The sequence below is a fragment of the Cibotium barometz genome, chromosome 56 (assembly GCF_041138505.1).
Source record: "Cibotium barometz isolate CiBa-2024 chromosome 56, ASM4113850v1, whole genome shotgun sequence".
Classification (NCBI taxonomy): Eukaryota; Viridiplantae; Streptophyta; class Polypodiopsida; order Cyatheales; family Cibotiaceae; genus Cibotium; species Cibotium barometz.
In genome coordinates this window covers 4,958,391-5,246,748 of record NC_141101.1, presented here as the reverse complement: position 1 = coordinate 5,246,748, position 288,358 = coordinate 4,958,391, and the positions used below count along the sequence as shown (strand labels likewise).

General features: G+C 43.6%; 2 protein-coding genes across 2 annotated transcripts; one reads left to right on the top strand and one right to left on the bottom strand.

The window, feature by feature from the left end:
- Positions 1–37,570: 37,570 nt before the first annotated feature.
- Positions 37,571–42,287, bottom strand: LOC147606822 (pentatricopeptide repeat-containing protein At3g03580-like). The gene is made up of 2 exons (XM_086790918.1): positions 42,132–42,287; positions 37,571–42,033 (listed from the first exon to the last, which is right to left on the bottom strand). Exons 1-2 carry the CDS (start codon positions 42,258–42,260, stop codon positions 38,302–38,304), a joined length of 3,861 nt encoding a protein of 1,286 aa, XP_086647044.1. The 5' UTR covers positions 42,261–42,287; the 3' UTR covers positions 37,571–38,301.
- An 11,104-nt stretch (positions 42,288–53,391) lies between these two features.
- On the top strand, positions 53,392–253,735 carry LOC147606821 (uncharacterized). Its single transcript, XM_086791117.1, has 30 exons — positions 53,392–54,096; positions 77,116–77,175; positions 77,351–77,426; positions 77,661–77,754; positions 89,923–89,992; positions 90,147–90,232; positions 102,101–102,229; positions 102,352–102,417; positions 130,394–130,480; positions 130,759–130,817; positions 156,540–156,665; positions 156,795–156,876; positions 156,990–157,166; positions 197,176–197,322; positions 197,463–197,537; positions 197,698–197,754; positions 197,853–197,948; positions 198,092–198,199; positions 198,344–198,454; positions 226,886–227,002; positions 227,095–227,199; positions 227,331–227,444; positions 227,548–227,604; positions 249,733–249,807; positions 249,935–250,033; positions 250,141–250,250; positions 250,397–250,448; positions 252,683–252,823; positions 252,914–252,956; positions 253,334–253,735. Exons 1-29 carry the CDS (start codon positions 53,571–53,573, stop codon positions 252,938–252,940), a joined length of 3,129 nt encoding a protein of 1,042 aa, XP_086647243.1. The 5' UTR covers positions 53,392–53,570; the 3' UTR covers positions 252,941–252,956; positions 253,334–253,735.
- The last annotated feature ends 34,623 nt before the right edge of the window (positions 253,736–288,358 follow it).

Genomic DNA, 288,358 nt, shown 5'->3' with positions numbered 1-288,358 from the left:
CCCGTTCGTTGGTTGGAGAGTGACACTTTTTATATTACACCAGCTATGTGATAGGCCGCTAGTAGCCAAGTACAAGCCAATTGCTCCACAATCTTGAATGGTTTGATAGAAACTTTGTAGAGACTCATCTGAGAGCATTGTGTGGCTAATGACCTGACAATCCACATCATGTCATGGGAGCATCTACGATCTAAAGCAATTACTTTAGCTAAAAGAGGGAAGATTAAAAAAGTCATCCTTTGCCTCATAAGAGCTTTTTTACACCCACATAAAAAATCATCACCACATCTAAACACCAGTGAAGGTGACTTGGTTTTTGATCATTAATGCACTTGTATTTGGAAGTCTTTCTTCAATCTAATTGGCATTTTTTTACAATGGAAACTTGATTTTGCAGATGCTTGGTTTTGTGATCTTGCCATATAATTATATAAGTGGTCCTAACTAGTTTCACAATCCTGCTCCTCTTAATTACACTTGACTTAAGGTCGAGTTCTCCACTTGAGCTTGTTTTTCCACCCCTTTGGAGGTCATTCAACAAGACAAGTGCTTAGAGATAAATACTATGAGGGACGTGCATTTGTGGCTTAACCACTCTCGAGGACCTAGAAAATCCTAGAATTGATTACACTAACCATTAGAATAGATATCAAAGGCTTTTAATGGTTGAAACTTACCCAACAACACGACTTGAAAGCTCCGACGAGCTGATGATGGATTCTATATTCAGAGAGGGGATGGTTATGAGCATACAAGAAAACCTTAAGCTAAGGTGACACCACATCTTTGTGTGGTTCCTTAGACAAAGCCCAAGACCTAAGTTGACCAGGCATTGCTACTAGCACACTAGCTAGTACTGACGCTAGCCCGAACACCACCCCCAACCAAAAACTTATAGCTTGATGGCCAAATCAAAGAGGAAATTGAAAGAGTAGTAGCCATGTGGCGAGCTATTGATGCAATGAAAGAGTAGTAGCCATGTGGCGAGCTATTGATGCAATGAAAGAAGAAATTAAGATTTGTGCTCAACAAAGGCTAGTAGTTTAACCCTCCCAAGCCAACCCCATAGCTGCCACATCACCAATACAAACTTAACCAGAGGCTAGCCCTTTAATTATGTCCTCCAATGCTAGACCAACTTCTAGAGGACCCTTAAGCACTTGGACAAATGGATTGCTCATGGCCCAAGACTGGCAGCCATGTGGCGAGCTATTAATGCAATGAAAGAAGAAATTCAGATTTGTGCTCAACAAAAGCTAGCAGTTCAACCCTCCCAAGCTAATCCCATAGTTCCCACATCACCAACACAAACTCAACCAGAGGCTAGCCCTTCAACCATGTTCTCCAATGCTAGCCCAACTTCTAGAGAACCCTTAAGCACTTGGACTAATGGATTTGTCATGACCGAAGACTGCATTCTCATTCACCAAAAATAGTACACCATAATGATAAGTTCACAATGAAGTAAACCTAGTGCTAATGTCCACACACACCTAGCCAGTTAAGGCATGGCCATTATTGTCCATATAATCCTAGACTAATGTCCACATATCTAATGTACTCCACCAGCTCTATGATGAGCTTGCATTCTCAACACTCCCCTCAACCTTCATCATGTCCATCTCATATAATCCAAGTCTCTTCCTAAAGTATTCAAACTTCTCTTTCCCAAGACACTTAGTGAAGCTATCTATAATTTGCTTTTCTGTCTTCACATATGTCAACTTAACCTATCCATTCAATACTTTCTCTTTGATGAAATGATAGTGGACCTCTATGTGTTTGGTCCTCGCATATGATAAATTACTATCCAACTAAATACTACTCATGTGTGTCACAATGTATGACAACCGCTCCATCATGATGCTGTCCCAAATCACCAAGTAACTTTTTCACTTGGGGGGCTCATCTAAAAATATATAAGTATACCATATGAGTTCAAACATATGAGTTCAAATGAAGGGATTTTTTAATAAAAATTTTTAATAAGGGAAATTCACATAATTACATTTACAAAAGGGGTTTTTTAAAATCAATTTTGAAAAAAAAAACCCATAAGTCCATAAAGAAAAAGGGGTCATTTTATTCATAAAAAATTCACATGTAAGGGGTTTTTAAAATACCCCTTGAACGCACATGATACATAGGGTTTCTTAGTAGTGCATGCCCCAAGATTTTTCAGCCATACCACTTTAAATGCAACCATAGATTCTCCTCTCTATACTCTACCTCTATGCTAGATAATATAATTGTGGGTCACTTCTTACTTTTCCAACTCACTTTTACGACACTCTCCACTTTAAATGCAACCATAGATTCTCCTCTCTATACTCTACCTCTATGCTAGATAATATAATTGTGGGTTGCTTCTTACTTTTTCCAACTCACTTACAATACTCTCCATGTTAAATGCATATTGAATAGTAGACCTCCTATCATAAGCATTTCCTACTTAATTTGCATTTGTATAGCCATACTCCATCACCTCCTTTCCATGCTCATAAAATAAACCATCATGTGGGTAGTTGTCTTCAAATATCTCATGATCCTCTTGACAACTTCCAACTTGGTCTTCTTTGGACTCTACATAAATTGACTAACTAGTCTCACTGCATAACATAGATATATAGTCAAATAAATCAAGTTGTCAACCATCTTCCTGTACATAGTAACTAATGAAAAGTCTGAGAGTAAATATGGACTTGGTAAAGTCATTTGTAAAAGTGGAGAATGTGTAATGTGAACACATTAGGATATTATATTGGAAGGAGACAAAAAATGGGAGAATGTGTAATGTGAACACATTAGGATATTATATTGGAAGGAGACAAAAAATGGGAGAATGTGGTGTGAACACATTAGGATATTATCTTGGAAGGAGATAAAATAAGAGAGTGTGTGGTGTATGTGGTGGAAACTCATGTGGAAAAGAGAGTGCCACATGTGTAAAGATATCTAGTCAATGGCTATCTATATTAGAAGCCACATTGTATGGATAATATGCAATAGAGATTGATTGGTGAGTGTGCTATTTTGTGTCTCTCTCTCTCATCATTGAGTTTTTGGTGTAGTATAATCCATGCTAATTAATCTCGTTAATCCACCCTAATTAGTCTTGTTAATCTATCCTAATGAATCTTGTTAATTATGTGCACCACCAAGATTAAAATCTCAAGTTTTAGTATTCTTAATGTGGTATCAAAGCCAACTTAGGCTTTTATGCATATTAACTTATTTATGGGCTTGTTTATTATATCTTATATGATTATCTTCATCAACAAAAAAAATTATACACACTCGTCATTAGAAATTGCATTTGGAGGAAGCTGCAAGAAGAGAAACTTACATTTAGAGATTTGAAGCTACCCACTATGGAAGCTAGAAATGAAAGTTTTTAGCAGTATAAAGACTTTGGATGCATCATCATCAAAGAAGTTGACAAGATGAGATTACATCAAGAAGGTTGGTTTTGTAATTTTGCCTCAAATTGTTTGGTGTTGAAGTGAGCATCTAGGGATGCTCATTGCAACAAGAAGGGTTGCTATAGTAATGGGACATGTGGATCCCATGATTCTTTATACTTGGGCAAAGAGCATGTAGGAGATGCAAAGCTTGTCCAAGAAGGGGCAAGTGGTTGTGGCTTGGAACAAGTCCACAATGAGCATGTCGGAAGGGGCAATGCTTAAGAGTTTCTCATGGTAGATGAGCAACATTGACATGGAAGTAATAGAAGGTTTTCACATGGTATGTACCTACGATTTCTCGAGGGAAACTTTACAAAGAAAGCGCCCTTAAAGAAGATGTATGCAACAAGCAAAGGCATACATATTTGAGCTCAATTGGGAGCTCGTGGTGGCCTAATTAGTGTGGTCACATTGAACCTCATTATGGAGGCTGGTCAAGGCAAAAACATAGCTGCATATAGAGTTCAAGGTGGAGCTCATCGAAACCATGTTAATGTCTTGTTATGGGAGATGCTATAGAGTTTTGAAGCTTATACGAGAGCTAAAGGTATCAAGAATGGTGACTACAAGAACCTTATGGAGGCTGGTTAAGGCAAAAACATAGCTGCATATAGAGTTCAAGGTGGAGCTCATCGAAACCATGTTAATGTCTTGTTATGGGAGATGCTATGGAGTTTTGAAGCTTATAGGAGAGCTAAAGGTATCAAGAATGGTGACTACAAGAACCTTATGGAAAAGAGGTTACAACAATTGTAAGAGGTGCAGTAGAGTAGCACCTTAATATTGCTAGTGAGAGAGAAGGCAATCCAAAAACAATAGTGGTAGTAGAATGGTGGCCAAGAGAGGCCACAATAGTAGCATATCAAAGGAGCAGTATATCTACAAGTAAAATCGATAAAAGCCATATAGATACTAATAGAGCCAAGTCTGAGGAGAAGGTCCACAAGGTCACCGACTATATTGCTTTCAGTACATCAGACATTGGAAACCAAGCAAAGAGATCTAGGAGTTTTGGGAAAACACATGGAGCAAGGGGCAACTCCAAATGGTAACCCCTAGTAGTGACAAAAGAAAGACAGCAGAGTAGCGGCTTATGTAGAAAAAAAGAGAAAGCAACTCTGGTGGCCACCATTGGTGATTGCAAAGTCATCTTTGTTGTTCATAAATGGCTAAATCAAGGTTCAAGTGCAGATCAAACAAAGACTAGTGGAGCTCTCACTTTTGCAGTTTGCAAAACCTTGATGTTCTATAACTATGCCACAACCAATCAAATTGGATTTGTGTTATGCAACACATATTTATGGGAATCTTGTAAGGATTCTTTCAGTAACCAAAGCAAACATCACTTGTAGAGAGAGAGAGAGAGAGAGAGAGAGAGAGAGAGAGAGAGAGAGAGAGAGAGAGAGAGGAGTCTTGAGATAAGAACACATAAGAAAAATGAAGGCCTCATGTTATACTTGCAAAAAAGATAACGATAGGGTTTCAAACCCTAAGGTATAAAAAATCCTTTCACCTTGCCCATTTATTAAGCCCCCCATTCACATGTTTTTTTAAAACATGTGTGATTGCTTACAATTGCCGCCCGCTGCACATCATCAATGAGAGGTGTTTATATCTCACCTTAGCACACTAAAACATTTGAAAAATATCAGCTTGAGGAAAATAAGCCATGGATAAAAAAAATTTACCACATGATTTTGTGGGTGGTTCCCTGCCCTTGCATTGGCATAAAATGGTTATATTTTTTCTCACCCAAAAATATGAGGGTAATCTTGGGGAGCTTAAAATGGATCTATTGTGGTGTGCTTTAAGTTATGCATGCATGGGTGAATGCACCTTGTGGGTTGGTTCCTTTTCTAGAGCACATGGGTTTTCAAAAATCACTTAGGTGGCTCCGCTCAAGCAAAATGGTGCTCATAAACAGACTTTAGTGTCTAGACTAGTAAACACATGCACATGCACTTAGTGGAACACTCAAATTTAGTATTGAGGGGGAGTGTTAAGAGAGGTGAGTTTGACACAATGCCAAATTGTTGTAGGAGGTGAGAGGTGAGTGGTCAAAATGTTGGAGAGATTATGTATACACCCAATTTTATGTTAAGGAGGGGTGTTGAAAAGTGCAATGCAAAATTGTGAGAGTAAAAGTGGACTTACTAAAGTCATTTGGAAAAGTGGAGAATGTGTAATGTGAGAGTAAAAGTGGACTTGATAAAGTCATTTTGGAAAAGTAGAGAATGTGTAATATCCTAATGTGTAATGTGAACACATTAGGATATTATCTTGGAAAAGTAAAGAGTGTGTAACGGATACACATTAGGATATTATCTTGGAAGGAGACAAAATAAGAGAGTGTGTGGTTTATGTGTGGTGGAAACTCATATGGAAAAGAGAGTGCCACATGTAAAGAGATTTAGTCAGTGGAGAATGTGTAATGTGAACACATTAGGATATTATCTTGGAAGGAGATAAAATAAGAGAGTGTGTGGTGTATGTGTGGTGGAAACTCATGTGGAAAAGAGAGTGCCACATATAGAGAGATTTAGTTAATGGATATTTATATTAGAAGACACATTGTATGGACAATATGAAATAGAGATTGATTGGTGAGAGTGTGCTACTATATGTCTTTCTCTCTTCATGGAGTTTTTGGTGTGGTATAATCCACCCTAATTAATCTTGTTAATTATGTGCACCACTATGATTAATCCCAAGTTTTAGCATTATCAAAAATAACATTATCCAACTCATCAACCAAAATCAGCCCCCTTAGCTTTATATTCTACTCCAATGGTGTTGCCACCATATGCTTGCATCTAGTTATGCCATACTTTCCCTAAATCAAGTTATCGACCATCTTCCTGTACATAGTAACATCATCTAACTCATCACCAAAATCAGCCCTTAGCTTTATATTCTACTCCAATGGTGTCTCCGGCTTGCATCTAGTCATGCCATACTTGCCAACATATCCAAGGCATATTTCCTTTGCACGGCCACATACCATGTGATGTCTCGATAACCTCAATGCTAAGAAAGAATATCAACTCTCCCAAATATTTCATGTCAAACTGGCTACTCAATGATTTCTTCACAAATTTAGCAATGTCATTCACATAATGACCTATGAGACTATCAAGTTGTCCACATAAATGACAATCACCACCATACTATTCTCTGTCTTCTTCACATATAGTGAAGAGTTAAAATTTCCCACATGAAATCCAATGTTAATGAGATAACTACTAATCTTGTCACTCTATACACATGGTTGCATTCTTCAGTCCATATAATGCTTTTTTTAATCTATATGTGTGTGTGTGTGTGTGTGTGGGGGGGGGGGGAATTTGGATATACATAACCCTCCTGTGGCTATTCTATAAACACCTCTTCTTTGCAACTCTCCATTCAAAAGCATACATTTGGAAAATTCCCAACCTTTAGATGTAGCCAATGAAATCATAGATCTTAGCCATCTTAGCCACTGTGCTTAATATATCATCATAATCAAGCCCATGAGTTTGTGCATATCCCTTGGTAACTAGCCTTGCATTATATTTTTCCATGGATCCATCTAACTTATATTTGACCTTATAAACCCATTTATAGTCAATCACATTCTTGCCATTTGGTAATGGAACCAAATTCTATGTATAATGTTATGTACCAATGTATCCATCTCTTCATACATAGCTTTTTCCCAAGCTTCTTTGCCAATATTCTCATTAAAATAAGTAGGTTGCATGCTGCACCATAGATGTCAACCTCTCCCCACTGGATATCTCACCTTTTTTTGACCTCCTCAATGGGGATATAAAAAAGAGAATGTGGAGGGGAGAGAGAGCTTGTGTTCCTTGTAAAGCAAACACACATACACACAAGAGAGTGCAAGACACAAGAGAGATATGGATGGCTGAATTTTCTTCTATCTTTTCTCTTCTCTACAATCATATAACTAAAAGATAAGAGTACATACATAAAGGGAAAGTACTCTCCTATAACAACCTACAAAGTAGTCGATCTATAGTGTGAACCTGATTATATGCACTGGCACTATAACTACACCATAACTCTAGTACTACAAAGTGGCTATTACATAGCCTCTCATCCATTCAGTGGCATATCAACCATAATCGCACCAACCATGCCAGTGACATAGGTGCGGAAGCTATCACCCAGGTGGGTCATCAATGTTTGCTGTAGCACTAGTTGAGCTGCTCGATATCTCAACACTCCCCCTCAATCTCAACTCCACACACTGCACTCTAAGTAAGATCCTAAACTTGTGGAGCTTCTCTGTGCCCAATGACTTTGTGAATATGTCAGCCACCTGATTCTCTATGCTGACATATACCAGATCTACATCACCTTTGCTAGAACCTTCTCCCTCACAAAGTGATAGTGCACCTCAATGTGCTTTGTTCTAGCATGATATACTGGGTTACTGATCAACTGTATGCTACTCATGTTGTCATAATAAATGACAACTTCCCTATCCACCACGGGCTCACCCATATCACCAAGTAGCTTTTGAAACCAAGCTACCTCACAAGCTGCCATAGGCAACACCCTTGTACTCTGCCTTTGTACTACTCGATAAGGCAATTGTTGGCTGCTTCTTATTCTTTGTATCTAGCAGCCTACATAAAGTGACTCACAAGTCCAACATCATAACTCAAGTATGGCCTAGTAATAGTCATGTAGATCAAGCTACCATGCGCTTGTATGTAGTGGGGTCCTCCAAAATCTCACCTGTATCTGTGGAAACCTTTGTGTTCTTCTCCAATGGCACTGAAATAGGCTTTCAGCCTATCATACCATACTTGGACAACACGTCCAAGCCATATTGCCTCTGCCCAATAACAAAATTCCATGAGGTGATCTCACCACCTCTATGCCCAAGAAATACCACAGCTCACCCAAATCCTTCATACCAAACTTTTGCTTCAAAGGCCTCCTGACATCATGTATATCAACATCACTATCACCGGTGATAATCAAGTCATCCACATAGATGACTAATAGCATGACCCCTCTATCTGTCTTTTTCACATAAAGTGAAAAATATACATTGGATATCTGAAATCCAATGATAACAAGATGCTCCCTGATCTTATTTGACCATGCTGCTCTGGGTGCCTGCTTCTTTAAGCCATACAAGGCTTTGCGTAACTTGCACACAAAATTTGGGTGTGCATCACTCTCATAACCTGGGGGCTGCATCATGTAAATTTTTTCTTACAAATCACCATGCAAGAAGGCATTCTTTAGATCCATCTGATGTAACGACCAACCCCTTGTTGCAGCCATAGCAATGGCAATTCTCATGGTTTCCATTTATGCAACTGGACTGAATGTCTCTTCATAGTCAATGCCATAAGTCTGCGCATAGCCTTTGGCCATAAATCTTGCCTTATACGTGCTCACTGAAACCATCAACATTATGCTTAACTTTATACACCCACTTACACCAATTGCCTTCTTTTCCTTAGGCAAAGACACTAACTCCCATGTTGCATTTGTATCCAATGCTTCCATCTCCTCATTCATGGCATCTTCACTATTCTTATTTCCAAGTGCCTACTCAAAACAAGTGGGCTCTAGTTCATGTATTGCTTTAACCATGTAGGCATAATGATGGGCTGTATATCCATCATATCTCAACCTATCAACATGGTACCTAACCCGCGTAGACCTGGGTACACTTGGATCGCGACCAGGTGACCTCAAAATAGCTCTTGTTCTCTTTATAGAAGGAGTAACTAGAGATAGAATGCCAAACTCCTAATCAAGGCTTTGCTCAGAGTCATTAGAGTCACCATCCACATATGATTGACCTCCTGAGATGACAAATCATGCACAAAGGGTTGATCTACCTTTTCCTTCCCTTTGGGTGATACATGTGTACCTACATCTATCCTTAACTTGCATGACCATGGGCTAACATTGGATCCACTGCTAGAGGACTCTCCAGGTCTACTAAGAACCTGTGATTTCTGCTCTACATGTGGTGCAACATCAAAACTTCTTACATCTACATCTTCTGTTGCCTTCAGTGCCGGTGGGACTCATCTTGTCAAAAATAACATCTCTTCTTAATCGCATCTCACGAGTGGGGTTATAACATCTATAACCTTTCTACTCCATATCATAACCACTAAATATGCATTTCTCTGCCTTTGGATCCAACTTTGTTCTCACTTCATTAAGAAAATGCACATATGCAATACACTTAAACACTTTCACGTGAGACACATATGCAATACACCTAAACACTTTCAAAAGTGAGACACGTTCGGTATTATGCTAGTAAACTTCTGTTCAGGCATCATACCATGAGCAATTGTTGCAGTGGGTGCCTTTTTTATAATGTACACAGCAGTTGCTATACTGCTTCTGTCCAAAAATAATGTGGCATATTCTTTTCAACCATCAAGGCACGTGCCACTTCTACAATGTGCCTGTTTTTTCTTTTTGCAACACCATTATGCTGCGGAGTGCACTTGCATATAAACTGTCTCTTGATTCCCTGATTTCTCTCATGAAATTGCTGAACTCATTGGAGAAATATTCTCCCTCACTATCTAATCTCAAGAATTTTATTTGCATGCCTTTTTCCTTCTTGACCAAGGCTTTAAATCTCTGAAAGTGAGCAAACACCTCACTTTTCTCTTTCATGAAGTAAACCCACACTTTTCTAGTGTGGTCATCAATGAATGTAACAAAGCACCAACAACCTACAATTGTTGTAGTCTTGGTTGGTCCCCATACATCTAAATGTATGACATCTAATGGCTTTTCACTGACATGCTTTTCATGTGGGAAAGCATGTTTGGCTTGCTTACCAAGTTGGCATGCTTCACATACTTTGTGCATACCATCAACCTTAAACTTTGGCATGCTTCACATACTTCGTGCATATTTTAGGCCTGCACATTCACATGACCAATGCGCTTGTGCCATATGTCAATATTTGGAATGACACCTATTCCATGCACAAACATGGCTATGTTTACTTTAGGCATATTCACATCCAAAGTAAATATCCTGCCATTTTTGTTACCCTTTGCAACCAAGCGACACTGATTTTTGAAGCCTTCCACAAAACATCATTGAGAATTAAACCTCACTTACAGACCTTGCTCAACCATTTGTCTAACAAAAATCAGGTTCTTTGTAATATTTGGAATATGAAGTACATATGCCAAGTACTTCATTTTGCCATCCTATATAAACAATGTCAACATGCGCAATGGGATGCGTAGTATCATAACTTGTTTCTACATAACTTGGTTTTTTCATTTTTTGCATGTCTCTAAAGCATGATCACTCAACATGACTGGGCATGTTGTTAAAGGCACCAGAATCCACAAACCATGTATCTTGAGATCTTGACACATCTCTTGTTATGGAACTCAAGAAGTAAATCCCTGTGCTGTATCAAAAACAACTGTTAACTTCTATCATCATCTCCCTGTCGTGCGCTAGATGATGCATAGTTGCCTTGCTACAACTTTCTACTTTAATGTCATTTTATTTTTTATAGCAGTCCTTTTCTATGTACCCTAGTTTGCCACAATAATAGCACTCTCTGATATTTGCATTCTGATTTCTTTCCCAACCACCTCGGCCTCTTTGTCTCCCCCTGCCTTTACACCACCTTGTTGCGCTTAGGACAAGTATCCTATGTAAAGAACTCAGCTCAAAAGCCACAAAAAACGGGTAGATGTGTGCTTTCTCTGCACAGCCAGGTGATTGGTTTTTTGCTATTTCCACCTCACCTAGTTGGATAAAGTGGCTAAGGTTCAAGCTGTGAGGTCCTTAGAAGCTTAGTGACAAGCCTACAAAAGGGATAAAGCCAATTTTAAGTGTGCACGACAAATGCTTTGTTTTTCCATTCGGGTAGTGATGGCAAATTTGCGTTGACGGTAGCAATAAATGTTGAATGCTTTGGTGTAATGGAACGCCCTACGAAGGTGCTTACTCCACTAGACTTTCTTGGGAAATGGCTAAGAGAATGGAGAGAGATAAGCTTTGCGATATCGGCCATATGTGTATTCATATGATACATTTAGTGTGGATGCCATGCTCTGTGATGTGGTCATCTCATGCACTTGTGCTTTAGACATGCTTATGATCGTGATTTGTGCATTCATGCTTTGCTTTGTGAGGTGCTTGATTTGCTCAAGGATATATGACCCTTCCCTAGCAATGAACTTCCCAATGTTTAATGCCATGGGAGAGGGTCTCACCTTGAGCTTGTGACAAGTCTCTATGGAAATGTATGTACTCTCTTACAAGATTTAGATTTGATTTTTCATGCAATGATTGATTTCAAGTTAATGAAGATGATTTCGATGCAAAACTATATACTAAAGTTAAATCGAATGTAGTGAAATATAATTAAATTAAGCAATGCAAATGGATGCGATGAACTTGGATGCAAAAGAGGATTTCCCGCCGTGGATTTACACCCTAATTTTCTAATTTTGAAATTTTATTAACCCAATTTATGCTAATAATATCTTAATGATAGTGATTAAAGCTAAAACCCAATGATTAGAAAGGCTGAACATGGAGGGTCAAGTTGAGCATGTGAAAGCAACTATTAAGTAGTGGTTTTAACACCACCATGTTGCCCTTAGTGAGGACAAGTATCCTTTGTAAAGAACTCGACTCAAAACCCACAAAAATGGGTGGGTGTGCACTTTCTTTACAGCAGGGCGACTGGTTTTTTGTTATATCCACATCACCTCGTTGATGCAATGTCTTAAGGTTCAAGTTGTGAGGTCCTTGTAAGCTTAGTAACAAGCCTGCAAAAGGGCTAAAGCCAATTTTAAGTGTGCTCCATGAATGCTTCATTTTCTAGTCAAGTTAGTGATGTATCAGATTCGCGGTGATACAGTAAAACGCTAAAAGCTTTGGTGTAATGAAACACCCTACAGAGATGCTTACTCCACTAGTATTTTGGAGTAAGAATTTATTGGCAATCGCTAAGAGAATGGAGAGAGATGAGCCACATGAAGGAGATGAAGATAAGATTCACTAAGGAGATGAGATTATTGCTAGATATTAGCCACATGAAGGAGATGAAGATAAGATTCACTAAGGAGATGAGATTATTGCTAGTAAAGATTCATTAAGCTAATTTAGTGGAGTGGCAAGATTGGAAAGGCTCATGGGAAGGGGAATGAATGTGATACCATGTTGAAACTATGGATCAAGCTCTCTTACTAGCAAAGCATATACCTAATCAAGCCTAATCCTATACTAATTAAACATGATTAAGATGATTAATCTAAGATGGATATAATCTAAGTTTACTCATGATGATGAGCATGTTCAATAGACTCAAGAACGATTAGGTTACAAGATTAAGACTTGTACTCATAAGAGGCTTGAGATGTGTGTAAGAAGTTATATGATTTCATTATTTGAAATGGCTCCATTTTATATGAGGAGGTATACACTTGGGCTTGTACATCAATGTGGGATAAATCCCGTTGTTCATGTGGCTACATGCTATGCTTTGCACTTTCTTAGCTAGTCATTCTCACTCCCTACCTGGATCTTTCACTTGGTTACTCTTTAGCTTAGAGGTTACTTTTAGCAATAGTCGAGTGTGAGTTACAACAATCATTACCCCCCCCTAGGTGCTCAAATGGCTACTCTGAGGTGGTCAAGTAGTTTCACATAACAAATAAGCTGAAATGATAAGATGGGTGTCTACTCATATGCTGACTCCTCTTTTACAACAAATTACTAGGGTAGTTGTGGTAGCTTCTTTGTTGCTCATGTTGATGTCGATGCAGTGGTAGTCTCTTGGTAGCTATGACCTTAACTCCACTTCTTATTCTTCTTGTTAATAATGTTTCCTTCTTCACTTTGATTGCTTCCTGGCTCTTGGTCTTAGCTCTTTGGCTTGACTCTTGGCTCTTTGTCAACTTCTTTGATGTGGACGTCGTTCTTCTTATTGACACTTGATGCTTGGTTCTTGATTTTCTTATATCCCTTTGATGCATTTAGTGTGGATACCATGATGTGTGATGTGGTCATCTCATGCACTTGTACTTTAGACATGCTTAGGATTGTGATTTGTGCATTCATGCTACTTGATTTGCTCCAAGAGATGTGACCCTTCCCCAATGAACTTCCCAATATTTGAAGCTATGTGAGAGCGTCTTACCATGAGCTTGTGACAAGTCTCTATGAAAATGTTTGTACTCCCTTATACAAGATTGAGATTTTATTTTTCATACAATGATGATTGATTTCAAGTTAATGAAGATGATTACACTAAAGTTGAACCGAATGTAGTGAAAAATACTCAAATTAAGTAATGCAAATGGATGCGATGAACTTGGATGCAAAAAAGGGGTTTCTCATCTTTACACTCTAATTTATAAATTTTGAACTTTGATTAGCCAAATTTCTACTAATATAATTAAAGCTAAAAATGATTAGCAAGGTTGAGCTTGGAGGGTCAAATTGAGCAACTATTGAAAGTGGTTTTTACACCACCTTGTTTCCCTTCATAAGAACAAGTAACCTATTGTTTCCCTTCATAAGAACAAGTAACCTATGTAAAGACCTATGTAAAGAACTTAGCTCGAAACCCACAAAAATGAGTGGATGTTTGCCTTCTCTATCGCAGCGAGACTGGGTTTTTGTTGTTTCCACCTTGCCTAGTTGACGAAGTGGCTTAAGGTTCAAGTTGTGAGGTCCTTGTAACAAGCCTACGAAAGGGCTAAACCCAATTTTAAGTGTGCATAATGACTGCTTCGTTTTTCCAGTAGGACTGATTCGCACTCATGGTCGCAATAAGTGGCTTAAGGTTCAAGTTGTGAGGTCCTTGTAACAAGCCTACGAAAGGGCTAAACCCAATTTTAAGTGTGCATAATGACTGCTTCGTTTTTCCAGTAGGACTGATTCGCACTCATGGTCGCAATAAACATTGAATGCTTTGGTGTAATGAAACACCGTACTGAGACGCTTACTCCACTAGAAGTTTTTGGGAAATGATTAAGAGAATAGAGAGAGATGAGCTTTACAATATCAACCACATGAACAAGATGATGATTAGCTTCACTAATAAGGAGATGAGATTATTGCTAATAAATATTCATTAAGCTAATGTAGTGGAGTAGCAAGATTGGAGAGACTCGTGGAAAGAGGGATGGTTGTGATACCATGTTAAAACTATGGATCAAGCTCTCTTACCTAATCAAGCCTAATTCTATACTTATTAATGTAAGGTGGATGTAATCTAAGTTTACTCATAATGATGAGCATGTGCAATAGACTCAAGCATAATTAGGATACAAGATTAAGACTTGTACTTATAAAGAGGCTTAAGATGTGTGCAAGTGATATGATTTCATTGCTTAAAATGGCTCCCTTTTATATGAGAAGGTACACCCTTGGACTTGTACACCAATGTGGGATAAATCCCTTTACTCATGTGGTTGTATGCTATGTTTTGCACTTTCTTGGCTACTCATTCTCACTCCCTACCTCTTCCTGATGCTTTTTGGCATCACAATTCTCAACACCCCCATTGTTGGTGCCAAAGCTTTGGGCTACTCAAGGTGGTTTGATGTCGGTTTTTACAACATCTCATCACTCCCCTCCTCATTTTTAACTTGGTTGGATAACTCAGAGGCTCTTTTTCTTGGTTACTCTCTAGCTCAGAAGTTACTTTGAGATGGTTGGGTGTGAGTTACAATAATCATTATCCTCCCTGGGTACTCAACTGGCTACTCTCATGTGGTCAAGTAGATACAAATAACAAAGAAGATGAAATGAGAAGATGGGTTTCTACTTATATGGTGACTCCTCTTTTACCACAGTTGGCTAGGGTAGTGGTGGTAGCTTCTTTGTTCCTCATGTTGATGTTGATGTAGTGGTAGCCTCTTGGTTTCTCTTCATGTCAAAGATGTTTCCTTCTTTGCTTTGTTAACTGCTTCCAGGCTCTTGGTCTTTGCCATTTGGCTTGACTCTTGGATCTCTGTCGGCTTCTTTGGTGTGGACATCGTTCTTCTTATTGCCATTTGATGCTTGGTTCTTTATTTTCTTATATGTCTTTGGTGCATTTAGTGTGGATGTCATGATGTGTGTTGTGGTCATCTCATGCACTTGTGCTTTAGACATGCTTAGGATTGTGATTTGTGTATTCCTTCTTTGTTTTGTGAGGTGCTTGATTTGCTCAAGGATATATGACCCTTCCCCAATGAAATTTCCAATGTTTGAAGCCATGTGAGAGGATCTTACCATGAGATTATGACAACTCTCTATGGTAGTATATGTACTCTCTTACAAGATTGAGATTTGGTTTTTCATGCAATGATTGATTTCAAGTTAATGAAGATCATTTCGATGCAAAACTTTATACTAAAGTTGAACAAAGTGTAGTGAAAAATACTCAAATTAAGCAATGTAAATGGATGTGATGAACTTGGATGTAAAAGAGGGTTTCCCACTGTGGATTTGTATCCTAATTTTTTAATTTTTAATTTTGATTAGCCCAATTTATGCTAATAACTCCTTAATAATAGTGATTAAAACTAAAACCGAGTGAATAGTAGGGCTGAACTTGGAGAGTCAAATTAAGCATGTGGAAGCAACTATTGAAGGTGGTTTTTAAACCACCTTGTTGCCCTTAGGAAGGACAAGTATCCTATGTAAAGAACTCCACTCAAAACCCACAAAAATGAGCTAATATGTGCTTTCTCTCCAGCGTTGGTTTTTGCTTTTTCCACCCCACCTAGTTGGTGAAGTGGCTTTAAGGTTCAAGTTATGAGGCCCTTGTAAGCTTAGTAACAAGCCTACAAAAGGAATAAAGTGAATTTTAAGTGCGCATGACGAATGCTTCATTTTTCCATTAAGGGCTAGTGATGGCAAATTCGCATTGATAGTAGCAATAAACGTTGAATGCTTTGGTGTAATGAAACGCCCTACTAAGATGCTTACTCCACTAGAATATCATATGGTTACTCCACTAGAATTTCTTGGAAAAAGGCTAAGAGAATGGAGAGAGATGAGCTTTGCAATATCAGCCACATGAAGAAGATGAAGATAAGATTCACTAAGGAGATGAGATTATTGCTAATAAAGATTCATTGAGCTAATATAGTGGAGTGCCAAGATTGGAGAGGCTTATGGGAAGAGGAATGGCTCTGATACCATGTTAAAACTATGAATCAAGCTCTCCTACGAGAAAAACATCTACCTAATTGAGCCTAATCCTATACTAATTAAACATGATTAACATGATTAATCTAAGATGGATGTAATCAAAGTTTACTCATGATGATGAGCATGTGTAATAGACTCGAGCACAATTAGGTTACAAGATTAATACTTGTAGTGTGTGCAAGTAATATGATTTCATTGCTTGAAATGGCCCCCTTTTATATGAGGAGGTACACCCTTGGGCTTGTACATCAATGTTGTAGGATAAATCCCTTTGCTCATGTGGTTGCATGCTATGCTTTGCACTTTCATAGCTACTCATTCTCACTCCCTACCTCTTCCTTGTGCTCTTTGGCATAACACTTCTCCCCTCCTTGGTGCCAAATCTTTGGGCTAGTCAAGGTGGTTGGATGTCAGTTTTACATGTCATCACCCCCCTCCTCATTTTTAACTTGGCAGGATGACTCCCAGACTCTTTGGCTTGGTTACTCTCTAGCTAAGAGGTTACTTTTAGAGATGGTCGGGTGTGAGTTAAAACAATCATTACTCCCCGTCGTGGATGCTTAACTGGCTACTCTTAGGTGGTCAGGTAGATACACATAACAAAAAAGATGAAATGATAAGATGGGTGTCTACTCATATTGTGACCCCTCTTTTACAACCGGATACCTACGGTAGTGGTAGTAGCTTCTTTGTTACTCATGTTGATATAGATGTAGTGGTAGCCTATTTGTTGCTCATGTTGATGTCAATGTAGTGGTAGCCTCTTCGTTGCTATGACCTTGACTCTAATTCTTGTTCTTCTTGTCAATGGATGCTTGCTTCGTCACTTTGCTGACTCCTTCCTGGCTCTTGGTCTTCGCTCTTTGGCTTGACTCTTGGCTCTCTGTCAACTTCTTTGGTGTGGATGTCGTGCTTCTGTTGCCACTTGATACTTGGTTCTTGATTTCCTTATATACCTTTGATACATTTAATGTGGATTCCATGCTGTGTAATGTGGATTCCATGCTGTGTAATGTGGTCATCTCATGCACTTTTGCTTTAGACATGCTTAAGATTTTGCTTTGTGCATTCATGCTTTGCTTTATGAGGTGCTTGATTTGCTCGACGATATCTGGCCTTTTCCCAATGAATTTCCCAATGTTTGAAGCCATGTGAGAGGATCTTACCATGAGCTTATGACAAGTCTCTATAGCAGTGTTTGTACTCTCTTACAAGATTGAGATTTGATTTCATGCAATGATTGATTTCAAGTTAATGAAGATGATTTTGATGCAAAACTATATACTAAAGTTGAACCGAATGTACTGAGAACTACTTAAATTAAACAATGAAAATTGATGCCATGAACTTGGATATAAAAGAGGGTTTCCCACCATGGACTTACATCCTAATTATCTAATTTGAACTTTGATTAGTCTAATTTTTTATAATAATTTCTAAATGATAGTGATTAAAACTAAAACCAAGTGATTAGAAAGGATGAGCTTGGAGGGTCAAATTGAGCATGTGGAAGCAACTATTGAAGGTGATTTTTACACCACCTTGTTTCCCTCAGTGAGGACAAGTACCCTATGTAAAGAACTTGACTCAAAACCCACAAAAACGGACAGATGTGCACTTTCCATAGTAACTGTTTTTTTTTGTTTCCACCTTGCCTAGTTCATGAAGTGGCTTAAGGTTCAAGTTGTGAGGTCCTTGTAAGCTTAGTAACAAGCCTACAAAAAGGCTAAAGCCAATTTTAAGTGTGCACGATGAATGCTTCATTTTTCCAGTCGGGCTATCAATGGCATATTCGCGCTTGTGGTGGCAACAATAAACGTTGAATGCTTTGCTGTAATGAAACATCATACTAAAGTGCTTACTCCACTAGACTTTTTTCAGTAATGGCTAAGAGAATGGAGAGAGATGAACTTTGTAATATAAGCCATATGAAGGAGATAAATATGAGCTTAACGAATGAGATGAGATTATTGCTAATATAGATTGATTAAGATAATGTAGCGAAGTGACAAAATTAGAGTCTTATGAAAAGAGGTATAGTTTTGATTCCATATTGGTATGGTTTTGATTCCATATTGAGACTATGGATCCAGCTCCCCTACTACCAAAATGTCTACCTAATCAAGTCTAATCTTATACTAATTAAACATGATTAAGATGATTAATCTAAGATTGATGTAATTTAAGTATACTCATGATGTTGAGCATGTGGAATAGACTCAAACACAGTTAAGTTACAAGATTAAGACTTATACTCATAAAGACGCTTGAGATGTGTATAAGTGATATAATTTCATTGCTTGAAATGGCCCCCTTTTATATAAGAAGGTACACCTTGTGGCTCTTGTACATCAATGTGGGATAAATCCCTTTCTTGATGTGGCTACATGCTATGCTTTGTACTTTCTTAACTACTCATTCTCACTCCCTACCTCTTTCTTATACTCTTTGTAGCACCACATTTCTCAACACCTTCCCTTGGTGTCAAATTTTTGAGCTACTCAAAGTGGTTAGATATCGATTTTTATAACTTGTCATCACTTCCCTTCCTCATTTTTTACTTGGCTGGATAGCTCGAACGCTCTTTGGCTTGGTTAGTCTCTAGCTCAGAGGTTACTTTTAGAGATAGTCGGATGTGAGTTACAACAATCATTACCCCCCTAGGTGATCAACAGGCTACTCTCAGGTAATCAGGTAATCAGGTAATCAGGTAGATACACATAACAAACAAGATAAAATGATAAGATGGGTGTCTACTCATATGGTGACCTCTCTTATACAACAGATGGCTATGGTAACTATGGTAGCTTTTTTGTTGCTCATGTTGATGTTGATGTTGATGTAGTTGTAGCTTCTTGGTTGCTATAGCGCTGACTCCACTTCTTGTTCTTGTCTCAATGACGTTTCCTTCTTCACTTTATTGACTCCACTTCTTGTTCTTGTCTCAATGACGTTTCCTTCTTCACTTTATTGACTGCTTTTCCTACCTCTTGGTCTTTGCCTTTGGCTTGACTCTTGGCTCTTTCTCAGCTTCTTTTGGTGTGGATGTCGTTCTTCTTGTTGCCACTTGATGCTTGGTTGTTCATTTCATTATATGCCTTTGATGTATTTAATGTGGATGCCATGCTATGTGTTGTGGTCATCTCATACACTTGTGCTTTAGATATGTTTACGATTGTGATTTGTGCATTCATGCTTTACTTTGTGAGGTGCTTGATTTGCTCAAGGATATGTGACCCTTCCCCAATGAACTTCCGAATGTTTAATGCCATGTGAAAGGATCTTACCACCATGAGCTTGTGACAAGTCTCTATGGTAGTGTCTATACTCTCTTACAATATTGAGATTTGATTTTTATGCAATGATTGATTTCAAGTTAATGAAGATGATTTCGATGCAAAACTTTATATTAAAGTTGAACCAAATGTAGTGAAAAATACTCAAATTAAGCAATGCAAATGGATGCCATGAACTTGGATGCAAAAGAGGATTTTTCACCTTGGATTTATACCCTAATTTTCTATTTTTAAACTTTGATTAGTCTAATTTCTACTAATAATCTCTTAATGATAGTGATTAAAGCTAACAAGCAATATTAGCAAGGCTGAGCTTGGAGGGTCAAATTGAGCATGTGGATACAACAAAACGGACGGATGTGTGCTTTTTACAGAAGTTGGTTTTTGTTGTTTCCGCCTTGTCTAGTTAATGAAGTGACTTATGATTCAAGTTGTGAGGTTCTTGTAATCTTAGTAACAAGCTTACAAATGGGCTAAAGCCAATTTTGAGTGTGCACGACGACGAGTCGGGCTAGTGATGATAGATTCGCCACTAATGGCAACAATAAGTGTTGAATGCTTTGGTGTAATGAAATGCCCTACTCAAGTGCTTACTCCACTATAGATTCGCCACTAATGGCAACAATAAGTGTTGAATGCTTTGGTGTAATGAAATGCCCTACTCAAGTGCTTACTCCACTAGAATTTCTTGGGAAATGACTAAGAGAATGAAGAGAGATGAGATTTGCAATATTAGCCACATGAAGGAGTTGAAGATAAGCTTAACTAATGAGATGAGATTATTGTAATAAAGATTGATTAAGCTAATGTAATGGAGTGGCAAGATTGGAGAGACTCAGAAGAAGAGGGATGACTCTGATACCATGTTGAAAGTATGGATCAAGATCTCCTACTAGCAAAATATCCATCTAATCGAGCCTAATCTTATCCTAATTAAACATGATTAAGATGATTAATCTAAGATAATTAAACATGATTAAGATGATTAATCTAAGGTGGATATAATCTAAGTTTACTCATGATGTTGAGCATGCAATAGACTCAAGCACAATTAGGTTCTAAGATTAAGACTTGTAGTCATAAAGAGGCTTGAGATATGTGCAAGTGATATGATTTCATTTCTTGAAATGGCCCCCTTTTATATGAGGAGATACAACCTTGGGCTTGTACATCAATGTGGGATAAATCCCTTTACTCATGTTATTGCATGCTATACTTTGTACTTTGTTAGCTACTCACTCACTCCCTACCTCTTCCATGTGCTCTCTTTGACACCATATTTTGGTTTATTAGAAAGAGATATTTTCAGTCGAGTGTGCATGTGAACCGTATATTCAGTTGCGTGTGAGTATAATAGAAAAGAGAGCTTTGGTTATGGATGTGTGAGTTCACACTACCTCTCCAAAGGCTAAGATTATGGGTCTAGTGTTAGTTATAAATTGATTGTACACTGGGAAGTGGGTGTGGCGAGGTGGACTCGTAAATCTAGATGCTTTCAAAACCGAGACCCAATCTTTTTGATTGGTAAAAATAAGGATTAACATTTAGCAGATTATAGTAGAACGGTTTCCTTCATAATCGAGGAGATAGTACATCATGTGCCATCAATAAATGCTTGTGAAAATTATGAAGGGACAGCTTATTCAGAGAAATCATGTTCAGTTCCTTACATAAGGATTATTCTAGTTCATCTATACACAAAAGCTGCTAGATAGTCGAATGTCAAGATATGGATACATGAGGCCCCAATTGAGATACTCTACCCTTAGAGTAGTCTTCTACTGTAGATTTATAGAGCTATTAAGGGGTAGGGATCTTACAGTATGCTGCTCATGTTGTCACAATAAATAATAGCATCCCTATCCATGGGCTCACCCATATCTTCTGGTAGATCTCGCAATCAGGCTACCTCCTATGCTGCCATACCTTCTAGTAGATTTTGCAATCAGGCTACCTCCTATGCTGCCATAGCAGCTATCCTATACTCAGCTTCTTTACTTGACAAAACAAACATTGGTTACTTCATGCTACTCCAACTAACAACATCACTCCCAAAAGAAAACATAAAGACGCTAGTAGGTCTTTTTGTCTGAGACACTGCCAACCTAATCTTCATGTGTGTATCCATGTACTTATACATGAACTCCAACCTCATAGAAAAGTCCATAATATACATGAGTACTGTGAACTTTATATACATGAGTATCCTCCTAGCCGCCGCATCCAAGTGTGACTTCTTACAGTATGCTGCTCATGTTGTCACAATAAATAATAGCATCCCTATCCATGGGCTCACCCATACCTTCTAGTAGATTTCGTAATCAGGCTACCTCCTATGCTGCCATAGCAGCTATCCTATACTCAGCTTCTTTACTTGACAAAATAAACATTGGTTACTTCATGCTACTCCAACTAACATCACTCCCAAAAGAAAACATAAAGACGCTAGCAGATCTTTTTGTCTGAGACATTGCCAACCTAATCTTCATGTGTGTATCCATGTACTTATACATGAACACCAACCTCATAGAAAAGTCCATAATGTACTGTGAAATTTATATACATGAGTATCCTCCTAGCCGCCGCATCCAAGTGTGGCTTCTTCAAGGCTTGCATAAAATACCAACAACCAAACTTCATAGCTCAAATCTAGCTGCTTGATGTTAATTATGCAAATTAAACTCCCTACAATGCACATGTACATAGTAGGGTCCTCCTCCAAAAGATTGCCTGTATTTGCAGCTAATTTTGTGTTCTAGTCTAATGGAACTAAGATTGGCTTACAACCTCTCATCCCATACTTGGGCATCATGTCCAAAGCATACTACCTGTGTAATAGCTAAATGTCATCATGTGATCGAATCACCTCTATACCCAAGAAGTATTGCAGCTAACCCAAATCCTTCATTTCAAACTTTATCTTGAGGAGCATCTTCACCTCATGAATGTCAATACCACTTTCCTTTATGACAATCAACTCATCAACATGGATGACTACTGTAACAATGTCCCTATCATTCTTTTTCACATAAAGTGAAAAATATGTTGAAGACATAAAATATAATAGTTTATTCTAATCATGATATATGCGGTTGTTTCAAGACATACAAGGCTTTATGCAACCTACAAACAAACTCTTATTATGCATGCAACCCACAAATAAACTCTAGCTGTGCATCCTCCTCCTGTAAATCACCATGTAAGCAATCATTCTTTACATCCATTTTATGTAAAGACCATTTCTTAGTTAGACAGCTCTCACAGTTACCATCCTTAGTAACCAGGCTGAAATTCTCCTCATAGTCAATCCCATAAGTCTGTGCATATGCTTTGGCTACCAATTTCTTAGCTGTATTCATAGCAATGACTGCTCTCACGGCATCCTAGGAAGAACTGAATCAAAAGTCTCCTCATAGTTAATCCCATACGTCAGTAATTAGACTAAAATTCTCCTCATAGTTGATCCCATCGATATGTGCATATCCCTTGGCTACCAATCTTACCTTGTACCTACACAAACCCATCTCAATTTTGCTTTACTTTATAGACCCACTTGAATCTAATTGGTCTTCTTCTCCTTAGGCAAAGGCACCAACTCCCATGTCTCATTTGTATCCAATGCACCCATCTCTTTATCCATGGTATCTTCCTAATGCTTATATCCAAGTGCCTCATCAAAATATGTGGGCTCTATCTCTTTTATTGCTTTGACTATATATACATAATGATGAATTGTATACCTATCAAACCTCAACATGTCCCATGGATATTTGACCCTCGTATACCTGTATCACTGCCAAGTGTTCTCAACACTACTTTGGCCCTTTGTACAACCATCACCAAGATCCCAAACTCCTCATCGTGGCTCTATTCTGAGCCGCTATCCCCATCAATAAATGAATGACCTATTGAAAAATCAAGCATTATGAAAGGTTTATCCACCTTCTCTTTTCTCTTTTGTGACACATGAATTTTCAACACTTGTAGTACCACCATATGATGTGTCGAAATTCCTTGCATTTTGCCTCAACCTTCTTTACTAAGGTCTAATAATAGACCGAGTCCTCTAGGACTCCCTTGATCAACCTAAGCACAAGTGATTTGTGCGCTCCATTTGGCTACAACCATATTACTATTTGCATCGCTCTCAATGGAATCCTTCACTTGTGTATACCAACTACTCATCTCATCGAAACATCCCTACTTACTTCCATCTCACGATGAGTATAGCATTTATAACTTTTTGGTCAAGAGAGTATCCAATGTAAAAAAAATTTGCCTTAGGACCCAATTTGCTTCTCATCACTATATCTGGCACATGTATATAGGCAATACAACCAAGCACTTTTAAGTATGCCAAATCTTTTTTTCTTTGCTAGTAAACTTTGTTCAAGCATCATGCCATGCGTCATGCCATGAATCGTTGTAGTGAGGGTTCTGTTCGTAATATAAATTGCAATTGCTAGTGCTTCAGTCCAAAAGTAATGAGTCATTTCTTTCTCATTCTGCATGTTCTTCCTTACTGCAACCCCTTTGTACAACTACTACCTATTTATTCCATGCCTCTTAAAGAATCATTGATTTCATAGAATAAATATTATCCCCCACTATCTCATCTTAGGCATTTTATGTACATGCCTTTGTCTTTCTCAACCATTTTCTTGAAGCTTTGAAAGTGGATAAATACTCCACTTTTCTCTTTCATGAAGTAAACCCACACCTTCCTAGTGTGGTAATCAATGAATGATACATAATAGTGACATCCTTCAATTGATTTTCTTTTTTGGTTCCCAAACATTAGAATGCACCACATCCAAGGTCTTTGACTCACATTGCAATCATATGGACATGCATGCTTAGATTGTTTTTCCTATTGCATGCTTCATACACTATGCATTCCATTTACTTTGAACTTCAACAAACTTGTAAGAATGCTTTGGACCTGCATATTCGTCAGATGGTAAATATTGATATAAGCAATAAGTTTATGCCAAATGTCAATGTTTGCAATGACACTTGTACCATGTGCAAACATTGCAGCCTTCCCTTTAGATAGGTTTACATCCAATGTAAAAATTCTTGTAATTATGTTGTCCTTTACAACCACGCAGCATGGGTTATTGAAATCTTCTACATAACATCCATGAGGATTAAACCTCACTTGAAGACCTTGCTCAACCATTTGTCCAACTGAGACTAGAATCTTTATATGAAACATGAAGTACATCAACCATGTACTTCATTTTGCCATCCTGCATGTTAAGAATCCAAGGTGCTAAGGATAGGCTTGGTAGAGTGTTACACATAATGAGAAAGATTAATTTAGGGAGGCTCAAAATAATCAAGATAATCCATGATTAAAAGATGTGTAAACCAATGAGGACAAGGAACCAAATGTATTATAATATGCTTTCAACCATACAATGAGAGGCTTCTAACATAGATAGCCTTTGGCTAAGGATCTTTGCCATGTGGCATTCTTATCCATAAGTTCTCACCTTTCTAAGATAGTACCTACCCATGTGCTTATTCTTCGAATTTTATGCAATTGATATTACCCAAACTATACTTCCAACAGTCCTCCTCGATTATATAAATTTATGCCACCATATTTTCTAACACTTTCCCATTGGTGTCACAATCCACAAATCTAGGAGCATTTCTTTGCTCTCACCAATTTTTCAACACTCCCCTTGGTGCTATATTTGTACACTCCCCTACACTCACATGAACTTAACATGCCTCTTTTGGGTATATTTCCATTTTAAGGCTCTTCATGGCCTGGGTAGGGCACCCACATATGATACATCAGTGCCTCAACTAAGACGACACACACACCAAAATATGGCTCTCGACCATTATATGTTGCCACATCACAGGGGCACCACCTCGTGCTTCTACATGAGCACATCAACTCAAGCTCCACATGAACCCATATCGTACTTGACTTATGCATGTGTCACAACTCCCTTGGTTTCTTGAATTATCATCCTACTACTGACCAGCCATGTAGCACTGCTTGTACCCTGCCGACCTTTTCCTACACCCATAGGATAACTTTGGGGATTCTCATGTGCCTGCTCATGCCCTAAATTGTATGTTTAAGCTACTATCCAGGGATTAGCCTTAGATTAGGCATGTCCATGTGCATGCACATGATAAAGTTCACTTGCGTTGCCCTTCACCAAATCCCCAATGCGCAAAAGGTAGTTGAGGGCTAGCTCTCAGGGATTCTTACCCAATTCCCTCACCATGGAATCCATAGTGTGTGCCACCATAGACTCGGCCTTTGTGGCCTCCATAAGCTGTGAACCTAAGGGTTATCATAGAACATCTTGAGCTCTTCTTCCATGGCATACAGCTACCTTTTGACACACTCAATCTCTACTTTCAATACATTTGAGTCATCCTCTTACATCTTCTCTTTACCTCCAAAAGGCTCTTCAACATGTATTTGCTCCTCTACATAACCTACATACATAAGCTTATTACCCAAAGCTTCAGAAGCATGAGTACCACTTGCTAGGCCCTGTGATCTAGCTCCTTGACCACTTTTTGCATGGCTATCCATAGTGTTTGATGGCTGTTCACACGACCGAATGCCCAAATGATTGTTATCCCAATGAGAAGAGGAAAAACAACCATGCTCTGATACCACTATGTGAACATCCTTGGGCACCATCTCGTGAACAATACGCGCGTCAACACTTAAAATGTGATAGCCACAATGTACCAAACAATTGAAAAATACATCACTCCACAAGATAATCTGCAAGAGACAAGCATTGCACAGTACACCATCACTGGAGCCACGAATAGGCAACCCCCCCTCTCTCAATACTAAAGTATATTATTGGAGTATTTAATTTATACAAAGTTCCAAGGGCTTGCCAGCTAAGTAATCCAATGCAATGCAAATATAGAGACAAGTTACCCAAACAACACTGTGTTGGAGTAGATCGATGCTGGACTCGTCGAATGAGTCAGAGTAGCCTAGCCACGAGTCTCATACACCTAGAGGGGAGTGAATGCGAAACTGTCATTCCGAGACCACATACAAACAGGCTCTCACACCAGGCCTCATATTTAAAGCCTTCAAGGCCCTTCTCATGCCATTTTACCCTTCACATAAGGGTTCCCATTAATTTACCTTGCAAAAGAAGCGCAACTTTGGAATAAGACCGCCTCCATGGAAGGGTATACATATTTAGACTTTTCAATATAAGGTCTAGTATAAAATATATCGTTTTAATACTAATTTTATTATTTTCAATATATATGGATAAAAACTTAAAAGAAGAGAATTGGGACCACTTGCATCTAAGTGTGAATGGCTATAGATTTGGATTATTAATGTTGATTTGTTTACCGTTTAATTAAATATAATTAGCAATTGAGTCACCAAGTTAACTCATTGGCGGAAGCCTAGAGATTAATTCATTGTTTCAATTTTCAAACTTTTGTACTATCTACTTCTAGTATCTACGTGCCACATGCAAAAGTTTTTTGAGTTTTCTTTTAGCCTTGAATACCTATCTTGGAACAACCTGATGAAAAACGCAAGCAAGAGATGGAGGGAAGAGAGAAAGATAGTTGAGTTTCAGTTTATTAATATAGTACAGAAAGAAAGTACAAATCTTGCAAGTCATAGGCTGCCTTGAAAAGGTGGAAAAACACCTATCTAAACCCGAGTGTACTGACTCAACCCTCAAGGGATTGAATGAATCAAAAATAAATTTGGCACAAACTTTTATAGGCTCATTTTATGCAAGAGAATTGACCGATCTGCTATAGACCAGCAAATTTATTCTACCCAACCTGTCACTGTGTCAGCCAACAACAGCAGCTACAACCAACAGGCGTTTATTCCATTCCGGGATTCTCATGAACCAAACTGGGTTGGCTCATGCCCTAACTTTTTGTCTTTTTCGCTGCCTATCAGATATTATCTCTTGGAATGAGCATGCAAACTTCTTGCACATGACATCCCCCTCTGCTCAACTTGATGATGGGATTCCAACCTCTGACCTTGGATGACTGTCATCATCCCTTTGTCTCCTCATGGACTCCCAAATATCCCAAATATGTCATCCTTCCCTTCCTGGCAACCTTTTCACTGTAAACCCTACCCGATCTCCAAATCCACTCCAAATCTAATGAAGATTTGTACATCTGCTCCGCCTTGTGGAAGGCCACCAACCAACCTCTTGGGAACTTCTTCCATGTCTTGTGTTACTCTCCTTGGACTGTGCACCTTCATCTGGGATACCATCAGTGTTTAGCCTTGTTGAGCCTTATGCTAAAGCGACGTTGCTTGGTTCCCACACCACCAAAAGATCAAGACACGGGCGATGGTTTCATCCATGCGCGATGCAGTAAGGGTGGGTGGACATGGGTAGCAACAACAATATCCAGACTCAGCCTAAAGCTTTGATACCAATGTCATATGCGAAAGCTCTAGGAGTCTTCTTTCAGCCCTAAACACCTGTTTTGGAACAACCTGATGCAAAACACAAGCAAGAGATGGAGGGAAGAGAGAGAGAGAGAGAGAGAGAGAGAGCTGAGTTTCAGAATATTAAAATAGTACAAAAAGGAAATACAAATCTTGCAAGCCATAAGCTAGCTTGAAAAGGTGAAAAACACCTATCTAAACCCTAGTGTACTAACTCAGCCCACAAGGGACTGAATGAATCAACAATGAACTTGGCACAGCCTTTTATAGGCTCATCTTATGCAAGGGAACTAGCTGACCTGCTGTCGAGCGACCAGCAGATTTATTCTACCCTACTTGTCATCTGTGTCAACCAGCAACAGCAGCTGCAAAGCTTTTGTTCCATTCCGAGGTTCTCCTGCACCAAACTGGGCCTGGCTGATGTCCTAACCTTCTGTCTTTTCCTGTAGCCTATCAGAGATAAGCTCCTACGATGAGCATGCACATGACACTATGCTCTGCTCTGTAGCCTACCTACCCTTAGGCTCCTCCTCTTGAGTCTCCAACTTCCAAGGTGCCGCCTCTCCCTTGCCTCACACCGACAAACGCCTGCCCGCCCCCCTTGCTTCGCACTGACAAATGTAGGCCGTGACCCACCCAATTGAAGCCTGAAGCTTTTCCAAAAATCGAAGAAAATATATTAAAAAACAAAGAAAAAGATCTTTGGAGGTTCCAACTTTCAAGGTATCTCAGCTCTCTCCATTAAGATATGCATGCAGCATTAGGCCCATTACACATCGCCCCTGCCTGCCCATGCTGATGTGGTGGGAGTATCCACCGCCCATAATTCATGGGCAGGCAATCTCCCCCGCCCATACACGGGCGGTGGGGTATGTGTAACCGGCCTTAGTTGTCTTTTTTCACTGTGAGACACCCAATGACCATATTAAGGTTTGAAATTTTGGCCTCCTTTAACTTGTGTTTTACTAATTGGCCTTTTTTTAATACATTTGTATAGGTCTATTTACACACCATTGGCGAAGTCATCTAAGCTAGGAGTCCAAGAACATGCAACGAGCTAAAAAAGATTGAAGGCAAATATCTCTTCGGAAAGCATTCAGAGGCACGACTACAAATGCAAGGAATATTCCCCATTACCTTGTTTCTAATTCTAGCTAGATGCTCTCTTAATTGAAAATGAGGTTGAAGTGATGCCCCCTAAAAGAAAAAAAGAAACATGTGAAGTTTTCTTCATGCATAGAAGATAACTTTTCCATGGGCTTATCCTATGATTGATAAAAATGAAAAAGAATGAATTAAATGTAAAGTGTGCAATGAAATGAAAGTGAGCAATATTTTTGGAGAAGAGGGTAGTAGCACTATTCAAAAACAAGCTCTTGAAATTCAACAAAGTTCTGAGGCTCATAAAAAATGTGTGGAAAGATTGAAGTTGAAAGCAAAGGCACCATCTAAGGTAATTGAAAAACATGTGGATTTGATAGTAGATGCGAAAAAAAGTCGCATCAAAAGCATGATACAAATTGTATGGTTCGTTACTTAAAATGACATGTCATTGGAATCATTCCAAGAACTATGTGAGTTTCATATGTATATGCGTACACCTAATATACCTTGTCAAGTGAATACTCTTGTTATACTAATTCACAATCTAGGAAGGAGTTTCTAGAAGCAAGCTATGAAGTATATTGAAAGATTCTCAAAGACGAAATTCATGCAAGTCCCTTCTTTTCCATAATGGTGGATAAAAGCATGGATCGTTGTTATGAGAAACATTTAATTATTTACATAACATACTTATCTAATGAAGGATTTGGTGTGTGAAAAACTCAATTTGTTAGGCTTGTGGGTGTGCATTGCATTGCATTGCACACTGTGAGAATCTTGTTGTCGTTAAAGATGCATGTGAGAACTTGGTAGAGTTCGTGTATCTTGATACGTTTGCTAACAAGGTGAGAGAATGGTTAGGTGAGTCTACCCTACAGTGAGAAGAGCTATTTGATCTATAAGATGCATTTGATATGAAGCATTAATCTCTATCGCCGCGAGGATCCATTGGTACATGACCGTTTGAAGACCAAGAAAGCTGAATCTTATATGGATCATGCAATGGCAATGATTGCTCAAGAGTTGCACATGCAACCGAGGGATGCAGCACGTGCATACTTGGCTCGTACCGAGGATGCCTATGCAGAAAAGGCAACCATCCCACATGTCTTGGAATCCCCACAGGTGCCCGAACAAGAAGTTATGTCTAAGAGGATGAACCTCCATGCGATGGGAGAGGAGCAATCAGTGACTTCACGCCATGCAGGAATACCTCATGTAGCCCGTGAAGGATACAATGTTTATGGCAGTGGTCAAAATGTATGTCAAATGCCATTGCCGGCTGAAAATGTACATGCACAACACATGCAACATGGGCTGCAATTTTCTGTTGGTGCAGGTATTCTGCGTATCTCTCATGCCACTCATGCCTTCGAGTGTGCTCATGAGGGAGAAGCTATAGCCGCTCCTGGATATGGTGCTGATGTCGAGCCCGTATCTCTGTGATCTCCCTCTGATGTAGTCTGGGAGTCTGGTAGCCTAGTGCTCTCGGTCTCCGTCTGGCTCGGAGGTCCGCAACGTGCTCAAGTGTAACCCCAACTGTGTTAGGGCAGGCACTGCAATAGATCTCTGGAAGAAATCAATGAGCTGGAGCTGTCGCCCACCTCTCCCTGTGGTATCAGTCCGTATCAGTGTCTCTCTATGGCGCTGTGTCTCTAGAAAGAACTGACCTCTCTCTCTCTCTCTCTCTCTCTCTCTCTCTCTCTCTCTAAAGTTGATACTAAAGATTCTCACCACATAAAAGTATAAAGAAGGCCCTGTTGAGCAATATCACGATCAAGCTCAGTGCACGTAACACCACTTCATCTATCTACACACCATGCTAGGGAGGGGCTTGTGATTCTCCTCACACCGTTCTTCTACTCAGAGTCTCCTCACATAGAGGGTTTTTGTACATGTTTTCACTCACCATTATATATACACTCACTCACCCATTTCATGCTGTGACTGTTGATTTGCTCTGATCTCTCGTACATCTGGTCCTTTTGCCCTCACAGCTGCTATGTTATATTGATAACCTTACCGGAAAACTAAAGCACGGGTGACCCATTCTATTTGAGTCCATAGAACTCATCTACCAAGTTGGTCAAATACTGAGGGGGGAGAAATCTGGTCTCTAGGTCATGGACGAAAGTATCCCAACGAAAAGCTATGACACCTGTGGTTTGGTCTATATGTAAACTAGACCAATGCTGCCACCAAGTGACTGCCTCACCCATAAGGTGGGGAGTTCTACGTGGACTTTATCTTAAGGATCTATTAGCTTTGCCAAAGGAAAATATCCATTAAACTGATTGACAGCTAAATGATCACACTTACCATCATACTTAATAAAATTTGCTTGAGTTCGGATGATGGTCATTGATGTCGCGGGAGTCTGGCTGGTGGCACCTACGGGTGGAGAAACTGAAGAGAGGGTGTATGATGCATGGCCTCCCTTTCTCGCTTGTGTTCGAGTATCATTCGCTCTTGATCGAGCTCTCGTTGCTGTACCCGAGCTGCGATGTCATCCTGACGCCGGTCTTCTTCAAGCCTGTGTTGAGCTTCCTCATAGTCCCGTCTGTCTGCTTTTTCTTGTTGCTTTCTTGCTTCTGCCTCAGATTTTTCTTCCCGCCCTCTAGCCCCATCCTCTCATCTATGTTGTACCATCTGAAAGAAGAGGGAGATGAAGTCGGGAGTATCTAGTGGAGTGGGTTTTGCTGTGGTAGCCTCCAAGAGTTGGAGACGCTCCGTGAGAAGTTGATTTTGTGCTCGATGTAGAGCTATGGTATCTACTGCTCGTGGAAGAGCATGGTCTCCTTCGAGAAAGACATCTTCCTACTAATGTGTACTCTCCTCTATAGACATTTTCCTGAAGTCGTTGGTCGTGCCGGCATGAAGTTTGACCATCCAAGAATGCTCTCACGCTAAGATGCAGTGTGTGTGGACAAGCTAAATCTGATACCAATGTAACATGCAACAGAATTATGCATATATGTAGAATCCTGTCCCCAAAAGTCTCACATCGCCTTCTTTATCCTGAGTTTCGTCAGTCTTTAGCAATCCACTTTATCACTTCACACTTTAAGACATGAGACAGAGAGATAGAGACTGGTACACCTTATTGGGTTCCAAATTAACCACTGAAGAGCCCCCTCCTATTGCTAGGAGTATTTGCTTTATTACTTTGAAGAGAATGACTGACTTAGGAATATAGATAAGCCAAACACAAGACCTTCAGAAGACTGTACACTGCAATAGAAGCACCAATGATGTCCAATCTCAAGGCCAATGCACTCTTCCAAGGGGCTGTAGAAAGGCTGCAACCCGTGGCTGAGAGATGGACTTAATTGGGACTGTTCTAGGCTATGAATATGCAAGATGAACGTATGAATTCTATTGTAGGCTGAGAAACACTTATGGACTGAAACACTTCTTCCTTGGGCTGATGATGATGATGCATTTTCTGTTGTTGAATGCCTTTATGCTTCAAGCGATGATGATCCAATGGCTGAATACTGAATTGATGATGGCTGAATGATGAAACTAAATGCTTGCTATTTATATGGACATATAGAGCTGGTCGGCTGGCTACAGAGCTCGCCGACTGCTAAATAAATCCTACACGACTTGTATAAGATAGTAATGATGGTTTTAATGCTAAAGAAGCTGGCCGACTTGGCATTAAATGCTACCAACTAAATGATAATAATGGATAAATGGTGGAATACTATTGTAAGGCTTTATGCAATGGTTCACATGCACATGAAATGAATGCTATGCGAATGCAGACCATGCCCTTATGCAAACCCTAAGGCTTCTACTAACTCTACATTCATCAATGATTCTCTTCAAGTGGGTTAAGGGACTTGACTAACTAACTGACACTCTAAGGCTACGGAATGACCTATGTGGCTCGTGCCTGACATATCCCGGACTGGGGATTACAATGGGGCCACGGCATACGACAATATCATATCCTAAAGGGTCCTACTGCTGTACAATGATGCACTGATGATGAGCCATCTTGCCATACAGTGCAGAGTGCATGTGACACAAAATTGAGAGAGAAAGGGGCTGGACAGTAGCAAACACTCCAAGAAAACTGTCCGGAAAACACCCACAAAGGAGGTAGATCCATCGAAGAAGAGGCAGGCTGAAGATGCCACAAGTCTGTGGCGCCCCACACGCGAAGAAGAGGAACACCAAGTGCTGTCCAGAGATCTGCTCCAACACCAACACTACGAAAGCACAGGACCGATAGCCCCCTCTCCAGCGAAGGCAAGGCTGAAGCACAAGCGAAGAAACACCTCCACTGCTGCCCAGGGCTGAAAACGCAGCCCACGCACGACCACCACCAACACCGGATGATGGAGAAGATAGCATAGGAGAGAGAGTGCTGCTGCCACCACAAAAACGCAGCCACCAAAGCTGAAGCACAGCAACCCAGAAGAAAACGCAGCCACCAATGTGAAAAAACGCAGCCTTTGGGATGAAAAAACGCAGCCTTCGGGATGAAAATGCAGCAGCTAGAGGAAAACGTAGCGACAAAGTGATCAACAAAACGCAGCCGCCTGGAAACAACACACAGCCTTCTGCTGCATATGTAAGCAAAGAACACAAGCCTTCTTCTACTCCCAAAAAACGCTGAGCTTCTGGCAGGAAGGAAACTCACCACCGCCTTGTAGTGCCGGTCACCTAAGCAACTGATACCATGATAAAGTTGCACAATGTGGAAGCAAAACATAGGAGAGAGAGAGACATCAAACAATGAACATCATGTTATGTAGCAAGAGGCTTTTACAATGGCAATACCAACCAGCAAATGGTGTAGAAGATGTGCTTGTGAATAGGTTAGATAATAAACAAGTGAAAATGGGAGGCCCCTTTTATAGTGATACAAAGAAAGCTGGCCGACTGCTGTAGAGCTGGCCGACAGCCTCTCACGACCTACTATCAAGAGAAAAAGGACATAAATAACCAATAAACAGTCATGACCCCACAACATTGAGATGCACAATTTCCAACATGCCCACCACACATGCCACATGTCAAGGCATGATGCCAAGTGTCCCTAAGAGGTGTCACCTTTACACATCATTGCTTACATAAGATTCTTCTAAGAGGTTGTTCCTACACACAAAGCAACCCACATACTGGCGGTTGATCACACACCCTAGAGCTGTTTAAACCTAAGCTCACACACACTAAAGTGCTAGTTTACACAACCATATTAAGAGACTAAGGTTGAGTAGAAGGGTGAGAGAAGGGTGTGAGTGTGAATGGACTTGAGGTCCACTTGTTCACCTATTTAAAGGTGAGGCCATGAGGCATTTTGCATGAGAGCAAGGCCTAGTTGTATGTATCAGCAACTTAATAAGCAAGATATTATTCTTGTATTTTGTGAGTCTCTCCTCTCCACACACTTGATCTAGCATGAGCACCACGTTTCTCATCATGGTATCTAGAGCCTAGGTGAGTTCAAACTTTGTGGTGTAGAGAATAGGTCAAAATTATCCACTTTTTGCTCATCTCCTTTGTGTGGAGCACAACCTACTACCCTTGGAGGCCTTCCACAGTCGTGTAGAGGGCTCATCTCTCCACGACCTCTTCATGAAAGATGAAGATAAGCTCTAGGCGTTTACAAACGTACGGCTAATTTCTGAAGATCATCATTCCACGCTGCGGTATTACCTTCTGAGTGCGCCGCCTACGTTTTCTGCTTCGCAGCCTTGGCCGTACAGCCATTCGCCGGCTGTAGGCCATTATTAGGCAAGACTCTTTAGGGCTTTGATAGCCCACTAAGTGAAGAGTCTACAGCTCGGGTTTGAGCTCCGATGGCGGCCTGAAGTGACGGCTACAGTCAAAACAATCCAGTCGCCTCTCTCTTCTTCAACTCAAGCTTCCATTAAAGCTTGATTTTTCAAGGTTTTTTTTGCTCATATCATCACTCCCTTGCACTAATCACTCAAGTGTGAGAGTGCATTAGTATTGCTGGTCCTAATCTTGATTTTGAAGTGTTTTCCATCTACATGAGGTAGCCATAAACCTCATATCCGTCAAGCTTCAACACCGACATCAAGTTTTAAGCTTTCAAAGTGATTAAAGTGTGCTTCTAAGCACTAATTGTGTTGTTTAACACTAATCACTCTGTTAATCCAGCAAAGGGAGGTTATCTTAAAGTGTTTTTAAACACTCATAGTGTTATTAAACACTAATGGTGAGTTAATAACCAAAACAAGTGTTATTTTACACTAAAAATGTACCTTTTAGCACTAATTATGTTTTATACACACAAATGGTGATATTAATCATCAACTAAAGTGTTGCTAAACACTAAGGTGGTCTTCACCATCAAAGAAGGAGGTCATCTACATTACGGAGGCTCTTCTTCATCAACATGGAGACCGGACACACACCATAAGTGCTACATTTTAAGTCTTCATCATCAACCGCTTCTTCCAAAGAGGAATAGTTCAACCATGAACCAATTATCTTCATCTCATGAGCTAAAGAGGTTGAAGAATTCTGGTTTTTTCATCATCAAACCAGATTTTTGATGGGTTTTAAACTTGAACACATGTACACTAAGTGTTCATTTACAATGTTTATGTGTGTTACCCTTGAGGCCCTTGTTTGTAAGAGGCATAGGCAAGCCATAAGCCGTATGCTCTCGTTTCCCAAGCCCAAGGCACTTCATTCCGCTGCATATTCTGATTTTTCAACACATAAGATGAGTTGTAAGGATGAGCATAGAATCCCTAAGTGCTCTACCTTATTGGTTGTCATGATTTTAAGCATTTTTTGGCATTACTTTTGTAAGAGGCATTGGCAACATTATGAGCCATGTCCTCTCCTTCTTGAGCCAAAGATGATAATCCTTATTTGTTTGAGTATTTACCTCAACCAATTACTCATTAAGCTTGTAACTTCGAACCCTAAAGGGTATCATTTAACTAACATGCATAAAAGCTATTGTAATTGTGGAGTAGACACTGCCCTTGACCAATGCATAAGGCAAGTGGTAAGACCCTCCCTTTCCCTTCCCCATTTAAATCTACCTCACTACCCATGGAGGAGATATGGTATTCAAGAAAGCATAAAACATGTTGGAAGACCATCTAAAAGCAAACCACTTAAGCAATGGTGGCAGCCTGCTTATGATCATTGTGTGAGAATGGTCAAGGTGGAAAGCATATGGTGGAATCAATGGCATGTATGTCTCAACCATGTCATCTACAAGAAGCCAAGCAAACACATAGAGTGGGGTGCACCGTCATCGAGGTGTACATCTTCATCGACAACAAATTAAAGACTTAGATGGCATCATGGTAATAGCCTCTAAGGCTCTAGGAATACTTTTGTAAATCCTAGATTACCACACCTATATTCCAAGCCTTGTACGCCTAATGTTATAAAGGCATCTTATGTCCAATACCTCCTATTCCATCCTTCCATAGTTGGTATTGAGGGGAGGTATTAAGAGACTAAGGTTGAGTAGAAGGGTGAGAGAAGGGTGTGAGTGTGAATGGACTTGAGGTCCACTTGTTCACCTATTTAAAGGTGAGGCCATGAGGCATTTTGCATGAGAGCAAGGCCTAGTTGTATGTATAAGCAACTTAATAAGCAAGATATTATTCTTGTATTTTGTGAGTCTCTCCTCTCCACACACTTGATCTAGCATGAGCACCACGTTTCTCATCAAACCACCTAGCACTGGTTTATTCCCACATTAATCGCTATTAATATTTAACAAGCACAACCGCCTAAGTCAATCGTGAACTTATCTCTGAAACCTGTCATGAATGATGAAATTTCATCTATATAAGCCCTATTTGACCCCAAACAGTACTACTAATGTCCCTTGAAAGGCCTCCTAGGGCCTGTATGCTGGCAATCAGCACCTCGAATAAGACCATCACCCCATATCATGTCTAATGGAAACTAGAGTGCTTCTATGGACACTACAAAAGTCGAGATCAAGGCACCAAGTCAAAAGCCTTTATGAAATCTACAAGAGTAATATGCATGTTACTTCCCTGCCCTTGCCTCCTCTATAATGGCTTGGAAAGTAAAGATAGATATAGAGAAGAATGATTTATTCTGAAGCCTGCCTCGCCTTGGGCTCTTTGTCCTTGTCTATTTGCCAAAAAAAAATCTCAGCCTCCAATACTGCCCCATAAACCTTGGCCATTGTGTGGCCTATTGAGATGGTCCTATAGTTGTTTGTGTGTGCGCGCGCGCACGCGCGCGCGCATGTGTGTGTGTGTGTGTGTGTGAGAGAGAGAGAGAGAGAGAGAGAGAGAGAGAGAGTATACCTTTTAAGACCACTATACCACACCAAGGAAATTCTCCTTCTTCAGCGACTCTTCTTGGCTTCGCTTCAACTCATCACAGTAATGTCGGTGGGGAGCTGTCTTAGGCTATGATCAAGATCAGTCTTCTCTGTATCCAAGTCTTCATATCTTTGGAGAGTCAGTTCCTAGCCCTGGCCCCTCACATATGGCTTCTTGGATATTTTGGCCATGAATTTTAAGCTCGGCCAGCTCTTCATCTTTCTTTTCGGTGCTCTCCTTATGTTCTGCAATCTCATCTTTCTTGTGTTTTAACCGCTCATGGAGGTGAGTATAATCACCATCCTTGTGATTTAAAGCTTCTCCTAGGACTTGTATCACTTCATCATTCTAGCATGAACATTTCAAGCAAAAAGGGGCAGTGACTTCTGCAGTTGCCACCTTCACCCATGGTCAGCAGAAATACACTTTCCTTCCTCAAAAACATGAATACGGTTTGCATCTTTGACAAGAATTCTTCGCTACTCTATCTTGGATATAACTGCCATAGCCAAATGGCAGTCATCACACACCCGGAGATTTTGGACATGATGTATGGGTACTCCCTTGGGTGTATTAATTAGGGCACATGCAATAGCCAGGTTCTCAAAGTGCCTGCATAGCACATCCTTCTTAGCATCATCAGAGATGCCATGTGACACACAGTGCAAACTTGGTATATACCCTTTTTCTCTTGTTTTGAGGGAAAGATCTACTATCTTTGCGTTAATGCTTTTTCTTTTTTCATCGCCATGCAAAGATGAATGCACAATTTCGTCGGTTTCAATCCAACAATGTCCTGCCTGTTTCCATGCTTGTTTTTCGACTTTCATTGTCTCAAACCTGTTCGCCTCCGCATAGATCTTGGACATTAAGACATAAGCTGCAGCATGCCTTTCATCCAAATGTACTGCATGTTCAAAGGCCTGTCTTCCAAGCTCCACATTTCCCCACTTTATACAAGCAGCCAAAATAGTGCGCCACATCGCAAGATCAGGACAGAATGGCAACTTCGTGATCATTGCTACTGCCTTGTCTAATTGGCCTGCACGGCCAAGGAGGTCTACCATGCAAGTGTGGTGCTCAAGAGTTGGAACAATGCCATAGTCTTTGCTCATGGCCTCAAAGTACCTTTGGCCCTTATAAAACAGGCCTGTGCGACTGCATGCATTGAGGACAATAACAAAGGTGACTGGGCCTGGCTTTACACCTTCTCCTAGCATTCTGTCAAAAATATGGAAAACAATTTCACTTTCTCCAAGCTGAGAATATCCTGCTAATAATGCATTCCATGAGACTACATCTCTAACTGGAAGCTTGTCAAACACTTGCTGTGCTTTTGCAAGCGAGCCAAATTTGACATACATATTGACCAAGGTGTTGCCAACAACAAGGTCTCTTTCCAACAACCCCTTTCTTTCAATGTCAGCATGTATTTCTTGCCCCTTGTCTATGGCTCCGATGCTGCTACAAGCTTTCAAGCTATAAACAAACGTGAAAGCATCTGGATAGAAACCATCGAGTTGCATCTGTTCAAAACACGTGAGTGCTTCCTCACCACGCCCATGTTCAGCATATGCTGCAATTAGTGCAGTCCATGAGACAACATCTCGAACGGGAAGCTTGTCAAACACTTCCTGTGCTTTGGCAACTGCACCACATTTAGCATACATATCAACCAAGGAGCTACCAACAGACAGATCTCTTTCCAGTAACCCCCGTCTTTCAATCTCAGCATGTATTTCACAGCCCTTGTCTATGGCTCCAATGCTGCCACAAGCTTTCAAGCTGCAAACAAACGTGATAGCATTTGGGAAGACACCATCGAGTTGCATCTGTTCAAAACACTTGAGTGCCTCCTCACCATTCCCATGTTCAGCATATCCTGCAAGTAGTGCATTCCACGAGACAATGTCTCGAACTGGAAGCTTGTCAAACACTTCCTGTGCTTTGGCAACCAAGCCACATTTAGCATACATGTCAACCAAGGTGTTGCCAACAAAAAGGTCACTTTCCAAAAACCTGTTTCTTTCAAGCGCAGCATGTAGTTCTTCACCCTTGTCTGTGGCTCCTATGCTGCCACAAGCTTTCAAGCTGCTAACAAATGTGACAGCACTCGGGGAGACACCCTCAAGTTGCATTTGTTCAAAACACTTGAGTGCTTCCTCACCATGCCCATGTTCAGTATATCCTGTAATCAGCGCATTCCATGAGACTACGTCTCGAACAGGAAGTTTGTCAAACACTTGCTGTGCTTTGGCAAGTAAGCCACATTTGGCATACATATCGACCAAGGTGCTACCAACAAAAAGGTCTCTTTCCAGAAACCCATTTCTTTCAATCTCAGCATGTATTGCTCGGCCTTTATCTGTGGCTCCAATACTGCCACAAGCTTTCAAGCTGCACACAAACGTGACAGCATCTGGAGAGAAACCATCAAGTTGCATCTGTTCAAAACACTTAAGTGCTTCCTCAGCATACCCATGTTCAGCATATCCTGCAATTAGTGCAGTCCACGAGACAATGCCTCGAACTGGGAGCTTGTCAAACACTTCTTGTGCTTTAACAAGAAAGCCACATTTAGCATACATATCGACCAAGGCACTTCCAACAAAAAGGTTGTTTTTCAGCAACCCCTTTCTTTCAACCTCTGCATGTATTTCACAGCCCTTGTCTGCAGCTCTCATGCTGCCACAAGCTTTCAAGCTACAAATACACGTAACAGCATCAGGGGAGACACCATTGACTTGCATCTGTTTAAAGCACCTGTATGCTTCTTCCCCATGCCCATGTTTGGCATATCCTGCAATGAGTGCATTCCACGAGACTACATTTCGAACTGGAAGGTTGTCAAACACGCGCTGTGCTTTGACAAGCAAGCCACATTTGGCATACATATCAACCAAGGTGTTTCCAACAACAAGGTCTCTTTCCAATAATCCCTTTCTGGCAATCTCAGCATGTATTTCTCGACCTTTGTCTGTGGCTCCTACGCTGCCACAAGCTTTCAAGCTGCAAATAAAAGTGACAGCATCTGGAGAGACACCCTCGAGTTGCATCCGTTCAAAACATTTGAGTGCTTTCTTCCCATGCCCATGTTCAGCATATCCTGCAATAAGTGCATTCCACGAAACTATGTCTCGAACTGGAAGATTGTCGAACACTTCTTGTGCTTTGGCAAGGGAGCCACATTTGGCATACATATCGATCAAGGTATTGCCAACAAAAACGTTCCTTTCCAGCAACCCCTTTCTTTCAATCTCAGCATGTATTTTTCGACCCTTGTCTGTGGCTCCAATGTTGCCACAAGCTTTTAAACTGCAAACAAACGTGACAACAGTTGGAGAGACACCCTCAACTTGCATCTGTTCGAAACACTTAAGTGCTTCCTCACCATGCCCATGTTTGGCATATCCTGTGATTAGTGCATTCCATGAGACTACATCTCGAACTGGAAGATAGTCAAACACTTGTTGTGCTTTGGCAAGCGAGCCGCATTTGGCATACATATCAACCAAGGAACTGCCAACAAAGAGGTCTCTTTCCAGCAACCCCATTCTGGCAACCTTAGCATGTATTTCAAGTCCTCTTTCTAGATCTTTCAGCTTGGCACAAGCCTTCAGTAAAGCCACAAAAGTATGCCCACTGGGATGTACAGAAGTGTCCTCTTGCATTTTCTGGTAAAGGGTGAGGGCATGATGTGGCTTCCCATATTTGATATAACCTGTCATGAGCCAGTTCCAGGACCGCTCATTCGGATACACCAACCTGTCAAAAACCTGTCGGGCATCATGCATGCTTCCAACTTCCACCAACATTGAGACGAGGTAGTTCCCCAGTGATCTATGAGCTTCCAAGCCACTTTTGCGCATGTAGGCATACAAGCGCATCGCATGGTCACAGTCTCTCTGTTTCCTGCACTGGTGCAATATGTGAGCAATGTCCTCAATGGAAGGCTGGGGCAATAGGCCTTCTTCCAAGAAGCTAAGCATCCTTCTAAGCCCTAAACCGCCAGTGTTGTTCTTGTTATCATTCTTCTTCTTCTTCATTTCTTCTTCTGCTACTGCTGCTTTGTGCATTCCCTCAACGGCACAAGGCTCTTCTGTTTCCTCGAGACTAAGCCTGTCTTCTTTAACCCAACTTGGATTGCAGCCGTCCATCCATGGAGACTGCTTGGTGAGTTTATGCTTGAAATCTGGGTCCATTGGGTTTGTCTGTAACACGCACACACGACAGAGACTCCCTCGTGGGCGAGCCAATCAAGAGAGCACCATCGCTTACTTAAAGCAAGAAAGGAAAGGCGACCACTTACTTTGCTCTTTCGGTTGTCGCACCACACGGAGGGATCCTTCGAGTACTCTTTCCACAAGCGTTCGGCCCGTTCTCGTGATGTCTGCATTTCATCTATAAGACTACTGGGACATGTGGGGGGGTAGAGCATGAAGTAGCGTGGTGGTTACATGGAGATGATGATCCATGGAAAAAAGAAATGTTTACTGCATCATGGACAATAAACATAAACATTTATGTAGGCTAAGTTAATTATCAGCCTAAAAAAGAGGTGGTTAACCAATCAATGCCATGGAGAATAAACACAAACAGAGCTAATTATTAGCCTAAACAACCTTGGAGTACACACAAGCAAATAGTAAATAGGATGAGCGAATCATCCATTAAAACAACCATAATTATCCTACTTGGTGCTCAGTTAATAGGATCGACGAATTATCCATTAAAACGACCATAATTATCCGACTTGGTGCTTGGAATAATGACCTTCATTAATGTAGTAAATTGGACAATCCAAATCTAGACCATTAAAACAACCATAATTATCCTACTTGGTGCTTGGAATAATGACCATCATTAATGTAGTAAATTGGATAATCCAAGTCTAGACCTCATAGCAAAGTTGTTTATTGAATACATCCAAAAGGAGAGAGTATTGTAGTCACTGATGTTAAGGTGGGGCAAATTTGTTTGGCTAGCAAGGTTCTAATATGCAAAAAGAAATGTTTACTGCATCATGGACAATAAACATAAACATTTATGTAGGCTAAGTTAATTATCAGCCTAAAAAAGAGGTGGTTAACCAATCAATGCCATGGAGAATAAACACAAACAGAGCTAATTATTAGCCTAAACAACCTTGGAGTACACACAAGCAAATAGTAAATAGGATGAGCGAATCATCCATTAAAACAACCATAATTATCCTACTTGGTGCTCAGTTAATAGGATCGACGAATTATCCATTAAAACGACCATAATTATCCGACTTGGTGCTTGGAATAATGACCTTCATTAATGTAGTAAATTGGACAATCCAAATCTAGACCATTAAAACAACCATAATTATCCTACTTGGTGCTTGGAATAATGACCATCATTAATGTAGTAAATTGGATAATCCAAGTCTAGACCTCATAGCAAAGTTGTTTATTGAATACATCCAAAAGGAGAGAGTATTGTAGTCACTGATGTTAAGGTGGGGCAAATTTGTTTGGCTAGCAAGGTTCTAATATTAGACTAGCTCCTTTATGCTTTGTTGTTCTCGAAATATGTAGTTTATCATTGTTTGGAATCATGTAGATATATCTTTAAAGCCTTATTGTTTTAATTTGAGAGGTCATGTGAAATTTTGAGCAAGAATCTTCTTTTCAAAATTAAAAACTAATATGGAAAGTAAGTCATAGAGTAGTGAAAATGTTTTAAATGTGTTTACTTCCTTGGCAAAATTATTGGTCACCCTATCACAAAAGAATTACTCTCCTCTAAGGACTCCCTTCGTGTTCGTGGTGGTAGGCCTAGTGCTATGATTGCCCAGCTGCCTAAAGAATCAAGGTGTTTGTTATGTGTTCTCTCAAACTATAAAAGTGGGTGAGGGCTAGACTCCCTTCATGTTGATGGCCTAGTGTTATGATTTCCCAGTTGCCTAAAGAATCAAGGTGTATGTTATGTGTTCTCAAACTATGAAAGTGGGTGAGGTCTTGGCTTACTACTAAGTGGATGTCATGAAACTCTCAATTGAACGCTTTTTGAAAGTTTGGATCCTAATTCCAAGGTAGAGATATTATATTCCACACCCTAATCAAGCAATATCATCCACCAGCACTTTATCATCATGCACATGATAAAACAAGTGCCACTACATAATTGTCACAATACCCATCCAACACTCTTTATAAATAACCCAACTCTTGCTACTCAAGATACTATGTAATAACATTGTTGTGAGGTTGGTTGCACTAAAGCAAGGGACTTAGTCAAGAGAAGGTGATGGAGTCACCTTCCTACATGTAGCTGTTTAACACCCTTAGTCAAACAACTACTCCACGATTTTATTCATAAGCATATCACACATGTTCAATACTATAAGTGCATCGAAGCTAACAACCATATCAAAGTGATCAAAGTTTCTTCACATTTGCAACTCTTGGTGGACATGCATAAAATTGATCATACATTGAGAAGAATACTTGTTTTTTCCAAAACAATTAAGCTGAAACGTAGAAGTATACTTGTTTTTCCAAAACAATTAAGCTTAAACAATTAAGTTGAAACGTAGAAGTAGAGAGAATAGCAAATGTTTAGATGATTATTAGATTTGAAATGGTTCTTTATTACAAAAGAACTATATCTTTACACACAAGTAGCTAGGTGGCAAAAGAAAAGACTGCCATCAATAGTCAGCAAAGTTGTGGTTGTGGGAGGTTGTGACTCAGTCACTAGAGCATATCTCTTTATAGTAGACTAATGAATGCCGAAGTTTAGAGAGTAGAAGCACACCTTGCCAATTAGGATTTATGCTAGCATCAATTGGGAGGATTCCTTATCTCATACCCTCTACAAACATGTTGTGGGTTGTGACTGAGTCACCAAGGGCATACCTCTTTATAGTAGACTGATGAATGCCCAAGTGTAGAGTCTAAAAGCACCTTACCAATTTGGATTTGTTCTAGCATCAATTGTGAGTGTCATACTCTCTACAAACATGATCATTAGATCTAGGTGCTCCTTCTTGAGGTTGTGAATGAACCCCATTGCTCCTCCTCTATAGAGAAGGCATACTTACTTGTACTAATGTAGACACCTACAACCTATAATTAAGACATTTTGTATTGTACGCTGGTGAAAGTTATTGTTGATGCACAAACTCATTCATTTTTTTATTTTGGCCATTGTTGCCTCTTTGGTCTTAAGATCCTTCATGCCCATGTTGGTGGGCCACATGTAGCTAGATTAGTAACATTCATATCACCCAACCCAAAGAAACCAACCACTCCATTAGGATGTACCTTATTCACACCCTTGACAGCTATTGGGAATGCCTAATTGGTGGCTTCAACCAAATGCAACAATGCTAAGCTACCTTCTTGGGATGTGTGTCCCTTTTTTCACTTGAGGGTACTTCTTGCTAATTTATCGTACGAACACCTAGTGTGGCTCCCCTTCTTCTTGTGATATCGCCTCCCTCAGAGAGACTAGCGAGCCACTAAGGGAGACCCCCTCTGCCCCCCGTCTTTTTACCTTTGTTCTTTGGTACTTGGACCTTGCACAAGAATTCTTCTTGTAGCTTGCTCCTCTTTTGAGGATCGTAGTTTGGCAAAAGCCCTTTTTAACTAATAGAAGGAACTATTCTTGGGGATAAAAAAGAATGTGTGTACCCTGCAGTGACATCTTGTTCCCAAATTGCCACTTTGTTTGCCTTTTTGGCATCATTTAAGAGCATCTTTAGGGTGGGTCTCATGGAGGTGCCACAACCTTGTTTTGTTGACAAAACTAGTGAGCTAACTAAGCTTCATTTGGATTATAGTCAGTTGTTGACACTGTAGATCGATGAGTTAATATAGCTAAAATGTTGGTAGGTTAATCTAAAATGATGATAGTTAAAATCTTGGCATGCCTAAACAACCTTCATGTGCAGGCTTAAAAGCACCAAAGACAAAGAAACTAATCATACAATAGACAATCTCATTATATTGTAAGTACATCATGCCTTCATAGCTCAAGAGATAAAATGAAGAAACTAATCACACACAATAGACAATCTCATTGCTTTACAAGTACATCTTACCTTCATAGCTCAAGAGTGCTCATATGTGCCACATAAATTTAATACCTCACTTGCCACACAAGTGGTCAAATTGTGTCTAACTCATCTTATCTCTATCTACATGTTGACTACATTAACTCCAAGACTTATCCATCCACCTCACACCTTTTGACCATATCTCTACATTCTTCTACATCTTTTCCCTTATACAATTCACTCTTACAAATGAACCTTTGCACATAAGAACCAAAGGTAAACACTCCCCCTCAAAGACACAATGCTTGTCACTATTATTTTTTAGCATAGTGTGCATTATGGTGACACATCAATAGAGTGTGCATCACCACACCTCATCAAAATGCTCTAAGGTATTCTCTAGCCATCCCTTTTCTTGCTTCTAATGGTCTAAATACATGGTTATTAGTAATAATTTGCGAGTTCCTTCTTGTTATCATCTAGATGATCCATTTAGTTATCTCCCTTTATTGCTTAGTTGTCTAAGGACATGGTTATTATTTAGTAATAATTACGACATGGTCATTTAGTTTTCTATCTCTATTGCTTAGTTGTCTAAGGACATGGTTATTTTAGTAATAATTACGACAAGGTACATGCTCCTCCTAAAAGATATAATGCTTATCACTATTATTTTTCAATAGATTTTGCATTAGGGTGACATCTCAATAGAGTGTGCATCACCACACTTCATCAACATGCCCTAATGTATTCCCTAGCCCACTCCTTTTCTTGCTTCTAGTGGTCTAAAGACATGGTTATTAGTAATAATTACGAGTTCCTTCTTGTTATCATCTAAATGATCCATATTAGTTCTCTCCCTTTCTTACTTAGTTGTCTAAAGACATGGTTATTAGTAATAATTATGAGTTCCTTCTTGTTACCATCTAAGTGATCCATCTTAGCCTTCCATTCAAGAAATCCCTATACTGACCTTTGTGACTGAACTACTTGCTTATGGTGGTCAGAGAGTGCATTATTCCATTACTTGGCTAGTTCTTTCATTTCTATTTTTTTCTTTACCACCTATATTTAATTTAGCAAGCTTGACCTCTCTTCGTCAAGTCCTCACAACTTCCTATTATTGGAGCTTTCATTTCTCACGATATGGCATGGCTCATTGTTGTCAAGCCTCTCTTAGAGCACCATGTTTCTTTGAGATTAGGTGTTCTTTCAAGACTGTCGAAGAGTTTACTCCTCCTCATGATTCAACTTCATTTTTAATCTCCAAGCCTTAAGTATTGTGATCTTATGAGCATTTTTGAAATGTGCAATGTAAAATAAAACTTAGGTTATTTGGTTAAGTGTGTTAACACACCTTAGAGGTGCAAGATATTATCTTGTGAGTTGTGGGAAAGATAAGAATGCCACATGAGATATTGTGTGAATGGTGAGATCCACATAAAAGAATGTGGAAAAGGGATCATCACATGGCATGATAATGTGTAAAGGAGATTGGGCTAGATGATATCTATATTAAAAGCCTTTCATTGTATGGTTCATAACATATTGCAAATATAAGGTGTTGAGTGTGCTTACCTTATCTACCTCTCATTAGTGTGCTATCTATATTAAAGGTATCATAGGCACCACTAAAGCAAACCTGAAAGCAACCACCTTTGGAAGTTTCACAAGCCAATAGGCTTTGTATACTCAACAAAAGGCTAGCTTATGGTAGCAACCACCTTTGGAAGTTTCACAAGCCACTAGGCTTTGTATACTTAACAAAGGCTAGCTTATGGTAGCAACCACCTTTGGAAGTTTTACAAGCCAATAGGCTTTGTATACTCAACAAAGGCTAGCTTATGGTAGCAATGCAATATAAACTCTTGGAGGGAGTGCAATGTGGAGACTATTGATACATGTGGCTAAAGAGAAATGAGAGCAACAAGAAGAAAGACATAGGAGCCCACGATAGCTCCTTATTAGGGAGGTGACCTCGAGTGTAGAGCAGTGAGAAGTAGTAAGAAAGAGATAGGAGTTCATAAGAAGAGCACAGTTCATAGACAGAGGAAGGCATGTGCAGACCCAACGTAAGCCTCTTCACCGACGGCGGCGACTACTACTATGGGAACCATTATTGTTGGGGCCATTATAGCTCAAGCACCAGACAAGAAGAACATGAACCACAGCTTCACAAACTTGGCATAAGGCAACTTGTGGCACCATCACCAGTAGTATCGCCACGTAGATGCCTCCACATAAATGCAACGCAAGATTACAACAAAAATCGATAGCACAAAGAATAAAGAGATAAGGTCAAAAACAAAAGTGTGGAGGAAATAAGCCCTCTACCATTTACACTCAACCTTATTAAGCCCTCTACCATTTACACTCAACCTTATTAAGCCCCCATTCACATGCTTTAAAGCATTTATGCACACATGTATTTTTTTAGTTTCTTGATCTATGTGGAGCCTATTGTGATATGTGCGAAAGATGCAATAGGTATTGACGTAGCCATGCCCAGGCCACGAAGAGCCTTAAAATTGATATGTACTATCACCCAAATTATGACGGGTTTCTTGATCAGGCCTGTGGGTACTCGAAACGGTTTGTAATGTGGTGTGCATTGAGCTATGCATGGATGCATGGATGATGCACTTTGTGGGTTGGTTCCTTGTCTCGGGCATAGCACATGGGTGTCTAAAAAGTACCTAGGTGGCTTCGCCTGAGCAAAATGGTGCATGAAATGGACTTGAGGTGTCTACGTTAGCTAGACACATGGATATCCTTCATGCTCGATCCATTTATACCACTTGTAACCTTAGCCTAGGTATGTTGTAGTCAACTTGTCACTTGTCAATCAACTTGAGCTATGTGTCGTTCTCTTCACTGTGACCTTTGCTGAGTGTGCATGGTATAGTGAAGGACATGTAACAATGTTCTTGGAGTAGTGCAAGTGTTCTTGTTCCTCTTACAATCTTGTTACTTGTGTTGCATTCCACTCCATAGTGTCTACTAGTACGTGTGCTGTGTGTCACATTATGAGCATCGAGGACTCTAGACATACAGAGAGAAGAGCCACCACAGTGTGTGCTGAGCAACCAACCCTGCTAAATTGTTTATACATGGTAGCCACATTTGCCCATAGATGCAATGAAGTTGGGCTACCTCTGTTGGTTAGATGGATTTGCCATTATTAAGAACTAGGGATAGAGGTAATGCGGATCAATGGTGGGTGGTGGGGTCAAAGGAGAGGCCATGGAAGGTTCTTTGTTATTTATTCGAGGAGGGTCAAGTTAATGGTTCATACCATGAGCTAGGCTTGCACACACCTGGTCCGCCCAAAAATATACCTAGACGGACTATCCTTTTGACGAGGGTTAATGCAAGTGCTTGAGCTAGTAGTGCCTATTCCTACTAAATGTGTCTATTAAATGGGCAAGGCGTGCCCTTGTACACCACTTATTTATTTGCTTTATTTGAATCTTACACATGCTTTGGGATAGGGAATTGAGTGTTTAAGTGTAATGAGACTGGCTGATAAGGCGATTATGGTGAGGCATGGTTCTAAAAAAATATATAGAAGTCTTTAACTAATTTAATAGCCTCTATGAAAAGGCATCCAGCTTGTTTAATTCAAAGTCAATGATGATGGGGACATACCTTTCCTTAAGAATGGCTTTGATTTTCTCCCAAGTCTTTAACTAATTTAACAGCCTCTATGAAAAGGCATCCAGCTTGTTTAATTCAAAGTCAATGATGATGGGGACATACCTTTCCTTAAGAATGGCTTTGATTTTCTCCCATGTAAGGTTATTCTCGTTAATGTGCCAGGTTTGACAAGTCCATTCTCACCATGTCCTGGCCGGTCCACATAGCTTCAAGTAAGCTATAATTGATTTACTATTCTCATTGTAGCTAGTGGCCATGGCAAAATTGTCTAAGACCATGGAGTCAATCCATTCTCCTAGAGTCTCTCCTTAGTTGTTGGAGCCTTCATCCAAGAATGTCCCCGGTTGGGCACCGTATAAGAGATCACAAAGGTTGCCATGCATGCCACCATGGACAACTCCAGTATCTTGGAGGGAGACATGGTTTTGAAAAAAAAAAGTATAGAAGTCTTTAGCTAATTTAATAGGCTCTGAGGGAAAAACCACTCTCAAGTAAAAACTTTATACATGTAAAAGTATTTACACCTCTTCAGATAGCTTAAAATCTTATTTATGTATAAGGATCCCTTCCCAAACTTTTTAGAAATATGTGAGACCCCACAAAGTCTTAGTCTTTTTGGGAATATTTATCTTGTGGGACAAGCAGGAGCAGTCTAAGCTCAGTGATCTCTCTACAAAAGATCATTTTTAGAGGCATTGTCAATGTCTGTAGCCAAGTAACAATCTTCAAGACCATGCTTTTCTAATTCATGAGACAAATGGTAACATTATGGACCACCTCTATATCACCTATGAGGATCTTAACATTCTAGACCATCCTCTCTATATCCCTTATGGGGATCTTAGCAACACAAAGATCCCTTATGGGGATCTTATGGGTCATCCCATATTTGGGTCAAACAAGCCCACCCACTATCCCCAAACAACTAGGCTCTAACAAATGGTGCAGATGCACTCCCTTGTTACATGCATGTCAATCATCCACTCATTATAGAGAGTCTCCACGCTCTAATACCACCTACTTGTGTGAACATCGGACTCATCTAGTCTAGCCCAACCATAGTCTAGTACGTCAACATTCTGACATATCACACGTGCTGAAAATTTAGCAAGTTCACATGTGTCATGCAAGGGAAATGAGAACGCAAACGAACCTTTTATTATTCTTGATGTTTCAATAGGTCATTCCTTTGTTTTGATGGATATAGTGTAGTGGCTCAGAGCATAGCCTTGATGGATAGTGTAGTGGCTTAGAACATAGCCTTGATGGTGAGGAGTTTAGGATAGGTCACTTCTTTATTTTGATGGATAGTATAGTGGCTTAGAACATAGCCTTGATGAGGAGTTTAGGATCTCAACAATCTCATTACACCTACCATTTAATCTTGCTTCATGGATGCATGCTAGATAGTTTTGGTTGTAGGTCGTCTTCTTGCATTAGCTTCCCCTTAATTCCCCACCTTTTGTGTGACAGAACCATCATGATGGACCATCTCTTGTTTGCCTCCATCTAGGCATAAAGAGTTGTCCCTTTACCCCTTGAGAAAAGGAGCATTCAGATGTGACAAACGAAGTGAGGACGCGACGAGGACATGACGGATGAGCTTTCGCATCCACATAGGGAAGTTGTAGTTTGTTGCTCTAAGGCAAGACCCAATGACATATGCTTTGGCAAGGCTAAGGTAAGCTCTTGACTTGAACATAGGGCATGTATCAATACTAATAACAACATTTTTTGGAAATCAATACACGATGCATCATACAAAACTACAATTGGTAGCTATCCCACCAAGCTTATTCTCAATGAAAAGCATCCCAAATACATCATTGCCTGCCATTTCAGCCTACAATTAATGAATCTCTAACACAAAAGGCAAATATCCCAATAACCTGTAGTGCTGTCAATGCTCATCACTGAATGTAACTTGCAAAGTGTATGAAAAATAGCAAAGTGTAGAGTGTAGAAATGTTACTAGTAGGGAGATAATTTTTTCACCCATGAATTCATCCACTTCATCTAGGAATTGATGAAGGCTTATTTTTTGGATTCACAGTTTATGACAACCTTAGACTTAGTTAGCCAATCCATGCTAAGTATGCAATCATACTTGCCTAAGGTAAAGGACTGGAATTTTAAGTATTCCCTAATTGAAAATTGAGGGTTTTGAGTATTTCCTAATTAAAAATTTAGGGTTTTTAGTATTCCACAAGTGAATGCTTTTGTTCCACTAGCTTACTAGTCTCGAGTCTAGCTTAAGTTTCAAGGATTTAACTATCTTAGGAGATAAGAAACTATGGATACTACTAGAATCAATTAAAAACTCACATCTATGCCCCATCATATTAACTTTTATCCTAATACCTGATTCAAAATAGTAAAGGTATGCATAAGGGGAGAGCTAGGAATCATACCACCATTACACTTGATCTCATCTATAGTTGGATTCTCCACTTCCATTACCTTTGCTTTGTTGTCTTGAGATCTGGCTTAGGGAACAATGTCTTCTCGATGCATTGAAACATTAAGTGTCCTTCTTCTCTGCATTTGAAATAAGCTTCAATCTTCCAAGCTCTCTTCACAAATTTTGGGTTATACTACCATGACATCCTTTGCATTCCACCTTGGTTCCACTTGTGGCCTAGGAAATTGGTTCCTCCCTTATTCCTGTGTTAAGATATTGAGCACTCAACTAGTACGGATATGGATGAATGCGAGGATCATGACACCTCCGCACTCATTCCATTAGCATAGTTGGTGAGATTATGGTTGATATGTTGCCAGTGGTTTGTAGGTTGTATGATAACCACTTTGCTTTACAAGAGTTATGGCATAGTTATAGGGCCAGCTCATATAGTCGGGTCCACACTATGGACCCTCTCTCTCTCTCTCTCTCTCTCTCTCTCTCTTTTGCATGCTAATATGTATTGGTTTTACAGATTTTCTTCACCGCTCCCTGGCCCTTCGTCACCTAGATTGCCACCCTACCTCCATAGATTCTCTCGTTGCTTGTGGTTGAAATTTTGAAGGTTAGCAATGCTCTCTCTCTCTCTCTCTCTCTCTCTCTCTCTTAAGGTCCTGGTTGACGCCATCTCTCTCTCTGGTAGCTAACACGTATTTTATTTGTACAGATACTTGTGCCGTTTGTTGGCGTTGGTGTGTTCTATCTATCTTGGTGCTTTGCTTGGTTGTTGAAAGCTTAGCATGTCTCTTTCTCATCTCTCTTTGGCATATGAAATCCATTTCTCGCTTCCACTAATTGCTTGTTCTCATTTTTTTGGACAGATGGTGGCGGTGGCAGCAAAAATGAGGAGTATAGGCTTCCAAGGAGAGATAATCCAATCGCTCGAAGATGGTTTTAATGGTTTACCCATGAATGTTTGGTTGTCACCACTACACTGGGTTGGAATGCTATATACATATGTATGCTTTGATATTGTGGCAAGCATGGTGTGGATATATATATGTAGGTTGTCAAGTTGATGGCCATGAGGCCCAAAGTGGGCCTCAAATATAAGGCCTTTTTTCTCCTCTTCCCGTTGAAGACGGGTCATGCCACTAGTTAGCACAACAAGACGTGGTCTATAAGAGGCACAATCTCTCACATTTTTAAGAACATAAAAGCCTTGTAAAGTTGCTAGCTTCTGGAAAGCAATCCATGCACACAGAGAGAGAGAGAGAGAGAGAGAGAGAGAGAGAGAGAGAGAGAGAACTCAATCTCTAATGGGAGAGAGATGCACAAGTTTAGATCAATTTCTTGCCAAGAAAAAGAGAACTTCTACTTTCATGCAACACCATTGTCTTGCCAAGAAAAGAGAACTAGTAGTTTAAATTTTCAATGTGCAAACCATGTAATCTGGACAACCTTAACAAACATTTATTTTTTTGGATTGTCGTGCCAGCTCGCATTGTGCATGGCAAAATTTCAAAAGCGAGAACAGTTGCGCAACGAACCTTGGCCTTTCACGCGGCAGCTCTCTTCCTTTCTTCACATAACGCCACTAAGGAAAGTCTCTCTCCCCTGCTCCCCGCCACCTCTCTCTCTCTCTCTCTTCCCTGCAAAAGATGGGCGCTGCTGATTACCCTCTCACTGCAGTGTTTCCTGAGGGGCTTCCCATCCTCTCCAAGCTTCAGGACTATGGCTACCCAGAAGACGCAGAAACGCCCACCTTGCTGGCGCCCATTCTGGAGTGCATGGATACAAAGGCCCTCTGGCTTTTGGAGCGCCTGGTCAGCGACCTGGCGAACAGCACAGAGAACTCCGAGGGTCTCAAATCAACAGTCGTCAACCTCACAGCTGAGCTGGAACAGGAGAAACAGATAACCCAAGACCTCAAAGCCGAAAATCTTAAGCTCAGCGACGAGAATGGCCGCCTCCGTGCCCAAATTGAGGAACTTGAAGGAAAGGAGTACGTGGCCAAGAGCAGCAGCAGCAGCAGCATCAGAGCTGAAAAAGAAGAAGAGCAGCTCCTTCAGTGGCGAACCCAGAGCCTGCACCAACTTCAAGAGCTGGAACGTATGAACCAGGCCCTCCGTGCTGCTCTCAGCCGTCACACCTGCTCTGCAACAACAACATCCACATCAACATCAGGTATACATACATCTAAACACCACACACACACTTTTTTTTGGTAATATCCAGTGCAGTATATTTAAACATCCACATCAACATCAGGTATACATACATCTAAACACACACTTTTTTTTTTTGTAAAACCATTGAAATTGCATTATATCATAAATGTACAAAAGGGTTTGACATCAAGAGGATGTCTAAACCCTAGAACTTAAAAAATAGTAGTAAAAAAGTTCTATGCAAGAACAGGGCAGTGCTCAAGAAAAGAGCCTATGCCCTATCCATCAGAAACAGTAAAAGAAAAGCTGAACACAAGAAACATCCAAATCTTCCTCATGTAAGGCATCATATAAGGACTGCCGTAAAGAGGCTCGGAAGAACTCATAAGGGTGCTGAAGGGGTGAATTCAGATATGCATGATTTCGCTGTAGCCAGAGGGTCCATAAGGCCCAGTATCTGATCCAATGGAAGAAAAGAGAATACTGTGACAAAGAAGCTGATAATGTGCCAAACATCCAGAAAAACCTGTAGAACATGTGTGCAGGAAATCTGAGAGATAAAAAATAGGAGATCTTGTCCAGAAGGTCTCTGGAATATGAACAAGACCACAATAAATGCGGAATACTCTCAGTAGTATGATGACATCTTGGACAAAAAGGAGAGGCAATCCTTCTTTGAGCCAATTTCACTCCCACTGGAAAAATACCGACAATGCATCTCCAAAGAAAGAGTCTCTGCTTCAATGGCATTTTCAACTTCCATATCAATGTCAGTTTTCCTTTCCACCAAGCTAAAGACTTATCCAGATGCCAAAGAGAATTAGCATGATGAGCAATCCATGGAGGAGGTAATATCAATCGATAAGCCTATTGAAACCGGCCTGACGGGCGGTGAAACAAACACTCGCACTTAAAACACTTCAACGCCATTGAGGACCTAGAAAAGGAAAACAAACAGGGGGAGCTAGAGTGCTCCTGCAAACAGTACACGGACACCGATTGGCCCCAAAACGCAGTGGCGCCCCTTGCGGTATTTCTTTAATTGATTATAAGAGCTTTGATTACAATATAAGGCTGGGAACTCAGCCGTCTTAGTAGAACCCCTGAAGCCTGCAAAGAACTGCATCATGGCTTCTTGTCCACTCGGCATCCACAAACAAGTCCAGCCATTGTTCACATCGAAAGACACTCACACATTGAGTCTGCATACAGAAGCTTTCTCCCATGATCAAGGCTGCCACAACCATCCATAGCCTCTCACACTATGAACAGCATCACACCCTGACACATCCAGTGCTCCTGCATCACAACACAGACTCCCAAACTGTCTCTCAAAAGAGAACTCGTATCACAGCACAGCATACCATACAGTCGATACACCTGTACCAACCCTCTCTACCTTCCAAGGGTACTATCCATCTCTGTCATGGATTCCCTGTCCCCTGTCCAATCAGTAGCAAGGCTGTACCAAGCATGTGTCCATTCCTGTACCTTCTGCGTGCATGTGACCTATCTCCTGGAGAAACCCAAAAACATGTTTCCTCGAGAAACCTACGACCTGTTTCCACATGAAACCCTTAGGCCTGTTTCCCTTTGAAACTTTTGTCCTGTTTCCATACAGAACCATTCATGGCACCATTCAACAACAGTGCCAAACACGGCATACATCTAGTTACCTGTTCCCTCATGAAACATCTGGCAACATAAAGATGCCCATATATGTAGGTCCCGCTGTTCCTTTCTAGCAAGAGAAAACAATCTGCTCCATGAGCACGCAGCCATGCGAGCTTGCATCACTCCCATGCCAAGAAACATAACCAAATGACCTTGTACTCGCAGCCAAAAACCCAAGCACATAGCTGAATTTGCAGCCAAACAAAAACAGCCCATAAACTATCCTCAAAACAGTCCCGACTATGTGCCCCCTTCTGCCCGCCTCCTTCCAAAAGAAAGAGAGAGAGAGAGAGAGAAAGAGAGAGACTGTGCGTGCTGCCCTACCAACCTGCCAGCCTGTTGCAAAGAGGGAAAAGCCTTGGTGTGTGCTGTGTGCTGCAGCCCGACTGTGTGCCCAGAGAGAGAACCAGCCAGCGTTGCTGCCCAACTGTGCGCCTGGAGAGAGAGAATCAGCCAGCGTCGCTGCCCGTCCAGCTCACTGCTTTTCCACGATCCCCAGGACCTGCATGCAGTCCAGCCGCCAGCTCTTTCCACCTCCAGCAGCCCTGTAGCTGCCTGCGCACAAAGGGACCTTGCAGCCTGCACCAGCACTGTCCGCCTTCCGCAGCCCTGTAACTGCCAGCATGCCTCTGTCTCCTGCCCTGCCCTTCACAGACACCTGGGAGAGAGAAAGAGTACAACGTGCTCTCTTGTGTACCCTGCCGAACAGCCCCTCCTCAGCGAAAAAGCACACACGGCTGAAAACTGCAGCTCGACTCTCTCTCTAAAAGAAGTATAGGCCCCCATAAATAGCATAAAAGCCACGATTATCCCCAAAAAGGGGTTCTTTTATTTTTAAAGGCTTTTAAACGTTGTCCCCTCCAAACCCCTTTGTCCCCATGAGTTATGAGAGAAGACTTTAATCACTTGGCCCCCTTCACACTTGGGGTTGTCCACACATGGGCTTCCTTTTTCACTCCAACCTGATGCCATTCACACTGTCCACCATGTCCCCGTGCACACCTGCATACTGTCCAGAGAAAAACACAGGGTCGTGACATACCCCCCTCTTGAAAAATGGCAAGCGTCCTCGATTGCACTCAATGGCACAGTAAAGCATCTTATGAGCAAAGACTCCCCATATGACAAAAGCAATGGCCCTCCAATGCATCTGGGTGATAAAACAATCCTGCACAATAGGCCACACTGTCACGCCAAAAACACCTCTTGCTTGTTCCTTCAGAACCTACAACAAAAGTCTAAAATCAAATGGAAACACGTTAACTGTGTTAGCCAAAAACAAAACCATGCATCATTCTACATATGGCACACATATGCATGACACACATATGCATTCGCAAACAATATGCTCCTCAAAATGCTCTACCTACTCCAAAGTAACAGTCTAAGGGCTGCTCGCAAGCCTTACGCCCAGGGACATCTCGCAGGACCCACGACTGATGGTACAACATGAGCATATGAAAGCACTCAATGCATCCAAACACTACCATCCACTAAGTACTTTCCCACATATGTCTCATGGCCATCTTGCAGGAGTCACACCCAATGGTGCATCCATGAACATAATAAAGCACTTGATGTATCATACCCACATACCTGCAGCACATGACACAATGCAGAGTATTTCCCAATGTATTCTCAATGATACCAGGATCCAATGGCACCAGAATACAAAAATACCTCTACCTCAAAAAGTGTATGCATACATGTACAAATAGAGTTCAATCCATATTTCCATGAACCAAACCAACTCTAGGACTGCTCGCAAGACTTATGCCCTCCATAGAGTTATCCATAGTTGCAGTTATAGTTCAAGGTGCGGCCGACTATGAACCATACCCAACTTTACCATCTCATGTGACTAGTACACAATATCATAGAAGTCCCATAAGCAGATGTACTGTCAGCCTCAGTACCTTCGGGTGAATACAAAGATGTCACCAAGCGACTCCTAGATAACAACTGAGCCTGTCTGTAACAAGGGAGCGGAGGTGCTACCCCCCTCTTGAGCATCAGGCAATGCTCCAGACCTATGCTCTGCTGAACCTGAATGAGTCGTAACAAGAGTCGACTCCAACTCAAAGGCATCAAGATAAAGCTGCAACTCCTGAGGTGAATCTGCTAAGTCACCCTCCTCCATCCACTTCGCATCCATCAGTGAACCTCCTCCATCCACTTCGTATCCATCAGTGAACAGCTCTTGAACTTCACAGGATAGTGACAGGAAACCTTACCCTGTACCTTTCTTTCCTTATGTGCCAGTATATGCTCAGGAATAAGAACCTCGTCAAGTTCCTCCATTTCCATCTGAGCCTCATCAAATACATCCTCAGGCACCCAAAACCTGCGTGCACTCCACCCAAGTGATAAGCACAAGTCCTCGATGAAGCATAGTAGATCACCACTGCTAAACATAGAAAGACACTGTCTTCTGAACCCATGAAGCCTCTATGAAGATACCACCAGTGACAAACTGTCGAAAGCCATAGCCTTCAACGCATCTCCTGCACCATAACACTTCAATTGCTTCTTGTTCCTGGCTGACTACTTCTTGTCCTTGGTGTCTTTTCTTCTGAGCTTCATCTTCAGCTCTTGCTCTTCACCTCATATAGGCAAAGACACATAATCCTGCACTGTGTCCTGCACTTCCTTTTCACTTTCCTCATGTTGAAGCTTTTGATGTGACTCTCATGAGACAACCACGAGCTCGCCCCCTTAGGAAAGTTGGCGATTGTCCCGACCAAAGCAACCACGGACTCGCCTCCTTGAGAAAGTCGACGATGTCCCGGCAACGGAACCTTGAAACCGGCCTGACGGGCAGTGAAACAAACACTCGCACATAAAACACTTCAACGCCATTGAGGACCTAGAAAAGGAAAACAAACAGGGGGAGCTAAAGTGCTCCTGCAAACAGTACACGGACACCGATTGGCCCCAAAACGCAGTGGCGCCCCTTGCGGTATTTCTTTAATTGATTATAAGAGCTTTGATTACAATATAAGGCTGGGAACTCAGCCGTCTTAGTAGAACCCCTGAAGCCTGCAAAGAACTGCATCATGGCTTCTTGTCCACTCGGCATCCACAAACACGTCCAGCCATTGTTCACATCGAAAGACTCTCACACATTGAGTCTGCATACAGAAGCTTTCTCCCATGATCAAGGCTGCCACAACCATCCATAGCCTCTCACACTATGAACAGCATCACACCCTGACACATCCACTGCTCCTGCATCACAACACAGACTCCCAAACTGTCTCTCAAAAGAGAACTCGTATCACAGCACAGCATACCATACAGTCGATACACCTGTACCAACCCGTATGTGTGTGGTGGAGTGGTATTAGGACAGAGCTTCACTATTTTTTCTTGTTAATTTGATATTTGCATCATTGGAAGCACCAACGTGAACGAATAGGTTGGTGTTCTATTTTTCTTTTTAAAAAATTCACAAAAATAAAAAACATAAGGAGCCATTGACGGTGCCAAGAACTTGCATTCCATTCCTTAGGTGTGGCACAATCAATTTGGGATTAATTGGATAAGTATTTCGCACCCAAAAACATAACTTTTGATGCAGGAAGTTCCACATGAAATTGCAGAAAAACATTCACGCCGTGAACTTTTTATGCAACTTCACACTGCAAATAGCTCTCAAAATCAGCGCCGTAATTAATGCCACAAATCACAAAATTGCCTTGCCAAAAATAGGCAACCTTATCCCGACACATCTGACGCCGCTAAAATTTTGGATCATGTGAAAGTTCAAGAAAAACATTCACAGCATGAACGTTTCCAGAAAATCTTCATGATGTGAACTTTTTCTGCAAACTCACGGTTTAGTCCAATCCAGTGAATAGTCGGCCAGGCCAAGGCCACTTGGCCACGAAGGTTGGTAAGGGAGGGCGGCCAATAGCAAAGTGAGTGGGTATGACCCTAAAAGCAAAAATCTTTGAGCACATAATAGTGAAGAATAACGTTCACGCCGTGAACCTTTTTCTGACACTTCACGCCATGAACATTATTTGCAATTTCATGGCTTTAGAAATAGAGCAATAGAAGTGGAAGAAAAATCAAACTGGGTCGACAAAGTAGCTTATCAAATTGTACCAGAGAATCAGCCAGCGTCGCTGCCCGTCCAGCTCACTGCTTTTCCACGATCCCCAGGACCTGCATGCAGTCCAGCCGCCAGCTCTTTCCACCTCCAGCAGCCCTGTAGCTGCCTGCGCACAAAGGGACCTTGCAGCCTGCACCAGCACTGTCCGCCTCCCGCAGCCGTGTAACTGCCAGCATGCCTCTGTCTCCTGCCCTGCCCTTCACACACACCTGGGAGAGAGAAAGAGTACAACGTGCTCTCTTGTGTACCCTGCCGAACAGCCCCTCCTCAGCGAAAAAGCACACACGGCTGAAAACTGCAGCTCGACTCTCTCTCTAAAAGAAGTATAGGCCCCCATAAATAGCATAAAAGCCACGATTATCCCCAAAAAGGGGTTCTTTTATTTTTAAAGGCTTTTAAACGTTTGTCCTCTCCAAACCCCTTTGTCCCCATGAGTTATGAGAGAAGACTTTAATCACTTGGCCCCCTTCACACTTGGGGTTGTCCACACATGGGCTTCCTTTTTCACTCCAACCTGATGCCATTCACACTGTCCACCATGTCCCCGTGCACACCTGCATACTGTCCAGAGAAAAACACAGGGTTGTGACACCTGTATAGAAGTCAATAGATGCAAAGGCTGAGAGGATAATCTTGAACTTGAAGATTGAAGATGCCAATCTTGAAGCCTGTCTCTTACATCCAATGTTGGAATCGGAATGAAAGGTTGTAAGAGATCTGCAATAGCTTTCCATATAGATCTATGATGCATCCCAAGATTGTATTGTTGGCATGCTACCGGAAAAGAAAGAATTTGCCCTCGAGTATCTACCACGTCGTCAATGAACCGGATGCCCAACTTCATAAGATTGTAAGCTCTGATTGGTTGTTGTACAGCAAGGGGAGAGTAAAAAACAGCACTCCAATGTATGCTTTCCATTCGAAGCGAGGAAGCTATAGAGGCAGGATGGGGAGACCATTTGATGCGAGAGAGTACTTTCTTCCAATCCTGAATCAAGGAAGTAGAGAATGGACAACCAGGGATTTTACCTTGAAATTCGCCAAGTACTACTTCCGATGGATCAACTAACCAACGACCATAAGCATTTGTGGGCATCTGACCACACAAAATTGCCAACATGATAGACCAAGGCTGCTCTTGTTGAAAGAAGGTTTTGAGCATAGTGATCTTTCTTGCCAGCACATGAAATTTGATGTTTATAATATTCAAACCACCATGCATTCTTGGTGAGCAAAGCAGGTCCATTTTGAGCAACCTTAAAGCTTTTTTATGAAGCTTAGTTTTCCAAAAAATCTCCATAGCTTGAGACATAAAAGAAGAAAGATCTCGAGATGACCAATGTAAGAGAGGAAGGTAGAACTGGACATAAGCCAGAACAATGGATTGAACAATTCGAAGCCGTACGTGCAATGGCCAAGTGGAGATCTTCCAATATTCTAATTTGTCCTGAATTTTGTTCATCACCCAAGATATTTGTTGCTTATTTCTGATTTTCCAGCCAATGGGATAACCCAAATGTCTTACTATGCTTTCCGGATAAATAATATGACCGGGCCACAGGATAGCATGCCAGTCACAATGCTTGAGAGGTAAGAGTTTTGATTTCTGAAAATTAATTTTTAGACCAGCTGCCAACCCGAAATCTGAAAGAGTATCCATCAATAGGCGAAGCTCCAGAGGAGTGTTCTTTGGCATGAAGAATGAATCATCTGCATAAGCCTGTGCAATGAAAGGCCGTGAACCAGCAATCTGAAGCCCCTCTAACTGTCTAGTATTAACCAGATGATCCATATAAAGAAGCAAAGGATGTGAAGCAATAGCATAGAACAAAGCACTGAGAGGGCATCCCTGTCGAACTGATCGTTCTAGAGTCCAAGACGCAGACAAATGTTTCCTTATAAAGCATTGAGCAGTGGAATCTGAGTAAAGCCAATATATGACATTAACTAGCTTTGGCCCAAAACCAAGTTTAGACATGATTTGAGAAACATAATCCCATTGCACCGTATCAAATGCCTTTGCCACATCCACCTGCATGACTATGACATCCTGAGCAGAGTATTTTGCATATTCCATTGCAATGAGAGTATTGGAGATATTATCATGTATATGCCTTCTTGGAACAAAACCATATTGCCTGGGATGAAGTCCATCATGAAGGATATCCTTTATCCGATGTACCAACATTTTAGCAATAAGTTTATATATAACAGGCATCAAAGTGATAGGCCTCCAGTCATCCATTGTCTCACACAGAGGTTTTTTGGGTAGAAGCTTAACCAGACCATGCTTCCAAGCTGAGGGAAGATGTTGATGCTACCAGGCTACATTAATGAGCTTCAAGATTGGACCCTTCAATTCAGCCCAGAAGGCTACAAAAAATTCAACCGTCAAACCATCCCAGCCTGGGGATTTATGTTTACCCAAATGCTTGAGGGCTTCATCCAATTCAGTATCTGAAAAGGACATTTCCAACATTGAAGCTTTTTGCAAGGAAACAATAGGAGAAACAAGCTCAATAAATCTGCTCCGAGCCAATGCAGCCTGAGGTGTAGAAGAAGATGGTAGAGAAAAAAGAAGCTGAAAATGATCCAGACATTGTTTTTCTAGCTGCGATAAAGTCTGGGTCCAAAGACCATCGGGTTTCCTGACTCTCATGATAGATTGGCTTTGTCTGTACGTGTGTAAATTTCGAAAGAAAGATTTCGAGGAGCAACCCTTATCTAGCATAGGTTTAACTCTAGCCCTTGTCTGCCATTTGGAAAGCTTGCGTTTATCATTAGCATCAATTATGGAAGAAGCACAAGACAATGAATTCTGTTCAGAAGCAGAAAGAGACCTTTGATGGCTAATCTGTACCAAGGACTGCTTGTACGATTTTGCCCACTGGATATGTTGTCTGGTTTCTGCCATGTACCATCTTCCATATTCCTTAATGACATTTTGAATACGATGTACAAAAGAGTTCCAAGCAAAATCCAGATCCTCCTGAGCATGGGATAATAATGGCTTACAAGCCAATCTGATCATTTGCTGGAATTTTTCATGAGAAAGATATAATTGATTAACCTGCAAATGTCTGACTAAAGAGAGCTGAATATCATCCAGAGGGATACCAAATGAAAGGTTGAGCCAAAGTGGAGTGTGATCAGATAGTTGTTGAGAATAATCAGTCCACATTTGACATGTATAATCATCATATTGCTGAGCATGAATAAGATACCGTCTATCAAGCCTGGTCCAATATTCTGTAAAAGCATTATGATGATATGTGAATCCCAATACCGAAGGGTGAGTTGCTGTCCATAAATCTGCAGTATGAAGTGATGAAGTCATATGTTCCCATTGCTGGATTTCAGAGGGAAGCATATGGGATTTATGTGTGGTATTGTCCTTCCAGTGAGGAGAATTATTAAAGTCACCACAAAGAAGAGCATTTGAGGACCAAGGATATTGGTTTATGGAGTCCCACATTTGAGCTCTGGAAGCTGAAATTTGAGAGGCATAACAGGAGCCTATTTCAAAAATCTCTCGATTGATCATACATTGGATAATCATCCATCGGCCACAAAGATCATTATATGCTACACAGGGCTGCAGATCATGTCTGGCTAAAATACATAACCCAGAGAATTGTCCAGATCCTGCATAAAATATATCATATCCTGAAAAGAACCCATGCTGACCAGCAAAAGAATGCTGATTATGCTCTTGCAGACACACAACATCTGGATGAGTATTATTTATATAATGCCATAGGAGCCTCCATTTATGCTGATTGTAGAGGCCCTGTATGTTATAAGAAAAACATTTAAGAGAAGTACGCATGAAAATATGTACAAGAGATGAGCAGTCCTCAAAGAGAAAGGGAGGCATCAGGCCTCTGCCATTGCCACAGGGTCTTGCTGACCCTCAGAATCCAATTCCCTGACTAGATCATCTTCTTCACAAAGTGGAATACCCTTCTTAACTGTATTGACCCATGCCTTTGAGATGGGGCTGTCCGAAGAGGTAGAAGGTTGACCAGGAGATGAAGCAGAAGCATCCCAATTACGAGATTGGAGAGGTCTTTGTTTGAGAGGCACCGTCTTCTTTGCATTCTGCCAACCCTCGTGAGAAGATGAATTATTTTCCACTAGCTTGCTTTTTCCTTTATCCTTGTTTTGAGCTGAATTGGCTTGGTTCCCTGTATGAACTGAAGGCTTTGCTCCTTTAGCTTCAGTCTTTTCCACATAAGTCTTTTGACCTCCTTTATTAGATGACTGAGGAATGGCAGCTGGAGGAGGTGGATGAAGGATTGAGGGACACTCAGAAGCTAGATGCCCGAACTTGTGACAAGAGAAACAAGCTCCAACAAAAATGCCCCATTTCAAAGTAAAATATTTCTTTCCCAAATTAACACCCTCAATCTCAACTGCAATAGAAGAGGGGGTTGGTCTATCAGTATCCCATAAGATGCAAAAACGATTTTTATTACCTGTGGGACGAGGGGGACAGATCACTTGTCCCAATGTCATCGCTAAGCCTGGAAGCTCTGTTCTCATATATTCTGGAATATCAACGACTTCAACCCATACAGGGCAGTGATGTTTAATGAGACTCTGATAATCCTTATTAGGAGACCAAGGCATGATGTGCACCATTTGACGACCAAAAAATAAAGGGGACATTTCCAGCATCTTTTGTTTTGTCAATGCATCCAAGAGATGAACCTCATAAAATCCTCTGGAGGCAAAATAGACTCCTTCTACATAGTATCCACCTAGGAGAGAATTCACCCATTGTCCCACATCATTAGCCGAGGGTATTTTACCTGGAAAAAAGATGATGACTGCAGTTTGAGAAAGCTTCTTCAGAGGATGCACAAGAGAAGGCAACTTCATCTTGTAAGTGAGTTCCGGAGCAGGTAGTATCCATTCTCTTCTACTTTGTTGAAAATCTTCATTCAACATGTCAAACACATAGGAAGAATCTTCAGATGAAGGAGCTATGGGGGGCAGAGTTTCCCTTGATTGTCTTTTAGGTTCAGGAGAAAGAGCTCTCTTGACATAATACTTGCTTGTTTCTGCCATGGAGACTATTCGATTCAGCAGGAAGACACAGATCAGAAAAAGGGGGACAGCGCTATTGGAATACTATCTTACACAGAAGGGAAAACAGAGACCTGTAGCGAGGCGCGCACACACACACACACACACCCCCGCACACACACACACACTCCTACACACGCAGACAGGTCGCAGAAGAGAGGAAGATAGGGCAGATTGACGATGAGAATACAATGTTTCTTTGCGCTAAGAAGGGACCCTCAGATTGTGGCGAAGAGGGCTGCAGGCCCGATAGAGACCAGGAAGCAGGCGCGCCTTACGAGACGTGCTCACACACAAGAGGCGAGCAGGTCGAGCAGACCAGCATGTGAGCAGGTCGAGGGAGCGGGCGAGCCAAGCGAGCCAGGCGAGCAGGTTGCGACGTTCGAGAGTTCTCCAGTCACTACACACACACTAAACCTACATCTAAACACACACACACACACACACACACAAGCCCCCATGACATCCCCTTTCGTTTTGTCAAGTGCACACCCTCTTGAGTGTGATGTGGACGTGCTTCTACCCAATGATCGGCTCAGAGGACGAGTACGTGGCCGGATTCATGTGTTTGTAAGGGCTTTTGTGCCAGTACTGTCCATGTGTCATATGCTTATTTATGTGTATATGATTTATGTGAGTCAAAAGATAAGGTTTGCAACCTATAAAAGCATGTACTTGGTGTACTTCATAACATATCAATCAAAATACTATTGAGTCGTGCAATCATCTATCTCTAGAGCATCGAGTTTCTTTTCTTAACTCTCTCTCTCTTCTCTCTCTTTTACTGCGTGTATACTTTCACCATGGCTATCTTTGAGCCACCATAGCCCTTGCCTGTGCCTAACTCTAATGACACCTTCAGTACCCTGGCTTGTGGCAGTAATGACACTTTCCTTTCTTCTTCTTGGTGTCACCTTGTGACGAGTCCACTTTGCCTTTGTCCCTAGAGAAGTAGCTTGGTCTCCTCTGCTTGTATCATCCTTGGATTTGTTCTTCCTTGTCTGCTCCTCATGGAGAAGTAATCCAACCAGCTCCTCAAAGGATATAGGATTGCCTCCTCCTCTCATAGGGAGATTCAGAGAAGTATGGAGACTCTGATAGGACTCAGGTAGGGAGTTAAGAATGGTGGTGACTAATTTTCTGTTATCAACTACCTCATCTATATTCAGTAGCTGTTCTTTTAGGTCTTACCTTGGTAAGGTGATATACGATGGAATCACCCTCGTTCATGGTCAAGTTGTCCAGCTTTCGCATTAGGTACATTACTCGTGCTTCATTACAAGACTGGAACATGGTCTCGAGGACCAGTAGGTAGCTCTTGTAGAGTTGCAGGATTGGATGTGAGAAACAATGGATGGCTTGATGGAGAGAGTAATCATGGCTGTTGCTTGAGCATCACAGGCATTCCACCGTCTTTGATCTTTAGTCCGTCCAGACGACGATGCTGAAATGCTTGACACCACTTGTGCCACAATTTGAATCCCTCTAGATGCTTCTGGAGAGGTGCGGAGAGATGCAAGGAGTTGGTGTTGCAGGACGAGGCTCTTGCCTTGTGACAATCTCCTATAGCCCTTTGGCTATTAGCAAACTCTTCATCATGAAGCTCCAAAGTGAGTAGTTGGGACCGTCAAGCCGATCTTCAGTTGTTATGAACCCACCAAACCTGGAAAGATTAGTGGTTTTTGCTCTTTGCGACATTCTCACACTACGGGATTTCCCAAAGCTAGAGAGGGTACTAGGAAACATGAAAACCCCCCCTTGATGTGAGCTCTTGGGAAAGTAAGAGAAAGAGAGAGGTACGAGAGTGTGCACACAAGGCACCGGGATATGACGGGATTGAAGGTGCGATCGTGCTGAAGTATACCAAAAACAGGGTGTATACTTGAATGAGTTAAGACAAGATTCCAGGAGTGTTGCACAGGAGCAGGAGTGCCTAGATGATATGCACTCGCTGCCTCGGCAACGCATGTCTCAGGGGAAACGTTGCCGGGCTTGATGAATCCTCCTTCCCACTGAAGGAAGTACAAGAGCGCCTATGGATGCTTCCAATTTACAAATCTTCCCCTTATGAGCAAGAATCTCCAAATATGCAGCATAGAGGCTTTGAATTTGTTGTGCCCGTATTGAGGCCAGGACTCGTGTCACCTACGGGAGGCCAGGCCTTGTGTCACCCATAGTGTGGCCAGGACGTGGAACCCACTGTCAGGGATCCAAGTTTAGGCTTCCTGAGCCAGTTCTGTGCTCAGGAAGACCTGCTATCTACAAGTTCTAGAAACGGGAGATGTATCCATTGCATAGTGCATGTGCATGCATCTCTGCTTGCTTGAAACTGATTTCGACTTGTTTTGGTGTGACTGCCTGCTATGATGTGTCTAGTTCACGGGCATGGGAACCCTTTTAACCATGTTAACCCTCTTTAACGAGTGAGCGCCCACCTTGTTTGAGGTGGGCTGTGCCATGTGGCATATGGGGGTTGGACCCCTTCCACTTTGAGCTACCAACACTCTCTCTTTCTCTTGGACGTCCTGGTGAAGGCACATCATTCCCTGCTCCTGCATCTGAAATTCGACACACTCAAGTGCTTCCCCTTGCTGCTGTACAGTTGCGGATTGCACCTACTGTACTGTACCTGCAGTACCCGATTGCTGTACTGTGCTTGCTGTGCCGACTGCACCTAATGTACTGTACCTGCTGTACCTGACTGCTGTACAGCCTATTGCACATGCAGTACTTAGAAACCCTACTGTACAACCTACTGTACTTGCAGTACTTGCTAGAAACCTTACTGTACAACCTACTGTACTTGCTGGAAACCCTACCATACAACCTACTATACTTGCTGTACAGTCCAGTGTACCTTTTGTACTTGGTGGAAACTCTACTGTATCTGCTGAAAACCCTACTGTACCTGATGTACTTACAGTAGTACTTGCTGCACCAGTTATTGTACTAGCTGTACCATGTATACCTCTTGTACCAACTGTATATCTTCTTGTACCTGCTGAATATCACATTACATCTATACCAGATGTACTTGCTGTGAATCGGCTCCTCTTGTACCTGATTGAGTATCTGCTATTGGAAACCGTGTAAGTTCCTATTCGTGTGCCGTACTTGTTTGTGTGCTTACACCAGGGAGGCTTGAGCTACGGTCTCTGCGAGGGTGTGAGCTAGAGGCTCTAGTACAAGAGCGCATGTTTGTGTGTGGTATGGGAATGATAGTTTCACATTCACTCCCCTCCACGTGTCTCAGATTGGTGGCCAGGTTATTTTGACTCTTTCGACGAGTCCGGATGACAATCTACTCCGACACACTCTTGTTTGGGTAACTTGTCTTCATATTTGCATTTGCATTGGATTATTTGGCTGGAAAGCCCTTGGAAACTTGTACACAGATTAAAATACTCCAAGAATATACTTCAGTATTGGGGAGGGCGGGGGGGGGGGGGGTTTCGGCCCGCTCGTGCCGAGTGGTGGTGCATATTTATCTTGTGTAGTGATGCATCTTTCAATTGTTTTGTGCATTGTGGCTATTACATTTTAAGTGTTGATGCGCGTATTGTTCAGCAAGACGGTGCCCAAGGATATTCACACCTAGCTGGTGTAGTTACAGTGTTATCAAAGTATGGTTGTTTCCCTCTTCTCAGTGGGAAAACGATCGTTTGGGCATTGGGCTCCGTGTGAAAAGACGTACACCATGGACAACCTTGCACAGAGTGGGCAAGGGCCTAGTTCTCATCGCCAGCCAAGTGATACACATGCTTCTGATGCTTTGGGTACTAGACATGCATAAAGGTTATGTGGAGAAGCAAATACATATGGAACAACACTCTCAAAGCCAACATGGGATGCATGAAAATGACCCAAATGTGTTGAAGGCCGAGATGAAATGTCTATTAAATGCCAAGGAGGAAGAGGTGAAGATGTTTCATGAGAATTTGCAGGTTCAAAAGCTTATGGAGGCCACAAAGGTTGAGTCTATGATTGCACATACTATGGAATCTGGCCAGGGAATCGGATGTGAACCCTCGGGAGATAGCTCTCAAATATCTCATAAATAGTGGTGATGTGGTCAAAGGCAAATCAAGTGAGCTTTGTGTCAAAGAACTCTTGCGTGAGGAGACTGTTAATAATTTATCTTGCAGGATCAAGTCCTATGTATACAAGGATGAGGTTTCAGTGACCTCAAAGCAAGCATATTAGCCGCCGTACTTTGCCTATGGAATTGGCCAAGGAAGAGTCCCGTCATGGGTTGAAAATTATGCATAATGAAGGGACAATCAAGGACAATCATGTGTCACCTGCTACTCATGCCACTGAGTATGCCCATGGAGAATGAGTTTTATGCTTGGGGGGTGTACTTTGGGAAGACCTACATACGACGTGCATTTAGAGGGTATTAAAAAATACCCTTTTCTATAAGTTTTGACTTAATAAAATGATTTTTTTTTTATAATAAACTTATGGGTTTTTTGTTTTTCAAAATGCCATTTGAAACCCCCTTATGTAAGTAGATTTTTGTAAATTTTTCTCATGCCACTGAGTATGGCCATGGAGAATGAGTTTTATGCTCGGGGGGTGTACTTTTAGGAATACCTACATACAACGTGCATTTAGAGGGTATTAGAAAACACCCTTTTTTTTTGTGAATTTTGACTTAATAAAATGACCCCTTTTTCTTTATAAAAAATGCCATTTGAAACCTCCTTATGTAAGTAGATTTTTGTAAATTTTTCTCGAAATCTTGGTTAAAAAAAGCCATCCTAATGATCGTATGTAGTAGACTTACATATTTTTGAGTGAACCCCCCGAGGTTTTATGGAGGGATCCCTTTGTGTATGCAAGTGCCGGGAGGCCGCCTTTGCACATGTCACTGTTGCATAGGGTGCATGTCTCCGTGCTGCATGTTTCTCGCCATGGTCATGTGCATGCATCTATTGCTACCCCTTTGGATAAGGGGAAGTGGAAGATAGATGAGGTGGGTCACCATGCCAAGAGGCTTAATGTCACATGCACTCTGCATTCAGTGCATGGTGACAAGATGGCTCATCATCAGAAGTGCAACAGTTGTACAGTTTTAGAACCCAATAGGATGATAATTGTCGTACGCCGTGACCCCATTGTACATCCTTAGTCCAGGATAAGTCAGGCACGAGCTACGTAGGTCATTCCTCAGCCTTAGCGGGTCAGTCAATCAGTCACGTCCCTTAACCCACTTGGAGAGAATCATTCATGCATGTAGAGTCAGTAGAAGCCTTAGGGTTTGCATCAGAAAGCACTCTGCATCTTGCATAATATGCATTCATATGCTTGTGCATCATTTAGAACATCCCAGAAGCCTTAGCGAATTTACTAGGATTTATCTGGTATTTTTCCCATATTTAATAGTATTTATTTAGCATTATTGGGCATTTATAAATATAAACTTTATTAAATGACCAACCTCCAGTTAGTATAAATAGGCTTGCATAGAGCTTAGTTTCTCATTCAGTCTTCATTGTGCTAAGAGCTTTTCTCCTCAGCCCTAGGAGCATCCTTGCCTTCAGCCCTAGACTAATCCAGCCCTTGGAGCTCATAAGCTTGCTTCTCCAGCCTTGAGAACCCTTGCTTCAGTCAGCCCTAGGCGCTTGCTATCAGCCTCCAATCAGCTTGTTTTCAGCATCAAAGCAGCCTTGATTCAGTCCACCACAGTCCCTTATTCAGCCTACAGCCCCACCTCAGATCAACGCCAGAAATCAGTAGCAGTCCATCAGCGTTTCTGTCCAGCAGCCTGCGTTTTCCAGCGGCATCAGATCCTTTGCGTTTTTTTGTCCAGCAGCACCAGTACTTCATGCGTTTCAGTCCATCAGTTCCCTATAGGCCTGGGTTTCTGTCCACAGTAGTTTCCAGCCCTGAATCAACAGTTTGCAGTAGTTTCCAGCCCTGAATCTGTAGTTTGCATCAGTATCCAGCCTTCTGTGCATCATCCATACATGCAACAGTCATCTGGTGAAGGTAACACAGCATTCATAAGTGTTTTCAACATTCGAACATAGTGTAGAACAGTCCACCTTGTTCTTCTCTCAGCCTCAGGTGTGCAGCCCTTCCTCATGCCATTGGGAAGAGTGCATAGGCTCGAGATCAGGTCATCGAGGTGTTTCTACAGCAGTGTACGGGGATCAGCCACTCTCCGATCCTCCGAGATCTTGCGTTTGGCTTATCTGCAGTCCACAGTCATTCTCTCTAAAGAAATAAAGCAAATACTATCTCGTTATCGGGATAGGGGGCCCTTCAGTGGGTAATTTGGGACCCAATCTGGTGTACAGTTCTCATATCTCTCTCTCTCATCTCTTTAAAGTTTGAAGTATTGAAATGGATTGCTAAACTCACGAAACTCAGGATACAGAAGACGGTGTGAGCATTTGTGTGACAGGATCATCCAATACAAAGACTTCCGCTGCATATCACATTATTATGCAAGATGCAGAGTGCTTTCGGATGCAAACCCTAAGGCTTCTATTGACTCTACATGCATGAATGATTCTCTCCAAGTGGGTTAAGGGACTTGACTGACTGACTGACCCGCTAAGGCTGAGGAATGACCTACGTAGCTCGTGCCTAACTTATCCTGGACTGAGGATGTACAATGGGGTCAGTTAGTCTGCTGTCAAGAAAGGACTAACTGTCTTCCACACACACCTCGAGGATGTGAATCCAAGTGTGCACCCACGAGTCTGAAAACTCTGACAAAGCAAAGATTGGTCGAGCAGGGGCTCAAGGCCATGTGGGAAGGCACCATTCTTGAAAAGAACACCTACCTCCACTGCCTCCAGAAAACGCAGTTGAGATGAAAAAAACACGCTGTAAACAGCTGGTAGCATGTGTACCAAGAAGAAGAGAGGGAAGAGGAAAGCACAGCACCTTCAGCACCTACTCTAGGGGAAACGCAGCCATAGGTATCTCCCCTGCTTGCTCCCCCATCTCTGCAGAAAACGCAGCCATAGGTATCTCCCCTGCTTGCTCCCCCAACTCTGCAGAAAACGCAGCCATAGCTATCTCCCCTGCTTGCTGCCCCAACTCTGTAGAAACCGCTATAGGGGCTGCCCTGTACCTCCTTCAGCCAACTAGACAAGGCCAAAACGCTCCCTCCTCTGCAACCAGTAGTATAGAAAAATGCAGAAATCCTTCTCTTAAAAAAAATGCCAGAACACCTTCTGTAGAAGAGCCTCAACCCGGTGCTCTGATACCATGTCAAAAGTGCGCAGCAGAAAGCATAAGACATATGCACAGAGAGAGAAAACGAATCTGCATAATGATGAAAAAGCAATGATACAAACAGCCCTGTGCAAGGGGTGGTCCCTGTAAGTGAGGGCATGATGAGAAACTCCCCTGAGGGAGGACCCGGGCTTGGAAGCCCCTGTCAAGATATCTCCAAGTGAATAAGAGTATGGCCTTATATAGCTCCTTGTGGAGCTGGCCGACTGGCTCTAGAAAAAGACCCATGATTGGAACATGTGATAATGGGTGGCCAACCCTACAACCAAGGGCCTGAACATGAGGAAAAAATAAGGTGTTGCCCGGGATAAATCTGGGCACCCCTGATACACAACTTGGGCACACTACCAAGAGATGAATAATGCTAACATTTGAACCCTCCACAGGGCGGAGGTTCTGAGGCTTTGACTGGCCAGCGGACAAAAGGCCACAACAACAACAACAACAACAAGGGCAAAGGGAAGTCTTCACCGGCAAAGTGTTTTGAGAAGAAGCTCGACTCAGAGGGTGATGCTTTGAAGGCCGAGCAGACCTGTAACCATTGTGGCCAGAAGGGTCATTATTGGAGGAAATGTCCTCAGCGGAGCACTGAGAAAGGTGCTGAATGTGGATGCGCTATAGCGGGCTTTCCGAGAGACGAGATGGTGGATGGCTTGCTAGATGTTGGCAACAAACAGGGACATTGTAGTTCTTGCATTTGTGGGAAGCAGCACATGGAGTCCTTTCCAAAGCAGGCTGCTAGGCGAGCTTTGAAACCATTGGAGTTGGTACACATTGACTTGTGTGGACCTATGCAGACCCCATCTCTGGGAGGTTCTTTGTTTTTCATGCTACTTGTGGATGATTGTAGCAGGTTCACATGGGTGTATTTTCTCTCAGAGAAGGACCAAGCCTTTGCTCGGTTCAAGGATTGGCATGTTATGGCGAAAAAGGAGTCTGGATTGCAGGTGAAGACTGTTTGGGCTGACAAAGGAGGGGAGTTTTCTTCTAATGCTTTTGTGCGGTTTTGTGCAGAGCATGGCGTTAGGCGGGAGTTGGCCGATATAGGGCATCGTGATCTTTCTTGTCCACTTTGGGGAGAGGCTATGGCTACGGTTGTCCAGACCCTCAACCGATCTCCGACGACTTCAGTACCTAAGATGACTCCATTTGAGGCTTATTTTGGCAGGAAACCAGATGTCTCCCATTTTTGTGCTTTTGGGAGTGATGCTTATGTTCACATACCAAAGAAGCAGAGGGGGAAGCTTGACTCAAAGTCCCAGAAGCTTGTTTTTGTGGTATACAACTCTCTTTCCAAAGGCTACATGTTATATGACCCAGAGCGGAATGAGGTGGTTGTCAGCAGAGATGTTGTCTTTGATGAGCATGTTCTAGCTTCCGCTGTTGTTGAAGAGTCACCACTTCTTGGAGAACCATATGAGTATGAGGATGATTCCTAGGCTATTATTCCAGCTAGCCAGCCTCAGTCAGTTTTAGAGGTTGAGCTTGACGTTGGAGATGAGCCACAACGGCAACAGGGTGCTCTGTGTTCTATTCAAGTACCAAAGTGGTTGTTGGACACCATTCGGGAGTCAGGTGTTACGGAGTATCCCTCCGAGTGGACCACGAAGGATGGACCTCGAAGACCGCACAGAGTTCGTGATAAAAGTTAATCAGAGGAGCTTTTATAGGTGAACTATGCATTCATGTCTCGTATCATTCGCGAAAAAGGGCGTACTTCAGTTAAGGAAGCCCTTTCCCAGGAGACTTGGAGGAAATCCATGCAAGTGGAACTTGAAGCCATAGAGAAGAATAAAACTTGGGAGCTGGTTCCAAGGCCATCAAAATGGTCAATCATTGGTGTCAAGTGGATCTACACGACCAAGTATACATCCGATGGGTCGGTGGACAAGCACAAGGCCAGACTTGTGGCTAAGGGCTATGCTCGGCGGCCTGGCATCAACTATGAGGACACTTTTGCACCGACCGCTAGGATGACCATGATTCGGACAGTTCTTGCAATTGCCTCTTCTCAGCAGTGGTCGGTGTATCAGATGGATGTGAAATTTGCATTCCTGAATGGTGACTTGGTGGAGGAGGTGTATGTTGAGCAACCTCTAGGCTTTGAGTTTCCGGGATCAAGGTATGGTTTACAGGTTACGGAAGGCCTTGTATGGTCTTAAACAGGCTCCCAGGGCTTGGAACCAGAAGATTGATTCTTTCTTTCTTAGAAAGGGTTTCCAGAGATTAGTTGCAGATCCAAACTTGTATCTCTTTCAGAAACATGGTATGGTCACCTTGATTATCCTTTAGGTGGATGATCTTATTCTTACAGGCGGTCACGTGGAGCACATAGCTGTGATGAAGCCTGAAGGGTGCCTCGTCAAAGGAATTTGAGATGACGGATTCAGGCTTACTCCGTTTCTTTTTAGGATTGGAGATTTGGTAGACCTAGAGGGGGTTCTTTGTTTCTCAGCAGTGGTGTGTTCATGAGTTGCTGGAGGCCTTTGGGATGGAGAACTGCAAGCCTATTTCATCTCCGATGGACCCGAATACCAAACTTACAGTACATGATCCTTGTGAGCAGGTTGATGTCTCCTTGTATCGGAAGCTTGTTGGTTCATGCTGAACACCAGATTGGACTTGAGTTTTGCAGTGGGCCTGTTGAGCTCTTTTATGCAGACACCTTTGAAGACTCATTGGGATGCAGGATTGCGGATCATGCAGTATTTGCAGGGTACTAAGGATCTTGGAGTCTATTACAATACTAGAGGGGGAACGAAGGACCGAGTCAGTCTTCGAGGTTGGAGTGACTCTCATTGGGGAGGAGATCCAAACATGAGGAGATCTACTTCAGGCTATGGCTTTACCCTTGGCTCAAGAGCTATTTCTTGGAGTAGCAAGAGACAACCAACTATTGCCTTGTCTTCTATTGAGGCAGAGTATCGGGCTTCTTGTAGTGCTACTTGCGAGGCGGTGTGGCTACTTGGCGAGATTGGGTTTCCACAGAAGGAACCCACGATCATCCAGTGCGACAACCAGAGTTGTATAGCTATTGCTCGGAACCCGGTCTTCCATGCCCTGACCAAGCACATAGAGATACAATATCACTTTGTTCATGAGAAGATTTTGGCTGGTGACATCTTGCTTAGACGGAGGACAATGCGGCGGACCTCTTCACAAAGCCTCTCTACCTCAGAAGATGCTCCGTTAGCACTCCAACTCACTGGGGTTTGTTCCACATCCAGGAGCTGAGAGGGGGTGTTAGCAATCATCTCTTGTCTGTACTATATTACTCAGTAGGGAGTGAGGGCCATCGTTGTGGGTGTGCCCGCCCAAGTAGGAGTTTCTCCTTTTTTCCTCATTGTCCATATTTCCCCAGTTTTTAGGGGTGTTTGTGCTGGCCGGCTTGATTTGTTTTAGCCACCTGATTTTGTGCTGGTTGACTTGATCTATTTGCAGGCCGACTTGTTCTGCTATTGGCTGACTGGTATTTATCTAGTCGTGGGCTTCTCTTGCTGCTGTTGGCTTGTTTTGCAGTGCCCGATCAACAGCCCAGGTGGTATATATATACCACTCTTGCCCCCCCACTTAGTCTTGTACCGGGTTTTGGTGTATATAGCAGAGTTTATACCACCTTCTCTTCTCTTTCATTTTTGTACTTTTGCTCTCAGTACTTTGTCTCATTTTCGCTGCCCATTTTGACAATGCCTAAGGCCATTGTGAGGTATAGAGTCCCAGGACTACGAGTCTCTTTTGGAGAGGTCTGTTTGACAATATGGACACTAAGCTAGACTTTTCTTCGGCTTATCATCCCCGAACGGATGGGCGAAATGAGGTTGCAACTTCAGGTATGTTGGATCTCCTCAAATGCAATGTTACTGATCAGAAAACAACTTGGGAGAAGTATCTACGCTGGTAGAGTTTGCATACAACACAGTGCATGCCTCCATGGGAAAGGCCCCGTTTGAGATTGTATATGGTGAAGTGATACTGCAACCCACATCCTACGCACCAATGATGAGATCTTTGTATCGGATGAGTATGTTAGAGATTTGGATATTGCCTTTGCACAAGTCCGGAAAGCCATTGGGATAAGCGTAAGAGGGCTGCCGACAAGCATATAGAAGAGAAGTGGACATCAAAGAGAATGGTTGGATATTGCTGAAATTTGAGAAAGGAGGACCCTGTAAGAGGCCAGGAAAGGAGGGAGCATGCCCTAAGTTCTCTACTAGGTATTACAGACCTTTTATGGTGATCAAGCAGATCAATGAGGATCAACAATGATTGGGTATTGCTGAGATTTGAGAAAGCAAGATTCCTTACAAGGCCAAGAAAGGAGGGAGCATGCCCTAAGCTCTCTACTAGGTATTACAGAGCTTTTAAGGTGATCAAGCAGATCAATGAGGTTGCTTTCCGGCTTGCATGCTTGATCATTGGAGGATTGACAATGCCTTCATGTGAGTCAGTATGTGAGACTAGAGCTAGAAGAGCCCGTCTCACAGAAGAGCCACCAGAGGTTGATGAGCTAGAGGAAGTTCTCAGCTTGGGCAGATTGTGTTTCACAAGGAGGGAAAGCTACCTGGTGGAAAGCTTTCGAGGCGATACATTGTAAAAGATAAGGCGCAGCAGCGAAGGGGAGGGAGAGGGGAAGCGGGCAAGGTTGGCGAGGGATGTGGGGGGGGGGGGGGTGAGGGGTGGGGAAGAGGAAGGGCAGGGGAGGGGGCGCAGAAATGCGAAGGGGAAGGGGGGGAGGCAGTTGTTTGGTTTGAAATCTCCCTTTTGTATATTTTTTCATACTCAATAGAAGTCTCTTTTCCGGAAAGAAAGGGGAGATGGTTTGTATGGGGTCAACAAAACTGTTTGCTGATTGTAAGACTTGATTGCAGGCAATTAATTTGGGTGTTTGGGTGCATGCAGATGCGGCTATTGGGAAAGAAAAGCCATGTGGAGGATACATTGTGTTATCACAGGTCTTAGGTGAGGGAATTTATTACTTCGTAGCCATACTAAGCTTCTAAGCAATGTCTAGATGTAGTGTTCTTGTTGGCCATTGCATGCAAGGCACAAAAACTTGACTGTCATAGTTGGTGTTCTTTATGAATGTGAGTGTGCAACTCATTAGTGTAATGGTTTCCTTTTTGTCCTGTTGTAGCGCCTTTGGGTACGACTTGTTCTACCGCTCATGAATCAAAACCTCCAAGCTCAGAGCAGAAGACTGATACATATAGGTGATATTAAAGTCTAATTTTTTTACAGCCTGTGCATGTAGATGAATTGAATGTGAAGAGAAAGAACCAGTAACTTAAACAACTAACCTTGCATACTGCGATACTATACATGCCATCGAGATGGGCTATGTTTGAAAGGACTGGTGAGATAATCATTTAAAAATGTTTAGAAACCTAGGTAGTCATTCACTTCACTTTCAAGGATTCCATCTAATGTGCACTCATTTCAAGTAGGTTGTCTGAAAGATTCCGTGAAAGCACAGAGGAGGAAGCTGAGAGTTTTGATGAGAAGTATGCTGATCTTCAAAGGTTGCTTGTGGTGACACAGGTGTAGCTCTCATGATTTTTTACATTGTGAGATTGAAATTGAATCGTTCTCCGTTTGTTTATATGTAGGGTGTTCCTTTTCTCTACTTCCTGTTTGGCTTATATAGTGCTGTCATATTCTCTGTTTGTTTATAATGTAGGAGTGTTCCTTTTTGAACTCTACTGCCTGTTTGACTTATATTGTGCTGTCATATATAAACTTTGGAACATCAAGAATTAGGTGTTTCTTTGATTGAATCAACTGCTGGCAACTAATATTAGTCAGACATTTGGTTTTTTAAAGATATAAAGAGGTCTTTAGGCCAGGTTCCCACCCGGAAATTATAACTGTAAATGCTCCAAGTGATTGGATTGCTTGGTAAAGACACTAATTTTTTTCAAAAAACTACCATCCATTCTAGGAGAGATTCCTTGGAGGTTTCAATAATCATTATGTAATCGAAGCATTGTACAACCCATTTAATTATGAATGATGCCTTCTCTTGATCAACGGAAGCCCGTTGCATCCACTGACACTATCCATGAAAGATTACGTCTAATGACCATATATATCATGCAAAGCTGCTTTATTGAATGGTAAAATTAAAGGCTCTTGCTTTGTCAGAGCTATTTAACTTTCTGTAATCTGAGTTTTCTTGAGTGCCATAACTCTAGGATACAACCATTTTGCTTCACGGAATATAAATCCCGCTTCTATGAGCTTATCCAGCTCATCATTGACCTTTTTGACATAAATATTATTCATCCTATCTCTTGATTGCTTGATTGATGTGACATGTTCTTCCAACACAATCATGACATAATTGTGGGTCTATTCCCTTGAAGTCCTTGTATATCCATGCAAACTAGAGTTGTGGGAAACTGGGAAACGGAAACAGATTTTTCTAGGGGAGGGAAATAGAAACACCACATCAGCAAGGAAAGGGGATCATATAACAATTTAATAAAAAGCTAAAGATCCTCTTCATGCTAGGGAAAAGCTCTGAGTTCTGGCTGATGTTATGCTGGGTACCCCAGTGGATGAAGAGGTTTGGGATCTAGTGAGAAGTGACTGGAGAGGACGGAGAGACTGTCGAAGCTGCTTGGGCTCATAAAGAGCCAGGCTCCCTAGTCTGCTGTGCCACCTATTTATGTAACTCGAGCACCTCCTCTATACTATGGGAAGATGAGGTGTGGAGGTGAGTGAGCTCCGATTGTGCTTCCTGTAGGCAGTGTTCCAGAGTGGATACGTGAGTTTGAAGACCTCAAATGGTGTCCTTGGCTTATTGAGTACGATCCCTCTAGCGATGACGATCATTTGAGAGAGCTCAAATATGTAGTTGGTGAGGTGGGTGGAGTAGATTTGGAGATCAGCAGAGGTTGTCCAAACCCCGGACTATATGGCGAACTCGACGAGGATGAGGCAATGATAACTCTGGAGGGTCCGGGAAAACCGCAAGCAAGGGAGATCACCCAGAGATGTCTGGAGTGCTGTAAGAAAATGGAGAGTTTGGAGGCTCAATGTGCTCGGTCGTGTCACCCCAATTGACGCGGAAGGTAACCTCATGTGGAGAGCCCAAGGTAGATGTGGGTATAGAGGGCTCTCCAGATGTGGCTGCAGGGATGGAGCCTGGAGGTGATCACCATCGTAGGAGGAGTGTCTGGAAGGGATCTGGGTGATGACCTGGTGCTCACTTGTAGAGGCGGGGAAATGGTGAGAGTGTTGTGGCTGAGTGACGATGTGAGGAAATGGATGGAATGTGCTGTTGGCGAGGAAAGGGGCAGGGTGGAGAGAGTGGAGATCGCTGCAGGCGAGGATAGTGGGCGACTGGATGATGCCGCTGACAGTGGAAGAGGGCGTGATTGCAAGGGTGGTGGGAGGGTTGGTGTGGCGGCGGGATGAGGCAGAGAGATCCTTTTGCACCTGAGGTCAGACGCGGGACGCTGCAGGGGATAAATGGGGATGCTGGCGGGGTGACAGGGAGGTAAGTGGAATAGGGGATTGCTCCAGAACATAGGTGAGGAAGTGAGCAGAAGGCCAGGTGAATGAAATGATTTCGGGCTTGTTGAGTTCAGCCCGAAATCGGCAGCAACGGAGGGTGTTTTCAACAACATTGGGTCAGCACCCTTTTCATCTTCAATTTTGATTAGACATGATCGCTTCTCTATGATGAAGTAGAACTGTCTCCCTTCAAGCTTAATAAATTGGGTTTTCCATTTTCTCCACTTGCTGAGGAAGTAATCATTTATGATTTCTCCTTGCTTAGTCTTTCATGCTAGAGTTTCTAATTGGTATGCTTGCTGAAGAGGGGATCTCTTTAGATACCTCCTTGCTCAGTCCAAATCCATGAACTTTTCAACTAAAACATGATAACTGGCAGTATGTTAGCGACTTCTCCTTTCATACTTCAGAAAAAAATTATCCCAACCATGGCTCTTATGTACCTTAACCCACCAGAATCGACTCCCTAGGTTTATAGTCCTTTTGCAACACTCATCTCTTTCTTCTCAGCCCGACCCAGAGGAGTGACACTAGGTAGAGCCACTGAGCTATGCAGAGGTTGACGACCTCGACCCAAAGACCCCCGCCCACGCGTGTGCCACCATAAGAGGATCAGGGCCATCATCTTACACCATCACAGGACTTCCTCATGTCGGCCCAGCTTTACCACTCTTAGTGCCATGTTGTGGCCCCCCATGTGGGATATCTTAAGATGATATGCGAGCCTTATGCTCTTTGTACATAGCATCTCAGCTTTAGCATTTTAGCTTTGTCATTTTCTTTCATTTTAGTACCCATGATGATGTATTCCATGGACATGATGTAATCCTTTTGGTCTCATAGGTCATTTTGGCCTTTTGTAGACGTTAATATAACTTTCTTTTCTTTCTTGTGGCTATCTCTGAGCCACAGTGTTCTTTTCATTGTTTTTTAGCTTTTGCCTCTTGCACCCGCTTTGTTGCTTGCCTTCTTATTTCTGCTTGTTTCTACCAGGGTTTCATGGAAGGCACTTGAGCAATGACCAGTTTCTTGATCTTGCTTGTTTTTATATGTTTTTTTGAGACATGGCTATTGTTAGAGAATCTACCACATTTTATTCATCCTTGGATTTTTAAGGACTCAATTACCACTATCGTAATCTTTAAACTCTTCATTTTCTCAGCATTATACTGGAATTCTTCCTTATTCTTTATTTTAAGTGGACATTCGTACCTTCTATGTGCAGTCTGATTGTAATGCCCTTGCTGATTTTGACTAGTATGGGGGTTAATAATGATGCAATGCCAATTGGTCTCTATAAGTGCAGTGCATCTCCGCCGACAATGGCCTTTATATGTCTCCTGGGCAATCAATCAATCAAATGCTTTTGGCCAAAAGATAATTGTGACCATCAGGCTGCCTCTAGAGCTCCCTGACCGCTTCCAAAGGAGCCTTTGCATGGTCATGGGATAAGTCTGGATATGCCTCCTCATTGCCACTCACCCAAAACTCATCATAAATATCTAGAGCCTCCAAATGCTATATGTTAAGGAAACCCTACTATAACATGTCGTGGGAAGCTGCCTATCCACCGAGCTCGAGCATGGCACAAGAGCTCCACCGTAGCCACTCGTCACCACCGTCCTCCCGCACTTGCGTGACACCGAGGCGGTTGCTCTAATCCTACGGGTGATGCAAGCTCTCTCGCAAAGATCGTGTGGGATCTCCGCGGAAGAGGGTCGCGTTGGTAGTCTAATCACTCAAGAAAGAGAGAGAGAGGAAGCAAGAGGGAACAAGTGATTAGCACTAATCACTCCCAAACCCAAACCCTAAGCACACCACACATGCTAGATTAGAGTTGCAAGAGAGAGGGAGAAATGAAATGATATATTAACATCTCTAAGAGGCCATGATGGCCTATGAGACCAAAACTGAGAGTACATCTGAAGTTGGTGTCTCATCAAAGAGAACAACCAAATGAAACTGAAAAGTACAATAAACTAACTATCTCACAGCTAAAGAGAACACTCCACTTCTATTGCACAAATGGGAGAATGAGTTATAAACAAGAGATTTTTTTTTTCCAGAAAGGAGACTTCTATTAAGTATGATTTTTTTTTACAAAATGGAGATTTCACACCGAGCAAGGTGGAGATCTCAACCATAAGGAACCCTGTGCTGCCAATAGGATCTCGAATGAGAGGATGTGGAAAAGATACCAATGTCCCACTCTCTCATCAATTGGCCGCGCTTCCTCTCCGCAGCCCTCGAAGATCCTTGGATTCTGGCCCAGGTAGCCATAATGATGTGAATAATATCACTCCAAATCTTGCAAAGACACTGAGAAACAAGAACGAAAGTATCCTTAATGGCCTCACTGCATCTAGCCTTCCAGATATTCCAGGCTGAGATGCTAGCAATAATCTCCCAAGAACTGTCTAACCTCTGTGCCGGAGGGACAAAGTGTGAAAGTGGCAAATCCTGAAGACAACACTGCCAAGTAACTCCTTGCCTAACCATAATGGCCAAGCTCTCGTCAGTCCCTTCGAATCTCAGCTAAGGCCCAGACTGTGTCAACCAAATGATAGAACCAAAAGAAATGATGGCATCCCTCTTAATCCTACCAAAGAGGTGTGCAATCGCAGACCAAACCCTCTGTGCTTCCCTGCATTCCCATAAACAATGGTAAATTGACTCCGAAACTCCTGCACATCTAAGGCATGCTGGGCAAGTACCAGTAACAGACCTCCACTAATTGGTGGCCAGACCACCATGAAGGGAAACCCAATTAAAGAAGGAAATATGTGGCTTCCTATAAGAATGCCACAATCTCCGCCAAAATACCCTCTGAATGTCAATCGAAATGCCGTAAGACTCCCAATGGGGTCTAAGAGTAGGGACACTCTGAATGTGTCCCAAGCTAAGATGTCTGGCATCCCGCACCATATAACTGAAAAAAGGCATGCTTTTCAAAGGGTTACAAGCATCCTTCCACTCCCAACCGGGGTCCCAATGCAAATGTTTGATAGAGCAACCACCATACAACCAAAGGCTAACACTCTTTGTGATCATCCCTGCCCGCGGGGGGGGGGGGGGGGGGGGGGGGGGGGTGGTTGGTTTACCAAAGACGTGCTTCCCTAACCTGCCAACAACTCTGACTGGACGAATCTGGGGGCCCTCAATAAGGTCCTGCACATCACATCTCTCTAGCTGCTATCCATCCTGTACAGAAAAAAATACCGGTACATCATCCTCCCTAGGCAAAGAGAGACCCATAACCTGAAGAGGAACACCTGTCCCAGAAAAAACCCCAAACCAAGAATGATGATGACCTTCCAAAAAAGATCCAATAATCTAGTGGTTGGGAATGGCTCCATCAATCTGTGCAATCCTCCGGCTGGAGCCTCTCAAATGCTGCGTGAAATCCAATCTCTGCACCTCGGTGAGGCTCTGAAGCCTCTTCCAAGCCAGCACTGTGGGGCATAGGGTCTCCCAGCCAGCCCAAAGAATATGCATAGCTGTCCCAAGAGGCCTACCATGCACATCTAAGATCAAATCATTTCACAGAATGGGCTGCCGGTTAGCTTCCTTTGCTGAACACGGGGGGATGTGTACCAAAAAACTCCTCAGGCAGTCCCAGGCCCGTAGAAGGGACCTAACCAGGGGGGGCGAAGGGGAGCGGTGAATTGCATCCGAAAAAGTAAAGCGTGAGCTGAGAGATCAGACACCTCCGCGAATAGGGACACACTTCATGATCTGCTGCATGAGAAAGGCCTTCTATGGCTCAGTGCCTAGAAGAAAGCCCCTAACAACAAGCTTACAGAGCAAAGCCTTACATTGCACCTCAGGGTCAATGATATTCAATCCCCCTTCCTGCTTAGGCCTGATAATGGTTTCCCAAGCAACTTTGGCCCTGGTGTGTGCATTTCCATCAAGCCCTGACCAAAGAAAGTTCCGAATAAGGCGACGAAGCTGGCCAATGCAGCCCTTATGAAACATCCAACACGAAGCAATAAACCAAGCCGTGGCTAGCAAAACTTGGTTAACCACCAAAGCTCTAGAGGCTAAGTCGAGCTTCCTCCTACTCCAGTGATGAAGTTTGCTTTTAATGCTTTAAACTATTGTGCAGGGGAGATGTCAACGCCCACCTGACAACCAAGGTATCTGGCAGAGCATCCTCTCTCAATCCAAGTAAAACCAACATTTGTACCCCAATTTGCAAGAGGAGAATCACAGATCCAAAAACCAACTGATTTATGCCAATTGATAGAAGCTCTTGCTGCCAAACAAAAGGCCTCCAAGGCTGTCCGGAAAGCACATAAACAAGCATGTGAAGCCTCAAGGAACGACGCCGTATAATCTGCTAACTTAGAGTCCAAAAACTCTTCCTCCGTGCATAAAGGCAGCCTGAGACCCACAACACCAAGGGAAGCTTGAAGAAACCTGCTCATAGCCTCAGCTACAATGAGGTACAATAAAGAGGCGAGGGGACAGCCCTGCCTCACCAAACGGGAAATCTGAAAACACTCGCCGTGCCCCCCACAAGCTAAAACAGTGCTATGAGCCTCCCTATATAGGCAGGACACCCCTCTGATCCAGTTTTGGGAAAACCCCATGTGTGCCATAGTGCCCTCCAAAAAATCCCAATCCACTCTGTCATAAGCTTTTTCAAAATCAAGCAAAAGATGTAGGAAAAATGGAGGAGAGACAAAGCTGAAACTGAAACTGAAATGAGAGCAAGACTAGAAGGAAACACAAAGCATAGACATACCTTGAGATGAGTGTAGACAAGACACAAGATTGATACTTCTTATGATGTGACACCCACAATATATAGGTGTGTAGTACAAGAGATAGTAGCCACGCTGATATGTGGGACAAATAGGATGCCACATGCAGACACACAAGACTCAAGACAAAAGTTTATACTCCCCGGCGTTCATATTTTCTCCACTCAAAGGGTGTTACCTCTGTGGGAGATGTCATCCATCCTGATGGCTCCCCTCTTTCTTTTCCACAGGCTGCTGCACATTATGGCTTGGGACCTCATTATCGTCGTCTTTGGCGTGATATAATTCAGATGCTTCAGCCTTTTTTGCTGATTCCACTGTTGGAAATTTGAGATTGCCTGCAGGATTGGTGGACTATCTCCTCTTTTGATTCTTCATGCCATCCCTTGAGGCTATCTGATATTACAGTTGCTGGTCTGTATAAACATTTGTTGCCATTGCCTTGGGTTTCTGAACGGGCAAACCTCTTCTGGCATATGCATCGGTCATCTTGGTGGTGGAAAAGACGATTGCGATCTCTTTGGCAGTCGAAGCTTCCTCTTCGACAACAGCTCTTTTTATGGCGCGTTCTTTTGGCTGTTATTCCCTCAGGACAGTTTTTGGCACGCAGACATATATCCTCATCCACTTGCCATAGATGCTCTGCTTCCAGGGACAATCATTCATATTTTTTGGAGCTGTCCTTCTTCTCGTCAGTTTTTTCTTCCTCTCATCCAGCTTCTGCGGGCTAGATTTCCAAATATGATATTTGGAAAGTTTTTCTGGCTATTTGATCTTCATTTGCCCAGACCAGAGTTCTCTCTTTTCTTCTCGTGGGTGCGCTACTTGGCTTTATGGACACTATGGAAAGTTCGCAACCATGCAGTTTTCGGTGATGCGGTTTTTTCTGCTTTTTCTTTTTTTCGGTACTCCCTGCATCAATCTTTCTTCGATTGCATGCAGGTTGACCAAATAGATCATGATGTATATATGTCTTATATTGACATCTTCAGTTGATGTACTTTGGGACTATCTACTTTGGATAGTCATCTTGTAAATCTAATATAATTATGATTCCACTAAAAAAAAAAGTGATTAGTTAGTTTGGGGTGGTGCCACCAATAAGGCTTGGGACTCGGGAGGAGAGGAAGGTAATGTTACAAATGAGCTTTGGGTTGTTATTGGTGCGGTAATTAATGTGATCCTTTTTTAAACCCACGTCAACTTGTAGAGTCTATTGCTTTCTAGCTTTAGAAGGTCTTTGAAGGTTATTATGTCCCAGTAAAGAAGACCGGGTTACTGTTGCAACTCGCACCTGCACTGCTGTATATAGCCACCATCCTCGAAGGAGCAACTCTGCTCATCACACATGGAGTCATTCCACTTGATGGGTTATTTGCTAATCTCACTCTAGGTGGAAGTGACTTCCTTTGACCAGACTTGATTCTGTGACATGCTCTGAAAATGGGGGCTTGACAAGCATCATGATATCTGCCTTTGTGAAAATCCACGTTGTGGGGCGAAAGGACAAGGGCAGTCCTCTATAGCAGCATCCACCCACACATGCCGGAACACACTCAAAGAACAAAACAGGGGCACCACCAGCCTTTACTAAAGCTGGAAAAGGGAACTCACACTCACAATTCCAAGATCCTCACAAACAACTCTCTACCCTCGTCTAACCATCCAGATACACAGAACACAACCCAAAATATACATTCACACCAAGAGGAGAGAGGGAAAAAGGTACATCAACTTCTCTACCTTACAACTCCATTGGTAGATGATATATATGGGTAAAAAACCTTGATTACATAGGCTCAATCAGCCTTAAGCAATAGATCAATTAAGAAAAGAGAGAGAATGAGAGATTAGCATGTGAATGGCATCCTTGTGCACACAAGGGGGTATAGGCACATCAACAGACACACACACACACCCACACACTATATCTACATTCCCACCTCACTCACAACTTCAAAAGAACTTGTAACACAAAGGCCCCTTGGGGTCACACACATTAATTCCAAAAGGTTCTGCATCATTGATTGAATGTGAAGTAGAGTGTTTCAAAGATAGCCGCCCTTCAAAGTACCCAAGATACTCACACCTTGGCATAGAGTGTAGTTACAAAGTTTGAATATAGCAAGCACTACCACCATAATGCCAACTCTTAGTATCACACAACCATGACTAACCCAATGAGAAACATGCTCACAATACACCCCCACCACCTTCATGCACCCAAGGTACCTTTTGCCCATATCAATTCCAAGATGTTCTGCATTTATATGGTGGGAAGTTCCCCTTCTGAAATACCAATAACCAAATGAGAAATACCTCAGTGGCTATGCAAGCCGACAAGCTTCAGTGTGACCACGTGAATGGCCCTCAAGAGCCCACTTGTGCCTTGGAAATCAGCCAGTGGATGCATGGACTCTTGCTGGAAATGAAAGCCACCTTGATGTGTGAAATGTCATCATTTGAAGGGGAGCAGGAGTATCAACCAAATACTTGAACTACTGTGTGTAACAAGATCACCATGTGTACTGAAATGCCCTACAAGGGACATACAGTGACGACAGGTACTCAAACACAAGCTAATGAAGAGTGGCCATTGAAAGCCCACGTACAGAAGCTACACCAGAATGACGGGACTACGAGCTAGGCTACTAGAAGGGTTAAGCTGTAGACGTAGCATAACGAGAGTACTTCTCTGGGAGGGCTTCACATGAAGAGACAACACGAGGTGGCATGGGTTACAAGTGTGCCATACATAGAGGAAAAATTCTTTAACCAAGGTACGATTGGGTTCACAGGCGGGACTGTCTGAAACTAGACTGCGCTGCCCAAACCCCACAAGCAGCTGAATCACACAAGACTGGGCCACACACTGCAGCACTGTAGAAGAAGTTGATGAAGACAGCCAAACAAACCCTTCGAGCTACACAGAAGGTCCATGGGCCAGGGTTCCCCCCCCTACAAGAAGCCACACACGCCCTACAAGAAAACATGCTCTCTTCTGTGCTACCAGCGGCAGTCCTTTATACTGTGTGAGTGTTGAAGAATTCCTCTGGCGAAATCGGCAATTTCTGAATTCTCGTTCTGCTTTTGGCAACCACCATGCCCGCCATTCTTTGCTTGAATATTTCTTTGTTTTGACATTTTCAATTCCGCCACCTTTTTGAGAATATTACCTAGCTCTTATTATTGCCCTTATGCATTAAGGCCTCTATGTATTAAGGCCTTTAGTTCCATGCACACCTTTGGCTTGATATTTGAACATCTCCGATTGTGTGTGCACCCTCTACAAAGATTTGATCTATTCCTGCTCTTCCACATATGCTCACGAGATCGCAACCCCAACACAACTCACATTCTGGTGGTGTTCCACAATGTGTTCCAAACATGATACCATTGATGCTTGCATCGTTTCCAACCAACATATCTGCATCAACACATCATCACATGCTAAAAAGGCTTGATCCTCAACATTTTTTGTTCCAGCAACTCCTCTCCATCACTGCTTCATTGGCACATGTCCACCCCCTGGTTAGTCATCATCATCGACGAAAGTTTTATTTGTGCCTTCTGCACCATTGCCATAAACTCAACCCATGCACTATATGTCACTAAATTTTGCTCAATACTTCCCACACACAAGTGGGAGAACCCAGAATGCCTTCCTTCTATATACAAAAAAATGGTTCTTGTCATCCTCAGTGGGTGAGGTATTGGGCATTCCAGTACTATATGAACATGCATCTATATGTACATATGTCAGAATACCACACTCAAAAAACTCCTAACAACGTGTGGGATCAGTGAGACAAGATTCTTCCAAGGCTTATTGCCTCGAAGAGAACACCACACACAAGTTTTCTGACAATGCAATTCTGTGCATATATAATTCTGAACCCCTCCTTCATGCCGTAGTGGTTGAGTACTTTAGGTACGGTGTGGTATGGTATGTGTACGGTACGAGTACGTAAAGTATGCATCAAGATAAGTACTTTAAGTACATTCACGTTTTTATTATTATATGTATACGTATATATAAAATAGGGAATATCTAGCATCCATACAAAAATAGCATGGAAGACAATGGTAACACTGACATGAAAACTAATCTATTAACTAATGAGCAATGACCATTGACTAAAATAATTAAAAAACGGGCTAAATAAGTGTTGTACATTGAACCTCATATTTGGTACGAAGACCTTATCCGTACGAGGTATGGTATGAATGGAGTGGTACAGAAAGTACTAAAGGTATACATACGGGTACGGAATGCAACTATGCTTCATGCTTTAGAAGTACATAGTTTTTCAAGGAACATGAGCTCAAGAATCACAAGTTCAATCAAGCCGTGAATGATTTTAATAAGTTGCCATAGTTGCCCCGCACATGACCATGAGAAGCATCAACAAGAAACAATGTACCAGGCTGTCGCAAGGAGCACCTGATTAACAATTACCACCATGGATGTCAAATTCAATAATTATGGATCTGATGTAGCAAATTTGAAATTTTTTAAGGGTCCTGTAGTATGGACCATCTCACAAGAACCAAATACGGTCACAACCAGTCAGATTGCCCTCATAGAACATCTGGGATATTGAATCAATAGGCCACCCAGCTCCTTCTCTTGGAGGCCTTAGAAGGCCTTCCATACACCAATAGCAGAGCTGGCACTCTATCCCAATCGACCATTGCATAGCTCCACTCATCTCCAAGGAGTTTACAGATTTAATCTATGTATCTATCTATTGATCTATGCATCCATCCATCCATCTATCTAGATATATCCCCATCCCATCACCTGTGGAGTCATTGCTGTCTCATTGTGCTAGGAGGACTGCCACAGCTCGTTATCTAAGCTTGCACAAGCCCTAACATTGGAATCCAAAAAAGGGCAGGAGAGCATCCTATTAACTGCTTCCAGCACATCACACAGCTTGGGAGATCATTCGGAGGTTGACAACTTGGCAAATTCTGAGGGCGAGATGTATAAAGGCTCTTAGACATACCGCATGGAGACTAATGAAACAATCTACACCCTCGTTTTTGTTTGGAATAGGATCCTAGGCATGCTCAGGTGTGGTTGGAGATCTATTCGGTATATAACACTCGTATCGAGAATTATTCGATCCCTATCATTCTTCAAGAAAGAGATTGTAATATTTTAACTTACCAATTCTTGTTGAATTTGCTGATCTTAACAACACCCACCCCCAAAATAAAAAAATCACCCTGTGTCTATTAAAGCGCATGATTTTTAACTATTCTCGTACTTTTGTGGTTGCAAATGTTTGATTCTCATCTAGCTTCTTAAACTTGGAAAAAGCTGTGCTTTGATATATCAATTTTAGATATTTTTGGACTTGATAAAGAGATCAAGATTCCCAAAAAAATTTGACGTTGAGATGTTAATCAGGAGGAACTTTCAGCTAAAAAGCAAGAAGTTGAGCGATTGTCTTCTTTGGTAGAGGCTTCCTCGAAAGTGTGTAAGATTCCTCAACTTTCCACTTGACACATGTTAAACAAATGAGGCTAATTTGGCTGCACTTTCTTCCTCACGAACTTTATGTTATGATGGTTCCATTTTAACATCGATAATTTCTTGATTTATGCCCTTAGAAAGTTCTTGCTATATTTCAGTAGAGACTCAAAATGAGGGCACCGAGCAGAAGACTGAAATCCACCCTTTGAGAGAATTCAGCACTGGTGTATCAGACAAGCAAAAGGTATTCATTCCTGTGCCAGTGGTATGAAGCTTAATGATCAATAGTTATGTAAGTTGATGGGCTGAATAACTCCTTCAGGGTAGTAGATTTGCAAGTGGTACGGTAATAGGCAAAGATTGTAAACAAGGGGCCTTTTTAATTCTTATACTATGTGGTTTTTTTCGATAGGTTAATCTTTCTATTCATGTGATGTCTCTCTCTACCCCACAAGATGCATGTATATGCAAGTATGCACCACCACTGGTGAGGTGCAGGATGAGGAGCACTATTTGTTCAGATGCCTACCCTACTATGAGATCCTAGGCAGTGTTTCTAGGCCCATCTAGGCCCATTCTAGTAACCCTGCACCTGTTAGCTACTTGATAACCCAACAATGATGTATGCCCCCCCCCCCCCCCTTTTGGGGTTCTCAGTGAGGCAACTTGGAAGAGCTCCAAGTGATGATGCTCTCGTGTATAATTAGGAGGAAGCCATTTGTGCCAGATGAGATTGTGCTAGCATTCTTTGGAGCCTCCCCTTTCATGATAGATCCCCTTTTTGAGACCATTACTTACATTCATCATGTATACACACTTGACAGTGAGCGCCTCCCGAGATTGGCCCTTGAGTCGTTACCAATGGTGCATACTCTACACGTACTTGCATCTCATGAGATGCCATCGGCGCTGCCACACTCAACTCTAAGGGGGTGAGAAGATAGCCTCAACTGGGCAATCGCTATCCACATGGCATGCAACATGTGCATCTGTAAGTACCCTAGGCCCTCGATGAACACATCCGTAGAAAGTCTCAAAAAATGGTCCTTGGAAAACTGAGGTTTCATGGTGAGCACTAGTAAGAACACCCATGTCCGGCTTATGTGAAGCCCTATCAGGTCCAACCAAATGAGATAGTTTCTCTCTTGCCATGAGAGATCCAAAAATGGAGAATCTAATACTCACTGACAGCTATATACATCATATGGCTGATGCCAAGGATGCTACTGATGCATGGAACACACTAAATAAAATATTTGGGGCTAAGGGTAAGCACTCTAAGATTGGAATAAAGATCAATTTTTTTGAGTTGAAAATGAAGGCTGCAGATACTTTTCCTACACACCTCAATTATATGAAAAGTTTGATGGCACAATTAGCAGCAGTTGAAGCTCCTATGGGAGAAGAAGATGCTATTGCAGTGCTTCTCAAGATCATGCCTAGTGAGGAACATGGTCACCTTGTTTCAACCTTGTAAAATCTTCCAAAATCTACATTGGAAGCCATAAAAGAAACCTTATTTGAAGAATTCAAGAAAAAGCAAGAGAAACATGGTCTTGAAAAAGGAGCTTACTTCATCAACAACAACAAAGGTAGTAAGAACACTAGCTGCACTCATTGTGGAAAAAGTGGTCATATAATAAAAGATTGCAGGTACAAAAATAAGCCCAAGTTATAATGCAAATATTGTGGAAAACTCAGACGCTTGGAAGATAGGTGCTTCATGAAAGCTAAAGCCAATGAAGCCAACATTGTCTTTGAAGACTCATCTCAAAGTGCCCCCAATATGAAGGCAATTTTTGTTGAAGCAGAATGGGGCTTTTAAGGCTTGGCAACTTTGCTCTTATTTGTTGTTTGGCCATGATGACCCACAGGGGGGTGTTGGAAGATGGTTCACCCATGGCCATACCCACACTCATTAGAGCAAATTTATTTAGTGCATTAGGAAGCTTGACTCTAGACATGGGATGGTATTTGGGACATCTATTGTATTTGGGATAATTGATTAGAAGAGTATGGTCTTTTGTAAACCCCTAAATTTTCCTTGCGTATTCACATAGAGTCTAGAGATGGCCATGATGGAACCAAGGGGGAGCGTTGGAAGTTGGCTCCCAATGACCATCTCCAATCATTGCTTGAATGGACATTGGGTATGGTTTTTTATCATAGACACCATAGACCTTGGTTCATGTGATTGAATGGATGTAAATGGGTAGTAAATGGGTATTCGACATTGGCAAAAGGTAGTAAATGGGTATTCGACATTGGCAAAGGGTAGTAAATGGGTAAAGGGATCAACTAGAAGAAGGCACCTCAGGCAAAACACCCTCCTTGTTCTGCAAATACTGCAATGCAAATACTGCAAAGAACACAAACTCTGTCAAAATAAACTCTGCTTAGGATCTCTGAAAAGATCCCTGCTCTCCTCCAAATAACTGTAAACTCCTGTCAGAGAAGATAGTCTCCCCACAAATACAACACAACCCCCGAAGCTGATCCTTAAGTGAAGTAGCTGGAGAAAGGCCCCCTCTGAGTGTAGAAAACTCCTATGGGAAGCAAAATGCAGCCAAAACACTGCTATCTAGCAAAAAGGCACTCCACCGCCAAAACAGAAGGCAAGGAACATGTAGAAACCAAGAAACCATGTAGGCCAAGAACTAAACACAGGTATGGATGCTCCAAAATCAGCAAAACTCTGACTGAAATCTGAAATTCAGAATCCTCCTCAAGTACCAAACTGCTTCCAAAGCCACAATCCAAACAAGAACCCCCCTCTCTAAGTGATCTGTGTCCACTGGAGAAGAAAATGCAGCCAAACAAGGGCTACAAACCAGTGCCCACACCTCCTATGAGGAAAAATACTGAAGAGAAGGTACCTTCGGGTCGTCCTACAGATGAAGCCCAACTCAAGGTAGAGCTACTAGCAAGATCGGTTCAGAAAAACGCAGCAACCATGGCTGCAAATCTGAAAACGCAGAGGTATAAGGGGCTGAATATGGAAACGCTGAAGCCTCAGATCAAGAACTGCTGCAGAGAACAATCAGGGGGGGAGGGATGGCACAAGATAACCAGAAAGGATAGGCAAAAGGGAGCCCAGAGAGCTCCAAGATCAGGGTTGGGAAAGCAAGCCCAAACAGGCCAAAAACGCAGCCTGTATGGGACAGCTAAGTTGCTCTCCAGACCTGAAAAAAAAAACGCCTGAGAACCCCTAGAAGGAACTGCCAAGATGGGCAGGTATGCTGTCCAGAAAAAACGCCCTTGTCAAGTTGCCAAGAAGCTGCAAACTGACGCCTTGAAGAGAGGAAACTGCAGCCCACTGAATGGGTATCAATCAGCCCTTGAAGAAACACAAGCTTCAACGCATGAACACAAAAAACGCAGATCTGTCCATGGGCGGAAAAACGCAGATATGAAGAGGTAGAGGAGGGAGCATCCAACGCTGAAAATCACCGGTGCTCTGATACCATGATAGAGTGTGCAGCGGAAGAAGGGAAAGTCGAAACACAGGAGAGAGTGAGAGAGAGAGATGGAGAGGAAGCACAGGTGAGAACCTGCTCTCAATATCATCACCAAAAGGAATACATGTCCCGAGCAAGAGGGGAGAACCTCGTAAGTGAGGGACTGTAGCTAGACAAGCTAGGCAAGCAATGCAAGCAGTGAAATATGAGGGAGGCATGCCGACTATATATACCCCTAAATGAAGGCAACCGACTGGTGATAAATACCTCCACAACTAGGGAAAATCCCAAGACCATAAAATGGGGAGTAAATATGGGTAAAATATATGTGAGGGGTGACCAGCCCCTCAGACTAACATGGTCAGCCCTAGAGGCTAAAATAGGACACCAAATAGGAAGGCAGCAAGTAGGGGATGATGTCTAACATGCAGCAGGCGGTGGAGGATGCAACAAAGTGGAACATTGAGTGGCCATATGACCAAATTTACCATGTGTAACATGCACCAGCAAGTACACCCCATTTCAACTCATAATAAGCTTCACCCATGTGGACCACATCTGCTTCCATTGCAATGGAGGACGGCATGGGTTGAGTCGTGTCCCAAAGTATACAAAACCTATTCCTATTACCCGAAGGAGGAGGTGGGCATATGACTGTACCAAGAGAAGCAGCAAGCCTTGGCAAATCCTCTCGCATATAATTGGGAAAATTGACTACTTCCATCCAAATTGGGCATCTTTGTTTGATGAGTCCTTGATAATATTTCGTGGGCGTCCACGGTAAGATATGCACCATTTGACTTCCAAAGTACAATGATAATTTTTCGAGCATTTGCAGCTTATACTGATTTTTTTTTTTCAGAAAGAGACTTCTATTAAGTATGAGAAAAACATACAACAATCACAGCTATAAGCCGGAAAAGAATAGAATCATCCCAATATGTAAGGTGATTTCAACCACTGAGGAGCATCATGATGCCATGTAAGACCTGTGGTACTAGAGGAAAAGAAGATGCCATGATCCCATTCCCGCATAAATATCACATGCTTTGCTTGCGCAGAACGAGAGGGCCCCTGAATGCGAGCCCAAGTAGCCATAAGAGTGTGAATGATATCACCCCATATAGTACTAATGCACTGAGACCCAAAAATCTGGACACCCTCAATAGCCTCCCTGCATCTAGCTCTCCAGATCTGCCATGCTGTAATACTGGCAATAATCTCCCAACTCGTGTCAATCCTCTTTCTAGGGGGTGTATAATCAGAGTGAGAAATATCCTGCAATAAACCATGCTGGGCAATACCTCTATGAATGAAAAAAGAAGAATTTGTACCATTGCCCTCATAAAAAAGATGCGAACCGAACTGGGAGAGCCAAGCAACTGCCCCCCAAGTCACATGCATGGCTCGGCCACTCAGTTTGCCCATAAGTTGGGCTACAGGATCTCAAATTTACTGTGCAATGCTGCATTTCCATAGACAATGTTGTACGGACTCAGAATCTGCCGCACATCTAGGACAGGAAGGTGCTATACCGAAAATTGATCTCCATTGATTGGTGGGGAGAACACCATGTAAGAATAACCAAAAGAAATGAGAGATTTGGCTCCTTTTGTATGAGTGCCAAAGTCTATGTCAATATTTGCACTGTATCACCGGAGAAATATCATAGCTCTCCCAATGAGGCCTGAGAGTAGGGATCCTTTGCATCTGTTGAGTGAGGAGAAGCCTGGCATTCCGAACAGTGAAACTGAAAAAAGTCCATCCATTCACATGCACATCTATCCATTCATTCACATTCACATCTATCCATATCCATCCATTCATTCACATGCACATCTATCACTTCACACCTCATTATCATCCATGTATATCACATTACATCCATTTACATATCATCACATCTCATCACATCCACATCCACATCCATTTACATCACATCACATCTTATCACATCCACTCACATCTTATCACATCACATTCACATCTTAGCACATCGCGTTTATATCTCCTCTTATCACATTCACATTCACATCTCATCTAATCACATCGCATTCATTTACATCCCGTCACATTCATTTACATTCATTCGGCTCTACATCACATCTTATCACATCCACTTTTAGTACTGTTTTCTACTTTCGATACCGATGGGACTTTTCTAAGTTTTTGCCAATTGCTTGGCCTAATTAAAGGTACTTTTTCTCGATGGATATTTTTATATTCTTTCTTGAATTTCTCGAGTGAAATATATTCAATATTCTTCTTTTGAGTAAAATATTCATGGGATTTATAAAAATCAATTCTACCCATATTTTTCAATAAAATTAATAATGCTTAAAATTTCACTTTTGATAAATACTCATAATTTGAATTATGCCAAAAATTACTCTTTTACCATTTAATTACTTGCATATCAAATATCATGGGAATTTCTCTTTTTGCATATCCAATTCCTTTTAATTACTTGCATATCAAATATCATGGAAATTCCTCTTTTTGCATAAAAATAAATTTACCAAAAATTTCTCTTTTTCCATTTAATTATTTGGATCTTAATTATCATGGGAATTCCTCTTTTTGCATAAAAATAAATTTATAAAAAATTCATCTTTTACCATTTAATTACTTGGATCTCAATTATCATGGAAATTTCTCTTTTTACATAAAATAAATTTACCAAAATTTACTCTTTTCTCATAATCAATTAATTATGCATAATTACAGAAAAATTATTTCTCCTGAATATGATGAAAATCATTCTTTTTGCCTAGGATGTCCAATCGTAGAATATGGTAGGAAGTCCTCTTTTAGCATTATGCATAAAAATAAGATATGTATTATTTTCTGAAAATTTTGCCATAGCTTCGTTTCTATTACTGATAATTCTTAAATTTTTCTAAAGAATAAAAACTTGTAATGGAAATATGATAGTAGTTCCTCTTTTATGCTTAAAATTAAATTATGAATTTAAATCATAATTTCAACTATAATCATAAACTTAATTATGATTATTCCACTAGATTAAGCTAATTCCATTATTTCTCTTTAATCTACTTCTCATTTAGAATCAATCAAAGTAGTTTTTAACTACTTATAAATAATCTAAAAGAAATAACCATTATTTTGTTAACATAAAATCATAAAAATATCATTTTCTTAATCTCTAGCTTATCAAGCCTAGAGTTTAGCTTTGAATTAAGAGACTATCATTGAGAAGTATCCTTTTTCAAAGGATTTAACCATAAAGATGGCTATTCTTTTAGAGAGAGAGATTTACTTAAAGAAAGCATTACAAATAAGTATAAAGATTAACTTTCTTTTAATTAAGAATTAAGACTTCAAGGGAAAGCTTGATTTGAATTAAAACAATTATTGAGAAAGCTTCTTAAGCTTGAGAGGGGTTGAGAAGAAGAAAGTCATTGAGATAAATTAAAAAAAACCATAAAAATTGATTTTATCTCTAAGTTTGACTTGATTCTCTATTAGCAGTGAAGCCCCCGACCAATCAATTGGTCCACCAACTTCAAGAGTTGTTGTAGGGAGAGAGAGCTGCAAGCTCCCAAGAGAGAAAAATTTAAGGGATAATAGAAAATATGATTATTTTAATATAATACTAGCATGGTATAGCTCCAATATATTTTTACAAAAGACTAAGGGTCTATTTATAGATGAGGGAGGCCACTAACCAAGTCCAACTGGGTTCTAGAATTTTCTAGGTTCAGTTTGACTCAATTTGGACAAGATTTGGACCACTTTGACTCCCAAGAGAGATAAAAATATCATAATTTTTTTGAATTAAAAACCCTTCCACACATGTTTAAAAGGCGCCTACCTCAAGAGTCTCCATCTCCTTACCAAGGTGTCAAAAATGCATCATTATTTCAAAATATCTTATTTTTTTTAGTAAAATCTCATAATTTTTAACTAATAAACCTTGTACTCAGTCAACTCTTCATCTTATGTGAGCATTTACTCATTTTTGGATATTTTCTTTTATTCTTTGGATTTATCTCATCCCAACACTTGGATTAATCCAGTTGGCCCATTGGAACCTTAATTGGATCATAATCCATTTTTTTTTGAAAATGTAGACCCTTAGGCTAAGGTCTCTTATACCATTTTCAATTAATTCCTAATGTACATTGGAAAGTTCATTTTGAACTTCTGTTTCAGGGGAATCTATTTTAGACACTAGGAGGATTGTTATATCCAAAGATATCTAAATTTTGGATTATCTCTCTCTAGGCCAAAATAGGATAAAACAAGATCTTTCTCCTATTTCAGAGACGGGAATAAGTTCAAGAATAGAAGGGGAGGTTCTTACACCTTTAAATCTCAAAAGTTGGAGGGAGGAAACTTACAATCACTCTTCTTGGATCTGCATATAAGATCTTAGCTAAAGCCTTGAGTACAAGATTGTAGCCGATTCTCCAAAGGACTATCCATGATACATAGAATGGGTTCCTCCAAGGAAGGAGCATATTTGATAACATCTTTTCTTTTTGGGAAGCTGTCGAGTGGGCAAAGTCTAGTTAGCAGCGTCTTGCCATCCTTTTGCTTGATTTTGAAAAAGGTTATGACAGAGTGGATTGGGATTTTTTAGAGGGCACTATGGCACATATGGGGTTTTCCCAAAACTGGATCAGAGGGGTGTCCTGCCTATACAAGGAGGCTCATAGCACTGTTTTAGCCTATGGGGGGCACAGCGAGCGTTTTCAGATTTGCCGTTTGGTGAGCGAGGGCTGTCCCCTCGCCCCTTTACTGTACCTCATTGTCGCTGAGGCTATGAGCAGGTTTCTTCGGGCTGCCCCTGGTGTTGTGGGTCTCAGGCTGCCTTTATGCACGGAGAAAGAGTTTTTGGACTCTGAGTTAGCGGATGATACGGCGTGGTTTCTTGAGACTTCAGATGCTTGTTTATGTGCTTTACGGACAGCCTTGGAGGCCTTTTGTTTGGCAGCAGGAGCTACTATCAATTGGCATAAATCAGTTGGTTTTTGGATCAGTGATTCTCCTCTTGCAGATTAGGGTACAGATGTTGGTTTTACTTGGATTGAGAGAGGATGCTCTGCGAGATACCTTGGTTGTCAGGTGGGCGTTGACATCTCCCCTGCACAACAGTTTGCTCCAGTGCTCTTAAGCATTAAAAACAAACTTCATCACTGGAGTAGGAGGAAGCTCGACTTGGCCTCTAGAGCTTTGGTGGTTAACCAAGTTTTGCTAGCCACGACTTGGTTTATTGCTTCGTGTTGGATTTTTCATAAGGGATGCATTGGCCAGCTTCGTCGTCTTATTCGGAACTTTCTTTGGTCAGGGCTTGATGGAAATGCACATACCAGGGCCAGAGTTGCTAGGGAAACCATTATCAGGCCTAAGTAGGAAGGGGGATTGAATATCATCGACCCTGAGATGCAATGTAAGGCTTTGCTCTGTAAGCTTGTTGTTAGGGGCTTTCTTCTAGGCACTGAGCCGTGGAAGGACTTTCTCATGCAGCAGATCATGAGGTGCGTCCCTGTTCGTGGAGGTGACTGGACTCTCAGCTCACGCTTTATTTTTTCGGAGGCACTTCACCACTCCCCTTCGTCGTGGGACACAGGTTCTATGCCTTGTTTTCTCACTGAGTGGCTTATTTATCTTATTCCTAAGAGCGGAGATAAGACATTGATTGGCCAGTGGAGACCTATCACCTTACTTGGGACTGCCTAGAAGATTCTTGCTAAGGCAGTGAGCATCAGGTTGCAGCTAATTTTGCAAGATGTTATTCATGATACTCATAATGGATTCTTACACGGCAGGAGCATCTTTGATAACATTTTCTCGTTTTGGGAGGCCATCGAATGGACTAAAGCGAGCAATCAGCCCTTAGCCATTTTGCTCTTGAATTTTGAGAAGGCCTATGATAGAGTGGATTGGGTTTTCCTTGAGGGTACTCTTAGTCATATGGGCTTTTGTCAGAGATGGATCAAGGGAGTTTCATGCATGTATCGTGATGCCCACAGTAGAGTTCTTGCTTGCAGTGATAGAGGAGAGCGGTTTCAAATTTCTCGCTCAGTACGACAGGGCTGCCCATTAGCCCCATTGTTATATATCATAGTTGCAGAGGCCATGAGCATATTTCGCTCCACTGCTGGTATTTCGGGATTGAGGTTGCCTCTTCGTAGTCAAGAGAAGTTGGTTGACTCTGAGATAGCTGATGACACAGCCCTGTTTTTGGAGGCTTCACATATATGCTTATGTTCCTTCCGGGTAGCACTAGAGGAGTTCTGTTTGCCACGAGAGGCATTGGCACAAATCTGTTGGTTTTTGGGTTAGTGATTCACCGAGAGTTGATTGGGGTGCAGAGCTTGGTTTCACTTGGATCAGCAGATGATGCACTGCTAGATATTTGGGATGCCAAGTTGGGATTGATATTTCTCCTGCCAAGCAGTTTGCTCTGGTATTTATGAGTATCCGGAAGAAGCTCCTCCATTGGAGCTCCGAGATTTAGCCTCTCCAAAGCTTTGGTGGCTAATCAGGTTTTTCTTGCCTCATCTTGGTTTATTGCCTCTTGTTGGTGCTTCTCTCGTGGGTGCATTGGCCAATTGCGGAGATTGATTCGCAATTTTCTCTGGTCGGGCTTGGATGGCACCTCAGACACTCGTCCCAAGGTAGCTTGGCTCACAGTTATTCAGCCCAAAAGAGAGGGGGGCTTGAATATTATCGATCTGGATGTTCAGTACAGGGCGTTGCTTTGCAAACTTGTGGTTAGAGGTTTCCTACCAGGCATTGAGCCTTGGAAGGATTTTTTCTTGTCTCAGATTTCCAGATGTACACCCAGTGTCGGGAGAGACTGGATGCCCAACACGTTTTTTGTTCACAGAGGATGATATTAGGGCACCATCTTTCCCTCAAATTGCAGCCATTGTCAGAGCATGGAGAAGCATGAGATATTTTTTGCGACAAAGGCTTCCTAGGTCTATGGACGAGGTTGACCGACAACCTATTATCTGGAACGAGTTCATTAGGGATGAGGCTAGTCAGCCACTTGATGCATCTCGTTATATGCAATCGTCAGGATGGGAGAGATGCGCATACACAGTTCTTGCTTGTTGGAAGACCTTTAAGAGTCTTTCGGAGGATCGGAGAGTTGCTTCTAGTCAGCATCTTAGGGGCTCTCGCATTCGTATTGATCAGATTGATGCAACTATTCCGCATGAGTGGCTTTCTGGGACCTTTCATGGAGACTATCATCCGAGTTAGCTTGGAGTTTTTTCGAGGATAGGCATACCTCTGCAGGTCATTGCTCTCCCGGGCCAGGAGGATTCAGATTGCCTCATTTATTCTATCATGCCTGGTGGGAGATTGAGGAGATGTAGTATGGAGGAGTTCATTCCAGATACTAGGCTTAGTCTAGTGAGGATAGTTGGTCGCTCGGGGAAGCACTGGTTCATTGACCCTTCTCCCCGGATAGTGACTCATGGCTCTTGGTGTTTGTGGCTATATGGTGGCAGTCCTATCAGATATCCTCAGTGGGATCCAGGAGAGTGGGAGTGGATTGATGCCTTCGATCCTTTGAAAAGCCTTCCTTTTTTCAGTTTCACTGTTTGGAATGCCACGCTTCTCCTCACTTGACAGATGCATAGGATCCCTACTCTCACGCCTCATTGGGAGAGCTATGAGATTTCTCCGGTGATACAGCGCATATATTGGCATAGACTTTGGCACTCATACAGAAGGAGCCAGTTCTCTCATTTCTTTTGGTTATTCTTACATGGTGGTCTCCCCACCAATCAGTGGAGATCAGTTTTCGGTGTAGCACCTTCCTGTCCTAGATGTGCCAGATTCTGAGACCGTACAACATTGTCTATGGGAATGCAGCACTGCATAGCAGATTTGGGGTCCTGTAGCCCAACTTATGGAAATTGAGTGGCCGAGCCATGCATGTGACTTGGGGGGCAGTTGCTTGGCTCTCCCAGTTCAACCCGCAGCTTTTTTATGAGGACAGTGGTACAGATTCTGCTATTTTCATTCATAGAGGTATTGCCCAGCATGGTTTATTGCAGGATGTTCCTCACTTTGATTATACACTCCCTAGACAGAGGATTGACACCAGTTGGGAGATTATTGCCAGCATTATAGCATGGCAGATCTGGAGAGCTAGATGCAGGGAGGCTATTGAGGGTGTCCAGATTTTTGGGTCTCAGTGCATTAGTACTATATGGGTTGATATCATCCACACTCTTATGGCTATTTGGGCTCGCATTCAGGGCCCTCTCGTTTTGCGCAGGCGAAGCGTGTGATTTTTATGCGGGAATGGGACCATGGCATCTTCTTTTCCTTTAGTACCACAGGTCTTACATGGCATCATGATGCTCCTCAGTGGTTGAAATCACCTTACATATTGGGGTGATTCTATTCTTTTCCGGCTTATAGCTGTGATTGTTGTATGTTTTTCTCATACTTAATAGAAGTCTCTTTCTGTAAAAAAAAAAATAAAAAAATAAAAAAAAAACACATCATCTAATAGCATGCGGTTTATGTTTCAATGGTTAGGTTTTCTGAAGGGGTATTATGTTTTAATGAGTAGGTATATTTGGTGTGAAAATAGCAAGTTTAGGGTTTCTTTCATTGGTGTGTTTATATACAAAGTAGTTAACTGGGAGTTTCTGATTTAGATGGAAAGTTTGGAACTCAAGTTGCAAGGACTACAGGCTACCGTGAAGGAACAAGAGTGCACATTACTTGGCCTGCGCTCACAGCTTGCACAGCAAGTTGAACAACTCTCTTTTATCACGGATGAGAAGGTGAGAATTCAATTATCAGAAGCGTTTTCATGCTTTGGTCAGAAGTATTATTTTATCAAGTTGATGCCTTCTAAACTAGTTCAGGGAATAATAGGCATTGTGTGATCATTGATGTAATTCAGGTTGTTGGAGAAGAGGCTCTTGGGGCAAGTCAGCTTGAATGCAATCAGTTATCTTCCTTAATCAAGGTGAACAGTGGCTTCCCCCAAACCCACCACCTTCACCACCTGCCTATATGTACCCCTTATTTTCAGCTTGGTTCTGCTGCACATATCCTTTTCCTGTGTGTAGGAGCCCTCTAGCCACCTTGCATGCAAATATTCTCACTTGTTTTAAGTTTGTGGATGCTCCCTAGGTTCATTTTACTTCTCTACCTTTTGTATATCCTGTGGACATAACTGTGGAAAAGGCAAGAGAGGTTCAATTGGTTTGAAGACATAAAGTTTTGCATATGTGACCCTTAACAAAGTCGTTATGCAACATGCATTTGAGTCTTGAAGCATATTTGCATTGATGAGGTGGTGTGCACCATACAGGGGAGATTCGTGCTTCTCTATACCCAAGTCCCACAAAATGTACGAGCTCATTATATTTTGATTGGCTAACTGAATATTAATGACAATAACTGGCTATCAGCAGAGACACTAGGGCGGAGAAGTGGCGTGTCAAGTAGACATAATTTCGGACTCACACCACTTATTACAAGGGAAGATTTTTGAACCAGAACTTTGGGCATTGCTTGCCCACTTTCTTCAGCCATTTCTTCATAATTCTTAGGTAGGCCATCTTTTGAAAACTTGACAGCTATGTGAGGTTTATTTGTTTGCCTTATGTAAGCTTCTTGGGCTTAAGCCAACCACAGCTCGACAGACTCCACGGTCTCGTTATAGGACTTGGTAACCTTGTTGGCTTCAGGAACCTTGGAAATAGTCCTCGTCATCAAGGAATGAAGACACGTTCTGAAAACAGTTGTCCAGAAGAAAAAGAAGTTCCTCTTAAACGGAGGATTGAGCTCCCCGTACTTCTGTGCAACACCCCAACACCCCACACCACCACCCCGCCACCGCCCCCCTGCATCTGAGTGCTTTCCACCTGCTGCCCGGCATTTCTCCTGCTGCCTGCCTTTCGCCTCCTGTTTTCCAGCCTTCCACCGTCTCCTGCCTGCCATTCCTCCTGCCCGCCTTTTCACCTGCCGCCATCTCTCCTCCAGCCTTCCGCCTCTGTCCTTTGCAGTTGTCCTGTCACCTTCCTCCTTCCTATTTGCTGCACACTCCTCCCTTGGGGTAGATCACAAACGCCTGAATAAGGAAAGCGCGAGAGGGTTGGGGGCCAGGGGGGACTGCAGGATTGATGCAGTTCCTATTCCTTTCGCGTGTTCATATACAATATATATGTATACGTGTATACATATACATATATACATGTATATATATTATATAATCATATATGTGTGCGTGTGTGCGTGTACTCCATGATGAGTTTCCATGGACAATTTTGTATCACCCCAGTGAGATAGCTATGTTTATGTTTTGTTTCTGTTTTATTTTCCATTCCATGATGAGATATGCCATGGACATTATTGTATCACTTTGGTCTCATAGGCCCATTGGGTCTTTACTAGACACTTAATATATATACCTCTCTCTCCACTGCCTCTTCCGAGCTGGGTTCGGACCACTTTCTAGGATCATGGACTTCCCGGATCAGAGATGCCTGGGACTTTTTCTTCTAGAGCTCCGTAGACACAGGGAGTCCTTAGTGAGATCCAGATCAGCTGTACTTGCTCGAGGACCAGCACAGAGAGCTCTCACCGACTTCTTCCATACCAGTACTCCAAGGGCCGATCCACCCATCATACCCAGACCACAGGCTAGTGCAGGAGCTCGGCCGAGAGGTGTAACACTCGACAGAGCCACTGAGCTATGCAGAGCTAGACGCCCCAGACCCCATAACCCTCGCTCACGGCCACTCCCCCACAGGAGGATCCGGGCCATCATCGCGGGACCTTCTCGCGCCAGCTCAATTTTACCACCTTGAGCACCATGTCACAGCGGCCCATGAGGGATGTATTAGGGTGATATGAGAGCTCTCTGCTCATGTACCTAGATCAGATTTTAAAGTTCTAGATTTTCGTTATCTTTCTTTATTACTATTTTGTACCCAGGATGATGTACCTCATGGATATGATGTAACCTTTTGGTCTCATAGGTCATTTTGGCCTTTTGAAGATGTTAATACAACTTTCTTTCCTTCTTTCTTTCTCTCCATAGTTGCTGCTTCCGGATGTCCCTACTTTGTAGGGCTAGATACTTACCTTTAGTTCTTTCTTTACTTTTCTAGACAGTGTATCAGATGTCACATGGTTGTAACTTTGGTCTCATAGGTCACTTTGGCCTTTTGAAGACGTTAATATAACATTTCATTTCATTTCATTTCATTTCATTTTTTTTCGTGAAATGGTGTTTTATATTATATGTAAAAATGTACATTAGCCACATGGCTCACACAGAACCTATGGCCCCCCCCCAAAAAAAAACCCCCACAAAAGATCCTCTAAAGGATCATGACCATGCAAACCTGTACACTAATAAGAAAGCCTCCTAGCCAAATAAGCATCCCAGATAAAAGCATCAAAGATGAGCTAGCCGAGCCGCCGTAGACCATAACGAAATAACATCTGCATCCAGTAGCTGAGCTGAGAGAAGAGAACAAAACTGCCAAAGCAGCAAACCGCGGATACGTAGAATGTGCCCATGTATTCCAGACAAGGAATCAAAGATGAACCCATTCCGTGTAGTCCAAATATGCCAAAGTCCTGTCCATCTAAGGAAATGGAATATCACAAGGTGACTGTCCGAAGCAATGACTTGAGGACAAATCCCAAATATCCATTGATGAGCCGAAACAGTAGACCTCTCTACTGCCTCCCAAACGCGAGAGACAAAAGACCAAATCTGACAGGCCACTGGACAACTCATGAACAGATGCATAGCTGTTTCAGTGCATGTCGTGCAGAAGAAGCAAGAGGCCGATGTAATTTTACGATGGCTGAGCTGATCCCGTGTAGGTAACCCTCCCACCAACCTCCTCCAAATGAAAACCTTACCTTGGTAAGGGAGTTTAGACTGCCAACCACGCATAAGAGTTCTCTACCACCATGATCTAGACTTGTGCAATCCCCACACCTTATTGGCCATGGCTGAAATCCAATCTTTCTTTGATACGAGCTTATGATAGACCTGGTTAGCTGAAAGTGATATCAAGTCACCAGATTTACATAGTGCCCAATCAAGCCAAGGCTGATCTGCAGATGGCCGAGGCAATGGAGTAAAAGGCTCAACTGCATGCATGATGTCAACCCATAGTGGCTGAAATGTCCGAGGAACCCTAAAGTGTTGCCGAATACGACGAAACGAATATGGCCTGTCACACGACCAGGTATCACAGCATCTCGGATTCTAACCAAGCCTAACCTGACCATGCAGTTGAGTCGTATGCGTGAAGCATCTCTGTCTGGCCAAACAATGACACGCGACTCCACAAATGTTTCGAATTGCAAAGAGTTCAAAAGTAGTCTTTCATGACCAGGATCCCACCGAGCCAATAGTAGAACTTCATGCCAAGAAAGGAGAATATGCGATAAAATGTGAGATGAGCGAATACGGACAGGATGAGCCGCATTCACAATGTCCCACCATGAAGCTTGCACACGTGTCCATCCATGTGACAGTCCCTCCAACTCAATCAAGTCACGAGCCATGAATACCCAAGGCTGCTCCTGCAAACACATATCCTGAAAAAGCGCCCACCTACGCGCCACCATATGCAAGCGGACATCCAGTAAAGCAGCCCCATGCATTCTTTTGGGCGTCGTAATGTGATTCCAAGCTATCCATGTTTGACCCATAATATTTCCTTGCCTCTTCCACAGCATAAACCGAATGGGAGCAACCAAACGGAGAAGAGATTTGTGCGTCCAAGGTAGCAAAGGCAAAAAATAGGAAATCATGCTAAGCATAATAACCTGAGCTACCTTAACCCTCACGTGCATAGGCCACCCTTGAGCTTTCCAATACACAAATTTATCCGAGATCCGAGTAGAAATCCAAGCAAGAAGCGCTTGGGGGTCCACATCCACAGCCACCGGATACCCAAGATGACGAACAATGTCTCCTGTATGCACCACACGGCCTTGCCACCCTAATGCCTCAAGATCAAATTCCGTGCATACAATGAGGGCTGATTTTGTTGAATTTATTTTCAGCCCAGAAGCCAATGCAAAATTATTCCAAGCTTCCATTGCTCGATCTATATTGGCTTTTTCGGCCCTGAGAAACATAAAAGTGTCATCCGCAAGGGCTTGAGCAACCAATTGCTTGCCATAAGGGAGATGCAAACCAACCACTTCACCATGCGATGCCATAGCATGTAAGCGAGATAACATAGGATGAGTGGCAATGGCAAAGAAAAGAGGGCTAAGAGGACAGCCCTGCCGGAGAGAACGGGTGAGAGAAATACCATCCAAAAGTCCTCCATTGAGCATAATCCGCGTGATAGAGCCAGAGCCAAGTGAATGCACCAAATTAGCCATTTTGGGACCAAAGCCCATGGCTGTCATTAACTGAGAAAGGAAAGACCAGCTGACATGATCAAAAGCTTTTTCAAGATCCAGCTGCACCATCACAATCTCTTGCTTCTTTGCCTTGGCATAATCCACTCCAATTTGAACATTAAGAATATTATGCAAAATATTCCTGCCATGCACAAATCCATATTGATACGGATGAATAAAAGTAGGAAGCATCTTCTGCAAGCGATTGGCAAAAATCTTTGTAAAGATTTTATACATAATACCCATAAGTGAGATCGGGCACCATTGAGCCAAAGAAGTAGGCGAAGGGACTTTGGGCAACAAACGAAGTATGCCCAACTTCCAATCGGCAGGCATATATCCCTCATCCCAAACCCTTTGACAAATAAGCAAGCTGATCAGCATATTTTCGAAAAAACTCATTTGTCAAACCATCCCAACCAGGGCTCTTTCCCATGGGAAGTTTGCAGAGAACAGCTTCCACTTCCCCTTGAGTAACAGGAGCATCAAGCTGAACCGCCACATTAGGGTCAACTTGATATCGTACTTCAGCAAACAATGACTCCCTTGCAGCCAGGACAGCCGGCGAGACATCCTCTCGAGGGGCAAGCAAATCTTCATAAAACCTGATGCAATGCTGAATAACCTCAGAAGGTTGAGTAACAAGGTTGCCTTGGGCATCCATCAGCCTAACAATATTCTCACGCATATGTTTTTGATGCAACTTATCATAGAAGCGATGAGATTGACAGTTAGCATTCCGCAAAGCATCAAGACGGGCAAGTAGTTTAAAGCGAACATATTGTGCTTCCTGCACCCTAGATAGCTCCTTTTTCAGCCATTCTATGGCATCCACAACTTCAGTATCCATAGAGTCAGTAAACATGAACGCCTGCAAGCTCTTTAAAAGCGACTCAAGAAGAGCCACATGCTGTTTTTGTATAGAGGCATTAGCAAGACCATAATGCCGCGCTAATTTCCGAGTGTTGGTAAGGAACACTGGCCAAGCATGATAATCAGCCATGGACACTCTTGTGGAGAAATGTCGTATCAACTGACGCATATAAACATCAAAAACTTCATGCTCCAAAAAAGTGTGATTTAAGCGCAAAGGCAAGTGTCCCAACAAGCCTTTATATGCATCCACAGGATGATAGACCATTTCAAACACAAGCGGCCAATGATCCGAGAAAACCTGTTGGGCTGATCAACCATCAAAGTAAGAACCTGTGGCAAAAAGAGATCTTGATGTAAAATATACATCCTATCCAATCTAGCATAAGTGCCCCGAAACTGTTGTGAGGCATAAGTGTAACCCCTTTCATCTGGATGCAACCAAGACCACATGTCTTGTTTTAGCGACCTTGCTGCAAAAGCTTTCCACGCCATTCTCTCCGGGCCATCCATTACAGAATGAGGCGACGTGGCTTGCTCCCTGGAGACACACATATTAAAGTCTCCCATCACAAAGCCAGGATGAGAGATTGAAAGAGCACACAAGTCATTCCACAACAAACGGCGTGCACGAGCATTATTTGGAGCATACACCCCTAACAACCATAAAGGCGTATCATCCCAAACAATGTGTATCACTAGAAATCTTCCATGAACATCTTGAATCACAAGAGAAGACTGAAACTGCGAACGAACAGCAAACATAACACCTGACTGCGAAGCAGGATGTCCGCTGTAGAAAACATGAAACCCCTTATATACATAGGCTATGCCAGCCAACTTATGCTGCTTATGTTCAACTGCACACAAAACATCCCAACCATGACAAAAAGTTGTACGCCAAAGCCTGAACTGCTTTTGGCGTGAAGAAATACCCTTTACATTCCATTGTACAATTTTCATAAGCCTTCCCAGAAAAGGAATCAACAAGGCCGTGTACTAGGCCCAGGACAATCTGCCAAATCACGAACCTTTTGAAGCATTGCATTTTTAGACATGGTATTTGTGACCTCAGATTGCCCTTGGAGTTCCCGAGCATGTGCCGAAGGGTAGTGACCATCCCATGGCGAGATGACCTCACCGTTCGAACCAAACACAAGAGGCAATTGTTGTTGTGCTTCTTTTGTTAGGCGACTTCTAATAGGATAGCTTTCTACTCTATCCACCCCAAGAGCCCTTGTACCCTGAGAAAGTTGGCCTCTCGGCCTCTCAATCCTGGTCTGTTGCTGGGCGCCTGAACCCAAGGGCGACGAGCATATGTATGTAAGGGCCCCTGATGAGTACGCAAAGGCCCCCGCCAAATAGCATCTGAGAAATCCCCCCGCGGGGCAACAAATCGTGTCTTTTTACCACGTACTTCCACCCATGGCTGCTCAACCTCATTCTGAACATCCACATGTACATCCATGTACTGGGCATCATGTAAAGGAGCGTCATGCTCATCTTTCACGGGCAACTGCCCATCAACGATATCCTTGGTAGCAACAACTTGTTCTTTCTTAGGACATTCGGAGACAAAGTGGCCCATCTCACCACATTTGAAACAGTGGCCAGCAAATGTATTCCACCTCAATTCATACATTAGAGGTTGCAGCCCAGCCATATTGACACGCAAATGTGTCGGCCTAGGTCTCCCAGTATCCCACAACATGCATAGACGATTTCGGTTTCTAGATGTCATTCGAGGCACCACCAAGACATCACCGATACCTCGCATGAGACCTGGTAAAACACGCCAAAACATTGGTGGGAATTGTTTCACTTCAACCCAAACTGGGCAAGCCTGGCGCAACATATGTTGGTACTCTGCCATAGGCTTCCACGGAACCACATGAACCAACTGCCCATCCAAAAAGAGTGGCACCTGCTCCAAGACTGCCCTACGGGCTTCCGAAGTGTGAAAAAGTATTTCATAAAAGCCTCTCGGACCATCATAAATCTCCTCAAGTGCCTCAGGCGACACCAAGCGGCCCAACCATGCTCTAAGATGAGGCAACAACGGAATAAGCCCAGTAAAGAAGAAGATAGCAGCACGATCATGAAAATCTGCTAGCTGTTGTAGCAACAAAGGAGTCTCCATGCATACATCAGCCACACCACCATTATCTACTGCAGCCATTTGCACGCTATTTGCCTTCACATATTCTTGCAGAAGCTCACTAGTGATCTGCAGCAAACGTGCAAACTCTGGAGAAGGTACCTGAGAACTTTCCTCTGCATTCTCTCCAACATTCACCGGAGTGTAGCTTGCATCAACATCAAGCCTTTGACGTTTTTGTTGCTGCGAGGCATCTGAAGCATAACCCACATCCTTCTCGATCATCTCCTCAATAAGATCCATGTTAAGGCTATTGGCAGCCATGCCACCAACAGCAGCAGCCGGGTCATCCAAATCCATGTACAAAAGCAAAGAAAACCCGTTCTCTCAAACCCTAATTCAGCACCTGAAAACCCTAATTCAGCACCTGCAAACCCTAATTCAGCAGTCTGCAAAGACTTAGAGTCGACATCTCTCCCACTTTCTCTTGTCTCTCCCTCAGCAGTAAGAGAGCAACTCGAAAACCTAAAACAGTAGGAAACAGAAATTCAAAACCCTAAAACAGCAGCAGATAGCAATTCGAAAACCTAAAACAGCAGTAAGAGAGCAATTCGAAACCCTAAAACAATAGAAAACAGAATTTCGAAACGCTACAAGTGCTCTTTCCATTTCATTTCTTTCTCTCTCTCTCATCATTTCATTTCTCTCTCTCACTCTCTCTCTCTCTCTCTCCGATTGGGATGACAGAGGATACCCCATACAGGTACTCCGATTTGTCTCATAGGCCGAGTTCGGTCTTTTGGAAGACGTTAATAAAATCTTTCTTTCTTTCTTTCTTTCTCTCTCTCTCTCTCTGCGCGGCTTGAGCGAGGTTCTCAGAGGCAAGGATGTCATTTTTTATACAAAGACTCATCAGAGCCCTGAGAGGGGCTTACCATACATAGCCGGGTATGAGTGGGAGTTAGCTTTTCGAGGTGAGACCCGCACATCAGGAGGAGTACATGGCTCTGGGGGGGGGAGCTTTCCTTTTTAGATCCCATCTCTGATAGATTCTCAGCATCGTCCGGAAGGACAAGGATGCACGATATCTTTGGGTGCGGCTATAGCTTAGCAGTGACAGAGTCATCCACATTGATGTGCGTTATTTTGCACCACGCCACTCCCCTTACGCCGCACAGCATGGCCAGTCACCGTACTTACCATTATATGAGGATATCATGGAGTTCTCACAGTTGGGGGAAGTCCTCCTGCTCGGGGATTTCAACGCCAGGACGGGAAGTCAGCAGGTCTCACTACTCGATCTAGACGACCCTATCAGACTGCTGGAGGTGGACATCACTGACACAGGGCTGCAGCGATCATCACAGGACTGTGAGGAGGTCACAGTGTATGGGAGATATTTCTTAGAGTTGGGAGCTGCACATGGTCTCGTTATCTATAACGGGATGTCCCGATGGCCCTCCTCCGGCGCCCTCACCTCCTTCCCTCACTTAGGAGGTACTAGCACTATGGACTACCTTATGGGATCTCCGGCTTTGGCACACCTTATCCCCGACTTCTCCATTCCGCCACCCCCTTTTGAAGCTGACCATGCCTTCCTCTCTTTCACTCTTACCTGCACACCACCCGTCCCTCCTCCCCCCCCCCTCCCCCCATCTCACATTACACTTAGGTCCTCTTTGATCACGAGCTTGACCTTGTTTACTCCAACCACATCTACCGCCAACTCCAGGATGTGGAACCTATTGTCCCCCTATCCACCCTCATCAACACAACTTACCATGCTCTCAGCATCGGAGGCGCCTACCTCGCTTCTACGACCTCTCCATTCTAGACAGCCCCATGGCGGAGATACTTGTTCTCAGGAGAGGGCAACACTTCAACTGATCAGCGTACATGGATCGACCTGATATACATTTTCCAGTATTTTGTACTCAATATCATCTCGGAGTCTTACAATTCTGTTCTTATAACTGTAAGACAATCAGTTTATAGTCTCATTTAGTTACTTGTTCTCTTTGATGAGACACCAACTTTAGATGTACTCTCAGTTTTGGTCTCATAGGCCATTATGGCCTCTTAGAGACGTTAATATATCATTTCATTTCATTCTCTCTCTCTCTCTCTCTCATCCAGTTGGGCAGATCCAGACGCCCGAGGGTTCGTGGATCCTCACATCGGAGACGGTGCCTACACCGGAGGATTTAGAGCATCATTGCGAGGCATCAGGCTCGTCCGACCATATATTGTTGTATTCACTGTCACTTTTGTACTCCCCCATATTCATGTATTCATGTATTCATGTATCCATGTACTCATGTACCCAATTTTGACTAGTAGCATTAGCTTCCCACTCTTCCTAGTTGCTGCTTCCGGATGCTCCCTACTGATGTATTGTAGGGCTAGATACTTACCTTCAGTTCTTTCTTTTCTTTTCCAAACAGTGTATCAGATGTCACACGGTTGTAACTTTGGTCTCATAGGTCACTTTGGCCTTTTGAAGATGTTAATATAACATTTCATTTTCATTTCATTTCTCTCTCATCAACCTTCTCTCAGACTCAGCCGAAGGGCTTCAGAGACAGTTGGATGCCTTACATGACTTTTGCACTCAGCGGGACCTCTCTGTTAACCTTGATAAAACCAAGGTAATGGTCTTCAATACCTCTCACCCCGTCACATCCAGATTGAGCTTCACATATAGAGGGGATCCTGTGGACATTGTCTCATCCTATGTCTACCTTGGTGTCACTTTTTGTGGCCCACGCTTTACCATGCTTCCCGCAGCACATGCCAGAGTGACGCGGGGATATGCAGTCTTGAGCTTACCTGAGAGGCAATGCTTCCAGGCACATTTCCAGGAGCCCAGGACGAAGGGCTGGCTTTATGACACCCTTGTCACACCAGCCTTGATGTATGGAGCAGCTTTCTTAAGGCCAGATTTATCCGATGAGGATTGTAGGCCACTCTATGGGCTATCCACAGGTGTCACTCATTCCTTGGTATGTGCCTTGTAGGCCTAGATATTATCAGTTAGGACCTATTGTATAGTTAGTACTAGTTCCAATTGGAACACCTAGTACATGTATGACAACCAGTTTGGGTTTCATCATATTAGGTGTATCTTTTGTACTTTTTAGAACTTCAGCAATAGATCTTCTACAGCATGCTTTGCTTCTTGCCTCCGTCTCCTGTTGCTTCCGTTGTCCACTCCACCCAACAGTGGTATCAGAGCAGGCTTTGCCCTTCAGTTCTCGCCAGTTTCAGCCTTCCGGAGCCTCCCCCTTGCTCATTGGAGCTGATTTCTTGCTGGTCGACTGGTTTCTACTGCTTGAATCCACACGTGTGAGCTCCTACAGCTGTTCAGAGGCATTCCATCGCGGAGAACTCCATCTTCTTGCTGTTTCCAGCTGGGCGACTCACTAGACGACCGTTTCCAGCCATTTCGAAGCATCTAAAAGCATTTTTGACAGTTTTTTGATTGTCAAACCCTAGAAATTTGGGGTTTTGCTGAATTTACAGTTGTACTGCTGCTCTGGAGCATTTGGAAGTTGGCAATGACATTCTGGTGGAGTATTGGGTGGGCAAAATTTCCTTCATCGCACATCGAGCCGGCTCCCGTCTTCTCCCGTTGCTGTTTGTACTTGGTTTTGGAGGTTGTTTGATAGTTGACCTAATCAAATCAAAGGGCTTTTGAGGGCATTTGCTGTCCTTCACTTCCTCTTGCTGTTAGAAGCTCCCTCGAGCATTTTCAACAGTTTGGGAAGCTCTTTTATTGAGGTATTTCATTTCTGCAAATTTTTTCCTTTCATTTGCAGCTTCTTTGGCATATGATAAGGCCCTGTGCTGCCTTGGGAAGGTCCCGTGCTACGTTGGGATTTTTTATTGCAGGTCTATACTTTGTGACAGTTGCACATTTGCAGTCATTTTGTGGACAACAAGCATCATATTTGCAGTTGAAAGCCTTGAGGCTCATTTGGTCACTTTATTTGCAGTTGAGAGCTTGAGGCTCCTAATCTTGCCTTTGTCACTTTTGGATTTGTGCATTTGTCTGCATAATGGCCAGTGGTGGCAAGGATGATCTTTTTGGGGCTTTCGGTGCTGAAGACAAGCTTGATGGGGTGAATTATCCTATGTGGTCATTTATGATGAAGCATGTCTTGGTGGCCAAGAGTTTGTGGAATATTGTGAATGGCAATGAGCCTAGGCCTGTCAGGCAAGCTACATCTTCCACTAGTGATGTCACATCCAGTGGTTCTTCCCGTGATGCCTTTGTACCTCCTACTGAGGAGATGATTCAGTGGGATGGCCGTGATGCTAAGGCACAGGCATTGATTGCTCTTTCTGTTAAGTAGAGTATTGTACCTCATATTTAATCATGCGTTACTGCTAGGGAGTCTTGGGATAAGCTTGCCTCTTTGTATTAGGTACGCAACGAGGCTTGTGTTGCCTATCTCCGCAAGCAGTTAAAGGATCAACATATGAATGAGGGTGATAGCATGGATGCCTATTTGACAGCTATCAAAGATTTGAAAGAGCAATTGGCCAACATTGATGAGGATATTCCTGATTCTCAGCTTGTATCTGGCACATTGGATGGATTGCGTGACTCTTACCAAGGTTTTGCTACTACCTTGAGGTTGGTTGCCATGGGCAATGCCAACTACTATTCCTTTGATCAGTTGGTTGCACTTTTATTGCAGGAGGAGCAGAGTCGCTCTAACAGAAATGCCAGTATGCGTTCTGATCAAGCATTTGCAGCCAATGATAGGAATAAGGGAAAATTTCAGAAATCTGCCCCTAAAAATACAGCAAATCAGTCTTCTTCTTCATCATCCCAGGGTGATCAAAAGAAGAAGAAGAGGTGTAATTATTGCAGGGTTGCAGGCCATGATATAGCTGAATGCAGGAAAAGGATTGCTTCTGAGAAGAAGAAGAAAGAAAAGGGACTTGCGGTCTCCACTGCCTCTGGCAATGATGCCAAACCTAATGAGTATGCTCATTTTGCCATGGAACAGTCTTGGAGTTTCATAGTCCAATGCCATTATGATCCTTCTGTACATGATGCATGTGATGCTTGCATGTCAGTTTCAGCTTCCACGTGGTTCTTTGATAGTGGTGCTTCTAAGCACATCACTTCCTGCAGGACATTGTTCACTTCCCTTGCTGATGCCCCAAAGGGGGGTTCTGTGACGTGTGCCAACAATGCATCCTATATGGTTAAGGGTGTTGGGCAGGTTGCAGTCACTTCAGTTGCACGCAATGTTGTCACTCTGGAGAATGTTTTGTATGTGCCAGGCATACGCAAAAATCTTATTTCCATTTCAGCTTTTGCTACTTGTGGACATAAGATTGTTTTTGATGGGCATAGGTGTGCAGTCTATGACTTGAGTCATGCCGATGCTATTGTTTTGACTGGTACTCTTCAGAGGGGCTTGTATAGCCTGGATGCATATGATAGATGTAGTGACAGTTTAGCCCATGATGCCCATGCTGTGGATGCAGATGTACTGCCTGACACATATTTACGGCATGAGAGGTTTGGTCACCTCAATCTTAATGCCTTGGTACGGTTGCCACAAATGGTTGAAGATATGCCACAGATGCGCATGCCTACTAAGAAACATATCTGTGAAGCTTGCCTACTTGGCAAGATGCACCGCTTTGCTCTCCCGAAAGAAGGCAGAGTTGGGGCATCTCGCAAGTTATTTCTTGTTCACAATGATGTGTGTGGTCCCATGAAGACCGCATCTATTGGTGGCTTATACTACTTTGTCACCTTCATTGATGACTTTACCAGGTACACTTGGATATTTGCATTGAAGTCCAAGTTGGAGGTGTTCACATGCTTCAAGCACTTCATTGCCTTGGCTGAAAATGATGCAGGCTTGAAGATTGCCAATATGAAATCTGATAGAGGGGGGGAATACATGTCTAAGGAATTCAATGATTACTTGGCAGCCCGTGGTATTCATCATGAGTGCACACTGCCTTACACTCCTCAACAGAATGGAGTTGCTGAGCGGAAAAACAGGACCATTATGGAGATGGCTAGGTGTATGCTTAAGGGCAAGAATTTGCCTAATATGTTTTGGTTGGATGCACTGATGGTGGAAATTATGTCTTGAACAGATGCCCAACTAAAGCATTGAGAACAGTCACACCCCATGAGGCTTGGAAAGGTCACAAGCCATCCATTTTCCATATGCGTACTTTCGGGTGTTTGGCCTATGCACATGTGCCTTCACAGAGACGGACAAAGTTGGATGATAAGGCTATCAAATGCATATTTTTGGGATACAGTGCAGAGAGTAGAGGTTATAGACTTTATGAGCCCTCATCACGTAGGGTGGTTGTCAGTAGAGATGTTATCTTTGATGAGACATCCTCTATGCCTTTGCGGGATTGCAAAATGCAGTCCACACTTGGTGTCTCGGACATTTTTGACAGTCTTGTGCCATTGCTCGGTTCCGATGCCTCACAGGGATACACTCCTGCACATACTGCCCATTTACAGCCTATCACGCAGTCCGGACAGCCACCTATTGTGACACAGATGCCACATGCTCTTGAGGATGTTGTGGAAGAGGCAGTAGAGCAGGAATTGGTTGACATAAGACAGAGCCTAAAAGAGCTTCTCGTTGGTTCTTTGAAACTTTGAAGGACAACAAGTTAGATGCTCCTTTGCCAGCCCGTACGAGTGCTGCAGCCAAAAGAGATTTGGCAAACTCGGTTGCTCATGCTTTGATTGCTACAGCATGTGATGAGGAGCCTGTTTGTCACAGAGATGCCTTTTCAAATCAGTTGTGGATGCAAACCATGCAAGATGAATTGAACTCCATTCATGCCAATCAAACATGGGAGTTATGTGACTTGCCTGCAGGTAAACATGCCGTGGGGACTAAGTGGGTTTACAAAGTGGAGAGGAAAGCTGATGGTTCAGTTGACAGGTACAAAGCCCGTCTTGTGGCCAAAGGCTATGCTCAGAAAGAGGGTATTGATTATGAAGAGACCTTTGCTCCCACTTCATGTATCACCACCATTAGATGTGTTATTGCCGTGGCTTCCCGCCATAATTGGGAAGTGCATCAGTTGGATATCAAGACAGCATTTCTCAATGGTCTATTGGCAGAGGAAGTCTATGTTGCACAACCTCCTGGCTTTGAGGTTGTAGGTTCTGAAAAAAAGGTATGCCGGCTTAAGAAAGCCTTGTATGGATTGAAGCAGGCACCTCGGGCTTGGTATGACAGGATTCACACTCATTTGCTCAGCCTTGGTTTTCAGAATAGTCCCACAGAGGTGACTTTATATATCCGCAAGAGGGGGGCCGATTTGCTGATTTTGATCCTCTATGTGGATGACATGATTCTCACTGGGCCACATCCCAAAAAAATTGCAGATTTTAAACGGGAATTACAACAATCATTTGCTCTTACTGATCTTGGCCAGTTGCAGTACTATTTGGGCATACAATTTGCTCAGACTGAGGGGGGGATTATTATGTCACAATCCAAGTACATTGGGCAGCTCTTACAGAGATTTCAGTTTGAGGACTGCACCCATTAGAGACTGGTTTTCGTTTCTCTGCTGAAGATACCAGTGGAACTTGTGATGCTACCTCTTATCAGCAGGCAGTTGGTTGTTTACTTTACTTGTGTCATACTCGGCCAGACTTGGAGTACGTGGTCTCCCAATTGAGCAGGTTTATGCACAGTCCCAATCATCACCATTCGCATGCAGTGAAACGTGTCTTCAGATCATAGTTACCAGGGGACGGGGACGGGGACGGCTAAAGGTAGGGAACGGGGACGGGGGGTGGGGACGGCACTCAAAATTGTTAATTTTAGAGGAGTAAAGAATCAAGATTAATCAATCAATAACAACAAGCTTTCTAACTCCAAAATTTATGAATCATGATACACATTACATTTAAAATTAAATTACGGTACGAGGTGCAAGAGTCAAGAGTCAAGACTTGCAAAGTCGGAAAAGAAAGACTTTAAAGTTGATAACATTAAATAGATATACTCAAAAGATGTTGGGGCCTAGGCGATACAAAATATAAGTCACTCGCGGGCCTAGGCGATACAAAATATAAGTCACTTGCTCTCATACTCTGCGCTCCCAATAAGAGAGGTGCTAGCCTCATGATCATGAGTGCGTGAAGTGTGGATGGGGTTTGTGTCATCCGATGAAGGCTCATGATGAGAACCATCTGTCCCACCCTCCTGTGCAATAGTTGTAGCTGCCTCCTCCTGTTCCATCTCCCACTGTGTAAAAGTATCGGCATTGCATCTTGCACTCTTGCCAAGCATGCACAAGTTTGCGCTAATGAAGACAAGATCATTAGCTCTTTCCACCCCAAGCCGATTTCTTTTCTTTGATGAAATGTGGCTGTAGGAGGACCATAATTGCTCTAGGCAAGAAGAGCTAACGGACTGGCTCAAGATCTGGATCGCCAACTGTTGTAGCTCTGGTCCATCTGATCCGAAGTCCTCCCACCATAATGCTGCACCAACCTTGAATCTGTCCTGCTGCGCATCTGCACATCCATATGAGCCTTGAAATGCCCTGTAATTAGAGAGCTGGTCTCTAATTTTGCGCCTGATTTCTGCATCCGGCGTGAGGCGATCCAAGATGAGTCTCCAACCGTTGCTCACCTCTTTATCACCCTCCTGTCCTTTTCCCTGAAATTTTGGGTCCACCATAAAAGCAGCTGCATGTAAAGGAGAGGAATATGAGCTCCATCTCGCCACACAAAGCGAGTGGATCTCCTCATATCTATCTACGTCTGGCTCAAGCTTCTCAAGACTCTCTATCATCTGGTCCATGGCTTCATATACTTTGCCGATGCATGGCTGCATAGCATCAACAATCCTGAGCAAGTGGACAATGGGATGCACCATGGCGTCAGTGCGCTTGAGGTCCTTCCAAAAATCAGCATCGTCGACCTTTTTCTTGCATGAAATCCCTACCTGTGTACGTGCAAAAGATGAGGAGCAAAACTCATCACTGATGAATAGTTGCCGCACGGCACCCTGACAATCCTTCAAGCGATGCAACATAAGAAAGTTGTATGCAAAGTGAGTGTCCGAGTACTTGAGAAGGACCTTTGTGGACCTCTTTCCAAACTCGGATCGAAGGTATGTGTGATTGTTGATGAAGGTCACAATTGCACATGCATCATCAATCACCGATTCAATCCATGACAATTTCCCAATATCTTTCAAAAGATTATTGAGACAATGTGCCATGCAAAAAGAGACGGTGATTTGAGGATACATACTCTCAAGAATAGCTCCCGCTGCCCTATTTGTCGCCTCACCATCTGTGATGACGAAACCGATCACACATTCGGGGCCGATAATCTCGACAGCACTACTCCACTCAGCAGCAAGTACATCCGCACTCTTTCCCGTCCCTGAAGCATCATGTGAGGAGACAAAGTACATCTCCCCCCCGTGAGTATGCCACAAGGCCATGGATAGACCTTTTCCGCGTGTCACTCCATCCGTCTGCAATCAAAGAGACTCCATTGCGAGCCCATTGTCTCTTTGTGTTTGCCGCCGCTTGCTCAACAAGGCGTTTCTCCTTGTCAAGCATAGTGGTCCGCAAGGTTTCGGAGGATGGAGGTGTGTAGTGAGGACCGTACTCGCCAATCTTCTTCACCATCGTTTTGAAGTAGTCGGACCTATTTATCATTTCAAAAAAAAAGAGGGTAAGTTATTAGAATGGCAAAATGGTGACCCGTGAATCGTGACTCGTGAGACATGATGATGAAATCATGTGAGTGAAATACGTTGTCGTGCCATGGCACGTCTATGATGTGAAACCGTGCATGTGAGGCCGTCAAATACACATCCAGATGTATGGGGATAAGTGCCATGACGAATCATTATATGATGCTTGAGTATATATGTTCATACTGTAGATAAGGTTCAATAAGATGAGCTGAGGCTGAGCCAGGTTTTGAAGCCTTTGACAGTGTGGTGTGAATTGTGGAGGATTTTTTTTTATGCTTATGGAGAATTTTGGAGCTAGCAGATATATTGTGCCTTGATAGGACTGGCTTTTGCTTGTGACATTAGCACTGATACAGAGAACTTAATGGTGCATATTAGTCGGGATCTTGATCGTATGCTTTAAATAGCAAAATCATATGCACAATAAGGATGCTGAATGGAGCTAAAGCATGAGAAAAACCTTTAGGAAGGCTATGGTATAAAGGTGGAAAAGAGTTGATTATATATATATATATATATATATATATATATATAGGGTCAACATTCCATAACAATGGAAGAAAGGGAAACAATAGGTGCATTGAAGGCTTTAACCTTAATGCTAAGGTTATGCTTTGTAACCTTAGTGTTAAGGTTAACAAAGCTTTTGGTGAATTTTCTAGAAAGCGTGGAAACGAAAATGCGCAGCCTTTCCTTATGGCATGCACAGCTGGCAGAACGTGGTGGGGGGGCTACCGAGATGGCCGCGGGAAAAGGGAGAAAAGGAACCGGAAAGAAACGTCGATGCAGAGAGGAGGAAAAAAATATATGCAGCGTCGAAGTTCAGCGTCGAATTAACCAGAGAATATAACTCTTTGAATATAATTTCTGTTTATGCTTTGTAGGTGCTAGAATTAGAGTATAATTCTAGAGCTACTCAATGATGTAATTATTGGGAAAATTATTTTCAAACCCGTCTGCAGCGATGCTTCTCCACATGATTTTCCCTCGCATAATCGGCGAGCTGTATATGTTTGGAAAAACAAATTAGAAGATCCACGTGTGCAAATCGTAAGTGGAGTTTTCTTTTGTTATTTATTCTCTTAAATTTGCTCTATGTGAATGGAGAAAACCGAATGTTTGAAACATCAAAAAGAAAATGGAAATAAATAGTGAGACCATGGGGAAAAGGCAAAAGAATTTGAAGCTCGGTGATTGGTGAAAAATGCATTGAAGCTGAGGGAAATTTGCCTTACTTTCTTCTCATATGGATTTGAAATTTATGAGTATGTCAAAGCTATGCCAAATGCAAAATTTTGCTTGTGAGATGTTAGAATATTAAGGCAGGTTTTCAGGTGAAAAAGAGCATCATGATTCAATGGTTTTGAGGGCACTGGATGAAATGGATGTAGCTGGCCACATGTATATTGGAAAAATTAGAAAGCTTTATCATGCCCACATGTGAATGGTTCAAAGGGATTTTATGCAATTCTGTGCAATCATCTGAATGAATTCAAGGATGTATTGAGAGAAGTGGATACATGTATTTGTCATTGGAAATAATGATGTTCAATACTCCTTGGGAAATCTTGTACGTGAAATACCTTGTTGGATCTGACATTCACTCTCACAGCTAGAAGTTTCGTACTTTCCTGGCTGTACTGCACACTTCACGACAACGTACCGTGCCACACGAAAAGCAATGTGGTCATGAAATAAGAAGCGGGCCACCGCGGCATCAACCTCCTCCTTGTTTTTGGGATCCCAACTCCCCTCAAGAGTACTTTGCCGACGAGAGAGAGAGGGTGGACTAGGTTGCGGCATTGAGAAGGCGGCTTGTGTGAAGCCACGAGTAGTGCCACGAGGAGGACGTGGTAGAGGGGTAGATGAAGATGCACCACCACCCGATGTAGAACCTGATGTTTGGGTTGGAGTGACATAAGTGTTGGGATCCACTCCACGCACCCTTTGGCTTGCATTCAAAGCTTGATGGGCGGCAAGCTTTGCAAGAAGCTCCTTTCTCATCTCCGGTGTGACCCGCTCACAAAATTTCACCTCATGACCGGGCTCATGCAACAAATCGGCCCTCACCCTATTGGCCCCACCCACACGCTTATATGGGCAAAGCTTGCATGTCCATGGACGTGCACCCCCCGCATGAGTAGGAGGCTCGAAGTTGACCTCATCCCACCATGACCAACCATCCGTTCTACTCCTACTGCCCGCACGAGAAGAGGATGCCATGAATAGTTAGTAACTTAGTAGTAGTCTAGTAGAAGAGGGTGGAGAGAGCTTAGAGGGTAGAGTAGGAGAAGAGGTAGAGGGAAGATTGAAGTAGTCTAGTAGGAGAGGGTGGAGAGGAAGGTGGTGGAGTAGGAGAGGGTGGAGAGGAAGGTGGTGGAGTAGGAGAGGGAGATAGTGGAGGGGAAAGCTTGAGTAGGAGAGGGAGATGGTGGAGAGCCTAGAGGTACATCATCATTCATGGAAGGCTTGAGCAATGAGTAGAAGAGGAGTAGCATAAGCCCATTATATAGCATATGGCAGCTCTCTCTCTCTCTCTCTCTCAGCCTCAAACGGCCAGCCTCAAACGGCCAGCCGCCAACGGCTAGTAGCCGTTGCCCGAAAAAAAAACGGCTAGTTTTCTGTAGCCGTTGCGCCGTTGCAGGCGTCTCCCGTCCCTGGCTGACAACGTCCCGCCCTCCCCTCCGACGGGGACGCCTGTCCCCTTGCCACGTCCCCTCCGTCCCGTCCCCTGGGCCGTCCCGCCTCCGTCTCGCGCCTGCAGTTAATCGGGACGGCGTTCCCACGTCCCACGTGGGCGTCCCGCCGTCCCCCTGTCACTATGCTTCAGATATATCAAAGGCACACAACACTTGGGCCTTTTTTACAAGGCTGATTCTTCACTTATCATGCATGGGTTCATTGATAGTGATTGGGCTGGTTGCTATGATACACGCCGATCCCATAGTGGCAATTGTTTCATGCTTGGCTCTTGATGCATCTCTTGGTTCAGCAAGAAGCAAGCAACAGTTGCCACATCTAGTTGTGAGGTTGAGTATAGGGCAGCTTTCACAGCTACAGTAGAGTGTGTTTGGCTACGGAAACTACTTGCAGATCTTCTAGTTGGTCAGACTACTCCTACAGTCATTCATACTGATAGTCAGAGTGCTTTGGCTATTGCAAGAAATCCTGTGTTTCATGCTCGCAGGAAACACATTGAGGTTCATTACCACTATGTCAGAGAGCGATGGTGAGATGGTGACATTCAGTTGTCTTATATTCCCACTGAAGACAACTTGGCAGATCTCTTCACGAAGGCTCTCCTGCGACCAAAGTTTGAGGCTTTTCGACAAGCTTTACACTTGGTACCATTTGTTACGTGATCTGCTACTCTGTACAGTCATAGGTTGCTATATCCATATTGACGAATTTGTGCAACCATGACCTTTAGTCTTCAGGTATCTTGAGACGTTTCCAGGATACTTCAGCCCATACCGTCGAGGGGGGTTTGTAGGCCACTCTATGGGCTATCCATAGGTGTCACTCATTCCTTGGTATGTGCCTTGTAGGCCTAGATATTGTCAGTTAGGACCTATGGTACAGTTAGTACTAGTTTCAATTGGGACACCTAGTACACGTATGACACCCAGTTTGGGTTTCATCATATTAGGTGTATCTTTTGTACTTTTCAGAACTTCAGCAATAGATCTTCTACAACACGCTTTGCTTCTTGCCTCCGTCTCCTGTTGCTTCCGTTGTCTACTCCACCCAACAAGGATTGGCAGCGAGTTGAGAGGCCCCAAATCATGATGTTCTCCCGTATGATCCGCAGCAAACCATCAGTCCCACACCAGATTATCCAGGCAGAGTTTGCTGCAGCCCGATGGTAGTGGAGGCACTCTTCCAGACAGTCACATACCTTCATCGCATCAGTCACATGGATCCCCACAGGTACCCGAGGCTTGCCTTGTAGTCCTCCAGACAGCTAGCACTTGAGGGGCACTCTGGAGTATGTTATGCACTAGTTTCCACTTGGTTCTCAGTATATGGGCTTTGCATGGACCACCTACCCACCCTTCAGTACAGTTTGGACTCCCCTTTTTTTCGGCTGTCTTACGAGGATACAAACCGGGTTACCCGGTTAGATCTTCTTAGCTTCTACACATATTGCAAATGGATCACATCCCCGGAGCTCCCCACGAAGATGCACTTTTACAGAGACCACTTCCTCACACTCACTGAGGATGGATTCATGCAGCAGCCGGGCTACTTGAGTGTTCACATGTTCCATGCCATGCGGATTGCGATTGGCCAGATACGGGTTTCTTCCCACCGCCTCAGAGTGGAGACAGGTGGAGCTGCGCGCATCTTCAGAGCCGGGAAGCTCGTACGGACACCCAGAGAGGAGAGGATCTGCCGACTATGCCACACAGAGGTTGAGACGGAGGAGCATTAGATATGCCGCTGTCAGTATGCTATGAGATCCGCGGGAGGTTTCACTGTCTATTTCGTGAGGGATTCGGTCCACTGTCCAGGATCACTCTCTTCCCACCGACATAGTGGATCTTGTGGACCCTCCACAAGCTGCTCTGGACCTACCTTGCCCGAGAGGAGTTACCTTGGACTGAGCCTCTGCACTCCAGCGTGCCCGACGCCCTCGACCTCATCAGCTCCAGATCCTGGACATGCTCCATCGCCATCGAGCTACCTTTCCACGTGACATAGCTGAGGGAGACCTCTTGTCCATACTCGTCAACCCCATGCTTGACATTTTGGAGAGTGGTATACTCTACTTGGAGCTGATGTTGCTCCCATGTTTTATGTTTTTAGTATTCCATGACGAGTTTCCATGGACACTTTTTTATCACCCCAGTCAAATAGCTATATTTTTGTTTTCATTCTGTTTTATTTTCCATTCCATGATGAGATATGCCATGGACATTATTGTACCACTTTGGTCTCATAGGCCCATTGGAACTTAAGTAGACGCTTAATATATCTTTCTTTCTTTCTTTCTTTCTCTCTCTCTCTATTTATAAACCAAGGTTATGGTGTTTAACACCACACAGGCATGGGTGACGAGATCAAAGCCTCAGTTCACTTTCCGAGGGGAGCCGGTAGAGTACGTCAGGTCATATGTCTACTTGGGAGTTACTTTCACACGACCGCGTTTCTCCCTGAAGGAGGTAGTAGCAGCTAGATTAGCTTGAAAGCATGCAGCCTTGGGGGCCCTTGAGAGGCAGTGTGCACACATACAGTTTCAGGAGCCACGCACCAAATTGTGGCTATTTGATACGCTTGTCACACCGACCCTCCTGTACGGAGCTCCAATTTGGGGGCCGAGGATACATCATAGATCTCAGAGAGGGACAGATGAGGGATGGAGGCAAATGAAGAGACCACTAATTATGATGATTGCCCGCATGATTCGGAGCAAATCATCAGTACCACATGAGATAGTTCGGGCTGAGCTGGGTGCCCCACCAGTAGTAACCGAGGCCCTATTCCAGGCAGTTACCTTTTTACAGCGGCTATGGGAGCTCCCTCAGCAAAGGTACTCCCGATTGGCATTGACCTCATCCATACAGTTGGCAGAGGATGGAGATACTCATTGTTGGTACGCTCAGATGAGATCATGGTTTGACCTACATGGTTTGCGGATAGAGGCACTACCACCCTTTCAGTACAGTCTGGGTTGTCCATTTTTGGATCTCACCCACTCAAAGCAAAACCGCGTGATTAGGATGGATATCATCAGAGTGGACACAGAGAGGACATGGACTAGCCCCCTTGAGCCCTTGGGCACGAAAATGGGTCATTACAAGAGCCATTTTCTACACCTCTCACTGGATGATTTTATTACCCGCCCGACGTACATTGATGTACACCTATCACATGGGATACGTTGTGCCATTGGACAGATCCGGACCTCATCACACCAACTGTGGATTGAGACAGGGCGATATGTGCATCAGATCTTGGATGACCGCATTTGTCAGCTTGTTACCAAGAGGTAGAGATAGAGGAACACTACATTTGCCGATGTATAGTCTATTATGAGATCCGAGGGAGATATCACTGCCTCTTTCGAGAGGGTTTTGGGCCGTTACGCAGGGTCATGGAGTTTGAGGATCAGAGATGCCTGGGATTGTTTCTACTTGAGGTCAGGAGACACAGAGAGACACTCTTGGCAGACAGGAGGCCGAGCCATGATGTACCTAGACAGAGGACCGTGGCAGATTTCTTCCGCACCAGCACCAGCAACCCAGCCCACTTGATACCTCCTCCATTGGGCCATCAGGGCACCGACCACGCTCCCAGGGTGTCACCACTGATAGAGCAGTTATCTTATGTCGTGCTCCTCGGCCACGCCCACCAGGATCCCGACCACGGCATCCTCACCATTGCCAGATCATAGCCATTATTGCTCGGCATCGGAGGCGCCTACCTCGCTTCTACGACCTCTCCATTCTAGACAGGCCCATGGTAGAGGTACTTGAAGTAAGGAGAGGGCGACACTTCAACTGATCAGCATACATGGATCTACCTGATATACATTTTTCAGTATTTTTCAGTACTTTCTATTCAGTATCATCTTGGAGTCTTACAGTTCTGTTCTTATAACTGTAGGACAATCAGTTTATTGTACTTTTTAGTCTCATTTAGTTCTCTTTGATGAGACACCAACTTTAGATGTACTCTTAGTTTTGGTCTCATAGGCCACTATGGCCTCTTACAGACGTTAATATATCATTTCATTTTATTTCTCTCTCTCTCTCTCTCTCTCTCTCTCTCTCTCTCTCTCTCTCTCCTTCATGAGCTCCAGATCTAGGACATGCTCCACCACCATCGAGCTACCTTTCCAAATGACATAGCTGAGGAAGACCTCTTGGCCATACTCATTAGCCCTATGCTTGATATTTTAGAAATTGGTATACCATCTATGGGGAGCTGATGTTGCTCTCATGTTTCTATGGTCCTAGTACTCCATGATGAGTTTCCATGGAGAGTTTTGTATCACCCCAATGAGATAGCTATGTTTATGTTTTGTTTATGTTTTATTTTCCATTCCATGATGAGATATGCCATGGACATTATTGTATCACTTTGGTCTCATAGGCCCATTGGGTCTTTTCTAGGCACTTAATATATATCTCTCTCTCTCCATTGCCTCTTCCGAGTTGGGTTCGGACCACTTTCCAGGATCATGGACTTCCCAAATCAGAGATGCTTGGGACTTTTTCTTCTAGAGCTCCGTAGACACAGGGAGTCCTTAGTGAGATCCAGATCAGCTGTACTTGCTCGAGGACCAGCACAGAGAGCTCAAACGAACTTCTTCCATACCAGCACTCCAAGGGCCGATCCACCCATCATACCCAGACGACAGGCTAGTGCAAGAGCTCGGCCGAGAGGTGTGACACTCGACAGAGTCACTGAGTTATGCAGAGCTCGATGCCCTAGACCCCATGGCCCTCACTCATGGCCACGCCACCACAAGAGGATTCGGGCCATCATCGCAAGACCTTGCGCCAGCCCAGTTTTACCACCTTGAGCACCATGTCACAGCGGCCCATGAGGGATGTATTAGGGTGATATGAGAGCTCTCTGCTCATGTACCTAGATCAGATTTTAAAGTTCTAGATTTTTGTTATCTTTCGTTATTACTATTTTGTACCTAGGATGATGTACCTCATGGATATGATGTAAGCTTTTGGTCTCATAGGTCATTTTGGCCTTTTGAAGACGTTAAGATAGGGACATCCACATCGGAATCCACTGCCCACAACAATTCCTCTACTACGACATCAGAGCTCACCACCTGTACCCACGCTCCAGCTCCACGTCCCAGAGGAGTTCTTAGTTAGAGAGCTTGATCCATTCTGCGAGCCAGATGCCGCCGCCGCTGACCCAGAGTATTAGGACCCTCCACCACACAGAGATGGATTCGTGAGAGGCTTGACATTCACCCCACCATCAGATCGGTTTTGGTCGAGGCGGGTATCGTCATTAGCTAATCACAGCATATCTCACTTTACACAGGATCATTTGTTGATCACATGTACTATCAGATGTTTTGATTTTACTTTTTCTTTCAATTTTCCATGGCTCAGTATATCCATGGTACCATTGTATTACTTTTGGTCTCATAGGCCCTTGGGGTCTTCCGTAGACGTTAATATAACTTTCTTTCTTTCTCTCTCTCTCTCGCCAGCAACACAGACATCAGCCCTAGCTTGAGGAGATCTTGGAGAGGCACAGAGCCACGACAATCTGCAGAGCCTTCTACATGCTAATCCCATGCTCGATATCCTTGACGGCCCCATCCCCCTACCGCGGGGGGTTAGCTCCATAGGTTGTACGATGATGATGGTCCCACTTTGTATTATATGGCTCGAATTTGACATTCCAAGCTCATAGCTCTAGTCTTTGTTTCTTTTTCTACCATGATGAGATTACATGGACACTATTGTATCACTTTTGGTCTCATAGACCCGTTGGGTCTTTTGAAGGCGTTTAATATAACTCTCTCTCTCTCTCCGGAAGACATTGACAGTTGTACATTGATTTGTCTCATAGGTCGAGTTCGTCCTCTAGTAGACGTTAATACAGCTTTCTTTCTTTCTTTCTCTCTCTCTCTCTAACCTTTTGGTCTCATAGGTCATTTTGGCCTTTTGAAGACGTTAATACAACTTTCTTTCTTTCTTTCTCTCTCTCATCCCACTACCTCAGAGTGGAGATAGGTAGAGCTGAGCGCGTCTTCACTGCTGGGACAGAGACCTAGGGAGGAGAGGAACTGTCGATTATGCTACACAGAGGCTGAGACAGAGGAGCATTACATATGTCACTGCCTAGTATACTATGAGATCCGTAGGAAGTTTCACCGTCTATTGCCTGAGGGATTTGGTCCACTCTCCAGGATCATTTACTTCCTGGACTAGGGTTGCCTAGTGCTCTTCGTGCTTGAACTCCGCAGACACGGGGACACTTCTTTGAGAGAGCTTTGCCCCCGACTGCCCCGACCCCTCCCTCTCCAGCCAACCATCACCAGCTTCTTCCGGACCCATGAGGCGGAGGACACCCATACAATGGATCCTGTGCCCCATCTTGGGCTGCTCCAGAGAAGAGTTACCTCGGACTAGGCCTCCGCATTCCAGCGTGCCCCCCCCCCCCCTCTTTATTTAGAGAGACATAGCCACAATAAGCTACGGGACAGGCAGGGTTTAGGAGGTCCTTTTCCACCTTAGATCACATCTTCACTTTGAGGGCCATTATTGAGGAAGCCAAGCATAAGAGAAGACAGGTGTACTGCTGCTTTGTGGATTCCGCAAAGCTTATGATAGTGTCCCGATTTTCAGGAGACTCCAGGAGCTTGAGTTCCAACAGCTATGATATGGGGAGTACTAACACTATATGAGTCGGTGACAGGGAGAGTTCGGGAATCCGCAGGTGTGTCAAAGGAGATCAGGAGTATGCCCACTACACCCACTCTCTTTGGACTCTATGTTGATGAGATTGAGAACTTCATTGACAGATTGGGAGGGGCTAGATCTACACTGGCTGATACACTAGTACCCATCCTCCTCTATGCGGATGACATTGTCCTAATTTCAGATTCATAGGAGGGACTGTAGAAGCATTTGGATGCTTTGGTGGCTTTTTGTGAGGAGCATGACCTAAGATGAACCTGGGAAAAACCAAAGTTGTGAATTTCAGTTTCCTATATCTGGGCATTACTTTCTCAGGACCAATCTTCACAATGAGGCCAGCAGCATAGACACAGATGGCACGAGGGCATGCAACTTTGGCTAGGATCGAGAGGCAATGTTTCCAGGCCCACTTCCAAGAACCAAGCACAAAGATGTGGCTCTTTGATACCTTGGTCACTCCCGCAGTATCTTATGGGATAGCTTTTTGGGGACTAGATTTAGGGCAAAAATACGGGCACAATTTAGAGAGGATATAGATCTTGATGTTGTCCAGGATCATCCGGAGCAAAGCATCGGTACCACATGAGATCATCAGAGCAGAGTTTGGAGCTGCCCCCTTGGTAGTGGATGCTCTTTTCCAGACAGTGATATACTTACACCAGGTATACGCACTAGGTGGAGACCGCCTTTGCCACACACAGATAGACTATTCATGGCACAGAGACTGGGACGATACACATCATAGAGAGTCCTCACACAGTTTGTGGCCCAGACAACCCCTGAAAATGAGACCTGACAATCTTTCCAATCAGTGTTGCCTCGACTTCTTTATCAAAATCTTCTTGTAAGGTCTTCGGAGAAAAGGATTTTTCTCTTGGGAGTGGAAGACGATTACAATAGTGCTAATATACACTGGAAAGGCTGATTGAACAGTAATGATAAATTTTTTCATACCTAAATGTGATCGCTTGAACATAATTAGGGGGTACGTTGAGAGGGGCGGAGGAAGGTGAAGCAAGAGAAGGAGGCGGGCAAGAGGAGGAGACGCGGACAGGAGGAGGGAGGAGAGGCGGACAGAAGGGAGGCAGATAGGGGGCAGGAGGTAGAGAGAGGCGGGTAGGAGGAAGTGAGGCACAACAGGAAGAGGTAGGTGGGCAGAGGGAAGCAGGAGGGAAGCGGGCGGAACCGAAGGGGGTTGGCATGAAGAGAAGGGAGGTGAAATGGAGCACATAGACAGCGCTTGGGCAGAGTACCGGAGCTCATGCATATTCGATACCTTAGTTCGTCAATTGACATTGTGTTGTGGGTTTTTTGATCTCATAATATACCTATCATGTATCTTGTTTTTTCTTGTCATAAAAATAATAGGAACATTCCATAGTTTAAAAAGAAAAGTTTTTCTAAATGCTGTACTAAGCACCCCGAGCACAGGAGTTGGATGAGAGAATGGCCCAACTACAAGCGGCACTCACAACCAGGACAATGGAACGGGACTGTGCGGTTGCTGCAGAAAAAAGGGTAGGAATGGGAACGAGGTTGAATTCTATGTTTGTGGATCAATAATTAAAGGTCTAAGTTAAATTTAGTTCATTAATCATTAATTCTGATTCTCAGATATGCCCTCTATAATGATATTCACATTACACAGTTGATATAGATAAGAGAGAATGAATTAAAACATACATTCTTGGCTGTATATGAACACTAGCAACCAAAAAATAGCCAACATTTTTGACTACGCCAGAAATTTATTTTCTAGTTTTTGTGGTAACATAAGGTGCTTCATTGAAATGTAGGAAGCCGAAGCAAGGCAGCTTGCAGAGGAAGGCCTTCAAAAAAAATGCAATGATTTATCGTAATTATCATATAAACTTTAAGTACATTTTTAGTTTTTGAAGATGTATGATGAGATAAAACTTTTATTATGAACCCTCAACTTGGAAATTATGTCAATGCGTGTCTCAACCAATTGTACCTTACATGTGACTTCTATGCAAACTGCAGTGTATAATTTGATGTGTTCTTGATCCCTAATGGCAGCTTAAATGTGAAGATAGCAATCCTGTGTATGTTGATTCACAGCTTAGGTGTGAATCCCATGTATGTTGTTCAACAGCTTATTGTGAAGATGTGAATAGAATGTATGTTGGTGTGTGGTGGTGGGTCTGTGTGTGTGTGTGTGTGTGTGTGTGAGTTGAAAGTAGTGATAGTGTGAAATCCTGTGGTGTGTGAGGTGTGTGTGTAAGTTCGCCTGCTCGACTGCTCGCCTGTGACCCAGTTCGCCTATCGCCTGCGACCTTGTTCGCCTGTGAGCCTGCGACTCACTTTGCCTTCGAAGCTGTGACTCTACTCGCCTGTGAGCCTGCGACTCTGTTCGCCTGCGATTCCTGCGACTGTGCTCGCCTGCGTCTCCTTTCGATTCTGCTCGCATGTGACAACTGTCTGTGAGCCTGCAATCTCACCTCTCCCTCCTCCTACTCTGTGTGTGTATGTGTGTGTGTGTGTGTGTGTGTGTGTCGCTGAATGGACAAATTTATGAATTTGCAGCAGTTTATACGCCACAAAGCTCAGCTGACAGGGCAAATATATGGTCGCAAATGTTGGCTTATCCATGGCTCCATAATGCATTCCTTTGTGGAGATTTTAATAATGCTCCATCTCCTGAATTTAATTCCACTGGAAGAACTCATATGCTTGGAGCTGAACGCAGAACATGGAATGATTTGCTCTCTTCCTGCAATATTTTGGACCTATGGCAACATGTATTTCCTCATCTGCAAGGGTTTACCTTTAATCACAATGCTTTTCCGCATATCTGGACACGTCTGGATCGCTGGTACTTGTTACATGCAGACCAATATGATGATTTTGTTTGCAAGCTATGGATTGATCGCTCCATGTTACTCTCTGATCATTCTCCTTTATGGTTAGGCCTTTATTTTGATATGCCACAGGATGTTTCTATTCTTCAGAAACATAGGCTGTTGCTTTTAAACAACAGTTATCTTGTGCATGCTGATTTCAAGGAAATGGTTTTCCAAGCCATTGAGCCTTTGCCCCTTCAAATGCATGAGGATATTGACATTGCTTGGTTTCAATTTGTTCAGCGCATGTAGGCTGTGATTTGTGATTATGGTCGTTATTACATGGCCGACTTGCGGAATCGGATCTTGCAGGCTAAAGAAACATGTCAATCTATGGCTGATCTTGTTCAGTTTCGGGCTTTAAATACCAATGAACAAGAATCTTTAATGCAGGCTAAGCACTTCCTCATGCTAAATGATCAAAGAAAATTGCAAAAATGGTTGACACGTTCGCGACATCGAGCTATCATAGATAAGGGTTGCTCTTCCAAAGATTTTTTCAAAAATCTACATGCTTCAAGACACAAGGAATGCATCAGAAGGGTGAAAAAATCTGATGGTCAATGGACTCATTCTTTCTTGGAGCTCTCGTACATTGCTAGTCAGCATTTTGTAGCTCTTTTTGCTAAACCGCCAACAACTTCACCTGATATACTTAATGCTCGTTATGCTTTATTGCATTATGTTCGGCCCATTATTTCTCCACAGGATGCTTTGGAATTAGAATCTCCGTTCACTGATATTGAACTTAAAGATGCTTTGCGTTCAATGGGTCGATGGAAATCTCCCGGATGGGATGGATTGACAGTGGAATTTTTCTATGCGTTTTGGCCTCAGCTGGAACAATCATTGTTGTATATGATCAATGAAGCTTGGGCAAATGATGTACTACCATCTTCTTGGAAAGAAGGATTGGTTAAGCTTTTCCCTAAACGGGATCTTTGTGAAGCTTTTTCTGATTGGAGGCCCATTACTCTTATGCCCGTCATCTATAAGCTTCTGACTAAGATGTTGGCAAATCGTATTAAAGGATTTTTACATGATGGTTTGCATCCTGCGCAATATGGTTTTGTGCCTCACAGGCAAATCAATGATAATTTGGCTAATGCTTATATTGCCATTGAATATGCCAAATACACTAAGCAGGATGTACTCATTTTGCAGGTTGATATTGAGAAAGCTTTTGATTCTGTGCATTGGGATTATATAGCTATGACTATGAGTTATCTTGGTTTTGGTGCAAAGTGGCAAAATATTGTGTATTGGCTCTATAATGACAGTGATGCTTCTTTGATTTTGAGCTCTTCTCTATCAGATTCTTGGAAATTGGGACGTTCAGTTCGCCAGGGTTGTCCGCTTAGTTCCTTGTTGTTTGCTATTGCCACACATCCTTTTCTTTGCTACTTGGATTTTTTGCAAGCTACTGATGAATTGCATGGCTTACAGCTTCCTGCTGGGCATACTTTCCTCGCTCAGGCTTATGCTGATGATTCTTTTTTTATGCCCAAGAATACGCAACAAGATCTTCAGAGATTAATGGAGGCTTTGGAACTTTTTGGTCTGGCTGCTGGTTTGAAAGTAAACTTCCGTAAGTCTACCTTGCTTGCGCTTAATGTACAGCAATGGCATCATGTATTGTGGCCCGGTGGAATACCTCCTGCTGGACATATTGTTCGTCATTTGGGTTACCCTTTGGGTTGGCAGCTGTCATCTTCACAAATGATTCAATGGGTTATGCTAAAATTGAATCGCAAAATTGATTATTGGCAGCTTTCCACTTGGCCTCTTCATGTACGTCTCAGGATAGTGCAGGCTATTGTAATGGCTTACATACAGTTCTTTCTTCCATTGATTATGTGGAGGAAAGCTGATATAGATCGGTTTATGTCTCTGGCAATGGCAATTGTGTGGAAAACTCAACATCGTAAAAAGGGTCTTCGTCTTTTGTCAATGCCAAAGATGTGTTCTCCAAAGAAACATGGTGGCTTGAACATATTGAATATTCATTTTCATGTGCTTGCTCGTAAATCCACTTTGCTGTTGGAATTTGTACAACAGCGCCAGCCATGGGCTATTATGTTGGGTCATATGTGTATGTCTATGTCTTCATCTGCTTTTGGAAAGTGGGCTGTTACGTATTGGGATGCAATTTTCAGCCATTTCGATGGAAAAATTGTCGGCTGTCCTCTTTCATCTAAGTTGATTTCTGCCTGGAAACAGGTTACGCAATATCTTTTTTGGAATCCCAGGCTTAATGGGCAATTTTCTTCGCTTCGCCTTGAGAGTATTCATTGGTCAAAGGCTTTTGATGTGCCCTTGGCTCTACGTGAGCCTAGGAAGGCATATTTCCTTTCAAAGAAAGGAGTTTATCTTATTGATGATGTTTTGGATGCTGGTGGCCATGTGCTTTCTTTTGTGGTTGCCGCCAGAAAATTTGGTCTGGGGATGCATTATAGAACAATCTGGCAGCTTATTCGAGAGCTTCTTGCTCCTTTTGAACCAATTGCAGATTTGGATTGTTCTGATCGTTTGGTTGATTGGAGCCTTAGAAGAGAACAACCTCCACGAGGCCCTTTATCAATGGCTAAACTTTCGGTTCATTCGATATATCATCTCTTGTTGCCTGCCTCTTGGGTTCAAGAACATGCGAATCAGATTTGGCATCTTCATAAAAGTCAGGCTTGGTGGAAACCGCGGCTTCATTCTCTTTGGAAATGCAGTCTTTCTTTGAAAAGTAGACTTTTTTTATGGAGATGCTTGATTGGAGTCTTGCCAGTCGGCCTTTTCTTGGCTAGGCGACTTTTGGCACCTTTTACTTGTCATAGTTGTGGTGCTTCTCAAGAGACAGTCTTTCATCTTTTGTGGAGTTGTCCTCTCACCAGGACTTTTTTGGATCAGATTGCTGCACGTTTGAGAGCCCGCTTCTGACAGGCACCCTTTGGGAAATACTTTTGGATCTTCGGTCTTCTCCCATCACCCCTTAGATCCTATAAAGTCTTCTTTGATTGGGTTCGTTATTGGGCTTTATGGACTACCTGGCAGTCTCGCAACAGGATAGTTTTTGCTGGGCCTCATTTGGATGCTTACTCATTCTTCCGTTCCTCTCTTCAGCAATCTTTATATGACTGTCTCTCTCTTCATGAGATTGACTCATCTCTGTATGCTCTTTTTACAGATTGTTTTTAGATGTTTAACTATGTTCACACTGAACATAGTGAACACTCTACTAGTCTCCCTTGTATATGGTCTTTTTAGTGGGTTTTCCTCGTTTTGAGGTTTCCCACCTGTAATTAATGACATGAAGCTTTACAAAAAAAAAAGAAAAAAAAAGTGTGTGTGTCGCTGAGATCTTTGCACGCCATCCTCTCTCCCCGTGCAGTTTCGCCTTCCTTTTCAGAAATTTTAAAGGGTCCTGTATACAGCATACAGCTTTTTAAAAAAAAAAGGTTGTTTAGCAGTGTTGTACAGACTTTACTCTTGCAATTATGTCTGAGACTGTTGTGACCTATGCTCGCCGGGATAATGCTGCAGACAGTAACAAGAGGCAGCATGCTGCAATTGAATCTGTCACCATGATTAAGCAAGATTCGTCGGATGCACAGTTTGTATATGAGGCTTTATGTGAGGACTTTGTAGACAGTTGTGTCAAATGGAAGGACCCGCCTCCTTTCAGTTACAAGATTAAATTGCCGACGATTGTGTCTCCTCTGCGTAGATACTCAGAGAAAGGGATTATTCTCTTTTTTCCAGGTAAAATGCCTTCTGCGCAAGAAGTAGCTCAATGGATTCAGTCCATTCTAGGTGGACCCTTTGTAGATGGAGTTCACTTTGCAGCAAGGGGTTTTTATGATGTATTACTGTCTGATGGTCAATATAAGCAGCAGATGCTTGAAACTTCTCCCCTTATGTTTGGTCTACAGTTGGTACATGTGTTACCTTGGTCCCCGACCAAGGACTATCAGTCCTTGATTAGGCATCGTTGTCCTGTTTGGGTCGAGGTCGTGGATTTTCCGGAATATTTGAGGGAACATTTGCCAGGTATAGCAGCCACTCTGGGCAAAGTGGTTTGTGCACCTCGTCCTACAGGAAACAAAAACAGATTTTGCATCTTGTGGGATACGGACCATGAGCAACCACTTGCAATTGCTGTTGAAGTAGAAAATGTGCGTGGCATGGGTGCACGTTACTTCAAATTAAATTGGGGAGTCTTTGCAGGTGCTTGTTTCACTTGTCATAAGTTTGGGCATATGGCTTCTGAATGTCCTTCTCTGCTGCATCCTCCGCCGTTATCTGCTGTACCTCCCATTTCAGCGAATGAGCAGCCAACTCAAGTTAAGGAGATACCAACAAATCAAGCCACTCGAAATACTCAAAAGGAGAAAGAGAAAGGAAAAGCTAAAGTTATTCCACAAGTTGTTTCTTCTTTGGCAGTGCCTAATCAACCTAAGGATAAAGGAAAAGATAAAATATCTTAGGCTGAATGGAAAACTCCGAAAAAAGCTACTATGGTTCGTCGTGCTCCCGTTCCTTCATGTAATTGGACTGCATCTGCCACTATTGCACAGTCTTCCACTTCATCGACTATGCTTTCTAGAATATGGTCGGATGTAGTTCGAGGTGCTTCCTCGAGTATGGATGCCGATGTAAATGCTTTGGATATGTGTGTTGATACGAATATGCATGAGTCTCTCTTGATTCAGGGCGAGGGCTCTCTCCCTGATTCAGTTGTTGTTATGCAGCATTGATTTTGCTGGCTGTTCACTGTATATACCTTTGTACAGATTTGATGTTTGATGCTCCAATAAAATGTCTTTCATACAATATTAGAGGACTTTGTGATCCTAGTAAATTTAGGTTGTTTTGGCACTATGTACATAAAATGCAACCTCATTTGGTGTGTGTGCAAGAACACAATCAGCATACCTTAGTGGGTCAATCAGGTCACTTTGCTGGTTATGATATATTTTATGCGGGCACTCAGCATTACTCGGGAGTTTTTATGCTTGTTAAGCATGATCTGCAACCAATGTTGGCCTACAATGATTCTGCTGGCAGATGGATGGTCATTCAATGTTTATTGTATGGACAAATTTATGAATTTGCAGCAGTTTATGCACCACAAAGCTCAGCTGACAGGGCAAATATATGGTCACAAATGTTGGCTTATCCCTGGCTCCATAATGCATTCCGTTGTGGAGATTTTAATAATGCTCCATCTCCTGAATTTAATTCCACTGGAAGAACTCATATGCTTGGAGCTGAACGCAGAACATGGAATGATTTGCTCTCTTCCTGCAATATTTTGGACCTATGGCAGCATGTATTCCCTCGTCTGCAAGGGTTTACTTTTAATCACAATGCTTTTCCACATATCTGGACACGTCTGGATCGCTGGTACTTGTTACATGCTGACCAATACGATGATTTTGTTTGCAAACTATGGATTGATCGTTCCATGTTACTCTCTGATCATTCTCCTTTATGGTTAGGCCTTTATTTTGATATGCCACAAGATGTCTCTATTCTTCAGAAACATAGGCTGTTGCTTTTAAACAACAGTTATCTTGTGCATGCTGATTTCAAGGAAATGGTTTTGCAAGCCATTAAGCCTTTGCCCCTTCAAATGCATGAGGATATTGACATTGCTTGGTTTCAATTTGTTCAGCGCATGCAGGCTGTGATCTGTGATTATGGTCGTTATTACATGGCCCACTTGCGGGATCGGATTTTGCAGGCTAAAGAAACATGTCAATCTATGGCTGATCTTGCTCAGTTTCGGGTTTTAAATACTAATGAACAAGAATCCTTAATGCAGGCTAAGCATTTCCTCATGCTAAATGATCAGAGAAAATTGCAAAAATGGTTGACACGTTCGCGACATCGAGCTATCATAGATAAGGGTTGCTCTTCCAAAGATTTTTTCAAAAATCTACATGCTTCAAGACAAAAGGAATGCATCAGAAGGGTGAAAAAATCTGATGGTCAATGGACTCATTCTTTGTCGGAGCTCTCATATATTGCTAGTCAGCATTTTGCAGCTCTTTTTGCTAAACCGGCAACTACTTCATCTAACATACTTAATGCTCGTTATGCTTTATTGCATCATGTTCGGCCCATTATTTCTCCACGGGATGCTTTGGAATTAGAATCTCCGTTCACTGATATTGAACTTAAAGATGCTTTACGTTCAATGGGTCGATGGAAATCTCCCAGATGGGATGGATTGACAGTGGAATTTTTCCATGCTTTTTGGCCTCCGCTGGAACAATCATTGCTGTATATGATCAATGAAGCTTGGGCAAATGATGTACTACCACTTCTTGGAAAGAAGGATTGGTTAAGCTTTTCCCTAAACGGGATCTTTGTGAAGCTTTTTCTGATTGGAGGCCCATTACTCTTATGCCTGTCTTCTATAAGCTTCTGACTAAGATGTTGGCAAATCGTATTAAAGGATTTTTACATGATGGTTTGCATCCTGCGCAATATGGTTTTGTGCCTCCCAGGCAAATCAATGATATTTGGCCAATGCTTATATTGCCATTGAATATGCCAAATACACTAAGCAGGATGTACTCATTTTGCAGGTTGATATCGAGAAAGCTTTTGATTCCGTGCATTGGGACTATATAGCTATGACTTGAGTTATCTTGGTTTCGGGCAAAATATTGTGTATTGGCTCTATAATGACAGTGATGCTTCTTTGATTTTGAGCTCTTCTCTATCGGATTCTTGGAAATTGGGACGTTCAGTTCGCCAGGGTTGTCCGCTTAGTTCCTTGTTGTTTGCTATTGCCACACATCCTTTTCTTTGCTACTTGGATTTTTGCAAGCTACTGATGAATTGCATGGCTTACAGCTTCCTGCTGGGCATACTTTCCTGGCTCAGGCTTATGCTGATGATTCTTTTTTTATGCCCAAGAATACGCAACAAGATCTTCAGAGATTAATGGAGGCTTTGGAACTTTTTGGTCTGGCTGCTGGTTTGAAAGTGAATTTCCATAAGTCTACCTTGCTTGCGCTTAACGTACAGCAATGGCATCATGTATTGTGGCCCGGTGGAATACCTCCTGGTGGACATATCGTTCGTCATTTGGGTTACCCTTTGGGTTGGCAGCTATCATCTTCACAAATGATTCAATGGGTTATGCTAAAATTGAATCGCAAAATTGATTATTGGCAGCTTTCCACTTGGCCTCTTCATGTACGTCTCAGGATAGTGCAGGCTATTGTAATGGTTACATACAGTTCTTTCTTCCATTGATTATGTGGAGGAAAGCTGATATAGATCGGTTTATGTCTCTGGCAATGGCAATTGTGTGGAAAACTCAACATCGTGAAAAGGGTCTTCGTCTTTTGTCAATGCCAAAGATGTGTTCTCCAAAGATACATGGTGGCTTGAACATATTGAATATTCATTTTCATGTGCTTGCTCGTAAATCCACTTTGCTGTTGGAATTTGTACATCAGCGCCAGACATGGGCTATTATGTTGGGTCATATGTGTATGTCTATGTCTTCACCTGCTTTTGGAAAGTGGACTGTTACTTATTGGGATGCAATTTTCAGCCATTTCGATGGAAAAATTGTCGGCTGCCCTCTTTCATCTAAGTTAATTTTTGCCTTGAAACAGGTTACGCAATATCTTTTTTGGAATCCCAGGCTTAATGCGCAATCTTCTTCGCTTCGCCTTGAGAGTATTCATTGGTCAAAGGCTTTTGATATACCCGTGGCTCTACAAGAGCCTAGGAAGGCATATTTTCTTTCAAAGAAAGGAGTTTATCTTATTGATGATGTTTTGGATGCTGGTGGCCATGTGCTTTCTTTTGTGGTTGCCGCCAGAAAATTTGGTCTGGGGATGCATTATAGATCAATCTGGCAGCTTATTCGAGAGCTTCTTGCTCCTTTTGAACCAATTGCAGATTTGGATCGTTCTGATCGTTTGGTTGATTGGAGCCTTAGAAGAGAACGACCTGCACGAGGCCCTTTATCAATGGCTAAACTTTCGGTTCATTCGATATATCATCTCTTGTTGCCTGCCTCTTGGGTTCAAGAACATGCGAATCAGATTTGGCATCTTCATAAAAGTCAGGCTTGGTGGAAACAGCGGCTTCATTCTCTTTGGAAATGCAGTCTTCCTTTGAAAAGTAGACTTTTTTTATGGAGATGCTTGATTGGAGTCTTGCCAGTCGGCCTTTTCTTGGCTAGGCGACTTTTAGCACCTTCAACTTGTCATAGTTGTGGTGCTTCTCAAGAGACAGTCTTTCATCTTTTGTGGAGTTGTCCTCTGACCAAGACTTTATTGGATCGGATTGCTGCACGTTTGAGAGCCCGCTTCCGACAGGCACCCTTTGCGAAATACTTTTGGATCTTCGGTCTTCTCCCTTCACCCCTTAGATCCTATAAAGTCTTCTTTGATTGGGTTCGCTACTGGGCTTTATGGACTACTTGGCAGTCTCGCAACAGGATAGTTTTTGCTGAGCCTTATTTGGATGCTTACTCATTCTTCCGTTCCTCTCTTCAACAATCTTTATATGACTGTCTCTCTCTTCATGAGATTGACTCAGCTCTGTATGCTCTTTTTACAGATTGTTTTTAGATGTTAAACTATGTTCACACTGAACATAGTGAACACTCTAATAGTCACCCTTGTATATGGTCTTTTTAGTGGGTTTTCCTCGTTTTGAGGTTTCCCACCTGTAATTAATGACATGAAGCTTTACAAAAAAAAGTGTGTGTGTGAGAGTGTATCTTCTTTGACTACTTTAACGTCTTCCCTGTTTTGACTCACTTTTTGCTCGGTGTTATACCCTCTGCTTAGCTCCTGTATTGGGCAAGGCTTGACAGATGGTATTTGTTTTATCCACAACAATTTGCAGATTTTAGCCCTCATCTCTTTATAGATTTCTCATTGGGCTTGTCAGATCATGCTCCGTTGTGGATGAATTTGCAGCTTGGCATGCCTCTTGATGATTTGCCATTTCTCTCCAGTAGATTATTGCATGTTAATCGGGCTTATTTCCAACATCACAACTTTCAGCAAATGATCAGATTTGCCATTCATCCTTTGCCAGTTCATGCCCAGGAGGACATGAATTATGCTTGGGACAGCTTCGTCTCTCGTATTCAGAATGTCATTAGGGAGTATGGCAAATGGCACATGACAAAATGGAGGAATGAGGTTAAATGGGCAAAAAGGACAGCACAACATTTGACTGAATTTTCTCAGTCGAGGCCACTCTTTGATTCAGAAAAGGATTCCCTTTCACATGCACAATTTAAACTTACTGTTAATGATCAGAGGAAATTGCACAAATGGCAGATTAGGGCAAGAATGAAGCCCCTCATGGATAAGGGCTGCTCTTCAAAATCCTTTTTCCAGGGCTTGCATGCTACTCGAAATAAAAATTCATGTCTAAGGCTTAGGAAACTGGATGGCTCTTGGACTCACTCTTTCTCTGATCTGCAAGACGAATGCCACAATTATTTCCAAAAATTGTTTTCTGCTCCTGGTTCCCCATCAAATCAAGTGACTGATGCCAGGACTGAATTTCTTCAATATGTTTCTGCAATAGTTGAAATGGATGATGCTCTTACCTTGGAGAGGCCTTTTACTGACATAGAACTTGATAATGCGTTGTTCCACCTCAGCAAATACAAGTCCCCTGGCTGGGATGGCCTTACAGTGGAATTTTATATTTCTTTTTGGGATGATTTGAAAGAGGTTTTTTTGTGAATGATCAATGTGGCCTGGCAAGAAAATTAGTTGCCGCACTCTTGGAAACATGGTATAGTCAAGCTTGTCCCCAAAAAACATCTGTGTGATCATATATCAGATTGGAGGCCTATTACTTTGATGCCTGTACTTTACAGACTTATTGCCAAAATGATTGTACATAGGCTTCACAGGATACTGCATGCAGGACTTCATCCTCATCAGTATGGTTTTGTGCCGCGAAGACAAATCCATGACAATATATCCAATGCCTTGACTGCAATTGAATATGCTAAGTATTCGCATCAAGATGTGCTTATATTGCAGGTGGATATTGCTAAGGCATTTGACAATGTTCAATGGGATTTTATCTCTCAGATCATGACGAAGTTGGGCTTTGGTCCCAAGATGGCAAATGCTGTTTATTGGCTTTATTCTGGCTCTACTGCTCAGTGCATTCTTGGGCGCCATCTGTCTCGGTCATGAATATTGGGTCGATCAGTTAGACAGGGCTGCCCTCTCAGTGCCCTCTTCTATGCCATTGCGACCCATCCTCTTTTGATGTATCTTGATCATCTTACAAGCATAGGACAGATGACTGGTCTGGTGGTGCATTCCAGAGATATTGTCAGGCATTTGGGATATCCCATAGGATGGCATATCACCAGAAAGCAGCAGTTAAAATGGATTTTCCAGAGACTTCAACATAAACTGGAATACTGGAAGATTTCTACTTGGCCTCTTCATGTCAGGCTCAGAATAGTACAATCCACTGTGATGTCCTATGTCCAGTTCTATTTGCCCTTGCTGCATTGGTCCTCCAGGGATATTTCAGCTTTTATGTCTCAAGCTATGGAGATTTTATGGAAGACAAAAACTGCTGTAAAAGCATTGAGACTGATGAAGATGGAAATGGTGTGCTCCCCAAGGATGCATGGTGGACTTCATGTCCTCAATATAAAATATCATGTACTTGCAAGGAAGGCTACAATGTTGCATACTTTCTTCCGTCAACAGCAGCCATGGACGTGTATGTTAGCATCCATGTGTGTCAACATGAGGACTTGTGCTTACGTATCATTGGGAGGTTGTGATTGGGAGATTTGTAGGGAGGATACCTGGTTGTCCTTTCTCTACTGCCCTCATACTTGATTGGAAACAAGTCCTGTCTAAGGTCAAATGGGCTCCTGATAATTGCTTGGAGACAAACTCGATGAGGAAAGAAAGTATTCATTGGAGTGCCGTCTTTGACACTCCACTAGCTTTACAGGAACCTGTTCGGGCATACAATCTTATGAAATTGGGAATTAGGTACATACATGATGTGGTAGATGATCGGGGATATGTCTTATCCTTTCCCCGGGCCACTGCTACCTATGCATTGGGAATGCATCATAGGTTGATATGGAAGAAAATTGCTGATTTATTGCATCCCTTTTTACCTATTCCACCCGTGGTGGCTGACACAGACATGCTTATGGATTGGCAATTGCAGCCATCTACTACATGCATTCATCCTATTCCCCTTCCTGCCTTAACCTCCATCAAAGCCTACAGGCTTCTTCAGCCTGCCCCATGGATTCATCAACATGCTAATTCTCTGTGGCATATAAGGAAGCCCCTCTCATGGTGGCGGAAGAATCTCCGGATGTTGTGGAAGTGTAAAATGCCATTGAAACAAAGACTTTTTCTTTGGAGATGTTTGACAGGCACATTGTCAGTGGGGGTCATACTTGCTAAACGTCACATTGCACCTTCCACATGTCTAAGATGTCAGGCTCCCTCAGAGACTGTTCTACATCTGCTTTGGCACTGCCCTTGTTCTAGGATCCTCCTCAGGAGAATTTCAGATTTTCTTCGGCTCCGTTTCCCTAGTCACATATTTGGGAAACATTTCTGGCTTTTTGGCAGATATATGCGGTCCTTGTCCCAATACTCGCTATTTTTCTCTTGGGTGAGATATTGGGCTCTTTGGACAATTTGGAGTGAGCATAATTTTGCATACTTGGGTCGGCAGAATCACCAGTCATATGAATCCTTCAGAGCCTCATTGCGGCAATCCTTATATGATGCCTGCCATGAGGGTGATATGGATGCTTCTTGTTTAGAGCTTTCTCTTTATGTTTCTGACATTTGGGATACTCTCCGCTTCGGAGACTTCCCATCTTGTAAATTTATGAGCATATAAATATACTGCACTGGATATTACCAAAAAAAAAGTGTGTGCAGGCTAGGTGTGTGTGTGTGTGTGTGTGTGTGAGAGACCCTGCGTGGTCCATCAGCCTCGACTCGACTCCATCGTTTGCTGCTCCCGTGAGCACCTGGTTCCCTCGTAGCTTCAATTCGTCATCGCCGAAATTGCTCAGCAGACTGCCTCGCCATTATCCCAATCGCCCAGTTCTGCATTTTGGTCGCCGGATTCTGCTTCTGGAGTGCCCGTCCCTGCTCGTGGGTCCACTGAGACTGTTCGCTGGTGCCTCTGCAGCGCCCTCGATTCTCTGTCCAGCTGTCTTGATATCGCCTTTCTGCACCGACTTTACCTAGTGCCTATTATCTCATCATGGCTTCTCCTATAAAATATTATGCTCATAAAAAACAAAAGCAGGCTGTAGGTCAGGATGACCCTGTGCATGAAACGCCCGAGGCTGGGCTGATCTATGAGGTAATGCATGAAGGATTTCAGGATACACGCAAGAATCGGAAAGATCCTGTTCCTATGGTGGGACTTGCAGTGGATGTGGATGAAATCATAGATCCCATTCGAGAATATGCGAAGCATGCTGAGATTATTTTTTTTCCAGGCAGGATGCCTGCTGCTGCTGATGTCGGGAATTGGTTGACACGGACATTGGGTGGTTGTTTTGTTCGCAAAGTCCACTATGTGGCAAGAGGTTTCTTTGAGGTCATTATGGTGGATGAGCACCATAAGCAAACGCTTTTAGAGCACTCCCCTCTCTTCTATGGACAACAGATGGTTCATGTATTGCCATGGTCCCCCACCAGAGACTATCAGGCTTTGATTAAGCATCGCTGTCTTGTTTGGGTAGAAGTGGTGGAGTTCCCCCAATGTTTGGCCTCCTTGTTACCTAAAATTGCAGCATCTCTAGGAAAGGTTGTACGCCCTCCTAGACCAAATGGCAACTCAAATCGATTCTGTATTTTATGGGACACGGATCAACCCACTCCAGAATCTTATGCTGTTACCATAAATAACGTCTCCATGGGGAGTGCTTTTTTCAGACTCAAATGGGGTCTTTTTGCAGGCGCATGCTTTGAGTGCAAAAAGTTTGGACATATGGCATCTCAATGTCCTCTGGTCCTCCATAAGATGCCGCCTGATGCCTTGCCCATCCCAATGCAGAATAAGGACACTCCTGGTCCTTCAGGGGTTAAAAACAAAAGTCTAAAAACTCCTGTTATGCCTCAAGAAAAAGGCAAAATGCCAGTCTCTTCTAATATGAATGTAGCTGTGGCTAATCCCTCTACTTCTTCGCCAAAAGGAAAAGAAAAGACACTTCAAGAAACATCTCAGCCACCGCGCAGGACAATTATCCCCAGGCGTCCTTTGCCTTCTAGAACTTGGAATGGAGCCTCCTCTAGTGGGCATACCCCAGAAGAAAATTCTGGAATTGGCATCACCTGGGCTACTGTAACTGCAGGTCGTACTCTGTTTCCTGAAGAAGAGGCTGCTAGCTTGCTAGCCAGCCGTCTCATGTTAGAACATGAAGTCAAAGTGAGTGTTCTAGTGTGTCTAGAGTGAGTTTTATGTCTAGTCTTTGTGTGAGTGCCATGTGGCATATTGGGATTTATCCCATATACATGTGACACTTAGAGTGTGTGTGCCTATCCTATAAAGGCATTGTACTTTCTAGTCTTACATATCAATCAACAATCAAGCTCTCTTGGCCTACATGTGAGTACTCTTGGTTATCATTGCTTTGCACTTGTATTGTCATTTCATTTCCATTTCATTCCGTTCCTGTGCCTTCATGTGGTATCAGAGCCACTGCTTCTTTGCTCCTAGAGATTGAGGAGAGGGAGGCCAAAAAGAGAAGCCATGCTCTCTCTCTCTTTCTCTAAGTGCAACAGAGTATGCTCTCCTCCATCTTGAAGACAAGGCCATCTTCAGCTGCTGCCCGTCAATCTGCTCGTGCTGAAGCCCACGATTCTGCTCCAGCTGCTGCCTGCTCAGATTCTGCATGACCTGCTCCTACTGCCCGTGCTGAAGCTCTTTTCCTGTGCATACATGCTGCCCCGCATATCTCTGTTCAGCATCCTTCAACAGGCCGCCATTCTGCCCCTTCTTCAGGCTGCCCTATTGCTGCCTATCGACATGCAGCTGGTCGCCTCAATGATTCAGAAACTGCCGCTGCCCTGCTGCATCTGCATCACGATCTACTGAAAGAAGAGAAATTGCTGCCCACAATCTACAAATGCTCGTCATTTTCCTGCGCAACTCTGCATCTTGCTGACGGCCCCATCTCCTGCTGCTCCTATTCGTTTCAGTTCTGCGCACACCAGTTTCCATTCTGCTGCTCCAGCATCAGCTCCTCCTCACCATATCAATTTTCCTTGCTCCTGATATACCTACGTGCACCCTGCAGCGTGGAGAAGCTCTTCAGCGCATACAACTGCTGCACATTATTCTACTTCAGATCTGTCTGCCATGGAGTCTTTGAGATCGAGTACCTTTATTGAGAAGTTCACTGGTAAGAACTTTCCGACATGGCAAACAAAGTTGCGTCTTATCCTTATGAAAGACGGGGTGTGGAATGTTGTTTGTGGCAAGGATAAAAAGCCACAATCGGATGAGAAGAAAATTCTACACTGGGAGAATTTAAACGACAAAGCCCTTTCTCTCATTGGTTTGGGTTTGGGTGATGAAGTTATTCATCATCTTGACTTTGATTCCACTGCTCAAGAATTATGGGAGAAGTTTGAAGGTCTCTTTGGCAATAAGGTAATCAATTCTAAGGTCTTCCTCCGTCAAGAATTCTTCAAACTCCAGATGAAGCATGAGGACTCTCTTCTCGCTCATCTGAATCATATGGAGTCTCTCATCACTCAACTTGCTGCGTTGAAGGCCCCAGTTGGGGATGAAGACCAAGTCGCGGTGCTCCTCACGAGCATTGAAGAAATTCCTAAGTATCGGGAGATTATACCAGCATTAAGAGTGGCAAGCATATGGTTGCTATGCTTCTTGATCATGAAAGAAGGCATATTGATACTCCTGACGCCAATGCACTATTTTCTAAAGGGAGGTTTCCTAAAGGGAAAGGTAACTTCAAACCTTTCAAGTGCACTTACTGTGGAAAGCTTGGTCACACCGAAGATCGTTGCTTCCAGAAGCTGGCCAAACAACAATCTAAAGACCATGCCAACTTGGTTGGGACTATATCCAACGAAGACGAAGACGATGCAGACACCTCTACTCCAAATCATGCTCTCACTGCTCACATCCAAGATCTCTCTCTTGATGAAGAGGTCTATGCACCGGATGATCTTGACTTTGTTTTTTGAGTGTGTTGAAGGTACTCTGCCTTGGGAGTCCCCCTAAAATGAATGCAAATAAATCATGTGTGTTGAGTCAATAAAGGTTCACAGCCTTGGATTGTCCTCCTAAAATGTTGTAATCTTTCCTGTTTTTTCGTGTCTGACTCCCCACCATTCTGTTATGGAGTCAGGAGGGGGATGTATTGTGGAGTCATGTATTGGCTTTGATAGGATCTCAGGTTGCTCCAGTTGTCTAGACCTCTGAGTTGTTCATGCATCCATGCATGATGAGCCTCTGAGCCATGCTTGATGAGCCTCTGAGTCATTTGTACCATGCTCACTAGCCTCTGAGCCATGCTCACTTGCCTCTGAGATTGTGTGGGAACTATGTCTAGTTCTAACTTGGAGGTTGGTAGTCCGTCATTGCCATGTTCTGTTCTTGGCTCATTCCAGTAGTCTCTCACCTTGCCTTCATCGGGGGGTGTTAGAACATGAAGTCAAAGTGAGTGTTCTAGTGTGTCTAGAGTGAGTTTTATGTCTAGTCTTTGTGTGAGTGCCATGTGGCATATTGGGATTTATCCCATATACATGTGACACTTAGAGTGTGTGTGCCTATCCTATAAAGGCATTGTACTTTCTAGTCTTACATATCAATCAACAATCAAGCTCTCTTGGCCTACATGTGAGTACTCTTGGTTATCATTGCTTTGCACTTGTATTGTCATTTCATTTCCATTTCATTCCGTTCCTGTGCCTTCATCTCATAGATATTCCTCCTCTTGATCGGGGTGCAGACCCTGTGGAGGAAATGCAAGCTTGAGCTACTTTTTTGTTCATACTGTACATACACTATAAATATGATGTCATATATCACAGTTTTGACTCTCAATGTACAGGGTTTGTGTGACCCTAAAAAGTGGAAGATGGTTTGGGCATATTTGAAGCGTATGCAGCCAGATATCGTTGCTCTTCAGGAACACAATCAACATCACTACGTTGGACAGCAAGGCCATTATGCGGGTTTTGATATTTTTTATGCAGGCCACCATGCCTTTTCGGGTGTACTTTTTCTTGTGAAACATCATTTACAGCCAGTCATGGCATTTAATGACCTCCAAAGCAAATGGATGGTTATGCAGTGCTTTATTCAGGGTGAAATCTTTGAATTTGCATCAATATATGCACCTCAATCCTCTCAGGCTAGAGGACAGATATGGCAACAAATGAAATTGTACCCTTGGAGACAGAAAGCATTCATATGTGAAGATTTCAATAATGCCCCTCAACCTGGTGATAATACATCCGGTCGTACACATATGCTTGCTACTGAGACGTCTTCGTGGGCAGATTTTGTAGCAACGCTTAATCTGATTGATCTTTGGAAAGAATCTCAGCCCTTGATGCCTGGGTATACCTTCCAACATAATGCACGATCCACTTACAAAGCTCGCTTGGATCGATGGTATCAGCTTGATCCGTTTCATTATGATACTCTCACGACCAAATTGTGGGTGGATTATACATTTACATATTCAGATCATGTACCCTTATGGCTCAGAGTTCATCTGCACGACATGCCTGATGACAGATTGCCACTTCGAAGGTTGCTTATCATCAATAATAGTTACTTGGAGCATGATGCATTCAAAGCACTGATACTTGAGGCCTGTCAGCCACTCTTTCCTCAATCTTTCATTGACTTGGATTATGCATGGACAGCTTTTATTGCTCACATGCAATCAGTCATCCGTGATTATGGTAAACAGTATCTGGAAGGTTGGAGACAGACTGTTGCTTACAAACATGCCAATCGTTAATCGAGCTTAGTCATCTTCGCTCCCTAACTTTGGCTGAAGCCACTTCTTTATGTCAAGCTCGTCACTGTATTCAGGTAAATGATCACCGAAAGCTTGTCAAATGGGAGATACGGGCACGACACAACAGGCGCTTTTGGACAAAGGCTGCTCTTCCAAAATTTTTTCAAGAGTTTACATTCCAGAAAACAAGCTGCATCTATATGTCGCACTTTAATTTCAGATGACACGTGGACCTCCACCCGAGCACAATTGGCTGCGACTTGTGTTACCCATTTCTCCTCTCAATTTGGTGAAGACGATTCTCATGCCATGGAAGTGTGTGATGCACGTCATCGGTTATTACAGCATGTATCCCCCATCCTTTCTGCTACTCAGGCGCAACAACTAGAAACAAAATTCTCTGAACAAGAACTGTTTGATGCAATCAGGTCTTGTGGCCGATGGAAAGCTCCAGGATAGGATGGCCTTACAGTTGAATTTTTTCTTGCATATTGGGACACCCTCAAATTACCTTTGCTGCATATGGTAAACATTGCCTGGGAGCCAAGGCAAATGCCAGCTTCGTGGAAAAAAGGATTACTGAAGCTGTTGCCTAAAAAACACTTATGTCAGTCTTTGGCAGATTGGAGACCAATTACCCTTATGCCGGTGATATACAAGATTATCAGTAAAATGGTTGTCAATCGCATTAAGGGTTGCTTGAATGATGGACTCCATTCTGCACAGTATGGATTTATTCCTCGCAGGCACATTACAGAGATAACATTGCAAATGCTTATATTGGCATTGAATATGCCAAATACACGCAGCAGGATGTCTTATTATTGCAAGTGGATATTGCTAAGGCTTTTGATACTATTAAATGGGGTTTCATTCAAGAAACCATGCGTGCTCTGGGATTTGGAGAAAAAATGCAGAATATCATTTACTGGCTTTATGCTGATAGCCAGGCGGCTTGTATATTGTCAGGAGATCTCTCAGAATCATGGACTTTGCATCGTTTAGTTAGGCAAGGATGCCCTTTAAGTGCTCTTTTGTATGCTATAGCGACGCATCCCATGCTTCTTTATATAGATCATTTGGTTGATACTGGCAGTCTTCATGGATTGGACATTCAGAATAGACGTCAGTTGGTTGCTCAGGCATATGCTGACATTCTTTTTTTCTTCCTCGCAACACACATCAGGATCTCTCTACTTTGATGCAGGCTCTTTCTTTGTTTCCCCTTGCGGGCTGACCTAGAAATCAATTTTCAGAAATCTAAATTGTTGCCTCTCCATTCAAAACAGTGGCATAATTTGCTATGGCCAGGAGAAATAGTTCACTCCACTCATTTGATTCGGCATTTGGGATATCCTTTGGGATGGTCAGTCACTCGCTGTCAACAAACAGATTGGGTCTTGGCAAAGCTCAAGAAAAAGTTGGAATACTGGAAACTTGCAACATGGCCATTGCATGTTCGTTTACGGATTCTCCAATCCATCTTGGTTGCCTATATTCAGTTCTACCTTCCTCTCATCAGGTTTTCTAAAGGGGAGCTGAAATTATTTATGTCCACCATCTTTGAGATATTCTGGAGGTCGAAGCAGGGGAAAAAGAGTGTACTTTTGCTTTCGGCAAATCGTTTGTGTACCCCTAAAATGCATGGAGGCTTAAATATCCTTAGTTTACAGGTGCATATTCTTGCCCACAGAGGTAAACTGATGCTTCAATTTCTGGATGGCACTCAGCCTTGGACAGCGATGATCCGTCATTTGTTACTTCATCTGACGACTTCGGCTTTTTGGCCATTGGCAACCTACTCATTGGGATTTTATTCTTGGTTACATTACTGGCAAAATTAAGGGCTGTCCTCTCATTTCTGGCTTACTTGCTGATTGGAAGCTTGTCCTTTCAAATTTAAAATGGAATGGTTGTGGCTCCTTACAAGGCAACTCTCTCCGCGCTGAGAGCATCCACTGGTCCAAAGCATTTTCAGTTCCCCTGGCGGTGCAAGAACCCCGGCGTTCATATTTTCTCCACTCAAAGGGTGTTACCTCTGTGGCAGATGTCATCCATCCTGATGGCTCCCCTCTTTCTTTTCCACAGGCTACTGCACATTATGGCTTGGGACCTCATTATCGTCGTCTTTGGCGTGATATAATTCAGATGCTTCAGCCTTTTTTGCCGATTCCACTGTTGGAAATTCGAGATCGCCTGCAGGATTGGACTATCTCCTCTTTTGATTCTTCATGCCATCCCTTGAGGCTATCTGATATTACAGTTGCTGGTCTGTATAAACATTTGTTGCCATTGCCTTGGGTTTCTGAACGGGCAAATCTCTTCTGGCATATGCATCGGTCATCTTGGTGGTGGAAAAGACGATTGCGATCTCTTTGGCAGTCGAAGCTTCCTCTTCGACAACAGCTCTTTTTATGGCGCGTTCTTTTGGCTGTTATTCCCTCAGGACAATTTCTGGCACGCAGACATATATCCTCATCCACTTGCCGTAGATGCTCTGCTTCCAGGGAGATAGTCATTCATATTTTTTGGAGCTGTCCTTCTTCTCGTCAGTTTTTTCTTCCTCTCATTCAGCTTCTGCGGGCTAGATTTCCAAATATGATATTTGGAAAGTTTTTCTGGCTATTTGGTCTTCATTTGCCCAGACTAGAGTTCTCTCTTTTCTTCTCATGGGTGCGCTACTGGGCTTATGGACACTATGGAAAGTTCGCAACCAGTGTGTGTAAGCTATGGATTGATCGTTCCATGTTACTCTCTGATCATTCTCCTTTATGGTTAGGCCTTTATTTTGATATGCCACAAGATGTTTCTATTCTTCAAAAACATAGGCTGTTGCTTTTAAACAACAGTTATCTTGTGCATGCTGATTTCAAGGAAATGGTTTTGCAAGCCATTGAGCCTTTGCCCCTTCAAATGCATGAGGATATTGACATTGCTTGGTTTCAATTTGTTCAGCGCATGCAGGCTGTGATCTGTGATTATGGTCGTTATTACATGGCCGACTTGCGGGATCGGATCTTGCAGGCTAAAGAAACATGTCAATCTATGGCTGATCTTGCTCAGTTTCGGGTTTTAAATACTAATGAACAAGCATCTTTAATGCAGGCTGTCAGGCTAAAATCTGAAAGGTGTTTTTGGTCAGTGTACATATGGTGCGTATGGTGTGTGAATAAAATTTGCCCTGAATGCCCTGGCAAGTGTACAGGCCGAGTGGTTTGGTTGTGAGCTGGTTTATGCACGTGTTTTGTTTTCCGGAAAAACGCTGGAGATCTGGAGGTTTTATTGCATCAGTATGGTGTACAGATGGTTACTAAATGCAGGGCACCGACGACTGGAATGGTCGTGTTTGGAAATAATGATGCTGATGAAGACGGCAGGCAACTCTCGCATTTATTTGGAAATTATGGGCGCCGTATCTTCTGGGAAAAGTATAAGGAGAAGGAGAAGTCATTGAGGGTATGGCCATTATTAAGCTTTTTAAAAAAATATATATATATAATCCACATGGCCACTTTATAAATAACCACATGGAAGAAGGGTGCTGCCACCAGCGCAACATCTAGAAAGCACGAAGGAAGGGAAGGTGGCGAAAATGCGGGAGGAGAAGGCCGCCTTGAAAAAGACGCTCGCCTGTGTAAGAAGCCCCCTTGCGGTGGAGAAGTTGCAGATGCTGACACTCGCCTATGTAAGAAGAGGCCTTGTGTGCTTGAAGGTTGGCGGGTATTGTAGGCGCTGCAGAGATCGCTTCGAGGACCACCTTGTGAAGTGGCCGCCTAGAGTAGCTGGTCTTGTGTGGACAGTGACAGGTGCAGAGAAGTGATGCGTGGAGAGCTGGATGATGCTACAGAGGCTGGCGACCTGGTGAAGTGTTTGCGAAGAGAGGTGTGAAGGCCGCCTGGTTGATGTGCAGCTGAAGTGGAGGCGACTGGGTGGGCACGTAAAAAGTGAAGGGGTCGCCAAGTGAAAAAGAAGACGCCTGGAGAGACTGCAGAGACCAGAGGCGAGCTGCTGGCGATAGAGAAGTTTGAGAGGCGCAGCTGGTAGTCAGGTAGAGAGGGCTGCAGAGGTGGTGGGCCTCCAGTGTGAAGCGAAGAAAGCCAGAGTGTTGGCCGCCTTATTGATACAAGGTTGGCGGGTATGGTTGGCGCTGCAGAAAGAGAGGGCCGCCAAGGATAGAGGGGCGTAGTTGACTGGTGTCAAAAGGCTGGTGTGGGCCTTGTGTGTTGGTTATAGAGGGGCTGGTGACAGTACCGAAGAGGCTGCAGATCTCTTGGGTGATGGTTAGTGTGGGCTGGTGATTTGAGCAGCAGAGAGGGCTGCTGTTAGGAAAGGATTGAGTGATGTGGCTTGGGCTGGATGCAGAAGGTGATGCTGCGTTGAGCAGTGGTTCGTGGTGCTGAAGAGATTGTGCAAGGCTCTGGTGGTTGGTGAAGCTGCTGGTCACGACACACAGTGAGTGGGAGCTGCTGAATTGAAGGTTAGCTGGTGTGGGCGCCTTCTGGTGAGAGTAGCTGGTCTTGTGTGGGTGATGATTGCAGGCAGTGCGTGGATGCTGACCAGAGAGGGAGCCTTGGGTTTTTGTGTGTGTTGGATGCAGTAGAGGTGCTGATGTGTGGGCTGGAGACAGTGGGGCTCGCCTACGACAATTGGCAGGTAGCAGCTGGACAGAGAGTAGCCGAGCTACAGAGAAAGTGAAGAAGGGTTGCTGGTGTGGGTGCCCTCTGGAGATTACAGGGACTGGGAAACAGAGGCTTGGTCGTCAGACGCAAGGGTGTATTCCTTTGGCAGTAAATCCTGGCCAGAGTCCTGGTCTTTGGTGTATTTGCTGAGTTGTACATGGTTGATGCTGTATATGTTTTTTGCTGAATGATCATCTGTTCGTTGTGGTTCTGAGCTGTCCTTATGGTGTGGGTGGGTGGTGCATGGTGAGAGAGTGTTCCAGCCGGTGGCTGGTGGTGCCCCGTTCGTGGTAGTGTTTCCAAGTTTGGGAGGTGGAAGAGCTATAGAGACAGGTTCTTTCTTCTTTTTTTCACCTCACATCCTTCTGGTGCCCCCACTGAGGAGTTGCTCTTTCTGGTGCCCCCACTGAGGATTGCTCAGGGATTTCTCTTACGAGGGTGTATGCCCCAGAGTGAGAGATTGAAGGAAGGTGTTTTTGGGTTTTTGTTGGGATTGAAGTGAAGTTTGGGGATCAAGATGATGTCTTATCCAGAGTTTTATGGTGGTCCGAATGAGGATGTGGCAGACTTCTTGGAAAGGATGGAGGTTGCATGTATAAGGAACCATATTAATGAGTCGGTACAGGTGATGCGGCTACTGAGCATTTGTTTGAAGGGAGATGCAAGGACCTGGTACAGAGCTTATGAGGAGTCATTAAGGGATGCTGTTCCATGCATTGAGATGACTGAGGATGGATTGAAGACAGCACTTAGCAACAGGTTCAAGAAAGTAGAAGACCCCGACAAGGTTTGGCATGAGGTGCAAGCTCTGACACAAGGTGAGTTTGAATCAATTGATGATTATGTCAAGAAATTTTCTTTGCTATGGGAGACTCTATGCAGGGCTTTAGGGGAAGATCAGGTACCGCCTGACATGATGAAGAAAAACAAGTTTGTAGCCGGGCTTAAGAGGAGTATTCGCTGGAAAGTGGAATTGAAGAAGCCCAGGTCTTATGAGGATGCGGTAGAAATTGCTAAATCAAAAGATTGGAAGTGGCAGCGGATGAATCAGCTGGGGATGATTCCAGTTGTAGCACAGCCGGAGATTCGTAGAGTGGAGGCTACACCCATGAATGCAGTGATTGAGAGGATGAAGCCCTCTGAAGCCCAAGCTATGCAGATGGTGCCTCAAGCTAGTCAGGGAGTACCTATGGTTCCTGTAGGTTCTGATGAGGGATTGCGGCTGGATATGAAGCAGATGGTTGATCTTATGAAGAATTTGAGCTTAAATTTAATGGGAAGTACAGGTGGTGGACGTGGTAGAGGCCGGGGCAATAATCCTGAAGGGGGAGATGGACAAGCAGGATATGGACGTGGTCGCGGTAGGGGCCGTCATTTCATTCCTACATGCTGGAACTGTGGTGAACTTGGTCATCTGAGTACAGATTGTGATAAGCCTCAGCGAATGGGTGGTGATATGTATCCATTACCTTCACAGCTTCCTGACAGGTCAAATGATTATGGTATTGATATCAGGGATCAAGCAGGCCCCAGTGGAATCACAGCTGAAGAGAAAGGAAAAACTAAGGTGATAGATGTGGTCACCCTTGAGAAGACGAAGGAAGCAGAAGCTGATGTGATGCCTTTGGGGAAACGGATGCCACAGGAAAGGGAAAGTAAAGATGCTGCAGGGCCCAGCAAGAAGAAAGGAAAAGTGAAGGAAGGAGAGGATGTGAAAGTCAAGCAGAAATTGGGAGATTTGTAGGGAAGATACCTGGTTGTCCTTTCTCTACTGCCCTCATACTTGACTGGAAACAAGTTCTCTCTAAGGTCAAATGGGCTCCTGATAATTGGTTGGGGACAAACTCGATGAGGAAAGAAAGTATTCATTGGAGTGCCATCTTTGACACTCCACTTGCTTTACAGGAACCTGTTCGGGCATACAATCTTATGAAATTGGGAATTAGGTACATACATGATGTGGTAGATGATCGGGGATATGTCTTATCCTTTCCTCGGGCTACTGCTTCCTATGCATTGGGAATGCATCATAGGTCGATATGGAAGAAAATTGCTGATTTATTGCATCCCTTTTTACCTATTCCACCTGTGGGTGACACAGACAGGCTTATGGATTGGCAATTACAGCCATCTACTACATGCATTCATCCTATTCCCCTTCCTGCCTTAACCTCCATCAAAGCCTACAGGCTCCTTCAGCCTCCCCCATGGATTCACCAACATGCTAATTCTCTGTGGCATATAAGGAAGCCCCTCTCATGGTGGCGGAAGAATCTCCGGATGTTGTGGAAGTGTAAAATGCCATTGAAACAAAGACTTTTTCTTTGAAGATGTTTTAACAGGCACATTGTCAGTGGGGGTCACACTTGCTAAACGTCACATTGCACCTTCCACATGTCTAAGATGTCAGGCTTCCTCAGAGACTGTTCTTCATCTGCTATATACACATTGAGGTATTTTCTCTCTCTCTCTCTCTCTCTCTCTCTCTCTCTCTCTCTCTCTCTCTCTCTCAAAGCACACACAGTAGAGAGAGAAATAAACACCTTGTTCCAGGATCCTCCTCAGGATAATTTCAGATTTTCTTCGGCTCCGTTTCCCGAGTCATAGATTTGGGAAACATTTCTGGCTTTTTGGCAGATTTATGCGGTCCTTGTCCTAATACTCACTATTTCTCTCTTGGGTGAGATATTGGGCTCTTTGGACAATTTGGAGTGAGCATAATTTGGCATACTTGGATCGGCAGAATCACCAGTCATATGAATCCTTCCGAGCCTCATTACGGCAATCCTTATATGATGCCTGCCATGAGGGTGATATGGATGCTTCTTGCTTAGAGCTTTTCTCTTTATGTTTCTGACATTTGGGAGACTTTCCATTTCGGAGACTTCCCATCTTGTAAATTTATGAGCATATAAATATATTGCACTGGATATTACCAAAAAAAAAAAAGTGTGTGTGTGGGTAATGTACAAAACTATATTTGAGCCTTGACAGTTCTTCTTTCTTTGTACTAGATCTGACCTGCAAGCGTTACAAGAACAACAAACAGTGATCCAACATGATCGCGATGAGTGTAAGAGAAAGTTAGAAGAAGAGAGATCGAAATATGCACTAGTGCTGGCAGACCTCCAAAAATGCCAGTATGGATCTAGCAACTACAATGCTAGGAACAATGTATCTTTGAAGAGGCATAGCCTTGTATGATGGAATGGAAGATGGTGTTAACATCTCCTGTTAACAAATATGTTGACATAGTCCCGTTTTTCTAGGGAGAAACTGGAATCGGCAGAAAAAGATACAGAACAGCTCAAAAGCTTGATTACTCAGTTAGATTTGACAAGAGAGGAACTGGTGTGTTTCAACCTTGTGTAGTATTGTTGGGTCATTTGAGTTTGTTTTCTCCGTTTTGGGTGCATTTTGCATTTCAAAATCTGACTTTCGGGAATTTGGTGCGAGTATTTCAGGTGGGAAAACTAAAGATGACAATGGCAGATCATCTTTTATCTGAAAATCGAGTTGCTTCACTGGAGATAGATCTATGCAGGCTTGCTGAGGAGGCCAATATAAGAAATACTGAAGTTGCACAGCTGCACACTTTGTTGGAGGACCTTGGCAACGAACATGCTCATCTCCATGCTGAGGTATCCACGTGAAGAGTGTCTTTATCTCTTGTGAATTCTAAAATCATAGGTGATCTCTCTTTCTACCCACCATAGGTCGCCCAAGTTTTGCACCGGTTGCCCCTTTACTACGTATGTTCATTAATGGCATTATAAGGCACACGTTTGGTCGACCCATCAATGCCCTATCTTCTGCTGCCAAAAATGTTAGGTTGACCGTGCAACAATTGGATAGCCTATCTTATCATCACAACTCCCAATCTTCCACACCCGCTTAGTGGTCACTTTCTTGTCCATATCAGGTGGCATTCCCTACTTCTCTGTTGGGTCCTAAGCTTTGATTCCATCTCTTAACATGTTGTCATCCACCTCTTCTTTACATATTGTGAGTGAGGATTTGAACGGGCTGTAGAGATGAGGTGAGGTTGATAATGGAAGGTACAGTACGAGCAGAGCAGGCAAAGGGTGAGAAGGTAATAAAAGGGTGAGAGGGTAATAAAAGGTGAGAGGAGCAATGGGGCAAGAGCAACAAGAGGGCATGATATGCGTAGGAGCTGATAATATGTGAGGTGTGGGGGTAATAAGTACGGCTACATATGATGGGTGATAAGCAATGCCAAGGATAGGTGATAGGCCCAATCGGTGCACACAGTGAAATGGTGTGAAAGGGCGTTCCTGTGGTGCCCCATCTCAGTTGCCAGGTTAGCAGGTGCCAACCTAAGGTTCTAAACGCTCCAAAGATGGAAGGGCAGGTGTCAGCAGCAGCCTGGGTGCGAAAGATGCTGAGTGGCAAGTTGCACTTGCATGCAGTGTCTGAAGGGGCCAAGAAGGTGGCATGGAGTCTGCAGGCACGGAGCTACCAGGCCCAAGCCACAAGCCTGAGGGTGAGCGGAGTAGATATAAGTGACCATGAGCAGGTGGCAACCAGAATGGTAATGAGGGTAGGCAGTTCGTGTGCAGGAGGTGAGTAGATGACCAGAAGGTGTGATGGCTCAGGATCTCTGAATGGGAAGCAAGGACAGTAGGTTTGGGGCGAGCCTAGCAGATTAGGTTTCTACTTCTGCAGCTGCACTTTGAGCTCCATGATCCTTACCTATTCGTGAACAACCTTGGGGCCAAATCACCACTACCACACATAAAGATCGATAATCCATGGCTGGCCTACTACAGGTGATATTACAGAGGATGCATTGAAGTGTGTTGAAAAACACAAAACTAGGAAACTAGAAATGAAGTGTGTTGAAGTGTGTTGAAAAACACAAAACTAGGAAACTAGAAATGAAGAGACCTGGGGAAGGAGGTAGATGGAATCCCCCCTTCCCGAGTAGGATTGCCAGAATTTAGTGGACCTTTAGATGGCTTAAATGCCTGCACAAGAGCAATGAACAAGCAAATGGGATATTTGTATTATGCCTCATGAAGGGAGAACTCCCCTTTTTTATACATATGTCCAAACTTACAATCCCTTGCATATGGGATAAAACACAATCCTTCTCATAACTTTGCCCACTTTCACATGCAAATAACAATGGGCACTCTATCCCGCTAAAGCAAGACTGCCATCCACTTTGAATCCCCTTGTGCATTGACAAAGGAGGTAGGCACCTGAATCTTGAGTACCTCTCTCATGAGAACAAAATTCACAAGATTCTCTCGAGCTGTGTTTTTCTCCTTTAACCTTCTAGATCTGCGAATATCTTGAGGTGTTTCCTCGATGGCTGGTGGTTTTGCTCCATCCAAAAGTTGCCTATACCACTTAGGGAATGGCTTACCCTTCGAAGGCACAACATGCTTTACATCTTCATGTTCAAATTCCATCTCCATAGGAAATGGTACAAGATGCCCTCCTCCATCGGATTGTGAGGAAGTCCGTGCTGCATGTGGAGGTTGTGTTGCTTTGTTGATTTCCTTGTTGCATGATGAAGAAGGAAGCTCCTCTTCCATCCGACGTGGTTGTTCTTGGAACAACACATCACGGCTCACTATAATCTTCTTTGCCTGAGGGACACAAAGCCGATATCCCTTTGACTTCATGTTGTAACCCAAGAAGATGCATTTCTATTTGGCATCTAATTTGGTTCTCTGCGCATCTCGAACATATACATAACATTCATACCTAAAAACTTTTAAGCGTGCAACGGAAGTTTTCTTACCTAAGTTAATGCACTCTTGTTAAGAATGTACATTGCTGTGTTAATTGCCTCAACCCAAAGCATACTGCTTGACATCTCCACAATAGCATGATTCTTGCGCTCTACAATACCATTTTTCTGCAAAGTGTGAGTAATAGTGCTTCAATTTTCATGTGCTCACTCTCCCGAGTGTGACATGGAGATGCTTCTATTCATTGGCTACCTCAGAGGTCGAGTATGTGGCCAGGTTCATGTGTTTGTAACGGCTATTGTGTGAGATTATTGTAATATTGTCCAGGCGCCCAATGAGCAGCCCAGTGTGGACATATTTATTGGATTATTGTGTGAACACACTTAGTTGGACATTATTATTAGGGTTGGTAGAGTTGGTAGCCAACTTACCAACATTAGACACTATAAATAGGAGTCTAGGCTTAACCATATTCACTCATTGATCAATTGATCATTGAGTCATTGAGAGCTCAGGAGCAGTGCTAGCATTGAGTATCTTTATCAGCATTGTATATACTCCATTGTGTTGGATAGTGATCTGCGATTTATAGGTAATTTTTGGCAGCATGTTTTTAGTAAACTCGGCATGCAACTCAGCATGCGTCACAGTGAACATCCACAGACTGATGGTCAGACTGAGAGAGTCAACCAAGTCTTGGAGGATATGTTGAGAGCTTATGTCGGAGAACGATAGAGCGGTTGGGAAAAGTATTTGCCTTTACTGGAGTTTGCGTATAATTCACACAAGCATTCCTCTACAAACTTTTCTCCACCATTGATGCCAGGTACAATTGGATTACCTTAGAAGACACCCTGTGCAGCTGAATTTTTGTCTCCGATGCTGTTAAATTAGCTAGAGCTCGAGATTGTATCCATCAGGCTACGGATTGAGCGGTTGAGCATGCTAATCCTAAGAGTATAGCTCATTCTTTTAAAGAAGGGGAGGGGGATTGAATCCAGTAACAGGGGGGTTGTGGCTGAAAGTGTTTCTACTTGTTCCTCCAAGAATTGAGATGCTTTGTGTGGGTAAATCTACTAAGTTGTCACCTAGATATTGTGGGCCATGGATGATTTCGAAACGAGTCGGAGATGTGGCTTATAAGTTGGGCTTACCACAAGATTGTCCTGTCCACCTAGTATTTCATGTGAGTGGATTGAAGTGTTATCTTCACGACGGTGATAATTTAGTTGATGGTATGATTGCTTTCCAGAAACCTGATCAAGAAGATCATGGACCAGAACAGATCTTGGAACGAAGAGAAAGACGATTGTGAAATCGTACTCTTTGAGAGTTCCCTGTAAAATGGAAAGGACATCCTTTGACAAATGCAACTTGGGAAACAGAATTTTAGTTTCGAAAGTGTTATCCTGAATCTGTTAGGACGATGATTCCTAAAAGGGGGAAAGAATGTTACGATCCTTAGACGTGCCAACACGTGGGATGCGTACATTGTTACGTGGGATTTACACGCTAGTAATGCATGGGACACGCGGACGTTGCGTGGGAGAACCAATGGCGGCATACTATTGCACATCATCTCTTATAATAATAAGTGTGAATGGGTAATGTTCATGGGTGACGGTTGTAGGATAGAGATCCAGTGATGTGTAGCATGGGGGTGAGCACAAATTGGATATGTCTCAATGTGGTAAAACTGCTAAGATCCTCTTTGGACACACTTTTTGGTCCTTTGCACAAGGGACCAAAGGTGGGCTTTGCATTTCAATGTCAGCATCACTTTTGCCTCATGTTATTGGCCATGGTGTATCATACTTGCTAGAGTAGAGTGGATTATGGTCATGCAGGAGGGATTGAAGTTGGGTATCTTTAATATCTATGTGCCTAATGTACAGGGAGAGAGGGTGGCCCACTGGGGAACCATCACATAGAGTAGAGTGGATTATGGTTATGCAGGAGGGATTGAAGTTGGGTATCTTTAATATCTATGTGCCTAATGTACGGGGAGAGAGGGTGGCCCAGTGGGGCACCATCACATATCTGCTACCCCACGTTGATCATTGGATTGTTTGAGGAGACTTCAACATGGTTGAGCAAACATTGGACATAAAGGGTGGCCGTGAGGGTAGAACACACCCCTTAGAGAGAGCCTCTTGGGAGAGATTTATACTTTCCTTCTATGGCAGAGATTGTTGGACACAAGGATGATTTCCAGAGAAGGCCTAATTCTTTATCTTACTCATGGCAGAACTGAAGAAGCAGGGATGGATGCATCTTTGCATGGTTGGAAAGATTTTATGTGGATGACTGGGGCGTGGATAGGGGAGGATCTATTGCCTGGTTGTCTTGTGCATCAGGGAACTTGGGAGCCAGAAGGGTGTAGTGCGTGTCAGCATCCTAAACTCTCTCTATTCAGAGACCTTCCGGGAGGTTGGAGAGATTTGGAGGTTTTGTGATCATCTTGAACCCCGAAAGAGGCTTGCTTTGGCCCTGGAGAGGATGAGCCAGCACTATCTTTTTTCTTTTTTCTTTTTGCAAGAAAGAGACTTCTATTAAGTATGAAAAAGAAATACAAAAGTCACGGCTGCGAGCCCGAAAAGAATAGAATCACCCCAATATGTAAGAAGATTTCAACCACTGAGGAGCATCATGATGCCATGAGAGACCTGTGGGACTAGAGGAAAAGAAAATGTCATGGTCCCACTCCCTCATAAATATAACGTGCTTTGCCTGCGCATGCGCATGCGCAGAACGAGAGGACCCCTGAATATGAGCCCAAGTAGAGTATAGATGATGTCACCCCATATAGTACTAATGCACTGAGACCCACAAATTTGGACACCCTCAATAGCCTCCATGCATCTAGCTCTCCAGATCTGCCATGTTGTAATACTGGCAACAATCTCCCAACCAGTGTCAATCCTCTGTCTGAGGGGTGTATAATCAAAGTAAGGGACATCCTACAATAAACCATGCTGGGCAATACCTCTACGAATGAAAATAGCGGAGTCTCTACCACTGCCCTCGTAAAAAAGCTGCGGACCGGATTGGGAGAGCCAAGCAACTTCTCCCCAGGTCACGTGCATAGCATAGCCACTCAATTAGCCCATAAGTTGGGCTATAGAAACCCAAATCTTCTCTGCAATGCTGCATCCCCATAAACTATGCTGTATAGTCTCAGAATCTGCCGCACATCTAGGGTAGGTAGGTGCTACACCGAAAACCGATCTCCACTGATTGGTGGGGAGACCACCATGTGAAAATAACCAAAAGAAATGAGAGATCTGGCTCCTTCTGTATGAATGCCAAAGCCTATGCCAATATCTGCGCTATATCGCTGGAGAGATATCATAACCCTCCCATGAGGCCTGAGAGTAGGGATCCTGTGCATCTGTTGAGTAAGAAGAAGCATGGCATTCCGGACCGTGAAACTCAAAAAAGGAAGGCTTTTCAATGGATCGAAAGCATCAATCCACTCCCACTCTCCTGGATCCCACTGAAGATATCTGATAGGACTATCACCATTTAGCCACAAACACCAAGAGCCATGAGTCACTATCTGAGGAGAAGGGTCAATGAACCAATGCTTCCCCGATTGAACAACAATCCTCACTAGACTAAGCCTAGTATGTGGGATGATCCCCTCCATGCTACATCTCCTCAATCTCTCTCCAGGCATGATAGAGTAGATGATGCAAATCTGAATCCTCCTGGCCCGGGTATGCAATGACCTACAGAGGTATGCCTATCCTCGAAAAGACTCCTAGCCAACTCGGATAATAGTCTCCATGAAAGGTCCTAGATAGTCACTCATGCGGAATAGTTGCATCAATCTGATTAATACGTATGCGAGAGCCCCTAAGATGCTGAATGGATGCAGCTCTTCGATCCTCCGAAAGACTCTTAAAGGTCTTCCAAGCAAGAACTGTGTATGCACCTCTCTCCCATCTTGACCACTGCATGTAACGAGATGCATCAGGTGGCCAACCGGCCTCATCCCTGATGAATTCGTTCCACATAATAGGTTGTCGGTTAGCCTCATCCAAAGACCTAGGAAGCCTTTGTTGCAAAAATGGTCTCATGCTTCTCCATGCTCTGACAATAGCTGCAATAAGAGGGGAAGCTGGTGCCCTAATTTCAGCCTTTGTAAACAAAAACCGTGTGCTGGAAGCTCGTCTCTCCCAACATGGGGTGTACATTTGGAAATTTGAGACAAGAAAAAATCCTTTCAAGGCTTAGTGCCTGGTAGGAAACCTCTGACCACAAGTTTGCAGAGCAATGCCCTGCACTGAACATCCGAATCAATAATATTCAGTCCCCCCTATCGTCTGGGCTGAATAACTGTGAGCCAAGCTACCCTGGCACAAGTGTCTGTGGTGCCATCCAAACCCGACCAAAGAAAATTGCGGATCAATCTCCACAGCTGAACAATGCACGCATGAGAGAAGCACCAACAAGAGGCAATAAACCAAGCTAAGGCAAGCAATACCTGATTAGCCACCAAAGCTCTAGAGGCTAAATCTAATCTCCTGGAGCTCCAATGAAGAAGCTTCCTCTGGATGCTCATAAGTACCAGAGCAAACTGTTGTGCAGGAGTAATATCAACCCCAACCTGGCATCCCAAATATCTAGCAGTGCATCCTCTACTGATCCAAGTAAAACCAAGCTCTGCACCCCAAGCAACTCTCAGTGAGTCACTAATCCAAAAACCAAAAGATTTGTGCCAATTAATGAGTGCCCCTACTGCCAAACAAAACTCTTCCAGAGCTACTTGGAAGGAACATAAGCATATGTATGAGGCCTCCAAGAACATGGTTGTGTCATTAGCTAACTCAGAGTCAACAATCTCCTCTTGACTACGAAGAGGCAACCTCAATCCAAAAATTTGAGCAGTGGAGCGGAGGAAGATGCTCATGGCCTCTGCAACTATGATATATAATAATGGGCTAAAGGGCAACCTTGCCATACTAAGCGAGAAGTCTGAAACCGCTCTTCTCTATCACCGCAAGTGAGCACACTACTGTGGGCATCACGATACATGCATGAAACTCCCTTGATCCATCTTTGAGAGAAACCCATATGGCTAAGAGTACCCTCAAGGAACTCCCAAATCCACTCTATCATAGGCCTTCTCAAATTCCAAGAGTAGAATGGCTAAAGGCTGATTGCTCACTTTGGCCCATTCCACGGCCTCCCAAAATGAGAAAATGTTATCAAAGATGCTCCTTTCGTGTAAGAATCCATTCTGAGTATCATGAATGACATCCTGCAAAATTGGCTGCAATCTGATGCTCAGAGCCTTAGTCAGAATCTTATATGCAGTCCCAAGTAAGGTGATATGTCTCCATTGGCCAATCAATGTCTTACCCTAGTCTTAGGGATAAGATAGATAAGCCCCTCAGTGAGAGAAGAAGGCATAGAACCTGTGTTCCACATCTCCTGGAGAGCCGATGTATCTTTGTGTCTGTGAAGCTCCAGTAGGAAGAGTCCCAGGCAACGCTGGTCCGAGAAGTCCATTATCCTAGATAATGGGCCAGAACCCTCATGGAAGAGACAGTGGTACCCCTATGGGTTCTCATAGTACACTGGGCAGTGGCAGGTATAGTTGAAGAAAATAGTGTGATAAATGTGTGTAATTCGAACTTTGCCTAGATTGATTAAATCATTTGTATGGTCTTTGAGGATTAAGGTTGATGTGATGTGAAAGGGTCTAAACCAAAATGATATGAGGTGGTGTAATTAATCAATAGTGCCGAAGGGTATGTGCTTCACATGAAGGGTGATAACTACATACCTCAACTAATGTAATTGTGCATTTCTCTAACAAGCAATAACAATGAAGTAATCGTGCTCTTCTCATCTTGTATTCCTGCGCATGGTAATGTGAGAGAGAGGGGGAGAGAGCCAACTTACATTTGACAAGAATTTGGTATTAGAGCAAATGGCTCTCGCGCTCTATGATATTGGGTAAGCTTCAGCCTAGTCCGGTTGTGTGAGAAGCGCTACCTCAATCTGGCCCTATGAGGGAGGTCAAGCAGCATCGCTCATCAGCGGCCATCATTAAAGTAAGCAACAACGTGTGTATGAGGCCAAGGCGTCCCAGTAACACTCAATGGGCATAGCAACGTGCCGTACTTGAAGTCTTGTAGCAGGCACATAAGAGAAGTGCTTGTAGGCATTTCAAGGTGCAGTCTGTGCCAGCACCGTCATCAACCAGCATATCAACATTGAAGTGTCAACACACAAGGAACACCAACAACAACCAGAAGAGAAGCCTATTTGCTTGTAAGGCGACTTGTCAAGGCAATTGCCAGCGTGGAAAGGAGAGATTGGAAGCGTTGCCAGCCAACACAACCTGCAGAAAGCAAAGAAGCAACGTCGTCACCATCTTCTCTCGTCAGCGCAAACATGCTATCACCAAGAATTCGTCATTGTCAACCTGCAGATTTGACACCAGCGCAGAGCATGATAACCTTACACAACGAAGGTTAAAATCATAGCAGACGTATATAAATGCCCTCGTAGAAAAGCCGCGGACCAGAGTAGAAGCCACACAACTGATATACATGGCGTGGACCAGACTGGGAAGCCACACAACTGCCCCCCAATTAACATACATGGCACGGCCACTCAATTTGCCCATAAGTTGGACTATAGAACCCCAAATACACTGTGCAGTCTTGCATCCCCATAAACAATGCTGTATAGTCTCAGAATTTGCTGGCAGGTAGGTGCTACACCAAAAACCGATCTCCACTGAGTGGTGGGGGACGACCATGTAAAAATAACCAAAAGAAATGAGCTACACCAAAAACCGATCTCCACTGAGAGTGGTGGGGGACGACCATGTAAAAATAACCAAAAGAAATGAGCAATCTGGCTCCTTCTTTATGAATGCCAAAGCCTCTACCAATATCTGCGTTGTATCACTGGAGAGATGTCAACTCTCCCAACGAGGCCTTAGAGTAGGGATCCTATGCATATGTCGAGTGGTAAGAAGCTTGGCATCCCGGACAGTGAAACTCGAAAAGGGAAGGCTTTTCAATGAATCAGAGTCATCAATCCACTCCCACTCACCTGGATCCCACTGAAGATATTTGATAGGACTACCACCATACATACACAAACACCAAGAGCCTTGAGAGGAGAAGGATCAATGAACTAGTGCTTCCCCGAACGACCAACAATCCTCACTAGACTAACCTTGGTATTTGGGATGATCCCCTCCATGCTACATCTCCTCAATCTCCCTCCACGCATGATAGTATAGATGATGTAATTTGTAGCCTCTTGGCCCGGGAGAGCAATGACCTGTAGAGGTATGTCTATCCTTCAAAAAACTCCCGACCATATCGGATAATAATCCCCATGAAAAGTCCCAGAGAGCCACTTATGTGGTATAGCTGTATTAATTTGATCCATATGTATGCTAGAGCCCCTAAGATGCTGAGTGGATTCAGCTCTCCGATCCATCGGAAGACTCTTAAAGGTCTTCCAAGCAAGAATTGTGAATGCAGATCTCTCCAATCGTGACTACTACATGTGACGAGTTGCACCAAGTGGTCGACTGGCCTCATCCCTAATTGACTTGTTTCACATAATAGGTTGTCGGTCAACCTCATCCAAAGACCTGGGATGCCTCTGTCGCAAGAATGGTCTCATGCTTCTCCATGCTCTGACAATGGCGTCAATAAGAGGGGAAGATGGTGCCTTGATATGTGCGTGCGTGAACAAAAACCGTGTGCTGGGCAGCCAATCTCTCCCAACATGGGGTGTACATTTGGAAATCTGAGATAAGAGAAAATCCTTCCAAGGCTCAGTGCCTAGTAGGAAACCTCTGACCACAAGTTTCCAAAGCAACGCCCTGCACTCAACATCCATATCAATAATATTCGGCCCCCCACCTCTCGTCTGGGCTGAATAACGGTGGGCCAAGCTACCTTGGCACGTGTGCCTGTGGTGCCAACCAAACCTGACGAAAGAAAAATGCGGATCAACGTCCACAATTGACCAATGCATGCACGGGAGAAGCACCAACAAGAGGCAATAAACCAAGCTGAGGCAAGCAACACTTGACTAGCCACCAATGCTCTAGAGGCTAAATCCAATCTCCCAAAGCTCCAATGAAGAAGCTTCTTCCGAATACTCATGAATACTGGAGCAAACTGCTATGCAGGAGAAATGTCAACCCCAACCTAGCATCCCAAATATCTTGCAGTGCATCCTGTAACTGATCCAAGTAAAACCAAGGTCTGCACCTCAAGCAACTTTCGGCGACTTGCTAATCCAAAAACCAATAGATTTGTTCCAATTAATGAGGGCCCCTGTTGCCAAACAAAACTTTCTAGTGCCACCCCTGGAAGGAACATAAACATATGTGTGAGGCCTCCAAGAACATGGATGTGTCATTAGCTAACTCAGAGTCAACTAGATCCTCCTGACTACGAAGATTCAACCTCAATCTAGAAATACCAATAGTAGAGCGCAGGAAGACGCTCATGGCCTTTACGAGTATAATATATAATAATGGGGCTAAAGGGCACCCATGCCGTACTCAGCGAGAGATCTGAAACCGCTCTTCTCTATCTCCGCAAGCAAGCACACTACTGTGGGCATCACGATGCATGCATGAAACTCTCGTGATCCATCTTTTAGAGAAACACATATGGCTAAGAGAACCGTCAAGGAAGTCCCAATCCACTATCATAAGCCTTCTCAAAATCCAAAAGTAGAATGGCTAAAGGCTGATTACTAGCTTTTGCCCATTCCATGGTCTCCCAAAATGAGAAAATGTTATCAAAGATACTCCTTCCATGTAAGAATCCATTCTAAGTATCATGAATGACATCATGCAAAATTGGCTGCAATCTAATGCTCACTGCCTTAGCAAGAATCTTAGGTGATAGGTCTCCAGTGTCCAATCAAGGTCTTATCCCCACTCTTAGGGATAAGGGAAATTAGCCTCTTAGAGAGAGAAAAAGGCATAGAACCTGTGTTCCACATCTCCTGGAGAGCTGATGTGATCTCTGTCCCAATCTCATCCCAAAAAGTTTTGAAAAAAACAAGGGAGAGACCATCCTCCCTGGACACTTACCATGAGGTAAGGCATGAAGAGCATGACTGAACTCCTACGTAGAAAAAGAGATCCAGAACGGCACACATCTCCTCAGCAATGCATTCCAAACCTTCCTCTGTGCCCTGTGTCTCAAGTCAGAATGAGGGTCAGTGGTAAGAAGCTAGCTATAGAAATCAATGGCAATCTGTCTAACCATAAGAGGATGTGAATGAAGAGTGCCATGTGAATCCTGCAACTTTCTGAGACTATCTCTGGCATGAGATGGGCCGTGAGTAGCAAAGAAATGTTTGTTGCATCTACCACTCATCTGGGTCCAAAAGGATTCTTGGGCATGGTAGGAGTACTCCACACGCTGCTCAAGAGTGTGATGAAGCTCTGCCCTAATAGTACATAAAGAGTTTGCAACCCAGTGAGCATGAGGATGTTTCTCGTGCTCTCTGTGTAAGGCAGCCAGTCTATGTCTAATAGTCCTTTCTAAATCCAAGGCCTCTTGGAATCATGTAAGGCAAAAGTGGCTAAAAAAAAAAACGGCTCGCTGAAGCTCCGCGCTCCCCCCCCTACTTGCGCTTCTGGCTACACTCCCATCTCCGTGCCCGCCATCGCGTTTTCCTCCCTCTGCCTACCCTCAGGTTTGCGCTGCCCCCCCCTTCGCTTGGCTTGCCTGCGCTGAAGCGCCCCCCCCTCCACTGCTTTTCCCCGTCGCCCCCCCCCCCCTCCCATAGCTCCCCGCCATTGCGCCCACCCCCCCTCCTCTTCAGCGCCTCCCCCCCCCCCCCCCCCCCCTTCACCAGCTCTAGTTCCCCCTCTCTCGCCCCTTTTCGTGCTGCTTCCGCCCCCCCCCCCCCCCCCCCATCTTCTCTCTGTTTTTCTCCGCCCCCAGGCATTTTTTTAATTACTTTTTTTCCCCTTTTTACTTTTTGCCTTCCCCCACCCTCGTGTGCAGCTCGGTTCGTGCAGGTTCTCCGTCTCCGCTCCGCCTTCGACACAGCTTCAGACTCTGATGGAGGTTCCTCCCCCGCCCCGCCTCAGAGGGACTCCTCCGCAGCCCCCTCGCCCGCCCCAGAGGACACCCCCATCAGGCTTTCTCTTTCGCCGAAAGAGGAAGCGAGCCTCGCCGCAGAGGTGGAATGCCTTCACGCACATTCCACCATCTGCCGTATAGTCGGCACTCGCCCCAGCAGAGGGGAGATCCGGGATCTTCTCCAGGCCCGCCGCCTTCTTGCAGATGTGGGCAAGATCCTGGACGTACAGCTTCTGGGCTGTGGACATTACCAGATCGAGTTCGAGACCGCCGCCCAGAGCGTGGCCAAGGTCCTTGCCATGAGTCCCCTTGACATCAGGGGTGCTCGGGCTTTTTTCAGACCTTGGCAGCATGGCTTTGACCCAGCAGCGGCGGCTGAGCAGGGAGATCGCCTTTTCCATGTTACAGTTTGCTTCCCTGGACTCCGCCGGGAGTATCTTCCGCTCCTCTCTAGGCTAGGAGCATTGGTGGGCTCGGTACTAGAGACTGGCCCCACAGCAGCTTCAGTGGTGGCCAGAGCAGCTGGGCTACCTTCGGTCAGAGTGTTGGTGTCTGACATCTCCTCCCTTCCTAAGGTCATTCAGCTACCTAGGATAGGGGGGGGATGGATTGATCAGAGAGTGGAGTTCTCGGGGCTCCCGAACCAGTGCTTCATTTGCAGGCAAGTCGGTCATCTGGCCAAGGCCTGCCCTCGCAGGAGACCCCGACCCTCACCACAGCAGCAGGCCCCTGATGGACCGCCCACAGATGCGGCTCGGCAGGCTACCTCCGGGACACCTGCTCAAGCCACAGAGACCTCGGAGTGGCAGCGTGGACAGGGGCGCTGCTTAGGGAGACAGCCACAGCAGCACGCCCAGAGACCGTTGCAGCAGCAGCCACAAACTCAGCCTCACTGGGTTCCCGTGAGGAACCAGTTTTGCTCCTCTCCAGGAGGAGACCCTTGCGGCGACGATTGAGGACTAGGAGATGCCAGCACCCCCTCCTTCACCCCCCACACCCCCGTCCCCTCCCACCGACTCGCTTCCACCTTCGCCTCCTCCCATCCCCGCTCCGGTTTCGGCAGCGGCTCCGTCTCCACCCCCCTCGCCCCCCCCTCCTCCCCCCCCCGCCCGCCTCACCTTCTCGGGAGGCCTTGGCAGTCCCCTGGTGCTCACCTGCAGTCCGAAGGGCGCTGAGCACCGACCTCGCTCGCGCACCACAAAGGAGACCTACCATGCCGATTCGGGCTTCACGGATATCATCTATCCGCAGTCGGCTGAGTCGCCTCGGCATTAGACAGCGCTCGGAGGCTTTTGATTACGCCTTCACACGGCTTTTTGGAGCAGAGGGCCCCCATGAGCCAGCACCCATCCGAGTTCATGTAGTGATACCTCCGGCCCGCGGGGAGGAGGCACTTGATTCAGCGGTGGCCTTCTCGTTCCCTCTATGTGGCCCTTGCGACCGGGAGTGGACTCTAGAGCTCGCTCTTAGCACTTTGAAGACTCAGGCAGTTGAGTTTTCTCATCATGTGAGCGATTTGAAGGTGACAGATGTGATAGGCCGACTATAGTAGTTGGCTCATTTTTTCTTGGATCCCGGCAGTGTGGATGCCTCAGGGATTCGTCATTTGGTCGTTCGCATAGTGGCAGACCTTGCACGCGACCCTGGATATGTATGTATATACGAGATTGCTCTGTCAGAGCGGGAGGCAGTCACCATGGGCCACAGCCACTGGCGCCTGATCCGTGATTCTTGCAGTACACCGGGTGGGCAGATTCGCAGCCGCTCGTACGGCTGAGACAGCCTCCACCTCAGCAGGTCATCCATGAGGATCATCTCATGGAATGTACAGGACCTTGGCGGATCACATTTTATACGCTATCGTGGTTGCTTGAGGCAGGGGCTTCAGAGATGCCTGGTTGGTGGCAGCATTGATATTTTGATGATGCAGGAGCACCACTTGGGTGAGAGCAGGATCCGGAGATATGGTTCGGTGATGCCTGGTAGATGGGACACCTTTTGGTCTGCAGGGTTTGGTCCTTTGGGTGGACAGGGAGGAGTATGCATGGTCATTGCAGATGTATGGCGGCAGGCCATTGTGGATCGAGGGATCATTGTGCCTGGTAGAGCACAATATGTCATTCTGAGGATGCATGATGAGCTCTTGGGCGTGCTCAACGTCTATGCGCCCAATCATGCTAATGCCAAAGCAGAGTTCTGGACCCAGGTTACGGATGCACTGCCAAAGGCCGCACATTGGTGTGTCGGGGGAGACTTCAACATGCTTGAGGACCCGGCTGATAGGGTGGGAGGCAGTCATGTTACAGTGCACGGCACGGAGCTTGCAGCTTGGGACCGATTTTGCATGTCACTGAGGATCACTGATGCATGGCAGCATGGGGCCTTCTCCCGCTCTCAGGACAGTCTTAGCTTCTCTCGGTCGGATCGCCGGAAGGGAGGGACTAATCTATCACGGATTGATCGCTTTTATGTGGGCGACTGGTTAGGGGAGCGAGGGGGCTCCGTCGGCATTCTCGCTAGCACCTCATTTTCAGATCATGCGCCAGTTATTTTGACATTGGAGGAGAGGACACGGGAGCCCAGCTTGCAGTTGAGGATCCCAGAGAGGGTACTTGCAGATCCCAGTCTCGCTGAGGACATTGAGAGGATCTGGCATGATAGTCAGTGCTCTGACCAGGATGCAGCAGGCCAGTGTGCCCAGGGACTCATCGAGCTTAGCTCTTTTCTGCACGCTGCAGTTTTGACACGACTGGGAGAGATTCGCGAGCGGGAGCATCGGCTGGCCAGTGTGCCCAGGGACTCATCGAGCTTAGCTCTTTTCTGCACGCTGCAGCTTTGACACGACTGGGAGAGATTCACGAGCGGGAGCATCGGCTGAGACGCATCCTTGCTTCGCTACAGCGCCTTCAGGAGCATCAGCCTGCATGTGAGTGGGTGGCGTCATAGCTGAGCCAGGCACGCCAGGAGGTTAGAGAGGCAGAGGAGCAGAGACATGAGTTTTACTATCGTCGCCAGGCCTCTCAGTGGACGCAGCTTGGTGATAGAGTGACTGGGGAGTTTTTTGAGATCAGTGGATCCCGCCATGCTCGAGCAGGAGTCCGTGAGCTTGGTTGACCGGATGGATCGGTAGCTACTGAGCCCGAGGAGATCAAAGCCATTGCCACTGCATTCTATAGAGACCTGCTTTCAGCGGAGCCAGCCACTGAGGATCGAGATGCTTGCAGACAGACTGTGTGGGTCCATGTGCAGAGGAGGGTCACAGATCGTATGCGTACAGTTCTTGGTGCGCCTCTTTCAGAGATTGAGCTTGCCGAGGCCTTGAGGGTCCTGCCGCGACATAGTTGCCCAGGGGAGGATGGACTGACGCCGGCCTTTTTTATGCGCTATTGGGATCTTTTGGGGCCAGGCCTCCGCAGGGGCTTTCAGTATGTTTTGGACACGGGCTTATTTTTGCATGGCCAAGAGGCCAATCTTCTTCGGGCAGAGCAGTCGCTCCAGGTTTTTAGTGTAGCTTCGGGAGCATTGATCAATTGGCGCAAGACAGTGGCCTTTTGGATCAGTAGTGCTCCCACTCCGGCATGGAGCCCGGACCCTGGTTTTAGATGGATTCCTCCTGGCATAGCAGTGCGGTATTTGGGATGCCAGATTGGACTAGATTTGTCACCTGAGCAGCAGATTGCCTCGCTTCTTCTGAGCATTCGGAAGAAGCTTTTGTATTGGAGTACAGCTCGACTATCCTTGGCTGGGAGGGTGGTGGTGGCAAATCAGGTGCTGTTAGCGACCATGTGGTACATTACGTTGTCAGGCGTTTTTTTGAGAGGTCTTTTTGGTCAGTGTACATATGGATGCGTGGCGTGTGTGAAGGTTTTGCTTTTGAGGGCGTTGCCAGGTGTACAGGATGGATGGTTTTGTTTTGAGGCCTGTCCGGTGAGAGGTTGCTGGAGATGACATAAGTTACTCGGTTGTCTGGAATTGTGTGCGCGTCCAATATATAACTGGGCAATTAAAGGCTGTATTTGGAATGTGTATGGAGGCATGGGCATTAAAGACTGAAGGGGCCGGTGTTGCCTTGAGAAAGAGGTGTGTAGAAAGCGTGGGGAGCAATTTTTGATGTGGCCGATGTATCTTTGAGCATCAGTGTGAAAAGGGATGTAAGGGTGGCCATGCATTAGGCCTTACAATAATAATAATAATATTATTATTTACATGGCCTGCAATAAGAAAAGCCACTTGGAGGCATATTTAACGGCCAGCGCATTTTCTAGAAGCTGGCGAAGCATGGCGAGTCGGCGCCTGCAGACAAAAAGGTAGAGGTCGCTTGTTTATTTTGGCTCTCTGGCGCAGCTGAAAGACAAGACCAGTGGAGCACAGCTGAGAAACGGCGACAGCTGAGAAGCTGCTCAAGGTGCTGCAGTTGCAGGTCGGGCTGGTCTGAGACAGGTCAAAGGGTGGCCGCCCTGGGGTACGAGAACTGGTGAGCGTGGAGGGCACACACACAGAGACAGGGGGTTTTCTCGGCGTGTGGAGCCGCAAGTGCGTGCTGAGGAGGGCTTTGGTGAGCTGTAGCCCGGCGGCTGGTGGCCGTCGTGTAGAGCTGGGGGTCCCCCCTGTGAAGAACAGCGAAGGAGTGTGGAGCGCAGCCATGTGAAGAGCAGCGCAGCTGTTGACAGAGAGAGCTGTAGAGAAAAAGTTGGCGTAGGTGAAGACTGGCTGGCGTCAGGTAAAACAAGCTAGCAGGCGCAAAGGATAGCATAGAGAGACGTGTGGGAGCCAGTGGGACAAGCCGTCGTGTGGTTGGCGACTGGGGAGGCGCCCTGGTCATTGAGAGAAGAGGGTGAAGGTACAAGGGCTATGCAGCGCAGCTGCTGACAGAGACCTCTTTTGTGAACGGGCAGACACCTTGTGTAAAGAGATGCCTTGCTGGTGTGGGCAAGGGTGAACGTGGAGGAAAGGAATGAAGGGCGGGGTCTCTGGTAGTTTGAATGCTGGTTGATAAGCTGGAAGTGCTGGTGGACAGTGAAGGCGTGCAGAGGAGCCGCCTTGGGGTGGTTAGCAGAGAGACTGGCAGAGATGAAGTGACAAGCTGACAGGGCTAGGTGAAGCCGGAAGTGTGAGCACAGGTGGACAGCGTGTGGCTGTGGACAGGTGATCTACGAGTTCTGGTGTGGGCCGCGTAGGTGAAGCCGATAGAAGACAGAGCAGGGTGCCGAGTGAAGCAGAGAAAAAGATAGGTGTTGCTGCTTGGTGGTGGGGCCGGTAGCACTGCAGATAAGCTGCAGGTGACAGAGAGAGAGAGAGATGATGGTCGAGCTGCTGCTGACGACACATGCAGAAGTGATGGGCTGCAGAGACTTGAGGGTTAGCTGGTGGAGCGCCTTCTGAAGAGAGTGAGTGGCCGGGTTCATTCTGGTGTGGTTGATACAGCAGGCAGGCGAGAGGTTCGGGGTGATTGGGGATGTGGTGTATCCTCCGCAGTGAGACAGGCCCGAGTGTTTTGTTTATGGTTGTGTGAGTAAGGCTTCTGTGTCGGGAGAAGCTTGTATGAAGTGTTGTCACTGGGAATATATTGCTGGGTGTTTACTTTGAGTACGGTGCCCCTGTTTTATGCTGTCTGTCTGGCGTGGGTTGGGTGGTGAAGTGTGAGAAGGTTCCAGCCGGTGGCTGGTGGTGCCCCCGTTCGTGTGTGTTATTCCAAGTTTGCGAGGTGAAGGGCTATAGAGGCAGTGGTTTTTCTTTCTTTTTTTCACCTCACAACGTCTTGCTGGATCTTCTCGAGCTCTTGCATCAGCCAGGTACAGAGGCTGATCAGGAACCTTCTTTGGTCTGGGCGGGACGGTCAGCCAGCCCGGGCAAAGGTTGCATGGGCAGTTATTACACTTCCGCTGGCTTAGGGAGGTTTGGGCATTATCGATCCAGTCGATCAGAGTAGAGCCTTATTGGGGAAGCTTATTGTTCGGGGGCTTTGTTCGGGGGCTGCTTCCAGGCGCTGAGCCTTGGAAAGAGCTTCTCTTGCAACGGCTGTAGGCTCGGGCTCTCCCAGCAGGGGGTACTTGGGCACCAGAGATTCGTTGGATCTTCATAGAGATGAGGAGGACGGGCCTCAGTAGAGGATGGGAGGACAGATTTGCTTTGAGCATCCTGAGAGCTTGGGAGCTGTGAGACCGGGGCTCTCTCAGCGACCTCCTTCTTGTGTTGAGGAACGGGCCAGACAGCCGCTCATCTGGAGCCCAGCGGTTCGCACAGAGCAGGGTCATATGCTGGGTTCTCAGCCTCGTCTAGCCTGGGGACCTCTAGCGGCAGGCCCAGCACGTAGTTTTGGAGACTGGCAGGCCTTCTGCAGTCTCCCAGAGGAGATCCAGGTGGAGAGGCTGAGTCACTTCAGAGGGGGGTTGATTATGAGGGATGATATTCAGGAGGCACTCACGGAGGAGTGGTTCACGCCTTTTGAGCCAGTGACCCCATGGTGGATGGGCGCCTTTACACAGTTGGAGATCCTGATTGCTGTCAGAGCTTGCACTGAGGATGGCAGATGCCTCTACTATAAGATTCAGGATGAGGGCAGACTTCAGAGAGTGGAGATGGAGTCGCCTTTGGTTGCCGAGTGCACCTTTCAGAGGATACGGGTAGTGGCTGCCGCTTCTCGGAAGTGGCATATTGACCCCGACCCTGCTGATGTGCTCTCGGATTGGCGCATATGGGCATATGCAGCGCGCCCCTTGGCCCGGCTACAGTGGGACCCTGGGGAGTACGAGTGGCACGATCCTTATGCATCCCTTGAGGCCACAGAGATCACCTTTTTCCAGTATACTGTTCGGCTGGGGCGGCATATTTTGACGGCGAGGAGGCTGGTCTCTCCAGCTGCAGCGCGGCATTGGCGACTACAGGGACTCTCACAGGAGTTCCTGGAGGATTTTTGGGCTTGGCTTTGGGCTAGTCGACAGGCCCGCAGGATCTCGACTTTCCAGTGGCTGGTCGCTCACAGGGGCTCAGCAGTTGGCACCTGGCTTGTTTACAGCGGTCTTCCGGCGGCCTGCGTCCGATGCGGCCACCCTATGGAGACACAGAGACATTGGCTTTGGGATTTCCCTCAGGCGTAGCAGTTTTGGCTGCGGATGCTGCGTATTCTGGCCCCCCTCTCTCCAGAGGGTATGTTTACATGGGGTGCCGCTGCTTGGTCGACTTCGTCAGGGCCTGCTATGGGCTATGAGATGGAGCAGGACAGTCACACCATCAGATTCATTAGGGGCCAGCCTCGCCTGGTTCCGGCACCGGATTTCTCGTCCGCCAGCTGGACACAGGAGAGGGATTTACGATGGGAGCTCCTCGGCAGCCTCACCATCTGGTTCACCTGGAGGGCCCGGTGTTTCACGGCCTTTGAGGGGAGACTGGAGCCACCTGTAGAGACTGTACGGGGGATTTGGTAGGAGTTGATCCACACCCTGCGAAGAGGACAGTATGACTGCATCCGCGGATGAGGCGATCTTGCGGCGCCAGGCTTTTCACACCACCTGGCACAGAGGCCCCTTCTACACCTTACATACGGGATCCCCCCGTTGGCATTACAGGCCACCTGTTTGGCTTTTCCCCCCCCCTATTGTATGATTTAGCCTTCAGTCCTCTGTACTGATGCTTGTATTTTGCAGCACCTAGGGAGAGTCTCCCGGGCTGCCTTGTTGTTTTCACTGCTCTGTTTCTCTCATGAGCAGGAGAGATCTTTTGTAGCCCTACGGGCGTTTTTATTTAACTAATGAAAGGATCTTTTCTCGGAAAAAAAAAAATCCAAGGCCTCTTGCCTCTTAGAAAGACCACACATGTAAAGCACAGGCCAGGCTTTGTGAGGCATGCGAGAAATCATGAGATCTCCAATTATCAAGATTTTGATGTGATAGCTACATCTAAGAACAAATGATTAGGGATGTGTACATGAGGTGCTGATCCTATGTGACTCAGATCTCTAATGCATAAAACCAATGGGCAATGATCCGATTTTGAAGTGCGTGCAACAATAAAAGCATTGCCCCCTCTGTCAAGTACCCAATCATCCACATAAAATCAATCTAGCCATGCATAAATACATCTTGCATCCCTTCTCCTGTTAGACGATGAATAAAGAAGAGTGGATGGTTTCCTCGGAATGTCATCCTCATGCCAACAATCTCTACCATGAATGGAGAGTATAAACCTCTCCCAAGACGCTCTCTCAAGAGGATGCAGCAAGCCCTAATGTGCACCTCTTTTATCCATTGGCATCTCAACCTTGTTAAAATCCCCAATAATCCAATGGTTAGCATGAGGCATCAATGTAGTGAGAGATTTCCAAAAGACAATCCTCTCACCTCTATGGTTAGGAGCATAGAGGTTAAGAATACCAATGCGTGTAACAACCTGCATGAGAAGGATCCACTTTGCTCTCGTAGGTAAAATGACACCATGTCCAATGATGCAAGGCAAAATCATAGCTAAAACAGAAATACAAACACCAACCTTGGTAGCAATGGTACACCCTTGGTACCGGCTGGCGACCAAAAGGTGTGTCCCGAGAGAAGCTTGCTCGATCTCCCATGTTGGCTAGCATCAAGTTTATGCCCTTGCAAGGGCAATATATCCATAGGTCCACCTGTAACTGCAATGTGTAGTTGAGTTTTGACAATCTGTTTCCGCCCACGCGGGGAAAAATCCCCAAGACCTTGAATGTTCCATGAGATAATCCTCATAGGGACTCATAGTAGGAATGACCAAATCTTGTGGTTGACGAAGGACCCCCTTTAGATACGGAGGTACACCTCGCATAGGTAAGGGATCGAAAATTTGACGATGAAAACCTTACCTCTTTCTCACTACGGGAAAAGCTAGGGGTGGTCCTCAAAAGTGGAGAGGTACCATGACAATGCGACTATGCATCATCATCCTCGAGGGTGCAATCATACTGTAACTATAATGCAACATCCTCTTGCATGGGATCCAAATCTTGTGCTTCCATAGCCTCATCTTCTAAAGAAGAATCCACATCCTGTGAGGCAAGAGCTGCATAAGGGTTGGGGTGCTCCTCTAGGGGTGCGGGTAAAGGGGCAGGTACAAGGGTCCGCCGAGGGTGCCTACCATCTCTAACCACAACCCAACGTTGTGTGGTCTATTGGGGCATAGGGGCAATTGGAGTCTGGGTAGCTGTAGGGCTCATTTGCTGGGTAGGACCACATTGCCTCCTCGTAGGGCCTCTCGATCTGGGACAATCTCTAGCAATGTGGCTGTGTTGATGACAAATCCGACATTGGTTAGGTGTGCCTGCAATCTCCATCGTCTGGCAGAAAAGAGAGCCGTCAAGTCTAAGAAGCATGATACGATCCTCAGTAATCGATGCATCAGGAACAAGCACAAAAACTTGGGGTACATTAGAAGTGGCAGTAACAGCCGTCGCGGAAGCTGAGGTGGAAGGGCTGGTACCTCTAAAACCTAGCCAAAGGATGCCCCTATGGAAGCTAAGAGCTTCCAATAAGACTAAGAAGAGCAGGGAACCACAATGAGACCGGGGAAAGCGTTGAGCCTCCCACCACTAGATCAAAGCACACCTGTACTGAAAGAAGTGTTGGAAATAAGTGCTCACTAGGAGTACTTTTAGTCTTGGTCATCTCAGTGTCTGCCACGTTGCACCTCTACATTTATCCCATAAGTGAGTCTACTCTATCTTGTACTTCTCACCTATATATTGTAGGTGTCACATCAATAACAAATCGATCTTGTGTCTTGTCTACACTCATCTCAAGGTAACTCTTTGTCTTTCATTTTTTTGTTCTTGTTTCATTTCTAGTCTGCTCTAGCTTTCATGTTTTTCTACATGGTATCAGAGCAAGGTTTTAGGGTTTCCCTGTTTTTCCTAACATCCCACTCAACTCAGCGCAGCCCATCTGTTGCCCTGCGTAGACCTGCACATGTTGTGTAGCGTTGACTTGCATTTGTTGTCCAACGTCGCCTCTTATAGCTGCACGTGCTGCCCACCCTATTCACATTCTAAACCACCCTGCGCCGGCCTGAACCTTCTGTCCGCCAGTTTTTTGCTGTCCGCCGGCCTGTTTTCCAGTTGCTGCTGCTGGCGCTTCATCCTCTACAGGTTGCGCATCACTCCATACCTGCAGCTACTGTCGGCCTCCCTCTCTGGATGAGCAGCACTTGTACTACTTATTCACAAGAGCTGTATTACACCTCTGCAACAGTCTACGTCTATCTGCTGGAGGCGGTGTTTCTTCATCTACAGTCTACGCATCATCTAAAGGCAGTTCAGTTCTGCCCCCATCGCTTCCTCTTGAAGAATCTACAAGGTACTGTGCATTGTCTCCTTCAGTTTGCTGGTCAGTCCTTTTCTTATCCTCATATCTGCAAACTGCTAGTTCCTCATGCTTCGATGGGCTGTCACATGCTATGGCCTTGACAAGTGGTGAGAGAGCCGGCTTCTAAAAACAGTTTGGATCTCTTCTTTCATTAATTTCTGCAATCTTATAAGGGAATAGACACTGCCCTTGCATTTTAGCAAGAGGTAAGACCTTCCCACATGGCCTCTTCTACTCATTCTCTCATGTCTATCGACAAATTCAATGGCTCCAACTTTTATACTTGGCAAATCAAAATCAAGTGCCATCTTATGAAAGAAGGTCTTTGGGACATTGTTCACCATGCTGCTCCCGAAGATTCCGACATTGAGCAAGTTATCACTTATGCTCCCACTGCCAAGAATGACAAAGCCTATGCCATCATCCTGCTCAGTCTTGGAGATGATTACATTCATCACATCTCCGACATACAGTCTGCTTCTCGAGCATGGATCACTTTGGATACCCTTTTTGGACCCCGTTCTAAAAACTCTAAGATTGCACTTATGATCTCATTCTTTGATCTATATATGCAGGAGGGAGCTACTATAGCCTCTCATGTCAATTATTTTCGCAGTCTTATGGTTCAGCTTGCATCAGTGAAGTCCCCCATCTCCGAAGATATTGCTATTGCTGTGCTTCTCAAAAGCTTACCTGACACCTATGCTACTCTTGTCACTACCTTCAAGTATCACAATAATCCTACTCTTGAAGGTATCATCAATGCTCTCCAAGAAGAGGAAAGAACAAAACAACAAAAGGTAACTGACACTGCATTTTTAGCAAAGAAAGGAGGTTCTAAGGTAAGAAAGCCTTGCACCCATTGTGGAAAAACTAATCATATGGAGAAGGACTGCTTCAAGGCTCATCCATGCACCATTTGTGGCCGTGATAATCACCGGGAGAAGGACTGCTACTCTAAAACCTCTACATCAGCTCCTGCATCTACCTCAGCCCATGTTGCTGCAGCATCTACATCAGCAGATCTTGCTGTTCATTCCTATGATGAGGAGTGGGCTTTCTGATTACTTCATTTTTTTTGTCTACCACTTTGACCACCGATGATGTAGGTCAAGGGGTTCCATGTCTTACTCATTATGCTTTTTTTGACCTCTCTCTTGTCCCTACCCAAGAGGCAAAAATTGCCCTTGAGGAGGGGATGTCTTCAAGGTCCATCTGTTTGTCTACAGTCAGTCTTCTGTCTATCTAGTCTTGTCTGTCTGTCTATCTGTTGTCTGTCTATCTGTCTATCAATCTGACTGTGTCTTGTCTTAGATCCATCTTGTCATTTCTAGTCTGCTCTAGCTTTCATGTTTTTCTACATGGTATCAGAGCAAGGTTTTAGGGTTTCCCTGTATCAGAGCAAGGTTTTAGGGTTTCCCTGTTTTTCCTAACATCCCACTCAACTCAGCGCAGCCCATCTGTTGCCCTGCGTAGACCTGCACATGTTGTGTAGCGTTGACTTGCATTTGTTGTCCAACGTCGCCTCTTATAGCTGCACGTGCTGCCCACCCTATTCACATTCTGAACCACCCTGCGCCGGCCTGAACCTTCTGTCCGCCAGTTTTTTGCTGTCCGTCGGCCTGTTTTCCAGTTGCTGCTGCTGGCGCTTCATCCTCTACAGGTTGCGCATCACTCCATACCTGCAGCTACTGTCGGCCTCCCTCTCTGGATGAGCAGCACTTGTACTACTTATTCACAGGAGCTGTATTACACCTCTGCAGCAGTCTACGTCTATCTGCTGGAGGCGGTGTTTCTTCATCTACAGTCTACGCATCATCTAAAGGCAGTTCAGTTCTGCCATCGCTTCCTCTTGAAGAATCTACAAGGTACTGTGCATTGTCTCCTTCAGTTTGCTGGTCAGTCCTTTTCTTATTCTCATATCTGCAAATTGCTAGTTCCTCATGCTTCGATGGGCTGTCACATGCTATGGCCTTGACAAGTGGTGAGAGAGCCGGCTTCTAAAAACAGTTTGGATCTCTTCTTTCATTCATTTCTGCAATCTTATAAGGGAATAGACACTGCCCTTGCATTTTAGCAAGAGGTAAGACCTTCCCACATGGCCTCTTCTACTCATTCTCTCATGTCTATCGACAAATTCAATGGCTCCAACTTTCATACTTGGCAAATCAAAATCAAGTGCCATCTTATGAAAGGTCTTTGGGACATTGTTCACCATGCTGCTCCCGAAGATTCCGACATTGAGCAAGTTATCACTTATGCTCCCACTGCCAAGAATGACAAAGCCTATGCTATCATCCTGCTCGGTCTTGGAGATGATTACATTCATCACATCTCCGACATACAGTCTGCTTCTCGAGCATGGATCACTTTGGATACCCTCTTTGGACCCCGTTCTAAAAACTCTAAGATTGCACTTATGATCTCATTCTTTGATCTATATATGCAGGAGGGAGCTACTATAGCCTCTCATGTCAATTATTTTCGCAGTCTTATGGTTCAGCTTGCATCAGTGAAGTCCCCCATCTCCGAAGATATTGCTATTGCTGTGCTTCTCAAAAGCTTACCTGACACCTATGCTACTCTTGTCACTACCTTCAAGTATCACAATAATCCTACTCTTGAAGGTATCATCAATGCTCTCCAAGAAGAGGAAAGAACAAAACAACAAAAGGTAACTGACACTGCATTTTTAGCAAAGAAAGGAGGTTCTAAGGTAAGAAAGCCTTGCACCCATTGTGGAAAAACTAATCATATGGAGAAGGACTGCTTCAAGGCTCATCCATAAACCATTTGTGGCCGCCCCGTGATAATCACCGGGAGAAGGACTGCTACTCTAAAACCTCTACATCAGCTCCTGCATCTACCTCAGCCCATGTTGCTGCAGCATCTACATCAGCAGATCTTGCTGTTCATTCCTATGATGAGGAGTGGGCTTTCTGATTACTTCATTTTTTTTGTCTACCACTTTGACCACCGATGATGTAGGTCAAGGGGTTCTATGTCTTACTCATTATGCTTTTTTTGACCTCTCTCTTGTCATCTAGTCTTGTCTGTCTGTCTATCTGTTGTCTGTCTATCTGTCTATCAATCTGACTGTGTCTTGTTTTAGATCCATCTTGTCCCTATCCTTGTGGACCCATATGAGGATATCACTTGAGGAGGGGTGTTTCAGGATCTTTTGTCTCTCATGTCTTGTCTCTCAGTCTATAGGTCTTTATGTCTATCTTCTAGTCTTGTCTTTCTGTCTTTCTCCTAGTGTCCACTTAAGGAGGGTGTTGGAAATAAGTGCTCCCTAGGAGTACTTTTAGTCTTGGTCATCTCAGTGTCTGCCACGTTGCACCTCTACATTTATCCCATAAGTGAGTCTACTCTATCTTGTACTTCTCACCTATATATTGTAGGTGTCACATCAATAACAAATCGATCTTGTGTCTTGTCTACACTCATCTCAAGGTAACTCTTTGTCTTTCATTTTTTTGTTCTTGTTTCATTTCTAGTCTGCTCTAGCTTTCATGTTTTTCTACATGGTATCAGAGCAAGGTTTTAGGGTTTCCCTGTATCAGAGCAAGGTTTTAGGGTTTCCCTGTTTTTCCTAACATCCCACTCAACTCAGCGCAGCCCATCTGTTGCCCTGCGTAGACCTGCACATGTTTTTTTTTTTTTTTTCCCGAGAAAAGATCCTTTCATTAGTTATGTAAAAAACGCCCGTAGGGCTACAAAAGAGATCTCTCCTGCTCCTAACAGAGAGAAGAGCAGTGAATACATCATGGCAGCCCGGGAGACTCTCCCTAGGTGCTGCAAAATACAAGCATCAGTCTAAAGAACTGAGCGGCTAAATCATACAATAGGGGGGGGGAAGAGCCAAACAGGTGGCCTGTAGTGCCAATGGGGGGATCCTGTGTGTAGGGTGTAGAACGGGCCGTAGCGCCAAGTGGTGTGAAAGGCCTGGCGCCGTAAGATCGCCTCATCCGAGTCTCCCCGGATGCGGTCGTACTGTCCTCGCAGGGTGTGGATCAACTCCTGCCAAATCCCCTGAACAGTCTCTGCTGGTGGCTCTAATCTCCCCTCAAAGGCCGTAAAGCACCGGGCCCTCCGGTGAACCAGATGGTGAGGCTGCTGAGGAGCTCCCATCGTAAATCCCTCTCCTGTGTCCAGTTGGCGGACGAGAAATCCGGTGCCGGAACCAGGCGAGGCTGGCCCCTAATAAATCTGATGGCCTGACTGCCCTGCTCCATCTCATAGCCCATAGCAGGCCCTGACGAAGTCGACCAAGCAGCGGCACCCCACGTAAACATACCCTCTGGAGAGAGGGGGGCCAGAATACGCAGCATCCGCAGCCAAATTTGCTGTGCCTGAGGGCAGCCCCAAAGGCAATGTCTCTGTGTCTCCATAGGGTGGCCGCATCGGACGCAGGCTGCCGGAAGACCGCCTGTAAACAAGCCAAGTGCCAACTGCTGAGCCCTGTGGGCGACTGAAAAGCCGAGATCCTGCGGGCCTGTCGACTAGCCCAGAGCTGAGCCCAGAAATCCTCCAGGAACTCCTGTGATAGTCCCTGCAATCGCCAATGCCCCGCTGCCGCTGGAGAAACCGTCCTCCTCGCCGTCAAAATATGCCGTCCCAGCCGAACAGTATACTGGAAAAAGGTGATCTCTGTGGCCTCAAGGGATGCATAAGGATCATGCCACTCGTACTCCCCAGGGTCCCACTGTAGCCGGGCCAAGGGGCGCGCTGCATATGCCCATATGCGCCAATCCGGGAGCACGTCAGCAGGGTCGGGGTCTAATATGCCACTTCCGAGAAGCAGCAGCCACTACCCGAATCCTCTGAAAGGTGCACTCTGCAACCAAAGGCGACTCCACCTCCACTCTCTGGAGTCTGCCCTCATCCTGAATCTCATAATAGAGGCATCTGCCATCCTCAGTGCTAGCTCTGACAGCAATCAGGATCTCCAACTGTGTAAAGGCTCCCATCCCACCGTGGGGCCACTGGCTCGAGAGGTGTGAACCACTCCTCTGTAAGTGCCTCCTGAATATCATCCCTCATAATCAACCCCCTCTGAAGTGACTCAGCCTCTCCACCTGGGTCTCCTCTGGTAGACTACAGAAAGCCTGCCAGTCTCCAAAACTACGAGCTGGGCCTGCCGCTAAAGGTCCCCAGGCTAGACAAGGCCGAGAACCCAGCATATGACCCTGCTCTGTACGAACCGCTGGGCTCCAGATGAGCGGCTGCCTGGCCCGCTCCTCAACACAAGAAGGAGGCCGCTGAGAGAGCCCCGGTCTCAGCAGCTCCCAGCTCTCAGGATACTCAAAGCAAATCTGTCCTCCCATCCTCTACTGAGGCCTGTCCTCCTCATCTCTATGAAGATCCAGCGAATCTCTGGTGCCCAAGTACCCCCTGCAGGAGGCGCCCGGGCCTGCAGTCGCTGCAAGAGGAGCTCTTTCCAAGGCTCAGCGCCTGGAAGCAACCCCCGAACAATAAGCTTCCCCAATAAGGCTCTACTCTGATCGACTGGATCTATAATGCCCAAACCGCCCTGAGCCAGCGGAAGTGTAATAACTGCCCATGCAACCTTTGCCCGAGCTGGCTGACCGTCCCGCCCAGACCACAGAAAGTTCCTGATCAGCCTCTGTACCTGGCTGATGCAAGAGCTCGAGAAAATCCAGCAAGACGTAATGTACCACATAGTCGCTAACAGCACCTGATTTGCCACCACCACCCTCCCAGCCAAGGATAGTCGAGCTGTACTCCAATACAATAGCTTCTTCCGAATGCTCAGAAGAAGTGGGGCAATCTACTGCTCAGGTGCTAAATCGAGGCCAATCTGGCATCCCAAATACCGCACTGCTGTGCCTGGAGGAATCCATCTAAAGCCGGGGTCCGGGCTCCATGCCGGAGTGGGAGCACTACTGATCCAAAAGGCCACTGTCTTGCGCCAATTGATCAATGCTCCCGAAGCTGCACTAAAAACCTGGAGCGACTGCTCTGCCCGAATAAGATTGGCCTCTTGGCCATGCAAAAATAAGCTCGTGTCGTCTGCAAACTCAGCATCAAGCAAATCCTCCCCCCAGACTGGGAGCTGAAGTCCTCTCAAACCAACCTCCTCTGCCGTCAAATACATACTCATAGCCTCCGCAAAGAAGAGAAAAAGGAAAGGGGCGAGAGGACACCCCTGGCGGACTGATCTGGTCAGCTCAAAACTCGGCCCCCGACCTCCTGCAATCAGCACCTGGCTGCGAGCTGTGGAATACAAAAGCTGCCACCCCTCTGATCCATCCTGGCTCAAAGCCAGGCGTAGCATAGTGCCCTCTAAGAATCCCCAATCAACTCTATCGTATGCCTTCTCAAAATCGAGAAGCATCACGACCAAGTCCTCGCCAAGAAACGTAGCTCGGGCCGTCGCCTCCCAGAAAGTAAAGATGTTGTCAAGGATACTGCGCTCCTTGACAAATCCTGTCCGAGTAGCATGAATCAACTCCCCCAGGAAGGGCTGGATCCTCAAACTCAAGGCCTTTGCTAAGACCTTGTAGACAGTATTGAGGATCGTAATAGGCCTCCAATGCCGAATGTCATCCGATACTCCCTCCCCCTTGGGGATAAGATAGATCAAACCCTCTGAAAAGCTCTGCGGCATCACCCCAGTGTCTAAAACATGCTGAAAGCCCCTGCGGAGGCCTGGCCCCAAAAGGTCCCAATAGCGCATAAAAAAGGCCGGCGTCAGTCCGTCCTCCCCTGGGCAACTATGTCGCGGCAGGACCCTCAAGGCCTCGGCAAGCTCAATCTCTGACAGAGGCGCACCTAGAACTGTGCGCATATGGTCTGTGACCCTCCTCTGCACATGGGCCCACACAGTCTGTCTGCACACATCTCGATCCTCAGTGGCTGGCTCCGCTGAAAGCAGGTCACTATAAAAAGCAGTGGCAATGGCTCTGATCTCCCCGAGCTCAGTAGCTATCGATCCATCCGGCCTACCAAGCTGGCGAACTCCTGCTCGCGCATGATGGGGTCCAGTGATCTCAAAAAACTCCCCAGTCACTCTATCACCAAGCTGCGTCCACTGAGAGGCCTGACGACGATAGTAAAACTCATGTCTCTGCTCCTCTACCTCTCTAACCTCGTGGCGTGCCTGGCTCAGCCGGGACGCCACCCACTCACATGCAGGCTGCTGCTCCTGAAGGCGCTGTAGCGAAGCAAGGCTGCGTCTCAGCCGTTGCTCCCGCTCGCAAATCTCTCCCAGTCGTGTCAAAGCTGCAGCATGTAGAAAAGAGCTAAGATCAATGAGTCCCTGGGCACACTGGCCCGCTGCATCCTGGTCAGAGCACTGACTATCATGCCAGATCCTCTCAATGTCCTCAGCGAGACTGGGATCTGCAAGTACCCTCTCTGGGATCCTCAACTGCAAGCTGGGCTCCCGTGTCCCTCCTCCAATGTCAATATAACTGGCGCATGATCTGAAAATGAGGTGCCAGCAAGAATGCCGACGGAGCCCCCTCGCTCACCTAACCAATCGCCCACATAAAAGCGATCAATCCGAGATAATTAGTCCCTCCCTGCCGGCGATCCGACCGAGAGAAACTAAGACTGTCCTGAGACCGGGAGAAAGCCCCATGCTGCCATGCATCAGTGATCCTCAGTGACATGCAAAACCGGTCCCAAGCTGCAAGCTCCGTGCCATGCACTGTAACATGACTGCCTCCCACCCTATCTGCCGGGTCCTCGAGCATGTTGAAGTCTCCCCCAACACACCAATGTGCGGCCTCTGGCAATGCATCTGTAACCTGAGTCCAAAACTCTGCTCTGGCACTAGCATGATTGGGCGCATAGATGTTGAGCACACCCAATAGCTCATCATGCATCCTCAGAATGACATACTGTGCTCTACCAGGCACAATGATCCCTCGATCCACAATGGCCTGCCGCCATACATCTGCAATAACCATGCATACTCCTCCCTGTCCACCCAAAGGACCAAACCCTGCAGACCAAAAAGTGTCCCATCTACCAGGCATCACCGAACCATATCTCCGGATCCTGCTCTCACCCAAGTGGTGCTCCTGCATCATCAAAATGTCAATGCTGCCACCAACCAGGCATCTCTGAAGCTCCTGCCTCAAGCAACCTCGATAGCGTATAAAGTGTGCTCCGCCAAGGGCCCTGTACATTCCATGAGATGATCCTCATGGATGCCCTGCTGAGGTGGATGCTGTCTCAGCCGTACGGCGGGCCTTCGCCAGCGGCTTGGATGGAGAGTAGTCCCCATCCGAACGACTGCGAATCTGCCCACCCGGTGTACTGCAAGAATCCCGGATCAGGCGCCAGTGGCTATGGCCCATGGCGACTGCCTCGTGCTCTGACAGAGAAACCTCGTGTATACTCACATATCCAGGGTCGCGCGCCAAGTCTACCACTATGCGCACGACCAAATGCCGAATCCCTGAGGTATCCACACTCCCGGGATCCAAGAAAAAATGAGCCAACTCCCAAAGTCGGCCTATCATATCAGTCACCTCCAGATCGCTCATGTGGTGAGAAAACTCAACTGCTTGAGTCTTCAAAGTGCTGAGAGCGAGCTCTAGAGTCCACTCCCGATCACAAGGTCCACATAGAGGGAACGAGAAGGCCACCGCTGAGTCTAGTGCCTCCTCCCCGCGGGCCGGAGGTATCACTACATGAACTCGAATGGGTGCTGGCTCATGGGGGCCCTCTGCTCCAAAAAGCCGTGTAAAGGTATAATCAAAGGCCTCCGAGCGCTGTCTAATGCCAAGGCGACTCAGCCGACTGCGGATAGATGAAATCCGTGAGGCCCTGATCGGCATAGGTCTCCTCTGTGATGCTCGAGCGAGGTCAGTGCTCAGCGCTCTCCGGACTGCAGGTGAGCCCCAGGGAACTGCCAGGGTCTCCCGGGAAGGTGCGGCGGGCGGAGGGGGAGGAGGGGGAGGCGAGGGAGGTGGAGAGGGAGCCGCTGCCGAAACCGGAGCGGAGGCGGGAGGAGGCGAAGGTGGAGACGAGGCGGTGGGAGGGGACGGGGGTGGGGGGGGTGAAGAAGGGGGAGCTGGCATCTCCTGGTCCTCAGTCGCTGCAGGGGTCTCCTCCTGAAGGGGAGCAAAGCTGTTCCTCACGGGAACCCAGTGAGGCTGAGACTGTGGCTGCTGCTGCAGCGGTCTCTGTGCGTGCTGCTGTGGCTGTCTCCCTCGGCGGCGCCCCTGTCCAGGCTGCCACTCCGAGGTCTCTGTGGCCTGAGCAGGTGTCCCTGAGGCAGCCTGCCGAGCCAAATCTGTGGGCGGGCCATCAGTAGCCTGCTGCCGTGGTGAGGGTCGAGGTCTCCTGCGAGGGCAGGCCTTGGCCACATGACCGACCTGCCTGCAAATGAAGCACTGGTTCGGGAGCCCGAGAACTCCACTCTCTGATCTATCCACCCCCCCCCTATCCTAGGTAGCTGAATGACCTTAGGAAGGGAGGAGATGTTAGACACCAACACTCTGACCGAAGGTAGCCCCGCTGCTCTGGCCACCACTGAAGCTGCTGAGGGGCCCGTCTCTAGTACCGAGCCCACCAAAGCTCCGAGCCTGGGGAGGAGCGGAAGATACTCCCGGCGGAGACCAGGGAAACAAACTGTAATATGGAAGAGGCGCTCTCCCTGCTCCGCCGCTGCTGGGTCAAATCCATGCTGCCAAGGTCTGAAGAAAGCCCGAGCACCCCTGATGTCCAGAGGACTCATGGCAAGGACCTTGGCAACGCTCTGGGCGGCCTCGAACTCGATCTGATAATGGCCCCGGCCCAGGAGCTGTACATCCAGGATCTTGCCCACATCTGCAAGAAGGCGAGCCTGAAGAAGATCCCTGATCTCCCCTCTGCTGGGGCGAGTGCCGACTATACGGCAGATGGTGGAATGAGCCTGGAGGCGTTCCACCTCTGCAGTGAGGCTCGCTTCCTCTTCCGGCGAAAGAGAAAGCCTGATGGGGATGACCTCGGGGGCGGGCGAGGGGGCTGCGGGTGAGTCCCTCTGAGGCGAGGCGGGAGGAGTCTCCATCAGAGTCTGAAGCTCAGGCGAAGGCGAGGCGAATGCGGGAAACCTGCAAGGAACGGGCTGCACCCAAAGAGGCGGAAGACCGGATGAAAATGAAGAAAAAAAACAAAAACCCCTGGGGGTGAACAACACGAAAGAGGAGGGAGAGGGGGAAGGCGAAAGAGAAGCCCTGGGGGGGGGTGGAACAAAGCGAATGGGAGGGGAGGCGGGGCGCTGCTAAAGGGGGGGGGGCGGGCGTGAACAGGCGGAAAGGAGGGGGGGCGAACAGGCGACAGAGGGGATGGGGGGGCGGACAGGCGAAGAGGGGGCTGGGGCGAAAAAACGAAAAGGCGGGGGACGAATGGCGAGGAGGGGGTAGGCGCAGCAGCTAGGCAGGAGGGGGGGGGCGCAAAAGCGAGCAGAGGGGAGCGAAGGCAGGCGGGGGGTGAAAAAGCGCAACAGGCGGAGAGGTGGGAGGCGTACAGGCGGAAGAGAGAGGGGGGGCGAGCAGACGGGCGCACAGTGCAGGGCGGAGGCAGAGCTTCAGCGAGCTACGGGATAGCACTCAGACCTGCACATGTTGTGTAGCGTTGACTTGCATTTGTTGTCCAACGTCGCCTCTTATAGCTGCACGTGCTGCCCACCCTATTCACATTCTGAACCACCCTGCGCCGGCCTGAACCTTCTGTCCGCCAGTTTTTTGCTGTCCGCCGGCCTGTTTTCCAGTTGCTGCTGCTGGCGCTTCATCCTCTACAGGTTGCGCATCACTCCATACCTGCAGCTACTGTCGGCCTCCCTCTCTGGATGAGCAGCACTTGTACTACTTATTCACAGGAGCTGTATTACACCTCTGCAGCAGTCTACGTCTATCTGCTGGAGGCGGTGTTTCTTCATCTACAGTCTACGCATCATCTAAAGGCAGTTCAGTTCTGCCATCGCTTCCTCTTGAAGAATCTACAAGGTACTGTGCATTGTCTCCTTCAGTTTGCTGGTCAGTCCTTTTCTTATCCTCATATCTGCAAATTGCTAGTTCCTCATGCTTCGATGGGCTGTCACATGCTATGGCCTTGACAAGTGGTGAGAGAGCCGGCTTCTAAAAACAGTTTGGATCTCTTCTTTCATTCATTTCTGCAATCTTATAAGGGAATAGACACTGCCCTTGCATTTTAGCAAGAGGTAAGACCTTCCCACATGGCCTCTTCTACTCATTCTCTCATGTCTATCGACAAATTCAATGGCTCCAACTTTCATACTTGGTAAATCAAAATCAAGTGCCATCTTATGAAAGAAGGTCTTTGGGACATTGTTCACCATGCTGCTCCCGAAGATTCCGACATTGAGCAAGTTATCACTTATGCTCCCACTGCCAAGAATGACAAAGCCTATGCTATCATCCTGCTCGGTCTTGGAGATGATTACATTCATCACATCTCCGACATACAGTCTGCTTCTCGAGCATGGATCACTTTGGATACCCTCTTTGGACCCCGTTCTAAAAACTCTAAGATTGCACTTATGATCTCATTCTTTGATCTATATATGCAGGAGGGAGCTACTATAGCCTCTCATGTCAATTATTTTCGCAGTCTTATGGTTCAGCTTGCATCAGTGAAGTCCCCCATCTCCGAAGATATTGCTATTGCTGTGCTTCTCAAAAGCTTACCTGACACCTATGCTACTCTTGTCACTACCTTCAAGTATCACAATAATCCTACTCTTGAAGGTATCATCAATGCTCTCCAAGAAGAGGAAAGAACAAAACAACAAAAGGTAACTGACACTGCATTTTTAGCAAAGAAAGGAGGTTCTAAGGTAAGAAAGCCTTGCACCCATTGTGGAAAAACTAATCATATGGAGAAGGACTGCTTCAAGGCTCATCCATGCACCATTTGTGGCCGCCCCGTGATAATCACCGGGAGAAGGACTGCTACTCTAAAACCTCTACATCAGCTCCTGCATCTACCTCAGCCCATGTTGCTGCAGCATCTACATCAGCAGATCTTGCTGTTCATTCCTATGATGAGGAGTGGGCTTTCTGATTACTTCATTTTTTTTGTCTACCACTTTGACCACCGATGATGTAGGTCAAGGGGTTCTATGTCTTACTCATTATGCTTTTTTTGACCTCTCTCTTGTCCCTACCCAAGAGGCAAAAATTGCCCTTGAGGAGGGGATGTCTTCAAGGTCCATCTGTTTGTCTACAGTCAGTCTTCTGTCTATCTAGTCTTGTCTGTCTGTCTATCTGTTGTCTGTCTATCTGTCTATCAATCTGACTGTGTCTTGTTTTAGATCCATCTAAACACCGTATTTTATTGTACGATAAGAAAAAATTATATCATACCGTATTTTCCCATATGGTATTGTATCGTACAAATCGTATGGTATCGTACCTAACAACTATGATTTAAATTTACCTTATTTTTTAAAGCTTAAGCACTTGTTCAAACTTCACATGCAAATACAGGAGGTTTGCTTCAAATCAGCATGATGATGGTATTAAAATTAAACAAAAATCAAGCAAAGATAAAGATGAATCTTAAAGAGGTTCATAAATGCATCCTCATCAATCATCAAGGCAAGGGACAATGTCGTAAACCCAAACGAAGGGTTAAGTGTGTTAATTTTCACTTAGACAAAGTCAAAGCAAAGATCAAGGATGACCAAGCAGCTAAAATCAAATGTGAAGTCAAAGGCAAAGATGCATGCAAGGATGGACAACTCTTTCCTCGATGCTCAAGCATCCTCTCAAAGAGAAGATGAAGACCCTTGCAAAGGATGAAACTTGTCCAATATGCTCAAGGGCTATTTTAGTGCACATTTAGGTGTAGACCACTTCATTATGGGAGTGTACACATGTTTTCATTAAGGGAGGGTGAAGAAACTAGTGCGATAATTTCCTAGATTGATTAAATCATTTGTATGGTCTTTGAGGACTAAGGTTGATGTGATACGAAAGGGTGTAAACCAAAATGATATGAGGAGGTGTAATTGTTCATGAGTGAATGGTGATGCCAAAGAGTATGTCCTTCACATGAAGGGTGATAACCACCTACCTCAACTAATGTGATCGTGTATTTCTCTAACAAGCAGTAACAATGAAGTAGTGATGTTCTCCTTCGCATCTTTGTACTCGTGCGCATGGTAATGTGTGAAAGAGAGGGAGAGAGCCAACCTAAATTTGTCAACAACTCCTCTGTCTCGACCCCCATTCGGCATAATCTATAGATCCTCTTCTCCTGAGGTCTTTGTAGGAGCTCTCCAGCTCTGAATATGCGCTCAGTGCACGGTGTCGCTACCCATAGGTGGTGGGAGGATACCCGTAACTAATTATTTGTGATCCGCATGGCATGTGGCATGTGAACACTGAGGTTGGATGAAGCCATCCTCTCTGAGCCTAAGGAAATGATCTCTGTAGAAGTGCATCTTCGGTGGGAGTTCCGAAGGTGCAATCCATGTGCTGTGTATGTGGAGGCCAAGGAGGTCGAACCGGATCGTCCGGTTGATGTCCGCATGGTAGAGTTGAAGAAAGGGGGAGTCCAGGCTATATTGAAGAGGTGGGAGGTGGTCCATTTGTAGACCATGTCTGGAGAACCAGGTGGAAACTCGCCGTACCATGCTCCAGTGTCACTCTCAAGTGCGAGTTGTCATGAGGACTCCAAGGCAAGCGTCGGGTATCTGTGGGGGCTCATCGTGTTGATGCGGTGGAGGTAGGTGATTGTCTGAAAAAGTGCATCTGCCACCATCAGGGCTGCAGCAAACTCTACCTGAATGAGCGAATGTGGGACCGATGGTTTGTTGCGAATCATGCGAGAGAACACCATGACCTGGGGCCTCTCTACATGCTGCCAATCCCGGACTGATAGATTTGGTCCCTAGAAAGGTGCTCCATACATCAAGGCTGGTGTGACAAGGGTGTCAAAAAGACAACCCTTCATCCTGGCTCTTGGAAATGGGCCTGGAAGCAAAGCTGCATATCGCCGTTTCACTCTAGTGGGTGTTGCAGGCCACTAAAAGTAGCTCCGAGGTACACATGATGGGATAATCTTCACCTGCACTCCCCTATACCTGAAGCTCAATCTGGATGTGAAGGGGCGGGAGGTGTTGAAAACTATGACCTTGGTTTTACAAAGGTTAACAGTGAGATCTTGCTGTGTACAGAAAAATGTAGAGCATCCAGGTGTCTCTGAAGCCCCTTTGCTGAATCTGATATGAGCATAATGTCATATGCATGGAGTAAGAGGGGAATGATTATGCCTGCAAGTGGAGCGCATGGCCCATCTAATTTGTCAATGAAGCTCGAGATCTCATCAATGTAAAGGCCAAAGAGAATGGGTGATAAAGGGCAGCCCTGTTTCACCCCAATGGTACCAGAGATCTCTTGTGACATCCCCCTTGGGGCTCTCACCCATCCTGTGACTGACTCATAAAGAGCGATGATGCTCCAAAGCATGTTGGATGGAGCCCCGATCTCTCCTGTAGGTGATGGAGTAGTCGGGCCCGCAGGGAACAGTATCAAAAGCTTTGCGAAGCAGATTCATGGTGCAATCTGGGTGCGGATGATGGTGACTGGTGGCAAGTTGTGTGCTGTGCTCTCTGCAAGATTCTTCCAAACAATGTGCTGCAGCACCACAGACAACTGGCATGCTATTCTGGGATTTAGCATTAGAGTATTTCACTGTGTTAAAAAAAAGGTATTTCATGAGTTGAAGTGCCAACTCTTTGAGTAAGTGGTTAGTTAGAAGCTCCATTGTAGTCCTAAGATAAAGGGCATTCTCTCTCTGTGAAGCAAATCATCTTAGGCTTGCGTGAAGCTCCATTGTGTATGCCAATGATGTTTGACTAGAACCAGGAGGTCCTGGGTTCAAAACCCCACATGGTGCTTCCTCTTTGTCATCGCTTAAGGGCGGATAAAGTGCCTACAAGGGGTCAGGCGCCTATGGGCGGTGAAAAATGGTAACTATGGGAGTATCTTGGGCCTAAGACTATTTTGGGGAGGAGGGGGGGGGGGGGGGGTGGGGGTTGAAGAGCTTCATTTCTGTATGGAAGTCTAGACACTCATGAGAGTTATTGGTGGTTGATCTCTTGTGTGAGATGGAACCATACTCCTTTGTGAGAACTACGGGAGTATCTTGGGCCTAAGACTTTTTTTTTTTTTTTGGGGGGGGGGGGGGGGGGGGGGGGGGGTTTGAAGAGCTTCATTTATGTATGGAAGTCTAGACACTCATGAGAGTTATTGATGGTTGATCTCTTGTGTGAGATGGAACCATATTCCTTTGTGAGAAAAACTATGTAGCGTATACATCATTTAATCCTTGTAACGTATATCTTTGTGGGCTACATGGTGACCTCATACTTCCCATGTGTGAGATGGAAGCAACATGGTTCAGTATCATCATTCCTTTGTGAGCACATTCCAGTGTGCACTTCATTGCTCTAGTGAGAGCCTTCCTTGGTGGATTTTCAGTCTATGTGAATGCTTTGTGGGACCGCAATGCATGGTGGTTATCCTTGGCTCAAATAGGAGCACATTGCGATCCATTTGTGGTGATGTGAGTCGCAACTCATTTCCATCTTCAATGGTGACTTTACTTGGTGGCATTCATCTTTGGTGGATAATCTCTTGGTCATCCATCACTCTTGGTGGTACTTTGTGGATCTCCTTGATCATTTTGAAAAAGACTTGTGGATCTAGTGTAAGGGCCCTCTTTATCCTCGGTGGTCTATTGGTTACATTCTACATCGACTTTCATAACCTTTGTGGCATTACACCTATGTGGTGGTACTTCACTTCATAGCATGTGTTGCTAGCTTACGCACTCTAATCTACACATCCTATGTTATATGTATGTAGATCAAGAAAGGGTGTTAGTTTAGGTGATCTACATTCATACCTTATGGTGTAAGGTCACATTAATCCTTTGTGGATTATTAGATAATGGTCTTGGTCTAAGGTTCTAGTGTTTGGCTAGAGTGGTGACACGTCAAGGGCTGGGTGGCATGAATCTCGACTGATCAAGGCTCCTCTCTGTTGTGTAGGAGAGGTGTAGAAGATCCAGCAAAGGTGGAGAGGAAAGTGGATCCAGGCGCCTAGCTCATGAAGGTCTATAAGTTAGCTCTCACTCATTGGAGAGTGTGTAGAGTACTATTTGGTGTAAACTCCTTTGGTTAATATAATTATGTGTGATCCTTAGTGGAAACTATGCTCTCTTGTCAAAATGTTTTTCCTTTTTTTCCGATTGGCCTTAGGCCCAAGATCCTCTTGTAGTTATTAATTTTTCACCGCCCATAGGAGCTTAATTATCCACCCGTAGGCGACGCCGCCGAGAAAACACCAATGGGGGTTTTGAACCCAGGATCTCTTGGTCCTAGGCAAACACCTTCACCACTTGAGCTATCACCTCATTGGCTATGCTCTCGTCTTTATAAGTATTGTGCTTAGCGTTATTCATTATGCTTAGTGCTAATCAACACTTTGTGTGTGCTACTCTATGTGAGTGTTGATCCAAGCTTAGTGCTTAATCCATTTTCCCACTATTAAGCAACTCTCTCATTTCCAACAATTGGTATCTCACTGCTAGTTAGCAGTTCACACAGCTAGTTAGCAGTTGACAAGTGCTAGTTAGCAGTTCTCAACATTGCTTAGTAAGCTTAGTTCTACAAAGGATGGGGGGCTGCGTGAAGGGAAAGATCACAGGGGAGGTCTGCGTGCTGAAGGGAGAAAGGCTGGACAGGCGGGGGAGGGGGGGGGGGTGTTGTGGTGGGGGGGGCTGAGCACAGGCAGAACTCTCAGGGGGCACACGCGGGAGCGATCTCTAGCTCCGCGTAGCCTGTATCTTTTAGATGAAATGCCTTTAAGAGTATGTTGGGTAATATTCCTATCTCTGTTTTCTACTACAATAATTTTGTATAAGCTCAATCATGATAGGCTCCAGTGCTATGTCTGTTTTCTAATGGGATCATTGGCCATTACCACAATTGATTCATTGAGGAGCCATCCTTATCCCTTGGTTGACTCTTCAACTTTTCTATGATGTATTATATTTAAGACTTCTTGAAAAAGAAAAAAAAAGACAACTTGAATTCTCATAGTAGAGGAGGCATCCAAAGAAGCAACTCTCCAATTCTCATTGTAGAGGGGGCGTTGGAAGGGGTAACATTTTCAGTCTCTCCAATCTCTCAAAGGAGGAAATGTTTGTAGCATTGGGTGTCCCCATGATGCCCAGTCTTTGATCAAGAGGCACATGCCTTGTCCATCTTGTTTGGGTCCTTTTGTATGTAAATTGCTGTGACATTTGTACTTTGGATGTCATCGAAGAGTTTTAATTTCTTTAGCTACAGAAACGGATATCCTTTGATCAAGAGCCACATGCCTTTTCCATCTTGTTTGGGTCATCCTTTTGTATGTAAACTGTGACGTTTGTACTTTGGATATCATCGAAGAGCTTTAATTTCTTTAGCTACGGAAATGTGTGTTTGGCACTGAATGCATTGCATTTTGACAGATGCAACTCCAAGCAGAGAAAGTCTCACACCTAAATGATGAGAATAACCGGATGATAACAGAAGCGAGGGGTTTGAGAAAAAGTCTTGAAAATGCTGAGCACAAGCTACATTCTGAAAGCCTAGTTCTTCAAAGAACAGAATCGGAGGTATCATATCCATTATTGCTAGCTTAACAATCCATTCTTGAAGGTTTTATTTGTGAGTTCTCAATCATGGACTTCATCATGACACTTCTTAGTAACAACTAAATGGATGAGGTTTCTCTTGAAAACATGGGGTGCTTCAGGTTTTATCTCTTAAAGAGAAGCTTTGTATGGAGGAAATCTCTAGGAAGGCAGCTGAAGATCAGTGTGCAATCAAGGTGAATTAAGCATTTATTTTTTTAGCAAGTTCATTTAAACATTCCTTTTCATTTTAAAATTTTCCATTGACACTCCCAGGCGATTAAGCACTTGTTAGCTCAAAACGAAATATAAACTAACTAATAATCAAATGCATTCTCTCATCCTTATGATCCACAGGTTGGTGAACTTGAATCTCTTGCTGAACATCTGAATACAATGACATGTGATTTCAAGGTGTTCTGTTCTGCAAAAACTCAGCTTTTTTGAAACTTATGTTCATACCCTGCAAATGGAGCTTTTGACATTCAGGTTTTTTTTCTTGGATTCCCCAGCTTGTTAAGACTCAGCTTATACAGGCGGTCTCTGAGAGAGACAATTTGGTCGAGGATCTCAAAAACCTTACTTCTAAATTGAGCTACTTCGAACAGGTACAAAGATAGATGGTGTTATGCCATCGTATAAATTTCCTTCTGTTTAAGAGATATTGTAGATTTGGTTATAGGTGAACATGGGTTCGGGCCTGGCGAGTCCAATAATCTATTGAAACAATTTGTTTAATCCTTTCCTGAAGCTAATCTGTGCCAAGGAGGAAGAAGAGAGAGCGCTTTCAAACTCGTACGACCAGCTTGTTGAAGAGCATCAACAGTTGAAACTAGCTGCCATTGAGCTTGATGCACAGGTTTTGGACCTCCTATAGACAATATCGTGTAACAATCTATAGGCTGAATCGAAGTGTTCATCCTCTACCTACCTTGTTCTCGATAACAAAAATCCCAGTTTTCTGACTATGACTTGTTGAGTTGTGAAACTTATCAAACTCCAGGCACAGCAGCAAATATATCAACTCCAAAACATGGAAGAGTTGCTCCGAACTACGCAAGAACATTCAACTTTTCTAGAGGAAGAGTGCAGTAAACTGAAGAATGATTTGAAGGTAAGACTTGTAACAAGATTGTTTCACTCTTGATTTCTTTCTTCTTTATTTGTCACCATCTCTAGGTTTCTACATATACAGTTTGAGTGAGACTGCAGGGATTGATGCACGCTTACATCAGTTTTGTAGTGATTGTAAGAGGTGTAATTTCCTTACAAATAAAGAATGCATTTCTACGTTTGTTTACTTAAGGGACAGGTTCTTTATTACACTAAATTTTGAAGGGGAAGTGAGGTAAGAAACTTTTTTTTGAAGACCCTTGTTGGCTATAAGAAACTTCAGGGTACTTAGAAAGGGGGAGGAGGGGGTGGGAGGTCTCGATACTACTTCTTTTAAAGCACGAGACCAAAAAACTGGACTAAGGGGTGTAGACAGAAAGCAACTGTCTACACAAACAAATTATAGTTAGATACACAATTGAGTAGTCTGAGAGAACAGAAGGCACTTCACCACTGCATTTTAATACAATGAACCCAACAGCCATGCACTTTAGATGATGGAGGTTTAATTGCCTAGGAACTCATTCTGGACGGAGGCTGATTCTTGTTTGAGAAAAGGGGGAACTGTGCAATGCACTGTGGAGGTGGGGGAGTGTGTAAGTGGGAGAGGGTAAGGTTTGTAGGACAGGACCAGGCTTACTGGTGGTTGATCATGGCTGGCTGACTGTGTTCCACAAAGAACTACCTTGTTTCCTCATAAGGTGCAGACAGTCATATCTTTGTAGTCACCATGTGTCTTAATAGCCTCGTAAGTTGTGAGAGTTTACTTTCACCTCTTAACACCTGTAGGCTCAGCTTTTGGAGAGGTCTTGGAGTGCAGTGTCTACTTGTTGATCCTCTCCCAGGGGCAGCAACATTTATCATAAAGCTGTCTTCCCAAGGTCAAGTGCTTTTGGCTGACCCACTCTCTGTGCTTGGAAGTCATTTCTGATATGACATTGAGGTGGCATGCCTCATTTGTGGGCAGCTGTACTTGTGGGCATGCCTCATTTGTGGGCATGCCTCATTTGTGGGCATGCCTCGTTTGTGGACATTGAGGTGGCATGCCTCGCTTGTGATCGCCTCAGGAGGATGAGGCACACTTGTAGGAATGCATTGGATGACACTGCTTCAGGTTTCAGCAGCATGAGCTCTTCACTTATGGCTGGTCCAAGAGAATCAAGTGCGTCGGCCCTTGAGAAACTGCAATCAGCATGTCCTGCAATGTCCACAGTGGCTGCCTTGGCAGACGACTCCACAAAAAGTACAAAGAAAAGTCGTGGAGGTAGAGCACACCGATTTAATTTGCATTGATCCTATCTTGAACGTTGAGAACTCTCCCATGGAGAAGCTGAACCCTGAGCGGAAAAACAATTCCTGAAAATAGATCCAGGAGAATCTTCTCACCAAGTCTTTTGAGTAGGTTTATGGTTCAAGGTACACCTTTCATGGATTCCACAGCCATGGTGACGTCATGATATGCAACTCCCATCTAGCATTCACTGTGTTGATTGAGACTTGCGGACTTCTACATAGGTGGATTAGGTGAGCCATCCCTAGCCGTGGAGGGAAACTGTCTCATGGAGTTTATAAAATTTGCACTAATTTAAGTTTCTGTTGCATTAGTGATGGTATGAACCATCATCGTGACTCCCATCTTTGGTGTTGGTCACCAAAACACAAAGCTGCACATGGTGGGAGACTCCATCCTTACTTGCTTATGTGTCTTTGCAGTCTTCACACATTCCAGTTCTTTTTTGTTTATGGACTTTTCCTTGGTCGTGTCGCCGCCAGAAGTAGGTCAGCAGGAATTAGCTTCACCTTGCAGATACCCATGGATATTCTGCTAGTTCAGGAGCATAAGATTGATGCCGGCCAGTGCACTAGATTTGGCAAGTTTTTATCTGGGCACACTTTCTATTCCGCTGCAGATGGAACCAAAGGTGGAGTATGAACTTCCGTGACAGCTGCATTTAATCCTTATATGATTGGCCATGGCGTTATTATCCCTGCCAGTTCATAGTGGATTATGCTCATGCAAGGTGGATTGAAAATTGGTGTGGTGTGTGTGTATGCTCCTAACCTCAGAGGAAAAAGAATTCTTTTTTGGAATGCCTTCATGGAGACTCTCCCTCAAGCAGATCATCAGATCGTTGGAGGTGACTTCAACATGGTTGAGCATCATTCACCTGCTTGAAAGGGCATCTTCGGAGAGATTTATCTTTTCCTTTCATGGCAGGGACTGTTGGTTAAAGCATGATTTCCCATGGGAAGCCAGATTCACTATTATGTTGATGATTGTGCACTTGATAGAGGTTAGAGGTTGCACTATCTTCATTGCTCCAGGCATCTCAAAGTCAGACCATTATCTTGTAGTTTTGTGCATGAGACATCTAGGGAGTGAGAACTCTCCTCCCCGAGTATGCATTACTAGAGTCTATTTGCAGAGTTATCACGGCATGGATGTTTGGAGAGCTTATGATGTAATTCCACCGGTTGGTGTGGAATGTTGGTTGAACACAATGCCAATCAATACACTTAAATACACTAAGATTTAATGGACATCAAGCACAATACAAAATGTAATTCGCTGAATTGACAAGCGACGCACAATGGGCCAAAACGGGTGGCCCCTCCCTCAAATTATCTTGGGAGATTCAAGTACATAGCATCACGAGCATTTCTGACCAGATTTCCATACTAATGCATATGAAGTGAGTATTGCAAACAATATGGTTGTCGATGAAGATCTCCAAGGAGCTGTCCATGTTCCCCTCCATGTGTTTTCTATTGTTCCACCCAAACATGGTAGAAACAATCTTCAGGAGAGCACGTACTGGACCTAGCGGAAAACCAATCCTCTAGGCATTTCCAGGCATGTACTCACAGGAACAAGTCCCAGCGGAAAGCCAATCCTCCAGGCGTTTCTGGGCATGTACACATAGGCAGAAGTCTAACGGAAAGTCCACCAGATATTCCGGGCATGTACAACGGAACATCTAATCCCAAACATGACAATCCGGGCAGGAACACATCTAGTCCTAGTGGAAGATCATGTCCACAGTATCACATGACAAGCATCAATCCCATGCATAAACATAAACCAACAGCCATGGATGGTAGTCCAATGCATACACATAGTGAGAAAGCAAGGGTGGACCATTTGGGTGGCCAAATGGTGACATATGATGCTCCCTGACTCTAGGCAAAGAGTTGTTCTTGCCTTAGAGAGTGTCAATGATCTTTATCACAAGAGATCTTGGAGAGAGAGAGAGCCATCAGGCAGAGGGAACTTGAGAAACACCTTGCTGCCTAGTGGATCTGAGATCCATTGTGCATCGTTAGGGCTGAGTTGCGTACAGAGTTTCGTTATCATGTACACAGTCATTCTGGATTCAGATGGGAGGTAGGTGTAATTTGCATTTCTTTCCTGCCCATGGCCTCTCCCATAACAGGGAATGCGTTAGAACACATAGGGAGTGCTCCACTTAGAGCCCAACATGGTTCCTCTGATTTTTAATTCCATGTGTTATCTACAGAGGCTCACTCCCCTCAAAGGGATAGGGCATAATAGAAGATTTGGGATGCTGAATTTGATTTACATAGAGAACAAGAGCTTTAGTGATCCAATCAAGATGTTCATGGACCACTAAGTATAGAACCTCACTAAGAAATTAGTAGATGCTAATGATGAATGCCTAAACCAAGAATGATTAGCAAAACAAGAATTAACACTTCAAGAATAACCTTAATGAGATTAGACAATTGTAAGAGCACAATACACAAAGAACCACATAGCGATTACAAAGCAGGGTACATCAAATAGCATGCTCTCACTCTCACATACTGTGTGTCCATGAGTATTTATAGGCCCGTTGGATCTAGGCACCTTCTTCCCCAAATCTCTCCATCTCTCCTACACTCTTTCCACCCTAGATGCTAAAGGAGAGGCTTTCCTACACCCTTAGAGCTTAGGCTAATATTTGTACCCTCACAAAGTAATATTAACCCCCACAAAGTTCCACGACTAAGTAATGGATGCTAGATCATCCTACCTCCAATACTCTCTCATGATCAAGCATGCATACCATGCAGGGTGTGCTTGAATCAAGTACTCACACAAAGTAAGTGCCCACTGACTATAGAGAATGTTTACATCACATAGAAAACCACAAAGGCGTCACATAGAAGTATATGTGCTTTTGAGAAGGCATAATCAAGATTAGCAATTTTGCTTCTTGTTTTTTGTTGGAGTCCTTGGTTTGGTCCTTGTCCTTCTCTTCCTCCTCATCTTTCTTCTTCTTCTTGAAGCAATCCTTAATTACTATGTCCTTCCTTGTTACAGTAGTAGCAAGTCATGGGGGCCTCTCCTTTTTGTCTTCAGCAACAAACTCCTTATCACCTAAAGAAGATATGACCCCTTACCTTGTCTCTTCTAGAATAAGAGACGAGACCACTGATGAAAGAGTAAGATTTATTTGATTTGCAATGGCTGAAACACAAGACACATAGGTGGAGGGCATATACTAGCCAACAAGATAAACACTGCTTCCTCTTCATCAATGTTAACTCCTGCACCACTAAGTTGATCTATGAGACATCTCACATCATTTACATGTGTTGCTACATTCAAATTTTCTATTTTTTAAAGCCAAGAAAGTTTTCCCCTCAAAAAGAGAATTTGTCTCTCCAAAAATGGACTTGAGCTTTATCCAAGCATGATGAGAGCTCTTAGAAGAGCGAATTTGATGGATCTGATTATCTGCCATCTCAGAGATGATGAAATCCAGTGCCTTGAAATCAGCATTGGCAAAGATGTAAAAACAAATCACAAAGAGCCATGTTGCCCAGAAAACCCAAAATGATAAGAAGCTCTTTATATCATAGAGCTTTACAATGATCACCGACGAATCAGATCACTCTAGGATCCTCTCTCCGTGTAGATGCACATTATTACAAAGGAATTGTGAAATACCAAGTGTCTTGGCATAATAGTAATAATTTGGCTTTGGCTTAGTCTTTTTAAATTTCCTTTCAATAACTTGAGGCTTTTGATTTGAGGATTCACATGAAGAGGGCATGATGATTTTACATGGGCAAGTTACCCTTCACAAATCTTTTATACCAAGGTTTAATGACATATTAGTCACTGAAGTTCTGAAGTCCATCTCTCACATGCATAAAAACATGCTCACAACAATTGTTTGCCACACATCATAAAAACAGACCCTTAAAACCTACAAAGGTCTTTGTTTACATGGGAATCTTAACCCTTACAACCACAAAGTTTTTAACCACGTTGCCACCAAACTGCATCAGAGTGTCATTCACACCACTGTCATGTTGCATCACCTCTACAAGGTTCTACTGCTGGTCACTCATTTTTGCTGTGCAGCACACAACTACACTGCCTGTCCTGCTGGCACAGAGCGTCTCGTTGCTTGTAGCTGCCTTTGGTTATTTGATGGCACAGCTTACACAGTCTGCCGCCCACTCACGGAGTTACGTATGTGCATCAGCTCACACAGTCTGCTGCCCACTCACGGAGTTACGCATTCGCAGCTCTACTCTTGGACCAAAAGATGATATACAACATTAGCAGAAGACTTCAATAGCGTGGTCTTGCGACCCAACACCCAATCATTCCATGCATGAGAAGAATCCATCCTAGGAAGGTACCCCAAAGACTGCACTTGTTGCTGCAACAACTGCAACTAAATACACTTGTAACCTCGGGGCATAGGAAATCTATGATGAGCACGGTGGAATGATAACATTCGCAACCGCCCAGGCAACAAAGTATCAGACATCCTCCAACAAAGTATCAGACATCCTCACAACACCCAGTCTCGCCATACGATTGAATTGCCGTCTATCCTAGTAAAACTCAACACACAAATCAATGATGCTATGAGGCTCTAAAATCATCACTCCCAATGAATTTTCAAGCCTCACAATATTCTCTCTAGCATAAGAGGGATGCAACTGTGCATAAAATTTATGTGTCCGACAATTATTATCCTTAAGGGCCTCCAACCGGGGAGATAACTTACCCCTCATGTAACTTGCCTCCTGACATTCAACAACTCTACGAGAGAGCCAAGTAACAACAGTATCCACTCTATCATTCACCGATGATATAGCCACCTGAGATTGCAAGGCCCCCAGTAAAGATTGCAGTAGTGTCAGCTCCTGCCTCCTTTTCAAGGCTTGATGAATACCATACTGACGAGCAAGACGTTGAGCATTAGACAAAAAACAATCCCAGGTTGACATTCCTTGCTGTATAAAACATAGCTGAAATTATCAATTAATTGTAGCATGTATCCATGAAAGATCTCATGATCAAGAAAGCTGTGATTGAAGTGCAAAGGCAGCCTCCCAAGCAAAGTTTTATAAACATCCACAGGCTGATGCATTATGTCCAAGAACCATTGGGAGATGATCCGAAAGAAGATGCTGCCTCTCCACAACCACTTTCAATATCTCAGGCAAAAATAAATCATTGTGCATAACATACATTCTATCCAGCTTGCTCCAATTACCAGGATACTGGCAAGATTGAAAAGTAAAGCTAGAATCATAAGGATCTAGCCAAGACCCAAATGTCTTGTTTAAGAACTAGAGACATAAGAGAGTCCCAAACCCACCTTTTTGGGTTATCGATTATAGAGTGAGGCGAATTAGCTTGATCTGTAGAAGAGCAGATATTAAAATTCCCATGAGAAAACTTGGTTTTGCTAACCTCAAACATTGTTGTAGATCCCGCCAAAGAGAACCACGATTCCCTACTGTATGGGGAGCATACACACCAACCAACCAAAGAAGTTGTTCTTCATAAATGATCACCACAACCATAAATCTACCATGTACATCTTGATGCACAATAGAAGGCTGAAAACGATCATGGACAATCATCATCACCCCTGACTAGGTGGAAGGGTGTCCATTGAAGAAAACATGAAAGCCTCTATGTATAAAGCCACCACCCGCCTGACTATGTTGTGTTAGAACATGAAGTCAAAGTGAGTGTTCTAGTGTGTCTAAAGTGAGTTTTATGTCTAGTCTTTGTGTAAGTGCCATGTGGCATATTGGGATTTATCCCATATACATGTGACACTTAGAGTGTGTGTGCCTATCCTATAAAGGCATTGTACTTTCTAGTCTTAGACAATCAATCAACATCAAGCTCTCTTGGTCTACATGTGAGTACTCTTGGTTATCATTGTTTTGCACTTGTATTGTCATTTCATTTCCATTCCGTTCCGTTCCTGTGCCTTCATGTGGTATCAGAGCCACTGCTCCTTTGCTCCTAGAGATTGAGGAGAGGGAGGCCAAAAAGAGAAGCCATGCCCTCTCTCTCTTTCTCTAAGTGCAAGAGAGTATGCTCTCCTCCATCTTGAAGACCTCTACTACCTGCTGCCCGTCTTCTCCAAGTGGCTGCCCCGATTTCTGCTCCACGTTTGCTCCAATTGCTGCCCACCATCTGCCCCAACGTTGCTGCCCTGTAAGCCGCTCCTGTCTCTTCTACAGGCCGCTGCTGCTGTCCACGTTTTGCTCCATCAGGCCGCCTCTATTGCTGCAGATTTGTCCGCCATATTCTGCCCCGATTCTGCCCTGAATCCAGGCCGCCACATTCCTGCGCGTCTTCTCCAACAGGCCGTTGCTGCTGTCCACGAATTTCTGCAACAAGCCGTTTGTTGCTGCCGCTCCTGTTCAGGCCGCCACACTCTGCTGTCCTGCTGCCGCTCCTGTTCAGGCCGCCACTCTGCCCAGCTGCTGCCCGTAATTTTCTGTTCGAGACAATGCAGGAGCTGCCCCACATTGCTGTCCTGAATTGATGCTGATCTGTTCGTGATGATGGAGCTGCCCACGAATTTATGAAGCCGCTGCCCTGCTTTATCTTCAACAGGCCGCTGCCCTGCTTCATCTACTCCAACTACCTGCTTCATTTCCTACTCGGGGAATTGACGTTCACAAGGTTCCACCTCTGAATTTGCTACTTGCAAGTTGATTGCCATGGAGTCCTCGAAAACAAGTGCCTTCATTGAAAAGTTCACTGGTAAGAACTTTCCGACATGGCAAACAAAGTTGCGTCTTATCCTTATGAAAGACGGGGTGTGGAATGTTGTTTGTGGCAAGGATAAAAAGCCACAATCGGATGAGAAGAAAATTCTACACTGGGAGAATTTAAACGACAAAGCCCTTTCTCTCATTGGTTTGGGTTTGGGTGATGAAGTTATTCATCATCTTGACTTTGATTCCACTACTCAAGAATTATGGGAGAAGTTTGAAGGTCTCTTTGGCAATAAGGTAATCAATTCTAAGGTCTTCCTCCGTCAAGAATTCTTCAAACTCCAGATGAAGCATGAGGACTCTCTTCTCGCTCATCTGAATCATATGGAGTCTCTCATCACTCAACTTGCTGCGCTGAAGGCCCCAGTTGGGGATGAAGACCAAGTCGCGGTGCTCCTCACGAGCATTGAAGAAATTCCTAAGTATCGGGAGATTATACCAGCATTAAGAGTGGCAAGCATGAGCTACCATGACATGGTTGCTATGCTTCTTGATCATGAAAGAAGGCATATTGATACTCCTGACGCCAATGCACTATTTTCTAAAGGGAGGTTTCCTAAAGGGAAAGGTAACTTCAAACCTTTCAAGTGCACTTACTGTGGAAAGCTTGGTCACACCGAAGATCGTTGCTTCCAGAAGCTGGCCAAACAACAATCTAAAGACCATGCCAACTTGGTTGGGACTATATCCAACGAAGACGAAGACGATGCAGACACCTCTACTCCAAATCATGCTCTCACTGCTCACATCCAAGATCTCTCTCTTGATGAAGAGGTCTATGCACCGGATGATCTTGACTTTGTTTTTTGAGTGTGTTGAAGGTACTCTGCCTTGGGAGTCCCCCTAAAATGAATGCAAATAAATCATGTGTGTTGAGTCAATAAAGGTTCACAGCCTTGGATTGTCCTCCTAAAATGTTGTAATCTTTCCTGTTTTTTTTCGTGTCTGACTCCCCACCATTCTGTTATGGAGTCAGGAGGGGGATGTATTGTGGAGTCATGTATTGGCTTTGATAGGATCTCAGGTTGCTCCAGTTGTCTAGACCTCTGAGTTGTTCATGCATCCATGCATGATGAGCCTCTGAGCCATGCTTGATGAGCCTCTGAGTCATTTGTACCATGCTCACTAGCCTCTGAGCCATGCTCACTTGCCTCTGAGATTGTGTGGGAACTATGTCTAGTTCTAACTTGGAGGTTGGTAGTCCGTCATTGCCATGTTCTGTTCTTGGCTCATTCCAGTAGTCTCTCACCTTGCCTTCATCGGGGGGTGTTAGAACATGAAGTCAAAGTGAGTGTTCTAGTGTGTCTAAAGTGAGTTTTATGTCTAGTCTTTGTGTAAGTGCCATGTGGCATATTGGGATTTATCCCATATACATGTGACACTTAGAGTGTGTGTGCCTATCCTATAAAGGCATTGTACTTTCTAGTCTTAGACAATCAATCAACATCAAGCTCTCTTGGTCTACATGTGAGTACTCTTGGTTATCATTGTTTTGCACTTGTATTGTCATTTCATTTCCATTCCGTTCCGTTCCTGTGCCTTCATGTTGTTTGTGCTCAACCGCACAAAGAACATCCCATTTGTTAGACAACAATGTTTGCCACAAGACATACTGCTTCATATGGGAGGAAATCCCCCGCTTATTCCAATGAACCGGCTTCATAAAGAGAAGAAACAAACTCAATGAGAGCGAGGCTGCGGCCTGCCCTGCCTGTCATTAGCAGCCAACACTACACATACATCACCCATATAGTCACCCAAAATTGCAAAAGCATTTTGCAAAACCCCAAAAGATGGTTGACCGGATGAAGAGGGCTGATTCCATTGTTTACCTCTTTCACTCATATACCTTCTATCCCCAGGGGTGACAACATGGCCTTGTCTATCAAAAACCAGAGAAGAAGGCTCATTAGCCCTGGTAGATCAAGGGCGCAAATTATATTGCATAGGAAGAGATCCACGTTCCTGGACAGAAGGCTGATGGTCTCAGGAATGAGCACCACCCTAACGTGACGTAGCCCGGCGACCATAAGTAATAGGAGGATTCTATAAATTTTGGATTTTCCCTTGGCTGGATGGCTGATCCATCTTTTTTCCTTTATGACTAACCACATCTTTCCAAGGAACCTCCTCCTGAACTACTTGTTTTCCTCTATCCTCAACCTGGTGGTGTATATCAACATGTTGTACATCAGAAGTATTGTCTGTGTCCTCCACAACCATGTAAGAAGCCTCCTTGCCGACTTGAGACTCCACCTCAAGAGGCACCCCCTGATCTTTATCATTGAGCTTGAACTCAGCCATGAAATGCCCCAATTGACCACGTTGAAAACAATGTCCAACAAAAGCTCCCCAACAGAGCTTGAAATGCAGACACCTCATTCCTAGTGCCTTAAGGCGCAACCATGGAGGATGGGGACAAGTGGTATTCCATAACACACATAATCTGTGTCCTATGAGGTGTCACTTGAATCATCCTCCTCAGTTGCGACACTTTTCCTTGGCTTTCTCTTTTGTCTTCTTTATTGGCTTCTTTTTTCTACCATTTTGGCCAACTCAACCAGCTCCTCAAACTCCTCTTCAGTTTCGGCCTGCTTTGTGCTGACAGTTGTGTGGATATCTGGCTTAAGCCCTTAGATAAACCAATCTGCAACTATTTGCATTGAGGGTCGGGTTTGTTCCGCCACTCTCTGCCTTAAGCTTAGCAATTTTGTTGCATAGGCTTCTACATCCATGTCTTCTTGTCGGAGTTCTCTCATTTTATCACAGAGTTGAGTTGTAGACTTTATCTTGCGAAATCTCCCCAAAAAAGCGGTCTTGACCTCTTTATAAGTCTGGAAATGTTTATCATGGTATCTTGATACCCACTCCGTGGCTCTATCTTTGAAGGTGTTCATGAAAGAATCTTTGCGGATTTCACTCAGCTCTAGCTCTTCCCCATCCCGAGGTCTGGCCACTTTCCAGTATTGCTCAAACCTCCTTATGTGCAAATCTGCATCTTCCCCTTTCTCACCTCAGAACACCAAGAAATTTTTGGCTATGATGCCATGGCTCCTTTGAACCTTTTCTAGGGGTTTTGTTGTTATGGTTGTTCTTTCGAATTTTGTTGCTCCACCCTTCTTGGGCTTCCTCGACCTGAACGTCCACCCAAATGGGACATTCTTGCTTAAGAATTTCCTAAAACTCAGCCAAGGGTCTCCATGGAACATCATGCACCAACTGGCCCTTAAAAAACAAAGGCACTTTTTGAAGCACCAATTGACGAGCTTTAGGCATTTTAAACATAATTTCAAAAAATCCCCTCGGTCCATCAAAAGTTTCATCTACCACATCTGACTGCAAAAGGGAAGTCAACCACTGATGGATCATATGCATTGGCAGCAAGCGCCCTGTTAAAAAGAAAATTGCAGCCTTATCATGGAAGGCTGTCAAGACCTGCAAAACACGAGGTGTGTCCATTGACACTTCTAAAACATCCTCTTCTAGGATATCCACTGCCTTTGATTCATTATGTTCCACATTTTTTTGAAGAAGGGAATTCGCGAAATCCAACAAGTAATCCCAATCCACCTGTGCATCATGACAAACATTGTTCAACCCATCACCCAACAAGGGCATATTTGTCTCCGGGGTTGCTGCCACAAACATAGCCTCATCTTTATTGTCACCGCCAGAACATTTAGGCCTCTTAGAAATGCCTAGCTCATGAAAGTCATCCTCTGTCTCGCCTTTGTCAATATCAAGGCCCAAAGCTGGCATTGTCTTGGTAATGAAATTTTCACTGAGAGTCGACATCTCTCCCACTTTCTCCTATCTCTCGCGCTCTCTCTCTTTGTGTTGAAAGCCCAGCAGAATATAGCTGTACAAATCCGTAAAACAGCAACCCAGAACCCTAAAACAGTAGTACGAAACCCTAAAACAGCAGTACAAAACCCTAAAACAGGCCCAGAACCCTAAAACAGAAGTTTGAAACCCTTAAAACAGCAACCCAAAACCCTAATATAGCAGTTCAAAACCCTAAAACAGCAGCCCAAAAGCCTAAAACAGCAGTTTGAAACCCTAAAATAGTGAAAAACAACAGTTCAAAAAACCTAAAACAGTAATAAGAGAGGAATTCAAAACCCTAAAACAGTAGAAAACAGCAATTCGAAACCCTAAAATAGTAGTAGACAGAATTTGAAAACACTCTGTGTCTATCACGAGCCGTTATGGACACACACCTATCTTTTGGGGTGAGATGTGCAATCGGCCAGATCTGCACCTTGTCCCACTAGCCGAGAGTGGAGACTGCCAAATATGGGGCCAAGGTGGACGCACCGGAGGACTGGATATGCCACCTCTGTCACATAGAGCCCGAGATAGAGGATCATTACATATGTCGATGCCTTGTATACTATGAGATTCGGGGGAGGTTCCATTGCCTCTTCCGAGTTGGGTTCCGACCACTTTCTAGGATCATGGACTTCCCGGATCAGAGATGCCTAGGACTTTTTCTTCTAGTGCTCCGCAGACACAGGGAGCCCTTAGTGAGATCTAGATCAGTTGTACTTGCTCGAGGACCAACACACAGAGCTCTCACCAACTTTTTCCATACCAGCACTCCGAGGGATGATCCACCCACCATACTTGGACCACAAGCTAGTGTAGGAGCTCGGCCGAGAGGTCCAGAGCCACTGTGTTATGCATAGCTCGATGCCCCTCGCCCATGGCCCTCGCCCATGGCCCTCGCCCATGGCCACGCCACCAGAGGAGGATCCGGGCCATCATCTCCCATCATCGTAGGACCTTCTCGCGCCAGCTCAGTTTAACCACCTTGAGCACCATGTCAGAGCGGTCCATGAGGGATGTATTAGGGTGATATGAGAGCTCTCTGCTCAAGTACCTAGATCAAATTTTATAGTTCTAGATGGTCTCATAGGTCATTTTGGCCTTTTGAAGACGTTAATACAACTTTCTTTCTTTCTTTCTTTGGAGGCGCCTACCTCGCTTCTACGACCTCTCCATTCTAGACAGCCCCACGGCGGAGATATTTGATGTGAGGAGAGGGCAGCACTTCAACTGATCAACATACATGGATCTACTTGATATACATTTTCCAGTATTTTCTACTCAGTATCATCTAGGAGTCTTACTTACAGTTCTTATAACTGTAAGACTATCAGTTTATTGTATTTTTCAGTTTCATTTGGTTGTTCTCTTTGATGAGACACCAACTTCAAATGTACTCTCAATTTTGGTCTCATAGGCCATTATGGCCTCTTAGAGACGTTAAGATATCATTTCATTTCTCTCTCTTTTTCCCCCCCCATAATGGTTAATATATATTAATTACGAAAAAACAACATACAACAGGTTGCATGACCGCTAAGAAACATGTACAAAATCAGGCCGCATGGCCACCAAACAAGAACATGCAACTCTGAGTGGCAAGGATGCCATGCATATAGCTGTACACCAAGGATCAGCCTGCTCCCTCGTAAGACATCCAACAAACACCAAGGAAAAGAGCTGCCACAAGAGCAAGCCTCTCAAGCTCTCTGTCGAGGAGGTAATAGCACTGTATGCATAGCTGCACACCAGGGATGAACATGCTCCCTAGTGAGATGACCGGCCAACACCAAAGATGAAGTCTGCCATAAAAGTAGCCGTCGCAAATGGCCTACATGGCCATGAACTCCATGCTGAGCATCAAAGAGGAAAGCATTCCTCATCGTCCAGTTATGCCATAAACCCCAGAATCTCTTGAAATCAAAGAGCATGTCGAAGTGTTGAGGATGGTGGCTGTGTTGCTGCCCGAAAACCCACTGACGTGGAGCTAGTGTAGTAGATGTCATGGAGCTCCAGATAGCTGAAAGATATGTCCAAATATGTCTGGCCACTGGACACACGAGGAACCTATGATGACTATTCTCCGGGTAGGCAGTGCAGAAGAAGCATGTACCATTAGAGATGTGTCTTTTACGAAGAGCATCCGCTAATGGCAACCCACCAATCAGCACCCGCTAGATGAAGACCTTGGCTTTGAAGGGAAGGGTTGAGTGCCATCCCCGAAACACTGTCGTTTGCCACCAAGAAGCTGTTTTTCGTAAATGCCATGTTTTATTTGCATGCTGATGCATCCACGATTTCTTTTTGATTTGCATGTGATAAACATCATGTGCGGAAGCATGCAAAAGAGACACATGTCCCAATAATGCCCAATCCTTCCATGGATTTGACTGATGTAAATCTGGAATGGGCTCAAAAGCAACCATGCGACTCTACAACTGATCGCAAATCTCCCTATAACCACGTGGGACATGAAAGAGGCGCCTCGCTGATCAGAAGGAAATCAGCCTGTTTTGTGAGGCAAGCATAATGTCAGACAAATACACCACACCCAATCTGGCCATGCGGTTGAATTTGGGGCGGATTTCCTGCTTGCCAGACCATGTGATCACACGCGATGTAGCCAGAATCTCTATCTGAAAGGAATTAGCTTGGCGGCGAGAGTCCGGAGGTCTCCAAGTTGCCATTTGCAACCCTGACACGAAGCTACAAGGTGATGAGTATGGGCAAAGACCTAATTTTCATATGCTGATCCGCATTAACCACATGCCACCATGAAGCTTGAATATGGGTATTACCATGATGTATGGCCGTATCCTCTATAAGGAATGTTACAATATCAATCCATGGCTGTTGCCCAGACTGTTGCCCAGAACAAGCGCATATATCCTGGAGAAGAGACCATCTTCTTGCTACCATATGCATTTGCACATCCAGTATAGCTGCACCTCCCATTCTCTTCGGCATACAAATGTGTTCCCATGAAACCCAATGCAAGCCAGCTTGGGAAATATTCTTTTTCCAAAGCATGAAACGAATAGGCTGCACAAGTGCAGTCAATGTGTTGTTGGCCCATGGTAGCAAAGGTAGGAAGTAAGACACCATCGGAAGCATTATTGCTTGTGTAGCTTTAAGTCTAACATGGAAACGCCAAGCCTGGGATTTCCAATAGACAAACTTATCTACAATTTTGCCTGAAATCCAGTGAATGAGCTGCTTTCGAGTGACATCAACCCCAATTGGATACCCCAAATGTCGGGTGACGGTGCCACGTGACACAATCTCCTCCTGCCAACCAAGATCATAGATATCCCTCTCAGTGCACAAAATGAGGGCTGAATTGCGCGCATTAATACTCAAACCCGAGGCTGTAGTAAACAAAGACCAAGCATCCATCGCCTTATGCAGGTTATGCTTATCAGCCTTGAGAAACATTAAGGAATCATCAGCAAGTGCCTGCCCAACAAATTGTTGTCCAGAAGGCAACGAAAGCCCAAAGAGCTCTCCATTAGTGGCCAAACACGAGAGCGTAGTTAACATTTGATGTGTAGCGAGAGCAAACAACAGAGGGGTCAATGGACATCCTTGTCTGATTGATCGGGTGAGAGCTATCGGATTCGTGGCCCTGCCATTGATCATAACTCGGGATTGAGACCCAAGACCAATTGTGAAAATCAATCTGGACATGCGTGGACCAAAGCCCATAATGCTCATCAGCTCTGCAACAACTAAGATGACCAAAAGCCTTCTCGAGATCCAGCTGAACCATGACAATCTCTTGACATGCATATTTTGCATAGTCTATACCCAACTGAACATTAAGTATGTTATGCAAAATGTTTTATCCCTTGATAAATCCATATTGTGCCGGATGTATTAATGTTGGTCGAAGAGCCTGCCTGGCAAGAAGTGCAGCATAGAAAAGGGAAAAAAATTGAATCTGAAGTGCATGCAGGCAGCTAGGCTCTCCTATCAGATCCCCCGATCACATATGCACATCGGGTTATGACACGCTCAAACCCGCCATTGGTTCAGGATCAACAATTGGGACAATCTCGGAGCTATCAACCATAGAATTACAATTTGAGGCATCGGAATGCAAGATCTAGAGATCCAACTCCGAGGCTATCTTTTGACCGCAAGGGGCGGGTGATTACTCTGTGGGACCGGAAGTCTTGGACCAAGCCATCCACTTCAGGATCTATCCCTGCTTGGCAAAATCATTATGCTGTCTTAGGTGGCTGTCTTAGCTGAGTACATGCCAGATGTTTTGGCTGCGTTGGATGCAAAGGATCGAAAAGGGAAGTAGATGTCTTCCTCACAGTGATTTTTTGCTTCTATCTAATGAAGATAGCTACATGGAATGTGCGTGGAGTGTGCTCCCGCAATAAGCAATACATTATGCCGCAGACTCTGTTGGGGAATAGTTGGGATGTCTCGTGTGCTATGGAACATAAAGATCGTGCGCAAGCTGGATCCTCTTTTATGCTCAAAGGTTATCGTGCATTTTATGCCGGGGTTTCAACCAACCAAAGTTCTGGGGTGCTAATGCTTGTGCATGATAAGTTGCAGCCTTCTGTTGTTAAGAGAGATGTCAATGGAAGGTTCATTATTGTGGAAATTACCTTTGAGGGAGAAATTCTATTGCTGGTTGGTTTGTATGCATGTGTCTAGAGAACGCAGTGCTCTTTGGGTGCATTTGAAAGAATGTTTAGCCCTTGGTAGACCAGGTATTCTTACGAGAGATTTTAATGTGTGTTATGAATTGTAGCAAACAACATCTCCTCACTCAGTGATGGATGAGCCCGAAAAAAGAGCGTGGATGTCACTTGAGGCTGATGTTCTTAAGCGAGATCTTTGGAAATGGCTTAATACTGATGATCGGGGATACACATTTCATTCCTCTCAGCATACAAACACTTGGAGAAGGCTGGATAGACTATACATTATGCATGATGATGACTTCCTGCCAGAAGTTTGACATATGGCGGTTCAAAGGCAGCATGTTCTCCCCGATCACTTCCCAGTGGTTTTAGAGATGTCTTAGCAGCCAGTGCATGTATATAAGCAACTGCTGATGATGACTAAGATCTCTCTGAGGTTCAACAACTCCTTCTTGGATTATTTGTTATTTGATGGTTATGTACAGCAGCTTATCGATCATTTTATGGGCGAGTTGAACCAATCTAGCTTGCTGGCTTGGGATGGCTTTCGTAACAACATACAAAGGGTCGCTCGCCAATATGGTATTCATCATGCGTTTAAAAAGAGGGAGGAGTTGTTTCGGATGCAAGAGTTGCTTGCTCTTTGCCACTCTTTGTTGATAGATAACCTGAGCAATGATCGTATACTCTCTTTGGCAACATTTCCGGCTCAGAAAGTGGCTGATTTGCAGCTGACATCCTCTTAGAAGGTGAAATTGAGAGCTATAAATGAGAGTTTGCATGACCACAATTTCTAGACACAAATTTTTTCATCGCTTACATGCTTTGTATGCTCGAGAAAATGTGGTTAGACCTCTCTCTCTCTCTCTCTCTCTCTCTCAACAAAGCATGGAGAGCCAGGAAAGACTCAACACGCAAGTGAGCCCCCATCCTACAGTTTGCAGGAGAGACAGAGAGGGTCACCTTCAAGAGGAAGAGGGTGATTCTACGAGGATTACAGGGAGATCCCATCTATTTGGGTGACGACCTTACAAGGATGCAGATAGAACACAGGAAAACATGCATGCCGAGAGTCCTACAGTCCCGGAAAGAGGGCAAGAGAGCATTCTATCGCGATGGCCGTGTCATCATCGATGGCAAGGCCACCGATTAGCGCCAGGCAGCCTATGGGACATCGGCTATGGAGGATCCAGATTGACAGATACACACATCAGTTTGGAACTGCAATGGAGCACTTTGGACACATCATGGGAGGATGAAGGAGGTCATGGAGGGACAAAACATCATACTACTTACAGAGATGCACTAGAGCCATGAGATGGGGCTACCCAAAGTAGAGGGCTATCAGTGGGAGTTTACATACGGGGGGACCACACAACAGAGCACATCGAGAGGATCTGGAGGTATAGCGGTACTCTTCAAGCGAGAGCTATAGGAGCGCCTACAGGTGGTAGCACATGACCAGGAGGCTAGATACATGTGGATTAGTAGACTGCAGCTCTCAGCAGACAGGGTGTTATACATTGCTCTATGCTACTTCTCTCCTAGAGGATCGAGATATGCCATGACAGCAAAGGAGGAGAGTAGAGGGGAGGAGGAGGAAACAGGGCCATTGGGAGAGTCACCATATGCAGCCCTTTCAGATGAGATCATACACTACTCCAACCTGGGGGAAGTCCTCCTTATGGGGGAGTTCAATGCACGGACACAGAGCCGACAGTGCGACATTTATGATTTCGAGCATCCCGAGGTGATGCACACACTAGAGGTGGAGGACGCGGGAGCTTGCACGGCGTCAGAGGACATGGGACCGGATAACACCAGATATGGTCATCACTTACTTGAGCTGGGAGCGCGACACCATCTCGTTATTTATAACGGGATGAGACAGTGGCAAGATTCAAGAGCACTGACATGCTTTCCTTGATCAGGGGGGGTAGCACAGTGGACTACATCATTGGGTCCATGGAGACCACACAAGGAGTGACATATTTCACCATCCCCCCCTGTCCTATTGGTGCGGATCACACGTACCTCTTACTGTCATTGGCGAGCTCCACACCAGCACCCACACAGGCATCGCATACAACTTTCTACTTCACCCATGACTTGGCAGACATATATGAGCATCATGTATATGACGGGCTATTCCCGATGGATCCCCTGTCACCTCTGGACACACTCACCACACCCAGCTGTCATCTCTACTACATACGGCCGCCACCTGCAGCTTCCCCCATCATACACACATTGCACACAGATAGATCTGGGAGCATGCCCCAGAATTGGTGGTATGATGATGAGTGCAGAGAGCTTTATAGACACCTCCGTGCCCAGAGAGCACTGGGGACCATTACACAAAGACAGACGAGCCGACAGATGAGAATCCTCACACGCCGTAAGAGGCATGCATATGAGGAGGCACAATACTGGGATATATACCACCTACTCATGAGCAGAGATGCAGCCACTGCATGGCGCAGGATGAGAGAGCCTCGCCCTCGTACCCCGATTGAGGATCCACACACATGGCACACATGCAAAGAGCCTCTACCATATCCCTCAGCAGCCGCCCATACCACAGCCACAGGAGTCAAGCCTACCACCTCTACTTTCTTTACGGCCTCAATGGTAGAGAGAGATATCTGCCAGTTTATAGCATGGGAGATCGGCTGACCACACAGGTATACAGAGTGAGCATCTTATTTATGCAGCTGACACACTTGGACACTTTGTTGCTCACCTCTTTATTAGGGCACTACTGGAGGGCCTACCAGCTGAGTGGACTATGCACACCATCATGCCTCTCCACAAAGTGGGAGACATGCTAGACCCCAGAAACTACAGGACTATCATGATTGGTCATACATTAGCAGAGTTGAGCTCATATGCAGAGAAGGAGGGACTGCGAGCACCAGGGCAGGCTGGATTCCGACGAGCTTTCTCCATTATTGACCATATATTCACTTTGACATGTCTGATTGACCAAACTATGGCGCGGGAGAAGAGATTATACTACTGCTTTGTGGATTTTTGCAAAGCATTTGACACGGTGCCATGAGAGAGACTCTTCCAGCGCCTACAGTCATTGGGGATCCCATCAAAGATGGTTTGGGGCATCTATGCTTTATATGAGCGAGTCCTCGGGCGCATACGATGCCCCGGGGGGCTATCTGATGTTATTGGTAGCACCATAGGTGTGAAGCAAGGATGCCCACTCTCTCCTACACTTTTTGGGCTATACATCGATGAGGTGGCTGACTTCATTGGTCACGGTGGTGGGGGTGGGGTAGACATCTTAGGTACCACAGTCCACATTATGCTATATGCAGATGATATTATTCTGGACTCTGAGTCGTGGATGGGACTATAGCACCTTCTCCATGCACTCGATGACTTCTGCACACAGAGGGGGCTTACAGTGAACCTTGGGAAATCCAAGGCCATGATTTTCCACACCTTAGGGCCGGTTCGACGACGACAGGCCATCTTCACACTAGCAGGAGGACAGGTAGAGGTGGTAGACTCATATGTGTACCTGGGGATTACATTTATGACTCCGCCAGGAAGATTTACTATGGCACAGACAGCCAGGGATAGACTCACACGAGGGTATGCAGCTCTGGCCATGGTAGAGAGACAGTGACACCAGGCACACTTCTAGGAGCCCCGCTTGAAGGGGTGGTTGTTTGACACACTAGCCACCCCTGCTTTGATGTATGCTACAGTAGTATGGGCACTTGGGCTCGCCACCTCCACATGGTCTCAAATAGAGAGGCCTGAGATTCTCATGCTTTCACGGATGATCCGCAGCAAACCCTCCGTCCCACATGACATTGTCTGCACGGAGTTTGTTGCGCCTCCTATGCTAGTAGAGGCCCTCTTCCAGACGATCTGCTTCATATAGAGGATCAGAGATATGCCATCACATCGACTCTCACATAGAGCTTTTGAGGCATCCAGGCAGCTCGCAGAGAGTGGAGATAGGAGATCATGGTATTCACAGATGATACAGTAGCTCACTCAGCATGGTCTTGACATAGATCACCTGCCACCTTTCCAGTATGATATACATGCACCACACATCCAGCTCTCTCACAGTGAGAGGAACAAAGTCCTTCGACAGGATTTATGGCAGGGATACACTCAAGAGACTTGGATTACACCCAGTCAGCCTCTACCGCCGAAGATGCTATACTACAGAGATCAGTTTATGCGTATCTCAGCGGATGGATTCATACAGAGACCTGGATACATGGATGTGTACATGCCTCACAGTGCCCGAGTGGTGATTGGCCAGCTCAGAGTGTCATCACACCAGCTTTAGATTGAGGCAAGTAGGGCAGCACGGATCCCCAGAGCAAAGAGGATACGCAGACTATGCCAGGAGGAGGTTGAGAGTGAAGAACATTATGTATGCAGATGCAGAGCATATAGTGTCATTAGAGAGAGATACACCACCATCTTCAGTGGACATCCCTCACTCCGCCAGATCATGGAGTCGGCAGACGAGCGCAGATTTGGCCAGTTCTTGCTAGAGACTTTTAAAGCGCCACAGAGAGACACTGCTACAGACTCATACCACACGGAGAGGTGGGCGACAGCTCCAGCTCACTGATTTCTTCTAGAGATCTATCCAAGTGCCTACCCTGACACAGGAGGGGGTTACACTTCAGCGCTGTCGTGCCACGGCACGTCTATGGTGTGAAACCATGCATGTGAGGCCATTAAATACAAATCCAGATGCATGGGATTAAGTGCTTGTGTACATATGGATGTATGGTGTGATAAATAAAGCTTTGTCATGAAAGCCCCTGGCAGATGTACAGGTTTGATGATTTTTCAGGAAGCATGTCAGTTGGCAGCATTGTTTGGAAAACTGATGATGTTCCTGATGACAAGGTCATGGTGTGGTGTGTGAAACCTTAGCAAGGATATGGAGTGAGAAGGTTGATTTTTTTTTAATATGGTTATTACTTGAAATGTAAATGTGTTGGATGATAGGCGCAGTGGAAAAATTAAAAATGGAAAAAGCTTGATTATAGCTGCAAAAGGTGGTATGGGCGCCGACGTCCTCGCGGGAAAGAGCAGAAAAACCAGAGAGGGGAGGCGGTGCTAATAGGAGGGGATTCTGCAGAGAAGCAGCGGATTCAACTAGCGTGGGCTCTATATAAAGATGCAGATATCTATCTTCTTGAGGACCCATTTAGTGCCGTTGATGCTCACGCTGGAAGTGAACTCTTTAAGGAATGCATGCTGGGAGCATTAGCAGAGAAGACAGTTATTTCATTGGTGAGCTAGGCGCAGCTTGAAGTCAGGCAGGCTGTTGTATGTAACATGTCCAGCCGTGCACTGTATGCCTTGTATTTTTCATGAATAAAAGAGAGGGGCAGGTTGCCGTGTTGTTGTATGTTGACAAGAGAGCAAGGCTACTGCTCTGTAAAAATAGAAAGGGCCTTGCCCATATGCTGTGTGCAAGAGAGGCAAGAAGGAAATGGCGCAGCTTGTACATGCAGGTTCATTTCTTCAAATCGTTTTTTTTCTGAGTAATCTGTGAGCAAAAGAGAGTGGAAAAAGAGGCTTGACCAGGGAAATTCTACAAAGACAGAAGCGCAGCAGCTGCTGCAGAAAAAGGAAGATAGCCGCTTGGTAAGAGGAGGCCTTGGTGATCGTGGGAATAGTGAGAAGACGGATAGGTGGGGCGACTGGAGACTGCAGGCTTTACAGCGTTAACTGTCTGACTCCTTCCCTTACAAGGAGCTTTTGAATGGGATCATTTCAGAAGTAGATGGAAAGTGGGTTGTAAAAGGTGCAGCTGATGTTGATACTTTCAGGCTCCAAGAACAACCGTCTTTTGATAATGAAGGATGATGCGTCTTTGGTTCTCGCCTACTACAAGGATGGGGCAACTGATCCTACCTTTCTCTACTTTGCTGACTCCTTGAAAGAGATGAAATGTTGAAGGGAGCTGCTGCAGTTTTGGATCCATTTGCATCTTGTGGGTTTTGATTTTTTTCTTGGATTTTGGAACTATATGATGGTTGGTTTGGTCATGTATATGAGGTGACTATGTTGGCCTTGATTTTATAGTTTTGTTGGATGTTGAGCCTCTGATGCTCTATGATGGCCATGTGAATCTTTTATGTGAATACCATGAGGTGATGTCCCTTGAAGAGCTAACTGTTTTATTTCCTTGCGGGATTTTGGATGTAACTCTCACAGCCAGACACCCAGTGTGTTCCCAGCAACACCGCCCACGTCACGACAGCTTTGGTGAACCCGACGTGAAACCGCTGGGGTGAGAGTACGTAGAGATGGCTAGCAAAATGGAGCATTTATATGCAGAAATGAAAGAGCTTGAAGAGCGGTTCAGGAAGATTGAAGAAGAAAAGCGAATTCAGGAAGCCGTGGAAATTGTGATGCAATTGGTATATGACAGGGTCAATATATTTGATGGTTACGATCCAGAAAGCTATCTAAGGTGTTATGAGACAGAGATGAAGAATCAAGGGGTTCCTGAAAACATGATGATTGCATCTTTTGCATACCTTGTAAGTCCTGATTTAAAAGATGAAGTGCAGGAACTAGCAGAGTATTACTCCAAACGATGGAGTGATTTTGCAGATGCACTTATTTATGCGAGTTCCAGGTATAATGTGAGCTGTGATAGTGTTCCAGCAACAATCCGAGCCAATTTAGAAGCGGTTGTCGATGCATGTCTTATGGAGGACAATCAATTGCTATTCAAGGCTGATACAGAGATTGTGGAGGCTGTTTATGCTAAATTGGGACTGCAAAAAGCCATTAGTGAGCAACAAGGCCTTCACAGTGCCAAAAGGGATGCTTTGCTACAGCCTCATAAAGATGCAATGGGTGAACTGTGCAAGTATAATCTGTTTTCTGAGGGTGCAGACATACAGGGTCCTATGATCATACCAAATGATGTGTGTATGCCTATGCTTGAGGAAACACTTGATTCAGAGAGCTTCAGGACAGGTGTTTCGAAGGGTATTCCTCAGGTGTCGTATCATATGTGTGAAGAACAGCAGGAACCAATGCTTCTTGCTGAAAGCATGATTGCAGAGTTTGAAGATCTAAGACAAGAAGAAGATGCTATCATTACTGCATTCTTATCTGGTTATGATGCTTATAAGCAGGATGATGTACATGAATATGTAGATGGGCCACAAGTATGTGTGATTGATTTAGAGGGGGTGAGTGATATGGGTGATTCCAACAGTGATGTTGCTTCTGAAGCTGGTTGCCAAGGTTCTTTGGATTTGGGTTATTCTGGAATGCTAACAGGGTGTTCCAACAATAAACAGGGTGATGCTATGTCATCAGTGTCAGGGTTACCTTGCAACCACATTTGTGAGCAACAATCTCGAGCTTGGAAGCCTGTTTATAATGATGATTTGGAGAGGGAAATTGAATCTGTCTTTTTGGATCATACAGGGTTCAATGACATACAGATTCAAGGCTACTCGGGTGAGGGACCCATAAATCTAAGCCCATCTGCAGACAGGTATCAAGAAATACTGGGAGATAACATGCAGGATATGCAAAGTGTGGTCACAGAGCCTCAAGAGGCTGCATATGAGCAACCAAATGGATATAGCTATGGGGGTATGAATGTTCATGATAATCAATATGTGGGATTGCAAGATGATAATGGCTTCAATGCGATTGATCTTGGATTGGATGCTATCTTAGATGATGCATTGGATGATTTCATGGTATATAATAGATCCCCATCAGCTTTGGGCTCTTCTATGCTTGATGCTAGTCAACTGTTGGTTGCAAGTGAGGATGTGCAGGTGTTATGTAAGCCAAATGATTGTGATGAGATTGATTCAGAGCTGGAGGCTATTCTCGATGATGCCTTGCTGGACTTTGTATGTGTTGATGCTTTTCCGTCTTTGGATGAGAAGAATGAATGTTTGTCAGTGGGTGAGCTGGATCCAGGCAAGGTAGATTTGGATGGGATGTTATCAAGTGTATGTTCCATGCTGTTAATGCAGTTGTTATTTGGTGTGGCCATACAATATGTGGTGCAAAGGCTTCAAACATGGCCTGAGGAAAATTTTGAAACAAATCATTTAGAAGAGCATCCCATTTTGAATGATGAGGGTAATTATGCATATGCAGGGAATCTAAGTGAGGATAGAGCTTCATATGAGCAAAGGATATGGCACATATGCCAAAAGCGATTGGTATTTGATCCAGGTGGAAAAGCAGAACCATTCAGATGTGATTGCTAAGGGTTTAAGACGCCTAGTTGGATGCTTGTACATATACCAATGTTGGTGTGTAAATAATGCATGGACACTGAATTCCAGGACCTGTGTGGCACATACCAGAGGATGTGCAGGTTTAGAGGGGGTGGATGTCGTGCCACGGCACGTCTATGGTGTGAAACCATGCATGTGAGGCCATTAAATACAAATCCAGATGCATGGGATTAAGTGCTTGTGTACATATGGATGTATGGTGTGATAAATAAAGCTTTGTCATGAAAGCCCCTGGCAGATGTACAGGTTTGATGATTTTTCAGGAAGCATGTCAGTTGGCAGCATTGTTTGGAAAACTGATGATGTTCTTGATGACAAGGTCATGGTGTGGTGTGTGAAACCTTAGCAAGGATATGGAGTGAGAAGGTTGATTTTTTTTTAATATGGTTATTACTTGAAATGTGAATGTGTTGGATGATAGGCGCAGTGGAAAAATTAAAAATGGAAAAAGCTTGATTATAGCTGCAAAAGGTGGTATGGGCGCCGACGTCCTCGCGGGAAAGAGCAGAAAAACCAGAGAGGGGAGGCGGTGCTAATAGGAGGGGATTCTGCAGAGAAGCAGCGGATTCAACTAGCGTGGGCTCTATATAAAGATGCAGATATCTATCTTCTTGAGGACCCATTTAGTGCCGTTGATGCTCACGCTGGAAGTGAACTCTTTAAGGAATGCATGCTGGGAGCATTAGCAGAGAAGACAGTTATTTCATTGGTGAGCTAGGTGCAGCTTGAAGTCAGGCAGGCTGTTGTATGTAACATGTCCAGCCGTGCACTGTATGCCTTGTATTTTTCATGAATAAAAGAGAGGGGCAGGTTGCCGTGTTGTTGTATGTTGACAAGAGAGCAAGGCTACTGCTCTGTAAAAATAGAAAGGGCCTTGCCCATATGCTGTGTGCAAGAGAGGCAAGAAGGAAATGGCGCAGCTTGTACATGCAGGTTCATTTCTTCAAATCGTTTTTTTTCTGAGTAATCTGTGAGCAAAAGAGAGTGGAAAAAGAGGCTTGACCAGGGAAATTCTACAAAGACAGAAGCGCAGCAGCTGCTGCAGAAAAAGGAAGATAGCCGCTTGGTACGAGGAGGCCTTGGTGATCGTGGGAATAGTGAGAAGACGGATAGGTGGGGCGACTGGAGACTGCAGGCTTTACAGCGTTAACTGTCTGACTCCTTCCCTTACAAGGAGCTTTTGAATGGGATCATTTCAGAAGTAGATGGAAAGTGGGTTGTAAAAGGTGCAGCTGATGTTGATACTTTCAGGCTCCAAGAACAACCGTCTTTTGATAATGAAGGATGATGCGTCTTTGGTTCTCGCCTACTACAAGGATGGGGCAACTGATCCTACCTTTCTCTACTTTGCTGACTCCTTGAAAGAGATGAAATGTTGAAGGGAGCTGCTGCAGTTTTGGATCCATTTGCATCTTGTGGGTTTTGATTTTTTTCTTGGATTTTGGAACTATATGATGGTTGGTTTGGTCATGTATATGAGGTGACTATGTTGGCCTTGATTTTATAGTTTTGTTGGATGTTGAGCCTCTGATGCTCTATGATGGCCATGTGAATCTTTTATGTGAATACCATGAGGTGATGTCCCTTGAAGAGCTAACTGTTTTGTTTCCTTGCGGGATTTTGGATGTAACTCTCACAGCCAGACACCCAGTGTGTTCCCGGCAACACCGCCCACGTCACGACAGCGCGCTACGGACCTCCGAGCTAGACGGAGACCCAGAGCACCAGGCTACCAAACTCCCAGACTACATGAGAGGGAGATCACAGAGATACGGGCTCGACATCAGCACCATATCCAAGAGCGTCTAGCTCACTTACACTCACACCCGGAGATCATGCTCCGAGGTACTTTTGCCTCGCCATTGCCTATGTATCACATATTACACCCCCATTATGGTACTAGTTGGAGCTAGACATATCTGCATTGCATTCTTGTATACCCTACGCATATAGGTTGCATACTGAGCCTCTAGCAGTAGTGTTCCATCCATCACTCCCCCCCACTAGCTCAGTACTTTCATACTTTATTTCATGTTCATTTTGTCCCTTTTTTCTGGACATCTAGAAGACATTGACAGTTGTACATTGATTTGTCTCATAGGTCGAGTTCTGCCTCTAGTAGACGTTAATACAGCTTTCTTTCTTTCTTTCTCTCTCTCTCTATTTGCAGAAAAGAGGAGAATAGAATAGCCTCACTTTCTCTCACACAATGTCTCCCACTTAGACCACTTAGAGGATCTCCCTCTCACACAAAGTATTATCATCTCTCTCTCTTTCTTGTGTCACTCAAGAAGATGAAGGAGAATAACAAGACCTAGACCTCACAAACTCACACAGAGAAGACCTCACAAAGAGCTTAGGACTAACATACCCAACCCACAGATTATTTTTTTCCCCCCCAACTAGCCTTAGGCCCAAGATCCTCCCATAGTTACCGGTTTTCACCACCATAGGTGCTTTTTATCCACCTGTAGGCGATGCCGCCGAGGAAGCACCTTGTGGAGTTTTGAACCTAGGACCTCCTGGTCCTAGGCAAACACCTTCACCCCTTGGGCTATCACCTTTAGCTACTTCTCACACACAAGAGATGAGCCCCCATAAAACTTGGCTTGATACCAATTGTTGAACTTGACTTATATAGAAAACAAGAGCTTTAGTGTTCCAATCAAGATGTGCATGGACCAGTTATCATATAGCCTCACTAAGTAATGATTAGATGCTAATGATGAATGCCTAAACCAAGAATGATTAGCAAAACAAGCATTAACACTTTAAGCATAACCCAAGTGAGATTAGACAATGGTAAGAGCACAATACACAAAGACAATTTACGTAACGCCAGGTTGCTCATGCTTCTACAAACCGAGAGAGTTTGGACTCTTAGGCCTCATTGGGAGGCGCATGACATTAGGAGATTCTGGCAAGACTTTGGCACTTGTACATGAGGAGCCAGGTATGCCCAACTCCATCCGAGACAGTGTATCATTGCTTATGGGAGTGTAGAGGAGCATGTGGGTGTCTATAGCTCAGCTCTTGGGAAGATTGAGGAGTGATCCTATCTACATTACTTGGGGTGTTATTGCATGGTTGACTCAGCTGCTTTTTGGGGGCAGGGAGTAGATCCTGTTTTACTTGTCCATAGGAGCGTAGGTCAGAGATGTTTTCTTCTGGATATCCCCCAGTTACGATACGCACCACCTTCGCTTAGTATTGACACTTGGGAGATTAATGCTAATATCACGGCGTAGAATGTTTGGAATACCAAACATAGATGGTATTCAGGTTTATGACACCCAGTGTGTTTGCAATATATGGAGTGACATCGTTCACACTCTTGTGCCCACTTAGATCCGCATACAGGGATCTTCTAGAGCTGTGCACACAAAACACAACAGATTTACGAGTGAGTGGAACCATGGTATTTTCTTCCCCCTACAGGGTTTTCATGGCAGCATAGTGCCCCCGATTGGTTGAGATCCCCCTACCTTTTGTCTGGAGATCTTATTTAGTATGATTTGATTTTACTTAATAGAAGTCAAGCTTCAAATCCACGATTTATGTGTTTTGATTGCTTAATTATCCTGCTGGTCGCAGGAAATGGAAAAACAAGCAGACAGCTTGTCTCGATGCCTTGCTCAACAGTCAATCCTTCTCGATAATATGCAGAAAGAGAAGGCTGAATTGATTTCTCAAGTTTCTTCATCGAAACAGGTATCGGCAACCCTGAGCTGATTTGAAATTCTTGACCTTTTTCTTAACGGACAATCTAACGGTATACGATTGAAGATTTTTATCTTGGACAGATAACTTTGGAAATAGAAGGCAAAAACACAACTCTTATGAGAGAGTTGGCAGCAACAGAATCCAATCACAAGCTTCTCACGGGCATCATACAGGGAAAAATACAAGTATTGGATTACCTAACTTGGGTTCATTACTGTTCAAGTACCTTTTAAAACAAGGAAACACATGGAGCTTAATGAAGTGAATTGGTCTGAAACTGGTTAGCCTTGACAGTATGTAACACGGTCTTTTTTAGGAAGCTGAGTCTTTTGCTGCAAGGTATAGACTGGAACATGAGAGAGTAAGGGAGCTCGAGCAGCTCTTTGCATGCTTCCGTGCACAGGAACATCAATTGCAACTGGAAAGCAAGGTAAAGTTGGTAGTCTATAAGGTGTCAGGATATAACCGACAATCTTCAAGAACTGTGGTTAGATATCGGATCATGAAGCAAGTGCACAAATGTCAATACACAGGATTCAGGTGCCAGAAATGCAATCATGAAGGAGCGTCTTGTTGCCTTGGAAGAACAGGTGTCCATTGCTTCTTTTTCTTACATTCTGAGACAAAAAAATGTGGTCAAAGTTTAGACCAGGTTTCATAATACTATCAAAGTTTTTAAAGCCTGGATAATCTTGAACTGCACCCATTATGCTACCTGATTTGTTTCTAGTGAAACTTGGAATATGCATTGTTTTAAATTGCTATACAGCAGACAGTTAGAAAGGAGCCCTCCAGGGTATGAGGACTTCTCATTGTGGGCAGCCAAGTGGGAGGGTTTAAGCTATATGGGTCGACTAGTGCTGGCTGTGTAATAAACTAAGGCCTTTGAGTGTCAACCATCCTCACTCACCCCCATCCCATTCTATATCTCGGATGGTGCATCCATCAATCACATAACACGTGCAGAAGGGGGTCTACAAGACTTACATACCAATACTTGCGTTGGTACTCTACACAACTCTGACTCTTCATCTATTGATACATCTTGCATGATCATCCTTTGCATCGTTCACCATCTCTATGATTATCATTGTTCCAAGAGGTTAATGCATCCGCTTGTGAGACTTCATAAGGTTTGGATGTTGCTTTTTCTGCAGATGTGAAGGCTTGTGCCTTTCTCTGCGCTGGGCTAAGTACAACAACAGGACCAAGGGCAAGCTTTTGGCCCTTCTTGTCATAGCTGATCTAGCAATCCTTTTTTTAAATTAGTGGATCCTTCAGAAGTAGTACATTGTGCCCGTCTGAAGGCAGCATAGAAGCCCACCCAAGGTGATGTTTACTAGGTGCCGCAGGGGAGCGCCAGCAAGGCCGCGGCCCTTGAAAGTACGACAACAGGACCAAGGGCAATCTTTTGGCCCTTCTTTTCATAGCTGATCTAGCAAGCCTTTTTTTAAATTAGTAGATCCTTCAGTAGTACATTGTGCCCGTCCAAAGGCAGTGTAGAAGCCCGCCCAAGGCAAAGTTTACTAGGTGCCGCAGGGAAGCGCCAGCAAGGCCACGGCCCTTGAAAATACAACAACAGGACCAAGGGAAAGCTTTTGGTCCTTCTCATAGCTGATCTAGCAAGTCAATGGTCTTGCCTCAGCCTGGTATATCTTCCACTGCTGGTCTGCAACTTGCTTTGGTCAGGTTTGGATGTAGATAAAGCGGCATCCAGTCTCCAGCCCCATGGGGCTATATCTAGAACTCAGGGAGAAAGAAGTTTTCCCATGGCTCAGTGCCTTGAAGAAAGACTCTCACCACTAGCTTGCAAAGCAAGGCTCTCAAGTGGATATCTGGATCTATAATATTCATCCCTCTTTGCCCGGGACAAATGATAGTCTTCCATGCAACTTTGGCTCAAGTATCTCTCATGTCATCACAGAAGCAGATTGTAGAGCACGTTTGTCTCCCCTCCGGTCAGCTTTTTCCAGAGCTTGGAGCAAGATGAGACCCTTCTGTTAGCCATTTGGCGTCCGGGAAGTCCTTGTGTGAACACCTCTAATCACCGGCACTTTTTACTCTGGCTGGACAGGTTTTTTCCCCCTGGGAACACACCCTTGTGTGTTGGGCCTTGAGCCTTAGAGTATTTAGTACTTAGCACCCCGCACTTTCATTATGATCAAGTACATTTTTCCAGCACGTCTCACTCTCATGCTCCTGTTTGAGCTCGACTCTGTGTGTCTTTGTGTGTGTTCTCTTGCAGGGCTCCCTCGCATCAGCCAACATTCGTATCAGAGCACTGATTAGCTGGTTGCCTATCAGCTGTGCTGCCTGCTGGTCACACGTGTGAGCTGGTGGCCATTCACAATAGCCGCCATTTATATCTGCATCAGCCAGCCCTTCAATCAGATCTGGTCGCCTGCCCATTCAGAGTTGGTCAAGCCACTGCACAAATCTGGAGCAGCCGCTTGCAGTGCCCACCAAAAAGCGCCGTCGCTGCCTGCTTCGCCACTCTCCTCAGCTTCGCTGGCACTAGGGACTTCGCCTAGAATCTAATTGAAAAATCCCCAAATCAATTTTGATTTGGGGATTTCTGCCATGCCGCCTCCATTGGTTGAGCGGCACTCGCCGCTGGGGGCACCACCGTTGTGGAGCCAAAATCTTAGACCTTTTTTTTTTTGCACAGCTGTGTTCCTCATCCTTTGCCGAGTCTCCCAAGCCAAAGCACACTTAAATTGGAGCCCGTTTAGGCCATCCAATCCCCTCTGCAATTTTTCAGGTTCTCCAACAACGGAGCCAAATCCAGTCGTGGGTTAAATCCGGCATTCATCGTACTCTCTCTCAATGCACTAGGCATTGAAATACAACATTTTGACACCCATCTTTGGGGTTTATTTTCGTCATGAAGCCTCTATTCATATCACTTTATCTATCCATACACTCTGTCATCTCAATACATTTGTAGATCCTTGTCATCAGTGAATCATTGGGCATCACAGTAGCTTGCCTTTCAGTGGACATTGAGGTTTCGTAGTGCATTGTGCAGCAAGTTTGGGACAGATTATCAGTTACCTTTGAGACATGGCTAATAATGATGTCTGGGATGCTCTCTGGCGAGAGGACAAGCTTGATGGGACTAACTATCCCTAGTGGGCATATATGGTTGCAAAGAATTTGTGGGTATATGTATCTAGTGCTGAGTTATGGCCTACTGGTCCCGCATCTGTAGCTAACATGTCAGGGGGATCCACTGTTGGAACGAGTGATTCTGGTTCCAGTAAAAGTGCACCGCCTGCACCTGTTCCTTCTTTTTTTTTTTTTTTTTTCCGAGAAAAGATCCTTTCATTAGTTATGTAAAAAACGCCCGTAGGGCTACAAAAGAGATCTCTCCTGCTCCTAACAGAGAGAAGAGCAGTGAATACATCATGGCAGCCCGGGAGACTCTCCCTAGGTGCTGCAAAATACAAGCATCAGTCTAAAGGACTGAGCGGCTAAATCATACAATGGGGGGGGGAAAGAGCCAAACAGGTGGCCTGTAGTGCCAACGGGGGGATCCCGTGTGTAGGGTGTAGAACGGGCCGCAGCGCCAAGTGGTATGAAAGGCCTGGCGCCGTAAGATCGCCTCATCCGAGTCTCCCCGGATGCGGTCGTACTGTCCTCGCAGGGTGTGGATCAACTCCTGCCAAAACCCCCGAACAGTCTCTGCTGGTGGCTCTAATCTCCCCTCAAAGGCCGTAAAGCACCGGGCCCTCCAGGTGAACCAGATGGTGAGGCTGCTGAGGAGCTCCCATCGTAAATCCCTCTCCTGTGTCCAGCTGGCGGACGAGAAATCCGGTGCCGGAACCAGGCGAGGCTGGCCCCCAATAAATCTGATGGCCTGACTGCCCTGCTCCATCTCTTAGCCCATAGCAGGCCCTGACGAAGTCGACCAAGCAGCGGCACCCCACGTAAACTTACCCTCTGGAGAGAGGGGGGCCAGAATACGCAGCATCCGCAGCCAAATCTGCTGTGCCTGAGGGCAGTCCCAAAGGCAGTGTCTCTGTGTCTCCATAGGGTGGCCGCATCGGACGCAGGCCGTCGGAAGACCGCTGTAAACAAGCCAAGTGCCAACTGCTGAGCCCCTGTGGGCGACCAGCCACTGAAAAGCCGAGATCCTGCGGGCCTGTCGACTAGCCCAGAGCCGAGCCCAGAAATCCTCCAGGAACTCCTGTGATAGTCCCTGCAATCGCCAATGCCCCGCTGCCGCTGGAGAAACCGTCCTCCTCGCCGTCAAAATATGCCGTCCCAGCCGAACAGTATACTGGAAAAATGTGATCTCTGTGGCCTCAAGGGATGCATAAGGATCATGCCACTCGTACTCTCCGGGGTCCCACTGTAGCCGGGCCAAGGGGCGCGCGGCATATGCCCATATGCGCCAATCCGGGAGCACGTCAGCAGGGTCGGGGTCAATATGCCACTTCCGAGAAGCGGCAGCCACTACCCGAATCCTCTGAAAGGTGCACTCTGCAACCAAAGGCGACTCCACCTCCACCCTCTGGAGTCTGCCCTCATCCTGAATCTCATAGTAGAGGCATCTGCCATCCTCAGTGCTAGCTCTGACAGCAATCAGGATCTCCAACTGTGTAAAGGCTCCCATCCACCGTGGGGCCACTGGCTCGAGAGGTGTGAACCACTCCTCTGAAAGTGCCTCCTGAATATCATCCCTCATAATCAACCCCCCTCTGAAGTGACTCAGCCTCTCCACCTGGGTCTCCTCTGGTAGACTGCAGAAAGCCTGCCAGTCTCCAAAACTACGAGCTAGGCCTGCCGCTAAAGGTCCCCAGGCTAGACGAGGCCGAGAACCCAGCATATGACCCTGCTCTGTACGAACCGCTGGGCTCCAGATGAGCGGCTGCCTGGCCCGCTCCTCAACACAAGAAGGAGGCCGCTGAGAGAGCCCCGGTCTCAGCAGCTCCCAAGCTCTCAGGATACTCAAAGCAAATCTGTCCTCCCATCCTCTACTGAGGCCTGTCCTCCTCATCTCTATGAAGATCCAGCGAATCTCTGGTGCCCAAGTACCCCGTGCAGGAGGCGCCCGGGCCTGCAGTCGCTGCAAGAGGAGCTCTTTCCAAGGCTCAGCGCCTGGAAGCAACCCCCGAACAATAAGCTTCCCCAATAAGGCTCTACTCTGATCGACTGGATCTATAATGCCCAAACCGCCCTGAGCCAGCGGAAGTGTAATAACTGCCCATGCAACCTTTGCCCGAGCTGGCTGACCGTCCCGCCCAGACCACAGAAAGTTCCTGATCAGCCTCTGTACCTGGCTGATGCAAGAGCTCGAGAAAATCCAGCAAGACGTAATGTACCACATAGTCGCTAACAGCACCTGATTTGCCACCACCACCCTCCCAGCCAAGGATAGTCGAGCTGTACTCCAATACAATAGCTTCTTCCGAATGCTCAGAAGAAGCGGGGCAATCTGCTGCTCAGGTGACAAATCGAGGCCAATCTGGCATCCCAAATACCGCACTGCTGTGCCGGGAGGAATCCATCTAAAACCGGGGTCCGGACTCCATGCCGGAGTGGGAGCACTACTGATCCAAAAGGCCACTGTCTTGCGCCAATTGATCAATGCTCCCGAAGCTGCACTAAAAACCTGGAGCGACTGCTCTGCCCGAATAAGATTGGCCTCTTGGCCATGCAAAAATAAGCCCGTGTCGTCTGCAAACTCAGCATCAAGCAAATCCTCCCCCCGGACTGGGAGCTGAAGTCCTCTCAAACCAACCTCTTCTGCCGACAAATACATACTCATAGCCTCCGCAAAGAAGAGAAAAAGGAAAGGGGCGAGAGGACACCCCTGACGGACTGATCTGGTCAGCTCAAAACTCGGCCCCCGACCTCCTGCAATCAGCACCTGGCTGCGAGCTGTGGAATACAAAGCTGCCACCCCTCTGATCCATCCTGGCTCAAAGCCCAGGCGTAGCATAGTGCCCTCTAAGAATCCCCAATCAACTCTATCGTATGCCTTCTCAAAATCGAGAAGCATCACGACCAAGTCCTCGCCAAGAAACCTAGCTCGGGCCGTCGCCTCCCAGAAAGTAAAGATGTTGTCAAGGATACTGCGCTCCTTGACAAATCCTGTCTGAGTAGCATGAATCAACTCCCCCAGGAAGGGCTGGATCCTCAAACTCAAGGCCTTTGCCAACACCTTATAGACAGTATTGAGGATCGTAATAGGCCTCCAATGCCGAATATCATCTGCTGATACTCCCTCTCCCTTGGGGATAAGATAGATCAAGCCCTCTGAAAAGCTCTGCGGCATCACCCCAGTGTCCAAAACTTGCTGAAAGCCCTTGCGGAGGCCTGGCCCCAAAAGGTCCCAATAGCGCATAAAAAAGGCCGGCGTCAGTCCGTCCTCCCCTGGGCAACTATGTCGCGGCAGGACCCTCAAGGCCTCGGCAAGCTCAGTCTCTGACAGAGGCGCACCTAGAACTGTGCGCATATGGTCTGTGACCCTCCTCTGCACATGGGCCCACACAGTCTGTCTGCATACATCTCGATCCTCAGTGGCTGGCTCCGCTGAAAGCAAGTCACTATAAAAAGCAGTGGCAATGGCTCTGATCTCCCCGAGCTCAGTAGCTATCGATCCATCCGGTCTACCAAGCTGGCGAACCCCTGCTCGCGCATGACGGGGTCCAGTGATCTCAAAAAACTCCCCAGTCACTCTATCACCAAGCTGCGTCCACTGAGAGGCCTGACGACGATAGTAAAACTCATGTCTCTGCTCCTCTGCCTCTCTAACCTCCTGGCGGGCCTGGCTCAGCTGGGACACCACCCACTCACATGCTGGCTGCTGCTCCTGAAGGCGCTGTAGCGAAGCAAGGCTGCGTCTCAGCCGTTGCTCCCGCTCGCGAATCTCTCCCAGTCGTGTCAAAGCTGCAGCGTGCAGAAAAGAGCTAAGATCAATGAGTCCCTGGGCACACTGGCCCGCTGCATCCTGGTCAGAGCACTGACTATCATGCCAGATCCTCTCAATGTCCTCAGCGAGACTGGGGTCTGCAAGTACCCGCTCTGGGATCCTCAACTGCAAGCTGGGCTCCCGTGTCCCCTCCTCCAAAGTCAATATAACTGGCGCATGATCTGAAAATGAGGTGCCAGCAAGAATGCCGACGGAGCCCCCTCGCTCCCCCAACCAATCGCCCACATAAAAGCGATCAATCCGAGATAGATTAGTCCCTCCCTGCCGGCCATCCGACCGAGAGAAACTTAGATTGTCCTGAGACCGGGAGAAAGCCCCATGCTGCCATGCATCCGTGATCCTCAGTGACATGCAAAACCGGTCCCAAGCTGCAAGCTCCGTGCCGTGCACTGTAACATGACTGCCTCCCACCCTATCTGCCGGGTCCTCAAGCATGTTGAAGTCTCCCCCAACACACCAATGTGCGGCCTCTGGCAATGCATCTGTAACCTGAGTCCAGAACTCTGCTCTGGCACTAGCATGATTGGGCGCATAGATGTTGAGCACACCCAATAGCTCATCATGCATCCTCAGAATGACATACTGTGCTCTACCAGGCACAATGATACCACGATCCACAATGGCCTGCCGCCATGCATCTGCAATAACCATGCATACTCCTCCCTGTCCACCCAAAGGACCAAACCCTGCAGACCAGAAAGTGTCCCATCTACCAGGCATCACCGAACCCTATCTCCGGATCCTGCTCTCACCCAAGTGGTGCTCCTGCATCATCAGAATGTCAATGCTGCCACCAACCAGGCATCTCTGTAGCTCCTGCCTCAAGCAGCCTCGATAGCGTATAAAGTGTGCTCCGCCAAGGCCCTGTACATTCCATGAGATGATCCTCATGGATGTCCTACTGAGGTGGATGCTGTCTCAGCCGTGCGGCGAGCCTTCGCAAGCGGCTTGGATGGAGAGTAGTCCCCATCCGAACGGCTGCGAGTCTGCCCACCCGGTGTACTGCAAGAATCCCGGATCAGGCACCAGTGGCTGTGACCCATGGCGACTGCCTCCTGCTCTGACATAGTAACCTCGTGGATACTCACATATCCTGGGTCGCGTGCCAAATCTGCAACTATGCGCACGACCAAATGCCGAATCCCGGATGTATCCACACTCCCGGGATCCAAGAAAAAATGAGCCAACTCCCAAAGTCGGCCTATCACATCTGTAACCTCCAAATCGCTCATGTGATGAGAAAACTCAATTGCCTGAGTCTTCAACGTGCTGAGAGCGAGCTCTAGAGTCCACTCCCGGTCACAAGGTCCACATAGAGGGAAAGAGAAGGCCACCGCTGAGTCTAGTGCCTCCTCCCCGCGGGCCGGAGGTATCACTACATGCACTCGGATGGGTGCTGGCTCATGGGGGCCCTCTGCTCCAAAAAGCCGTGTAAAGGTATAATCAAACGCCTCCGAGCGCTGTCGAATGCCGAGGCGACTCAGCCGACTGCGGATAGATGAAATGCGTGAGGCCCTAATCGGCATAGGTCTCCTCTGTGATGCTCGAGCGAGGTCAGTGCTCAGCGCCCTCCGGACTGCAGGTGAGCGCCAGGGAACTGCCAGGACCTCCCGGGAAGGCGAGGTGGGCGGAGGGGGAGGAGGGGGAGGCGAGGGAGGAGGAGAGGGAGCCGCTGCCGAGACCGGAGCGGGGGCGGGAGGAGGCGATGGTGGACGCGAGGCGGTGGGAGGGGGTGGGTGTGGGGGAGGTGAAGGAGGGGGAGCTGGCATCTCCTGGTCCTCGGTCGCTGCAGGGGTCTCCTCCTGAAGGGGAGCAAATCTGTTCCTCACGGGAACCCAGTGAGGCTGAGACTGTGGCTGCTGCTGCAGCGGTATCTGGGCGCGCTGCTGTGGCTGTCTCCCTCGACGGCGCCCCTGTCCAGGCTGCCACTCCGAGGTCTCTGTGGCCTGAGCAGGTGTCCCTGAGGCAGCCTGCCGAGCCGAATCTGTGGGCGGGCCATCCGTGGCCTGCTGCTGTGGTGAGGGTCGAGGTCTCCTGCGAGGGCAGGCCTTGGCCAAATGACCGACCTGCCTGCAAATGAAGCACTGGTTCGGGAGCCCCGAGAACTCCACTCTCTGATCTATCCACCCCCCCCCTATCCTAGGTAGCTGAATGACCTTAGGAAGGGAGGAGATGTCAGATACCAACACTCTGACCGAAGGTAGCCCAGCTGCTCTGGCCACCACTGAAGCTGCTAAGGGGCCCGTCTCAAGAACCGAGCCCACCAATGCTCCGAGCCTGGAGAGGAGCGGAAGATACTCCCGGCGGAGACCAGGGAAACAAACTGTAATATGGAAGAGGCGCTCTCCCTGCTCCGCCGCAGCTGGGTCAAATCCATGCTGCCAAGGCCTGAAGAAAGCCCGAGCACCCCTGATATCCAGAGGACTCATGGCAAGGACCTTGGCAACGCTCTGGGCGGCCTCGAACTCGATCTGATAATGTCCCCGGCCCAAGAGCTGTACATCCAGGATCTTGCCCACATCTGCAAGAAGGCGAGCCTGAAGTAGATCCCTGATCTCCCCTCTGCTGGGGCGAGTGCCGACTATACGGCAGATGGTGGAGTGAGCCTGAAGGCGTTCCACCTGTGCGGTGAGGCTCGCTTCCTCTTCCGGCGAAAGAGAGAGCCTGATGGGGATGACATCGGGGGCGGGCGAGGGGGCTGCGGAAGAGTCCCTCTGAGGCGAGGCGGGAGGAGTCTCCATCAGAGTCTGAAGCTCAAGCGAAGGCGAGGCGAAAGCGGAAAACCTGCGAGAAGCGGGCTGCACACCAAGGGGCGGAAGGACGGATGACGATGAGGAAAAAAAAAACAAAAACCCCCAAGGGGTGAAAAGCACGGAGGAGAGGCCCAGAGGGGGGGGGCGGCGACAACGCGAGAAGGAGGGGGGCGGGGCGCTGCTGATGGGAGGCGGGCGTGAAGAGGCGAAGAGGCGGGAGGGGCGAACTGGCGGCAGCGGGGAGGGAGAGCGAACAGGCGGCAGCGGGGAGGGAGGGCGAAATGGCGAAGAGGGGAGGGGGGGCGAAATGGCGAAGAGGGGGGGGAGGCGCAGCAGCGAGGAAGGAGGGGGGGGCGGCGAGCAGCGAGGAAGGAGGGGGAGGGCGCAGCGGCGAGCAGAGGGGAGCAAGCGGGGGGCGGAAAGAAGAAAGGCCGCGAGGAGGGGGGGGGAGCGATGGCGCGCAGAGCAGGGGGAGGCGGGAGCTTCAGCGAGCCGTTTGTATTTAGCCCTTAGTGGTTGTACTTAGCCAGACGGTGTGTCCGACTTGGGATTTCTTCATGTCTGCACCTGTTCCTTCTACACAGAAAAAACTCAGATGGGATGCCAAAGATGCGCAGGCTCATGCCTTGATTGCTTTGTAACCGGTAAGTCATACCTCATATCCGTTTATGTACTTCTTCTAAAAGTGCATGGGATATACTGGCCTCTTTATATCAGATCCGCAATGAAGCTCATGTAGGTTCTCTCCAAAAAAAGCTTGACTTGGAGCATATGACTGAGGGTGATTCTATGGATGGATTTCTCACCCAAGTTAAGGATTTACGAGAGCAATTAATCAATACTGATGAGGTGATACCTGACGGTTCACTCGTCTCCACGGTTCTCAATAGTTGCCTGAATCCTATCAAGGATTTGCTACCACTCTTCGCCTCTTGACGAAGATAAATACATATTTGTACACATTTAATGATTTGGTAGCTCTCTTGTTACAAGAAGAGCAATCTCGTTCCAACCGGAACAACATGATTAGTGCAGATCAGGCTTTTGTGCCTCCTATCATGGCAAAGGAAAATCTAGGGTTGGTTCTAGTGCTAAACCTAAGGGCAAAGCACAAGCCCATTCAAATACTCCTAGGTCTAAAGAGGAGAAGATTGAGAAGAAGAAGAGATGCAACTATTGTCAGAAACCTGGTCATGTAATTGAGGAATGCAAGAAGTGTAAAGAGAAAGAATCAGCAAGGTCTTGTTGCAATTACAGATGCTAGTGCCAAGGAAGCAAATTTTGCACATGATGGCTATGCCTTAACAATCACATGCAGTGATTTGCCTATGTCTAGTTTGTCATTGTCGGATGTTGATTGGTATTTTGATTCAGGTGCTACAAAGCACATGAGTTTGTGCAAGAAGCTGTTTGCTACCTTGAAAGATGCACCATTAGTTCGTACACTTTTGTGTGCTAATAATGCATCATATGCCATTAAAGGCATTGGCAATTTGAGTTGACGTCATGTAGTGGGGATAGGTTTACTCTTGCAGATACTTTGTATGTACCTGGAATTCGCAAGAATCTTATTTACGTCTCAGCACTTCAAAAGCTGGTCTCAAAATCCAGTTTTCTAATCATTGCTGCTCCATTTATGCCAGAACAGATTCTGATGTTATGGTCTCTGGTACATTGAGCAATGGCCTTTACAGGCTTGACATGTATGACAAGAGTAGTGATTCTCATGATGATGCTATGATTGCTTCCACATCATAGGTTATGTGTGACATAGAGCTATGGCATGCTCGGTTTGGTCTCCTTAATTTCCCTTCTCTCATGCGTTTACAGCGTGAGTCTATGGTTCATGAGTTGCCACCTATGTAGCTCGCACACAAGCATGTATGCAAGGGATATATATTGGGCAAGATGCATCATCAGTCCTTTCCAAAGGATGGCATTGTGTGCGATACTTGGCAATTGCAGCTTGTACATAGTGATCTATGTGGCCCTATGAGGGTACCATCTTTTGCAAGACATCTGTAAGCAAGGTGGTTTGCCCGGATATATGAGTTGTAATCATGGTTGTGCGTGTGTGAGTTATCCCATATACATATGGATGTGAAGGTGCCTTAAAGTTGTATAAAAAGGGCTTGTAGTGGAGTTGGAAAATCATTCGTATGCAATATCAAGAGTTCTTTCACCATTGTTGTGAGTAGCCTCCAATTCATTGTGCTTCTCCACTTATGTTGTCATTTAGTTATTAAATCCTACTACAGATGTAGAAGGATTTCTCTAAAAGAACTTAATCTGTAGTAGTTCTTTATGCCTAATGGGATTTCTCAAAAAAGAACGACATTTGTAGTAGCTCTCTATGCCTAATGAAACAAATGAATGAAAATGGAAAGAATAATTGAAGAGACATGAAGAGACACGCACGTACCCAAATACTCAGATTTGCGCCGAGCCAAGAGATCCTTTTCCATTGCAAAAAGGGGGGTTTTATACAACTGTAGGACACTTTTACACCCATTTGCATATGGGATAAACTCACACTCAAATCTCTCTCCTCTCATTACAATGAATGTTACAACTCATGAACTCACACCCAAATCTCTCCTCTCAGTACAACCAATGTTACAACTCATAAAAGTGGGCGTTTGGTGTCACGAATAGGGGACTTGAAACAATAATAATAGAATAGACCGAACGCTTCAAATACCACATATAGAGCATGAAAACACAGTGGAAGAACAATATACAATACAATAACACCGCATTGAGCCGGAACGGCCAGCCCCCCGTAGGAACTTCTTTATTCAGATAGAAGCTTTTACAACCACCAAGGTGCGGGTGTGAACAACACGAGATCTTTCCACAAATTCTTTAGAGAAGCAATTCAGCTCCAAAAAGCTGACAAACAGTCACCAAAGAGCAGCCCCTAAAACAAGCCCCAAACTATCCCCTAGGCACCACACGTGTGATCCAATGTTGTACCGCTGTACGGCTGCTGCATACAGGCTGTTCTTAGCACCTGTACGGCCTGCTCCCTAGAAAGAGTATGCTGTACGTCTGTTGTACTCTCTGTATGACCAGCGTATGAATGGGCTGGAATGCTGTACGGCAGAAGCTTTTCAATACGGCCTGTACAAGAAGAGGAGAAGAAGCTGTCGTACCCTGTGTACAGCCTGTGCAAGTAAGTGGGGCAAGGCTGTGTGCTGTACGACTAGAGCAACAAGGCGGGAGAAAGGCGGATGCCCAATTGCAGCTCCAGTACGGCCTTCAAAAAGAGAGAGAGAAAAGTATTGCCACCTGGATCTCCTCTTCGACTGCAGAGAGAGAGAAATGAAATGAAATGAAATGATATATTAACGTCTCTAAGAGGCCATAGTGGCCTATGAGACCAAAACTGAGAGTACATCTGAAGTTGGTGTCTCATCAAAGAGAACAAGACTAAAAAGTACAATAAACTGATTGTCCTACAGTTATAAGAACAAAACTGCAAGACTCCGAGATGATACTGAGTAGAAAATACCGAAAAATACTGGAAAATGTATATCAGGTAGATCCGAGAGAGAGAAATGAAATGAAATGATATATTAACGTCTTCAGAAGGCCAAAATGACCTATGAGACCAAAAAGGTTACAACAATTGGTGGATCTGATACAATGTCTGTGTAAGAAAAGCTAAAAACAACTAAACAACTAACTGAAACTGAAACAACTATGAGGAAAAGTACGGTACTAGGAGCTCCTAATGGATAACATCTGGGAGGAAAACTCCAGCAACAAAGGTAAGCATCATACACATCACTATCCAAAGATGTCTCTCATCGATCGATGGCGGATATCCTCAATGTCCTCCATGGTGAGTACTCTAACTGGACGTCTCCCATGCCGTGCCAGTATGGTCCTGATCCTCTGTTGTAGTCTCCACCGGTGTCGAGATGGGCCTCTCATCTTGGGGCGCCTGGACCGCCCCAGCTCTATAGCCCGATCAATCAGTGTACCTCTGGTGCGGCTGTACTCTGGGGCTAGCTGCAATGCCTGCTGACCTGACTGCTCAATCTCTGGTCGAAAGAAGTCTGTAATCTGCCTCTGTAGGTGTCTCTCCCTCTCTGATCCCCTCCCTCTCAGGAGACCTTCTCTATGTCTACGCAGCTCCACCAAGTACAATCCGAGGCATCTCTGATCCTGGTATCTCATGACTCTAGAAAGTGGTCCAAAGCCCTCTCTAAACAGGCAGTGAAAACTGCCTCGTATCTCATAATATACTGGACAGTGACATATGTAATGTAACTCTGTCTCTGGCTCCATCTGGCACAGCTGACAAATCCTGGCCTCAGCTGGTACTCCTCTGAATCTACCAGTCTCAATCTCTAGCTGGTGTGAGGATGTGCGCATCTGACCAATAGCACACCGTACCCCATGAGAAAGATGAGTATCCATGTAGCTGGGTCTAATCACAAACCCATCCTGCGTGAGCTGGAGAAGATGATCTCTATAGAAAGCCATCTTCGTACCAAGCTCCTGTGTCGGCTGTATCCATGTCCTCCTAGTGTCCAGCTGAATCAAGTCGTGCCTAATAAGTCTGGTAATCTCTGCCCGTGTGAGAGAGGGGGAGGGTGCATCCAGGGAGTACTGAAATGGAGGTAGCCTGTCCATACTAAAGCCATGCAACTGGAACCAAGCTGTCATCTGTGCATACCAACATGATCCGTCTCCCTGTGATGCCAACTGTCGTGAAGACTCGAAGGCTAAGCGAGCATATCTGTCTCTAGGGAGAGCCCAAGTGCTATGTGTAAAGGAGACTGATCGAGTGAGTGCCTCTACTACCAATGGGGGGGCAGCCATCTCTGCACGGATAAAATCATGTGGTACGGAGGCCTTGGCCCTAATCATCCGGGAAATCATAGAAACCAAGGGCCTCTCCATATGTCTCCATCCATCAGTGCTACCTGCTCGGCTGTGCTAATCCACTAAGGGTCCCCATATCTCCACTCCATACAGCATGGCGGAAGTGACCAAAGTGTCAAAGAGCCAGAGCTTTGTTCGAGGTTCCTGAAACTGAACCTGCGAATACATCCTCTCTAGTCTCCCCAACGCTGCATAAGCTCTGGTCAATCTGGTCTCCGCTGCTCTCCTCAAGGAAAATAGTGGGCCACTGAAAACCACACCAAGGTAAGTATATGCATCTGTATACTCCACTGTCTCCTGACCATATGTAAAGGTGGGTACTGACCTCCTAACCCGCTGTGCTGTGGTGTTAAACACCATCACCTTGGTTTTACCAAGGTTAACAGACAATCCACTGTCCTGTGCAAACGTGTGCAATGCATCCAAATGACGCTACATCCCCTCTAGAGAATCTGAGATCAGCACAATATCATCAGCATACAATAACAGCGGAATCCATGTCCCTGCTAGCTGTGCTCCTCTGTCACCCTCCCGCTCTACATAGTCTGAAACCTCATCCACGTACATCCCAAATAAGGTGGGAGAAAGGGGGCAGCCCTGTTTCACCCCAATAGTGGAGTGAACCATCTCAGATATACCCTGAGTAGTACGTACCTGCCCCACAACTGTCGTGTATAAAGCCATGATTCCCCAAATCAGCTCTGTGGGCACTCCCATCTCCTGTAGTCTGCGCATCAGTCTGGCTCTCGGTACTGTGTCAAAAGCTTTGCGGAAATCCACAAAGCAACAGTAAATCCTCCTGCCATATAATCTGCCCTCCTCAATAATAGCTCTGAGTGTCAAGATATGGTCAAGAGTGGAGAAACCTCTCCTGAACCCTACCTGCCCTGACGCACGTATGCCCTCTCTCTCTGCCCATCTACTCAACTCCTGCTCAAAAATAGATGCATATAATCTAGCCAATGTGTGACCAATCATGATGGTACGATAATTCCCAGGAAGCATGGGATCCCCTGACTTTAAGATAGGCACAATCGTGGACATATTCCAAGTCTCAGGAAAACCCTCACACATGGCTCGGTTAAACATCATAGCAATAAGCTCTGCAAGCATATCTCTGGCATGAATAAAGTGCTCTGCTTCCAAACCATCATGATCATATGCTCTCCCAGTCCTCATCCTGTCAATAGCTTTCCTTACCATCTCAGCAGTAAAGAAAGCACATGTCTCTGGGCATGGCTCCGATGGGTCTGGCAGGGGCAGCTTTCCTGCTGCTGTGTACAGGGATGCTGCATACTCACCCCAAATCTCTGTGGAGGTAATGGCTGGTGATGGTGAATGCTGATGGAATAGTCTCCATGCCTCGCCTGAGTCCTGACTCATAAATAATTGATACAAATCCCTCTCTAACTGAGCAAGATAAGCCCTCTTCTTCCGTCGCACTAGGTGCCGGAAGGTAATCCGTGACTGTCTGTGAGTGGTAACACCCATGAGCACCTCTCTCTGTAATCTGATCCTCATCTCTCTGCACTCCTCATCATACCAACTGTTCTGGGGCATGTTCCCAGATCGTCTCCGTGTAGGCTGACTATGGGGATATGCCTCTGATGCTGCAGCATGAAGCGTATCTATCAATATCTGAGTGAGCTCATCTAATGGCCGTCTGTAAGCGTCTGTATATCTCATCCGTGTACACGGTGTCAGTCTCCCTCGTAAAGGTATAACGAGTGTGTGTGGAGACCTGTCCCAATGGAGCGGTGCTGAACTGAAATGTTAGAGTGAAGGACAAGATAGCATGATCCACTGCTATTCCAACCGGCCTAGTGCCTACCATAAAATCCTGAAAAGAGGGAATGAGACTGGGCTGAGCAATAACATAGTCCACTGTACTAGCACCATGCCTATGTGGAAAGCAAGTGAAACCGCCCAATGTCGGGAATCTCTGTAGGCCATTCAGGATGGCCAATCCATGTGCAGTCCCCATGTCTATCAAATACCGCCCATACACTGTATGTTCCTCATCCTGTGAGAGTCTAGATAGGCCCATATCCCTAACATCAAGCTCCCTCAACATCTCCTCTGAGGTATCATAAAATACTGTCTGGCTATGGGCGGTCCTGGCATTGAAGTCCCCCAGGAGAATGATGTCACCATCCTTGGAGAACTCCCAAATGTCATCATCCAAAATAGAAAAGGGAGACTGCCCGCTAGGTGATGCATACACTGATGTACTAGGAGCAAAATAGCATATAGCAATGTAGAGATATCTGCCCGTCTCTGCCTCTGTAGAACTCACACTCCTTACCAATCTCTGACGGAGACACCCATGTCTAGTGTATGTGTAGCCCGAGTAAATCTAACCGGATGATCCTGTTGATCTCCTGACGTGAGAGATCAAGGTATGGGGAATCCAAGCTATACTGAAACAGGGAAAAATGGTCCATCTGTATGCCATGTGCATGAAACCACTTGATTACCTCAGAGTACCATGCATGTGTCGGTAATGGTGGTGGCCGTATTGTTGAGGAGGAGGGAAGTCCAGCTCGTCTCAATCACTCCCTCCCCCTCTCGCCGTATAATTGCATAGAGGACTCTAGTGCTAGTCGTGGGAGGCGATCTCTGTCAAGCGTGTATACATGCTGAATATAAGTGACTATCTGAAAAAGGGCATCTGTAACCAATGGGGCCACCCCAAACTCTACATGTAGAATGTCATGTGGTACAGATGGCTTACTCCTAATCATGCATGACAACATCATCACCTACAGCCTCTCTATGCTCCTCTACTAATGCTTCCCTAGGCATGGCCCCCAAAGGGTTGCACCATACATAGCCGTTGGTCATACTAGAATATCAAAGAGCCAGCACTTAGTGCGGGTTCTTGGAAATGTGCCTGGAAACACTGTCTCTCCATACGGGCTAGGGAGGCGTGCCCCCTCGCAAGTCAGTTAGTGGCAGCTATGGTCATGCAAAACAAAGGGCCTGTAAAAGTGACTCCTAGATACACATACTTCTGCACAATCTCCACTGGGGCATCTCTGTATGTGTTGAGCGAGAGAGAGAGAGACAGAGCATGCAGCTCGACTTGGAAAAATCTTTTGATCATGTTAGTTGGTCTTTCCTATCGCAACTTATGACAACTTTGGGTTTTGGGCCTCGGATGTCCAGTCTGATTTACACGATTAGTAGCGGGGAGGAAGCCCGTGTTTTGCTAAATGGTGGGGTGACTCAGGGTGTTGGCTTGAATCGGTCTTTGCGGCAAGGATGCCATCTTAGTCCACTGTTTTTTGCTATTGTCACACACCCCATACTTTCCTTGCTAGATAAGATGGCTAAAGATGGCCAAATTGTGGGTCTGCATTTGCGGAGTGGTCAACAGTTGGTGGGTTAGGCCCTTGCGGATGAATCTTTCATGTTCTGGAGGGTTGACAAAAGGAATGTTGCTTGCGCTATGGAGACTTGGGACTTGTTTGCTCACGCTTCCGGTTTGTGCATTAACATTGAGAAGTCCACCTTGCTTAGTTGCATAGAATCAGATTTGGCTGCCTTGGGATGGCAAGGAAGACTGGTCCCTAGAGGTTGTATTATGCGGCATTTGGACTACCGTGTGGGTGTTGATGTGTCGACCTGGGAATTGCTGAATTGGATGGTCACCTATATTCATGACAAGTTTTTGTACTTGAAGTCCTAAGGGTGGCCTCTACATGTCCGCCTTAAAGTGGCCCAATCTATTATGATACCAATGGTCTCTTTTTTCCTTTGATACGATGGAGTAAGAAGTCGTTGGGTGAGTTAATGCAGCCTGTGCAATTTATGCTGTGGAAAATGCAGGGTGATAGGGCTGGATAGACTTGGGTCTCTTGGATGGATATTGCCACACCTAAGAGATTAGGGGAAGGAGCTTTGTTGGATGTGCACATTCATCTTTTGGCTCGCCGTTGGTCCTTGTTTCAAGACTTGTGTCTTCAGACGCAGCCTTGGGTATTTATGGCCCACAAACTTATTGCAGAAGTGGGTATTCATGAGGGTGAGACAAGAATTGTTGTATTATGGTGGGAGATTTCGAATGGGGCACAGACAGTCAGGGTGCCTGCTTCTGAGTTTCTTTCGCATTTGTTGATCTCTTGGCAAGAGGTCTTATTGCATAGTCGTTGGAATCTACCACAGAATAGGCTTCATGCAAACTCCTTGTAGAGAGAGCCTTTTGTTACCACACGGGTTGTGACTTGGCCAAGGAGGGATGATTCCTGCAAGCAGCAGAACTGTATGGCTAGGTTGCGGTTGGTGCGGGTGGCTGATGCATTGATACCGAGACGGGGCCGGGTTTTCTCTTTCCGTCGAATTCGTCAGCATTTCAAGGTTCCCAGGTCTTATAGTTCACTATGAAGTGTGATTAAGGAGAAATTAGATTAGTTTGGGAATATTCCGGCCCTCGAGGCTACTACACCATGGGCTGATTGGATGCTTAAAAATTCTGGGGATCTTATGCTAGTGTCTGCTAACCAAGTCTACCATTTGTTGGTTGAGGATAAGAGGTGGGTTAGTGAAAAAGCCAACAAAGTTTGGCGGGTAGCTCGAAGACGCTCGTGGTGGAAGCATACATTGAAGGGTGTTTGGCGTTCCAAGATCCCTTTTCAAGGGAAAGTCTTTGTTTGGCGGGTGTTGGTGGGAGGTTTGCCTACAGGGGATCAATTGTGCAGGAGGAAGCTTGCAGCAGCCTTTGTGTTTTCTGCACCACTTGCCCAGAGAATAGCCGCCATTTATTTATGCATTGCCTGGTTGCTAAACATGTTTGGGATTTTGTTTCCCGAGCTTGTTGGTCCATTGCACACACACATGTTTTGGTTAGGGATTGGCTCACACAAAATGCATTCATCTTCGATGGCCAATCGGGTATACATGGCCACATTGGAGGAATTCGGGGCTTGCTGTTGTGACAGCTTTCGTTCAACACATACACTCAGCCTAGAACAGTCCCAATCAGCCCCTTGTCTCAGCCTCAGATTTTCAGCCTTCCTACATTCCATTGGAAGAGTGCATAGGCTTGAGATCAGTCATCATTGGTGCTTCCACAGCCGTGTACAATTCCGCCCGACTCTTGGTCTTTCAAAGGTTTTGCGTTTGGCTTATCTACAGTCCAAAGTCAGTCCCATTCATTATCTTCAAAGATAATAAAGCAAATACTCCTAGCAATAGGAGGGGGCCCTTCAGTGGGTAATTTGGGACCCAATAAAGTGTACAGATCTATCTCTCTCTCATCTCTTAAAGTTTTAAGTGATAAAAGTAGATTGCTAAAGACTCGCGAAACTCAGGATAAAGAAGGCGGTGTGAGGCTGTGTGATAGGATCCTTCATTACGCATAATTCCACTGCATGCTACAAGGGGGTGCAGGGGCGTGTGTGGTAGGTTTGGAGAGGGCAAGCATGGTCAGGTTAAAGAAGGTGGTTGATAAGTGGATGAAGGCGATGTTGATAAATGAAATGTTTAGCAAGCGATAGGGTGAGGGATGGGGAGATGGTGCGAAGGGACCAATTGGCAGCCGAGCCTCTGTCAAGGAGTGTGTGGACGGGTTGCAAAGGGCACCGGGGGTAGCCTATGTGAAAGGGGAGTGAGTGGAAGTTGCGGCTGAGAGGTTAAACAGTGGCCCTTGCAACGGCCAATTTTGTAAATAGACACGCAGTGCACCAACTGCAGTGGTGCGAGCAGGGCAAGCAGTGATGACTGTTGCTGCTAGTGATTTGAGCGCACAGCGAGCAGCTCACGGAAAATGATGACCATATTGGTGCGTTTACGTGGAAGGTGAGTAGGAGAGATGAAGAGGGCGCGTATGAAGTGCAGAGACAAAGGGGTGAACAAACTGGTAAGGAGGGTTGGTGGGAGGCAAGTAGGAAGGTGTTGCGAAGGGGGCACTTCAGCACCAAACGTACATTCACGAACTGCACAGCAGCACAAAGAAGAAGAAGGAACTGCACAAAAACAGAAGAAAAAGACCTTGAGACCTTGGCAGCAGGAGTGGTGGAAACTCAACCCCTCCCCAGGGGATCGCCAGAAATCAGCACTACCTGTAGCTGATTTCAATGCCCAATTTCACAAGAGAAATTGAACAAACGAATGGATTGTATTGATTGCCTTCAAGAGCAGGGAAAACCCTCATGTGGGATAACTCACACACCTCGTGCTTTCACATGTGCCTACCACGGGCAAACTACCCCTGTACAGAGTCAGAGGATTCCTACCCTTAGGCCACACCGGGAAAGCTTTGGGATCATTTCATTGATTCTGGCATCGGCTTTGGCACTCTTATAGGAGGAGTGAGATATCCCATTTCTTCTAGTTATTCTACACGGTGGTCTAGTGGAGAACTGTCTTTGGTGCAGATCCAGCTTGCCCTGGATGCTCGATAGCCTTTGAGATTGTACAACACTGTCTCTAGGGTTGCAGAGTTTCCCAAAGGACACTGAATCTGGACCACATGTTTTCTTTGAGGGCGAGGGCCATGACTGCAAGAAAGAGACAATACGAAAATCAATACAAAATCATGGCTAGAATACGAAAATATTCACAGAGTGTAAGGTAATTGCAACCAGTTAGGGGCATGGTGATGCCAAGAGAGTCCGGTGGGAGTCAGAGAGAAGAAGATCCCATGATCCCATTCCTCGTGAGGAAAGCGCGCTTCACTTCCGTTAATCTAGGTGGTCCCTGTGTACAGGCCCAAGTGGCCATAAGGGTATGAATAATCTCTCCCCAAATCATACAAATGCACTAAGTGCCATGCCATAAATCTGGGTGTCCTCGATCGCCATGTGACCGAGAAATATCTTGAAGTGTGTAGCTTTGGACCATCCCTCTGTGCATCATGATGGCAGAGTCAGGGTCTCACCCTCAAAGAAAACCTGTGGTCTAGAGACTCGGTGAGCCAAGCAATAGAGCCCCAAGTGATGTTTATATTACCTCTCCTCAGTTTGCCTAAAAGCTCAGCTATGGAGCTCCATATCATTTGAGCAACTTTGCAACCCAAGAGACAATGCTCTATAGTCTGAGAGGCTATCAAGCATCTAGGACAAGTTGGATCCGCACCAAAGATAGCTCTCTACTGGTTTAGTGGGAGACCACAGTGTAGCAATAACGACAAAAAATGGGCTTTTTGGTTCCTCTTGTAAGTGTGCCAAAGTTGATGCCAAAACCTCTTCTGAATCAATAGCCCATAGCTTTCCCAGTGTGGCCTGAGGGTAGGAATCCTCTTAATCTGTCCAAGTAGTAATAGCCTTTGTAATAGTCTGCATTCCTCACAGTCTAACTGAAGAAAGGAAAACTCTTCAAGGGATTGAGTGCATCAGTCCATTCCTAGGTCATATTTCACACCGTCCCTTGGGGAGACTTGATACCACCTGGGAGTATTTCCAGCATCACTGCCTTGTAGATATGGACGGCTAGACGCATCAATTCGATTGACGGCTCCCAGATTTATGACACTTGGTGCATTTATACCATTTGGGAGATTATTCATATCCTTATGGCCACTTGGGCCCATATATAGGGACCTTCTAGATCAGCACAAGCAAAGCACGTTCTCCTCTTGAGGGAGTGGGATCATGGGACCTTCTTCTCTTTGACTTCCACTAGACTCTCTTGGCATCACCGCGCCCTTGACTGGTTGCAATTACCTTACACTCTGTGATGAGGATTTCCAGCTTCTAGCCATGATTTTGTATTGATTCTTTCATACTTAATAGAAGTCTCTTTCTTGAGAGGAAAAGAAATTCCTAATAAAGTTTTCTAAGCAATGGTCATTCTTTTGGTGGGCCAAAACATGTCTTATGATAATATCTTTACATCATTGACACATATGTCCAGATATGGTTTGAAACCTGTGTATCAGTAAGTGGGATCATGGCGTTTTCTTCTCTTTGACCCCCACAGGACTCACTTGGCAGTATAATGTCCCAGATTGGTTGAGATCTCCCTATATTGTGGGATGAGAATTTGTTTCACTCATACTTAATAGAAGTCTCTTTCTTGCCAAAAAAACAAATTATGGGATCCCTGATGAGGAATTCAAGACAGTACCATCACTTTTCAAACTTCATAATTTGATTCCTTGATGTGGTTTATTTTATGTGGTGAAACAGGTCCGGTTATTGCAAAAGTCTAAAGATAGTCAGAGAGAGGAGATACTTCGCTTATCTGGGCTTTTAAAAGACAAGGTAAGGAAAGCTTTTATCATTGCTTTGACACTTACTCTTGGAGTTGTCTTGCTTTTTTCTATGTACAGATAGTTTCTTGAATACATGTTTCAAGTCACATAGAAGACTAAACGTGTATTATTGCCAGAGTGATGAAGAAAACAGAAGGACAAGTTCTCTACATGCACACGCACATGCTCATGAGAGCTTGCTGTTTCATAATTTTATGGACTCTACAAATTCCAAGGTAGCACACTCGTAAAGTTTATCAATGGGGTGAAAATTTTGTGTGTGTTCTCATGTTATGGATGCTGCTTGCTTACCATGTGTTGGGCTTTGTCATGTCCTCTCCAGTCAAAACTTCAGGAGTTAGAGTTGAAGACAATGTCACTAGCTGCAGACTTATCAAAAACAGAAGCCCTTTACAAGGACTGTTTCTCAAAGCTTCAAAGAGCTGAAGCACAGTAAATATACTTATGCTGAGAATAACTTTTTCCAGACTTATCAGATTACTGTCTGCTGAGCTAGCCTTTTCCAATCTTGAAAAATACTTTGACAGGTGCTTGTAAACAGTAGATCTAGAGATTGAACAACAATTTTCTTTGTGTAGATGTGCTGAACAACGGACAGAGTACGATCACGTGCTCTCTATTCTCTCAAAGGTAACTAATTTCCTGTGCCGCATAACAGGCCCTAGTTTGTGTTTGTGACTGGATGCTTTAAAAGATCATGGGTGTAACAGTGAAAAAAAATGTACAATTTACTATAAAAGCTGCTATATAATCGATGGAAGTGAGCTCTCTATAGAATGAATCAGAAAACAGAGCCGTGATAGCCTCGCAAATTCTCATTGTAACATGATTTGGCAAAAACAATCTAGGCAAAAAGTCATATTACCTCTCTTCACCCAAGAGCCAAGTACATTGGTTTATAGCTCCAATGAGCTCATGTGCGCCACACAAAGATGCCACCTCACATGCCACACAAGTTGCCCAAATTGTGTCCAACTCACCTTTGTATCCATATTCAAAGAATGGGGGAGAACCCTTGCCTCCCTGTAAATTACAAATACCAAATGCACACCATGGGTGAACCCTACCACACCAACACACACACAAACCCGATATTTCAAACATCAGTGAAGTATGCTCACAGAAAGAGTAACTGAAAACATGCAGCCTGTGCTTCTCATCTCAGTTCCCATCTTGCTTTTAGCTGCCTATCTTTAGTCTCTCAGTGGCCATTGGCATGTTCAGCCCAGGCCACCTCCACTTAATTGTGTGCTCTGAAAATCCAATTTTTCCTGAAGTTTTGAAGCCACCGGCTACTCTATGACGGTGAATAGCATAAGCCTATATTCCAATCAAGAAATGTATTTTTTTTTTTCCCATGACTAGTGTTGGACCTGTGTTTGCACACTAGCGATTGTGGTTTTGTGCAATAAAAGTATCTATCATTGCCATGTTAATGACTTACACCTTCAATGATCAATACTTGGCCAAACCATGAAGAGTGAAAAACCCCGTCTGAAATGCACTTAGATTATGCTTTTTAGCTTCTTGGCATCTGTGTCTCTGCATTCTTGTCCTATGCCATGCACACTGATCTTCTCCTGAATTGGTGTCAGTGTTGAAGTTGCATAAAGTTCAGAATTTACGCTTATATTAGTGCATTACCGTAACAGCTGGATTTAACTTAAAATGATCTCCAAAGGATGGTTATGAAAGTTATGTGTCACCTAAATTACCTCTTTGTAATCCCAAAAAGTTATTGTTGTCTGCACCTATTTGGACTCAAAAAGTTGAGATAACTTGAACCAAATTTTAGTAAGTGGATATAACGTGCATGATGTATACAAGAGAATAGTCAAAAGAAGTAGGATCTTTTGATCCACAAAACTTCAAAACTCAAATTGCACAATAACAGAGGAGAATATTGTATTACTAAAGTGATATAATCACACTCATGCGCTCTTGTGAAGGGAGCTTCGATGGTCAATCTTGAATTGCTAAGACGGAGGTTGTATGCTAATAGAAGCTAGGGAGTACACTCACACTGATGATTGATGAGCAGTGTGGAGAAGGGGATGGCAGTGTATCTATATAGGCTTGTATACGTAAGTCGGCAATGACATGATCATGTAGATCCATGGACATAGTCATAGTTGGTGCCACTGTCCATGGTGTAGATGAGGCCCATGTAGACACGGCCCATAAAGATGAACTAGATAATGCTATGCTGTTTCTCCACCTGCAACGGCTATCCCAGCTCATCTTGGGCCCCGCAATGTCAAGATATTGTGTCCAAGAGTAAAGTCTACCTACTCCATGTGTGGACCATTGTCCAATATAGCATGTAGCCTATTTGGCAGCGTGTTAAATCTAATCCATGTGGCATGGTAGGCCACCTTCCCGTGTGAATACGAGGATGTTGGGCACCTAGGCTGCTCAACCATGGCTACTCCTCATAATGAGGGCCATACAAACATGAGCTAGCCGTGCATAGACAATACAATATGAGAGTGGAGCATTGATATCAAAACAATTTAAAAATTAGTAAGTGATCAGTCACGTATGAGTAGAATAATAGGATTTAGATTTCTAGAAGGCATTTGTTCTCCCACATGGAATTGTGTGTGTCATCTCGAGCATCAAAGACTCGTGCTTTTCTAACAAAATTATAAAAGAGGTATGTGATGAGAGAGGGTACGGTCAAAGAGAGGCCAAATAAGTCTAGGGAGTTCTACGTTCTTAAGTAAGCATCATTGAGACATTGATGTGATTGTTGACTGGTGATGAGCCTCAAGATGTCAGAAAGTAATAGGTTGCTGCATGATTTATAGCAATGCATGACATTTGATAACAGTGCACTTGCAATTTTAATCTGGGGTTTTCAGGTCGATGATGATAGACTACAACTTCAACAAAGATGCAGACAGCTTGTAAATGTTGGAGGTAAAGGAGACACCGGTTGGCTGCCTGGTGGTAACACCAAGCTTGACAGGATACTCGAGCAATCAGAGACAGAGGTTCCTGAGGTGAACTTTTTTACACTTGGCAAATTTATGCGGCTACTGTGATTAGCTTCTGTTTTAGTAGATGATATACTGACAAAAATGTGATGATAGGATGGTGATGAGGCAATGAAGAGCTGAAGATGCAATGAAGTTGGTAAGTATGTTTGTGAGGATTGTTATAATACCTATGACTATTTTCCATGCCAAGGTGGGGTAGGAATAAAACTATTCTACTGGGGCTTTCCTGCCTTAGTTTTCATGAAACCATTGATACACAAGTGTGTGCATGCGTGTGTGCATACGGGCACATGGGTGCGCACACACACACACAATGCATAGCTTCTCAAGGTATCATGCTACTATCTTACAAAGCCAGCCACGACGAAAAATCCCCCCACTGCATTTATTTTCCCTGTGTGTTTTTATTTCTTAAAATTCAAAGATGGAAAAGAAATGTCCCTATGTTCAAATGGTCTTTTTATGTTTCAATTCAATGTCAAGTTTGTGATAAGATCAAAATTGCTGATGTAGGTCATTGCAGATTACTTAAGTTTGCATTCCAGAGGTGAACTGATCTGCTATTCAAATCATTCTAAAAGAGATCCACTGATCTCCTCGCGATGAAGCATTGCTATACAGGTCACCTAAACGTTGAAAGAATGGGTTGTGACTTGGTCTTGCACAAGCAAGAGTTACTTCTGTAACCTAGCCAATTCCTGCAACAGCTGCACTTGTCATCATTCTTATTGTACAATGGCATTTCAATATCCTTTGACATGGTTAGATCCGAGTGTTTTAAATTCTGAATAACTTAGATAATAAGCACAAGAAATTGTCACATTAACCCTTTAAAGGACAAGATGATAAGAGTCTTAAGAAAAAAAAAACCTATAAATAGTGTAGGTAGACCTTAAAATTTCAAAAAAGGGCTGAGTTTGAAGGTTTAAAAATTGTTGTTTTAAAAGAGTTTGTAATACTAAAACTGTAAAAGCTCTAAAATATACAGAACTTATGGGCACTTTTGTGGGATGGGAAACATACTTTGGAAAGTGTCCCTCGTATTGATGTGCATTGTGCACAAGCTATTTGTGAGGGCAGTGAAAAAAGTAAGGAAATGCAAAAGTTTTTAATATACAAATATACAAATATATGGGGTTTTAATGGGGAAAATGTGAAATCTTATCTAGAATGGGTAACTTTCATTTTGCCCAAAACTTAGAAAAAGTGTGAGAGTTTTCTAAACTTTCTTAGAAAGGCGTGCTATACGGGGTATGAAAGAGTGCCTTTCTTCTCCCATAGTACGCATGATGTGTAGTGTGCACAAGCCATCTCTCTCTACACTTTTTTTTTTAAATGAAAACCAGTCGTCTATTACCAAAAAGCAATGTACATGGGGATGATGTACTTCAGAGAGAAGTCATCCAAGGAAGAAAGCTAAAAACAGTAGAAAAAGACTTCAAATTGTGGGATGCCAATAGCCTCCAACTATCAACAGTCATGTAAGGATTGGCGAAGATTGGCACGAAAGAGAGCATAAGCATACAGACAAGGTTGTTGAAACATAGTATGGTTCCTAGCCTTCCAAATCGTCCAGAGTGCCCAATATCTCATCCAAATGATGAAAGTGTCAAATGGAGCCATGCAAGATTGCAGAACGCCAAAAATCTAGAAGGGTTTTCCTCCTTTAAACGATGGAAAACATTCTCGAAGGTTGTGAGTTAGTGCTTGCAAGAAATTTCTAGACTTTGTGCAATCTCAAAGAAGATTGTGAGTCAGTGCTTGCAAGAAATTTTTGGACTTCCTGCAATCTCAAAGAAGATGAGAAACAAATTTTGCATGTCATCCACATCTACAACATCTATCACTAGAGATCTCTCGTTTTGCCAGAAGAGGAGAAACTTGAAGTATTTCCACAAGGCATCTCCATTAGAATAAACATTGTTTGAGAGGTAGCTTACAACCCCAAATTATTTGAAGTCTTTGTTTCCACCATTTAGTAGTCTTATGCAAGTCCCATAAAGCATTACCATGAGGTTTAATCTAGGGTGAAGGAAGCAATACTTTGTACACATTACTTGCCAAAAGCGCATTCAATCGAAGAGAGTTGGTATGACCAACAAGTTGCCAATCATGAAGTCCTCATCATCCAAGGGTGGGATGGGTTCAAACCAACACTCGCTTGTGATGCAAACCCGAGTTGTGTCTCAAACAGGATTATGGGAAAGTCATCACAAATCCATCATCTGTGACCACATCCACCATAGTGGTAACTCCAACATTACAGATGTTATCTGTGATTTTCTTCTGAGTACAAAATCATATTGGGCTTGATGTAATCTTTTGTACAGTAAGTGCCCCAACCTGTTAGTAGCCTACATCCACACATCACTACCATATAAATGGCTACAAATATGGAACAACAACTCTTGACTAATTTTCTCCATCTCTTGGTTGGTTTGCTCCTTTTCTTTGTTGGTCTTCTTCTTATGCCTAGTCTTCTCCTTCTCTTGGTTGGTCTTCTTCTGGAATTTTCCTTTCACCTCCACTTGAATATCTTCAAATACCTTGGCCGAAACATAATGGCGTGTCTCAGCCATTTCACATGGGCACCATTGCACTCTAGCTAAGTCCAGACTTGCGGCAATGCCCAAAGATACATATCAAAGAATGGTACGTGGATCCTTGGCACTTCTTACATTAAGCAACTTCACATAATGATGTAATATCAAGTTTTTCTTTCTCAAAGGCTAAGCAACCAGATTCTTCATCGTTACTTCCACATGTATTGCACCTACAAGAACATGTATGTCCATGAGACCCAACATTGGGTTGCCGCATGGCCAAGAGCTTCCTTTAGATATAACATTTGAGTATGATGAATACAATAAAATGAGTACCTATCCTTTAGTTTTTGTACAAACAAAGGTTTCAAGCCTTCAAAAGGGCATTGCCAGCTTATTTCCTTCTTAACTAGTTTTGGACTAGCCATTTTGGTTTTTGAATCGGTTGGAAGTTAAGTTGAGGTGAACATTTCTTTATTGTTTGGGCCCCTAACTTGCTTCACTTTTGGGACCACAGTAGCTATTTTGGACTGTGGCTAGTTAGGGCTGATGGTTAGCCCGTTAATAGCCTTTATCCTAATTTCCTTTCCTAGCTCTACTGAATCATTGATGCAGTATGAGGTGATCTCTGCACAAGCATTTATGATTATAGGTGGCGTCTACTGCCCTATTTAGGAGGTTTTTTCCCTCGAGCATATGTATCCACGCTTGTGAGTGTGTGTAAGTGACCTTATTATGTCACTTCACTTGTACTTCACTCATTCTTATCAATCTACTTTGAGTGTTGTGCTTCCAATCTATCTCTTCTCGCTTGTTGCATCTATGTGTGTATTGGTACTTTGATCTCCACTTTAAAAATTTGTATCAGAGTAGGTTCTCTTGGTTCTCACCCCTTTGTCATCTTCTATCCTCTTAGACAGAGAAGGTATACCTTATATTGTGGTGTTAACTATGTTAACAAATATTTTGCATGTTTCAGAGCATTTTGATGAGCGTGTTTCAAGGCTCATTTGCATGCTTTAAGTTTTTTGCAAGCATCTCAGGGAAGTGTTTATTCGGACTATTTTTGTTTTATTTTGGGTATTATTCACTAGAGAAGTAGCATTTGGTGTGTAGACATGGCCGTCGTCATCTTGCATCTTGTATTCTTCACGACATAAGCAACATTTGAAGTAGCATTTGGTGTGTAGACAGGGCCATTGTCATCTTACGTCTTTGAGCTCATCTTCAATAGCATTGTCAACATTATCGACAATTTTTTCATTCTTACTAAGTATCATTTCCACACTCTACACTGCATTTTTTCATACACCTTGCACACTCTACACTATGATTTTTCATACACTATGCAAGTTTCCTTTGTCATCAGTGGTGGTGGGCATTGAAAATACCTATACGCATTTGGGATATTTGCATTCTAGTATATTTGGGATATTTGGGGTACCTATAGGTTTCCTTTGTCATTAGTGATCTATTGGTATAGCGATATCGGTTACATTCAATGAGCATAATAGTACCTATAGGTAGTTGGGATATTTGCATTCTGTTTTAGAGATTAGAGTCATTTGCAAGCTAAATGACTGACAGTGATGTATTTGGGATGATTTCTATTGAGGATAAGCTTGATTGTGGTGCACCACCAAAGGGCATTGGAATGTTGTATTAGCATTGGGGCATGCCCTATCTCACTAGTACAACATCATAGTACAGGTAATTTGGATGGTGATAATAGGTTTTTATGTAACTATGGCATCTGTTCTCCATACCTCTTGTGGAACAAGCCAAGTGGGATGGTAGGGATATACATGCATATGCATTAGTGGCACTTTTAGTGAGAAAGAGAATTATTTCTTATATTTGCTTATGTAAAATTGTAAAGCATAGTTGGGATATGCTTGATGCACTTTACCAGGTGTGTAACAAGGCATGAGTGGCCAACTTGTGCAAGTAGTTAGAGTCTGAGCATATGAATGAGAAAGATTTAATGAATGAGTTTCTCATAAGGATTAAAGATCTTAGGGAGAAATTAGCCTATGTTGAGGACAATTCTTTAGTGTCTACTATTCTCACAATGCTATCAGATTTATACTAGGGTTTTACATCTACACTTTGGCTCAAGATGAAGGGTAATCCCAATGCCCTTTGTTTTGATGATTTGATTGTAATACTCTTGTAAGAAGAGCAATCTCAATTAAACCAATCTAGTATGCATGTTGGAGATTAGGAATTTTCTACTAATCAAAACATAAAGGCAAAGCCTTTTCTCATAGTGGCTAAAGCTAAAGGTAGAATTAGCTAGTGTCTTCTCGAAAGAATTCCAAGAAGGGGGTTGATAATTTTAAGAAAAAAGTTAATTGTAACTATTGTCAGAAGTTAGGCTATTATATCAATGATTGTAGAAAAAGGCTAGAGTCAAGCATGGCTTGTTTGGCTGATGTATCAGCATTAAGTGATGAAAAGAAGGAGTCGACAAACCATGCACAGGATGATTGGATATTCATTGTGCACTATAGTTATGATTTTTTTGTCCATGATGTATGCATGTGAGTGAGACTGATCAACATGTCTCGTACTTTGATAATGGTGCTTCACAAGCACATTACTTCTCAGCAGGATTTATTTTCCTTGATTTTTCTTCTTAAGGAAGAATAATCACATGTGCAAACAACTCCTTATAATCAGTAAAAAGAGTTGGTAAGGTTTTTCTCATCACTACTGCAAATGGCATGATAATCACTCTCAGAATCTTGTCTATGCTAGGCATTAAAAATGACTTGCTACCAGTCTCTACCATTGTTAGTGTAGACCTAGTTGTTCAAATTTGCTAGTTTGACAAGTGTATAGTTCTTGACATGAGTGATGGAGACATCATTGTGGTATCAACTCTAATCTATGGGCTTTACAGGTTGGACAAGTATGAGAGATTGGCACATAATGCTTGTTAAATTACTATCCCACATGCTATCACTTGAATTTTGGTAGTTTGTTATACCTTAAACGGTACTAGTGGCAACCCGTGCTTCGCACATCTTTTGAGACTCCAAATTCAAATTCTACCCAAACCTCCTCCTCCCCTTTCCAAACCTCCAAATTCTTGCCATGTGGAAGCTTTGTGGAACTCTTCCTTAAGATAATATAGAGAAGAGATGGTGTTAGAGTTGCCAAAGCTTGAAGTCCCTATCAAACATGCATGTGGGGTGAATTTTAGGCAAGATACAACAAGGATTCCTAAAAGATGGATCAGTTAGGCCTTCACTAGAGTAAACTAGCTACTCATCTTATAAAAAGCATCCCTACTCACTCGCATCTCACCGAGTAGTGCGAGTAGTGAGATTATAGCATCTATAACCTTTTTGCTTATCCAGTGAAGATACATTTTCCTTTTCTGGATCTAGTTTACTTCTTAGTTCATCTAGCGCATGTACATAGGCAATGCGGTCAAACACTTTTAAGTGTGCCAAATACGGTTTTCTACCAATAAATTTATGTACTGTGAACTACTGTAATAGAAGTCCAATTCATAATGTAAACCGTGTGTTGTCTCAGCCCAAACGTAATGAGGCATTTCTTTCTCATTCATCAACGCCACACGGACAACTTTTGCAATGTGCTTGTTCTACCTTTCTACAACCCTATTTTACTGTGGGGTGTATCTACATGTGAACTACTTCTTTATCTCGTGTTCTCTTAGATAATCACTAACCTCATTGGAGAAATATTCTCCCCTACCATCTGATCTTAGGCATTTTATGTGCATGCCTTTATCTTTCTCAACCATAGTCATGAACCTTTGAAAATGTGTAAACACTTCGCTTTTCTCTTTCATAAAGTAAACCCACACCTACCTAGTGTGGTCTCATCAATGAATGATACATAATAGTGGCATCCTTTGATTAATGCCATTTTTGTTAGACCCCAAACATCAAAATGCACCACATCCAATGGTCTTTTAACTTACATTCCTATCATGTATAAATGCCTACTTCGATTGTTTTCCTAATTGGCATGATTCACTTATCTTGTGCATTGCATCCACTTTTTAAACTTCGATAAATTTGTAATAATGATTTGGTCTTATATAATGTTGAGACAAATCCAATACTCTTATGCTAAATGTCAATGTCTGCAAACATAGTTGTACCATGTGCAAACATTGTAGCCTTCACTCACATCCAATGCAAACATTGTAGCCTTCACTCACATCCAATGTAAACATTCTACCAGTTCTATTGCTCTTTGCAACCATGCACAACTGGTTATTGAAGTCTTTGACATAGCAACCATGAGGGTTAAACCTTACTTGTAGACCCTGCTTAACCATATGTTCAACAAAAAATAAGGTTTTTTTATGATATTGGGAACATGAAGTATATTTGCCAAGTACTTTAGTTTGCTATCCTACATCGATAATGGCACCTTACCAACATACACAATCAAATGTGCAGTATTATCACATGTATCTATATACCCTAGTTTTTCTATTTTTTGTATATCTCTAAACCACTCTTCATGATTGGTCATGTGGTCCAAATCAACAAACCATACATCTTTAGGGTTCCTTATATCTACAGCCATAGAACTAAGAATACGCTACATCACAAATAACTGCTCACTTCTATCTTCAGCTTTCTTGCTTGAAGATGCATAATTCCCTTGTTGTAGCTTTCCACCTTTTAATGTCATTTTACTTTTTATAGCACTCCTTTGCTATATGACATGGTTTTTCATATTAATATAAATCTATGCTATTTCCACTCTGGTTTCTTTGCTATCCACCTTGGCATCTCTTGTCCCCCTACCTCTAGAGTATCTTTTTTTCACGTGTTTGTACATTAGATTCTTGTTGTTATTTTTTCCCATGGTTTCGGTTTCCAAACCGGCCTACACCTTGGCCTCTATATGATCTGTCTCTATCTATGTCTATGTAGGAGGCCCTCTCCTACATATTTCCACAAGGATGGATTTAATTTCGACATTCATCTTCCCAGTTATAAGGACTATAAGATTTTCAAAGTTTGGAAAGTATTCACGAGTTCAGATAAATGTCCGAAACTAGTTATCCTCTTTGTCCAATCCCATTCAATGTGATCGACACCAAGTCATCGTCATCCACAGGAGCTCCAAATCACCCAAGGATATCTGTAAGCTCTTTTACCTTCAATGAGTAATCACCAATACTAATCTTATTCCTCTGCACATTATGCAGCTCTTACTTCAATTGTATCTTTCTTGCCTTATTGGTACTTGTGTGCTATACAACTTAACCAAGGTATCCCATACATCCTTCGATTTCATTGCATCTTGTATATGATCTATCATAGCATCCGAACACACTAATAGAAGCCAATACATGACTTTTTTGTCTCTGTCATTCCACGACTTCAAAGCTTGTGCTTGTTAAGGAGTGACATTTTCTTCGGGAAGTTCCAACTCCTTATCACCTGAAATAAACTCCAGTATCCTTTTCCCATGAGGAATTTTCTTATCTTGAACTTTCATGCTTGGAAATTGTTCTTGTACAGATTCTTTCTCACAATTTGTGACAAGATGTTAGATACTTTTTCATGTAGCAACTTACTAAATAATGATTGCAAAAAAACTTTTGGACTTGCACTAAATCTACAAGGTACCATAAACTTGTTATACTGCCTACTGTATGTGAACTAATCACATAAACATACATCCATCAAAAACCTATAAATCTCACAATCTCTACAAAGACTATCTTGAAACCAATTTCTATTACAACTTTTCATCAAAATAGAAATTAAGCATACACAATCAAAATCGACACTTTCATAGAGTGCTTGCGAAATACTTATAGAGCCAAAAGGAGGCCCAAAAACATAGTCGAATTGTGATGAAATGTGCAAAAAATCAGTTAAAAAATCAGTCGAATTGTGCTGAAATGTGCAAAAAATCAATTAAAAATTTTAGATTACCCATTTATCAACACAAAAAGCTAACCCATTATAAATTTGAATCTTTTAAGTGTGCAACATGGCTTAAAATGTTAAAAATTCCTTTGAATATGGTCACACAATTTCAATCAAAGCATAGAAAAGCAACTAAAGAAGACTCAACCTCAAGAGAGGTAAAGCTTAAAACCACAACTAGAGATGCTACTACCAAAGCTTCAACCTCAAGAGATGCCAAGGCTAAACAAGCTACAAATGCATTGAACTCAAAGGAAATAAACTGTAAACAAGTAAATACCCTATCTAAAGTGGAAAGATAGAAAAACGCTCTGAGAAAGGAGGATGAAAGAGTGTCAATACAAAGTGGATTTGGGATATATATAGCCATCATTAGTATGTCTAAAACTTCCCAAAGTGAAGATAGAGATGTGGAATCTAATGATCTTATCATCTTTGGTGCATCACCACAAGAAGCTCCTCCTATACCAAAAGGCCTAGGTGAGTATCCCAATCCAATGAAAGAAGATCATGCATCTAAAAAGGCCACAAAATCGATTAGAAATATAAAGGTAAGTACAAATAGAGGCTCAAGCAAAGCAAAGGAATGGATACAATTCATCCAAACATAATGTTTAAAGATCCTATTGGATAAAATGTTCACATACCAAAGGCTATTATGGAGGATTGTGAGAAAGAATTTGAAGAAGGTCCCATAGGGAAACACAATCTTACTAATCATAAGTTTGATGTCCCCATGCCATTTCCACTTGAAATGAAAATACATATACCCTATACTTGAAATGGAAGTTCATATACCCTATACCATGGTAGAACCAAGTTTAACACTTAGTGAAAGGGGGCATCAACCAAGAGATATTGCTAGACTCTCCTCATTTCGATAAGACCTAAAAGAGACAACACCTATGTAAGACAAAAACCCAAGTGCTCCACCAAGCATGAAACAACATGACCTTCCTAGGGTAACCATAAACAAGCTAGGATAATACTTTGAAGGTGAGGAATTGAATGTCATCTTACCCTTGGAGTATAAAAGTTGGTAAGTGTTTGCAATATTGGAGGTGTGCTAGAGTTAACCCTCACCAAGTATTATTGGGAAAAATGGGGTAAACTACCACTGGAAAAAAATGGCATAGTGGGTTAAAATAACTTAGGGCACTAAAGCGAGACCAATGGCCCTTTTACATGGTCTAAAGATTAAAGTAGTTAGTTTAAGATTCAAGAACACCTTCATTGTGATGGAGTTCCAGAGAGGACCAAGAAGTTGTAATGCCATTCTTGGTTGTCCATTGATGAGAGAGATGCCAAATGTGGTTTTCTGCTAGTAAATTTTTGTTTATGTATCATGCCATGAACTACTGCAGTGGGGGTCGTATTCATAATGTAACTTGCAGTTGCCCAAAAGTAATGAGGCATTCCTTTCTCATTCATCAATGCACAAGCAACTTCTGCAATGTGCTTGTTCTTTCTTTCTATAACCCTTTTTTTGTTGTGGGGTGTACCTACATGTGAATTGCTTCTTTATCCTGTGCTCTCTTAGATAAGCACTGAACTCATTGGAGAATCCTCTTATTGCATATATAGTTCATCCTACCAATTTCTATTGTTGGATGTGGTGATAAGAATGTGAGATCAACTATCTATAAGATGGGAGAAGTTGTGAGGTATGAATTTAACTTTAACTCATGTTAGTTTACATGTATTTACTCTTATGTAACTGGCCCTCATATTGTTATACTTTGATGAATGTCTTTGGTTACATTAAAAGAGATTGACCCCTATGCATATTGGCTGCCCATCTCAATGCAATAGAGGCCATATGCTTCATTGAAGAGAGCTTCCCTCGAACAATACTCACTTCACAAATGCATATTATGGTTCACTTGGTTTTGATGAAGTAGAACTTTGTGGTGTGGCTAATAGTAGATGGATGTTCTTCCTTGAAAGGTTTATGAAAACCTTAAAGGGGTTTGTAAGATAAAGAGAAAGGCTAGAGGGGGGCATGGCGGAGGGATGGTTGATGCAAGAGTATCTTGTATATATCATGGGCCACCTCTCTCTCAAGTGGACCCTACTATGCCAAGATTATGGATCAATGAAGAGGATGAGCGAATGGTTTCTCATATCCCACAAGGAAAGGGAAATCCTCAAAGCATGGATGAAGCATTAAGGAAAAAGATCAACATGTTTTGCATCCTCCATAGTGTAGTAGTGAAGAAGTGGATCCAAAGAAGCTAGAAAGAGGCAACAAGAGAAGAGAAAACCTTTCAAGAGAGCAAACCAAAGGGCACCCTACCTCGATAACCTAGAGGCATCACCAAATGAAAAAATAAACCTTGAATGGCTATATGAGGCACTTGCATATGTTTAAAACAAATGGAGAAGAGGTGATAAAGGGTATGCACGAGAATGTGACTATCACAAGTAAGTAAACTCATCCTTGATTAGTAGACTTGTATATTATCTTTAATGCAATTTTTATTTTGATTTGATATGCATATAATTTCTATGTATATGTGGAAGCATCCTAATTGCAACTCATGTTTTTGCTATAATAGTATAAGGTGTATAATACAATGTGGTCAAAGAGGGGAGACATTTTTGCACTAAGCGTGTGGATTGTAAAAGAAACGTATTTGATTGTGGTGCCATGGAAAACTTTGAGAAGATAGTAGAACAAGTAGACATGATAGAAACATCATACTTGACCAATTAGATTATAATTGTGGAACCATTCAAGACATCATAGAGGTCAGGTATAGATATTTTACTGTCTACATCTTTGATGTGAAGTGGTTCAAAGTGATATGTCATGGTTCTCACATGCAATTGTGAAGAAGCATCCAAATGGTTTCTTCGCAATTGACTCCACAAAGCTTTGGAGAGATGAGAAAGAAACTTTTGTGCTTCCTCAACATTGTGAGCAAGTATGTACCAATCTTTAAATAAAGTAACTTACTCATGATAGATTAAAATGGGCTACTTATTCATTCTTTTGTGATTTGTAGGTTATTTTTCAACCCAATCGTATTGATCCAAGATGGTCGTAGGTGATTCAAATCACCCCGTAATCCACCCGCATATTTCAACATGAAGAAGTGGAGAAGGAAGTGAATGACAATGTAGGGGATGATAAGGATCATGAAAACCATGACAATATGGAGGGTTTAGATCAAAGGGAGCAAGTTGAAGACCAAGACAATGTATAGGAAGGTGTAGATCAACGAGACAAAGATGAAATAGGGCTCGACAATGGTGATGATGTAGATGTAGACACTAATATTGATGATGGTTTGGATCAAGTTTTATTGATCTCTCACTTGAGCTAGACACACTGATCATCAAGTAGATTTTCTACAAGATGAGATTAATGAAACATAATATATACATTTGGTATCATTCAATAAATGTATTGGCCTCCTTATTTCTAGATTCTGCAAGCCATTTATACAAGATGAAGTTGGTCGTGTGTTGATGAGAGAGAGAGAGAGAGAGAGAGAAATGAAATGAAATGATATATTAACGTCTTCAGAAGGCCAAAATGACCTATGAGACCAAAAAGATTACAACAATTGGTGGATCTGATACAATGTCTGTGTAAGAAAAGCTAAAAAAAACTAAACAACTAACTGAAACTGAAATAACTATGAGAAAAAGTAAGGTACTAGGAGCTCCTAATGGATAACATCTGGGAGGAAAACTCCAGCAACAAAGGTAAGCATCATACACATCACTATCCAAAGATGTCTCTCATCGGTTGATGGCGGATATCCTCAATGTCCTCCATGGTGAGAGTACTCTGACTAGACGTCTCCCATGCCATGCTAGTATGGTCCTGATCCTCTGTTGTAGTCTCTGTCAGTGTCGAGATGGGCCTCTCATCTTGGGGCGCTTGGACCGCCCCAGCTCTATAGCCCAATCAATCAGTGTACCTCTGGTGCGGCTATACTCTGGGGCTAGCTGCAATGCCTGCTAGCCTGACTGCTCAATCTCCGAGGCATCTCTGATCTTGGTATCTCATGACTCTAGAAAGTGGTCCGAAATCCTCTCTAATCAGGCAATGAAAACGGCCTCGTATATCTCATAATATACTGGACAGTGACATATGTAATGTAACTCTGTCTCTGGCTCTATCTGGCACAGCTGACAAATCTTGGCCTCAGCTAGTACTCCTCTGAATCTGCCAGTCTCAATCTCTAGCTGGTGTGAGGATGTGCGCATCTGACCAATAGCACACCGTACCCCATGAGAAAGATGAGTGTCCATGTAGCTGGGTCTAATCACAAACCCATCCTCCGTGAGCTAGAGAAGATGATCTCTATAGAAAGCCATCTTCGTACCAAGCTCGTGTGTCGGCTGTATCCATGTCCTCCTAGTGTCCAGCTGACTCAAGTCCTGCATGATAAGTCTAGTAATCTCTTCCCGTGTGAGAGAGAGGGAGGGTGCATCCAGGGAGTACTAAAATGGGGGTAGCCTATCCATACTAAAGCCATGCAGTTGGAACCAAGCTATCATCTGTGCATACCAACATGATCCGTCTCCCTGTGATACGTGCCAACCGTCGTGAAGACTCCAGGGCTAAGCGAGCATATCTATCTCTAGGGAGAGCCCAAGTGCTATGTATAAAGGAGACCGATCGAGTGAGTGCCTCTACTACCAATGGGGGGGTAGCCATCTCTGCACAGATAATATCATGTGGTACGGAGGCCTTGGCCCTAATCATCCGGGAAATCATAGAAACCAAGGGCCTCTCCATACATCTCCATCCATCAGTGCTACCAACTCGGCTATGGTGATCCACTGAGGGTCCCCATATCTCCACTCCATACAGCATGGCTGAAGTGACCAAAGTGTCAAAGAGCCAGAGCTTTGTTCGAGGTTCCTGAAACTGAACCTGCGAACACATCCTCTCTAGTCTCCCCAATGCTGCGCATAAGCTCTGGTTAATCTGGTCTCCGCTGCTCTCCTCAAGGAAAATAGTGGACCACTAAAAACCACACCAAGGTAAGTATATGCATCTGTATACTCCACTGTCTCCTGACCATATGTAAAGGTGGGTACTAACCTCCTAACCCACTGTGCTATGGTGTTAAACACCATCACCTTGGTTTTACCAAGGTTAACAGACAATCCACTATCCTGTGCAAACGTGTGCAATGCATCCAAATGACGCTGCATCCCCTCTGGAGAATCTGAGATTAGCACAATATCATCAGCATACAATAACAACAAAATCCATGTCCCTACTAGTTGTGCTCCTCTGTCACCCTCCCACTCTACATAGTCCGAAACCTCATCCACATACATCCCAAATAAGGTGGGAGAAAGGGGGAAGCCCTATTTCACCCCAATAGTGGAGTGAACCATCTCAGATATACCCTGAGTAGTACGTACCTACCCCACAACTGTCCTGTATATAAAGCCATGATTCCCCAAATTAGCTCTGTGGGGCACTCCCATCTCATGTAGTCTCTGCGCATCAGGCTGGCTCTCGGTACTATGTCAAAAGCTTTGCGGAAATCCACAAAGCAATTATAAATCCTCCTGCCATATGATCTGCCCTCCTCAATAATAGCTCTGAGTGTCAAGATATGGTCAAGAGTGGAGAAACCTCTCCCAAACCCTGCTTGCCCTGATGCATGTATGCCCTCTCTCTCTGCCCATCTACTCAACTCCTGCTCAAGAATAGATGCATATAATCTAGTCAATGCATGACCAATCATGATGGTACGATAATTCCCAGGAAGCATGGGAGAGAAGTCAAAGGAAGAGGATGCATGTGTGCAAGTCTAATAATTTTTGTAATCTTGGGAATTTCTTGATGTATTGACTATGCACGTGCTATAAAAAAGACAAAATAAAGGTATGAACCCAAATCGTTGGTATCCAACACTCTTACCAGCAAAAATTATGGTTAAATACCAGTAATATTTTTGCTAGTATCGAGCAATCATACTAGTGATCATCATTTAGCAAAAAGCATTGGTAAAACGCTAGTATTTTTTCATGGTGGTAGGCCTCTATTCCCTTGTAGTGTAAAGTGGATTTATGATAGATAAACCATCACTAGTATAGCTAAAACTTCCCGAAGTGAAGATCAAGATGTGGAATCTAATGATCCTATAATCTTTGGTGCACCACCACAAGAAGCTCCTCCTACACCAAAAGGCCTAGGTGAGTATCCTAATCCAATGAAATAAGATCATGCATCTAAAGAGGCCACAAAATCGGCTAAGAAATATAAAGGTAAGTATAAATGGAGACTCAGAAAAGTAAATACATGGATACAATTCAAATTTCAAACGCATTGTTTAAAGAACCTATTGCATAAAAACTTGACATATTAGAGGCTATCATGCAGGACTGTGAGGAAGAATTTGAAGAAGGTCCATAGAGAAATGCAATCTTATTGATCATAAGTTTGATGTCTCCATGCCATTTCCACTTGAAATGGAAGTTCCTATGCCCTATACCATCATAGAACCAAGTCTAACACTTAGTGAAAGGGGGCATCAACCAAGAGATATTGTTGAACTCTCCTCATTTCTATATGTAGAGGTTAGAATTCACATAGGCACATTGCTTTGAGGCAGTCCTATCCTACGGAGAGATCTTTATGACTGGATATGGAAGGAAAGATTCGAGCGAATGTAGAAGACCTAGAAGAGAAGACAAAAACCCAAGTGCTCCATCGAGCACAAAACAACATGATCTTCCTAGGGTACCCATAAACAAGCTAGGACATTACTTTGAAGGTGAGGAATCAAATTCCATCTTACCCTTGGAGCTTAAAAATTGGTAAGTCTTTGCAATATTGGATGGAGGTGTTGGAGTTAACCCTCACCATGCATTATCAGGAATGATGGGGGGTAAACCACCACTGAAAAAATAACTTAGTGGTTAAAATAACTGAGAGTACTAAAGCGAGACCAATGGGGTTTGTACATGATCTAAAGATCAAAGTAGTTGGTTTAGGCTTCAAGCACACCTTCATTGTTATGGACTTCCAAAGAGGTCCTAGAAGTTTTAATGCCATTCTTGGTTGTCCATTCATGAGAGATGAAATTGGTCCATGAATGGGATATAAATAAAATCTACCTTAGAAATAAAGACCAAACCATCAAAATAAACCTAGGCACATGAAAATTTCATTCCATAAGCAAAGAGCTATTTGCAGATGATTTTGGCATCACAAATAACAACAATGTCCTAAATGAACATGTGTCTAACTTGTGAAAAGCCTTGTTTGGATGAAATGTAAACGCATTGGCACTTACACACCCCGGGTTGGAGTTTAAAAGGTTCATTTTTAGCTTCACTTGCAATGATCTGGTAGTTTATCGAGGCTACGATGCATGTAAGAGTCTTACTCCCTCTACTAGTAGACTTAATAAGGCATTGACAAGACAATTTTAGAGAAATGCATTATTATATTCCCATAAACTCATTACAATCCCGAGCTTCAAGGTTGACAAGAGATATCAATTGCTTAGCTATGATGCATGTAAGAGTCTTACTCCCTCTACTAGTAGACTTAATAAGGCATTGACAAGACAATTTTAGAGAAATGCATTATTATATTCCCATAAACTCATTACAATCCCGAGCTTCAAGGTTGAAAAGAGATATCAATTGCTTAGCTAAAACAAATCTCGCTTGAACATACAAGGGGACTTGATTATAGCTCCGCAGTTCACTCTTATATACAAAGTTCAAACCAGTGTTCACACCTTTAGTGTATTTTTCACAGGCTGAAATTTGAAAATCCTGACCAAATTTTGGGCTTGCTTTGAAGAAAGCCAATTAATTTTTATGAATGAAAGTTAAAAATTTTACAATAAAACCTAGGTTTTTCCAACCTTTTTCTTTTTTTCCCACTAGCTAGGAAAAATGTTTTTTGAGAGCACTGGTTCAAACCACTCAAACAACAAATGAGTGCTGATAGGCTATTTATGATGTTGGCATGGCCACACCAGGAGCTGCATCCATGTGATGTCATATTCTTCAATTCTTTCACTGCCTTCTCTAAGGATCAATGATGCCCGAGGAACTTGTCCTGATCTTGCTAGCTCTTTATAGAACTGTACCATTGTGATCCATCCTTCATCATTGGTGTGAGCTCTGTACCACAGACAACAAACTATGTACCTCTCAAGCAATTGACTCTAGATTTTGAGTTACTAATGATCTGTAGCTAGCAGGAATCATCCATTGTTGGATGCAGGGTCTCTCTTGTTGTTCCTTCATTGAGTTTTTTTGTTTCTACTAGCTACTCATTTAAAGCTCTTTCCTGGACCTAGGGGATTTTCATAGTCTTTTTATCGACTTGGAATTTGAAATTCCTTTTGTACATGAAATTAGAATATACCCTCCTTTGGGTATAGACTCAACTTCATATTTTCCTAGTGTATTAAGAGCAATCCTTTGAGCTCTCAGCACATTTACTTATGCCATCATCATTATGTGTGTATACTAAATTACTATTTTTTCTTTCAAGAGTGTTCATCCTCCTATTGTGCATTTCTGTCTACGGTTTGTTTCATTCGCACTCTGTGTATCCTTGCTTTCTCTCTTTCTTGCTTTTGTACACTTTTTGTGTCGGTCGCTATTCTTTATTGCCAACATGGTGAAGTTTGTGAAGTTATCTGTTGAATTGGATGTCAATACCAACACCACCACGACCTGTTGGAAAAGATGGGCTTGTTGTAGTTTACATCCCTTTTGTGGTGGGCAGAGGCTATGAACAATCCTGATGTAGTAGCCTAGCTCAGCCAAATGCAAAAGAATGACACAGCTCACACAAGGATGGTCTACAGGTCATTGATCTACCGTATGTATCAAAAGTCTTCATGCTGCTATTCGAGGGTGCCACAAAAATTACTCTAGAAAACTAAGGAAGAGATAGGGACATTCTTTAGCTTAAAGAGGTCTAGCAAGGGGCACAAGGTAGCCAATCATTCCAACCACATCAATCGCACATAGATGCTCATGTTAACACATAAGACCACTTATATGTCCAAGAGAGCCATGGACTGCAAACATGGGAAAACAAGTGTCATGGGATACTCTCTTGTGTGCAATCAACTGATTCCAGAAATGAAGCATTTGAATCTGCAATCTGTAAAAACTAAGATTGTGCCTTATCTCAGTTTGTTGGCCCAATGGCTCGACCTTCAAGACAAACATAAGCCAAGGGACTATTCCCCCACACACTATTGCTTTTGAATTAACCCCTAACCTCCAATTTGTGAAGAAGAAAAAGATTGGGAGTGGACATGTTAATGAGAATGAGGTAAGAAGAAGTAGAGAAGGCAACACAGCCAAGGCAGTGGAGCGGCGGAGGGTAGTCAAAACACTAACCCCCGAACACATCACTGAAATAAGTGGAGAAGGGTCCGAGAAAACTACTCAAACCCTCATGATGTCTTCAATAGTTATCAAAAGGAAGTAAGCTTGGACCTAGTGCAATTTGTGTGTTCATAAATTACTCAGTGTGCCTTGCTTTGGAAAATCAGAATCATATCATGAGCTAGTCTCTAGAGGCCATCTCTAGATAGATATAGTTTCTAAATAATGGAATGGCATTCAGTTAGTTTGTTTATTATTATGGCAGAGAAGAATTACAAGTAGTCCCTCCACTAGATCAACACCCACCCCTTCAACCATGTCTTTAATCTGTTCCAGCACCGGAGAATCAGGGGATTTTTTATGGTGAGCATTTTCTAGCGAGCGCTTTTTGGGAATTGGGGTGGATTCCAAAAAGATACCCTCCCCCCTCCATCAAGAGAGAGAGGGGAAAAGAGAGTTGCAGAGAGTTTCATGACATAATTATTTGAGCGGGAGAGGGCGAGAGACAGGTAGAGGGAGTGAAAACAGAAAAACATTGTGTACATTTCATGCATTGTTGCATGTGTTCAACATCTCAGCCAAAGTGTGTCATGTAATGTTGTGGTCTTGTAAATTTTCTTTAGAATACAATGGAAGTTTTAGATCATAATAAATGTCTTTGTAAATGAGTTGTAATGATAGTGGCCCATGGAGGTAAAGAACATTGTTGCGTGTGTTCAATATCTCGTAGGTGTTTATCATGTAATCCTATAGTCTTGTAAATTTGCTTTGGAATATAATGGAAGTTTTCGATCATAATATGGTGTCTTTGTAAATGAGTTGCAATGATAGTGTCCCATGATATTTAGTGCTCAACATCTCATAGGTGTGACAGTAGAGGGAGAGGAGTGGATGGATACAAGAAGGGTAGAGAGAGAAACCGCTTGCCTCAACACCAAAATGCGCTCGCTCAAACATGCTCGCCAAAAAAATACACCCCAGAGAATCCATTCAGATCCTACCAGAATTCATCCTAGATACATCATAGAGTCTTATGACTCTTTGGCCAAGGTAATCAAGCATTTTAGAGAGTTGAAGAAGAAGATGCAGATACAAAACTGGTTGCCGTTTTACTGGAGGCCAACCAACTTTTCAAACTTATCTTATTCAATAAGTTTAAATATTTTCTTGAACATATCCAAATGCATAAGTTTATTGATGTGCAGCTCCGACATCTGCAAGAAAGAACTGGATTAGGATATTTTGATCAGCATTTTAATCAGGAAGTTACTCCATCTGGATATATTATCACTTATTCATAGGATTCTCATTTGCGTCTGACCTTTGTTCACAGGGTGAACAACCCACCAGGTGTGCTAAGTGTTAATCTATAATATTAAAACCTTAGTCACCTTACTCATTATTTCCACATTTAGATATCAATTGGCATATGGAAACCGTATGTGTCACTTTGTATCTTTTTCAATTATCATATAGTGCAAAAATCGCAAGCTCACAATGTAATGAATGATCATCAGCAGTTAGAGAGCTTTTACAATAATACAAAAATACAAAGATGTATTATACCATCACTATTTATCTTGTAAATGTTTGTTATGTATTGATATATGTTTATGTTCTCACTTGATTATAATGTATTAACATGTTAAACATGTTTGTTATGTATTGATATATGTTTATGTTCTCACTTGATTATAATGTATTAACATGTTAAACCATATATATTAGTCATATGCGAAGTAAATGTTTGTTATGTATTGATATATGTTTATGTTCTCACTTGATTATAATGTATTAACATGTTAAACCATATGTATTAGTCATATGCGAACATTTATCAAACTTTTGAAATAGTTCCTCCCGGTATAAAAAGGAGTGGGGTTCACTTGACCAAGAGTCATTGGAACACTAGTGTTTGGCAGTACATTGGTGTTGGCTACATTTGTTACCAGTGTTTTACCCTTTCCCTTCCTAGAATTGGTATTCTTTGAAGAATCTACTCCTTTTTTCTTTGTCTCCTCCTTGGCTATCCTTACCGGTGTGGCTGGTGTTATCGATGTTGTCCTCTCACTGGTGTTGTCCTTGTCCTTACTAGATGTCTCCTTGCGATCCTTGCCTTCATCACCTTCATCACTGCTGCTCTCCTTAGGGCTCTTAGATTCCTCCCCATCAATAGAAAAAATTATGAGTACTTTGAAACCTTGGCATCACGGTGTGCCCTTGTTCTCGCCATTGTAGCTCTAAGAATGTGATTAAGTCATTCTATATGACTTCTACAAGTTCACTCAACAAAGTAAAATTGACATGCATGCCCTCTGGTGGTATTGTTTGGGTTGTCTCCAAAGTAGGTGTAGGATAAGCTTGGGTAAATTTCTTTTTGTCTAATTACCTTGGCCATCTTATCAATATCTACTTTTTGACTTTTATTGAAAGCGGCCAAAAAGTGTGCATCTTCCCTTGCTTGATCCTGCTCCTAGATAAATGCATCTGGTCCTTTGATGCGCCTGTTCTACTAACTAGGCAATAGACTTCTGTGCCTTGCCCTTCTTCTGCCATCTTCTTGGCTGCAACTATAATCTGCTACAAAAGATCTAGAAGGATGTTTTTCTTTTGCAAACTAGTATCATCATCCCCTTGCCCCTGCCCTTGTCTTCTTTGGCTTCTCATGCTTCTTGACATGCTCCAAATGGATCATGTGCTCATGGAGTAGACTGGCAAACTCAACCTTGCCTCTAAACTTAAGTTTCAACGACCTCCTCTGTATCACTTTACCATAGACATGGCGTTGTACACAGTGAAACAAAGAAATGTCACCTCCCGGTAACTTTGCTAGGGGCACTGCCTACTTCATAGCTTTATCCACTTTCGAGGCTTCCCCCAAGTAGGCTATGAGAGTCTCCTTGGCAAATTGAAACACTTTTGAGAATGCGTTCTTTGGTGATTTTGAACTCATGTCCACCGAGAGAGATTGTACTCTTATTGGTACTAAAGTTTTCAATCACTTCTTCGGCTACATCCAATATCTGTGGTCCATTCTTGATTATCCAGATCAGCCTACTTAAGCACACTCCATTCCCTCGCCTTCGACTGACTTTAAGCTATTTGGCCTTCTTCGCCATGTTGCACAACACTAGAAGGAGTTTTATTGTGTTGTTGTACTCTACAAGCTCATTGCTTTTTTCAAGAATAGTAAGATTCTATAAGAAGAAGCTAGAGGCATGTGATAACAATGCTAAACAGAAATGACCACTAGGTAAAATTAGGACTCAAAAAGGGGCCCTCTAAGAAATGACATGTCATCTTTTTCTTAAAAAATGTATTGACTCCTCTTTAAACTTGAATTATAAAATGATCCATTGAACAAACAGTTATTGATTACAGTTTTCATTACAATTATTGATTACAGATATCATAACTCAAAATTTCCATCCAGTTCCGTGTTTCTCAAAAACAGGTATCACTCTGGACTCTCCGTCGAGACCAGCTAGTCAGCAACAACGAGATCCAGTAATAACAGATTACAATATTTTTTTCGTCATCATACATATATATCTTCCACGACATACGCATGGGTGTCCTAAGCACCGCGAGCCCGTGCATTGCTGCCTGGTCAGAACCCTCCAGGATCCTCCTTAGGTGTCCTGGCACTTCACTCAGGGACCGCTTCGTCGGCCCTTGCCCATCGTACCAGAAGCACACCATTTTTCACCATGCCGAGGCTGGTGGTCAAGACCTGGACAGGTTTTTGCCGCGTGAGCTGTCCTTTGAACACTCCCCGCCACCACAGCTGTTGCAATCGAACTTCCCTTAGAAAAACACATATACCAAATGCTCCCTCCAAGCATTCTGACGTAAGACAGTCCTTTAAGAAAACAGGGTTTCTATGCAAGTTTTTAATTTTGATTTTCTTTTGAACAGAATAAGTATATCTTAAATCCGTATCCAAGACTTCTAGATCGCAGGTCTGAATTCCAAACAGAATTTCTCGAATTCTGTAACCTTGATCCTCAGATTAAAATCAAAGGGTCTCAACTTAGTTTCAGATTCGATGGGTGATTTGAGTGTATTTTTCTTGAACTGGTCACATCGTCTTTCCTTGAAACTGACGAAGGAGTTTGGTCTTGGTCATAGCCGGATTCAGGATTTGAGTCTGGTAAGGTTCTTCCTAAACTATCTTTCTCAAAAGGAGTGATATTTCAATTACTAATTTTTTTTTAATTTCATTCATTGAATATTTGCTTAACTGATTTCTAAACTAATCACGAATTTCTATGAAGAATAAATTAATCATTTATTTGAAATTCTGACTTCAATAGTTTTTTTTTTTAGTTTTCTCATTACCATCCGAGTGAATATGAAACGATAGAATTTTTCTCTCACAGAGTATTTACTTATTCATTTATCAATTATTCATGAAAATTAAAAATAGAATTAAAGAGAACTCTAATTTTGATATAAAAATCATTTATGCATCAATTTATGTATAAATTCAATTTTGATGAATGTAACACTTTTATAATAAAAAAATTCTTTTATGCATCACTTTATGCATAAAAATCAATATTGGTGAAAGTAACACTTTTATAATTAAAAAAATTCTTTTATGCATCACTTTATGCATAAAAATCAATATGGATTAAAGTAACACTTTTATAATAATAAAAATTCTTTTATGCATCACTTTATGCATAAAAATCAATATTGATGAAAGTAACACTTTTATAATAATAAAAAATTCTTTTATGCATCACTTTATGCATAAAAATCAATATTGGTGAAAGTAACACTTTTATAATAAAAAATTCTTTTATGCATCACTTTATGCATAAAAATCAATATTGATGAAAGTAACACTTTTATAATAAAAAAAATTCTTTTATGCATCACTTTATGCATAAAAATCAATATTGGTGAAAGTAACACTTTTATAATAAAAAAATATTTCCAATATGCATCTTTCTATGCATAGAAATTAATTCTAATGAAAATAACGCTTTTATAATAAAAATATTTCCAATATGCATCTTTCTATGCATAGAAATTAATTCTAATGAAAATAACACTTTTATAATAAAAATATTTCCAATATGCATCTTTTTATGCATAGAATGAAAATAACACTTTTAGAATACACAAATGGAGGGGATTACTCTTTTTGAATAACATAAAGATAAAACTTATTTCCACAAAATTTAAGAAAATTTTGCCATAACCTCCTTTGTATGGCTAACCATCTTTTAATTTTTACATTCTAAATCTACTTAGAATTTACCCCAAGATGAATTTAGCACTCTAATCTAATCAATTGATTCTCATTTTTTAAGAGTAAACAATACGAAAAGTTTAACTCTATTTATTTGATTACACATCTTGGATAAAGAAGGGCTGAATTCAATGAAGAGAAGGGGGAAGCCTTTCCATCAAGGCATAATATCCAATTTCACATTTAAAAAAACAAGAAATCAGAAAACCATAGAATAGAATTTAAAAAAAGTAGAATTTCTAACTTACATGGATTTTTGTGAGCTTTCCTTTGGCTTGAGGGATTGAGGGTTCTACTCTTGCTTGGATCAAGAGTGGCCACCAGTTCTTTGCAGAGAAATTAGTCAAAAACAAGTGAATTATCAACGAATTCAATGTTTTTGGCTCTGGGGAGGAGTAGAGTAACAGTGCATAAAACACTATTAAGCTTCTACAAAGGGGAAGGCTTCTATTTATAGGAAAAAATGAGCCTCTAACCAAGCAAACTGATTCTAGAATTTTCCAGATCAGTTTGATCAAATTTTGACCATTTTTGGGTCAGTTTAGTTCACTTTTTGGATCCAGTTTTGAATAAGGAGAGAAGAGAGATGAAATATCTAATTTTAATGATTTAAAATTAAAAAGTAATGATGAGAAAAAGGCACCTACTTCATGAGGGGGAATCCCTATCCTGAGGTGTCAAAAATCAATTTTTTTAACTATTTTCCTTGGTCCTTAGTACACTCTTCATCTTATGTGAACATTAACTCATTTTTTGGGGGGGGGTTCTTTTATTTTTCAATTTATCTCCTCCGTACATTTGGATTAATCTTATTGGTCCATAAGAACCTTAATCTAAATTTTTTTGAAAATCTGGACCCTTAGGACAAGCCCTTTTGAACAGATTATAATTTATTTCTAATGCACCTTTTGAAATTCTTTTTAAACTTCTATTTCAGGGAAATTTATTTGAATAAGAATAGATATTTTTCCATCCAAAAATATCTAAAAACTGAATAACCTCTCTCTAGAATATTTTCTCTCTCTAAGCCAAAATAGGTAAAAACAAGATCTTTTATTATTCTGAAGAGGGGATTGATTACAGGGGAAGATACTGGACATCTTGAGGGCTAGGGAGGAATCTTACACAATGTTCAACAGCCCCGAATTCGAAGTTTGGATAGGCACTTCTTACCAAGTCCAGCCCCCGCTAGTTAATGGACCCATGCCCACACAGCAGATTGCAGTTCTTCGTCTCATTGCTGGTTTGGAGACCAAAAAAAACCCAGGCTATATCAATGATACCACTAGATCTGGTTGGGGAGGGTGGTTTCTGCTCTTCCCCAAACCCAGAGAGTATCACAGTCCTTCTTCCATGGATTCTTCACTACTAGTTTCAACGATGGTAAAATTCCTTAAGATACTCAATTGAGTGCTTACTGAGTTGCCTGAACCTTTTATAGGATGATCCTGGGTGATTTGATGCACTATTGTTAGGAGTGAGGTCATCTCCGATGAGCTTTCCAAACCTCAAGTGCATGTATATATGATTTGATAATCTCTTTTGCTGTCCCAATTAAATTTTGGTCAAATTCTGTCGACTTGTTTCTGAGGCCGTGAGATTGCAGATAACAATTCATGGCATGAAGTGTCAGGAAATGGTTCACATCGTGAATGATTTTTTGCACTTTCACGTGTTTAAAATTTTTGCTTTCCGACTCAGAATTTCACGTTACCTTGTTATGATTTTCAATGTTCTCAATACTTCCTTGGCCTTAATCTGACTATACCAAGTTTGTGAGTTTGATTTGATTAAGGCATGAAATTGCAAAAAAAGTTCACGCCGTGAAGAGATAAGGTTTCACGTCATGAAAAGCAATTGGTTCACGCGAGAACTAAAAATGGTTCACGCCATGAAGGGTTCTAAAATGGTTCACGTCATGAAATGAAAATGTTTCATGTCGTGTGAAGTGCTTTGAAATAGTTCACATCGTGAATGATTTTCTTCACATTCACAATTCTTAATTTTGTCAGACCTCGTGGTGTTAAAGGTGTCAGGATAAGGCTACCTATTTTTGGGCAAGCTAATCTCGTGAATTGCGGTGTTAATCCTGGCGTTGACGCTGGGAGTGGTTCACGGCATGAAGTTGAAAAAAACAGTTCACGTCATGAATGATTTTCTTGCAGTTTCACGTGAGAACTTCCCACATACTAATGTGATTCTGGGGGAAAATACTTATCCAACGGTTTCCAAAATGATTGTGCCATGAGTGTAATACAAGTTCAAGGCACAGTCAATGGCTCCTTATTTTTTTTATTTTTGTGAATTTTTAAAAAGAGAGAAAAATAGAACACCAACCTGCTCGTCATATTGATGATTCCAGTGATGCAAACATCAAAATTAATTAGAAAAATAGTGAAGCTCTCTTCCAAGACCACTCCACACAAATACACAACAAACACAACCAATTTCTCACAATTTTTCACTTCCACATAGATCTTATCCATTCATTTCCTACACAATGCACTACCAGAATGCAAAGGCAATCATGAATCTTAAGCAATGGGAGCTGAAACTCCAAGAGGAAGAAAGAAACAACGGTGTTTCCCCGATAGCAGCACCAAAAATGTTATGGGCTACCACACCTCCAAGAGGGAACTCAATGCATCCACCTAAAGGAAGAACAATAGAACACAACTGTCATAGGGCACTTACCAATGCTTCGAACTTGAGTCTCTCGAGGCCTCCAAGCTCACTTGTTAAGCTCCAAACCTCCAAGATCCACCTCCACACTGTCACCGTAGAGTCGCTTGCACCATCGCATAAGGCAATCACTCTCTCTCTCACTCTCCAACACAAGCATGCAACATACAAGCATACAAGAGGCACAAGTGCTAGAATGCTCTCTCTCAATGTCTCTCAAGACCCAAAGAAGAGCTCTCAATAGCACAAAGGGGGGATTTTGTCTATTCATTATGAGAAAATGCCTTATATACATTTGGCCCTTATTCACACTTGGGCACCCAAAAACTTACTTAACTAAGGCCTTGGGTGGCTAATATCTCATAATGTACAACTTTTATAGTGCCTTTACATGACACTTATTAATGTCCTCAATTGTAGGAGCATACTTGTTAATCCAAAATAGGATTAACACTAGAGTCAAATGATGGACACAGCACGTGCCTTGGTGGTAGGCCTAGATACGGAGGTGGCATCTAGTGTGTAATTTTCTAGTGATGTGCTAATGTTTTTTAGAGTGTGTCTCGAGTTGCACTTCAATTATGCATTCCATTCTTTATAGAGTGAGATTTTTTAGAGTGTGTCTCCAGTTGCACTTCACTTATGCATTCCATTCTTTGCAGAGTGAGATGAAGATATCCCTACTTCTCGAGAGTGAGATGAATATATCCCTACTTCTTTACAGAGTGAGATGAAGATATCCCTACTTCTCGAGAAGCAATCACAAATACACCTATCTATTTGTCGTCTAGTGTATAGGTACGGTTCCATTTATGTCAAGAAATCATCTACATCTTCTTTTGGATAAACTTAATCATGTTGGTAGAGTATGTATAATTGTGTTGTGATGTGTTGTTTATAGGTGGTTACAAAGATTGAAGTTGGAAAACTCCATTGGAGACTTTCCATTAGAATGCGAGGATTGGCTTTAAATGGAGAATGGGTCAACCTCAATATACCCACATGAATGGTGGACTAGAGGTATGACTCATTGGGAGGTTTGGTTTTCCCTTGGTGGTTGGATTATCCAAGTGATAAGATCCGCCCTAATGAGATTTCCCTTCAGCAACGTAAGATGTCTCAACATTTTCATGTTGCATAGACCTAATTTTTAGATGTGGACTATATTCTTATCTTTTATAAATACCATAGAGTTTGATGAATGGGTGAAGAACAATAATCAAGAAGCAACAGATTTGGGATCTGCATCAAATTGAAAGGAGAAAAGTACCAAGTTTTCTCAAGACCCACGAGTGAAGAAGAACTTGGAGTTTCACCCATGAGAGGGGAGCCAGCGAGGGTTTGTAGAGACCACAGACATAAATGGTATGATTTATGTTTGCAAAATTCTATGGAATTTTCATGACTTTATACCCTTCATTTTAGAATTGTCTACCAATAGAAGTGACACGCAGGTCACCAAATATACCATTGTGTGGTTAAAGCCAACATAGGAGAGGTTGGTCGGCCCAATAAACGTAGGAGAACCACATAAGTAAGCAAAAGATGTTTCATTCTTTTGTACTTTATATAATTTCAGCCTAAAGGGCGAGACATTATAGTTTTTAAGTATGTTTGTGCACCTTGAAGAGTAACCAAAAGGTGAAGAACTTCTTGAAGTTGACTAGTCCACCTGGATTTCTTTGGAAAGGTGATTCTACAAAGAAGATAGCCAATATGGTTTGGGTTGATTACCCAACTTCCACTTCTGTATCACAATGTAGCCACAAAGTTACTGTGCCATTGGTGGAATGTATTGATGCCTGACTTGGTACATGGAGCTCCTGCACTTGCAAACAAGATACTAGTTGATGGAGGCTGGTTCATTAACAACGTGTACTACCAAATGACCTTTACAAGATACAAAAGGCGATGAGTGCATGCAGGTTTAGGCTCTATCAAACCATGATGGTGTATATCCACAATGGATACATTATGCAAGTGCCTCATGAAATGGTAAGGACGTTGTGATCCCATGGATCTTTGGTTGTGATGGGATATATGCCTTATGTACATGCTCCTTACTACTTATAATGTGGATTTTTGATAGGTGAATTGTTTAGTCCTTGGTATGTTTCAGCATGATAGCTACCAACCTAACGTCTTTGATAGGTTGGAGCTGAGGACAAGGCAGTGGATGAGAATGTTACAGCGTTTGGTATAGCAACTGGATAAGAGAATGCGCATTTGATGAGGCCAAAATGAGCAAACATGAGTGAGTGCGTGTACGTGGATGTGCTGAGATGTAAGATTCCTCCCCATCCTCTCAAGATGTCCAGCATCTTCCCCTGTAATCAAATCCCTCTTCAGAAATATAAAAGATCTTATTTCTACCAGTTTTGGCCTAGAGAGAGAAAATCTTCTAGAGAGTGGTAATTCAGCTTTTAAATATTTTTAGATAGAAAAATATCTCATCTTATTAAAATAAGTTCCCCCAAAACAGAAGTTCAAAAAGATTTTCAGAAGGTGCATTAGAAACTAAGTATAATCTGTTCAAGAGGCCTTATCCTAAGGGTCAAGATTTTTTTAAAATTTTAAATTAAGGTTCCTATGGACCAATAAGATTCATCCAAATGTAGGGAGGAGATAAATGGAAAAATAAAAGGAAAATCTCCCAAAAATGAGTAAATACTCACATAAGATGAAGAGTTGACTAAGGACAAGGTTAATAGTTAAAAAAGAGAGATATTTAGAAGAAATGATGCATTTTTGACACCTCAGTATGGGGGAATTCCCCTCATGAAGGAGACTCCTATTTCACATGTGTGGGAGAGTTTTAAACTCCCAAATAATGAGATATTTTTATCTCTCCTCTCTCCTGTTTCAACTAGATCCAAAAAGTGGACTAAACTGACCCAAAAATAGAATCAGTTGGCTTGGTTAGAAGCTCACTTTTTCCTATAAATAGAAGCCTTCCCATTTGTTGAAGCTTAATAGTGTTTTTGCACTATTACCCTACTTCTCCCACCAAGAGCCAGAAAATTGTGAATTTACTCATAATTCATTAGTTTTTTGACCTTCCCTCTTCTAAAGATTGGTGGCCACTCTTGTTTCAAACAAGAGTAGAACCCTCAAACCATCAAGCCAAAGGAAAGCTCTCAAATTCCTTTGTAAGTTAGAGATTCTTCTCTTTTCTTTTCATGTTCTGATTTTTTATGATTTTTGTCTTCTCTAAATTGAATATGATGTTATGCCTCATTTGAAAAAGGCATTCCCCTCTCTTCTTTAGTAAATCCAACCATTCTTTATCCTAGATGAATGATTAATGGATAAAATCAAGTTTGTCTCTCTTTGATAAGTAGAAAATGTTTACATTAGAATGATTTAAATACTCTTGGTGAACTTTTAATTAATTTTAGAGAGTTAAAAATTGAAAAATGGTCAGCCATACAAAGGAGGTTATGTCGTAATTTTCTAAAAAGTTTTATTTTTTTATTCAAAAAGAGTAATTCCCATCGTATATATATTCTTAAAGTGTTATTTTCCATCATAGGTATAGAAAAATGTATACTAATCCTAGGTATAGAAAAATGTATACTAAAAATATTTTATTAAAAAATGTTACTTTCTTTAGAATTAAGTTCTATGCATAGAAGGGAGCATATTGAAATTTTTATTTTTATTATAAAAGTGTTATTTTCATCATAAATGGATTTCTATGCATAAATATATGCATAAAAGATATTTTTTATTAAAAGAGTGATTTTTATCATAAATGACTTGTATGCATAAAAGATTATTTTTTTATATTAAAAGTGTGATTTTTATCATAAATGATTTTTATACATAAATATAGTTATTTTTTATTAAAAGAGTGATTTTTATCATAAATAATTTGTATGCATAAACATATGCATAAAAGATTATTTTTTATATTAAAAGTGTGATTTTTATCATAAATGATTTTTATGCATAAATATATGCATAAGAGATATTTTTTATTAAAAGAGTGATTTTTATCATAAATGATTTGTATGCATAAACATATGCATAAAAGATTATTTTTTTATATTAAAAGTTTGATTTTCATCATAAATGATTTGTATGCATAAACATATGCATAAAAGATTATTTTTTATATTAAAAGTGTGATTTTCATCATAAATGATTTTTATGCATAAAAGATATTTTTTTATTAAAAGAGTGATTTTTATCATAAATGATTTGTATGCATAAACATATGCATAAAAGATTATTTTTTTATATTACAAGTGTGATTTTCATCATAAATGATTTTTATGCATAAAAGATATTTTTTAATTAAAAGAGTGATTTTTATCCATAAATGATTTGTATGCATAAACATATGCATAAAAGATTATTTTTTTATATTAAAAGTGTGATTTTCATCATAAATGATTTTTATACATAAATATATGCATAAAAGAGTTTTTTTATTAAAAGAGTGATTTTTATCATAAATGATTTGTATGCATAAAAGATTATTTTTTTATATTAAAAGTGTGATTTTCATCATAAATGATTTTTATGCATAAAAGATATTTTTTTATTAAAAGAGTGATTTTCATCATAAATGATTTGTATGCATAAAAGATTATTTTTTTATATTAAAAGTGTGATTTTCATCATAAATGATTTTTATGCATAAATATATCCATAAAAGATATATTTTTATTAAAAGAGTGATTTTAACCATAAATGATTTGTATGCATAAACATATGCATAAAAGATTATTTTTTTATATTAAAAGTGTGATTTTCATCATAAATGATTTCTATGCATAAATATATGCATAAAAGATTTTTTTATTAAAAGAGTGATTTTCATCATAAATGATTTGTATGCATAAACATATGCATAAAAGATTATTATTTTTATATTAAAAGTGTGATTTTCATCATAAATGATTTTTATGCATAAATATATGCATAAAAGATATTTTTTATTAAAAGAGTGATTTTCACAACAGTAAATGATTTGTATGCATAAACATATGCATAAAAGATTATTTTTTTATAGTAAAAGTGTGATTTTTATCATAAATGATTTTTATGCATAAATGGATGCATAAAAGAAATTCTTTTATATTAAAAGTGTGATTTTCATCATAAATTATTTTTATGCATAAATGGATGCATAAAAAAATTCTTTTATATTAAAAGTGTGATTTTCATCATAAATGATTCTTATGCATAAATGGATGCATAAAAGAAATTCTTTCATATTAAAAGAGTGACTTTCATTATAAATGATTTTTATGATAATAAAAGTGTGACTTTCATCAGAATTGGATTTTATACATAAATAGATGCATATAGAATTTTTATATTTAAATAAGGGTTCTCTTTAATCCTCTGTTTGATTTCCGTAAAAATTAGAAAAATGAATAAGTAGATAATCTGTGAGAGGAAATTCTACCGTTTCATATTCACTAAGATGGGAATGAGAAAATTCAAATAAACTATCAAAGTCGGAGATCGAGATAAATGATTATTTTATTCCTTATAAGAATTCATGTTTAGTTTAGAGATCTGTAAGCAAATATTCAATGAACGAAATTTAGAAAAAGAGAAATAATTCCTTCGTCAGTTTCGATCAATGACGATTTGCCCAGTTTAGGAAAAATGCACTCAAATCACCCACCAAATCTGAAACTAAGTTGAGACCTTTGATTTTGATCTGAGGATCAAGATTACAGAATTCGAGAAATTCTGCTTGGGAATCCAGACCTGTGATCTAGAAGTATTGGGATACGGAAGTAAGATATAACCTTTGTATTCAAAAATAAAATCAAAACTGAAAACTTGCATAGAAACCATGTTTTCTTAAAGGACTGTCTTACGCAAGAATGCTGGAGGGAGCATTTGGCATATGTGTTTATCTAAGGGAAGTTTGGTTGCAACAGCTGGCGGGGAGTGTTCAAGGGACAGCTCACGCGACAAAAACCTGCCTTGGTCTTGACTAGCCTGGGTATGGTGAAAAATGGTGTGCTTCCGGTACGATAGGCGAGGGCCGACGAAGCGGTCCCTGAGTGAAGTACCAAGACACCTGAGGAGGATCCTGGAGGGTTCTGACCAGGCGATACACGGGCTCACGCTGCTTAGGACACCCATGCGTATGTCGTGGAAGATATATATATGTATGTTGACGAAATGATTATTGTAATCTGTTACTAGATCTCGTTGCTGACCAGCTGGTCCCAATGGAGAGTCCAGAGTGGTACTGTTTTTTAGAATTAAATTCTATGCATAGAAGGAAGCATATTGAAATTTTTATTTTGATTATAAAAGTGTCATTTTCATCATAAATGGATATCTATGCATAAAAGATATTTTTTATTAAAAGAGTGATTTTTATCATAAATGATTTGTATGCATAAACATATGCATAAAAGATTATTTTTTTATATTAAAAGTGTGATTTTTATCATAAATAATTTTTATGCATAAAAGATATTTTTTTATTAAAAGAGTGATTTTCATCATAAATTATTTGTATGCATAAACATATGCATAAAAGATTATTTTTTTATATTAAAAGTGTGATTTTTATCATAAATGATTTTTATTCATAAATATATGCATAAAAGAAATTTTTTATTAAAAGAGTGTTTTTTATCATAAATAATTTGTATGCATAAAAGATTATTTTTTATATTAAAAGTGTGATTTTTATCATAATAAATGATTTTTATGCATAAAAGATATTTTTTTAATTAAAAGAGTGATTTTTATTATAAATGATTTGTATGCATAAACATATGCATAAAAGATTATTTTTTTATATTAAAAGTGTGATTTTCATCATAAATGATTTTTACATAAAAGATATTTTTTAATTAAAAGAGTGATTTTTATCATAAATGATTTGTATGCATAAACCTATGCATAAAAGATTATTTTTTATATATTAAAAGTGTGATTTTAATCATAAATGATTTTTATGCATAAAAGATATTTTTTATTAAAAGAGTGATTTTCATCATAAATGATTTGTATGCATAAACATATGCCATAAAAGATTATTTTTTTATATTAAAAGTGTGATTTTCATCATAAATGATTTTTATGCATAAAAGATATTGCTTTATTAAAAGAGTGATTTTTATCATAAATGATTTGTATGCATAAACATATACATAAAAGATTATTTTTTTATATTAAAAGTGTGATTTTCATCATAAATAATTTTTATATTAAAAGTATGATTTTTATGCATAAAAGATATTCTGTTATTAAAAGAGTGATTTTCATCATAAATGATTTGTATGCATAAACATATGCATAAAAGATTATTATTTTTATATTAAAAGTGTGATTTTCATCATAAATTATTTTTATGCATAAATATATGCATAAAAGATATTTTTTATTAAAAGAGTGATTTTCATCATAAATGATTTGTATGCATAAACATATGCATAAAAGATTATTTTTTTAAGATTAAAAGTGTGATTTTCATCATAAATGATTTTTTTGCATAAATGGATGCATAAAAGAAATTCTTTTATATTAAAAGTGCGATTTTCATCATAAATGATTTTTATGCATAAATACATGCATAAAAGAAATTCTTTTATATTAAAAGTGTGATTTTCATCATAAATGATTTTTGTGCATAAATAAATGCATAAAAGAAATTCTTTTATATTGAAAGTGTGATTTTCATCATAAATGATTCGTATGCATAAATGGATGCATAAAAGAAATTCTTTCATATTAAAAGAGTGACTTTCATCATAAATGATTTTTATGATGATAAAAGTGTGACTTTTATCAGAATTGGATTTTATGCATAAATAGATGCATATAGAATTTTTATATTTAAATATAAGGGTTCTCTTTAATCCTCTGTTTGATTTTTGCAAAAATTAGAAAAATGAATAAGTAGATAATCTATGAGAGAAAATTCTACTGTTTCATATTCACTAAGATGGGAATGAGAAAATTCAAATAAACTATCGAAGTCGGAGATCGAGATAAATGATTATTTTATTCCTCATAAGAATTCATGTTTAGTTTAGGGATCTGTAAGCAAATATTCAATGAACGAAATTTAGAAAAAGAGAAATAATTCCTTCGTCAGTTTTGATCAATGTCAATTTGCCCAGTTTAGGAAAAATGCACTCAAATCACCCACCGAATCTTAAACTAAGTTGAGACCTTCGATTTTGATCTGAGGATCAAGATTACAGAATTCGAGAAATTCTGCTTGGGAATCCAGACCTGTGATCTAGAAGTATTGGGATACGGAATTAAGATATAACCATTGTATTCAAAAACAAAATCAAAACTGAAAACTTACATAGAAACCCTGTTTGCTTAAAGGACTGTCTCATGCCAGAATGCTGGTGGAGGGAGCATTTCGCATATGTGTTTATCTAAGGGAAGTTTGGTTGCAACAGCTGGCGGGGAGTGTTCAAGGGACAGCTCACACGGAAAAAACCTGCCTTGGTGTTGACCAGCCTGGGTATGGTGAAAAATGGTGTGCTTCCGGTACGATGGGCGAGGGCCGACGAAGCGGTCCCTGAGTGAAGTACCAGAACACCCTAAGGAGGATCCTGGAGGGTTCTGACCAGGCGATGCACAGGCTCGCGGTGCTTAGGACACCCATGCGTATGTCGTGGAAGATATATATATGTATGTTGATGAAATGATTATTGTAATCTGTTACTGGATCTCGTTGCTGAGACCAGCGCTGGTCCCAACAGAGAGTCCAGAGTGGTACTCTTTTTTAGAATTAAATTCTATGCAAAGAAGGGAGCATATTTAAATTTTTATTTTGATTATAAAAGTGTTATTTTCATTATAAATGGATTTCTATGCATAAATATATGCATAAAAGATAATTTTTTATTAAAAGAGTGATTTTTATCATAAATGATTTGTATGCATAAACATATGCGTAGAAGATTTTTTTATATATTAAAAGTGTGATTTTCATCATAAATAAAATTTATACATAAATATATGCATAAAAGATGTTTTTTTAATTCAAAGAGTGATTTTTATCATAAATGATTTGTATGCATAAACATATGCATAAAAGATTATTTTTTATATTAAAAGTGTGATTTTTATCATAAATAATTTTTATGCATAAATATATGCATAAAAGATATTTTTTTATTAAATAAGTGATTTTCATCATAAATGATTTGTATGCATAAACATATGCATAAAAGATTATTTTTTTATATTAAAAGTGCGATTCTCATCATAAATGATTTTTATTCATAAATATATGCATAAAAGATATTTTTTATTAAAAGAGTGTTGTTTTATCATAAATGATTTGTATGCATAAAAGATTATTTTTTATATTAAAAGTGTGATTTTCATCATGAATGATTTAGATATTTTTTTAATTAAAAGAGTGATTTTTATCATAAATGATTTGTATGCATAAACATATGCATAAAAGATTTTTTTTATATTAAAAGTGTGATTTTTATCATAAATAATTTTTATACATAAATATATGCATAAAAGATATTTTTTATTAAAAGAGTGATTTTTATCATAAATGATTTGTATGCATAAACCTATGCATAAAAGATTAATTTTTTATATTAAAAGTGTGATTTTAATCATAAATGATTTTTATGCATAAAAGATATTTTTATTAAAAGAGTGATTTTCATCATAAATGATTTGTATGCATAAAAATATGTCATAAAAGATTATTTTTTTAAATTAAAAGTGTGATTTTCATCATAAATGATTTTTATGCATAAATATATGCATAAAAGATATTTATTTATTA

Coding starts and splice junctions, on each gene's coding strand:
- LOC147606822 (XM_086790918.1), bottom strand. CDS start 42,260: ATGCTCTACCCCCCCACATGTCCCAGTAGTCTTATAGATGAAATGCAG. Junction 42,034..42,131: donor GCGACAACCGAAAGAGCAAA/GTAAGTGGTCGC, acceptor TGCGTGTTACAG/ACAAACCCAATGGACCCAGA.
- LOC147606821 (XM_086791117.1), top strand. CDS start 53,571: ATGGGCGCTGCTGATTACCCTCTCACTGCAGTGTTTCCTGAGGGGCTT. Junction 54,097..77,115: donor AACATCCACATCAACATCAG/GTATACATACAT, acceptor GGGTGCATGCAG/ATGCGGCTATTGGGAAAGAA. Junction 227,445..227,547: donor AATTGCAACTGGAAAGCAAG/GTAAAGTTGGTA, acceptor GTCAATACACAG/GATTCAGGTGCCAGAAATGC.